This window comes from Puma concolor, chromosome E4 (assembly GCF_028749965.1).
Source record: "Puma concolor isolate L17-30 chromosome E4, mPumCon1.1.hap2, whole genome shotgun sequence".
Lineage (NCBI taxonomy): Eukaryota > Metazoa > Chordata > Mammalia > Carnivora > Felidae > Puma > Puma concolor.
In genome coordinates, this window is record NC_141683.1 from 34,590,021 (window position 1) to 34,878,378 (window position 288,358).

A 288,358-nucleotide genomic window follows, 5' to 3' on the forward strand; every position below is an offset into this window, starting at 1 on the left:
CTTAGCCTCAGCAATCAGACAACACAAAGGAATAAAAGGCATCCAAATCAGCAAGGAGGAAGTCAAACTTCCACTCTTCACAGACAACATGATACTCTTTATGGAAAACCCAAAAGATTGCACCAAAAAAACTGCTAGAACTGATGCATGAATTCAGCAAAGTCTGAGGGTATAAAATCGATGCACAGAAATCAGTTGCATTTCTATACACCAATAATGAAGCAACAGAAAGAGAAATCAAGAATCAATCCCATTTACAATTGCACCAAAGCCCATAAAATACCATGAAGAAAACTAACCAAAGAGGTGAAAAATCTATGCACTGAAAATTATAGAAAGCTTATGAAAGAAATGGAAGAGGACACAAAAAAATGAAAAAAGTATTCCATGCTCATGGATTTTATGAACAAATGCTGTTAAAATGTCAATACTACCCAAGGAAATCTACGTATTCAATGCAATCCCTATCAAAATAACATCAGCATTCTTCAAGGAGCTAGAACAAAGAATCCTAAAATTGGTACAATACCAAAAAAGACCCCAAATAGCCAAAGCAATCCTGAAAAAGAAAATCAAAGCTGGAGGCATCACAATCCCGGACTTCAAGATGCAAATAGAAATACCATACAACCCAACAATCGCTCTACTAGGCATTTATCCAAAGGATACAGGTGTGCTGTTTCAAAGGGGCGCATGCACCCCAAAGCTTATAGCAGCAGTATAGACAATAGTCAAAGTATGGAAAGAGCCAAATGTCCATCGATGGATGAATGGATAAAGAAGATGTGGTATATATACACAACGGAGTATTACTCGGCAATCAAAAAGAATGAAATCTTGCCATTTGCAACTACATGGATGGAACTACAGGGTATTATGCTCAGTGAAATTAGTCAGAGAAAGACAAATATATGATTTCATTCATATGAGGACTTTAAGAAACAAAACAGATGAACATAAGGGAAGAGAAGCAAAAATAACATAAAAACAAGGAGGGGAACAAAATATAAGAGACTCTTAAATACGGAGAACAAACTGAGAGCTGCTGGAGGGGTTGTGGGTGGGGGATGGGCTAAATGAGTAAAGGGCACTAAGGAAGACACTTGTTGGGATGAGCACTGGGTGTTTTATATATATCGGATGAATCACTGGAATCTTCTCCTGAAACCATTATTGCACTATCAGCTAACTAACTTGGATGCAAATACATACATACATACAAACAATAAAAAGTGAAAGAGTATGATTCTAGAAAATATCTGACTTGAGAGGCAGTGCGATGGAGCTCTTAAGACTACACATTCTTCAAGGCAGGATGGTAAACAAGACTGACTTTTGAAGCTTCCCATCCCAAGCAAAGGCTTAGAAAAACTGGATACAGGGGTGCCTGGGTAGCTCAGTTGGTTAAGCGTCCAACTTTGGCTTAGGTCACGATCTCACGGTTTGGAAGTTCGAGCCCCCATCGGCTCACTGCCATCAGCACAGAGCCCACTTCAGATCCTCTGTCCCCCTCTCCTTCTCTGCCCCGCCCCTGCTCTCTCTCTGTCAAAAATAAATAAAACATAGGGGCATCTGGGTGGCTCAGTGGATTAAGCATCCAACTTTGGCCCAGGTCATGATCTCAGGGTTTGTGAATTCAAGCCCCGCGTCAGGCTGTGCGCTGACAGCACAGAGCCTGGAGCCCACTTTGAGTTCTGTGTCTCCCCCTCTCTCTCTGCCGCTCCCCTGCCCCTGCTCATATTCTGCCTCTCAAAAATAAGTAAACGTTAAAAAATTTAAAAGAAAAAGAAATAAAACATTGAGAAAACTGGATACGATAAACTCACATTTCATTTTTTAAACAGACAGCTGAGCTTGAAATTGAGACTAGGAAATCCCCAGATAGAAGAAACAAATAGAATATTCAAAATCAATGCGGTGAGCAAGAGCTAAACCCAGTGACCTGTGGAGGAGCCAGAATGGAGTAAATCCCTATGGGAACCATGGTTTTAACACATACGAAGCTGTAGACTTGAGTCTGGAGTCCCAGGCAACATTGCCACGTAGAAATGGGCCCTTTCGTAAATCTGAGAGCCAGTCCATGAAATGGAAACTAGAATAGCCTGCTAACTAAGCCAGTGAAGCAGTAAGAGGGTGGAGACAAAACAAGTCAGAAGCCTGCATCTGAACCTTGCTTGGTGTGGTATATGAATTTGCATTATCCTGTCTATGTGGAAAACCCCAATTTATAAATTCTTATAAAAACGAAAACCTTTGGGGCCTTGGCGGAGAGAGTCAAGTGTGCTTCTGCCCCACAGAGGATCCTTCGCAAATCAGGACACTTGATTCCTGTAGAAATAGCTCCCGCTGAAGAAGAGTTCCCAGTGAAAATGTGTGTCCCATGAGAGGAGACCAAGGACTGGGGAAGAGAGAGTACAGTGAATCAGGTAAATCACGTCCAGAGAAATACAGATAATAGAAAAATATAAACATGCCTTAAATAAAGGATCTTTACAATGTTCAAAGAGAAGTAAAGAGTGGAAACCACCATGGAAGAACAAAACATAATGAAAAGGAACAGAAAATTTTAAAAAAGGACAAAACAGAAATTCTAAAACTTAAAAAAATACAGTCATTCACACTTCCGTACCCAATACCAGACTTGCCCCGATACCGTAAACAAGTAAACTGGATAAAATACAGACTGCGATTTTCAGGCATTAAAGAATGGCCCGAGAGAAAGAGAAACAATTGCTCTGGCTTCTACATGGGCACATATTTTAGGTCACAACAGGAAAAGGGAAAACCCAAGCGGTACACAGTGGTCTCAGAGACTTGAAGAGACGGAGATCGGTGTTCAGGGAGTCTGGAGTGGCAGGAGTCGCCAGGCAGAGTGCCAGACAGAAGACAGCCACATGCAGAAGGAGCTCCAGGAATCTGCCAAGGGGTCACCTGCGTGAGACCCTGTACCAGACAGAGCACTGGCCTGTGATCCTTGTAAGGAGGGACACAGAAAAGGTGAGCTGCACCGCAGGAACAGCTGGGTACCTGGAGACGGTCACCAAGCCGTAGCACCAGGAGCCAACAGTCTCACCGAGCTGACAGGCAGATGCTGGAGTTTGGTGGGTGCAAGGTGACTCGAATTGCAGGGCTGAGTATCACAGAGAAGACAAGCCGCACAGAAAGCAACAGAGGGATACGCTTAAGTATTTGGTGAAGTACTAGCTACACACATATGAGAATTCTCCTGAAGCCAGAGAAACAAGCACCAGGTGGACAAAGGCAGAAAATTCTTGAAGCCCAGCAAGCCTAGGAACAATTTGTTTCCCACTGGCAAAGGTAGAAAGACCATGGGGCGCCTGGGTGGCGCAGTCGGTTAAGCGTCCGACTTCAGCCAGGTCACGATCTCGCGGTCCGTGAGTTCGAGCCCCACGTCAGGCTCTGGGCGGATGGCTCAGAGCCTGGAGCCTGTTTCCGATTCTGTGTCTCCCTCTCTCTCTGCCCCTCCCCCGTTCATGCTCTGTCTCTCTCTGTCCCAAAAATAAATAAACGTTGAAAAAAAAAAAAAATTAAAAAAAAAAAAAAAAAGGTAGAAAGACCTCAACAGATGAGGCATCAGGTAGAAACCTAAAAGGCTATTCATTGCTTCACCGCAGAAGCTAAGTTAACTCTAAAGGCTCTTCTGAACCCACTTAATAAAACTTAAGAACAGAAAACCACAAATTAAATGCTTTTTTTTAAGTATTCTTTGTATTGTGGTAAAATACGCATAGCATAAAATTTACCATTTTAGTCACATCTAAGTATACAACCCAGCAGCATTAAGTATCTTCGCCATTTGGGGCAACCTTCACCACTACCCGTCTCCAGAACTTTTTCATCATCCCAAACTGAAATGCTGTCCTCATTAAACAATAACTTCCTATCCACCCCCCCCCCCTCCAGCCTTTGGTGACCTCTGTTCTACTTTGTCTCTATAAAGTTGCCTATTTTAGGTACCTCATATAAGTGGGATCACACAGCATTTGTCCTTTTGTGTCTGGCTTATTACACTTAGCATAATGTCTTCTAGGGTCATCCACGTTGTGGCATGAATCAGAATTCCATTCCATTTTTTTTTTTAATTTTTTTTTTCAACATTTATTTATTTTTTGGGACAGAGAGAGACAGAGCATGAACGGGTGAGGGGCAGAGAGAGAGGGAGACACAGAATCGGAAACAGGCTCCAGGCTCTGAGCCATCAGCCCAGAGCCCGACGCGGGGCTCGAACTCACGGACCGCGAGATCGTGACCTGGCTGAAGTCGGACGCCTAACCGACTGCGCCACCCAGGCGCCCCCAGAATTCCATTCCATTTTAAGGCTGAATTCTAGGCTATTGTATGTATATATCACTTCCTAAAAATTCGTTTTCTGTTGATGGACCTTTCGGTTGTTTCCTCATTTGGGCTTTTGTGAATAATGCTGAAACGAACATGGGTGTACAAGTATCTGTTGGAGTCCTGGCTTTCAATTCCTTTGGGTACATACCAAAAAACGGAATTGCTGGATCATATGCTAATTCCATGTCTAACTTTTTGAGGAACTGTCAAACTGTTTTCCATGGCGGCTGCACCATTTTACATTTTATCAGTAATGCATTAGGGTTCCATTTTCTCCACGTTCTTTTTTTAAACCTCTTAAGACAATTTCATAATTAATTTCATTAATTTCATGACATTCTTTTTTCCCAGCTGGCGGAAAATTCCTCTTCACTCCTTCCTGTGCCTTCCGTACCCACCCCACCACTGTATCAAACTCCAGGGGACAGGGTATTAGGGGCTGAGCCCTTTGGCCCACACAGGTGATCATGAAATGATCTTTCCCATCGTCTAACAGATTCAGGGATGGCAGCTTTCTGTTGTTTTCACACTATCTTTGAGACATGAGACGTTCTTATTATGCAGAGAACCCCAGGGTCAGTAATGCAGTCATTTCCCTGACAAATCATGCAAGACCCTAGCACTACCAGAAAGCTCATTCTGATCCCTCATCCTCTCAAATTCACGGACCCCTCTCTCAATCCCCAGAAGTCACTCTGCTTTCTGAGGGGCAAGTTTCAGCTCAGTCCTCCTTCTGTTTCTTCCCAACCCCTAATTTCTCTTAAAAATTTTGCAAACCTTTACACACTCAAACAGAACACCGGAAATCTTGTAGATAACTTCTGCCTTCCTGCTGACCACATAGTTTCCCAGAAGCAAAGTAGCTTGGTTAGTCAGTTACCTGATCAATTGAATGGGAAGGAAATGGGGAAATTTGGGAGGGGTGGGTGTCATTAACACTACAAAGTATTACCCGGATAAATAACCAATTGGATTTAAAACAAAAGCAAAAATAAAAACTTTTCCATGCTCATAGAGAAAATCTGAGAAGGGCATTTTAAGCATAAAGAAAAAAAATGGATAGTATTTATAACCACACCATCTAAAGGTAACGCTGTGAAATATATCCTTCCAATCTTTTCTCAGAGCACAGAAATCTACTTTGCAACTTTAAGTTCATACAATGTATGTGTTGCCTTTCAACATTTTATGGCCACTCTTTCCTAAATAACTGAATAAAATATTTTAAGCTTCTATTTCATCAGAAGTCTCGTGCCCTCTCCACTAGTTCTGAGACTTCTGAAAGACAGAGAACCTGCCTACTTTCTTCTGATTATTTTTTACCCACTGTTTCTAGTTTACCCAGCCTGCAGCCTGCTCTTCACTGTCCAGTATGGTAGCTGTTAACCACATGTGCCAATGCTTTTTGATTTTTTTTTCTTTTTTTAAGAAAACACTTACAATTGTACTGGTTGAAATTGAACTGTGATTTTATGGAAAAGCACCTATGGAATTGTGGTGTTGGTTGTACATTTTTTAAAAATATAATTTATTGTCAACTTAGCTAACATACATTGTATATGGCGTGCTCTTGTTTCGGGGGGGGGGGTAGATTCCCGTGGTTCATCGTTTACATACAACACCCAGTGCTCATCCCAACAAGGGCTCTCTCCTCGATGCCCATGACCCATTTTCCCCTCTCCCCCATCCCCCCCATCAACCCTCAGTTTGTTCTCTGTATTTAAGAATCTCTTATGGGTTTGCTTCCCTCTCTGTTTGAAACTATTTTTTCCCTTTTCCCTATGGTCTTCTGTTAAGTTTCTCAAATTCCACGCATGAGTGAAAACATATCTTTCTCTGACTGACTTATTTCACTCAGCCTAATACCCTCCAGTTCCATCCATGTTGCTGCAAATGGCAGGATTTCATTCTTTCTCATTGCCAAGTAGTATTCCATTGTATATATAAGCCACATCTTCTTTATCCATTCATCTGTTGATGGACATTTGGGCTCTTTCCACGATTTGGCTATTGTTAAAAACACTGCTATAAACATTGGGGTACGAATGCCCCTAGGAATCAGCACTCCTGTATCCTTTGGATAAATTCCTTGTAGTGGTATTGCTGGGTCGTACAGTAGTTCTATTTTTAATTTTTTGAGGCTCCACACTGTTTCCCAGAGCAGCTGCACCAGTTTGAATTCCCACCAACAGTGCAAGAAGATTCCCATTTATCCTTGCCAACACCTGTTATTTCCTGAGTTGTTCATTTTAGCCACTCTGAACAGTGTGAGGTGGTATCTCAATGTGGTTTTGGTTTGTATTTCCCTGATGATGAATGATGTTGAACATCTTTTGATGTGTCAGTTGGCCATCTGGATGTTTTCTTTGGAAAAATGTCTATTCCTGTCTTCTGCCCACTTCTTCACTGGATTATTTGTTTTTTGGGTGTTGAGTTTGGTATGTTCTAAATAGATTTTGAATACTAACCCTTTATCTGATAGGTCATTTGCAAATATCTTCTCCCATTCTGAAGATTGCCTTTTAGTTTCGTTGATTGTTTCCTTTGAAGTGCAGAAGCTTTTTATCTTCATAAGGTCTCAATAGTTCATTTATGCTTTTATTTCCCTTGCCTTCAGACACATGTTGAGTAAGAAGTTGCTGCGGTCAAGGTCAAAGAGGTTGTTACCTGTTTTCTCCTCTAGGGTTTTGATGGTTTCCTGTCTCACATTCAGGTCCTTCATCCATTTTGAGTTTATTTTTGTGAATGGTGTAAGAAAGTGGTCTAGTTTCATTCTTCTGCATGTTGTTGTCCAGTTCTCCCAGCACCGTTTGTTAAAGAGACTGTCTTTTTTCCATTGGATGTTCTTTCCTGCTTTGTCAAAGGTTAGTTGGCCATATATTTGTGGGTCCAACTCTGGGTTCTCTATTCTATTCCATTGGCCTATGTGTCTGTTTTTGTGCCAATACCATACTGTCTTGACGATTACAGCTTTGTAGTAGAGGCTAAAGTCCTGGATTGTGATGCCTCCTGCTTTGGTTTTCTTCTTCAATATGACATTGGCTCTTTGGGGTCTTTTGTGGTTCCATACAAATTTTAGGATTGTTTTTTCTAGAATTTTATAACCGGTGAAAATAACTTTGAAAAATAAAGGCAAAACAATTTTTTTCTGACATATTGAAAGAATTCATCACAAGCAGACTTACCCTATACGAAATGTTAAAGGAAAAATGGAAATACTGACCTAAACAAAGGAATGTAGAGCACCAGAAATGGTAACTACATGAGTAAATGTAAGTTTTTTCTTATTATTCAAACACTAAGGGATATTGGAATTCTGAAATGGATTATATAAGCTATTAAGCTGCCACATATGAGTATATGCTGTGGGTATCTAGAGGATACTACGTCCCCAAGAATTTGAGACATACATTGGTAAGAGGAGTTCCAGTGTTAAGTCCTTTGTACTAGATTCTCTTTGCAGGCCAGAAATGATAGTGGAAAATTCTGCTATTGAAAGGGCTTCTTTGAATCCAGTGGGGATGATTCGATCCTGAACTGATGAAGGCCAAGTGGTAACACTTATTTAATGGAGACTTAGATGGTCATTATAATTAATATCAATACCAAAGCAGTAACATGAATGGTTAGCCCACAGATGTCTTTGGCATTGGCTAATTAATTAAAGTTGACCTTTGATATAAACTAATGGTGAGTGGAATTTTGACTCAGGTCCATATCAAAGTGAGCCCATGTGGTTCCTGGACAAATTCATAAATGTAACAGTGAAGAATTCATTTTAGCTGAGAAGAAGAAAACGAGAACTGCATTTTAAAGAGATCACCCATGGGGCGCCTGGGTGGCGCAGTTGGTTAAGCGTCCGACTTCAGCCAGGTCACGATCTCGCGGTCCGTGAGTTCGAGCCCCGCGTCGGGCTCTGGGCTGATGGCTCGGAGCCTGGAGCCTGTTTCCGATTCTGTGTCTCCCTCTCTCTGCCCCTCCCCCGTTCATGCTCTGTCTCGCTCTGTCCCAAAAATAAATAAAAAAAGTTGAAAAAAAAATTAAAGAGATCACCCAGGGGCGCCTGGGTGGCTCAGTAGGTTAAGCGTCTGACTTTGGCTCAGGTCACGATCTTGCGGTCCGTGAGTTTGAGCCCCACGTCGGGCTCTGTGCTGACCACTCAGAGCTTGGAGCCTGTTTCAGGTTCTATGTCTCCCTCTGTCTCTGACCCTCCCCCGTTCATGCTCTGTCTCTCTCTGTCTCAAAAATAAATAAACGTTAAAAAAAAATTTAAAGAGATCACCCAGCATGGTGTCAAAAATGGATGAGAATGGGTGACGCACAAGAACTGAAAGGAAATTAATTAAAAGACTAGTTCACTAGAATGGATAGAAGAGATATTTAGAATAAAGAATAAATGATTTCACTCAAATGGGTAATTTGAGAAACATAACAAAGAAAAACAAACAAAAAACAGACTCTTTTTAAAAATTTTTTTAATGTTTATTTTTGAGAGATAGAAAGAAAGAGAGAGAGAGAGAGACACAGCATGAGCCAGGGAGGGCCAGAGAGAGAAGGAAACACAGAATCCAAGGCAGGCTCCAGGCTCCAAGCTGTTGGCACAGACCCCGACATGGGGCTTGAACCCACAAAATGCGAGATCATGACCTGAGCCAAAGTCTGACGCTCAACCAACTGAGCCACCCAGGTCCCCCTGGACTCTTAAATATAGAGAACAAACTGGTGGTTGCCCAAGGTGGGTGGAGAATGGAGAAACAGATAAGAGGAATTAAGAGTACACTTATCTTGATGAGCACTGAGGAATGTACAGACTATTGCATCATGATAGTGCATGCCTGAAACTAACACTGCATGTTAATTATACCTCAATAAAAAAAGAAAAAGAAATCTCTATCTAGATTTTAAAAAATAGATGGATCTCAAAGATGGACTAAATGTTGGGGTTTGAAGAGAATGCAGTTATCATGGATTTTTAACTTATGCAACCGGATGCATGGTGTCCCTATTCAGTGAGATTAGAAACATTGGAGGGAACAAACAAACTTTGCAGGGAGTTTGGCATTTGACATATGGAGGCTAAAGCACCTGCATGGAGATGTAAAATAAGACACATAGGGACGTAGGCTCAGAAGACAGATGTGAACTAGGTTTAGATTTTTTTAAGCCATGTAAATACACTTGGTAACAGCTGCATTTACCTGTGGAAGTATAATAGACTGTGAAGAGATCAGGCTTGAATCTTGAAAAACCCCAACATTTGGGGCGCCTGGGTGGCTCAGTTGGTTAAGCGTCTGACTTCAGCTCAGGTCACGATCTTGCGGTTTGTGGGTGGGAACCCTGCACTGGGCTCTGTGCTGACAGCTCAGAACCTGGAGCTTGCTTCGGATTCTGCGTCTCCCTCTCCCTCTGCCCCTTCCCAACTCACACTCTGTCTCTCTCTCTCTGTCTCGAAAATGAATAAACATCAAAAAATTTCAATAATAAGAAAATAAAAGAAAAACATCAAATTCTACCAAGAACTGAAAAATGTCCATTTGCTCAGATTGCTCACCTGAGTGAGACAGGCAGAGGCCAAATTAAAATAGATTGAACATTAGTAAAAGATGTCAAAAAGAATAGGGAATCTCTAACTCTTTTAATAGGTTAAAACATTTGGCTTTGAAAGTGAGGGGAAAGGTAAGAAGTGAGAGTGAAAACGGGTCTGAGTATAAGAAGTTGAAAAAAGGCCTTTAAAACATTTTTTTGTGTCTCATATATAGGTCTTCAATCCATTTTGAGTTTATTTTTGTACATGGTATAGGAGAGTGGTCTGGTTTCATTCTTTTGCATGTTGCTGTCCAGTTTTCCCAACACCATTCCTAGAGCAGAACACAAGCAGTAATCTCTTTCACATCATCCATACCAACTTTTTACTAGACATGTCTCCTGAGGCAAGGGAAACAAAAGCAAAATAAACTATTGGAACTTCATCAAATAAAAAGCTTCTGCATAGCAGGAAGGAAACAATCACCTAAACTAAAAGGCAATCTTCAGAATGGGAGAAGATATTTGCAAATGACATATCTGATAAAGAGTTGGTATCCAAAATGTGTAAAGAACTTACAAAACCCAACACTCAAAAAACGAATAATCCAATTAAAAAAATGGGCAGAAGACACGAATAGACATTTTCCCAAAGAAAACGTACATACATATGGCCACATGAAAAGATGTTCAACATCACTCATTATCAGAAAAATGCAAATCAAAATTCCAAAAAGATATCACCTCATACCTGTCAGAATGGCTAAAATCAACAATACAAGAAACAGCAGGTGTTGGTGAGGATGTGGAGAAAGGGGAACCCTCCTGCACTGTTGGTGGGAATGCAAACTGGTGCAGCCACTCTGGAAAACAGTATGGAGATTCCTCAAAAAGTTAAAAAATTGAACTACCCTACAATCTACTAATTGCACTACTGGGTACTTACCCAAAGAATATAAAAATACCAGTTCAAAGGGATACATGTACCCCAGTGTTTATAGGAGCATTGTCTAAAATAGCCAAACTATGAAAACAGACCAAATGTCTATTGACTGATGAGTAGATAAAGAAGATGTGGTACATACATACAATGGAATATTGCTCAGCAATCAAAAAGAACGGAATTTTGCCATTTGCAACAATGTTGATGGAACTAGAGTGTATTATACCAAGTAACATAAACCAGTCAGAGAAAAACAAATGCTATATGATTTCACTCATATGTGGAATTTAAGAAACAAAACAAAACAAAACAAACAAGCGAAAGGAAAAAGAGAGAGAGAGAGAGAGAGAGAGAGACAAGCCAAGAAACAGACTCTCGACTATAGAGAACAAAATTATGGTTGCAGGAAGGGAAGGGGTTGGGAGATGGGTGAAATAGGTGATGGGGATTAAGGAGTGCCTTTGTCATGATGAGCACTGGGTGTGGTATGGAATTGCTGAATCACTATATTGTACACATGAAACTAATATTACACTGTATGTTACCTAACGGGAATTTAAATACAAACTTTTAAAAACCTATTTTTTTAGCATGTTTAAATGTCACTGGGAATGATCCAATGTTAGGAAACTGTTGAATATGCAAGAAAGAGAGAGAAATTGCTTGGTAATGTAACGTTTACGAAAAATCAGGCAAACGTAGAATCCAAGACGCAGGTGAGAGATTGACTTTAAGCAGGAGTAGAGACAAGAGAGAAGGAAAAGATAAATGCAGACAGAGGTTCATAGAATGGGTAGCAAGAAAATGGGACAATAGATCTCCGATGGCTTCTCAGTGAAGAAAGGGAGAACTTCATCTGCTAAAAGTGGGGAAGAAAACAATTTTAAGCTTGCCACGCAAGGTGGGAATCCCATTTGAAATTGGTTACCCTGAATTTATCCATGAGGGCTACCTGCAGCCGATGAAGAAGAAGGTGCAGAGAAAGTGGAAAATAGGCCTTTCTAAACACGTGTAGTAAGAAAACAGAAAAGCAATGTGTTTTTGTTATTGGCAATACTGCTGAATTTGTGGTTATAGTCTCTACACTGATTGAGGAACTGAAGAAAGAGTGGGCAGGTAGACTTGGAAGTCGGGGAGGACAGAGTCCCCAACGTGGTCAAACAGCGGTCAAGGGTGAGTCGTTAAGTAAGTTGAACGTAGAGGTTATAGACAGAGAGCAGGATGTTTGAATTCGTGATTTTGGAAGTGGTGCAATATTATGACATAAGGTCAGGGTGTGACCAAGGAAGTAGATTGTTGAAATTCTCTACTTGAAACCATGCTAAATTTTAACCTCACGCTTCAAGTCAGTATAATGACAATTATTATTTTTAACCCTAACATTGGGGGTTATACCATTTTTTAAAAAAACAAATCCATTAGGGATAGGTTTGCATGTTCAGTCTTTGAATCAATTCTCATAGAGTTCATTTACATGTCATCGACTGGTAGCAGCTGTGAAGTTTTATATTTAGGGTGCATACTTCCTCTCAATGGCATTCAGATTTCTCTTACCCATTTACCAATTTCCTAGTTCTGTGATTTCACAACCTTGGCTGATCATCAGAATCATTTGGAGAGCTTTTTTAAATTCGCAAGTTCCCAGTCTGCCCATGGTTAACTAGATTCAGCAGTTCTCATCGGGGGCGTGGGAATCTGCGTATTAACAAATAGCTTCCCAAGTAATTTTTACCAGTTCGCCATAGATGACTACCCTTTCCCCGAGAGACAGGGAAGGATTCTGGCTCTGACCTCTCAAGTCCTCGATACAAACGTCTGGAGCTAGATATCTCAAAGGACCCAGTTGGAATGATGGAAGAAGGAGACACAAACTAGAAACAAATGGAGCCCAAATTTACATTTCATTGAGATCATTTATGGATTTTGAAGAAATTAAAGATATAAAATGGTGTCGTTATTTATGATACTGATTTCAAGGTTTTCTTATCATTTGACATTCTCCTCTATATCTGGTTTGGGGAGACTGGAAAAAGATAAGTTGGGAAGCTATTGTAGAAGACTGTGTTAACGAGAATGGTGGTGGGAAGCATAAAAATTGCAAAATAAATCCAAAGAAGAGCAAAAACTGAAAATGATTTTAAGATAGGATGGAGACAACCTGGGGCTTTAGATTTCGACAGGAACTCTGAATCAAGCTTTGTAAGAGCTGTACCTAAAGTGCCACAAAGTAGAAAGCTTTTTTATTTGGCTGTAAGGACTGTATATATAATCTTATTTCAAATAATAGGATTACTCCTAACATTAGCTTATTCTTTAACAAAAACACAGAGGCTTAAAACCAACTTTCAAAGTGAATGTTGTCACACTCTTTAACTCCAGGACCAGAAAAAGAAGAATCGAAACACAGGTGCAATGTACCTTGGTTCCTATTTCCTACGGGAACTCTTTATGAGAGCTTAAGTTAAAACCCATAGGGGAAGGGAGGAAGTGAACTTAATTATGTAAGTCGGATCAACCAGAGAATACCTAGAGTAAAATAGTTTTAAGACTCACCAATTCCAGGTAGAGGAGACTAACCCCTTTTTAAAGTCCACATGCTCAGAAACCTAGTCAATGTCCATAAAACATTACTGAATGTGCATGATCATGAAGCACATCCATGATCTGAGTTTGTGCATAAATTAAACTCATTCTCCCTTGACTTTAATACTTACAAAATAATGATTCTTTGCAAATGATATCGCACCCTAAAAAAAAAAATCTGACTTTGGCCCTTTCAGTGACTTGAAAGAATTATTGAAGGCTTGTGTGTAAAATTTGTGATTGATATGATGTAGGAATGAATAGCCAGAGATAGTTGGAAGAATAAGGATGCAAAATAACATTGATCTAGGAAAACTTTAGGTCAAATCCAATATGAAGAAATGTTACAAACGTCTCAATAAACACTGGTACTTAATTTAAAAAAGTCTTCAGATGTTCAAATATGTAAGTTTAGCATGGGAACTGACATGGCTTAAGAGCAGAACATGTAAAAATAACTTCTGGCTTTAATTAACTCAGTATTAGCCAATAATGTGATAGAATGATGTAAGTTGCTTCTGTTACTGGAACACACCCATGCAAGTATAGCATTCAGGAAAAGGGAATTAATCTCAGTTTTGCTGATTACGCTGCATGGTGCTGAGGTCCACCATACTTTAGGAGCACAAGCAAACTGGGTTGGACCCGATAGCGGGTGAAGACAATGGTACAAGAACTTGAATCCGTAACATAATGAATTAAAGAAGTAAAATACTTGGCCTACAGAAGAAAAGACACAGCTGGTGTTAAAAATGTGAAATAACATTAGATTCATTCTGTGTAGTTCCAGATGACAGGACTCAGCAAGGCCAATGAGTAAAAAGAACAGGTTAGACAAATTTTGTCTATATACCATAACAAAGAAGGAGATAATGCCTCAACAAACTTCACCCACAAGAGGAAACTAGTAAAATTCTTCAGGGATAATGCTAACACAAAGAGTCTTGCATAAGGCAGAGGAATGAAATGTGCAGCAGCCTTCAAAAGTTATTCAAATATTGGTGCCAAGCTGCAAACTAATCTCCTGGGAGATCATTTTTTAAAGTTTAAAAAATCATCTAAAGAGTCCTTCACCTGGGGCTTCTAAGTTATTTGAACTACTTTGGGTTGTAGCACAGGAATCTACATTTTTTACATGCTTCTGAGTGATTGTGATGACCGGCCCTGTTCAAAAGCCACTGAATCATATTAAGTCTTTTTTTTTTTTTTTAAGTTTATTTATTTATTTTGAGAGCGGAGAGAGGCAGAGAGAGAGGGAGAGAGAATGCCGACACATGGGGCTCCAACTCACAAACTGTGAAATCGTGACCTGAATCAACTGACTGAGTCACCCAGGCATCCCGAATCATATTATCTCTAAAAAATATTCAAATGGATAAAGAAGATGTGGTATACATACAATGGGATTTTACTCAGTTCTCAAAAAGAATGAATCTTGCCATTTGCAACAATGTGGATGGAACTAGAGTGTATCATGCTAAGCGAAATAAGGCCGTCAGATGAACATAGTGGAAGGGAAGGAAAAGATAAAAACAGAGAGGGAGGCACACTGTAATAGACTCAAAATACAGAGAACAAACTGAGGGTTGCTGGAGGGGAGCTGGGTTGGGGGGGGGGATGGGCTGAGCAGGTGATGGGCATTAAGGAGGGCACTTGTTGGGGTGAGCACTGGGTGTTGTACGTAACGTGCGAATCACTAAATTCTACTCCTGAAACCATTACTGTGCTTTACTATGCTATATGTTGACTAACTTGCATTTAAATAAACAAATAAATATGAGTGCCTAAGTGGCTCAGTCGGTTGAGCATCTGACTTCAGCTCAGGTCAATATCTCATGGTTCGTGAGTTCAAGCCTTGTGTTGGGCTCTGTACTGACAGCTCAGAGCCTGGAGACTGCTTAGGATCTCTCTGTGCCCCTACCCTGCTCACGCTCTGTCTCTAAAAAACAAATATTAAAAAAATAATAAACAAATATAAAAATATATTCCTACTGTAAATGCTATAATTACAAATACTTTTGAAAGATGATGCTATTGGCTAAATTGTCTAATGGAATATTCAATAGGGCTAAGATTTAATTTATGTTTATTAATTTGTCACTAGCTAACTTACATGAATATTCTAGAAATGTGATCTGAAAGAGAATTTGGAAGAAATAAGAAACAAAAACAAACCCTAGCTTGTTTATTGTCTAGTTATTCCACTAGATTCACTAGAAACATTGGTGTTTGCTAGATGTTATGGAAGTCCTCAGGTCAAAGACAATACTCCTTTGCCATCCTGCAGAAAGCACCGGTCTTTCTTAGTCTGATACAGGGATTTTCCAAAAGGGAGCAAAGGATCTTTTGTCCCAATAGCCAACTGTATTGCCTGATTGCCATTGCCACTCATTAAAAAAAAAAGATATTATAAAAAATCTGCTATGTTAAAAGTTTCACAAAGCACAGATGTCCTTAGTCAGCATGACGACAAGCCAGGAAAACTCAGGAACTGTTTCTGCAATATCTGATATCTCCCTCTGGATTCTGGCTGCACTGGGCATACGTGCTCACGTGGTACATGGCAACAGGACCTCAGACAACACTTTGTTTCTGTGGAGCAAGGAGAACTGAACTGAAAAGGCTGGGACAAAGTCAGAGTTTCCACAGATTAGGTCATTGCTGTCCTACCCATTTGTCATTAGTGGTTGAGAACTGCTTTTATTTTTATTTATTTTTTTTTTAATTTTTTTTCAACGTTTATTTATTTTTGGGACAGAGAGAGACAGAGCATGAACGGGCGAGGGGCAGAGAGAGAGGGAGACACAGAATCGGAAACAGGCTCCAGGCTCTGAGCCATCAGCCTAGAGCCCGACGCGGGGCTGGAACTCACGGACCGCGAGATCGTGACCTGGCTGAAGTCGGACGCTTAGCCAACTGCGCCACCCAGGCGCCCCGAGAACTGCTTTTAAGAACATGACTTGCCCTCTATGGGCCCAGCATTCTTTCGTAGAGGGGAAAAAAGCAGAAGATCCCAGGGTTTTCAGTAAACAGCCTTGTTGTGTAGAGATGAACTGACAAGGGGCATCCATAGCTGTAGCACCTGTTCTAGACCTTTTCACATGGATGAAAGATATTCCTCAAGACCAATCTCTGTGCTTTAGTTATTCCTTGTGTGCAACTCAAATGCTTTGTTACTTACCCCTCCCACCTTCTCTGTACTGCAGATTTTTAGTCTATACTTCAAGTCCTGCTTTTCCCCCAAACCCTGGTGCCATATTCCTGGCTGTCAATAGCCTAAGCCCATTTGGAGATCTCATTGTCATCTTCAAAATTCCAAGTCTTTTCTCGTTGTTACAGAAAAGCTTTGTGCTTTTTACAAATATTTGTTGATCCCTAACTACGGTGCCAGGCATTGCCGAGGTAGTAGGGATATGTCAATAAATAAACTAGATTTGCCTTTACAGAGTTCAAAGTCTGAGGTGAATATAGGAATATAGGAAGACAAACGGGTGATCCTAGAGTGTGAAAAAACCCTGGGTTATGGGGCAGTCCAGAGTCTAGGAGGTGACAAAGGGACATAAACCTGGATGAAGAGTCAAGAATGTTCCTTGGAAGAAATAAGGCCTAAATTGAGACCCCAGGAATAAGTAGGTGTTAATGATCCTTGTCAAGACTGTTCGTTTTCCCAAGACCCAGCACAGGGCCTAGAACACCAGAAATTCCCAATCAGTTCTTGCCAAATGCATGAATGAGAAAACACATTTCAGACTGAGATAAAAATATATGGGAAACTCTTTCCTATATATTTAAGAGAAACCACTTTGCATTTGGGCAAACGGTAATAACATTGTATGGATAGGAAAGGAGTAAAAATATCCATCTGGGATCGATGATACTGACGCTGAAAGAGGACTATGTATGCCAATAGACAGAAATGTGACCGTAAACCTTTAAAAGTATCAGGAGAAGGATCATCGGGGGATACGATCTCTAAGTTTGAAACCTGAGAGATGAGTGGGAGTCGTCCAAAAGAGAGGTGGTGGTGGCAGTCATGGCAACAGAGCTGGAAAAAGGTCAAGGGAAGACTTTGTTCAAGGTTGACATCTCAGAGACTTGACAAGTTCAGGTGGCAATGCAGGCAATTCAGTAGTGTGGAGGGGAAGACCAGACCAAGAAGCCAGAGGATCGTCAATCTCACAGATCATGTTAAGATAGTTGGGCTTTGCCTGAGGATAATGATCAATCGAGGGATTATAGATGATCAGGTAGAAGGGAAGAGTGAGATCGTGATAAAATCAGCCTGGCTGACCACCTAGACAAGGTTTCTCAAGGTTAATATTTGTGTCCCCACATTCCAAGGCCTAATGTTTGATTTCACAGTTTCAGAAGTGTGGCTCAGTAGGTTAAGCGTCCGACTTCAGCTCAGGTCACGATCTCATGGTTCATGAGCCCCGCGTCGGACTCTGTGCTGACAGCTCAGAGACTAGAGCCTGCTTCCGATTCCGTGTCTCCCTCTCTCTCCGCCTCTCCCCTGTTCACGCTCTGTCTCTGTCAAAATATGAATAAATGAAAAATTAGGTCACGATCTTGCGGTTTGTGAGTTAGAACCCTGCTTCGGGATGTCTAGCAGGGCCTGCTTTGGATTCTCTGTCTCCCTCACTCTCTGCCCCTGCCCCACTCACGCACGCACTCTCTCTTTCAAAAAATAAAATAAAATAAAACATTTAAAAAATATTTCAAACACACAGAAAAAAATAGAATAATAAGCAACTATGAATCCAATACCAAACTTTGCCAAATCTTACCATTTTGTAAATCTTCAGATTTTCTGTAAAATTAAAGATATGAATTTAAGTGCTCTATACGCCATGGTCACATCCAATTTCTGTCCTCTGCTTGGAGGTGACTACTATCCCCAAAGTGGTAGTGATTATTTCTCTGCACGTTTTATCCTTTTAGCAAAAGTGCATGCATTTTTAAGTGAATATAAAAACAGTAGTTTTATATATTTATGCTTTTTACATAAATGGCTTCATCCTCCATGTAGTAGGCTGTTTTTCATCTTTGCTGAAGAGTATGCTTTTGAGAATTATTCATGAAGATACTTGTAGTTTTAGTTCAACAATTTTCACTGATGTATAAATTACATACATTTGTATAAATGTAGCTCTCATGCTACAGTTTCTTTGGGGTATATACCTAGAAGTGGAATTGTTGGGTCCACATGTATATGCACCCTTAACTTTACTAAATGTGACAAGTGTTCTCCATAGAAGCTCTAACTTAATTTCCAGCAGCAGGGCATGAAATTTCCCTTGTGTCACATCTTTATCAACACTTGGCATTGTTGCCAATATCAACTTTCAAATTTTTGCCGATTTAATAGGTATGAAATAATATTGGCATTAATTTGTAATTTTTCAATTACTGGTGAGCGTCTTGTCGTGAATTTATTGGCCATGCAGTTTTCAAGGAAATAAGTAAGAGTCATGACATATTTGAGCCAGCAGCAGAGAAAAGTTTATTATGTGCTTCAGGAAAATATCTCAACTATGATTATCAGTGGAAATGCAAAACTGAATACTCATTTGATAATGAATTATTACAAATTACATGGAAGTATAGGAGAGATACATGAAAAGTATACTGACATGTAAAAGCCAAAAGTGGAGAAATGTATGCAATTAAATGGTTTAGGCAAGCAAAGGACTAGGCTGGAACAATGGAAATTATTTTAAAAAAGGAATTCCTCAAGGTACCTGGGTGGCTCCGTCCGTTCAGTGTCCAACCCTTGATTTTGGCTCAGGTCATAATCCCAGGGTCATGGAGCCTGCTTGGGATTCTCTCTCTCTTCCTCTGCTCCTTTCCCTTGCTCATGTGCACTTGAGCACACACACACACTCTCTCTCTCTCTCTCACACACACACACACACACACAAACAAATAAATAAATAAAATAAAGAAAAGAATTCTTCTATATCATTGGCAAAAGAGATTGACTTTTCATAGTTTTTACAAACTTCCACATTTTACCTACCAGATACATTCTGTCTCATTAGACTTAAGTGAAGAGACTGGGAGAATCATGACAAGATTCACTGACAGGTGGAATTGTAACAGTTGAAGAAACCAATGTTAAAGGTACAAGGAAAGAGTGATACAATGTGGGAGGGATTCAGAATTAATACAGTGAGAGGGAGACATCAACAAATAACAACCACACCCTTTACTGAGGCCTAAAGCAGAGCCTCTGAGTGAGTATGTAGTTTGCTCCATCCAACGCTAAAGGAAAGACTGATGTCCAAGCTAGGTTCCCGGCATCGGATTCTTTCTGCCTGGAGGGTAACTTGTTCTAGGGGCTATCACAAGGTGGTACAAAGAGTTATCTAGGCTTGCAAAATCACCAGCCAAAAAAGCAGCAGAGGCTAGTAAAACTAAGGATTCCTAGAGGAAAAACTGCAGGTCTAATCACCTTGAGCAAGTTCAGATTTTATTACTCAGCCTACTTCTTATGTAAAGTGTTTTGGAGAAGCCAAGTTTTAGATGTATGATTTACAACATACTGCAGAGTTAGTATCTGTAACTTGGGATGGCTGAAAACATCCAAGATGTTAAAGGATAAATGGTTTCTACTAGGACTGGAGAATATGTTTAGACGTAGTGGCTCATTAACATTTTCGTGCATTATTTAACCTCGATGAATACGCTGTTTTCTTTCCTTCCGAAGTAAGAAAGATTTTCTTTTCTTTCATTTGCCATATATCCCAGAACTAAAATGGTCACTAATTACCACTTAAAATTATATGTTAGCTGGCAAGAATTTGTAGACTTTCTGGGAGATTTACAGTTTGGGGGATGATAGTCTAAACTGCTTATCTGCTGTCACTATGGGTTCTATGTATCTTTGCTCCATATTAAGTGGAATCAAAAGTGAAATTGTATATATGTATGTGGTTCAGTTTATTGACTGTCAATTGTCTTGTGAATTCCAAGTTGTAAACCCTTTATGAGCTTTGACCTTTTCATCTACTTACTGTATTTGCAAATATTAGCTATCATTGATCGAACTTTTACCAAGTAGGTACAAAAATAGCATAATCCTAAATTATTTTCATGATTTAGGAGGTTTAAAAAGGGGTCTTTGGGGGTGCCTGGGTGGCGCAGTCGGTTAAGCGTCCGACTTCAGCCAGGTCACGATCTCGCGGTCCGTGAGTTTGAGCCCCGCGTCGGGCTCTGGGCTGATGGCTCAGAGCCTGGAGCCTGTTTCCGATTCTGTGTCTCCCTCTCTCTCTGCCCCTCCCCCGTTCATGCTCTGTCTCTCTCTGTCCCAAAAATAAATAAAAAACGTTGAAAAAAAAAATGAAAAAAAAAATAAAATAAAAAGGGGTCTTTGGAAATGTTTATAAAATGAAGGTTTTGTTACGTCGATTGTTGCTGTTGTTTGTTATCGCTTTGAGTTTAATTGCTTTCATTTTAATTTTCAAACCCTATGGACTCAAGTGAGCATACTGATTTGGAGCTTTTACAAATGTGTTAAAATTGCTTTAGGAAGTTTACCAACATTTTGTGTATTTCGTTATTTTTGTCACGAACAAATTAATTTTTTCACTGAGCCAATTATTTGTTATATTAATTACTAATTGTATAGCTTATCGATTGTGACAAAATTCAAAACCACTTTACTTGCTTACTCTTTGTCTTATTTTTGGTGTTGAGAATAATTCTTTCTAATTTTTCTTAATACGCAAACTGAACTCCAACTTAGGAAAATTTGCTTCCTCTTCAAATGCCAAATGCCCAGGTTTTTAAACAAAGCCCATGTTGTTCTTTTGTAAGCCTGTATATATATTTTAATCAACTGCTAATCATCTGTATCACTTGGCATTGTCTTCACTTCATCTTCAAACCCTCAGTAAAAATTGTTAAAAAATATCCTTGATTGCTGAGAAAATTAGGGACCGTGATTTCTTTTTAATGACATTATGTCTTAAGTGTTTGGAACTTAATTTAGTGCCATCAGTAAGTTAGTTTGTGCAAGTTCTTTTCAAAGTGAACTCTAGGCAAGAACGATCAATGACAGGACTTCTTCCCATGTCGGGGACAAATAGAAATAAAGACAATGAGCCATGACTCATTCTGTGTCTTCTCGAAACCAAAGATCTTTGTTGACGTGAAAATTTGGATCAACCCCAAGTAAGAGACACAGAGGAATTATGAAGAAAAAGTGGAGAAGGTCTGAAAGGAGTGTGACTGGACACCCTCTTCCACTACTTAGTAGTCCCTCATTGTCCTTCTTAATCGGGCCACCCTAGGAGGCAAAGATAGGCCATAGATGACTGCAATCGGTCTCCATTCCCAGAGGCGTGGGCGGGGTGCACCTTTTGAGTATTCTGCACTTCAGAGGGCTGTGTCAGGTCTTTGCTTCAGTACCCACAAACACAAGATCCGCAATAGGTGAAATGCAGTAAATTCTGAGATGCAAATCCGTGATTTTTGCAGGAAGGTAGGGCCAAACGGTAGCAAAAGCCCTTCTGGCTCGTCTTTGAGAATGAGAGCAGAAATGGTGATGAAATGTCTGTCGGGATTTAGGTAGCCTGGAAAGCCCCTGTAATGTCTCTGTCCTCCAGCCTCCTGACCCACACCACATCATGAATTATCATCACTACTACCACCACTGAGCTGGTCTTAAGGTTCTAAAATGCAAGTTGACTTCTGACTCGTTTCCTGAAAAGGTCATTCGTTGACTGGTATTGTGTAACAGAACTTTCTTGAGGTAACTCACTGTTGAGTGCATTGGTTTTAAACTGACAGAAATGATCAAGTGGTTTGGGGGGGAGAAGAAATTGTCCTGGCCAGGATCTAGACACTGATTCTATGGAAACTGATATTACATTAATCCTGCTTTCCAAAAGGAAAAGAATATTTCTCTTTATGTGACTCCTGAATGAACTTCTTTCATCATTGAGGGTTCAGCATTACATGCTCTGAAGCCAGTGTGGAAACCCCCCAAAAGGGAGGTTCCTCTTCTGCTTTTTAAATGAACTGACCAAAGTTTTTTTTCCAGGAAATCTCAAGGAATTGGTCTTTCTTTTCTTTCTTTCTTTCTTTCTTTCTTTCTTTCTTTCTTTCTTTCTTTCTTTCTTTCTTTCCTGTGTGTGTGTGTGTGTGTGTGCGTGTGCATGTGTGTGTGTGTGTGTTTAACATATGACTTTTTATTGTATTCAAGAGACCCACATTCCAAGTTGTGGAGTTATTTCCAGAGGGCATACTGTAAGCCCCTGGGAAAGTGGACGGGGTAGTTGCTGAAACATCCGTGATGTTCTGGTCTCAAGGCTGTCTGAGCCCATAGCACTATGAGAACAGAGCCCCATGATCTCCCAGGAGCCAGTTAGGAGACAAACCCACCGTAATTGCCCAGGAGTCCTCGAAACTGCACATCTTCCCTCCATGCTTTCACATAAACACCAGATGTCTGTTCGGTCTATGTCTAGAGGCCTCTGTGTTTTCCTCCCATGCTTTAACATTCTTTGATGTTTATACCTGGAGGACGTGAAATAAAGACATGTGCAATTTGCTGCTGCTGCTGTTCTGCCAGCAGAGGCAGCCCTGAGAACTTTTTCCTCAGTGCGCGGCTACACCCAGTAATGTTACTTTAATAGTTGGTAGAAACATTGCAGCTGTTTTTAAATTCCATATTAATGCCATGACAGGATTAGTGTCATGACAGCTTTTTAAAAAAATACTACTTGACTTGGGAAAAATTAAGTCTCATGGAGAATCACTTTCTTCTCTTGTGCCCTTCTTTGGGTGCCCCCCGACTATGCCCATAGACCCACTGTTCTTATGTGTTCCTGGCAATACCCCAAGACGTTCAGGTCCCAGGCACCGTCACCACTGAAAACCACAATGTGTAGACGTGTTAGACCCATTTGTATGATGGCAGTTGCTCAGTGCTGGTGTAAGGAGCTCATCTACAACCTAAAGTCCAAGGTTAACCTTAGCACGAATATATATATATTTTATATATTTTATATATTTATATATATTTATATATTTATATATATATATATATTTTTTTTTTTTTTTGTAGGAAAGGGGGATTAGACAGAAATCGTTTAGGATGATTTGATACCAATCTCCTTCCTAATTCACCAGAAGCTAGGAAGTTCCAAAACTGATCGTGGTCATAGACAGTATCTTTTGGTAAGTCACAGGCTGGGAAGCGTTTTGCTAGGGACTTCTGGGTTGGTTCATTCAACAAACTTAGCTGTCTTCTTGATCTATCTGCAGTAATGACCCCAACATTTCCACTATTCACCATTATTTTTATTTTTATCCTTTATTTTTGATCACTGTCATTATTTGTCCAGTTAATTGGACTTTTTCAAGAACACGACTTGTCTCTTACTTGTTTTCTATTTGATTGATTGTAATTCTTACTTTTAGAATCACCTTCATTCTCCTTTCTTTGGATTTCTTTTCCTAACTTCTTGAAACAGATGTTTTTCAGACTTCCTTTTTTTCCCCCGGAGAACTGTTTGTCAATTTTTATTTTTATTTTTTTGATATAATTTGTTTCCAAATTGTCTTACATACCACACTCAATGCTTATCCCAACAAATGCCCTCCTCAATGCCTATCACTCATTTTTCCCTCTCCCCCACCCCACCATCTACCCTCAGTTTGTTCTCTGTATATAAGAGTCTCTTGTGGTTTCCCTCCCTCCCTCTCTGTCTGTAACTACTTTTTTTCCTCTCCTTCCCTTCCCCCATGGCCTTCTGTTAAGTTTCTTAAGATCCACATATGAGTGAAAACATATGATACCTGTCCTTTTCTGACTGACTTATTTCACTCAGCATTTTTTCAGTGTCTGTGTAAAACTTTGAACTTCCTTCTAGAACCTGCATTAGCTGAATCCCACAAATTTTAATGTGATATACCCCTATGGTTCACTTTGAAATACATATAAATATATGTTAATTTCTACTGTGATTTTTCTCTACTGCATGTATTATTTAAACATGTCTACCTTAATTTTCAAACATACGGATTTTTAAAATTACTTGTCTTTTAGTTATTGATTTTAGGCTTAAGATATGGAGGTCAGAAAACATACACTTTGTGATTTCAATCTTTGAAGTTGTTTTCCTAAATTTTTAAAATTGTTATTTTTTTTATTTTTTTTTTTTAATTTTTTTTTTCAACGTTTATTTATTTTTAGGACAGAGAGAGACAGAACATGAACGGGGGAGGGGCAGAGAGAGAGGGAGACACAGAATCAGAAACAGGCTCCAGGCTCTGAGCCATCAGCCCAGAGCCTGACGCGGGGCTCAAACTCACGGACCGCGAGATCGTGACCTGGCTGAAGTCGGACGCTTAACCGACTGCGCCACCCAGGCGCCCCTAAAATTGTTATTTTTAATAAAGAATAGTTGACATACAATAGTATATTAGTTTCAGATGTACAACATAGACCACAATAGCCCCCTCTGTGTTACCCAGCATAATTAAAAATTTTTAGGTCAAGTTGCCTACTCAGTGCACTTCCCTACAAAGCTTAGTCTCCTGACTGTAGTAAAACTTGATGCTTGCCCTCAATACAACCTGCCATATATGTATGCCTATAACTCACTGCCCCAGTTTCAATTTTTTTGAGATTTTATATTGGTCGCGTTGGCAAAAATTTCCACGTATTCTGGGTTTTATTTATTATAAACAACCAGAAAATGTTTCCATTGCATACTAATGTCTTAAGTGCAGTACAGGGGGATTACCATATGTAGAATCCCCAGCCCCCCATGGGATTCATGTATTTATTTATTCAACAGCTTTCTATTGAGTGTCCATTAACCATGTGCCAGGTAATGTTCTTGGAACTAGGGGTTTTGTCATAAAAAAATAAATACACATAGACGAAATTCTGCCTTCGTGGGTCTTAGGTTATAGACACAGATAAACAAAATCAATGTAAAATATATAAAGTGTTCAATAGAGTTAAGTACTAAGGAGAAAAAAAATAGATCAAAGGGAATATAAATAGAAAGGTAGGTAAAAATGTGAGATAGACCATCCAGGGAAGACCAAACTAAGAAAGTATCTTTGAATAAAGGTTAAAAAGAAAAGGGCAGCTGGCCATCGGCATATTGTGAGATAATAGAAAATATAAGCATTGGTCTCTGTCCCCAGTTCCTGGCACAGAGCCCCTAAACTCTTGTAATTTCCTAAGTGATAAGAACCTTAGGAACATATTTCATTCTAATGAGGCTACTGTGAATGGCTCCTGGGCAGGAGCTGGTCACCACAAAGACCAACCTATGCTTAGAAGCTTGGGATTTTCAGCTCTCTGCCCTTCTCTAGAGATGGGAGTGGGACTGGAAATGAAGTTAATAATTGATCATGCCTGTGTGAAGAAGCCTCCATAGAATCTTAACAAGTTCAGGGTGTGGAGAGTTTCCAGGTGGGAGAACACATCCACACTGGAGGGAGGGTGGTGCACCCCAACTCCACAGGGACAGAAGCTTGTGTGCTCAGGACCCTCCCAGACTTTATCCTATGCATTTTTTCATCTGGCTGTTCATGTGTATCCTGTATCTTTCCCTATAATAAACTGGTAAACATAAGTGTTTCCTGGAGTTCTCTGAGCCACTCTAGCAAATTACTGGAACCTGAGGAAGGGTTCATTGGAACCTCTGATCTATAGCTGGTCAGTCAGAAGCACAGATGATAAAGTGAGCTTGCGTGCAACTGGCATCTGAAGTGGGGGTGGGGGATGGTAGTCTTATGGAACTCAGCCCTTAACCTGTGAGTTCTGATGCTATGTGTAGATAGACAGTGTCAGAATTGAGTTAAGTTACAGGATACCTTGCTGGTTAAAGGTAGGATATCTTGCTGGTGTTGGGACTTGCTTGTTGTTATAGGGAAAACCCTACAAACATTCAGTGACCAAAAGTAAAGTGTCCCACGTAAAAATAAAGGAGACACACAGGGAAGAAACATACGTGGGGAAGGGCTGGGATTTTCCCTACATAGGGAGTTTCTTCTTTATAGGTATTTGGGAGAAGAACCTCTGGGTAGAGGAAACAAGACACTGAGGTCTAAGGACCTCAGTCAGAACATGATGCCTACATTTTAGAATAGCAGAAGCCTTTGCCATCAGAGCAGAGGAAAGAAAGGGAAAGCAGCAGATGACTCAGAGAGGTTAAAGACAGCCATATCACATGGGACCCTGTAGGTCAAAGTTACAACATTAGTTTTTACTTTGAACGAGATAGAAAATTAGTGGACAGTTTGTGGCAAAAAGAAGTGATTTTTTTTCTGACAAAGATTTACATAGGATCACTGCAAGATACGAGACACTGAGCACATTTAACCTGCTGAGAACTTGGGTTTTGGTCTTGGTGAAAGGTGTTTATCTCCAAAAGAATATAGTTTGAAGAGTCAAGAACAAGTACAAGAATATACCAAATGTTTTGTGGATTTACCTGTAAAATAAGGAAAATGATACAAGTGCAAGAAAATATGGATGAATTATTTTATTTGTTTATTTTTTGGATGAAATACCTTATAACCTGGGTAAAGGCTTTCTCACTATGGATCATAATCCAGATACAATTTAAAAACAATAGATCAATTTGACTACATTAGATAATGTTTACAAGGCAGAAAAGCCACAAACACATGATATTTGCACACCTGTGCGAAGGGAAAAAACAGAAAGCTGGATAATGTCTAGGGTTGGCAAGAATACAGAGGCAAAATGTCCCTGATTCACTGTTGCTAGTATAGAATGATGCAGAGGATACGATCTGGTATTATTCTATTGAATAACACACATACTCTATAACCCAGTAATTCTGCTCCTAGGTAAATTTCTCAAAGAAATTATTTTATAATTCCATATAGTAAATATACAAGGACATTCATGATAGCATTGTAATGGCGAAGAGTTTAAAACAATCTAGGTTATGTCTCTTGAGGCAAGGGAAACAAAAGCAAAAATAAATGATTGTAACTTCATCAAAATGAAAAGCTTCTGCACAGCAAAGGAACCAATCAACAAAACTAAAAGGGAACTGACAGAATAGGAGAAGATATTTGCAAATGATATATCTGATAAAGGATTAGTATCCAACATGTATAAAGAACTTATAAAACTCAGCACCCCAAAAAATGAATAATCTAGTTAAAAAATGGACAGAAGACACGAATAGACAATTTTCCAAAGAAGACATACAGATGGCCAACAGATACATGATAAGATGCTCAACATCACTCATCATCAGGGAAATCCAAATCAAGACTACAATGAGATATCACCTCACACCACTCAGAATGGCTAAAATTAACAACACAGGACACAATAGGTGCTGGCAAGAATGCAGAGAAAGGGAAACACTCTTACACTGTTGGTGGGAATGCAAACTGGTGTAGTCACTCTGGATGGAAGACAGTATGGAGGTTCCTCAAAAAGTTAAAAATAGAACTACCTTACAACCTAGCAATTGCATTACTAGGTATTTACCCAAACGATACAAAAACACTGATCCGAAGGGATACATGCACCCCAGTGTTTATAGCAACACTATCAACAATAGCCAAATTAGGGAAAGAGCCCAAGTGTCCATTGATTGAAGAATGGATAAAGAAGATGTGGTATATATAGAGAATGGAGTACTACCCAACCATAAAAAGAATGAAATCTTGTCATTTGCAATGACATGGATGGAGCTACAGAGCATTATGCTAAGTGAAATAGTTTATTTTTGCTTTTGTTTCCCTTGCCTCAAGAGACATAACCTAGATTGTTTTAAACTCTTTGCTATTACAATGCTATCATTCATGTCCTTGTATATTTACTATATGGAATTATAAAATAATTACATATATAATATATAATATTATAATATATATAATTATATATAACATATGATATAATTATATATACAATTTTTATGTAATATAAATTATTATTATAAATTATTATTTATAATTTAGGCTCAGGTTATGATCTCACAGTTCGTGGGATTGAGCCCTGATAATTTTAATTTTTAAAAATTTTAAAAAATAAAATTATTCAAACATTAAAAAAAAAGAGGAAAAGCTAAAATGAAATCCAAAGGGAACAAATAAATTTACCTGTATAACATAACCACACTGAAGTCAGCGGAGATGATGTGTGATAATTAATCTAAGTAACTTTTGAACAGAGCAATGTTATTTTTATGCTCCCAGGCTAAAGAAAAAAAACAAAAGTCTTAAAAACTAGTAGGTTTGCTTTCCACCATGGTATTGGATTACAATTCCAAAAGTTTCTGTGTATTCTAGGATTGAGCAAATAAGTTAATACATGGTGCATATGAGTACTAGGTACCTTGCTGTTGAAGAAAGGAAGTACAAATATGGAAAAAGTAAACATTAAAATGACATCTATGGTATTGGGTTTGAATTTGAAGAACTGATATGAATTCATGACTTAGATATAAAAATAGATTGGAAAAGATTTAAATAGATATAGGAATATATATACATACATATATTTCCTACACTGCCTTCTGAAAGGGTATAGATGCAATGATATTCCAATAGTAGTGAACATACTTAGCAACCAGATCTTGGTTTTCAAATACTGTACTCTGCTCAAAAGAACCAACATTCTTACAAGAAATGGTAGATTTCAATGTTGTGTCTGGAAAAATACAAGTTGAGACTGGAACAACTTGTTTGGACAACCTAGAAGAAATGCATAAATTCTGAGAAACATATAACCCACCAGGACTGAATCTGAACAGACCAATTACTAGTGAAAAAATGGAATCAGTAATCACATACCTCCCACAAACAAAAGTCCAGACTAGATGGCTTCACTGGTGAATACTGCTAAACATTTACACTTGATCTTAGCCAAAAGGCCGAGAAGCGATTATACTGCTAAACATTTTTTTTAAATTTTTTTTTCAACGTTTATTTATTTTTGGGACAGAGAGAGACAGAGCATGAACGGGGGAGGGCCAGAGAGAGAGGGAGACACAGAATCGGAAACAGGCTCCAGGCTCTGAGCCATCAGCCCAGAGCCCGACGCGGGGCTCGAACTCACGGACCGCGAGATCGTGACCTGGCTGAAGTCGGATGCTTAACCGACTGCGCCACCCAGGCGCCCCTATACTGCTAAACATTTAAAGAAGAATTAATATCAATCATTTTCAAAGTCTTTCAAAGAAATAAAAGAGAAGGGAATACTTTCAAACTCATTTTATAAGGCCAGCATTACCCTCAGACCAAAACTAGACAAAGACACTACAAGAAAAGAACACTGCAGAACATTACATCATCAACATAGATGTAAAAATCCTCAACAAAGTATTGGTAAATTGAATTCAACAATACATTGAAAGGATCATACACCACGATTAAGAGGGATTTGTCCTAAGGATGCCAGGATGGTTCAACATCCATAAATTGATCAATGTGATACACCATATGAACAAAATAGAGGGTAAAAATCATACGATTTTTATAGATGCAGAAAAAAATGCATAGATGCAGAAAAAACATTGTCAAAATCCAACATTTGACAGAAATTCATGATAAAAACTCAACACACGGGGTACAGAGAAATGTACCTCAACATAACAAAGGCCATATATGACAAGCCCACAGCTAACATCATACTCGGTGGTGAAAAGCTGAAAGCTTTACCTTTAAGATCAAGAATAAAACAAGAAGGCCCACTCTTGTCATTTTATTCAAGATGGTACTGGAAGGCCTAGCCAGAGTAATTAGTAAAGAAAAACAGGTAAAAACCATCCAAATCAGAAAGGAGGAAGTAAAATTATCTCCATTTGCAGATGACATGATATTATATATAGAAAACCCTAAAGGGGCATGTGAGTGGCTCCGTCAGTTAAGCATCTGACTTTGGTTCAGGTCATGATGTCGCAGTTCATGAGTTTGAGCCTTGTGTTGGGCTCTGTGCTGACAGCTCAGAGCCTGGAGCCTATTTCAGATTCTGTGTCTCTTTCAGTCTCTCTGTCCCTCCCCCACTCACACTCTGTCTCTCTCTGTCTCTCTCAAAAATAAACATTAAAAAAATTTTTAAATAAAAGAAAACCCTAAAGACTCCATAAAAAAAATTGTTTGAACTAATTCAAACAATTTGAATTCAGTAAGTTGCAGGATTCAAAATCAATATACAAAAATCTGTTGCATTTCTATACACTAACAACAAACTATCAGAAAGAGAAATTAAGAAAACAATCCCATTTACAACTGCATCAAAAAGAATAAAATGCCTAGGAATACAGTTAATCAGGGAGGTGAAAGATCTCCACACTGAAAACTATAAGACATTGATGAAAGAAATTGAAGATGACACTAATAAATGAAAAGATATTCCATACTCATGAATTGGAAGAATTAATATTATTATAAAGGCCATGCTACTCAAAGAGATTTTTGGGTCCAATGCAGTTCCTATCAAAATTCCAATGGCACTTTTCACATAAACAGGGAAAACATTCCTAGAATTTGTAAGGAACCCCAAAGACCCCGAATAACCAAAGCAGTCTTGAGGAAAAAAATGAAGTTGGAGGCATCACACTTCCTGATCTCAAACTATATTACAAAGCCATAAAAATCAAAACTGTATGGCATTTGCATGAAATCAGGCACATAGTTCAATGGAATAGTTTAGAGTACTTAGAAATATGCTCAAACATACGTGGTTAATTGATTTATGACAAGAGAGCCAAAAATATACAATTGAAAAAGCATAATGTCTTCAGTAAATAGTGTTGATAAAACTGGACAGCCACACACAAAAGAATGAAACTGGACCACTCTCTCACACCATACACAAAAATCCACTCAAAATGGATTAAAGACTTGAACATAAGATCTGAAACCATAAAACTCCTAAAAGAAAACATAGGGGGTAAACTCCTTGACATTGGTCTTAGCAATGACTTTTTAATTTGACACCCAAAGCAAGGGCAACATAAGAAAAAATAAATGTGACTACATCAGACTAAAAAGCTTCTGCGCAGCCACCATGAGAAGATACTCAACATCAATAAATGCAAATCAAAACCACAATGAGCTATCACCTCATACCTGTTAGAATCGCCATCATCAAAAACAGAAGAGGTAAGTGTTAGTGAGGGTGTGGAGAAAAGGGAACCCTCAGGCACTTTTAGTGGGAATATGAATTGTTGCAGCAACTATGGAAACCAGTACAGTAGTTCCTCAAAAAATTACAAATAGAACTATCATATGATCCAGCCATTCCATTTGTGAGTATATATCCAAAGGGGAAAAGAAATCACTGTCTTAATGAGATAGATGAACAGATAAAGAAAATGTGAGATACACACACACACACACACACACACACACACACACACACGTAGTGGAATATTATGTAGCCATAAAAAAGAATAAAATCTTGGATAGACTTTGAGGGCATTATGCTAAGTGAAATAAGTTATACAGAGAAAGACAAATACTATATGACCTAACCTATATGTGAAATCTAAAAAAAATTGACCTTGTAGAAATAGAGAACAGATTGGTGATTGCCAGATGTGACACAGGTGGGGAGTGGGGAAAGTGCGTGAAGGTGGTCAAAAGCACAAACTTCCTGTTAGGTGATAAATAAATTCTGGGGATGTAATGTACAGCATAGTGACTATAGTTAACAATACTGTATTGTGCATTGATTTTAAATGAATAGATCTTAAAAGTTCTTAACATAAGAAGAAAAATTGTAACTACGGTAGTTAACTAAGCTTACTGTGGTAATCATTATCAAATCGTTACGTTGTATACCTTAACTAGTATGTCAATTATATCTTAATAAAACTGGAGAACAAAATGGAAAGAATAAAAATATCAGTTACCACTGTAAAAAAAAAAAATGTTAATCTCATCCCAAAACACCCTTACCGAAAGACTCAGAATAATGTTTGACTATATATCTGAACATCCTACAGCCCAGACAAGTTGACACATAAAATTAACCATCGCACTATCCAATAGGATACTGTGGAAATAACATAGTATGACTTCTGAGGACAGATTATAAAAGACATTGTGGCATCTGCCCTTCTCTCTTTTTCTGGGAGAAGCCAACTGCCATGTCACAAGGAGACTCAAATAGTCCTATGGTGAGGTCCACATGTTGGGACTATGAGGCCTGCAGCCAACAGCCATGAGTGAGCCCTCTTAGACCTGGATCCTCCAGGGCAAGCCCAGCCTTCAGGTAACCAGTTCTGGCTGATGTTTGGACTATAGCCTCAAGACAAGCCTGAGCCAGAACTGCCTCGCTAAGCTGTTCTTGGATTCCTGACACACAGAAACTGTGTGAGATACTAAATTCTTACCCTTGCTTTAAACCAGTGAGCATAGGGTAATCTGTTACTGTGCAATAGCTAACCAACATAAAAATCATTCTACAAAAATACTTGCTGTGTACTCTTCAAAAACATCGAGGTCATGAGAGACATAAAAAGGGCCGAGGATCTTTTGCAGATAAATGAGGGGAAATAAAAGACATAACCCGCTAATGTAATGTGTGAACCTTGAATGATTCTGGACCGGAAAAACGAAAGGGTGAGAGAGAGAGATTGCAATAATAAAGATTACTGAGATGAGTGGAGAAATTTGAGTATAGCCTGTTGCTTAGATATTTCAATGTTTATTTCCTGTTTTTGTGCATTTACTTAGTTATGCAAGAGAATGTCCTTGTTTTTAGGAAAAACGCACACCAAGTATTTATAGCAGGGGGTATCATACCTTCACCTTACTTCAGTTCCAAAGTAACAATTCTATAATTATAGAAGCATATGTATGTATGTGTGCACACATCTAGATAGATCTCTATATAATTACACCTATATGTCATCTAACTGTCTATAGAAGGAATAATAAAGAAAATAATAGTGCCATGTTAACAGCGGATAATCTGGGTGACGGGTATATGGGAATTCGTTGTACTGTTCTCAAAACTTTCTGTAGAAATTGCTTCAAAATAAAAAGGGCCAAAGAGCAGAGGGGACTGCTGCTTGTAAATTTCCTTTCTAAGTAAACTATTTCTTTAAACAGAGGATTTGAAACATTAATAGCTTTTGAAAATATTTTAGTGGAGTCAAACCAGAATTTTGGGATAGGATGGGATGGGATAGGATGGGATGGGATGGGATGGGATGGGATGGGATGGGATGGGATGGGATGGGATGGAGCATTGTAGATTAGCAAGGGTGAGTCCTAGTTTGTGAAACGTGTTTCATTTCTCCAGAAAAGACGAAGTGGACGCATCGTTGCACGGTAGAAAAGGTTGGAAAGCCACAACGCTGAGGGCTAGAGCCTGAGCCAAAGACCGGGTCACAGTTGCTCCGCCCCTCTGCCCCCCTGACCCCGTCGCCCCCTCAGGCGGACGCCTCGCAGCGCCCGCCAACCTAACAGGCGCCTGCGTCCCGCCCCAGGCAGCCTGCAGGTGTGCGCGCAAAGCTAGCACGTGGTGCCAGGCTCTATTTAAGGGCCCCCCCTCCCTCCCTTGTCGCCGTCTGTTGCTTCAGCCGCGTTTTCTCGGAGCTGCCGGAGGCTCGAGCGTCTCGGAACGCATCCCGCCGCTGGGGCTGCCGCCGGGGCATGGGCGCTGCGGGCCTGTTCTGCGTCGTCTTGGCACTCTTCGCGCCGGGGGTCCTCGGTGAGCTGGGAGGGGGAGCACGGAGGTAGGGACACGTCTGGGGCACGGACGCCTCTGTGCGGCGATGCAAAACGGAGTAAGTGAGAAGGAGGGGTCAGGGCCGGACGCTTGACTGCCTCCGCTCGCTCTGGGGGACCCCTAGGATCTCCTGGTCCTGAATGTGCTCACTGGCTCCTCCCGGGGCTGGGATCACTCGCTCTGCGCTGTCGGGGCTCCCGGGCCCCGGGGACTCAGCTGATGCTCCTCGCACTCGCCCGAGGTCTGCAAGCGCTCCTAACGCTGGCCACGTAACCAAACCCTACGGGGCTCGGGTGTGCGAAGACCTCCCGCTGCGGGCTTGGTTCTCCCATCGTCTGCACTTTGATGCGATGCTGGTAAAGAGATCCTAAATGACAAACACCTAGAGCTATTGGAGGAAACTTGGTATGTGAATTAAAACTACAGCCTTCGTGTTATTTACCTTCTGCAATGGCAAGGGCCCCAGAAGGTCTCCTTCCACGTTGATGCTAACTCCCCCCACCCGCGATTGGCTTCATTTTAGAGAAGCACAGCAGTTTGTTAAGACTAGAATCTCTTGGCTACAACGTGGGTCTAACTTTGTAATTGTCTCCAGGGTAGAGTGAAATCTTAGTTAAAAGTTTACTATCTGCACATTCCAATAACTGGGTGACTTTTGGCAAGTCTTTTAGCTCCCTGACCCTCAGTTTCCTCATCTGTGAAATGAAGCTAGTGCGGTAAGCTGCCCTACCACCTTACAGCGCTGCCCTGAGTGTGAGATGAAATTAGGCAAATGAAGGTCAGGCGTTACTTGTTATTACTAAATACCAGTCCTGAGATTACTGTATAGATCCGGTTCTATGGAGCCAGCATCTACGCATAATCCGCAACCCCCCCTCCCCCGCCTTGCTAAGGCATCCTGCATACAATCAATGGTTCTGTTACAGCTTACTTTGCTTCCTGACATTCTGCTTTCTCCGGGCCCTCGGTTGGACATTTCCCCCAGACCAACATCTTCATCTCTCTTTCCTACGCATGAACTCCCTTTGAACAAGTGCGCGTTCACAACTTTCTCTAACACCTCTGCATGGCACGGTTCCAGACCTGACTTCTCACTGACGCTCTGTTCCTATTACTAAATTTTGCAGAGGATATTATCCATTGAAAATCAGGTTCTACACCGGCCCTGCCAGTTCAGCGCCCCTTCCAAGTATGCCCGAGAGTCCCCCCCCCCACCAGCCCAGTACCAGCGTGCCACCGTCCTCTCTGGCCACTTAACTGCAGACTCATGAACGACCAGGCCTCCCTGTCTGCTTCCAGCTAATGTGCTTCCCTTGTTTGTCTTTGCACCCACCCACCAATATTCTAATCCTGAGCATATGATTGATTACCTGTGTAACAACCTCCTCTCTTACCAGTCACTCTGATACCCGCCTTTAACTTACCAGTGGTGACCACCAACATTTTAACATATCTTATCTAGATCTAGATCTAGATCTAGATCTAGATCTAGATATGTTTTTTTCATTACTCCACTCCGTTGCTCAAAAATGTAAGAGGGCTTCCCACTGCCTGTGGGATTAAAAAAAAAAAAAAAAAAAATCAGGGGCGCCTGGGTGGCTCAGTCAGTTAAGCGTCCGACTTCGGCTCAGGTCACGATCTCACGGTCCATGAGTTCGAGCCCCGTGTCGGGCTCTGGGCTGATGGCTCAGAGCCTGGAGCCTGCTTCTGATTCTGTGTCTCCCTCTCTCTCTGCCCCTCCCCCATTCATGCTCTGTCTCTCTCTGTCTCAAAAATAAATAAACGTTAAAAAAAAAATTAAAAAAAAAATCTAATGCCTCAGCCTTTCAAGCTTTTTGTCATTGGATCTCATCTAAACATGCCCCTCCTGACTCCCCATCGCTTCTGCTGTTCATCCTATTGCCTGACTGTCCCCTCCCCCCTGCCACCACCACCACGGTCCTTTGCTGGTGCTGTGCCCACACATCCCTTCTGACTTTCGCTTCTACTGTGTACGTCCCGCAGACCGTGCCTTAGCTCATGGCCAGTTCTTGACCTTGAGCATTCTTAAGAAACTCTTGAGATACCTTTTGCAAAATTTAGTGATTTTTCCAGTTTTGTTGAGAAATAATTGACATACATCACTGTATAAGTTTAAGGTATACCCCATGATGGCTTCCTTTACAGATACTGGGAAACGATTACCACCATAGGTTTAGTTAACATGCATCATCTCATTGAGATACAATAAAAGGGAAACAAAAAGTTCTCCTTGTGATGAGAATGCTTGGGATCTATTCTCTTAACTTTCCTATGCATCCTACAGCAGCATCCGCTAGAATCACCATGTTGAGCATTATCTCCTAGTACTTATTTACCTTATAACTAGAAGTTTGCACCTTTTGACCACCTTCTTACAATCTGCCCTCCCCCAATCCCACCTCTGGTAGCCGCGAATCTGATCTCTTTCTCTACGAATATGGTGTGGTTCTTTGGATTTTGTTTGTTGTTTGTTTTTAGAGTCCACATATAAGTGAGATCATACAGGATTTGTCTTTCTCTGTCTAACTTACTTCACTTACATAATGACTTCAAGGTCCATCCATGGTTTCACAAGTGGTAGGATTCTGGCATTTTTAATGGCTGAATAATATTGTATTGTGTATATATATATCACAACTTCTTAATCTGTTCATCTATTGATGGACACTTAGGTGGTTTCCATGTCTTGGCTATTGTAAATAATGCTACAATGAACATGGGGGTACAGATCTTTCTGAGTGTGTGTTTTCATTTCCTTTCGATATATTCCCAAAGGTGGAATTGCTGGATTATATGGTAGTTCCATTTTTAATTTTTTGAGGAATTGAAGTGCCTTTTAAAAATTCAGGTTCCTGGGTTCCGTCTCATTCTTCAGAGATTCATAGATTTGGGGTGTGGCCCAGGAAGCTGAGTTTAACAAGTACTCTGGAAGATTCTGAAGCAAGTGTCTATAGGGTGCACTGCTATGAGCAAAGTCATATGGGAAGTGAATTCCCTTCTTAGAGTGATTTCCCGCTTTTCTCCTTTTGTCTGTTTGCATAAACCGATTCTAATGTCCTGCTCTTAAATTTCACTCTTGCCTAGACTGACCACTTCATTTCATCCTACACTAAGAAAACAAAATCATTAAATAGGAATTCCCTTATTTGCCAATCATCTGTCTCCATCTGAGCTCAGATTCTTTCCTCTGCTTAAAACCTGCCAAGGGCTTCCAATCACATTAGAACAAATCCATGCTCTTTAACCTTGACCGTAGATCTGTCTGTCTCTGAAATCCTCTGTTCTCCTCCCTCACTCCCTCTGTTCCAGCCACACTGGCCCTCTTTTTGTTCCTTGAACACAGTCATGTTTGTTTAGCTTTGGCACTAGGGGCTCCCTCCGTTGAAATGCTCATCCTACGTATCATCCCTTGCCTGTCTCTTTGACATTCAGGTCTCTGCTCCACTGTCACCCTTCTCTGACTCTCATCGGAAGTAGTCTGTACCCCAGGTCACGCTCTATCACACAACCGTGTTCTATTTTCCACAGAGCACCTATCTCTCATCCTATGAAAACTTCTTATTTATTTTTTCACTGGCTTGTTTGTTCTCTCATTGAAATACAAGTTCCATGAAAACAAGGTCTTTATCTGTCTTACTGCCTGATGAATCCCTCACACTAGCACATAACAAGGAGTTCAGTAAGAACGTTCTTTTTCCTCCTGTAACAATGGAAAAAGTATCCTTTCTCTTGACTGGAGTCCACTCCTCCTTCAGAATTACGGTGTGCAAGGACTTGACTTCTGCGTGTACCCCATCTCGTATCACCTATTTGTATCTCCCTGTTGGATCATCCCCACCAGCAGTTAAACGTGCTGGGACATTCTTGACTGAGGTCATCAGGAGACTCCTCATGGCCTAGTGAAACTCCATTTTCCCAGCCCTCTTCTCATCCTTCTCAGCAAAACTTCTCATGGACTACTTGCTCACTTCTCTTTATCTCCTTCACCCACTCCAGACAGGCTCCTTCTCCCACATTCTCCTGAAGCTACTCTCTCTAAGGTTACCACTGACCTTCATGCTGACGCATCCAATGGCCATTTTTTCTATCCTTCTCTGTCTCAGTCTTTCAGCAAAAGCTGACTCTTTCTTCTCTCTTGGAACGGTTTTCATTCTCCTCTTCCAAAACAGGGCACTCTTATCAAGTTTTTTTTTTTTTTTCTGTACCTCTCTGGTTGCTCTGGGTCTGTTTTGCCCTATCTCTAAATATTATAGGGTTTGGGGGCTCAGCCCTGAGCCTCCTGTTTTTCTCCATTCCTTTTTCCTAAGAGACCTCATCCAGTCTCATGGCTTTAAATACTATTTATATGTTGATGGCTCATTTACTATCTGTAGTCTTGAACTCTCTCCTGAGTAGAAAGTTTGTATAGCCGACTTCCCTCCTGCGTCTCCATATGGGTTCCCAGTAAATGTGTTAAATATACCAAGACTAACATAAAACCAACTGCACACACTCCACAACACACACACACTGGTGCTTTCCCATCTTAGTTCATGGTCTTACCATCAACCAAGTAGCTCAAGTCACTACAAGTAGCCTAGAAGACATTACTGAATCCTGCCATTTCCTTACCCCCACATCTAATGCAACAAGAAGTTTTTGTTCTAAATTCTACTTATAAAATATATTCCAAACTTATCCTCACTTGCCAGGATATTCTTTTTAAAAAGTAAATTGGGTCATGTGACTCTCCTGCTTGCACTCTCTGGTAGCTTCCACTTAGGAGAGCATCCAGACTTCTTACTATGGCCTAAGAAGCCTAATATGAACCCCCCACCCCACCGCTGAACTTTCTAACTTGATCTCTTACCACTCTGTTGTGATCACTACACACTAAACCTTATGAAGGTTTAGGCCTTCCTAAACCATCATAAGCTGATGGTCGAATGCCTCTCCGTCCCCTCCTCCTTCTGGCACGTTACATTGTGACACATTGCCCCATTTATTTCCTTTACATACCATTTATTTACTGGTAGTACCTGTCTGTCTGTCTCCCTCTATTGGAGTATGAGTTCGGTGAGCGTGGGAACCTTGTTTCTAATGTTCACTAGAGTGTCTCCTGTGTTTGGGACAGTACCTTGGTTAATATGCATAACTGCCATTCAAAAATGATCAGGGGCGCCTGGGTGGCTCAGTCAGTTAAGTGTCCGACTCCTGGTTTTGACTCAGAACATGATCTCACACTTCGTGAGTTCGAGCCCCACATTAGGCCCCAGGCTGTCAGCATGGATTCTCTCTCTCTCTCTCTCTCTCTCTGTCCCTCCCCAGCATGTACACAGCTGTGCGCGTTCTCTCGCTCAAAATAAAAAAGAAAACATTTTAAAAAAGGAAAAACAAAACCAAAAATGATGAGTCAGGAAACCCATTGTTAAAGCGTTTGGTTATAATAATTCTCGTTCTCAATAATAATTTTTCCTATCTGCCTTCTGACCTAATTTTCCATTTTATTTTTATTATCTTATATATGTGTTCTTCATTCATTTCGAACGGATTTCTAAGCAATTCTAGGTAAGGCCCCTTGGACCCAAGCAAAGAGTTAAATGTATCCCTGCTCTCCAGGAACTGCTTGGCCTCTTTAGTTTTTAACACCTTTTGAAGAATGCATATGTTGGTGTCTTAACCACTATCCTCTGTTTTATTATTTATTTATTTATTTATTTATTTATTTTAACATTTTATTTATTTTTGAGACAGAGAGAGACAAAGCATGAACCGGGGAGGGTCAGAGAGAGAGGGAGACACAGAATCCGAAACAGGCTCTAGGCTCTGAGCAGCCAGCCCAGAGCCTGATGCGGGGCTCGAACTCACGGACAGTGAGATGGTGACCTGAGCCGAAGTTGGATGCTTAACCGAATGAGCCACCCAGGCGCCCCAACTCTGTTTTAGATCCAGTCGCGATCTACTCTGATTTTTTTTTCCTCCTGATAATAGAAAGATGTAAAGAAGGCACAGTGACCCTGAAGAAAAGTCTTCTTAATGGCTCATGGACTAACCTTTTTTTTCTGAGATGGCAGAGACCATGATTGAGGGAAATTCTTTCCATGACCTAGATTTTTGGCAATTAGTTACAAATAACTCTTGTCCCCCAAAAGAGACGGGGTCCTCGAGTCTCCTTAACGGGGATAAGGTTTTATCATTATTTCCCATCCAGAAAGTATGACCCTTCTCTCCTTTCGCCCCAGAAGATCATGTTATAAAGTATTCTGCTCTTCCTGCTTTTAGGTCTCAGTTCCATCTTAGGCCATGTCATTGCTACTGATTATTACAACTTTAAATTGGCTTTCCGGTTTGTAGAGCATTATTTGGTATTGCCCCTATTCACATTATGTATTTAGAGATTAAATCACTTGCTTAGGATGACTTGGTACAAGAAATACCAGGATCGTGAAGATGGTGTTCGTTGAGGTCAAACCTTTACTTTCCCTACAGAGTCTTGCTGTTTTGCACAGGTATGCAATTGGAGATATTTGTGGGGGTTAATGAAGAAAAACAAAGGAGTTGAGAGAACTAGAAGAAGACCTACAGTGATCTGGGTCCTAACAGTGATGGCTGTTCTTAGACCCTGTCTATGACTTCTCCAACAGAAGTGTCTGGCTACCGAAAGGCCGAGTCTGGCTACAACCTTGGGAGCTCTACGTTTGCCTTTGTGTCATTTCGTTCATGTTTGCTCTTGGACTTTCACCTGTACCTGTGTCAAACTTCTTTGAAAAAGAAAGATTTATAAATGCGATATTCAGATATTCTGCCATTCTGGCATCGAAACTTGAGCTCTCTTTCATACCTAGAAAAATGACTTTTCCAGGTACATCCTCAAGTATATGGGTGTTACAGTTTCTCACCCATCACCTATGATGATATTTGTTTCATTAAACATCATCATCATCATACTACTTTAAATCACAGGGAACTATTTCAAAATGACTAGTTCCTTTTATCTAGTACCCATCAGAATTATATACTGTGGTCTCTTAAGAGGCCTATTACACTATTAGGTTAATGGAATAAAGTAATGAAGAATTAATAAATGTATTTTCGTCTTGCTAAGACCTAAAGGTTTAATGATTAACAGAGTAATGTTAATTCATTAAAGTAATTTTAGAAGATCATACATGTGCTGAGCTTACAAGGTCTCTGATGCACTTTTGTTCCCTGTGCTATCCCAGAAAAGCTTTGATTTATAAGGCTTAGTTTTTTTAATGAGTCTTTAAGGAGATGAAACAACTCCAAGGTCCTTATGGAATTTTGTAAAAATTTATTTTCTCGAGCTCTTCCTCTTAGTCCATCCTAAAAAGTCTTTGAACTTCTGAGCTTATATCTCTGTATATTCACCCATATGTTCTTTGTCCCAGAAAATGTTGCCCTATTTTAGGATTACTTTCTAAAGATCAAAATTGTCAGGATGATCGGTGACAAAAAAGCAGCGGAGTAGCAGTGTCAGCCTTTCCTAGTTTTGATATTCCTGTGGTCTTTGTCTCTAGGTCAGTGTAAATTCCTGCCAAGGTATCATTTTGCTAAGCCTAAAATTCAGAGTGATCAGTCTGAGTTTGCTGTTGGGACATCTTGGGAATATGAATGCCTTCCTGGGTATATCAAGATGTCATTCCTTATCACCTGCCTAAAAACCTCCAAGTGGTCAGATCCTCAGCGATTGTGTCAACGTGAGTAATCTGTAATAGAAGCATCTTTGGGTCTATCTGTACCTCTGTGAGATAGCCTATTATTTTCAAGGTGAAAGACCAGAAAATTACTAAATGATTTCAAATGAAGGGTGCTCCTGGGTTCTCCATGTTTCTTTTACTCCCAAGAATAATATTGGGTATTGGGGTTAAATCATCACAGCTGGCCAGCCCTGTTTATCCTGTAATCTCCACAGCTTTGTTCTACAGTCTCTATACTGTGTTAAATGAGCTTAAGAGTTAGTATACAAGGAACACGTGTGTGTCACCTCATTCTTGTCCCATTCAATCCAAGAAATATTTTTTAGTAACCATTAGGTGTGAAGCATTAGGCTGGATGATGGGGCTGGGAATACACATAAAAATTAGCTAGTCTTTGCCTTTGAGGAGCTCCTATACTAGCTGTGAAGACTGACTTTTAAATAAATGCTGTACTATTATGTAATTTATTTATAGGTATAAAGCTCTGCAGGGAAGTAAATAATACTGTCTTGGAGAATTAGGCAAAAGTAGGCATTATAGGCAGAGGAAATAGCATATTCGAAAGCATAGAGCTATAAAAGAACAGGACATCTTTGGAAAATAGAAAAATTCAATGTGGCTGGAGTATAAGGTACATAGTGGGGAATAATAGTTAATTAAGTGTATTGAAGCTTAATTTTGATGGGCCATGCATTTTTTCCCCAATAAACAGTGGTAAGTCATTGTAAGTTTTTCAGTGTGGGGAGGGGCATGGCCATATTTGTGCTTCCGAAAGAGTGTGGGCTGTGCTATAGAAAATATATTAAACCAATGGAGACCAAAGATAGAAAGGTAAATTTTGGTACTCAATGATCCAATGAGAGATTACAGCAATGACTACATAGTTGGTTTGGAGAGAGATTTCTGGAATCCAGTCGCTAAAATTTGGTAACCAATTGAGTGAAGAGCAGTAGGTGGAGGATGAGTTACAGAAAGGAAATGATGTCTATGAGGTTTTTTAAGCCACAGACTTGGTAGATGATGCCATCAACTGACAGGATATAAAAAAGGGGAAATACAGATTATAAATTATGGTTGACCACAAATAATGTTTGCATCCATGCTCAGAAATAGAGAGTGCATGCTTCAAACAGATAGTGTTCTGAAGTTGACTGACCCTTTGGAGGATACAAGTTTTGTAGATATCAAAACTGTCTTTGAATTAATTTAAGTAGGCTAGTTGGCAAGTCCAGTCACGTTGGTATCTAATATGAAACACAGAACATCCCCCAAATCCCAGTCCCAAATTTTGTTTTGTTTTCCGTTATAGGTAAATCATGTGGGAGTCCTGGAGAACTCCTCCATGGCTCTGTCCTCATACCCACGGGTGTCCTGTTTGGGTCAACAATTACATATTCTTGTGATAAAGGGTGAGTTGGCAGGAGACATCTCCAGAATACATGGGTATTAGAACAGTGGTTTCAACCATAAACCATCAGTTTTCCAAAAGAGATCCAAGTAATTGCCATTTACCCTTAAACATAGATAAGCAAAAAGAGAACTACCACCCTGATCTGCTCCAGAGACAACACTTCAAGAATACCCACTAGAAGAGAAAGAAATTTGGGCTACTCTTCTTCTAATTTTACATCTCCAGCATTACTGACCGGGAGCCAAATGTCATTTGGCTTCGGATTGTTGAATTTTTTGTATGAGTCCTTAGTTTATCACCATTACTTGTCTTACATGATGATCTATTCTTTGCCATTATTTCAGTAGAGGAAGAACTAAGCTTTCCTAAAATGTACATCTAGCTGGGAGATGATCACTCATCTGTTTGTCTTTAGATATCGACTCATTGGTGATTCATCTGCTACATGTATTATCTCAGACAATATTGTAACCTGGGATAAGGACATGCCTTTTTGTGAATGTGAGTAAAATGATCCCGTTGTCATACCCTTTGCAATTCCTCTTGTCCCCTTCTAGAGGGAAATTGGGCATCTACACATCAAAACAAGTACCCAGGAGAGTTACATTTGGTTTGGGTAGCTCTGGGTACAGAGCTGTGGTTTATCTTCTTCCATGTCTCCCAGTCTCACCACACTTTCCTTTGATTACTGTTCTTAGAGGATAAGTTATTTCATAGTGAATAAGTGCTTGAATCTAAAATACACTATGAGATTACACACTATGGCAGTAGTGCCATATTGTGGCACTTTATTCTATGCAGAATGTCGGCCATCCTAGGTATTTCCCAGAATAGTTTATCTGTACTTTGCAGTAGAAGGAGCAACTGGTGACCAGATCACAGTTTTTTTTAAGTTTTCTTCAGGCAAGTTCCATGAATCTTCCTACCTTGCTACTTCCTATTTAGAACCATCTTTGAGATGAGGATGTAGAGTTTCAACAATCTGGGTTAATTGTTGGCTGAATTGAAGTGTGGTTTGCAAGAGTGAAGACAAGATTCCAAGAAGGTATAACATTTAAATGCCTTCTCTTTTTTCCCACCTACCCCCCAAAAGCTATTCCTTGTGCACCACCCCCAGCCATCTCCAATGGGGATTTTTACAGCAGCAGTAGAGAGAACTTTTACTATGGAATGGTGGTGACTTATAAGTGCCACGTTGGACAGAATGGAAAAAAGTTGTTTGACCTCGTGGGTGAGAAGTCCATATATTGTACCAGCAAAGACAATCGAGTTGGCATCTGGAGTGGCCCTCCCCCTCAGTGTATTACTTTAGTCAATTGCCCAATTCCAGAAGTCGAAAACGGAATTATAGAATCTGGATTTGGACGTTCATTTTATTTAAATGATACTGTGATGTTTAGGTGTAAGCCTGGCTTTACCATGAAAGGCAGCAACATAGTATGGTGCCAAGCAAACAGAAAATGGAATCCTCCACTGCCAAAGTGCTTTAAGGGTGAGTTGGGCTGAAACTCTGGGGATCTAGAAACAAAATGAAACTTTTAGAGAAATAGATACATGGTACCTGTGGAAAAAAGAAGGGGAAAGATAGTATATGTAGTTCGGTATCTTGGTTAAAGAATTTGAAAGTATACTTTCAAAGCAATATCTAAATGTTGAAGAAGTAGGAAATTTACTATATTCTTGGACAGTACTAGATGTCCATTAGTGTAGAGCAAATTAGAAGACACTTTGAAAAGCGAAGAAAAGCAGAGCCAATGATCAGAGATTCTTTTTCCAGCACATAGGCGATTAGATTTTATTTAAATGAGGATAAAATAAACTCTGAATCCTATTGGCCATGCCAATAGAGGAAATTGACTGATGTCAATTTAATCAAATCAAATCAGAATCTGATTTTAATCAAATCATAATTTGATTAAAAATACTGTAGACATTATACATGCTCCTGTTGAGAATGTGGCCTTTATGGAATAAGGCTAGAATTAAGATTGAGTCACTTCCCCATTCTGCCTTTCTCCCCTACTCTTATTAAGAAATGTCTGACTTACTAAAAACATGACAATATTGGGAGCCCCTCCTGCAAGGCTCAGGAACTTCATCAACCTGGTTTGGGGACGGCAGGAAGAAAGAGGTAGATTTTGGTAATAAAAATGTATTATAATAGTTAGGTTCCCTTGGCTACAATATTAGTGAGAGAATATCTGAGGCCTTTTTAGTGCAATAAAATGGAAAATGATGAGTGGGTGTAATGTTTTCCAGCATAGATCAAGATAGGGAAAGCAGATAGTTTCATGGTTCATCATATCTAAAGAAGTAATGCGTGTTAGTTCCACCCCACCCAAAGGAGTCTCTGCCTTCCGCTAGGAGAGTTGACATGGCCACCTTCATCCCACCCCTACACACCTCAAGTTGGCTTAGGTTGTAGAGGAGAAAGTTCTTATTTCAGGAATAAAAGACCTCTGGTCCTGTTCTTTTCTCAGGGTGTCTACCACCTCCACCTATCAACCATGGTAGTTATAACATCTTGGATAAGGAATTCTTTCCAATTGGACAGGAAGTGTCCTACAGCTGTGACCCCGGCTACACCCTCATTGGAACTAACCCTATTCAGTGTACATCCTTGGGAACCTGGAGCCATACAGCCCCTGAATGTGAAGGTGCCTAAATCTCTATTCCATCTTCAGGAAACTCAATTGTTTCCTACTCTTCATGTGCCAGCCTTGTCTCTTTTTTCCTAGCAAAATCATGTGATGCCATTCCAACCCAACTTCTCAATGGCCGTGTGGTGGTCCCCCCTAATCTCAAGCTTGGGGCAGAGGTTTCGTTTGCTTGTGATAAGGGGTGAGTGTGAGGTGAGAGGGCCTGAATTGAGATGTATAATATATAGCTAAGCATTGCAAAGATTAATCTGTAAAGATGGTTAAAAATTTTTTGCTCTTTCTGATTTTTTTCTTATTTTCTTTACCTTATATGACTCATAATTCCATTGTTAAGCAAATCCTGTTGATTTTCTCCAACTGTATATATTGTACATAGCCAGAGAGAGCTAGAAATTGTCCTTTAACCATTTGAAAAAGCAAAATTTAGGGTCAGAAATTAAGGCTCCTATTATGGAGAATAATGGGGGTTCACTAAGAGGGGTTCTTTGGAATGATCTTAGGGAACAAGGTCTTTGACGTTTTCTTCACGAAGAACTGAGGTTTTTTCCTTCTAAATGGTAAAGAGAATCTTGACATTTGGATGCCAAAGAGGAAATGGAGAATACAAAAACAGAATATGATTGTTAGGAATTTTTTTTCCCTCTGTGTTTTTACCTAGTCTGAAGTCATCACACAGCTGAGCTGATTCACAAACTTGGACTTTTTCCTTAAGTCAGAAATGATTTAAAAAATAGAGGCCATTAATACCACATACTTGAGGGAAGTGATTAATTCCATGCAGCCGAGAACTGATTTGTTCTGGTGATGATTTGCTACCCCTTATTGTTTAAGGTACCGATTAAATGGCCAATCTTCTAGTCAGTGTGTCTCAGAAGGAACAAGAGTACTCTGGAATAATAAGTTTCCTGTCTGTGAACGTGAGTAGAAAACAAAAATCATCAAGTATGGATCTTACCCCTTGATTTTTGGTGTATTCCCATGCATTTATCAATCATAACATCTTCTTCATATGTGTGCTTTGAATGTATGTATGCCAGTCTTCTCTATGTTCTAGGAGGCAGACCAAAGCCAAATTTATTTGACTACCTATTGTATTAGGTATTCTATATGTATAAAGACAAATGCTTTGAAAGATCCCCCTGTTGAAACTGAGTAGCACCGATGTGTTGAAATGGTTTGGCTATGTCTTCTTTTGCCAGTTCCTCTACTGATGAGCAACTCTTGGGAGCTAAATGGAAATCAGCCATAAGTTGTGGGAATTGGCCATTTTCCCTTCATTCTGAGTCTCATTCAGGAAAGGTGTGCATATATCAACACAGCTGTAAACCATTAATATCCTTCTTGTGCATTAGGACAAGTAAATAAAGGATGTGAGGTCATTATTCAAAACCTCTGATCACTTTCTGTGGCTTTTTTAAAGGCGTCCAGCATCAAAGGATGACAAATGATCTGTGGTGAGGCCGCAGTATCTTCACTAGCAAAACAGAATGTGTTCTCACCACTTGTGGCCCCAGTTGTATGTTTGAAACACACATTGAATTATTAGTATGTTCCAGGTATTGTGCTTGCCATTTTTAGGTACTCTTAGCTCACTGGATGCTTCTTGTAACCTTATGAAGTAGCTTGAATTCTACTATAGACTAAGAAATTGAGGGTTAGAGAGGTTAAGACTTGCCTAAGGTCACACAGCTATTGATGACAGTGGGGGTTTGAAACCAGGTCTGTTGAGCCCAAATTTCATTAGTGCATGGTGCCTCCCCACATGTGATTAACATGTGACTAAGATTATTTTCGTGTGCTGTTTGCCTTTTATTTCACTACTAAGATTGATGAGATCCACAACTAGTCAATAAATTCTGTTTCATTGTTACTGTTTGGTCGGGATGGTATTTATAGACCAGTTGATTTGTTTGCTGCAGACTGGGAGAAAGGTAAGAATTTACGAGGTGGGGGATAAGCACAGACTATGAGTAAGAAACAGATTACACAAATATCTGTTTCTGAAAAAAATGACATGACCTGTATTTGGACGTTTTATCTAAATTTAGATCTTTTCGTTGTCAGGATCAGTATGACCATATCTTTCCTTGTCTACTTTTCAGGAATTTCTTGTGACCCTCCTCCTCCTATCAAAAATGGTTGGAGTAGTTATTCTTCTGGTCCCATACCTCTTAACACTGTGATACGGTACACTTGTTCTGGTAACTTCCGCCTCATTGGAGAAAGAGTCATTTTTTGTATAAGTAAAGACCAAGTGAAGGCCATCTGGGATAAAGGTGCTCCTGTATGTGAATATTATAATAAAAATTCTTTTTGCTCCGAGCCCATAGTACCAGGGGGATACAGAGATAAAACATCTAGACCACCATACAGACATGGTGATTCCGTGACATTTACCTGTAATACCAACTTCACCATGAAAGGCAACAAATCTGTTTGGTGCCAGGCAAATAGAACCTGGGGGCCAACACCACTACCCATCTGTGAGAGTGGTAAGTAAAAACCCAACACAATGCTAAGTGGGGAGGCTGGAGCCTTGCATTTCTGTGCAGATCAAGTTTTTATTCTGAAGGAAGAACAGTATGGATATGTGAATGGTGAGGGCGGAAAGAAGGGAAGAGGGTGAAAATTGGGGTTTCTGGCTTGTCCTTAGTTCTGGAGGGATATAAATGTTCATTCAACAACCATCCACAGAGCAAAGAATAAGGGGGAGATGTAACTGTGAATGTACCTAATAACTGAATGGAATAGATCTTACAAGAACGGGGGCCAATGTTGGTTGGGATGTGGGAATTAGATGGTTTTAAACTGCGTATCTGGGTTACTGTTAAATTGAGAAGAAATGTGGGATCTAATAGCAAGATGTACGCAATGGATTTAAAACGCATCTTTGAATAGCTGTTGGGATAGTCTGGCAGAAATGATTCCCCTTTATCTATGGTCTTTGTGAATTTTTTCTGGAGTGATCCACTATTATCCAAGTCACCTACTAAGTCATCGCATTTCAAATCAAATCCCTTTGAAAACAGGGACCACTGTAAGTTCTTAATTTTCTTTTCATTTGGTTTGGTTTATGTCACTGCCAAAACCCAAAGCTGAATTTCAGTTCTACAATTAAACAGACTGGCAATACTTGGCAAAAACTATACCATCAAAATTAGCTATTTTCTTAATAAAGAACAGTATCGACCAACTCTAAATCAGTTGAGCTGAACACACTGTTGACTCATTAGAAAAATATGGGTCTATCTATGCATAGGTAAGTATGTAATCTTGGAGGTAGGGAAGATCTTAAGATAGTCACAAAATGGGGTGACCATGGAAAACAATGAGGTCTTTAGAAAGATTTAGATATATCTATACATATAGACAGATTATGAGGCAAAGAAAAGGCATAGAGTAATACGTATGAAGTACATACACATACCTGTGTGTAGATATGTGTCATATATAGGATCCCCAAAAGCTATGTTACTAATGTCTTTGAGGATCCCCCCGTAAATGATAACATGCTACTCTTGGAGCAGAGAACAGGCTAAGGGTAGGAGGATAGTATGGGTGTAAAGGAACTTCTTTGGGTAACTGAAACTTTTCACAAGGCAAATGTAACACATAAAGTGTAACTAAGAATGAAAACTACAGTACCATTTGTGGTATAAAATACATACACTTAAACCACACCTGCCTGATCTTGAAAAGACTGAGTTGAAAATTAGCGATGACTGTTTACCGTCGACCCCATGTCTTGTGTCTGGATCTCTGTTCTAAGTCAAAGTCTAGGTTGTGAAGGATGTATCACCTGACAGCCTTTTTCCTAATGTGTGCATGTAAAGATTTCCCGCAGGAGTGTCCATCGCTTCCCAAGATCCCCAATGGACATCACACAGGGGAGAGTGTTGGCTCCTTTGCCCCAGGATTGTCTGTGACTTACAGCTGTGAACCTGGTTACTTGCTTGTTGGAGAAAAGACCATTAGGTGTCTGTCTTCAGGAAAGTGGAGCGCTGCTTTTCCCGGGTGTAAAGGTACCTAAATTTGCAACCAATTTTAAGAATTTGGGCTATGCTGTGATTTGCCATGCTTCGCTCACCTTTGGTTTGTTTCCTTAGAGGCACAGTGTGAACCTCCAGGGCCGTTTCTCAATGGAGAGATAGAGGGCCCTCCAAGTCTTCGGGTTGGTGTAACTGTGAACTTTTACTGTAATGAAGGGTGAGTGTCGGCAGGGCCTGGGAGATTTAATTCATTTGGCTTATGCGTGCATGGTAGGACCCGTGACACCTGCACAAGGCTCCTCCATGAGGATGCAGGGACAGCCTGGTGTGAGTGAGGCTGTGAGAGAGAATGCTTATAAAAGGAGTTGGTACGTGTCAACTGAGTGCATTTGTCTTGGGTTTTAAGTGGGGGCGGTTGCCCTGTAACGCCAACTGCTTAATAGTCCTGAACGTCCGCCTTCCGTCTCCAGGTATTGGTTACAAGGCCAACCTTCTAGTCGGTGTGTAATTGCTGGACAGCGTGCTTCTTGGACCAGGATGCCAGTGTGCAAAGGTATGTTAGGAAACTGGTTTGCAGCTAGTTCTCTGGTCCTTGACCAGAACACCTCATTCTCAGCGTAACTAAAAGTTTTTGGTTCAGTCATTACTATACAGAATCTCATAGAGCAAAGATTTCACGTAGACCTCTCGAAGGGATAGGTTCTTCACTGAAGCATCCTTCAGCCACTTCTTTATTCCCTGCTTCCTCAAGTAAAACAGGGTTCCTAGGTTTTTCTTTCTTTGGAAACTGTGGAGACTTGCCAGCCAGGCCAAGCATATAAAGGAGATTGTATATTCAGTAGAAGAAATCAAAGGATCATGCTAATAGATATAGTCAAGAATAAAGTTCTGAATCATACTTTTAAAATTATACTGCTGTAGGTGACCTGATTGATACATTACAGGTTCAACTATCACTGTCCCTGAACCTTGGGTGGGACCACGGTTTCAAGCAACATCTGAGGCATTCTTTGTTTGCTGTACAGCTGCAATCTTGTCATTATTTCTGATTTCTCTAGAAATTCTTTGTGGGCCACCTCCTTCTATTCTCAATGGAAGGCATACAGGCAACCCTTCAGGGAACATCCCATATGGAAGCATGATCACTTATGCTTGTGACCGAGGCCCAGAGAAAGGAGTGAGCTTCATCCTTACTGGGAAGAAAACCATCCATTGTACCGCCAATAGTCAGAAGACTGGAGGAGTCTGGAGTGGCCCTGCCCCACGCTGTGAACTTTCTAGCTCTGCCATTCAGTGTCCACCTCCCCAGATCCCAAGAGGCCACATATCATCTGGATGGAAAGAGCAATATTCCTATAATGACACCGTGGTATTTTCTTGCACATTTGGCTTCACCATGAAGGGCAGCAAGGTGACCCGATGTAATGGCCAAGGTGCATGGGAGCCATCGGTACCGGTCTGTGAAAAGGGTGGGTGTTCCAATACTCAGCAAAGTGCTACTAATTCATCTTTTTGAAGGGTTAGAAAACAGGGTTATAGATTTAAGCAGGGCCTTTTCCAGCTTCTAGTCCCCTCGATTCTACTAAATATAGTGAATATAAATTATATAGGTTTTCTTAACGTCATCACCCCACCATTGTTTCATTTTGTGGAAGCATCCTTGGGAGAAAAAACACTGAGGATCACTAAGTTGCCCACTTCTCTAGGGGAAAAAAAAAATGCTTGTTTGTCTCAGTATTGATTTTTTTTTTAAGAGAAGTCTACAAATCTTGTACCCCATGGATATATCCCGTGAAACACATACGAGATCGTTCCTTGAGAAACAAAGAGACAGGAGGGGAGTTGGAGCACCAAATGGAAACTGAACTAAATGCAGAAAAGAAAAAAGATGGAGAACCACTGATTTAAAATTACCCCAAACTGGACTGCACAGATTACTTCTATCCCATATAACTGCCACCAGAGCGGATTGTAGATATTCATGATAATTTCTTTGGCTGTTTCTTTCAGTTGTTTATATAAGAAAATTTTTCTTCTTTTCCTTTAGAGTGCCAAGCCCCTCCTAAAATCCTCAATGGGCAAAAGGAAGATGGACACATGGTCCGCTTTGACCCAGGAACATCCATAAAGTACCGCTGTGACCCTGGCTATGTGCTAGTGGGAGAAAAATCCATACGTTGTACCTCTGAGGGGGTGTGGACACCCACCGCCCCCGAATGCAAAGGTGCCAGGCTTTGAATGCAGATGTTTTGTGGTTTTGAGATTGCCTTGAGTTGATTTCTCATCCCGCTCTCTTTTCTTAGTGGCAGAGTGTGAACCTATAGGAAAACAAGTCTTTAAGAGACCCTGGGATCAATTTATTAGACCAGATGTTAACTCTTCTTGCGATGAAGGGTGAGTGAGGGCTCTCAGCCTGAACCAAGTCTGGCTTATCAGTGCACACTACAAGCTCTGTTGCAAGCATTTATCTCAAAGACCCTTCCCTGTCACACGTTTGCAGAAGGGTTGATTGTGCCGTTGTTCCATGCCTAGAAGCTCTGTCCATGCAATGGGTGGATGGTGTTGATGCTGGCTACATTTTTGTTCCTATTTTTTCTTATCCTAAAAGTGGGGAGTCCGCTTTGAGCCAATAGCTCTTGCTTAGCTTAGTGGGCACCGGATGGCAAAATGACATGACTCTTTGTCTCCAGGTACCGGTTAGGTGGGAGTGTTTATCAGTTGTGTCAAGGTGCGATTCCTTGGTTTATGGAGCGTCGTCTTTGTGAAGGTGAGTAGCAAAAATTACGGAGGACCTCAAACAGGGTAAGATGTATGCGTTTCCCGGGAGATTTCCGCTTGAGGCGCTGTTACGGGAATAAGAATATTAGATTCTATTTGATTCACTTTGTCACCGCTTCTAGTTGTGCAGTCTTGCTGTCTTTCTGCTGTCCCCTCTTTCTACTTCAGAGCATGACCATCAATGTAAACCTATTTAGTTTCTGATTCTCTTTTGTGATTGAGGAGTATAAGAGTAATAAGGACAGTGAGTATATGAGCCACCATCCTTGATAGAGGGAACACTGGAGTTTAGTGGGGAGAAAGGGGAATCGTGTGGGATTTGAACTCAGATTCTGCTGCTATTGCTTGATTAGACCTTGGGCAATTTATGTAACTTCTTGGAAATCCTAGACTCTTACCTGTGAAGTTAACCTAAGACTGCAGACTTCCACATTATTAGAATTAAGTGGTACTATTCCTATTTAGTAGCTAAGAAAATTGCCTGTCAAAATAGGTGCTCAATCGACAGTCTTTCTTGCATCACCTATCATATCACATGAGCACAAAGATGATACTCAAAAAAGCTTAATTCTACTCCCCTGTGCCTTTTATTCACCTATTAGTGATTTTTAAAAAAACAATGATTTAAAAAATTTTTTTTAATGTTTATTTTTTGAGAGAGAGACCGAGTGTAAGCTGGGGAGGGGCAGAGAGAGAGGGAGACGCAGAATCCGAAGCAGGCTCCAGACTCCGGGCTGTCCGCACAGAGCCCAACACGGGGGGCTTATTTTCTACTGGACTTTACTGCCTCACAACATGATATTGATGTACATGCTCACTTTAAACAAAGATTTCCGTTACAAAGATCTTTGCTATGATATCTGTTTAAATCACATTTTACATACATAATGAGCTTTGATGTAACTTCTACCATCAAAACTCATCCATATCCTCCAGGAAACCTGATAACAAGAGGTCTGTAACCAGCTTCCCTTCTCTTCTTTTGTGTCTAATACTGGAATAGAATTCTACAGTAAATTCTTCTTTCTCCAGAAATCACCTGCCCGCCCCCTCCTGTGATCTACAATGGGAAACACACCAGGAGTTCCTCCGAAAATGTTCCATATGGCACCACGGTCACCTACACATGCAACCCTGGGCCAGAGAGTGGAGTGGAATTCATCCTCGTTGGAGAGAGCACCATCCGTTGTATAAGCAATGACCAAGAGAGGGGCATCTGGAGTGGCCCTGCCCCTGTCTGTAAACTTTCCCTCCCTGCTGTTCAGTGTCCACCTGCCCACGTGGCAAATGGATACAAGATATCTGGCAAGGAAGCCCCATATTTCTACAATGACAGTGTGACATTCAAGTGTAATAAGGGATTTACTTTGAAGGGCAGCAGTCAGATTCGCTGCAAAGCCAATAACACCTGGGATCCTGAAATACCAGTCTGTGAAAAAGGTAACGACCCAATGAGGTATTTATTTATTTATTCTTATTATCTCCAACCCAAAACTAGAGTCACGGAAAAAGGCAAGCATGCACACGTTACTATCCCATCTCTCCCATTCTGTGACGGAATGTTCTATGTGGTTTTATATATTCTTCATGTGCATGCCCCCATGGATCTGTGATGTATTCAGGATAGGTAATGAGATGACCTTTTTATGGTTTCCAAGTTTTTAGTTAAATTCCAGTTAGTTAATATACAGTGTAACATTAGTTTCAGATGTAGAATTTGGTGATACAACATCAGCTGCTCATCACAAGTGTCCTCCTTAATCCCTGTCACCTATTTAACCCACCCCCCAACCACCTTCCCTCTGGCAACCATCAGTTTGTTCTCTGTAGCTAAGCATCTGTTTCCCGACCTTTTTAAAGGTGCCTAGTTCCTGCAAAAGAGCAGAAAACATTCAGTAATGAATCAGCACTTCATGGTCTTTGGTTTAAGTTTCAGATTGTCTGCTGTCGAACGATGTATACTTAATGTTCTCACGTATAAATTCCTTTTTGTTGTTGTTGTTGGTATTTATGTGGGGAGTTTTCTCTTCAGGCTGCCCGCAACCTTTTGGGCTCCAGCATGGTCGGCATACAGGTGGAAATAGGGTCCTTTTTGTCTCTGGGATGACTGTAGACTACACCTGTGACCCTGGCTACTTGCTGGTGGGAAACAAATCCATTCACTGTATGCCTTCGGGAAATTGGAGTCCTTCTGCCCCTCGGTGTGAAGGTACTTTCAGTTCCAGAGTTGTCTTTCTCTGTGATATCAGGCATGTATAAGTAACTCAAACTTTGCTCGTCCAGAAGCACCATGTCAACCTGTGAGAGAAGATCTTCGAGAGCCTCCTGTTCACTCACACGTGGTACTGGTTAATACGTCCTGTCAAGAGGGGTGAGTAGAAGAGGGTCCACTCTTGGGAAGGGTCTCCGCTAGTTTTATGCATTAATCCTATCCTCAACCTGTCTTGGTGACTCCATTTAGAAGTCCCTCATTGTCGCACTCACAGGGAACGTGAGGTTCTAAAGGTCTAACATCTAGGGCTTTTCAGTCCTTTCTTGACATGGAAATAACTGTGTTGTGCAAAACTCTGTTTAAAGTAGCTTTTGTGCTTGGAGGGCCGAGAGTTTTAGCTCCTGTCCCCCCGAAGTTCTTACTTAGAAATGCCCCTTCATCTGTGATTTGAGGAAGAGAGGCGGCAGAGATGTGCTATCAGGAAGAGGAAATGCATTGCAGTCTCTCTCTAGGTACCGACTGACTGGACATGCTTATCAGAAGTGTCAAGATGCTGAGACTAGGGTTTGGTTCCAAAAGATTCCACTTTGTAAAGGTAAGTCAGAAAAAAAAGTTGTTGGAGGGGCAGTAGGGGGTTAGAGAGGGCAGGCCACTGAGGAGCTAGCCTATAACTACCTCAGTGGTCTGTGTGTTCAGTCTCCGTGTATATAAGATAAGGCAAATCTTTCCGTGTTTGATGGGCACGGACACTGGGAAATGAAGTTGTCAAGTAGGAAGTGAGTATTTGCCGTATATCTGCTCAAGATTTAAGAAAATATATATATGGCCTAGGTTTCTAGTTCATGGTAGCATAGCCACATTTATTCCTTTCTGAAGACTTCACTGTGTTTCCTGAATTTTTTTTGAATGAGTATGATGTATTAGTCGCATAGAGAATTTAATAAAGCTGGTTTTTTAATTTTTTAATATTTATTTATTTTTGAGAGAGAGAGAGAGAGAGAGCATGAGAGGCAGAAGGGCAGAGAGAGAAGGAGACACAGAATCCGAAGCAGGCTCCAGGCTCTGAGCTGTCAGCACAGAGCCTGATGTGGGGCTCGAACTCACAGAATGCAAGATCATGACCTGAGCCGAAGTCAGAGGCTCAACTGACTGAGCCACCCGGGTGCCCCAATAAAGCTGTTTTTAAATATTTAAAATTTTTTTTAACATTTATTCATTTTTGAGAGCGAGAGAGCGAGAGAGACAGAGCATGAGTGGGGGAGGGGCAGAGAGAATGGGAGACACAGAATCCAAAGCAGGCCCCCGTCCCTGAGCTGTCAGCACAGAGCCTGACGTGGGGCTCGAACTCACAGACTGGGAGCTCATGACCTGAGCCGAAGTCGGACGCCTTCCGACTGAGCCACCCAGGCACCCCTAATAAAGCTGTTTTCAAGAAAGTATAACCCAGGTCCTAAAATCTAAGTTATTTTATTGCTCTGTGTAATACCTACAGTTGCCTAGTTTCATTCGTGCCTGAATGAAGACTGTCCAACTGAAGTAGAATTTCCTAACTCTCTTCTACAGCTGTTCACTGCCCGCCTCCACCAGTGATTGACCACGGAAGGCCCAGGGGTGTGATGGCAGAACACTTCCTATATGGAAATGAAGTCTCTTATGAATGTGACCAGGGATTCTCCCTTCTGGGAGAGAAAAATATACGATGCATCAGTGATTCTAAAGGACATGGATCTTGGAGTGGACCTACCCCCCAGTGCTTCAAATCTCCTCCTGTGACCCACTGCCCTAACCCAGAAGTCAAACACGGATATAAGCTAAACAAAACTCGTTCTTCATATGCCCACAATGACACAGTATATGTCGCCTGCAATCCCGGCTTCATCATGAATGGCAGTAACTTGATTAGGTGTCATACCAGCAACCAGTGGGTGCCAGGTGTACCAACTTGTATCAAAATGGGTAAGATATTTTAAGGAATTAAGTATGGGATGGTGCAGAGAATAAAGGAAAGGGCTTTGAATCTCCACTGGCCATTTGAACTGCAGAAAAGCATGTAAAAGCAAAGACACTCACATTGTTTTACAAGATACCTGCCTTGTCTTGTCTTTTCATCTGATTCTTTTTTTCCCCTTTTCTTTTTTTTTTTTTTTTAATTTTTTAACGTTTATTTATTTTTGAGACAGAGAGAGACAGAGCACGAACAGGGGAGGGGCAGGGAGAGAGGGAGACACGGAATTGGAAGCAGGCTCCAGGCTCTGAGCCATCAGCCCAGAGCCCGACGCGGGGCTCGAACTCACGGGCCGCGAGATCGTGACCTGAGCTGAAGTCGGACGCTTAACCGACTGAGCCACCCAGGCGCCCCTTTTTCCCCTTTTCTAAGTGCGTTGAGCAAAAGTACACGAGAGGATAATGGTTACCTCCCAAACTGATGGAGTCTCTGAAATCTATTCTTTTTACTAATTTATAATTTAAAAAAATACACATGTCTTCGGGAGGGGAAATGTCTGGCGATAATACTGCTTGATGATTTGATATATAAAACTGTGATAGCAGCCAGAAAGAGAACTTTGTGTTTCTCAACAGGAATGCTGGCCTTCAAACCCATTGAATTGTCTTTCTTTTTTTAGTTATTGTGTGGCAGTTTTGCTCCTGTCAGAAACTACCTACCACCGAGCCTGCCAATTGGTGCCCTAAGAACCGAACCCAGCTCACCAGAACTGTTTTCTTTGGCTGAAATATGGTGCTTTGCTTTCCTGCAAGGCTCCAGTAGCTTGAATTGGGTAGCAATGGCCGCCATTTTTAGGACAGATGCTCTTGGATTCATGATATATAGCGGCTTCTCTTCCTGGTTCCAGTAGGCATTTGAGTGTGAGACCATTAAACTACAGCCTCTCTGCTATTTAAAGGGAAAAGAAAAGAACACTGTTAGCTGATAGATTACAACTGTGGGCTACAACCATTGATTTTTCATTATTTCACTTCTGACATCTTCAGGTCACGTATGAGAGATGTAGAAAATGCACGTTTCCGTCCGATGCTGCTTGGCTTGGGTGGGATGAGTGTTTCTGGGTACCAATTCATTGGCTTGTTTCCTGCCTTCTTTCAGTATCACTGTCACTCACGGAGAGCATTGGCTATATGTTCCTCTGTGCTAAATTAACGATCCTTTTTTTTCTTGGTGTCCAAGCTTTCTTAGGATGTCAGCCTCCACTCGATATACCCAATGGGAATCACACTGGTGGAGATATGGCTCGATTTTCTCCCGGGATGTCAATCCTGTACAGCTGTGACCAAGGCTACCTGCTGGTGGGAGAGGCATTCCTCCTTTGCACACATGAGGGAACCTGGAGCCAACCTGCCCCTTATTGTAAAGGTGCGCTGTCTATTATTTCCTTATTTGTCAATTAAATTTCTCCCACGTAGATGGATTCAGTTCGGTGCTTTCAACTTAAAATAGACAAATGCGTTAATTGGATCATTTAATACAATGCATTTGATTGGACTGATTTAATTGGATTAATCCACTAAGTAACCACAAAATAAGAAAAAATGACTTAAGGAATAACTTGTCTGATGAGTGATCGCTTATGTAGTCCTTTAAGTACAGAAAACTGAAGTACTTACACAACTTATATAACTAGATACAGGTTGAATTTATACTACGGTTGTAGTTATGGAAGTGTGCGTTCGACAAAATGCTGATACGACGCACAATGACCTTGTCAGTATATTTCCTATCAGTGGTGGTGGCATTATGGGTCTATTTTTTTAATAAAAGTTTCAGGGGCGCCTGGGTGGCGCAGTCGGTTAAGCGTCCGACTTCAGCCAGGTCACGATCTCGCGGTCCGTGAGTTCGAGTCCCGCGTCGGGCTCTGGGCTGATGGCTCAGAGCCTGGAGCCTGTTTCCGATTCTGTGTCTCCCTCTCTCTCTGACCCTCCCCCGTTCATGCTCTGTCTCTCTCTGTCCCAAAAATAAATAAACGTTGAAAAAAAAAATTAAAAAAAAAAGTTTCAGGATTTCACTTTCATTAGCATAAACAACACATGTGAAATACACAGTGAGTTCATATCCAATACTTGTCGAGCACTTTTTACTAAATACCAGAAACCATGCACAGCATTTTGCATGCATTATTTCATTAATCCTCCTGAGAACAATATGAAGTTGGTGCCACTATTATTTCTGTATGACAGGTGAGGTCTCGGTAGAATGAGAGATTTGTAACCTACCTGAAGTCGCACAGCTGGGAAGTCTAGGAGTCATGATTCAAATCCCAAATCTCCCACTATCACTCCCTACACTGCAAGTTGAAAGAAGAAATAAGGGAGCATGTTCCTGTACAGAGAATTCTAGGTAACAGTGAAGCAGATGAGACAGTCATTCAGAATTCTTAATATTACCCATTCAGCCCTCACCATTTCTCTGGGAAGCCATCAAAACGATCCAACACTATCCGTTTAGAAACTGAAGCACAAAGAAGGAAAATAATCTGGCTTCAATTGCCTAGAGGTAATCGAGATGAATTGTTGACACGAAAAGACTGCCTAAGATATCCTGTTGTGTTATCACAGTGAGGCTTTACTTAGAATGATCTACTTCCTTGAGAAAAGGCTAAACTATGACCCAGCTTCCATTAGCTTTCTTCCATTTCAGAGGTGAACTGTAGCTCCCCAGAGTATATTAACGGAATCCAGAAGGGGCTGGAGCCTGGGAAAATGTATCAGTATGGAGCTATTGTCACTTTGGAGTGTGAGGAGGGGTATACCCTGGAGGGCAGTCCCCAGAGCCAGTGCCAGGATGATCACCGGTGGAACCCGCCCCTGGCTGTTTGCAAATCACCAGGTAAGTACCAAGGGCTCTATTGCAGCTCGTGTACTTGCCTCACTGGAGAGAAGAGAGCAAGGGCTATGCCTCAGCATTAAGTTCTAGGTTTTAACTTGACATGGGTCTGTGACCAGCACTACACTGATGGAAGAGTTTGAAGTTAGTAGTCGATTCTACAAAAAGCAAAACTCTCTGAGGATGGAGGAAATAAAGAAAGGAAATCAAGGGAGAGGAATACTAACTTATAAGGTGCAAGACTAACAACCTTACGTTTTGAAAGGAGTCACTACTGAGCTTTCCCTTGCTGAATCTTGTTTTATAACCACTTACCGATTGGACAATGGTGAACATTGTTGTTATGCCAACTAAGGGCGTTCGTTCACCTGTTACAAACTATATGGTTCACCTCTGACAACTCTCTACGGTGAACAACCTGTTAGAATTAATGATAAATACCAACAGCTAATATGTGCATTGTAACCTGAGAAGTCTCTGATTATGAAATTGACTATGTTGGTTTTTTCGTTCAGGAACTACCCCGACTTAAAGTGAATTTTTTTTTTTAAAGTCCAGTGAGCTGTCACATAAAAAATGAAGCGTGATTATAATCCAGGGTCCCATCACATCTTTTTTAAGTGGATTTTGAGAGAGAGGAGCTGAATGTTAACTTTGGGGACATGACCATGGGACTTTGGGCTGCACTGAAGCATGCAACTAGACTAATATTTTCATGATTCTGTATTCTCTTTAGCCTCACTTGCTCCTCTTCTTTCTGGTAAGTTTTCTTAAATATTTGAATTAAATCTCTAATGATTTTTTTTAAGTTTATTTATTTATTTTGAGAGAGCCAGAGCATGTGGGAGGGGCAGAGAGGAAGTGGGAGAGAGAATTCCAAGCAGGCTCTGCACTGTCAGTACAGCGACCGATGTGGAGCTCAGACCCATGAACCATGAGATCATGACCTGAGCCGAAAGCAACAGTCGGACGCTTACCTGACTGAGCCACTCAGGCACCTCTCTAATGTTTTATAAAAAATATGTAAGTCGTGCCTGGGTGGCGTCCCACTTCGGCTCAGGTTATGATCTCGCGGTTCGTGAGTTCGAGCCCTGTGCTGGGCTCTGTGCTGACAGCTTGGAGGCTGGAGCTTGCTTCAGATTCTCCCTCTCTCTCTGCCCCTCCCCTGTTTGTGCTCACTTTCTCTCTCTCTCTCAAAAATGAATAAACATTTTTTTAAAATATGGCCCTATATCCTGCCTGTTATTTTTTTTTTTTTCACTTTAAGTCCTAGGAAATTATCCTTTTTGCTGTTTTAAGGCTCTATTAATGTGTCCTCCATATTACACACTGACACTTTTGCATCGAGTTGAATAAATGGTTTAAACAGCCAGCTATTCCAAGTTTTTAACCTGAAAGTGTAGTTTATGTTAACTTCTGGTCATTTGCATGATTCGGTACTATCAAATAGGTTGGCTTATTCTGCAGCGGCCAAATATATTTCACAGCTGAGTTATGCTGTTTGGCCAAGTCGTGGGACCCCGGTGTCCTGAGCTCCTCATATCATCCCAGTAACGAGAATATTGCTAATAAAACTGAAAGGAGACACAATCGTGACTGGAGCCCTGTGGTCACATGCTCAGTGCTTTAGATTAAATGTGGGCTGGACTGAATCAAAAAAAACCCACTTAATCCCAAGTATGATTATTTAGGAATTCGGTATTTATATGGCTGAAAAAGGATAGGTATAAAATCACATACCATTCCCCCCACACACTAGGAATAGCCCTGCAATGACTTCAGAACAATACAGGTCACACTTTTCTGGCATTTGATACTTGCTGTTTTGTTTTCTAGGTCTTTCTGCAGGCTCAGTACTTCTTATATTCTTGATTGGTGTCACCTTATGCACGATATTAAAACACAGAGAACGGTAAGTTCATTGCACGCTTGACCAAAAGGCACAAAAGGTTTTGGCTTCTTGCCTGAAACTAAATTCAGAAGCACAAGTTATATGCCATGAATATTATAGTGTGATCACTGGAGTAAGGGATCTTGTGTGGATCCCTTGTCCTCTCAAGGGCTCTTGAGAGGAAGCCCCCTCTGTAAGAACTTAAAAAAATTATCAAACACTTACTTTATTTGAATGATGTTTATTCAGGTGATATATTATTTAAAAAATCTAGAAAATGAAAATTTGAAAAATCGCAGGGGTAACAACTGCAGATATTTTGGTATATTCCTATCTGATCTTTCTCTTACTTTCTTTCTCTTTTTCTCTCTTTAACTGAAATTTTAGCATGATAGTCTCCCACCTAAATTTTTAAAATTTGGCCTTTATCTTTTGTATCGTATGTTTTCTTTTTAGTTACTTAACAGCAAATTGTTCTATGTATTTCTGTATTGTAGAAATTTTAGGTTGCTTCCACATTTACTTTGATAATAAATAAAGATACAAGAAACCCCTTTGAATAAAACCTTTTTGAATAAAACCTTTCCCCCATCTACTTATTTCTGTATCACAGCTGTCTATAATTACTAAGAGTATGAACATCTAAGGTGCTTAATAAATACTGCCCAATGACTTTCCAAAAAGTTTGCTCTAACTTGACCAAACATTGAATAATTAATGTATTTTGGATGTGTTGTGTTTCTGGACTTTTTATTCCTGCTGTAGTGACTTACCTGTTCTTCTATCACAAATCACTTTGTGTTTAATTAGTATAGTTTTATACTGTTCTAATATACGGCGGGGCAAGAATTCCCTTGCTATAATTTTTACTATTTTCTTTTCTATTGTCTTCTGTTTATTCTTACCAGACGACTTTTAGATCATTTGCCATTTCCAAAAAAAACATATGTTGTGATTACACTTAAGTCTATAGATTAGTGGGTGAGAAATTGGCATCTTTTTTTGTAATGTGTTCCTCTTCGGAAGCATTGTAGGCCTTTCTATTCGTTCAAGTGATCTTTTCTTCCGCTTGGTTGTTGTTTTCATGACTACTTTTAAATATATTACTAGGTTTTCTGTGTTTTGTTATATTATGTTTTATTATCCAGAGATTAGATCTAGTTTTATTTTTAACTTATTAAAGTTTTAAAATATTTTAATCTGTAATGTAATATTGACTGCCATAGTAGGTTATGTGCTATTTGGTGGATGCACAAAGCAAATGGTCAAGTCACAGAGAATTTGTAGCAGAAAAAAAAATTCCATGGTGAACAAAATGTTTCAAAAGCGCCTCAAGAAACTGTAGACCAGGAGAGAAAGGCTTTCCTGGAAAGAGTAAGCGAGCAGTTTGAGTGAAAACCCAGAGGCTTGTCATCCCATCATGTGTTATGAGAACTACACAAGCAATCTGACACAACTGGGACATGGTGACTGAAGGAAAAGGCAGCATAGATTTAGGTGGAGAGATGGCGTAAAAGACCCCTCTAACCCATAAATCTTGTATCAAAATATTCTGATAAGTGCAAAGGATACCTTTTTAGCAAATGAGACCATCAGATATCAGCCTAGGGATGGTCTGTGTGCATAGGTTCTTGAATCTCTGTATGTGCCAGTGTTAGAGAAGATAATCAGGTGAAGCCTTACCACGTCTCAGGTAACCTCTAGTGTGTGTGTGTGGGGGGGGGGGTGGTGACCACGTCATGTCACCCCAAACATGTCACCCATAAACTCCAGCAACATTACTTTCACATGCTAAGTCACTTGGATCTATCAGGGCTGATGCACTGTTCACCGTTGTAAAATGCCTGATGGAGGCATTAGACGTGACGGGGTTACGCTGAACCTCTGTAACGATGTCACCTATGAACCTGAGTGCTTTGTTCTGAGCCCGGCGGGACCTGAGCACCGCAGGTCCTACAAAGATCTACAACTGTGATATACTTTAGCCTGTAGTGTTTACCAGACTATGGACCATATAGCCCTCATTTTGTCAATGACTTCAGGAAATAAAAAGGGTGTTCTGTGGCCAAATAACATGCGTTATTTTTCTCATGAAGATTCACAATGACCATGAGAAATATTTAAAGCCCTACAACGAAGAAGGCTGTTTCATTTTATTTTCAAACCGGAGTTCCCCAAATTAATTGGACTGGAGAACTCTTTCTCAACTAATGCTTGAACATCCCATGGAACTAATGTTCCATTGAACAGTCACTGGGAAATCTAGAGAGGTGGGCAGTAGCTAGATCACCAAAAGCCTTGCATACCATGACAGAGGAGTTGGTGGGTATCCCGTCAGATCTTGAGCAAGGTAATAATATGTTCAGATACGCGTTTTCAAAAGAAGGGCAGGATTGGGCTTCCAACCAAAGCAGCCGTGGTGGGGATCGGGAGGATGGAATAGATAGAAGAGGTATCGTCACTATTTAGAAGAGAGGATTTCTGGGACTTAGTGACTTGCCAAATGCGGGCAGAAGGGAGAGAAAAAGAATGACTCATGTGGAGTGGATCCAGTGGTTCACCAAAAGAGGAGAGGGGCAGTTTTGTGGAGAAAGAGGAGTTCACTTTGGGGGCACTCATGATGCAGGACGCAAGAGAGGGACCTGGACTCCGGCAGGTGACATTTAGATCACATTTGAAGCCTGGAGACCAAAAAGAACATAAAAGGTAAGAATAGGGATGAAAACGGACCTCAGAAGGACAGTAATGCTTAAAAGGGAGGAGAAGAAGGGACAGTCAGAAGACGAAAGGAGTAGTCTCACAGAATCAAGGGAGAAAAGGGTCTCAAAAAAGAAAAATAGGGATGTCAGTCACATGGCTTTCCTCACAGGAAGTTAGAAGATAATTTTAGCCAAGAGTAATTAGAAATTCAAGTAAATAGAAAATGTGGTCTCTATCACTTTCCTTCATACTACTAATTTTGTTATCAGGGAGTCACATGTGTAGGAAAATTGGCAAACTTTAGGAATGCCTATAAGCTCAAATAATTTACAATGTTCCGGGCAGATTATTTAGTTTATGAATGGGACTATATCATGTACTATACTGAAGAACCTCCATTGATATAAACCAAACCTATATGTTAAACTCCATTCCTAACCATCACTCATTTTATTTCCAATTTGTAACTGACTTCAATTTATTTTCTGATAGTTGGTCTAGACGTTTGAGCTGCCTTAAATACTTTCTGTAAACGAGATAAATAATCGGTCACTTAGAAATTTTGCCTAAGTAACAAAACTAAATATTTTCTAAAGTGTTTATTTTGAGAGAAAGAGTTTGCGCAAGGGTGAGGGGCGGAGAAAGAGAAAATCCCAAGCAGGCCCCACGTTGTCAGCTGTCAGCGCAGAGCCCAAGGCGGGGCTCGATCAAACTGTGAGATCATGACCTGAGCCGAAATCAAGAGTCAGATGCTCAACTGACTGAGCCCCCCAGGCGCCGCGAAATTAAATATTTTTTAAAGCCACCCAAACATTTGAGAGAGACCACTCTTCTTCTCTAGACATCTAAGATCTTTTAATGAAACCTAAATCTCACGTAGACCTAAAAATCACCATTGTATAATATTCTTGACGCCTCTGTAAGCTGACTTCTTAAATATGGTAGTAAGTGACATGCTCTGAGTAACCTTAGCAGAAATCATTCTTTGGTAATTCTGTAATACTTTATTTCAGAGTGCTACCTGATAATGTGATCACATTTTCATGTCTCTTGCTAATTTTGGCCAAGGGGTTTTAGGAGCACAGTGAAGTGTGTGGGCTTTCAAAGTGTAGAAGTAAAAATGTCCTCTTAAAAATTATCTCAAGCTTTTAGTGCTGTAAGACTACAGAAGGATTCGGAATTTAACATCAAATATGAAAACTTTCCTTTAAGTTAGCCTGGAAGACTGTGTCCCACAAAGGTAAATTTATGGTCATATCCTAAAATTAAAGCTTCTTTTTTTAATTTATTTTTTCAAACTGAGGATCATAGTTCTAAGTTATTGAGGGTCCTGGATCCGAGGGAAGGCAACCTTGTACCCACTTTTGATTTGGACACTTAGCATCCTAGCAAGTTATTTATTTTTAGGGGCCTTTCCAAATAATAGGGGTTATAGTGATCATCTCATATGATACTTAGGACATCAAAATGAACCCATTCATGAAAAGTACTTATCACGTGATGGGAATTACAGAAAACAAACAACTATGACATGTTTATAGTAATCCTGGCCAATGAGTAAAGAGTTTACTTTTTTCTTCCTTTTTCCATTTAGGAATTATTATACAAGCAAAAGCCCTATAGAAGGAGATCTTCATTTAGAACCACAAGAAGTCTATTCTATTGATCCATACAACCCAGCAAGCTAATTGGAAGACAAACTGGTATCTAATAAATTTGAAATATTTTTATTCACCCATCCATCAAAACGCCTTCAGTTTATATTTGTCAATAAGTATAGTACTAGATGAGTATGGTTGTATTGCACAAGTCTTCAGCAATCATGCCCAGAAATTGTTAACTTACCTACTTCGTATTGCCAAACTAATGCCATGGGTTCTTTTCAGTTCATTCATCCATTCAACAAATACTAAATACATAGTATAATAATTAAGGATAAAATGGAGAAGATGATATGTATTTTGAAGAGAAAGAAAGCATACTCATATAGAGTATGCTGGGTCATTGTAATGAGCTTGGTGTGTATTCTGAGATGGAAACCAATGGAGGGTTTTAAGCAGAGGGGAGAATGGTCACTTTAACTGCTGTGTGGAGAACGGAATATAGGAAGACAAAGGTGGAAGATGGAGGCATCCATGAAGACTTTATCACAACAGTCTAGGCAGGAGGTTGTGAGTGGCTGCCACCAGGATGGTGAGAAGAGGGCAGCTTCTGCATTACTTTGAAGTTTATTTATTTGTTTTTGAGAGCGAGAAGGAGTGGGGAGGGAGAGGAAGAAGAAGAGCAAGAATCCCAAGCAGACTCTGCGCTGTGAGCGTAGAGCCCAACATGGGACGCCATCTCACAGCTTATGACCTGAGCCGAAATCCAAGAGTTGGACACTTACTGACTGAGCCACCCAGGGGTCCCTGCATTATTTTTAAGAGAGCAACAGTAGGGTTTGCTCATGGTTTGTAAGGGAGGAGGCAGTGACGATGGCAAGGTTTTTTGGCCTGACAACTGGAAGGACAGAATTGCCACTAATTAGGATGACTGGCAATGTGAAAAGGCGGGATTAGGGAGAAAAAAACAAGAGTTTCACTTTGGACAGGTTAGAAATGAGATATCTAACGGGCATCCAAGTAGAAGTATCAAGAAGGCAGTGGATGTACAAGTGTGTATTTCAGAGAATAAGTCCAGGCTCAAGACATAAATACGGGCCCTGTCAGCATATAGATGTATGTAATAATGAAATCAAATAAGATTAGCAAGGGGGTGAAAGGGGCTAGGGAAGAGAAAAGGTCCACGTGCCGGACCTTGAGTCCTTCCACATCCAGAGTCATGGAGTATGAGAGGGAACCTCGGTATTATTTTGAGATAATACTCACTTTTCATGCCTTGTCTCAGTCCCCGCTACAACAGTGAAAAGTATTATCTCCAAATAATACCCAGGTGAGCATACACTATCCAAGGTGAGAGAAGCAAAGCTGAACTATCGGCTAGGGTCTCAGGATCAGTAATGGGCAGAGGCTGAATTCAAACTCAAATCTACATTCAAATTGTTTTCTCTTACATAATCTATAAAATACAAAAATAAACCCGTTTGCCCGCTTGGAACTTATTTACAACAAAAAATAGACAAAACAATAGAACAAAAAATAGAAAACAATAGAACAATATAGAATAGAAAACAGAAATAGAAATATAGAAATAGAAATAGAAAACAATAGAACAAAATAAAAACCAATAGAACAAAAAATAGACATCGACTTATCATAGTGTGAGAGTAAGTACCTTAAACAAGATACAGAAAAACTGGTATGGTAGCTAAGAAAGCCAAGATTACCTACTGCTGGTGAACCATGGAAAGAGGAAAGAGAACAGCGGAGACCAGGCCAGAGTGATACCTAAATCCAAACCGCTAGGGGTCCCAAGTAAAACTAGTTTATAAATAATTTGTTGAATGAATGCATGAATGAGAAAGAATGATACCATTGCTTGGATTTCTATCTCATTACTTATGACTTATCAACATAAAATTTAATTATTATTTGCTTCAGATCCTGTTTCTGAAGAAGGGATCTCTTGATAGAAAGTGTCTTCTAAGTGGCTTGATGCTCTATCGGTTATAGCACAGTTGGGGGAGAGAGAGAATGTTAACGTTCTCATTATGTAAATTTTGAGTCACATCACTGCTCTTCCTGCTGCCCCCTGAACAGAAATTCTCTATTGCAGTGTGCCTTGTTTGGATCCTACTGAACATCAGTTGGGACGAAACGATTTTAATATCAGCCAGTCTATGAGTATGGTCTCAACATCAGTGAAATGACTTCATAAGCTATGATTTCCCATATGCACTTTCTCTCAAGCAGAACAAAGAAAGTTTGCTTGATAATAAAGATGGGATCCCAGTCTCACCGCCACACTCTCTTCAAGGACTTTTTTGACGCCTCCCCTGTGATGTGCCTGGAGCCTGGCTATGGCTACAAACAACAGAACTCCATAAGTGTCGCCATTTTAATTAAGGAAGGCGCTAAAAAGCGCTGCCCTCCTATCTCGACCCTTCTTTTGTAATCAGCATACTTACTGTCACCATATATTTTTGGTTCTAGAGTGGTTTTAACTATTTAAGCAAAGGAGAGAGGATTTCATGCAGTTATGATGGGCATTCTTCTGTTGGGAAGTCTAATTTTATTTTAATAGTAGCATCTTGCTCTCATATGGTTAAACATTTCACCTGTATTTCCGCTTGTTTTGAGGGTTGTTGTTCTTTTTCCACAGTGTATACTTTGTCTTTCCATAATCACTCAGTAATTCCAATTTGCACATTTTTTTTTTCATTATAGGAGTCAAGTTTTCACTGTAAGATTTTGGTGTACAATTCAGGCTTTGGATATTTCCTTGGCAGTTTTGTCAAAGCTCTGTGTCCTTTAATAATGTGTACAGTGGTTACTCAAATAAATTTTATCTTTTAACAAAAACATTTGCCTTACAGGATTTTTTTTTCTTAGAGCCAATGAACTCTTAGAGTTTTTGTTTTTCGTTTTTTGTTTTTAATTTTAATTGCAGTTAGTTAAGGTTTCTGGAGTTCCTGATCTAACATTTATACATTCTGGATCTTCCCACTTTGTTGTTTTAGCCGACTTGCAACCCACAAACTCCATTCCCTCATCCTCAAGATATTCTCTATTCGTCCAGACAACGCCTTTCCCTAGCCCCCTGCCACCACACTCGAAATCCAGCTGACAATTTTCCTTGTTCTAGCATTTATACTATTGAGAAAATAAAACCTTGCTCCGTGGCTACCACAAATTTCTCTTGCCATCCTCTCCTAGACTATGTATTCTGTTTGGCATCTTTTTTGTTTTTGTTTTAAAATATACATAACATAAAATTTAGAATCTTAACCATTTTCCAATGTACAGTTCATAAATGTTTGCATATTCATTATTGTGCAACAGATTTCTAGACCTTTCTCATCTTAGAACATTGAAATGCTCTATCCATTAAACAATAACTCTACATTCCCCTCTTCCTCCAGCCCTCAGAAACCACTACTCTACCTTCTGTTCCTATGAATTTGACTACTTTAGATACCTCCTATATGTGGAATCCTACCGTGTTTGTGTGATTTATTTCACTCAGCATAGCATCAACTTTTCTCCTTGGTGTAGCATGTGTCAGAATCTCCTTCCTTTTTCAGACTGAATGATATTTCGTTGCTTGTATATATCACATTTAGTTCATTCATCTGTCAGTGGACATTTGGGCTGTTTTCATGACTACCGTACATAATGCTGCTATGAACATGCGTGTGCAAATAGCTCTTCAATTCAATTCATTGCTTTCAATTCAATTCATTGCTTTCAATTCAATTCAATTCATTGCTTTCAATTCGTTAGACACATACCCAAAAGTGGGATGCTGTTCAGCATCTTTTATTCAGTCATAATCAGTACTATTTTCATTCCTCCAAATTATCCGTCCATGCACCTCAAGCCATCTATTCTACCTTTGTCTCTATTCTCCTTCTCTTAGGAGCTGATGAAAGCATCACAGGGTAACCGGGTCAACCTCCTCTCCCTCCACCTCTGTCACTTCACCCAAATACTTGTGTCCGGCTTGTTCAGCTTCCTTAGCTTCTGTGAGTATGGGGATGGTAACAGGAGTAATGGCAGAGAAGGCTGCTCTGAGCTAAGAACTAGACCTTCAAGAAAGGGGGTGAGAAAGCAGATGTCAGGAAATCAATGCAAAAGGAAGTGGTAATGGGTGGTCTAATATCTGCTACTATATCTTCCCACCCCCATCCCCCTCCCTTCTCTACGGCATTTGACGGTTGCAATTATTCCACTCTCCACACAATTCATTCCAACTCTTGCTTTACATACAACTGACTCTTATTTTTTTTTTTCAACGTTTATTTATTTTTGGGACAGAGAGAGACGGAGCATGAACGGGGGAGGGGCAGAGAGAGAGGGAGACACAGAATCGGAAACAGGCTCCAGGCTCTGAGCCATCAGCCCAGAGCCTGACGCGGGGCTCGAACTCACGGGCCGCGAGATCATGACCTGGCTGAAGTCGGATGCTTAACTGACTGCGCCACCCAGGCGCCCCCAACTGACTCTTATTTTAACTAAATTTTAAATCTGGGGTCCTTAAGGACCACAGACCTCCAAAGGTTTATGGCTAGAACTAAATTTCAATATAGCCGCTTTCCTTTGTAATCCTAGGTATTCTATTTTGTGCGTTAAAAAGATTAATTCTAGGGGCACCTGGGTGGCTCAGTGGGTTAAGCGTCCGACTTCAGCTCAGGTCACGATCTCATGGTTTGTGAGTTCAAGTCTCACATCGGGCTCTGTGCTGACAGCTCGGAGCCTGGAGCCTGCTTCGGATTCTGTGTCTCCTTCTCTCTCTGCCCCTCCCCTGCTCACTCTCTCTCTCTCAATATAAATAAACATTGAAAAAATTAAAAATTAATTCTGGAGGCACCTGGGTGGCTCAGTTGGCTAAGCGTCCAACTCTCAATTTTGGCTTAGGTCATGATCTCACAGTTCTTGAGATCAAGCCCTGCAACAGGCTCCACATTGACAGCTCAGAGCATGCTTGGGATTCTCTCTCTCTCCCTCTCCCCCCCTCACACACTCTCTCAAAATAAATAAATGAACATTAAGAAAAAATAATTCTGAGGAGGGGTCCAAAGGCTCAGCCAAAGAGACAAATGGGTCCACCATACACAAAAATATTAAAAACCATGAAACACATGTGAACCACATCTAAGTGTTTCCATCCTGATCTTCCTATCATTTATTCTACATACATGTTCTCCCTTAAGAGTGCCATCAATTCCTGAGGTTTTGACCCTCTGCCACCCATTTCCTTTTCAAAAGGCCTCTTGCTGGACATCTCTGGAAGTCCGGTTTCATAATCAAACTATATTCCCAATATTTTCCTAGAACACTCTCACACTTCCTGGCTCTCACTAAAACTCCATCTGTCTCAGGCCCCCAAGTCTTTCTCAGGTTTAAAAAAAAAAAAAATCCTTTGACACTCTCTCTTTAAAAAAAAAAAAAGTTCATTTTTGAGAGAGAGCACGTGAGCTGGGGAGGGGCAGAGGATCCAAAGTGATGCGGGGCTTGAACTCACAAACTGTGAGGTCACGACCTGAGCCAAAGGCTGACACTTTACCAGCTGAGCCACCTGGGTGTCCCAACACACTCTCCCTTGATCAAGTTACCCTCTCTCTCCCATATGTTTCCTACTGGTGCTGCAACAAGTTACTCTGTAGCTGGAAATGACTCAGATGTATTCTTTTACCAGTCTGGAGGTCAGGAGGCCAAATGAATCCTACAGAGCTAAGACCAAGGTGCTGTCTTTTCCAGCATCTAGAGGTGGCTGTCATTCTGTTCCACTCATGGCAGCACCTCTCCAGTCTCTGCTCCGGTCATTGCCTTCTCTCACTCTGATCTAGTGCCTCCCTTTCATAAGGACTCGTGTGATAACACTGCCCACCTGGATAATCCAGGGTAATCTCCCACCTCAAAGCCCTTAAATCAATCACATTTGCAAACCCCCTCTTGCCGCCTAAGATAACATAGTCACTGGTCTGGGGATTAGGATGTGGGCATCTTTGGGGTCATTATTCAACCCATCACACACACCCATTTCTCTCACCCTTGAATTCTTAACCCCCTGCTCCAAATGCATCCTTCCCCCACGTTTTTGTTCATTTCAACAAATAGCACCATCACTCATTTTGAATCCTGAGGCTAATTCAGGATTCAAGGCTAATTCTCTTTCTCAGCACTAACTTTAAGAAAGGAAGTAACCAAAATCCAATGCATGAATAAATTCTGTTCATTCTGCCCCCAGTTTCTTAATTACCTCCAGTCAAGGCCACCATCAAATCTCACCTGGATGATGGCAAAACCTCCTTGCTGGTCAGCGCCATCACTATCGCCTTATTCCAAGCCAGTCTCCCTGCCGTATAGACAATTATATGTTAAAAATGTAAATCTGATTAGGTCAGCTAAAAAATTTTTTTCTGGTGGCTTGGTATCTCTCAATTCAACTTAAAGGAATCAGTTCCTCGTATTTCCTACATACTGTACGTGTTGCCCCAAACGGTGGCTTTCACACAAGGAGCAGGCATTTCGTTTGCTGACCTATTCACGCGGATTCTTGACCAGGGGAAAAGTCATGCGGAGGCGTTGGAAAGCTGAGCAGCAAGATTCCACCGCCTTTATCCGGAGCCGCCCAGCCTCCACGCGGACGACATCAAGGAAACGAATCATCACCAGCTTTTGCTCCTGCGGAGGGCTCCCGATGGTGGTCGTGGGAGCGAAACTCGTTAGAAACGATGCAAATTAGTAGTAAACAAGCCCTCGCCCCCTAAGGGGAAGCTGCGGTCAAAGTCTTCTTTCCGCCCCTCCCAGCTGCGCTCTCCACACTCCGCAGCGCTGGGAGCGAACGCGTTGCCTCTCATCTCCTCGCTGCGCTCTCTGCTGCGCTTTCCTTCGAGGTCGCACCTCTTCCTGGAGAGGATGGGAGCCTCTTCTCGGAGGAGCCCGCAGCCTCTCGGGCCGCCGGCGCCCCCTCTCTCCCGCTCCGGAGGAGCCCTCCTCGCGGTTCTGCTGCTGCTCACGCTGCCGGCGGCCTGGGGTGAGACTCGGGGCTGGGCGCTGGGTGGGGCGAGGAGGCAGGGGGACTCTGAGATCCCCGCCCATGCCGGGACCCTGGTGGCTCTGGGTGATCCCCTCTGCCGGGGCTTGTGTTGTGCCAGCGCCCGGGAGCGCGCAGGTGCCGAGCAGGTGCAGAGCAGGTGCAGCAGGAAATTTCTCTGCCTCTGTCTGTTAACAAAGGCCGGCGAGAGGAGCGTAGTGCTGATTGCAGCCAAGAAACGGGGGGCTGGAAATACGACCAACTTGGGTTCTAATCCTAGCAAGTTCTTAAGTGTGAGGAAGGTTCCTGCACCTGCCCGAGTCCGTTTCCTTTTCTGTGTGGTGTGAACCCGGATTTCTACCTCGTGGTGTTGTTACCTAAATGGCATGAAATGTGTCCAGGGGTCTAACACAGAGCCTGTCACTTAAGTTCTTTCCTCCAGCCAATCTTTCTGAACTTTGTGCGTGAGGGTGTTTGGACAAGGAGTCCTGCCGGTGGAGTTTTCACCGTAAACTGCCTTGCATCTGGTTGGATGCGCCCCACTCACACCCCAGACCACCACGTGCACCTATTGAGCGCCAACGTGTGAAGAAGTCCCACGGGGTTAGAAGATCCAGCGAAGTTCCAGAACCCTCAGTGTCACTAGTCGCAGATAGAAGGGAAGTGTAGAGATGTTTTCACAGTGTGGCAGTGTGGTCATGTGTTTTAGTAGAAAATAAAGCCTGTTATAACTGATGGGAAATTTTGAGGTGGCATCTTCCCTTCCTTCCTTCCTTTTAAATAGGTAAACATTTTCAGTTTGAACCCTTCTCTTCTTATTTTTGGCTTTCTGAGAAGTCTTAGTTGCTTGGACTCCTTGGTAAAACCTCTCCGTTGAAATGAGAGTCCTAATTATTTTTGTCCAGCCTCTTCTTGACCAAGTGACTTTGTTCTCTGTTGTCGCTAGACATTGTGTGTTCATTGTTTGTGCCGTCTAAGAGAGTAAGGAAAAAGGAAAACCAAGTTTCCACTGAAGTCATTACTAATAGACGTCCTAAAGTAACCAACCAGGTGAAGAAACGTGATAAAGCCAAAAGTTTTATTACTAGAAGAGAAGCAAGCCAAGTGTATTAAGCAATCTATGGTCAATGCGTAGAAATTTTTGTGAACCTTTTGAGTATATTTGTGTCTCTTCTTACTGGAATGTTAATTGCAAAAAAAAAATATTTACTAAGGTTATCATAATAACCTGAAAATGTGAAACAGCTTAGTAATTTACTTGCCAAAGGAATTTAGGTAAAGAAAATGTTTATGGAATGCTGACAGTATGCACAGCACTTCGGACTTTATGAGAGAGCTATTTCTCCAAGGTGCATTCATGTAGAAGCTGTGTGGTGGAGTTTTATGAACTTTTCTTAATTAGGAGGCCTGGGTTCTGTTTTTTTCAGCCGCTACTTACTATCTGTCGGTCTGGAGCCCAGCAAGCCAGTCACATCCCTGACTTTCAGTGTCCATACATACAAAATGAACATAGTCGACATCCTGCCATATGAGAGGACTATTGTGAAAATCAAATGAGGTAGTGTATGTGACAGTGTTTTTTGTAACCTGAAAAGCCCCTGTAGATCTGAGAAACCATGAGTAGGACCTTCCCTGACAAGAGCCTAAAGACCACAGCATGACTCAAAAGGGGGACATCTCAGCTTTGATGATCAGAGAAGGCAGAGGGCAAGGAGCATGGCGCTCGCAGCATTTAAGGAGTGAATCCAAATTGCACATGCGGATTCACCCGGATAGTTATTTCACATACACAGGAGCACACTCAGGGTACTAGGGCAGTGTGGAGCACAGGACGGACTCTGGCGCCCTCACCTGGTCCTTGGGGCAGATCTCACTCTGTTGCCGCGCTGTGTAAAGACGCAAGGTAGAAAAGATGGCAAGTCCAGTGGCTTTCTGTGAATTGTCACCTATTTCAGTTTACATGTATTCAGATGAGCAGGTTTATGGTTTATATTACCTCGTTTTATCTAATATAACCTCTGTGATCGCACAAGTAACTTTGAAGTGTTTCCACATAGAAACAGAATGAAGATAATTCTAGTAAGGCCAACTTAAGCAAACAAGACAATCCCTTCCACGCATGGACACACGCAGACATGCGCACACAGACACACGCAGGCACACACATATCCAAGCTCTTTGTCAGAGACACTAAGAGGAAGAAACATTGTCAGTCTAATCACAAGTGACCAGAAGTTCACAAAATAAAAAAACGAGAAAATGTCAAGACTACTTGAAATGAACATCCACCTTGTGAACAGAGAAACTCATTGTGACTATTTTGTCCCTTTAGACATTAATTAATGATCATATTAAGTCATCATGATTAGCAAAGCATTTAAAATGTTTATTTCATCTCTATCGCGTATTTTAAAATTTCTATTTATGTATAACATGTGATATTATATAGTTTTATAAATATAAAATTATCACATATATTTAAATATATTTACTATTTTAATATATAATACATGTAATATAGTTCTTTTATATAACAATTTTATATAAATTATGTTATATTTATATATATAACATGACATTACAATTTGTTATACAATTAACATATATAATTACATCATATGCATGTGAAATTTATTAAGTGGTATAATATGAATATAATTTAATGTGTAGTATTAAGTTGTTATAGTTTGTATATATAGTTTATAAGTAATTTATAATATACATTGATCTGTATAATATAGTATATATTATATATTATAATATAATAAATTAATATGTTATATATAACATAATATTCCAAACTATATAATACATAATATTATATATTACATTAGATTATATAATATACCAAATATAATATGTAGTATATACTAATATTATAAAATATATAAATATTTTAAAATATTAAATATAAATACATTAAATTTTTTTAATGCATGCTTTTTTTCCTTAACTGATGAAGGTGTTTTAATAAAACATTTGCAGACATTTGCGGATCTTTTCATAAAAGAGTAGAATCTGCAGACTGGAGACCAGAGTGTGCCCCAGGTTGACAGTTCATGTTTGAACAGAGGCATGGAAGTAATAAGTAAATTGTTTTTCTAGCACAGAATAAATCAATCTGCCTTGAATGGAAAGTTTGGATTGGGAGTATTTCAATGTGGACTGGGTCACCCAAGACAAAACCACAGCGAGATGATTGTATACACCCACTAGAATAGCTAAAATGTTAAAAATTGAGCATACAGTGTTGGCAATAAGATGAACTAACTGGAATGACTTCCAACTCCTTTGGAAAACAGTTTGGCAGTTTCTTAAAAAGTTAGACACAAATGTGTCATACGACTGAGCATTTTACCCCTACGTATTTACTCAAGAGATGTGAAAGCATGCGACCACACAAAGACTTCTATAGAATTTTCACAGTGGCTTCACTTGTAATAGCCCACAACTGGAAACAATCCAAATAACCTCCAGCAGCTAAAGAGATGAACTAAATTAAGTATATTTGTACAACTGAATATTACCGAGCAAAAAGAAATAATTTTTTTTTAAATGCAACAACCCAGATAAATCTCAAAATAAGCTTTCTGCGTAAAAGCTAGGCCAAAAGAAAAGAAAAAAAAAAAGTACCAACTGAGTGATGTGGTTTATATGAAATTCTAGAAGGTCAAATCAGTCTGTTGTAAGAGGAAGCAGGTCAGAGATCACCTAGAGGAGGAGGTGGAGAGATGGATGCATTACAAAGGGACGTGAGGAAACTAGAGGGAGCCTGATGGAAGTGTTTGTTATTTCCATTGTGGTAATAGTTTCATGGGGCATACATGTGTCAAAAGTCATCAAATTGAATACTCCAAATACTTTTCAGTTATTGTATTTAATATACTGTAAAGCTATGCGGAAGAGGTTTTTTTTAATAAATTAGAGTAGATCTTGAGTTTATGGAGTTCACGTTAATATATTTATTATAGGACAAATAGGATAAATAATTTATTTATTATAGGATAAATAGGATAAATAACTTGAGGGATTGGAAATGAAGGAGGAAAAGGAAGCTAGGTCAAGCTTTCTCTAGTGAGGATTCATACATTCTTTTTTATTTGGGCTATTATCCATATTTGCATTTTTACTTTTGCCTCACAGCTAGTAAGTAGAAGTTCAAGTCCAGATCGATATGAATCCAGTTCCTAACACTATACACCATTATATTTTGTATTAGTTTCTTATTACTGCTGTTACAAATTACCACAAGCTTAATGAACCAACTTCAGTTCAGGTCATGATCTCACAGTTTGCAAGTTCGAGCCCCACATCGGGTTCACTGCTGTCAGTGCAGATTCCCTTTGGATTGTTTGTTGCCCTCTCTCTGCCCCTGCCCCACAGGAGCTCTCCCTCTCCCAAAAATAAGTAAAAATTTAAAAAATTTTTAAATAATAAAAATTAAAAATTTGAAAAAACAAAACCGACAGATTTCCAAACCTAGAATAAAATGATATTTTTCCAACAGATATTTCTTCTTGATTACATACTGTTTGACTGTAAATATTATTTTTATTACCTTAACTTAAACCTATTAGGCCTGAAGGGGAGATAGCTGAGTCTAGTATTTAAATATATATATACACACACATATATATATACATATACACACATATATATACATACACACACACACACACATATATATATTTAACTCTTAATTGCCTTCAAAATAGCAACGACTTTCTAAGTGAGTAGATGCTGATTTAAAAAGTTCATATCTAAGATCGCTACTAAGGGAAGCAATCATTTTACCATTATTACAGTATTCTTCTTCTTTGGTCACATCCATGAAGCATATTGGAGAAAAACAGACAGCAGAGTAGAAGTTTCTCCATTAACTCTGATGCCACTGTGGTCTTGGTCTCCAGGTAATTGCAAAGCCCCGGCACAGCTCCCGTTTGCCAGGCCTACAAAACCGATTGAGAAGTTGGAGTTTCCCATTGGGGCATCTTTGAACTACATATGCCGCCCTGGTTACTACAAGAAACAGTTCCGTATCACCTGCCAAGAGAACTTGACCTGGTCAAGTGCTGAAAACAAATGTGAACGTAAGTACCTTTAGACTGAGAATTCCACTGTGTCAGTTAAACGTCCATAAGAGCTGGTTCAATTGTTCAGGTTTTGGAACCAAGATGCATATGACTTAAGAAGTTTGCCTAAAAGGGATTGCAGATGTGAGAGCTATTCTTTGCGTCCTATCTTCCTATTGCTTTGACTTCCTGACACCTTCATTACAAGTTCGATTCATGAGAAATGACTATCACAAGGCATGACTGAGGGAAAACCTCCATTCAGTAGGGGTTCCCCGTTGTCACCACTGAAACTGAGTAACGAGTGACTTGGGAAAGGAAAGAGAAATGTAGGCGGGGAGAAAATCCCACACTTTGAGACCCTGATTTACACTGGTTGAATTACAAAGTGAACACTTTGGGAATAAGGGAAGTTTACATTTTTCTGGGAGGCACAGTATGAGGATGAGGTAGATCTGGAGGAAGGCTCTTTTTGAAAGTGGTGCTTAGTGGGTGGCTGGTCCTAAGGCAGTCTTGTAAGTGTCTTCAAGGGGGCAAAAGCCTTGGAACTACAAATGCTTTTCAGTAAAGGTTGGGACAGCCCGTTGGGATCTTATGTACTTACTAAGAGAAGTTTGGAGTGTTCGATGTCCGGTCCCCAAATTCTACTTCTTTCCCATAGGTAAATCATGTGGAACTCCTCCAGAACTCATAAATGGCAGAATGACCATAAACGGAGACACAAAGTTTGGATCAACTGTTAATTATGCTTGTAATGAAGGGTGAGTCTAGTGCCAAGCATCACTGTTTGGGAGGACAGTTCCAGAATTGTAGCACCAATCTCTAAGCAATAGTCTTAGAAAGTCTACCTGCCTATTAAAAACATAGCAATAAGAGAGGTGCCCGGGTGGCTCAGTTGGTTAAGCTTCTGACTCTTGGTTTTGGCTCAGGTCATGATCCCGATGTCATGAGTCCGAGCCCTGCCTTGGGCTCTGCTCTGATGCTGAAAAGCCTGTTTGAGATTCTCTCTCTCACCCTCTCTCTCTCTGCCCCTCCCCTGCTCTCTCTCTCTCTCTCTCTCTCTCAAAATAAATTTTTTAAAAAAGAGGTTAAAAAACCAGCAATAAGATTTCTAAATAGAAGTGGTGGCTTGAATCCAGGCATTCAACTCTGCCTGAAATGACTAAACAAATATTGGAAAAATAGGAAAAAACCTATATCCGTGCTAGAAACCTGGGGGTGGAGAGGAAAGATGCCTACTGCACAACCAATTAATGTACCTAAAACCAAGCGAAACATTCATTAAATGGACCAGCTCTCTAAAGAAGCAAATGGAACAAACATTAGTTGATCCATGCATATATTCTTGCCCCAAAGCGCCAAGAACTAGAGATGTTGGACTGAGAAGTGGGAAAGAATGATTTGTTTGGGATGATGGAGCTGAATGGTAGACAGGCAAATTTCAATTGTTAGAGCACCTCTCCAGAAACGCACACAGTGCAGAAATCTTGCTGTGGGCATATTCTTGGCTTATCCTGAAGGGAGACAACCAATTCAGGAAAGAAGTAGAGAGACTGCTTTACCATAGATCTTAACTTTTGCTTTGTTTTTATTATTTGTTGCTCACTTAAAATACATTTACTATAGCATAAGCAATAACAATAAAATGAACTTCGGCATATACACCACCTACCTTAAGAAACATTGCTAGTACCTTGGAAGCCTCCTATGTGCCTTTTCCAATTCCCCTTCTACCTCCAACATCTGTGTGGAAGTAGCGACCATCCCGAATTTTGTGTGGTTCGTTCCCTTCCATTTGTTCCCCTTTTCTCCCATACATACTCCAAGTCAGTTTCTATTTAGCTTTCCCTAGTTTAAGCTTTATGTCACTGGCATGATACGCTACGTACTTCTCTTCAACTGGCTTTTCTATTTAACAGTTTGTTTTTGCCAATTATCTATGTGGTTGTGGTTAATTCATTTTCACTTGGGAGAGTATTTCCTTATGTGGGTATGCCACAATTTATTTTTTCTTGCTTGTTATATTTGGATTGTTGCCAGTTTGTTTTACTTTGTTTTGTTTTGGCTACTCTAAGCATTCCTGATATGAATACACATGCCTCCTAGCTCACATGTACAAAAGTTTCCTTAGGACAGTGGTTTTCAAACTTCTCTTACCATGATCCACAGCTAAGAAATGTAGTTTTATAACACACACACACACACACACACACACACACACACACACATCACACACAATTTTAATATAGATTAAAAGTTATTGAAAACTTCTTACCACTTCTAATCAACATTGTACTGGAGGTTCAAGCCAGGACAATTAATCAAGAAAAAGAAGCAAAAGGCATCCAAATTGGAAGGAAGGATTAAAACAGTTTCTGTTTGGGGGCACCTGGGTGGCTCAGACAGTTAAGAATCCGACTTCAGCTCAGGTCATGATCTCACAGTTCATGGGTTTGAGCCCCGCATTGGACTCTGTGCTGACAGCTCAGAGCCTGGAGCCTGCTTCAGATTCTGTGTCTCCCCCTCTCTCTGTCCTTCCCCTGCTCACGCTCTCTCACTCTCTCTCTCTCAAAAATAAACAAACATTAAAAAATTTAAATAAATAACTGTTTGAAAATGATGTGTTTTGTATAGAAAATCCTAAGGAATGTACACACACACACACACACACACACACACACACAAAACCTATTACAGCTAATAAATAGTTCAACAAGATTCAGGATATCAGACCAATACACAAAATTAAATTGCATTTCTATACTCTAGCAATAAACAATCTGAGAATGAAATTAAGAAACCAGTTCCACTTACAATAACATCAAAAAAAATAAAATCACTTAGAAATAAACTGCACCAAAGAAGTATAAAATTATACACTGAAGATTATGAAATATTTTTGAAAACAAAATGAAAGAGGATCTACATAAATGGAAATATATTCTATATTCATAGATTGGATGACTTAATATTGCTAGTGTTATAATAATATTGAATATTATAGAATTATAGAATATTGACTTCACCAAATTGACCCGCAGATTTAATACAATCCCTATAAATTCCAGCATCCTTTTGCAGAAATCGACAAGTTGATCCTGAAATTCTTATGGAAGTGCAAGGCACCCATACAGTCAAAAAAAATCTTGAAAAAGCAGAACTTCTCAATTTCAAAACTTAACTATAAACCTACAGCAATCAAGAATGTGTGATACTGACATAAGGGCAGATGTACAGATCAATAGAACAGAATTGGGAATCCAGAAGTAAAACCATACATTTATCATCAACTATTTTGCAACAAGGCACCAAGACTGTTCAAAGGTAAAAGAAGAATCTTTTCAACAACTGGGCCTGGGGCAACTGAATAACCAAATACAAAAGAGTGAAGTAGGAGGAATGCATGTCATGAATTGCGCCAACAGATTAAACCTGAAATGTTGGAGGAACCCAACTCAGTCTGGAAGTATAATAAATATTTTCTATATACTGCTAGATCTGTTTTATAATATTTTATTTCAGATTTTTTTCCTTTTTATTCTCATAAGTATGATAGGCCTCATAATTTCCCATTCTCATGCTGTCCTTGTCTGGCTTTATAACCAATTTATCCTCATAAAATGAGCAGAGTGTGTTTCTTTTCTGAAGCAGGCTTGATCTATCAATTTTTTTTTCCAATTTTCTCTTGTATTTCTGGGTTTTCTTTTATATATTTGAGGCTATGTAATTAGGTGCATACACATTTAATACTTCCTTATCTTCCAAGAGCATTAAAACTTATGTCGATTGCAAGAACTTCCAGTTCCAGGACACGATGGGCAGACTCACTTTTCTCTGCGTCTCTCTATGTAGCTAAATACCCTGGAAACTGTTCAACACGTAACCATGAAAGGACCACAAAAGGTGGAAAGGAGATGGGCTGGAGGACTATAAAACGTAAAGAGTGACCCCGTAGTGAGGTCCCTGGATTTCCTTTTTATCTCCAAGACTGGGTGCTTGGAAGGAACGCAACCCTGAATATTCAGCAGGCAGGAAGAGAGGGAGAGAGAAGCCTGTTCTCTGGTCAAAGGGCTGGGAAAAGCAAAGCTTAGTGGGGAGGTGGTGGGGAGACATGTTGATGGCAATAGTGGTCCAATCTGCCCAGCTTAGCAGCATAAGCGGAAATCAGGGATGGGGTCAGGGGAGCGTCTCTCCTTCTCGGAGAAGCCCTGAGAAGCAGCAGGTCCCCAGGTCACCAGCAGCTGTATCAATGGTAGAACCTGGGCTTCAGTCCCAATGACAATTTTATCTAATGCCGCACACCAGCCAGCAGCAGTGAGCTCTCTTCTGCCGGTGGTGACGGCGTCAACGGAGCCCAGTTGGCGAGACCTAGACTTCAACCCAGCAGCAGAAAGGGAACCAGGTTCGGGGTTTCCTCCTCCTCCATGCAGTAGGAGAGAGCCTCCCAGACCCATGACTCCTGGTTCTCCACCCAGCAGCAAAATGCAGCCTAGATAGGGGCTTCCCTCCCCTGGTGGCCACAACACAAAACGAAGGGGGAGCTCCCCCCTCCCCAGATAGCCAGAGAACAGGCCAGGGAGGTTCCTCTCCATGCAAGGGTTGAACATCTCTCACGCCTCACCTAGTGGTACCAGGCAGGTCAGAGAAGCGCCTCCGCCGTCCCAGGCAGTGTCAGCAGGGATGCGGAGCCAGGAGAATGAAGCCGACCAGAATAGCCCTGCAAGACTGGAAAATCCAATTGTCGTTGGAACTAAAGCCCACAAAAATAGGCCAGAATCTACACACTACCCTAAAGAGAGCGGTTACGTGCTAAACTTGATTTCACTAAGAGCAAGAGTCGCTTAACACAATATCCCAAGTGTTAGGATCCAAGAGAAAAATCACGTGTCACATCAAGAACCAGGGAAATCGCAGCTTGACTGAGAAGGGATAATCAATACCAGTAAGTATGCCAATGCCAAGATGAGTCAGATGTTGGAACTATCTAACGAAGATTTTAAAGCAGCCTTCATAAAATCGCTTCAATAAGTAATTACAAATTCCCTTGAGAAAAATCTTAAAGGCAAGCAAAGAGAAAGGACACACTACCTATAGGGGAACACAATTTGAATGGCAGTGGGTTTACTATCTGAAAATATGGAGGCAAGAAGGAAGTAGCACACCTTTTCCAAATACGAAAGAAAAGAACTTATTAACTGTGAACTCCATGTCTTTAAAAATATTAATCGCATACCTGGAATAAATCCCAGTTGGCTATTGTATATGATTCTTTTTATGTACTGTTGGGTTTGATTTGTTAATACTTTATTGAAGTTTTTTTTACTGTCTATAAAATGTTAGCAAATCAAACCCAGTAAGGCATTAAAAAAATTGCCTACAGTGACCACAGTGGAAACTACTCCGGGTATGCAAGACAGATTCAACATTCAAAAGTCAATCAACATAATCAACTATATTAACAGGCTAAAGAGGAGAAAATTTTTAATATTTTAGAAGTGTCTTATGTATGTATTTTAAGAGAGAGAGAGAGCGGAAGAGGGGCAGAGGGAGAAGGAGAGAGAGAATCCCGAGCGGGCTCCACACTGTTAGCATAGAGCCCGATGTGGGTTCTAGCTGGTGAACTGTGAGATCATGACCTGAGCTGAAATTGAGTCAGACACTTAATTGACTGATCCACCCAAGCTCATATTAATTTGTATGCTCAAAGTAGAAAATATATATGCTCATATCAACGGTCCCAGAAATTGCAGTTGACAAAGTCCAATAACAAATCATGGTAAAAACTCACAGCAAGTTAGGGATGGATTTGAACAAGTCTGAAATCAAGGTGTAAGCAGGTTGGTTCCTACTGGAGACTCTAAGGAAGAATTTATTCCATGCTTTTCCCCTAGCTTCTGGTGGTTACCAGCAGTCCTTGGTATCACTTGGCTATAAACACATCTCTCCATCTCTGCCTCTGTCTGGCTTTGCCTCACATGACTTTGCCTCTGTATGTGTTACCTTTGTCTTCCCTCTGTGTGTCTCTTTGTCCAAACTTCCTTCTTCCTTTGAGGACACCAGTCATTGGAGTAGGGCCCCCGCTAATCCAGTGTGACCTCATCCTAACTCTGTTACATCCGCCACAAACTTATTTCCAAATAAAGTCAGATTCTGAGGTTTCAGGACGTAAATTTAGAGGCATACTATTGAATCCAGAATGGACATGAATGGACATGTCATTGAAGAGAATATGCGATGTAAGTACATGAACATATATTCAGCTTCATTAGCCATTAGGAGAATGCAAACTAAAACAACACGGGGGTGGGGGGGCGCGCCTGGGTGGCTCAATTGGGTGAGCGTCCGACTCTTTGGATACATGTCATTTTACATTTGTCCAAGCCCATAGAATGTCCAACACCAAGAGTGAACCCTGATGTAAACTATGGACTTGAGATGATAATGATGTGTCCACGTAGCTTCATCAATTGCAACAAATTGTACCATTCTGGTGGGGGATGTTGGTAATGTGGGAGGTTGTGCATGTGTGTGGAAAGGGAGTATATGGTAAATCCCTGTACCTTCTGGTCAATATTTCTGTAAACTTGAAACTCCTCTTAAAAATAGTCTGTATAAAAAAAATTGCATAGATGTAAATACACATGCACCCCTCACACAAATTAGCACAAATAAAACTGAGGAAATTTGAACCAAATTGGCAGATCATACCTATGCCAATGTCCTGGTTGTAATATTCTACTATAGTTTTGCAAGAGATTATCAATGGGGGAGATATTCCACATTTATGGAACACTTGGAATAGTTTGTGGCATACTAAGTGAGAATTTCTGCCTTGACCATTTTAAATATGAAATCAGTGTTGGACTTTTGTTGTTCTGTTTGGATTTCCTTTGGTTTGAGGTTGATGAATCTTAAATACTGTAGGTTTCTACAAAAGCGTGGCTTAAAGTAGAGAGAGCCCATTTAGTTGAGAAGGCATGAAGAAAAAAATTTAAAGTCCAAATGAAGACATAAACTTTGGGAAAGTGATAGTACTATGACAAATGGAAATTGTCCTTCTGAATTCTCCAAGATTGCGATCTCTAGTAAGTAGCAATATAAGTAGGAAAATGAACAGGGAATATAACATTCATTCTTCTTTATCTTTAGATACCGACTCATTGGTCAGCCCTCTAGCACGTGCCTCATCTCGGGCAATACTGTCGTCTGGGATAACAACCCACCTACTTGTGAAAGTGAGTTGAGATATTCTTTCCTGTTACCTTCACCAATGGATTCTAAGTTTCCTCCTGGAGTTGTAAAAATCTTAATTGAATTCCTTTTGTGCATTCTGTCCCTCAATCCCTAGGGGGTTTCTGGCAACTGTTTCCTTAAATGTTTCCTTATCCCAGGATGTGCTTTTTCTGAATCTGGGGACTTAAATGCAGAAAAGCCTTCAAACTTTATTTTTACTTCAAATAATTTGGAATTATGTTGACTGTACCACCCCCAGTATAACAATCATTCTGCTTGGCAAATTAGTGAAGATTTTTTTTTAAGTGTTACTCTCGAAGGTTGGTGAAGCTGTGTATGAATCAACACTTTCATGTACCTAGAGTTACACAAAACCTCTTGAAGGGTACCATGTACTGTGACCCTCAAAAGTGGGCATCTATTTTGACCCAGTTCTTAGAACTTATGCTTGGGAAATAAACACAGACTTTTACTAGGAGTTCACTGTAAACGTTTCATTGTTGCATTCTTTATAATGGCAAAAATGTTAAAGTAACCTAAATGTTTCAAATCATGGTCTGGAAAGTACTGGAAGGAGTCATGTTAATAATGACTATGGAGAATTCCCTAAGAAACATAAAATCAGAGTTAGAAGAAATACCAGCCATGCACCAGAATATTATTCAGCCATTAAAAAAAAGGGGGTGGGTCACCTGGGTGGTTCAGCTGGTTAAGCTTGGGACTTCAGCTCAGGTCATGATGTTACAGTTTGTGGGTTGGAGCCTCTCCATCGGGCTCTGTGCTGACAGCTCAGAGCCTGGAGCCTGCTTCAGATTCTGGGTCTCCTCTCTCTCTGCCCCTTCCCAACTCTTTCTCTCTCTCTCTATCTCAAAAATAAATAAGCATTAAAAAAAAAGATGTCATGGAAAAGCACTTCATGACATGTAAAGATGCTAATTATATATTTTATGTGAAAAAATTAGGTGACAGGACAGTACTCTGGCTAGATCTCTTAATTTAAAGGTAACACACCTATATCTATTCCTGTATTTTCATCTCTGTTTCTAAATCTGTAACCTTTTCTCTATCTAAACCTTGGTGAATGGCTTTCCGCCTCCTTGGTGAAAGTGGGAGGAAACTTCTTGTATACATTTTGACCGTGCAGCCGCATGCTTTCTCAAGAAGATCCAGTCTCCTATTTATTCAAACTGCCCTAGGTCCATAAACTGGCTCTCAAGTCTGGGCATTGGTTGGTGAATAACCATAACTTTTTTTTTTTTTTTTCAGTGATTCAAGTCAAACCTAGATCTTTTCTGCTTCTACCCATCTAATAACACTTTAGTCTGTTATTCTTCTATTTCGGTTTTAGAGATTCCACAATCAATCAGCCAGGAGCAACGATTTCTACAGGCAATTTCTGTTTCCATTGTCTCTGGCCCTCTGGCCCTCGAGTGTTGCCACTTGACGCCTACCATCCTGAGGTCGTTCCGTCACCATGAAATGCAGGGAAGACAGTTCCATAACTAAATCCCAATGTCATTCCCAGCCTACAGAGAATAAGCACCATAGATGTTTTTCAAGGTTACTGAATATTCTGCATGAATGTATTACTCAAAGCCTTGGGTGAAAAGATAAATGTTCTCTCTCTCTTTTTTTTTTTTTTAATTTTTTTAACACTTATTTATTATTGAGAGACAGAGCATGGGCTTGGGAGGGGCACAGAGAGCGGGAGACACAGAATCGGAAGCAGACTCCAGGCTCTGAGCTGTCAGTACAGAGCCCAACGCGGGGCTTGAACCCACAAACCGCGAGATCCGGACCTGAGCCCAAGTTGGATGCTCAACTGACTGATCCCCCCAAGCTCCCCTAAAAGTTCTCTCTTTCAACACCCCACCCCTGTGCACATTGGTGGGGAGTTGACAAACAGATACTACATAAATCCACTCTGGCATTCGTAAACCCCAAATCATAGAATTGCTTCCTCAATAGTATCCTGAAAAAGCTCTGGTATTTCAGCTTCGTTCAGCAGAGGCCAGACTCTGACCCGCTGAATTCACAGTCTCATTTCTGGTGTTCTGCACCTTCTTGTAGGTCATAACTTGTACTCCCCACCCCCTCCTGTACTTCCAGGTCTGCCAGGACTTAAATCAGGTTTAAGGACCAGAAACAATGCGAAGTAGTAGGGGTAGGTCCGGAGGAAGATCAGCGGTCCCTGAAATTTGGGCTGCCCGATTTAGTAAATAAAAATACACGATGTTCAGTTAAACTCAAATTTCAAATAAGCAACAAATACTTTTGTATTCTAACTATGTGCCTTGCGATATTGGGGATATACTTACCCTTAGAGTTTTTTCAATGTTTTTCTGAAATTCAAATTTAACTGGACATTCTATATTTTCTCTGGCAATCCTATCAGGGCATCTGCCTCACGAGAGATCATTACAGTTTCTTTAGAGAAGGGAGGACCCCCTCAGACAGGGGAGGAGGGCCTGTTTCCCCTAGCAAAGGAGACTCAGCAGAACTCCCAGGTTCAAGGTATTCAGCTTTGCTCAAATCTGTCCATATATCTCCATCCCAATTTTCAGAGTCCTCCTTCCAATCAGTTCTCAAACTTTAACATAAGAGACCCTGTCGTGAATTCAATTTGTCGTGGAATCCAGCTACGGGATTGATTAGATGTTAGATTTGTGCTTCAGAAATTTTGGCTCTGTGGCTACGGAATGCAAGTGTTTTTCTTTTCTTTTTTCTTTTTAAGTTTATTTATTTATTTTGGGAGAGAGAGAGAGGAGAGACAGTGAACGTGGGAGCTGGGGAGGAGCAGAGAGAGAGGGAGAGGGAGAGAGAATGCTGTCAGCGCAGAGCATGAAGCGGGCTCTATCACACCAACCTTGAGATCATGACCTTAGCCCAAATCAAGAGTCAGAGACTCAACTGACTGAGCCACCTAGGTGCCCTACAAATATTTCTTTTAGGGCAGGTAGAGAAGCTTTCAGAACCAGACCTTGAACAGGAATTTAGAGCATTTTCTTTCTCTTAAGTTCTCCAAAGCACTTGGAAGCAAGCAACCAACCAGCTCGCTTTTCCTCCCTTCCTTCCTTCCTTCCTTCCTTCCTTCCTTCCTTCCTTCCTTCCTTCTCTCCTACTTGCTTCCTCCCTTCCTCCCTCCCTTCTTGTCTTCCTTCTCTCTTTTTTTCTTATACTAGATAGGACCCCTAATAAAATCTTGATGAAGGTATCTTTGTCTTGTTCCCCATCTCAAAGGGAAAGATTGAAATATTTCACCATTAACCAATATTTACTGTAGGCTTTTGTAGATACCCATTTTTAGATTAAGAAAATTCCCTTACAATATTCTTCATTGCTAAGAATTTTTTTTATCATTAAACCGTAAAGTTTACCAAACACATTGGCTACATATAGTGAACAGTCATATCTGTTTCTCCATTACTCTCTCTCTCTCTTTTTTTAATGTTTATTTCTTTTTGAGAGAGACAGAGACAGAATGTGAGTGGATTGGGACAGAGAGAGAGGGAGACACAGAATCCAAAACAGGCTCCAGGCTCTGAGCTGTCAGCACAGAGCCCGACGCGGGGCTCGAACCCACAAGCTGCAAGATCATGACCTGAGCTGAAGTCGGATGCTCAACCGACTGAGCCACCCAGGCGCCCCTCTCCGTTACTCTCTTAATGTAATGAATAGTTTTAATTTCTTTTTGAAAGACAAACTGATTTTGAATTCCAATTTTATATTCTTGGAATACATCAACTTGACAAAATATTTTATAATTTTTGTATGTTGTTTAATGTGCTTTTGTAATGTATTTTAGATGTTTTTGAGATATAATTTACATATCATAAAGTTACTCTTTTAAAGGATACACTGTAATGATTTTTAGTATATTCATAAGGTTGTGCGACCAGCACCACTCATTCTAGAACACTTTTATCACCCCATTCCTAGTGTTTTTTAGAGGGATCAGACTGTAATATTTTTCCCATGACTTAAATATCCCGTGTAATATTTTTCCCATTTCATTTCTCCCGTGAGAAAAAAAATGAAATATTTTTCTCATGTCCTTATGAGGTTTTGGTATCAAACTTACAATAGACTCATAAAGCCATCTGATTGTGTTCCATAGATTTGTTTCCCTTTAAGGCATTATTTCTTCCTTAGATATTCGAAAAAAAACTCACCAATAAAGCCCTATTGCCTATAGTTTATGTTGCTGGAAGTTCTTTTTTTCTTCTCCTTTTTTAAATCTCCAAGTTTTTATTTAAATTCCAGCCAGCTAACATATAGTGTAATATTAGCTTCAGGAATAGAATTGAGTGATTCATCACTTATATACAACACCCAGTGCCCATCACAAAGAGTGCCCTCCTTGATAGCCATCACCTACTTAACCCATCCCCCTGCCCGCCTCCCCTGGAAGGTCTTTTTTGCAACAATTTTTTCACACCATCTAGACTTTTTATTGAAAGACATATATTTATATATTACTGCATATATATAAAGTGCTCAGTAGTAATTATTCACTTCAATGAATCTTTACAAAGTGAACACACCCACATTAATAGCATTCAAATAAGATACAGCACATCAGAAGCTTCCCCATGCTCTTCCTCAGGGCTCATCTTTCCCAAATAACCATTATTCTGGCTTCTATCACAAGGATTAGTTTGCCCCGTCTTGAATTTTCTATTAAAGGAAACAAAAAGCATGTACTCTTTTGTGTCCAACTTCTGTTGAGTGTTATATGTAGGAGACTTATCCATGTTGTTGCATATGGATTAATTGGATCTTTTTTTTAATTGTTGTATGTATTTCATTGTAAGAACTTAACAATGAATTCGTAAACTCAGCTGTTTATATATCAGTACTTTATGCATGTGCATATGCAATAAATATCCATATATATGCAAATATAAATTTTCAAATCTTTATATATATATATATGCACATCTATATAGTGTTTATATTTACATAAGTGGAATTGTTGAGTTTGAACATAGCCAGTCTTCATAGATACTGCCAAAAGATGTCATACTGTGGTTGTACACATTACACTTCTACCGAAATCAGATGGAAAGTCCAGCTGCTCAATATCTTTGTCAACTTGATAGTTATCAATTGTTTAAATTTCAGCGATTCTAGGGGCTCACTGTGGCTTTAATTTGCATTTTCCTAATGACTGATGATGCAGAGCACCTTTTCATATCTTTGTGCAGTGCCTGTTCAAAAATTTCACCCAATGTTTGCTAGTTTGTGTATCTTTTTTATTGTCTTGGAGAAATTCTTTATACACAATGAACATAACACAATAAACAAAACACATTTTCTTCCAGGCTAAAATTGGTCGTTTTGCTTTCTTAATGATGTCTTTTGATGATAGAACGTATACATTTTTATAGTGTTTTTTAATAAGACTCAATAAATCTTTTCCTTTCTAGTCACTACTTTCTCTGTTCTTTTTTTTAATGTTTTTATTTTTTATTTTTGAGAGAGAGAGAGCAAGTATGAGTGGGGAAGGGGCAGAGAGAGAAGGAGAGAGAGAATCTTAAGCAGGCTCCACACTCAACATGGAACCTGACATGAGGCTTGACCCCACAATCCTGGGATCGTGACCCGAGCCTAAATCAAGAGTTGGATGCTCAACCAACTAGCTGGGCCACCCAGGCGCCCCACCACTTTCTCTGTTCTATGGAAGGAAGCTTTGCCTATCATTTTATCTCTTAAGTTTATGATTCACCTCAAATTTATTTTTTGTGTGGTGTGAAGTATGGTCAAGGAATGTATTTCCTTTTTTGTATGTGTTTTTGTTTGTTTTTTTCCTAATGGGTAGGCAATTCATCTAATATTACTGATTTTAAAAACCATTAAAAAAACATTTTTGTATATCACCATACAATAGTTTAATATCTGTGTCAGGTGTCATTATATGTGGGTCTCATTTCAGAGAGGTTCTGTGCTATTTTCATTACTATAGTTTTCATTACTATAGTATTTCATTACTATAGTATTCATTACTATAGTATTCATTACTGCAGTATTCTAATAAGAGTTGATATCTGGTGGCATATCCTCTGCCATGTACTTCTTCCAAGATTTATTTGGTGATTCTTGGCCCTTTGCATTTCCATATAAAATTTAGAACCAGCTTGTCAGTTTCCACAAAAAGAATACTACTTGAATTGGCATTGGGTTTCTATTGACTCAGCAGATGCAATTGTGGGCCACTTACATTTTTTAATTTTAAATTCATGAACATGAATTTTTGAAATTTTTGAAATCTTAATAATATTTGCCTATTTACATTATAGAAAATAATGTAAACATAGATATGTAACATTGAAAAATGTAACATTTTCTAATTGTTTCTTAAACACGCAATCATTTGACTTTGGAACCAACAATCTTGCTAAATTTACTTAGAAATGCAGTAGTTTATCTGTATATTCTTTTGGATATGCTGTATAAATAATCATGTCATTGGTAAATAATTATCCTATTTTTTTAATCTTTTCCTTTCTTGTAGCTTTTTATTTCTCTTGCTTTACTGCGTTGGCTAGAACCTCCAGTACAATGTTGAATGGAAGAGAAGATACCGGGTTTTTAAAAAAATTTTTTTGTAATGTTTATTTATTTTTGAGAAAGAGAGGCAAAGTGTGAGTGGGGGAGGTGCAGAGAGAGAGAGAGAGAGAGAGAGAGAGAGAATCCAAAGCAGGCTCCAAGCTCCAAGCTATCATCACAGAACTTGATGTGGGGCTTGAACCCACAGACTGTGAGATCATGACCTCAGCCTATGTCAGATGCTTAACGGACTGAACCACCCAGGTTTTTTAATAGTCATTATATTGGTTTTTTAATATTGGTTTTTTTAATAGTCATTATAAAGCATGATGTTTACAGAAGGTTTTAGGGAGATATTCTTTATCAGATTAAGGAAGTTGCTTTTTATACCTAACTTGCTAAAAGATTTATCACGAATGTGTATTCTAATTTATCACTGTTCATCTAATGAGACAATCAGATCCTATTTCTCCTTCATTGTGTCAGTTTTTGTGCTTTTACATTGATCTCACAAGACATTATTGTTGTTTTTATAAAAAGAGTATTTATACTCCTCCATCTATTAACTATTTCTGCTACACTTCCTCCAAATTGCAGTTCAGTCAGTTCTTTATGACACTATTTTCCTTCAATCTAAAAAATTATCTTTTAGCATTTTTGTATTGTAGATCTTCTGGCAATAGATTCTTTAAATATTTTTCTAGGCATGGTTTCTTAAAAGTTATCACCCCTGTTTTCTGGCTTCTTTTAAAATTGATTGCTCTTGATTTTTTTTTTTTACAATATTACTATGATGTGTCTAGGTAAAGTTTTTCCTTTTTTTTTTTTTAGTATTTGTATTGTTTGAGTTTTATGGCTTCTTGAATCTGTAGGTTTAATGATGTCTTTTATTGGTTTTGGAAAATTCTCAGCCATTACTTCTTCAAATGTTCATGCCCTGTGTTATCGCTCTCCTCTCATTATCGGAATTCACTTAAACATGCATTAGGCCTTCCTTATCCCTCTATCCTATAAGTCTATTACTCTTTTTTATGTATTTCTGATCCTTCTGTGTCTCTGTGTTTTATTCTGGATATTTTCTTCAGTCCTGGCTTCCAATTCATTGATCTTTATTCAACTGTGTCCCACCTGCTGTTAATTCCATCAGATTCTTAATTTCAGTAACTGTATTTTACAATGACAACAACTTTTATTTGATTCCTTTCAAAATTTTCCCTGTTGTTTTTAATTGTTTCTTGTTCTTACCAAAAGTTTGGGTTTCGTCTATTTTACCTTTGAATAGATAAACATAATTATCTTAAATCTGTGAGTGAAAATTCCAATAGCTGGGGTCCTAACGGTTCAGTTTCTATTGTCAGTGATTATGCTGCTTCTTATTCATGTTATTTTATCTCATTAAGTACTCATTAAGTATTTTATCTCATTAAGTATCTCATTGATTGTATGTCAGGAATTATACTTGAGAACCTTTCTCTGTACAAATAAATTCAAGGTCTTAGAAAACGAACCTTCTTCAGGAAGGATTTTTGTTGTTGTTATTTCTTCCAGAAACCTGGGGACCTAGCAGTCTGGGACCACTTTCATTCAATTTCAGAAACTGTTATTTTTCTAGGCCACCCACAGTACTTGAGGAACAACTCCAGTAATCTTGATTCCCAAGGCCTATTTCTTTGAGGTCCCTATAAGTATACAGCAGAAGATATTACCAAGGCTTCCACCTTGCAAGATCTGGATTCCACTTTAGTTCCTTGACTCCTTGAGACTATCAAAGTCTGCTCACCACTCAGATCCCCCCTCCTGATTCAGCTATCCTTCCCGCAGAACAGCAGCCTAAATGCCTCTTACCCAGCTTTTTATTTTCTATCAGATTATGGTCTGGTAATGCTTCACTAGTTCATTGCTTTCTGATACATCCACAGACATAGTTTATATTTTATCCAGCATTTATAGTCTTTCTTGGGGGGGGGGAATGGAGGGGTAGAATGATGTTTGATTTAAATTGTTAAGGTTACCCTTATCAGAAGGAGTATCCTTCTTAAGAATTTTTATTTTTAATTTCAAGTGTTTTGGAGTTTTGGCTGAAGTTACTTCGTTCTAGTTATATAGTATTATAGTCGTACAATGTACTATGTCCTACTTCTAGATTTTCAACTGTATTGTGAGTTGTTTTTTTTTTTTTTTATGAACTAATATATGATCCCTTTTACATGGGTATCATGTTGTGATACCAAACTCAGGCTTGATGAAATGAGTTGGTAAGTTTTCTATTTTCTACATCTTGTGAAAAATTTGAAATTACATTTGAAAGTACATATTACCTGAAAGTAACTTGATAGCATTTTTATGTAAAATATTTTCTTCTATTCTTACAAGTTTCTTTGCCCATTCTAGCTTTCTATATTTTCTTGAATGCATATTGGTAATTTACATTTCCATTTATATCATTTAGATTTTCAAAATGTTTAATTAACATATATTAGCCTACAGCTTTATAAATTTCTCATATACATGCAAATATATTCAATACTATTTCCCACTGTTGTATATCTGTGTTGTTTCTCTTCCCTTACATTTTTTTCTTTTAGCAAGGGTTTTTTTTTTTAATTTTTTTAAAGCTTTACTGAGCTAATAACAAAAATGAAAATTAAGAAGGAAAATGGAAAAGAGTAGGGGAAAGCTGTGTAAAGTATGGTAAAATAAAATGATCAAAGAGCTGTTTAAAATGAAAGGAATGTGAATTATATTAAAAATGCGTATGCTTATAGGAAATAATGTAAGAAAGGCAGTACGCGTGCTATTTATTATGCCCACCTAAATGACGACTTTGTACATTGAGGAGGGCACCTGTTGGGATGAAACCTGGGTGTTGTATGGAAACCAATTTGACAATAAATTTCATATTAAAAAATAAATTAAAAATAAATTATGACTTTGTAAAAACATACCCACATGTGAGGAAAGATCAAAAGCAAATAGCAAATGTAAAAAGAGTTATACTCATTGGATCTCTGACTAGTTATTTTAATTCACTATTATTTAAGTCACTGTCTCTTTTCCCAGGAATTCCTTGTGGGCCGCCCCCAAACATTGCCAATGGAAGTTTCACTAGCATCAACAGAGAATATTTTCCATACGGGACGGTGGTGACCTATCACTGCAATTCTGCACAGAGAGGGAAAAAGCCGTTTGAGCTTGTGGGCCAGCCGTCAATATATTGCACCAGCAAAGACAACCGCGTCGGCACATGGAGCGGCCCTCCCCCTCAGTGCATTATACCTAATAAATGCACACCTCCGGAAATTGAAAATGCAATAATAGTATCTGAGCGCAAAACCTTATATTCCTTAAATGAAATCGTGGTGTTTATGTGTGAGTCCGGCTTTGACATGAAAGGACCCTCCAGTGTGAAATGCCAACCTCGAAACAGATGGGAGCCACAGCTGCCAAGCTGCTCTAGGCGTGAGTCTGACTGAGGCTTTGAAGGGGCCTACAAATGGCATGAGTTGTAAAAGGATCGGGAGATTAGTGTTTGTTCCGGGGGAGGATGCATGGGAAGCAGTGTGGGTCAATTTGGGGAGATGGAGCATGAAATTAAGAAAGTGGGCGTGTGCATGTATGTGTGTGTGCACTTATGTATATGCGCCTTCGTTTTGAAAGCAGGAGCTTAGTTAATCAAGGAAGGAGACATTTGAGACTCTCTTATTGAGCACGTCTCCGGGCGAAATACCAGCTCCAATATCTCTCAAATATATTGAAAACTGAGGTGGACTTTCTAGTCAGCTGTGTCATAAGCACTCCAATTTTTTTAGTCTTTATTTATTTTTGAGAGAGCAGGCAGGGAAGGGGCAGAGAGAGAGGGAGACAGAGCATCCGAGGCAGGCTCTGCACTGTCAGTGCAAAGCCTGATGCGGGGCTCGAACCCACTAACTGTGAGATCATGGACCTGAGCCGAAGTCAGACGCTCAACCGGCCAGGCGCCCCTGCGATCAGCACCTTAAATGCATGATCTCATCTACCCTTCACAACACTTCTTTACAATAGGGCTATTCTTATATCCATATGGCAGTGAAGTTTGTTTGGTATTTCAGAAGTTGAGTAAACCGTCCAGATCACGTGCTATTAAGTGGAGTACCCAGGAATGGAAGCAAATGGGTCAGACTCCAGGGCCTGAGTTCTCTGGTCCTAGTTATACTTCTGTCAGCATCTCTCCCAGAAAATAAGAAACTGGCTTATGAAGACAGATATCATAGCCTCAGAACAGTGGCCAAGACCTTAGAGTTTGTCTGTTCTGGTCCATCTCCTACATTTTATCATTAGGAATCTCAAGTTGAGAGTGAAAGTTGCTTAAAGCCAAACAGATTTTCCCTCATTGTTAATTGGATATAGATTAGGTTGAAGTGCAAATGAGTTCAGATGCCTTGAGCACGAAGAGGGCTATGAATGGAGGTAGCCAGACCTTGAGTCAAATACTCTTTAAGCAATATGCCCTCTCGTTACAAGGATGGGTTTATTGAGTGGATGTTGTTCTCAGTGGCTTATCTCAATGGCCTTGTATGCCACAATAGTTGCCTTAGGAGTGGATGGGTAAATGCTGTGGCTGATACGTAGGGACAAAGACGGACTTTACCATTCTTGTGCCAACTAACACCAGCCTTGTACAACCACTGAGAGCTGGAAGGACAAACAGACAAAGTGATATAAATATGAATGATTACTACATTCGATCATAGGAGTACAGTAAAAGACATGGGAAACCTATTAAATAGATTTAGGCTCAGGCAGCCCTCTCCTCTGAAAGATGAGCCTGTAAATTGGATCGCCTTTCTAGCAAATATGTGGGCGGAGAACCCCACCAATACCAATAACTCCATCTTGAATAGCCAGCACTAGAAGAAGGGACTTGTAAATGTATTTCAGCTTGTGCTGGGGAGAACTTGGCTCTAATTATCTGCTTCTGACTAGCTGTGAGGTCTTCGGCTACATCTCCATATTTTTAACTTCCATATCAGTAAAAGGAGGGGGCTAGAGTATCGTTTGATTTCCCTTCTTATAACACCAAACCCCTTTAACTGTGTCTCTGACTCCTCAGAAGGGTTAGAATTTAGCAAAAGATATTTCTCCATAAATGACTGGTACTTTGCACCTGTTCTTTCCACAGTATGTGCACCGCCTCCGGAAATTCTGCATGGTAAGCCCACCCCAAGCGACAAGGACAGTTTTTCCCCTGGGCAGGAAGTATTCTACAGTTGTGAGCCGGGCTATGATCTCAGAGGGACTGCTTCTGTGCGCTGTACGCCCCAGGGAAACTGGAGCCCAGCAGCCCCTACATGTGCAGGTACCTGCGGTTTCCTCTGGTTTGCAGATCAGTCTTCTTATTCTTCACAGAGGCAGTCTTACCTCTTTGTTGTTGTTGTTGTTGTTGTTGTTTTCCTAGTGAAATCATGTGATGACTTCCTGGACCAACTCCCTAATGGTCGTGTGCTCTTTCCACTTAATTTCCAGCTTGGGGCAAAAGTGTCCTTCATTTGCAATGAGGGGTGAGTATGATGACCTGGCATGGAGACCAGGGACTCAGTTCTGGATGCTAGTATGCTGGCGCCCTGGGCAGTGGGGGTTTATCCAAAAAGCAAGCTGTCTAATGGAACAGAAGTACCAAAAAAGACTAGTATTTGAGGCAACGATTGGGAAGTAATGTAGCAACCACATAGAACCATGAACGGATGCTTAAAAAGGAAGAACAGTAAAATATACTGAACAGCAGAAGTATAACAACAGATCTTGACTATTGAAGTGAAACTATTTATTACTACTGATGCCTATTTATTACACGTATGAATAAAAAGTAATTTGTAGGCGCCAAGGGAGAAATATTGCAGAGGGGTTGTTTTAAAAAAGTTTGATATAGAAAAGAAAGTTACTTATAAGATAAGTGACATGCAGGGACTGTTTCAAGAAAATTTGAAACCAGTCAGTAGTGAAATGTGGAATAGGAATGAAAGAGTAAATGGGAGTATTTTTAAATCTAATTATATGTCATCTGATTAGGATTAGGCTGTGTTGAAGGAGCATGAAGACTGATGTTCATGTTCCAAGCAATGTCATTAACTCTTTCTGTGACTGTAAGTGATCTTGGTATTATGTTCCCACACCGCTGACAGGTAAAAAGCATGTTGTTGTCAGTACATTCCAAGGGCCCTTCATCAGGCATCAAATATCTGTCACCCAATAAACACCTGGAGGCAACTCAGGCAGCTATTGGTCCAACAATAAGCCAGATGTTTGGGGATGATTGTCCTCCAAAGAATCCTCTCTTCTCACCTTTTCTTATTTTTCCTAGATAATTTGGTTTTCTCATCAATAATCTGGATATGCCACAGGTGTCATTCGGGAACATTCCGAATGTGTTGGCAAAAAAGGGCAGTCTCTGATGCCTTTCTCTTTGCTAACTTGAATTGGAAGTTGTTTCCCTCCTGGTCCAGTAACGCTACGGGTTGCGTTAGAGGACAAAGTTCCTTACAGAGACAAATAGGGAGCTGTCCGAGGGCAGTCAGGGGCAGATGACCTCCTGAAGTCCGAAGACCAGAGACAGTTGTTACTGCTCTGTCCTCACTGGAAACTGCAATCTCTCCAGACGTCTTGGTGTCAGTCCCTCTATCAGCTGAGAAAACAAATGAGCGGAACTTTTTCACCTGGGGTTTAACTTAGGAACGAAACTGTATTTCAGCAGAAGGACAGAAGCTGAGATCTGTCAGTGAAGGGGAGAGAGACATGTGCGCTCGCCCGGTCACTACTGCTTTTGTTCCTCAGGTTCCGTTTAAAGGGAAGTTCTGCTAGTTACTGTACCTTGGTTGAAATGAAAAGCCTTTGGAACAACAGTGTTCCTGTGTGTGAGCGTGAGTACAAGGGATATCTGTTCAGGTCTGCACCTTCCTCCTTGTTTGTTTGTTCAATGTGCTTTGCCTGTAAAATTATCTAACGTTTGCCCCTCTGTTTATCTTCACTTTTGATTGAAATATTTCTTTGTTGCAAGGATTGTTTCTGGGGGAAATAAATCTGCGCATCGTGTGTTTTGGATACCATCCTATAAACATTTACGAGCATCCTTTGTGCTACAGGTGGAAAGACATGCTTCACAGATGGAGAGAAATTTAAGGCCTGGGCTCTTTTTCCTGTCAAAAATGATACTCCTGCTTCCGCTTTTCTGTCCTTCCTTCAATCATCTATTCATTCCTGTCCTCATTCTTTCCACAAAAATTTTTGAGCACCTGCTATGTGCCAACAACCAGTCTTCTAGACACTAGGAATATACCTGTCAACAAGAAAGACTAGGACCCTGCTTTCGTGTTGTTTATATTCTTGTGCAGAAGGAAAGACAAAGAAAATAACAAGCAAATGCATAAATAGATGATTTCAAATAACGCCAAGTGTTATTAAGAAAAAAAAAACAACAGAGTGATGCAATAAAACGGTTATATGAAGGGGGATAAGGAATGCCAGGAAAAGAATAAAGTCTCCATTTAAAATAAGGTGATTATAGAGGGGCACCTCGGTGCCTCAGTCAGTTGAGCATCTGACTCTTGGTTTCAGCTCAGGTCGTGATCTCATGGCTTTTGAGACTGAGCCCACGTCAGGTTCTGCACTAGACAGCATGGAGCCTGCTTGGGATTCTCTCTCTCTCTCTCTCTCTTTCTCTCTGGCACTTCATCACTTGTTCATTCTCTCTCTCTCTCTCAAAATAAATAAATAAACATTTAAAAATAATAAATAAGTAAAATAAGGTGATGATGAGAATCCTCACTGAGAAAGTGACATTTGAGTATTGATGGAAAGTGGTTACTACCAATGGACATAGACAGAGGAATAACTTCCCATACAGATGGTGTAAAGGCCCAAGGCAGACACGTTCCCGGCATTTTCTTTGGCAAACCTGTTTTTGACATGTTCTCAGAAGCCGATATGGCTGATACGGAGCGAGCAAATAGAGGAGTAGTCAGAGGTGATAAAAGAGCGGTAAATGTACATCCCGTAACAACGTGGGTTTTCATTCTGAGCAAGATAGAAAGCCACTGGAGCATTGTAAGTAGAAAAGTAACATGATGGAATTTATTTTTAATGATACCACTTTGGCTACTCTAGAGAGGACTCAGTTGGAAGGAATGTACCTTAGATCGAGAGTCCCCGGAAAACAGTGTTGGAGGCAAAGCATAAATTGTCATGCTCTATTAGAGGGTGCCGTTCTGGAGCAACAAGAGTGAAGGAGGAAAAAAGGGTGCAGGAAGGAAAGAAAAACTGATAAATAAAATATGTTGTGTTGCTGAGGTAGCCGTAAGCTTTACCAAAACAAGCAAACAAAAAAACCAACTGGCTGTTGGCTCATATAACACATCCCTGAAGAGGTTCTGTGAAACCAGAACTGTCTAGTAGAAAGAGAAAGAATGAGCAGTTTATTTGCTGGATCTTCCCTGTCTCTTGTCTCCTGTTTATCCCAAGGGTATTAAGGCCCTTGTTTCTACGCTGTATTATCTCATCCCTCTGGACAAACTCTGAAGACACCGGAGCCCATGACCTGCTCCATTTAAGACCAGAAGTGGTGGAAGGAGCCAGAGTGGCCATGGATCCCAGTCATGTTGGCTTGGATGTGGGAGTTACTGTGACCTCTATGTAATGTGCGAGAGCCCCTATCTCCCCCTCACTTCCAGGGGGCTGAGACAGCCAGTACTGTTAGAAAAGGAGGTGACAGGGGTGTCAATCAGCATTCCCAAGTGAGAAAGCAGCTGAGGGCCCAAAAGGGAGATGCAGCCAAGGAAATGTAGGGGGATGGCTGAGGGTATAAGTTGGAAGGCTGTTACACAGATCTAACCACAGATGTTGGATAGCAGTGGGAGAAGAGGTAAGAAGTGGTCACAGGCTGGGTATATTCTGAAAGGTGAAATGACACAATTTGCCGATGGTTTAGAAACAGAGTTTTTTTTTTAATGTTTTTATTTATTTTTGAGACAGAGCATGAGCAGGGGAGGGGCAGAGAGAGAGAGAGAGACACAGAATCCGAAGCAGGCTCCAGGCTCTGAACTGTCAGCACAGAGCCCGACGCGGGGCTCAAACTCATGGACCGTGAGATCATGACCTGAGCCGAAGTTGGACACTTAACCAACTGAGCCACCCAGGCGCCCCAAGAAACCGAGTTTAAAATAGAAATTCAGTGAGATCACCGAGGGGGGGAATGGGGCCAGAAAAGGGATGCGTGGGCTGAGCCTTGTAAATCCAACACTAATAAGTTGGAAAGGTGAGAATGAATCAACAAAAGAGATGAAGAAGAAGCAGCCAGTATATTAAGAGAAAAACCAGGAAAGGAGGAGGTACAGGCTTCCGGTTATAGAACGAGTACGTCACGGGAACAAAAGATGCAATGTAAGGAACACAGTCAATGATACTGTAATGGCGATGGGTGCGGACATACAGGAGCTTCACTTGTGGAGAGCAGAGTGTAAGATATGGGAAGGGATAGGGTTGTCCAGTCACTATGTGGGTCAACTGTACCCAGGGAGAGAGAGAGGGAGACAGAGAAACAGGAGGGTGATATATCTTAGAAGCCAAGAGAAAATTCTCTGAAGGAGGTGAGATTCTCCAGAGAGGTCAAATAAGATGGTGGAAAATTATTATTGGGTATAATGACTTGAAGGTACCAGTTGGCCTCAACAAGGAGTTTCAGTGGAATTGTGGGACAAATGTTCTGATTGGAATGAGTTCAAGGGGGAATGAAGGGAAAGAAGGGCAGACCATAGACCACATCTCAGAGGAGTCCTGGTGTCACAGGAGTAGAGAAATGGGATTATTGCTGCACAGGGAAGTGGGATGAAGGGAGCTAGTTTTTTGGTTTTGGTGTGTGTGTGTGTGTGTTTGTGTGTGTGTGTTTTAATGTTTATTTTTGAGAGAGAGAGCTCAAGCAGGAGAGGGGCAGAGAGAGAGGGAGACAGAGGATCTGAGGCAGGCTCTGTGCTGACAGCAGAGAGCCCGAAATGGGGCTCAAACTCACAAACCATGAGATCATGAGCTGAGCCGAAGTCAAACCCTCAACCGACTGAGCCACCCAGGCGCCCTAGTTTTTGTTTTTAAGAGGACAGAAATATAATGTGTTAAATACAGAAATACTATGAATATATTCAGTCTGCCCATTTACTTCTTCACTAAGACAAACAGGATGTTGCTTCACCTTCTGATCATAACTATTGAAAAATATGTTTACAATAGAATTTTTTTTTTCAAATGAATGTTTTGCTCTAAAATTGTTTGGAACTTTTGTATTTATATAACGAAACTTGATCATTATATCCTTCATATTTGGAAGCCAGCTATTTGAAAATGTTAACTTTCCTGGAATATAGTTAATTAAGAAGCATGAAAGAAAGAAAACAATGCTCCCAAGAAGCCAGATACAGCTAAAATCACTTGCTAGAGGACAAACGTTGGTTAGGTTAGTCCACCTTTGATTAGTTTATCCATAATCCTTTCAAGAGTATCATCTTCCCAAATATAGATCAAAGCAGAAGGGGAAAGGAGCTTCTCCAGATCGTTATTTAAAAACAAACACACAGGGGCGCCTGGGTGGCTCAGTCGGTTGAGCGTCCAGACTCCATCTTGGGTCATGATCTCACGGTTTGTGAGTTTGAGCCCCGCGTCAGGCTCTGTGCTGACAGCTCAGAGCCTGGAGCCTGCTTTGGATTCAGTGTCTCCCTCTCTCTCTCTGCTTCTCCCCCGCTCTCTCTCCTTCAAAAAAATAAAAACATTAAAAAAATTGAAAACAAAAACGAATAAAAACAAACAAACAAACAAACAAAAACCCCTGTAGAAACCAATAAGTATCTCAAAGTCGTAAAACATTTCTGAGTCTTCTGGAGCATGCACAGGGGCATTGGGATGTTTCATTTCATTATGATGGCGTTACTGCAACCATTCATTTTGCTTTGGAGCCTAACAGCCTCAAGTCATCAAGAAAAGATTAAATCAGTGATAGATAGTAAATGTATAATATATTTTGAAAGATTTCTCTGGGATGAAGAGCCTCGATGTTAAAAGATTTGGCCTATCTTGAACTTAAAATAGTAGGGGATGTACAGTAGGTCCTCAAAAAAATTCCTGTTGAATTAATGGATAACTTTCTTATTAAATGAATGCCTGTCTTGTCAATGTGCTTAAGGTTTTTGTCTATTTTAAAAGAATGAGCTCTCAATTATCCAGAAGTTTTACGTCTTCAAAGCGTTCAGGATGATTAAGTCCCTCCTGGACGTTGTAATAATAAACATTGGTTTCAGTGTCATTTCATTTGGAAGCATCTCAACAGCGGCCTAATATATTTATTTTATGGTTTATACTCTCCCTGAGAGTTTAATCATTTAATTGGCTACACAGTCACAGCATCCCATAATTGTAGAATCAACTCGGGTTAAAATGTAAACATTTTGATGTAACTTATAGCTCTTGTGTTCCTTCTAGAAATCTTTTGTCCAAGCCCTCCATCTATCCTTAATGGGAACCACACCGGAACTCCTCAGGGAGACGTTCCCTATGGAGAGGAAATTACTTATATGTGTGACCCCCGCTCGGCCAGAGGGATGACCTTCAACCTCGTCGGGGAGAGCACCATCCGCTGCACAAGCGACGGTGAAGGGAACGGGATTTGGAGCGGCCCTGCCCCTTCCTGTGAACTTGCTGGTCCTGCTGGTCAGTACCCACGTACCCCAAGTGGCTTCAGAATATCAGGCCCAGATCCTTCATATGTCTCTAAGATTATGGTGTGTGCTTGTGAGTTCAACTTTGTCATAAGTGGAAGCGTCAAAGTTCTAAAACTCTTCTTGCTGGTGCAGTGGTGAGCAGAGTGGGGTAAGAAGGGAGAGGGATGGGGAGGGGAAGATCAAGAAGAAAAACGTATTCACTGGAGAGGACATGAAAACAACTGGCTATGAACAGTAACCAGTGGCAGATGATTGCCAAACACTCCCCGCAAGTTCATCGTCTGCAAAACTGGCAATATGGATATTATTTAGCTAAGGCTTTAGCCGGTCCTATGCCAAATAGGCTAAGTGACCAAAGAGACTCTACTTTTGTAGCTTAAGACCTTGACTCAAAGTATGCCCCTCTCTCCGCTGGCTTGTGGGGCCCACCTTAATCTTTGCCCTTGAACTTACCGTTCTGAGAGTTAGAAGCAAGGAAAGATCAGCTCAAGGGAAAGAGTATGGAAAGGAAGAGGCTGTTTCTTCCGAAGGACTGAAAATTACCTGGTTCTTGAGGACTGACTGTAGGCCTTCCCAAGACAGAAGCAGGGTACACAGGGAGGTGGCACCAGACTTGGGATACCACATGACAGAGAAAAGCAATCCGATGAGAAAAGGCAACACATGATAAAACGCGTTTAACTTTTCTTTGCTGCCCCTCCCCTTCCCATTAGAATCTAGTGAGATTTCTTTAAAAGCAGTTGCCTAGGCCACCAGGCACGCTTATTGAATGGGCAAACAGAAGCAGTCTCCTCCAAAAAGGAGATCATTGAGGTCAGACTCTATTTGAAATATGCAGCACACAATATACCCTCTCATAAAAAAAGACATAGCTTCTTTTTTTTTTTTTTTCCAGCGCAAAAATGTGTTTTTATTAAAGGACGGAGACAGGGCCCATGGGCAGAAAGAGCTGCCTCGGGACCTTGAGGAGAGACTGGTTATATGGGTGGGGGTGGGGGGGACATGGGGGGGAGGTAAAGGCAAGGGGAAGGGGAAGGGGAAGGGGAAGTTTCCAAAGGGATTTTCATATGCTAAAGAAGCTACCTGATGGCTTCGTCTGTTTTGTCCTTTTCCTTAAATCTCTGGTTTAGCATCAGAAGAAGAGCGGTCTGTTCGTTCCCTAGGACTGCGTACAAATTACCACAAACTAGGTGGCTTAACACAATAGAAATTTATTCTCTTCACTGATCTGGAGGCTAGAATTCTGAAATCAGGGTTTTGGTGGGGCCGTGCTCCCTCCTGTGACTCTAGAGGAGAATCCTTCTTTACCTCTCTTAGATACTGGTGGCTCTTGGCATTCCAGGGCTAGTGGACACATCGTTCTGATCTTTGCCTCTGTCTTCACATGGCCTTCTCCCCTGTGTCTCTGTGTCTCAAATGTCCCTCTCGTTTCTCTTGTAGACACCACCAGTCATTGGATTGAAGGCCCACCCTGGTAATCCAGGATGATCTCATCTTGAGATTGTTACCTTAATTATAGCTGAAAAGATCCTTGTTCCAAGTACGTTTCCATTGTGAGGTCCTGGATGCATGTATCTTTTCGGGGGACATCATTCAACCCACTACAAGTAGTGACTGCTATTTAGTGCCAGAGAAGCTACTTATGGTGGACACCCTGAGAATGAGGTTGGGAGGAACAAATGGAGAGAGAGGGTAAAATATGTCTTGATGGATATGAGTACATTAACGCTAATAAATGAGGGTATGAATGGTTAACTCTACACAGAGGCAGTCTGATAGGCCTGACACATGACATCCTTAGCTAAAATTCTTGCTTTGGGTGCCCAGGTGGCTCAGTCGGTTACGCGTCCGACTCTTGGTTTTGGCTCAGTTCATGATCCCATGGTTTGTGAGTTTGAGCACCGCATTGGGCTCTGTGCTGGTGGTGTAGAGCCGGCTTGGGATTGTCTCTCTCCCTCTCTCTCTGCCCCTGTCTTGCTTGTGCTCTCTCTGGCTTTCAAAATAAATGAATAAACTTTAAAAATCAATGAAATTCTTTCTTTGGTGAAACAAGAGCAAAAAGGCCAAAGAGGTGAATCGTCTTCCAAGTAGTAAAAACTTCCTGATGAGTAAATGCTGCTGGAAAGCCCCATCCTAAGGTAACTTGAAGGGGAAAAAGACCTTTTGCCATTTTTAGAAGTCTGTCTCCATGAACCCATCTATCAGCTTAACTGGACAGAAAGAGGAGGACGGGCGCAAATCTCTCGGCTCACTTTTGTATTCCTGTGGTTTTGCTCTCCAGGTTACTGTAAAGCCCCAAAACAGTTTCCATTTGCCAAGCCTACAACTCAGACTGATGAATCTGAGTTTCCAGTTGGGACATCTTTGACTTTTAAATGTTCCCCTGGGTATTTTGAGTCTACGTTTTCTATCACCTGCTTAGAAAACTTGGTCTGGTCCAGTGCCGAAGATACGTGTAGACGTGAGTAACCCCATCCTGGGAGCTAATTCATGTATGTCAAAGCGTCTGTGGGATCTCATTTAATTTGTTCAAATTTTGTAGACATCTAAGTTTGCCCACGGTATTTAAATGGAGGGTGAACTTGTAGGTCAGCCTTTCTTATTGCCTGGAGTTTTTGCAATCTTGACTCAATATTTATTTCGCAAGAATGTCTCTCACAAAAGGAATCAGAGGGGAAGTTTCCATTCCCTGGAGGTCACTTTTGATGGCTAAAACCATGACATGAGTGAAATAGGGACACAAAAGAAAATCACATAGATCATCACAGTGACCTGTGCTTCAGTACCCAAGATGGAGGGGAAATCTCAAATTTTGAGGCCTTTGATTTAGGCTCGTGGGATGAGAAAACAATTCTTTATCCATATATTTCTTCTGTTGGGAGATTCAGGCATCATCTTTTAAAAAGCAGTGCCCCAGAGCTGCTTGAGTCTGAAGTTGGTGCACTTCCTCAATGTGGTCAATCCTTTGGAACAATCAGAAGTATACAGACTGTTCAGTCTGCTACACTCCAGACTGAATCGTAAAAGCAAAGGTAATTTGAACTCTACACCTAGTCCCAAATTTTCCTTCTCTCCCATAGGAAAATCATGTGGAGCTCCTCCAGAACCCTTCAATGGCATGGTACATATAAACACAGACACCCAGTTTGGATCAACAGTGAATTATTCTTGTAATGAAGGGTGAGTTGAAAGCACTATCCCTGGAATATGAGTTTCAGAACAACAATGCTATCTCTGACCTACTCCCAACCAGACACACTAGACTATCATCTACACTTCAAAAAGTTGTCAATAGGAACTCCCGGATAGAGATGATAGCTTGAACATGGGCATATGACCAAAGGAATATAAAAAAGTAGCAACAACTGGAATGCCCAGGTGGCTCAGTTGGTTGAGTGTCTTGACTCTTGATTTCTGCTCAGGTCAGTATCTCATGGTCTGTGGGTTCAAGGGTCGTGTTGGGCTCTGTGTTGGGCACAGTGCAGAGCCTGCTTGGGATTCTCTCTCTCTCTCTGCCCTTCCCCCCACCTCTCTCAAAATAAATAAATGAACTTTTAGAAAAAATAATTTAAAAAATAAAATACATTCTAAAAATAAAAAAGGAGTAGCAAGCAATTTGTATTTTAACTAGAGGACAGCACCAGGTTCCTGCGGAAGGTAGTATGTGTGAAACCTGGTAAGATATTCACTGGATGAAAAGGACCAGTCTATTAAATGAGTAAAAGGAAAAATGCTAGTTGTACCATGCATGGAACATTCTTTTAAAAAAATTTTTTTTAATTAATTTTGAGAGAAAAACAGAGTACAAGCAGGGGAGGGGTGGAGAGAGAGAGGGAGACACAGAATCGAAGCAGGCTCCAGGCTCTGAGCTGTCAGCACAGAGCCTGACACAGGGCTCGAACTCAAGCTCTGCGAGATCATGACCCGAGCCGAAGTTGGAGGCTTAACCAACTGAGCCACCCAGGTGCCCCCGTGCATGCAATGTTCTTAACTAAGATCAGCGAGCACTATAGCTGAATTGGAGGACCTTGAATTAGGGGTTGCAGGGTAAATCTTAACGTGATAGCAGCTCTGGGAAATGTAAGTATGAACATGCACAGAGCGGGAACATTAATGAGTTCTTGCTCTGAACTTTTCTTTGGCACAGGGAACCATGCCAGAAACATCGCCTCAACTTAGAGGGAGCAATTAAAGAATGTGTATTAATTTTCAGTTGCCACAACAAATTCAGAGAAAAAAATAGAATTTTATTGGATTGTAAAATCCAATGAATTTTATTGGAGTGAACATATTTATTGGATTGAACATATATTCATTAGACATACTTGGAAGCCACGAGTAACCCAAAGATCAAAAAAATCACCACCCACAGTTCTACTCATTGTAGTTAATATTTTGCTATGAAGTCTTCTAGCCTTTTTTACCTGAAGATATGCATGTGACCCACATGTCAGTTGAGCTCAGTTACCCTTAGAAGAGAGAGGTGGTTAAATTGGACACAAGTATCAATTGCATTATCTGGAAAGTATAGATTTTGCCCTGCTCACCCCTTGCCCCCAACAAGGAGTTCTGACTTCTTAGTCCTTCAAATGACGGGAGCCCCAGGCAACACCAGGGACATATCAAGGCAGTGACAGGACAGCCCACAGAATGGGAGAGAATATTTGCAAATCATTTCTCTAATAAGGGTTTGATATACAGACTATATAAAGAAGTCCTGCAACTAAACAACAAAAAAACTAACAACCCAACTTAAAAATGGGCAAGGGATTTGAGTAGACATTTCTCCAAAGAGGACAGACAAATGTCCAGGAAACACATGACCAGATACTAAATATTATTAGTCATTAGAGAAATGCATATCAAACCCACTCCATACCTTATAGGCTGGCTATAATGGAAAACAAAAGTGTGGTGAGGACGTGGACAAAATGGAACCCTTGTGATTACTACTGGGAATGTAAAATGGTGCAGCCTCTGAGAAAAACCGTTCGGTGATTCAAAAGTTAACACAGAATTACCATATGATCCAGCAATTCCAATCCTAGGTACATATCCAAAAAGATTAAAAACATACACTCAAACAGATACAGGTTTATCAGCTGTTCTACCTATTTTTAAATACATCCTGATACATTTTATTTTTCCTTTAGATTGATACATCTCATGGATGTTTTCAATTTCATTAAGATAGAGAGGATATAATATTTTGATAAAGTATTGAGTTTTTTAAATATCTGTGATGATAACTACTTTCTCATTCATGTATATATATTTGTAGATGTGTCATTTTGTGAGGTTACAATTGGCCAAGTTCTGTTTATTTCAATCGACCACTTTAAAGAAATGGCTCTTAGATTTATTCATCATTTATATTCCATTTTTCTTACTTATTAATTTATTTTAGTAATTCCTCAGACCAGCTTCTTTCATATGTTCATGTTTATAGTCTTTAAAACATCTAATAGAAAATGTTGTGTTCATTTATTTGAAAATTTTCTTGTCAAATAACAAAAGTACTAAATATTTCTCTAAGGACGGTTTTGGCATCAGTGTCCTAGAAATTTTCAAAGAGTAATATTTGCATCAGCATTTGTAATGAAGTAGCTGAATAATGTAAGGTTTATTACTACAGGCTGTTAAGGCCAATTAACATTATTCAAACTCGAACCTCAATATCTGTCATGTGAATTTGAACAAATTTGTTAAACTCTCTGTTTCCTCTTTTGTAAAATGGGAGCTATGCATAACATTCACTTCAAAGCATCATTTTAAAGATTAAATTAATTGGGGGCGCCTGGGTGGCTCAGTCGGTTAAGCGTCCGACTTCAGCTCAGGTCACGATCTCGCAGTCCGTGAGTTCGAGCCCCACGTCGGGCTCTGGGCTGATGGCTCAGAGCCTGGAGCCTGCTTCCGATTCTGTGTCTCCCTCTCTCTCTGCCCCTCCCCCGTTCATGCTCTGTCTCTCTCTGTCTCAAAAATAAATAAACGTTAAAAAAAAATAAAGATTAAATTAATTGATGCAAAGCACTTTGAAGAGTTTTGGGCACATGACTCAATGATCATGCGTCATTGTTATCCTATAGGTAATCTGCAATGGCTGTTTTACTTTCATCTTTGACCAAGTTCCAAAACTTTCAATTTTGTGTTTATTCTGCGATTATTAATTCCTAGTGTTGTTATATTATAATGAGGGTGTAGAGCTGTTTTGATTTCTTCTCTGTGCACATTCTTGGGGTACACGCTGCCGAGTGATACGATACAACTTTTATAAATGGCTCCTGGAGAGAAAGTTTATATTCTCTGTGAGATGCAGAGTTTAATACGCAATTGTGTTATGATTTATTGTTATGATTTATCATATTGTTATATGATTTGTGCTGCAGAATCCTATCTGTGAGCAACTTTTAATCATTTGCAGCCTATTGAATATCTCCATAGATTCCCTCTACTCCCAAATACTTAGAAGTCCGTGAACAAATAGGAAGGATGGAAGGAGAACCACCCTCCAGCCCTTAATTAGCCCATCCCTGACCTCATGCAATGGACTCTCCGATGCCTGTCTCAGCATGCTTCTCACAGTGTGTATATTTGCTTATAGGGAAGGGAATCTCATGGCTCTTCTTGAACAGTCATTTCGCTTTATGGCCACCCAAATTTCTAACGCTGATGGAAGCTAAGGAGTAAGGCTTGAGTAAAATTATGAGTTTCAGAGAGATGGGTAATCGAGTCAGGAAGAATGACAACATAATGGCGATCGTAGCATATTAGTGTCTTATAATACTTTAAAAAATATTCACTGTTTTTTACAGCCACACATAGGCTGGAACCTGCTTCACATTTTTTTTTACTCCAGTTCTCTAACTTAGTCATAGTGAACACATTAAGAGCAACCTCTATAGTCAGAAGTCGAGCAACATCCGTGATGTTGTGCTCGTAAGACAACTTTTAAATGTAGGACAGAAAGCAGGCGGAAGGAAACATACTAGTGGCTCTCAAGCTGTTTCTTTGAAGAAATTCTGAAGATTAAATATTTGTTGGCACATTTGAAAGGATTTTACACTATAATCAATGAAAAGTAACAGTAAGTAAAATTCACTCAATTTGTCTACAATGTGTCAACAAAAGTGACTCAATATGCCTCCAAAAGTATTCACTGTCATTGCTATGCCCACATAGCTCCCCATCATCTTTGTATCACTATTTTTGCAAGAGCTGGCATATAGTAGGGTTAGATTAAGCTATAAAAGAACAAATAAAATAATAGGAGCTTAAACAAGATAGTAGTTTACTTCTCTCTGAGGTTAAGAACAGGGGCAGTCCTTCAAAGAAGACTGTAAAGTTTCCAAGTCCAGGCTGATACCTGGCTCCATGATCCACATAAGCCTGGGATCCTTCTATTTGAGACTCTGTGTCATCACATGGCCCAAACTCCAGCCAGCAGAGAGAAATAATGGAAGAAGAGAACACCCATTCCTTTAAAGACACTTTCCAGAAGTTTCACAAGACCCTCCAGGGGCATCCCTTTAGCCAGAACTTAGCCATATGGCTGTACGCAACTGAAGGGAAGCTGAGAAATGAAGCCTTTAATGAGGTGGCCAATGGCCCAGTTAAAAACACACAGTTTCATTACTAATGAAGAAGAGGAAAGGAGATACTGGAGATATCAGTAGACTCTGCTACAAATGGTTACTGTCCTGATCACGTGTCTTGGGTAATCAAGAAGCCAAGTTCTTAGCTGTTCCAGTAACTGCTCACTATTATATGACATTGCATTATATCCCTTACCTTTTACTTAATCAAGTTTAACCCTACTGTACAGGGAACACGTGAATGGTTTAGCTGGATATCCTTTGTGACATGTCTTACAGTAACTGTATAGTTACCTAATCAATAAAAAATAAGTGATGACAAAATGTTCCAAATTTTGTGGCCTACTTTGAGTGATTTGATGGCAAAATAGTTAAGTACCCCTGCCTTTTACATTTAAGGTGTGAAGATGGTTAGCTGTTTCCCCTGCTTCTCACTTTTGAATCTTCTTAGTGAGGCCATCTTTCTGTCCTTTGAGTACCACATGCTTGATCTCTAGGCAAGGTGCTAGAGGATGTGAATATTTCAATAAGGCATCTTCCCTGTTAATCAAGGAGCTTATCATTTCCTTGATGGAAGTGTGCATGACTAAAATAACTCCTGAGGTTCCCTAAAGACAAGTACAAAATGTCCCACGATGAAGGGAATTTTTTTTTCTTTTTTAAATTTTTTTTTCCAACGTTTATTTATTTTTGGGACAGAGAGAGACAGAGCATGAACGGCGGAGGGGCAGAGAGAGAGGGAGACACAGAATCGGAAACAGGCTCCAGGCTCTGGGCCATCAGCCCAGAGCCTGACGCGGGGCTCGAACTCACGGACCGCGAGATCGTGACCTGGCTGAAGTCGGACGCTTAACCGACTGCGCCACCCAGGCGCCCCAAGGGAATTTTTGTGTTCAGTGGGGAGGGACTAGCAGTAAACATGGATAAAAGCAGTAAGAATATAAGCTTGTCCTTAGAAATAAAGGACTAATTCGCAGATAGAGATGAGGTTTCTTCCTTGACTTCTCCTGTTTGAATCTGCCTGTAATTTGTAGCATATACCTGCAATTATTTTCTCATGGCGACTTAAGCAAGAAGTGTAGAGTATAATCATTTTTCATTCTTTGCTTCTAGGTATCGACTTGTTGGCTCCCCTTCTGCAGCTTGTCACCTCTCAGGCAATACTGTCACTTGGGATAAGGAAACACCTATTTGTAAGAGTGAGTTGAAGTATTTTTTCCCATAATTCCCTCTGCTCCATCCATATCTGCCTCGTGTTACGAAGAGGAAATCCAATCCATCTTGCAGAGAGTAGTCTCCCTGATATTTGAAATCCAGAGTCCTATGCTACATAGTTGTCCAGATTTTTCTTTATTTTAGGAGGTTATTTGTCTAAAACTGTGAACCTGAACTCAGGTAAAATTGCTCTCCCTTCCTACTTTGATAGTAAATGCTTCCCAGTGTAAGGCTTTTCCTCATGACTAAATTAAAAGACATTGAAGAAAATAAAATTTGTCTCTGCCACCTCTTAGTAGCATGTGATAAGCCCAAGAAGTAGGTAACTCCCTTTCTTATTATTTTTACTCTGAAAAAGGAAATAAGATCTCGTAAATCTTAGCAATTGCCCCAAGCCTCTGATCGTTCTGCGCTTTATCCTTTATTTAAATTCTTCCAGGTTGTATTTGTTCTTGATTAGTTGACTCTGCATCTTTTCAGTGGGATATTGCAAAGTGAACCTCCAAAACTTTGAGGAACATGGAAGAATGACCGATTGCAAATTGGTAAAATATTAAGGCTCTGAGGAAGTCAGGATCAAACACACAGGACTGATGGCAGTAAAAGTGGGCACAAACTTCTGGACGGCTTATGAGCAATATATACAAAAGCCTAATGTAAATACCCTTTGACCTAGTAATTCCATTTCCCAGAGTTTATCCCAAGAAAATCATCATGGAATTTTCCCATGATTTTGGTTCACAGACACTCAATGCAACAATACTTATGACAGTGGAAAATGTTAAAAATCTAAATGTTCAGCATGGTTGGAAAATAGCTAATGGAAGAAATAAAACTTATTAAAAATAAGTCTGATAAATTTTTAAGAAATGTAAAAAGTATACCATGAGGAATTAAAGATTACCCTTTTTAAATCAGACTGTTTGGTTTTTGCTAGTGAGTTGTTTTATGAGTCCTTTATATTTTTTGGATATTAACCCCTTTATCCGCTATATGATTTGTAAAAGTTTTCTCCCATTCTGTAGATTGCCTTTGCATTTTGCGAATTGTTTCTTTTGCTGTGCAAAAGTTTTCAGGTTTGTTGTAGTCCCATTTGTTGATTTTGCTTTTGAGGTTTGTGCTTTTGGTGTCATGTCCAAAAAAATCAATGCCTAGACCAATGTCAAGGGCATTCTCTTCATTTTCTGCCAGGAGTCTTATAGTATCAGGTCTTTGATCCATTTCGAGTTAATTTTTGTGAGTGGTGCTCTTGGCTGTCTTGCCAACTATTAACTGTATAACCAGGAATTTCATTCTGGGCTTTCTATTCTATTTTATTGGTCTGTGTATCTGTTTTTGTGCCAGTACTCTACTGTTTTTATTACTGTAGCCTTGTAGTATAGTTTGAAATCAGAATGTATGGTACCTCCAGCTTTGTTCTTTTTCATCAAAATCGCTTTGGCTAATCTGGGTCTTAGTGTTTTGATTTGTTTTTACATTGTGGTTCCAAACAAATTTTAGAAATGTTTTTTTTTCTATTTTCTGTGAAGAATACCATTGATATTTTGATGTGGATTGTACTGAATCTATAGATGGGTTTGGGTAGTGTAGGCATTTTAACAGTATTTATTTTTCCAATCCATGAACATAGGTTGTCTTTCCATTTGTTTGTGTCTGGTTTGATTTCTCTCAGCAAAGTCTTGTGATTTTCATTGTACAGATCTTTCATTTTCTTGGTTAAACTAATTCCTAAGTATTTTATTCTTCTTGATATTATTGTTAATGGGAAATTTTTCTTGATTTCTTTTTCAGATGTTTCATCCTTAGCGTATAGAAATGTACCTTGATTTCATATCCCGCAGCTTTACTGAAATCTTTGGTTAGTTCCAGCTGTTGTTTGATTCATTTGAATTTCCTATATATAGAATCATATCATCTGCAAATAGTGACAGTTTTACTTCTTCCTTCCTGGTTTGAATGCCTTTTATTTCTCTGTCTTACCTAATTGTTCTAGCCAGGATGTCTAATACTACATTGAATAAGACTGGTGAGAGTGGGCACCCTTGTCTTGTTCCTGATCTTAGAGGAAAAGCTTTCAACTTTTCTCCATTGAGTATAATGTTGGCTGTGGGTTTGGCATATATGGTATTTATGACATTAAGGTATGTAAATACTCCTTCTATACCTAATCTGCCAAGGTTTTTTATTATGAAAGGATGCTGTATTTTGTCAAATGTTTTTTCTTCATCTGTTGAGATGATCATGTGATTTAAAAATTTTCATTTTATTAGTGTGATATATTATATTTATTGATTTGTGTATGCTAAAGCATCCTTGCATATCAGGGATTAATCCCACTTGGTCATAGTGTATAATCCTTTTTTTGTGTTCTTGAATTTGGTTTGCTAATATTTTGTTGAGAATTTTTGCATCTATATCATCAGGAATATTGATCTATAGTTTACTTTTTTGTTGTGTCCTTATCTGGCATTGGTGTCAAGGTCTCATAGAATGAGTTTAGATGTAGTTTAGATGTAGTCCCACCTCTGCAGTTTTTTGGAAAGGTTTGAGTGGAATTGGTATTAATTTTTCTTGGAACGTTTGGTAGAATTCACCAGTGAAGTGATCAGCTCTAGAGTTTTCTGTGTTGGAAGGCTTTTGATTCCTGAGTCAATCTCTTTGCTTGTCATTGGTCTTTTCAGATTTTGTATTTCTTCCTGAGTTGGTCTTGATAGGTGTTATGTTTCTAGAAACTTATCCATTTCTTCTAGATTATCTAATTTGTTGGCATATAATTGTTCATAATAGTGTCTTATGGTCTTATGTATTTCTGTAGTATCCGTTGTCTCCTTTTTCATTTCTAATTTTATTTATTGAGTCTTCTCTCTCTTTTTTTGGTGAGTCTGGCTAAAGGTTTGTCAGTTTTTGTTTACCTTTTCACAAAACCAACTTTTAGTTTTGTTGCTTTTCTGTTCTCTATTTCATTTATTTCCACTCTGATCTTTATTTCCCTTCTTCTCATAACTTTGGACTTAATCTGTTCTTCTTTTTCTAGTTACCTGAAGTGTAAAGTTAGGTTATTTGAGGTCATTCAATTTCTCAATATATGCGTTTATCGCCACAAACTTTCCTTTCCGAACTGCTTACGCTCCATCCCATAAGATTTGATATGTTGTATTTCCATTTTTATTTCTTTCAAGATAACTTTTTAATTTCCTTTTTGATTTCTTCTTTGATCCATTGGTTGTTCAGAAGTGTGTTGTTTAGTGCACATATTTGTGATTTTCCAGTTTTCCCCTTGTTGTGGATTTCTGGTGTCCTATTATTGTAGTCAGAAAAAAATAGTTGGTATGATTTCAGTCTTCTTCAATTTGCTGAGATTTGTTTTGTGCCATATCATGTGATCTACCATGGAAAATGTTTTGTGTGCACTCAAGAAGAATGTGTATTCTGCTGCTGTTAGGCAGAATGTTCTATATATGTATGTCAAGTCCATTTGTTCTAGAGCATGGTTCAATTCCAATGTTTCCTTGTTGGTTTTCTGTCTGATCTATCCTTTGCTCACAGTAGGGGTACTGAAGTCCCTATTGGAGAGTTTTCTGTTTCTCTCTTTATATCTCTCAGTATTTACCCAATAGATTTAGTGCTCCAGTGTTGGGTGTGTATATTCGTACAATTGTTATATCTTCTAGATATATTGACCCGACCCTTTTATCATTATATAATGACGTTCTTTGTCTCTTATCATTTTTGGCACGAAGTCTATTTTGTCTTATATAAAGTATGGCTATGCCCACTTTCTTTTGATTTCCACTTACACAGAATATCCCCTCCTATCTGTCCACTTTGAGCCTATGTGTCTTCAGAACTGAAATGAATTTTCTGTGGGCAGCATATGTTGGGTGTTATATTTTATCCACTCAGCTACTCTGTGCCTGGTGATTGGTGAATTCATCCATTTATATTTAGAGTAACCGTTGCTACATAAGGACTTACTACTGCCATCGTATCATTTGCCTTCTGGTTATTGTCTTGTTTCTCCTTCCCCCCCCCCCCCCCCGTTTTTGTCTTTGCAAAATGGTGATTTTCTAGGGTGGTTTGCTCATTCTCTTCATGTTTTATGTTTCATGAGTCTATTCTCGACTTTTGCTTTGTGGTTGCCATGTGGCTTACATGAAGCATCTCATAGATAAACAGTCCTTTTTTATGTTGATAACACCCTATCTTCATTCACCTATAAAGCTTCCACCCTTCTACTCGTCCCCTTTTATATTTTTCATGTTACAGGTTATCTCTTTTTATGCTGTGAATTCATTGAGAAATTATAGTAGGTATAGTTATTTGTCATGTTCTTTTCCGTAAGCTTTTTTTTAAAAAGACCAGGATATATTTTTTAAAGTTTATTTGTTTTGGGAGAGAGAGGGAGAGGGTCGGGGAGGGGCAGAGAGAGAGAGAGAGAGAGAATCCCAAGCACAAAGCCCAGCATGGAGCTGGAACCCATGAACCGTGAGATCATGACTGGGCCAAGATCAAGAGTTGGACACTTAACTGACTGAGCCACCCAGGTGCCCCTCTGTAAGCTTTTATATTATAATTAAGTGCTTAATATGCCATTCCAACATAGAGTTACAGTTTTCTTTATTTTTCACCTTGGCCAGAGTGCTGTGTACTTTCATCTGCTATCATGTCACTCGTTAACGTCTCTTCGTTTCAGCTGAAGGGCTTCCTTCAACATTTCTTGTAAGCAGGTCTAGCGGTGATGAGCCTCCCTCAGTTGTTGTATTTTCTGGGAAAGCCTTTATTTCCCATTCATATTTGAAGGCCAGTTTTGCTAGATAAAGTGTTGGTGACTGGCAACTTTTATCTTTCACCACTGTGAATATATCATTCCTCTCTCCTGGCCTGTAGAGTTTCTGCTGAGAAATACACTGATAGCCTAATGGGGGTTCCTTTGTAGATTGTTTTATTCCCCACCCCCCTCCACTAGCTGCTTTTAAGATCCTTTCTTGCTCATTGATTTTTGACAGTTTCATTATAATATATTTTAGGAGGGTCTTTTTGCAATGGGATAATAGGGTGTTCTGTTAGCTTCTTAGATGTGTATGTTCAATTTCTTCCCCACGTTAGAAAAATTCTCAGCTACTGTTTTCCAAAAGACACTTCTTGCTCCCTTCCCCCTCTCTTCTTCTTCTGGCAAACCAGTTATATGTGTTTTTCTCATATCGAATAGCTCTAATCGGGTCTCATCGCTTTAAAAAAATCTTAGCTCTCTCTCCTCTTCAGAGTCCTTTCTAAATTCCCATCCTCCAAGTCACTAATTTGTTCTTCAATCTGATCCATCCTATTTCCTAAGCTCTCCATTCTGCTTTTCATCTGATTCATTGAATTTATCATCTCCGGAATTTCTAGGGTTTTTTTTTTTCTTTTAGAGAAATAGAAAACTTTTTTGTACATGAATAAAAGGGTAGTTTAGTGGGTGTCTGGTTCTTTTTTTTTTTTTAATTTCAGTCTCTTTGGTAAAGAACTCTTGTCCATTAATTTTATTCCTAAACTCATCGACTCGTCATGCTGAATTTTCTTGTAGCTCATTGAATCTCTTCGTAAAAGCTATTTTGAATTCTTTATCAGTTAGATTGCAATACTCCATGCCTTTGTAATCGATCGCTGGAGAATTATCATTTCCTCTTTGCGATTCAATATTCCTGTGAGTTTTCATTGTGTTTGACAAAATGTATCTCTGCCATTGCATTTTTTAATATGAAATTTATTGTCGAATTGGTTTCCATGCAACACCCAGTGCTCATCCCAACAGGTGCCCCCCTCAATGCCCATCACCCACCCTCCCCTCCCTCCCAACCCCCATCAACCCTCAGTTTATTCTCAGTTTTTAAGAGTCTCTTATGGTTTGGCTCTCTCCCTCTCTAACTTTTTTTTTTCCTTCCCCTCCCCCATGGTCTTCTGTTAAGTTTCTCAGGATCCACATAAGAGTGAAAACATATGGTATCTGTCTTTCTCTGTACGTTCCTCTGAAAATTAAAAATAGATCTGCCCCATGGCCCAGCAATAGAGCTGCTAGGAATTTGCCCAAGGGATACAGGAGTGCTGATGCATAGGGGTACTTGTACCTCAATGTTTATAGCAGCACTTTCAACAATAGCCGAAATATGGAAAGAGCCTAAATGTCCATCAACTGATGAAGGGATAAGGAAATTGTGCTTTATATACACAATAGAATACTACTTGGCAATGCGAAAGAATGAAATATGGCCTTTTGTAGCAACATGGATGGAACTGGAGAGTGTTCTGCCATTGCACTTGAAGTAGCACACACCTTTATTTGTTTACTCCAGTTCAACTAACTTGCAATTAGAAACCATTCTTTTGTTTTCCAGAAGGTGGCGCCTTAGCTCAAGTTTTTGGTTTCTCTTCACCTGCAGTGGCTCTGGGCTGCACAGGGAAGCATGCTGGTTTTAAAAAGCTGGTGTAGAAACAGCTGACGGTGGAGTTGGAGGAAGTGTGGGTTTAACACCTGTTGCTCTGTGGGTGCCCACTGCCCACAGATCAGGGGTACTCCCAGAGGTCTGAGAGCAAACCTCCCGCTAACATACCAAAGCTGATAGCCAGGGAACAGGTCCCTTCAAGGCCCTTTGTTATTCTTGACTGCCTCTCCTTCCCTTTCCTCTCTCTCCCAGGTGCACAGGTGCCCCCCTCAGAAATCTGTGCAGCTGGATAGAAATGGGTCACAGTCACTCACCACTTTTACTTTTCACCTCTTCTGTGAGGGAAGTCACTGGCCCTAAAGAGGTAGCTGGCTCCTCAAGATCCTTCTCCTCTGCCTCTGTCCTGCCTAGATGGGTGCCCGCTTCTCCCATCAAGTTGGCTGGACCTCTGCAAAACCTCTGTTTCTGGTGCATGTCCACCCTATTTTTCTCTCTCCAGCAAATGTGGGTGGGGCAATTCCCCCCAATTCCCTTGGATCCCAGCTCCCTTGGATCCATAGCAGCCTCTGAGATAACTATCCTCATTGTTTTTCGAAGTGCAGGTGTGCAGAAATGTAATGTACAGAGGCACCTTTGTTCAGTTGTGAATGGCTATTTTCATCTGGATTTTGTTGAAATATCTTTGCTAGAAATCTATTTGGACACCTGATGGGATTGTGATGGAACTTTACAAGAATGATCAGTATAAATAAAACTCAGATATCCAACAAAAACAAACTCTACTTTCCTGAGACATGTAAATCTGAAAGTAAATACATAAATAAACTTTAGATAAACATAAACACATGGGTAAAATCCAGATATGAGAAGTCAATCACTGTTTGACATCCTAGGACCTTCACTTTGTTTATTCACACAATTCTGACAGGCTTGGGTATCTATTCTTAAGTTCATGTCAGATTCAAAGCATCAGATTAGTTTAGGGAGGGAACTGCTAGAAACAGATACACTAACAGCAGAAAGAAAGGACAGCTGGTCACCTGGAAGAAAGAAAAAAAAAGCAAAAGGGAAAAAAAAGCCTCCCAGAGCCACTTAATCTGGCTCTGAAAAGCCCTGTAATCATCCTGAAGATATTATTGCGTATTTGTTAGTGACACGGATAATGGTCTTGAATTATCAAGAAACATTTATATCTGCTGAAGGTGGTCATCTGTGTTTACTAAAGATTTACGAAGATTTCTTGGCAACTTCGGATCTTTGAGGGCCAATCTTGTCTGTCTTGTGTCTCAGTGTCAACCCAGGACTGTCTTTATGCCAAACAGAAAGTAGACAAACGATAGTTGCTGAAAAAGCAAATTAGTTACCTTTCAAATTGATTAAAACCTTAGCTACCTGGAGGGTCTTGGACCTTTTGCAATAATTAAAGTCTCACTTCAGTTCGTTCCTTCTCAGAAGAAGCCTTACATACTTAAGTCTACCCACTGTAGTTGTGTTCTCACGGAAAAAATACAGTCCCAGGGCACCCCTGCTGTATGATCATTTTGATTAAAACTCTAATGGGATCTAAAGCTCTTGCTCTCTTTCTAGAAATCTTTTGTCCAAGTCCTCCATCTATCCCTAATGGGAACCACCCCAGAACTTCTCAGGGAGATGTTCCCTATGGAGAGGAAATTACTTACATGTGTGAACCCCGCTCGGCCAGAGGGATGACCTTCAACCTCGTCGGGGAGAGCACCATCCGCTGCACAAGCGACGGTGAAGGGAACGGGATTTGGAGCGGCCCTGCCCCTTCCTGTGAACTTGCTGGTCCTGCTGGTCAGTACCCACTTCCCTATGCCCCAGCCGGATCAGAATATCTAGGCTAGAATGTCCTCATTTCTGTGGTGACAGCTGTGTTTGCTTGTGAACGTGGCTTGGTTATAAAAGTCAGACACACAGAATTACCTGCTGAGCAACTTAATAGATGGGTTCTAGATGTGCCATGCTGTGTCCCAATCCGTGGTACTCTGATGATCCTTCCCACGGGGGCAAGGAGTGTGGGACAGTGAAAAGAGGAGGAGGTGGAGAATGGGGAGAATCAGCGAGGCCCAGATTTTCTAGAGAGTATTTTCAAAGCAGTAAAATACAAGTGCCAAAGAAAATACTCTGTCGTGCCATCTCCAGTACAAGTTGTCTTTATACTCGCTAAGTGGGTGTGCAGAGCAAAAAGCACATGTTGATGGCCTCATTTTACTTCAGACTGGAGTCTACAGAAATAAAGAAACTCCAGTGTAGGCACTTGTATTCCTTTTGTTACCCCTAAGTGTTCTGCTCAGCCTGTAACTGCATTTTGGTGACCCTTTGTCTCACTTGTAGCAATAGGAACTCAACACGCCCTAGAGAAGCGGAGTTCAAGGTTGTGCTCTTAGCAGCTCATTCCTTTTACACATTAGTCTGGCATGAAGTGACAGTGCCTGGCACTTGGAGGCTCATCTGTGGCTGTGATTGTCCACACAAGCTCTGGGAGCCAGCGAGGACAGACAGCATGCAACTGGTCATTTGAGATCCTGGTGGTATTCCCAGCCAGTGCAGTTTGCAGGGGACAACACAGATGGTCCTGCTAAAAGGCTGAGAGGTCTCCGTTTGAAGAATCATTCTTCCCAGGGATCAGTAAATATTTAGTGCCTTTGGAACCTGCCTGCCTTGGGTCTCCGTGCGGCTCTAATAGAGATGTTATTAGATACGTTGGCGTATTTGTACTTCTTTGTTTAACTGAATGTCTTTTCTTGTGTTTTTTTTTTTTGGGGGGGGGGTCTTGTTCTTAGCATGCCCACATCCACCCAAGATCCACAATGGGCATTACATTGGAGAACATCCATTTCCATATCTTCCTGGGATGACGGTCAGCTACACTTGTGACCCAGGCTACTTGTTGGTGGGAAGGAACTTCATCTTCTGCACATACCTAGGAACCTGGAGTCATTTTGAACATTATTGCAGAGGTATTTCTTATTCTTGCCGGGTTTTGTTAATGGAAAATTGATGAATGAGGCTGCTAAGGCTAAGCCACCTTTCTGAGAGGATTGTGAAATGAATATCAATAGAAGGGGGAGAAAAGCAGAGATAAAGATAGGAAGGAGGCTGCCCAAGGATTCTCAGCTCTACCAAACAAGTAAGAAGAACTGATGGAATTTCCAGTGATACAGTAGACATCAAACACCAATGTAAAATGCTTTGCAGGCTTTTAACTAATAAAATATCTCAGCTCTAAGAGACCTCAGAGGAGTTACAAGTGGTCCTCATAAATACCTTCGAGAGGAGGCTGGAAGCACACTTTCTTGTGAGGAAAACTGAAACATGGAGGAAAGTTGAGAGCAATTTATTACCGGAATTACTGGATATGGGTCCTCATTATAATTTCCAAGACCAAAGGTGAAATGTCTGTTTCATCTCTTCCTTAAAACAAGTGCCAAAACTTACTTCCTTTATTCCTGTCTATGTCTGTGAAACTGGCATCTGACTCAAAGCATCTTTTGTTGGCAATATTCTTTAAAAAAAAAAAAAAAAAAACCCGGGGCGCCTGGGTGGCGCAGTCGGTTAAGCGTCCGACTTCAGCCAGGTCACAATCTCGCGGTCCGGGAGTTCGAGCCCCGCGTCGGGCTCTGGGCTGATGGCTCAGAGCCTGGAGCCTGTTTCCGATTCTGTGTCTCCCTCTCTCTCTGCCCCTCCCCCGTTCATGCTCTGTCTCTCTCTGTCCCAAAAATAAATAAACGTTGAAAAAAAAATTAAAAAAAAAAACCCACAAAATATGGAATTAAAAATATTATTCAGTGACTAAGCATGGTACCGAGGTCTTTATAAAAGTCATTTGTGTTAGTCTCCAAAAGAATCTGATGAGATGGGATTATTCTTGCTATTTTACAGAAGAGGAAATAGAGAGCCCCAGTAACCAGTCGACAATAGGCACCTCCCAGACGGGGTTGCCAAGACTGGGTCACTGCCCAGCCCATGCTTTGGAACACTGCACTGTATTCTGTCTCCTATTAAATGTGGTTCTTTTGACTTGGCACAACTTTAAGTTAGCAGTTTGCTCTTTGTCTCCTTTGTAGTAAACTAGGCGAAGGGCAGGGATGAGGTAGGAGGGACTTCAGACAGGCCTGTGTTTCCAACGTTAAGGAGCAGTTAGTCCTATGGCTGTTGGGGTGGTCACAGGATCATGGGGCTCTCCCCAACCTAAAAGTCTCAGAAGTCCTTCTTGTCCAGCCGACCTCTGGTTTTAGAGATAGAGAAAATATCCTCTACAGAGACGGTAAGTGGCTCTTCTCTATTTATTCTCCACGAACTGTGGAGTCCCTGCGCCTCTGCAGGAACAGGAAGAAAGCTCACCCCTCTTTGCTTTAGTCACATGGAGAAGTATGAAGATTCAGAGAATACTTCAAAGACGGATTATTCAAATTAAGACTCTGGGACGTTTCTTCTCCTGAATATAAAAGGGTACTATTCTAGCCTCTTGGCAGCTGCTTCCAAGTGAAATTCATTTTGTCTTATTAATTGTCCTCATCAAACGTGCTTTATAGCGGTCATTCTGTATTTAGCATTAGCAAAATCAGCCAGGCACCTAGTTAAGAAGATTCCAGTCTCAAGCTCCATTCCTAAGAACTCTGATTCTGACATTTTGAGGTGCGGTCTCGAGGTCTATTTTTAACAGACCCATCAGCATATTCTGATGTAGGAAGACCACAGACCATATTTTGGGAAATACCACTTCGCCTTGTTGGTTTTTTGAAAATAATAATTTCGCCTAATTTTGAGATAATTACAAGTGGAAAGCGGGCTTTGCTGGCTGAAGGAGGTATCAATAGCTGGGCAGAGAAAGAAAGCAAAACAAAGGATAAGATAAATGAGATAACATAAATTAAAATTTAAAATTATGTTTTAAATTGAGAATCATGATTTACTAGCTTCTATGCATAGAAATGAGCCAGAAACATGCATTTAACCAAGAAGCAAAATACCAGTATTTGTTGCATACCTAGAGAGAGTTAATGTGATATTCCTCTTTCCTTACGGTGTGACCCAAGCGGATCCAGGATTAGAACATGGTTATCATAACTCCCAACCTGTCGACCACTTTACAGTTGCAGAGTTGTCAATAATTAAAAGCGGATTGCAGTACCTTCCGTATTCTCTTTCTTTACCTGAGAAATGAAAGAAAATTTAAAATTGTACGGTGTTGGGTAGGTGTCAATAGGTCTTGATTGAAAACATGACTCATCTTTGCTGAAGGCAGGGTAGTTTGGGGGTCATAGATCTTTGCATTATGGCAGTTTCAACTAAAAATTAATAAAATATCAATTTCCTTCTGATTTTTCTATTTTCAGAGGCAAAATGTAGACTCCCAGCGCATATGAATGGAATCCAGAAGGACGTGGAAATGAGAAAAGTCTATCACCATGGAGATAATGTAACTTTTGAGTGTGAAGAGGGGTATACTCTGAAAGGTAGTCCCCAGAGCCAGTGCCAGGCAGATAACACATGGGACCCTCCTCTGGCCATATGTGCATCTAGTAAGTGCACCTGCAAGAAATGTAGGTCCTTCCTTCATCATGGTCACTGTTCATTCACTCGTCCATCCTGTCATTGAATGTGGTGTGATGTTCATGGCACCTGCTAAGAACGAAGGAGTCCAGTGGGAGAAACCAATGGCTTTTTATATTAGAAAAACATTAGACTGTGTGCTGAAAAATATCAGATGAATTTTCACTGGCTGAGAGCTCCTGTTTGATCACCCTGTGTGCCAGACTGATGTCGTCCTGGCTTTTGTCTTCCCTTTAGGCACACACGATGCTCTCATAGCTGGTAAGTTCTGTGAAGGGTTTGCTGAGGAGCTCTAGCACGTTCCACAGTAAGTACTCACTTACAATGGGTGAGATGTTTAAGGAGAGATCAAAATCTGTAACGTTACAATTTCAGTCAGAAGGAAAAGAGTCTACATTCAGGCCATGGTGTGGCAAGACTGGTATCCTCACAGGCACACAGTGAGTGAGTGTCCTCTATTGAAGGATCTACACCGTCTTTGAATCATTACAAATGAATAATCATCATCCTTCCTATTTTAACGGGGCTGGAGAACACAACGTCCCCTTTGGTTTACAACCTGGGAAGATTCTTCAGGATGGTAGTCATGCCCGCTTGCGCAGATTAGAAGCCACAAAGATCAATTTTCTTAGCCATTTCTGTGACCTGCCTGTGCAAGAGGAGTGGTTTGGTGAGACTTTGCCTGCAGGGATCAGTGGAGTCGGTAGCCTGTGCCTGACGTAAGACATGAGTGCGGGGCCACGGGCGCCACAGCCAGGAGCTCCTGGGCGGTTCTCAGCTCCTTGATGAAAGGCTGCTTTGGACTAAAGGTTAAGCACTGCTCTGCTCACCCCTCGTCTGTGACCCTGGGGTAGGAAGACTAATGCGCCAGATCAAACTAGGAGCAGAGGGAAAATCTTCAAGCTAAGCCTGTGTGAGGGGTTTCTTAAAGGCAGAATTTATAGTTTATAAAAAACTCACTGGCAGCCTCTAGCGGGACTAGATGTTCATTGTTTAAGACCCATCGGTTATATTTGCCATGCACTCAATGACTCTGTTTTACTGCCTAGGCATTTTCTTTGGCACCATCTTCTTTCTTTTACCCATCATCGTGGCCGGTTGTATAACTGTGAAGCACAAACAAGGGTAAGTACAACCAAACTCGCCTAGAAAAAGGTTGTAAGTGTCCTTGCCTCCTCTTGGAAGCCAAGAGGAATAAAAAAGAAAACCTCAAAAAAAAAAAATTAAAAAAAAAAACAACCCACCACTACTATATAAACAGATGTAATAATCATCAAGAAGGCCCTGAGGCACACTGTGGATAGATACGTATTCACACTAAAAGAAATATATATAATAATATGTTTTTAAAAAGCTTAGGATTTTAAGGACTCAAATTTTGCGAAAGGGAAAACGGACAGAAGGAATTTTTCCAAAGATGAGTGAGACAGTTGGTATCCCAGTTTTGCCGAAACATTCCAGACTCAGACCTCTATACACAGCCCTCATCAAGGCACTAGAAGTTAGAGAGTATGATCCACTGGTTGCCATCACAGGCTGCCAGTATGGAAGAAGTGAGACTTGCTTTGGAGTATTCAAAAAAAAACCAAACTTTTATAAACACCATTTACTTTTTAACTTTGCAAAACCTTTGCAACAATTAAGATCTAAATAAACATTTTGACTGGGAAAAGAACGCATACAGCTTTTGTACTATTTATTTCTGGCAAAATCATTGGGTCAAAGTCAATGAGATCAGTGTTATAAGCTTGAGCAAATCCTAGATCTATGAGAAAGTTTATAACTTTAAGTGAACAGTTTTCTGCGGTAAACATTCTAAGCAAAGAGTCTCTTAAACAAGCTTTACAGAAACTGAAATGTTGATAATTTATAGAGGATGCCAATCCAATGTAAACTTTTTAAAAAGCAGAGGGTCATGTATTTCCTCTCTCTGCCCTGCATTGGGCCTTCCCATGCTCTATTAAATTAGCTCTTGTCTCCTCAGTCCCCTCCCTAGACGATGAACATTTTATGAGCAGGGACCGCCTGTGGCTACTCAAAATCATTTTTTAGGTGATTTCTTTTGTTTTTGTTTTGTATACGTATTTTTGAGAGACAGAGCATGTCTCTTTGGAGACGGAGCCTCCAAAGCAGGCTCCAGGCTCTGAGCTGTCAACACAGAGCCCGACATGGGGTTTGAACCCACGAATTGTTAAGATCACGCCCTGAGCTGAATTTGGAGGCTTAACGCACTGAGCCACACAGGCGCCCCTAAGTGATTTCTTTATAATTGAGGTATAATTGACATGTAACATTATATTGGTCTCAGGTGTGCAACATAATGAGTTGGTATTTGTATACGTTGCAAAATGATAACAACAGCAAGTCTAGTTTAAAAATAATTTTAATGATTTTTTTTTTTTACTTTTCCTTGCATTAGTAGTTAAGATTCATGAAGAATTGCAACAGCTAATATATTTGTTTACAAAATACTTTACCATTTATTGTCTTGTTTCTTCCTCAAAGCAACCCTGTGAGGTAGGGAAGCCCAAAAACGGTGTTATCCCAAAGCAGAAGGCTCTGAGTTTACAGAGACATTCAGTGGCTTGCTTAAAATCGTACCAGCAGGAAGTTGTTCAGGGGTAGGGCTTCAGCCTGATGATCTTAGAATCCTGAACCCATTTGGCTCTCAGGTAAAAATTTCAGCTGCTCATTTCTGAATCTGATTCTGTATCATCCAGTACAGCATACAGCACAAAACGGGAATAATTCCATTTTTCTTTCAATATTTCCCATCTGCTTTATTGGATTTTTTTTTTTTTTTTTTTTTTTTTTTTAGGGACTCTGGTACATTAAGAGTACATTATTCTCCTAGAGAATAGTATGCCATCTCTTCCTTTTTATTCTCAGTTATTATACTATAAGATAATCATAATATTTCTGTCAGGACCTCCGTCCTTATGAAACCCTTCATTAGCCTTTATTAGGTTTGCTGAAAACTTAGGGAAGTCCATTCATGCAGACTTAAAGTTCTGTGACTTTTTAAAATCGTTACTAAATAGGTACTTTTAGGCTCTGAAGATCACATAGACCAGAGTAAATTACAGTTTGGTTTGGGTCACTATTCATTGTCAAGTTCATTGGGATGATCATGTTTGATAAATGCGTGTTCACTGGAAATACTTTGTGTTCAGATGCTTAACTGGGCAATGAAAAGTAACCACGGGTTCAACTTTCTCCTGCTTAATCTCAGGCTAAATGTAAAGGTTGTTTGTAAGGTTTGAATAAAAGTCTGCTTACTCATTTTGAGTGACTGCATGTTTAAAAATTGAAATTGTTCATTTTGTGATTACAAAACCTCACTGGCTTGATATTTCACTAGTGAAAAATGCTGTTATCTGCACAGTTGGCATTTCACTGTGTATTTACTAAATACTTGCGACAAATGTTAACAAGGTAACTCATGCGCTTGATCACTGAGGAGTAATGCTGTTACACTTGTCCATTCAGAGCCCGTTTTTCCTTGCCTTTTGTTTCTGCTGCTGATCTATTTCCTTTTCTCTACAGCCTTCTTGTCCATAGTGAGACAGCACTTTAAGGTCTTTGTTGGCTTAATGCTTAGTGTGACAAAACTATTAAAGCCCCTCTGTGCAAAGGCTCCCTGTGTTTTCCTATGTTCACATTAACCACAATATTACAAAAATCTGTCTTTCCTCCTGTGGGTCCCCTTAACTGCTCGCACAGAACACTTCACTTTTGACTTCTGGTCACTAAATGTGCGTGGTCCCCCCTCCCCCAATACCAAACAATTCTGTGACACCAGCTGTGTGTCCTATAATTTAACTTAATTCAATTCTTAAACTGTCTACCTGGAGATAATGTCAGATCGCACAGCTTCAGGTCTCAGTTCTGCAAGACTATTCCCACCCCACTTCACATGTCAATCTCAAGTACAAGTTGTCATCTGTGCTTCTGACAGATGGGCTATAAATCTGAGTTCCCAGGAATCCCTCCTTGAGTTTGATGTATTTGCTAAAGTGGCTCATAGAACTCAGGGAAGCATTTACTTATATTTATCCGTTTATTAAGGGATATGAGAAAGAATACAATGAACAGCCAGCTGAGGAAAGACATAGGGTGTGGTCTAGAAGGGTCCCAAGCACAGGAGCTTCTGTCCCTACGGAGCTGGGGTGCATCACATTCCCCAAACATGGATACATTCACATGCTAGGAAGCTCTCTGAACCCCATACCTCTGAGATTTTATGGAAGTTTGTTGATGTAGGCATGATCAATTATTATTTCCATTTCCAGCCTCTCTCCCCTCTCTGGAGGGTAGGGGATGGGGCTGAAATTCCAACCTTCTGATCACAGTTTCATCATTCTAGTGACCAATGAGCTATCCGGGAGCCATCCAGAAGCACAGCCAGAGTCACCTCATTTGAAAAAAAGATTCTCCTAGTGCTCTTACCACTTAGGACTTCACAAGGATTTTAGGAGAACTGTGTCAGAGATGGGGTCAAAAAATAAATATTAAAACAAGAGATCATCCTAGTGCTCTTAAAATTATACATGGGTTTCAGATATCCGTGCCAAGGACTGAGGGAAGAAAACAATATATATTTTCTGTTATCTCATAACCACCATCAATCAACTGGATAGGTATTCATTCAACGTATATTAAGGTTGTATTTTCTCACACCCCACGTACCACTCACCCAAGACTACTTTTACGCCATTCCTCTGCTAACCACTTAGTCATTGCTCCGTGGACGCCCATAACACCTGTCAGTACAACCCTCTACTCTTCCTCAGGCGTGGATCTCAAGTTTGTCCTTCCTCATTCTGGGAACACTTTGGCTTCTGACTCAGTCTTTCTCTTTGTCTCAGGGATGCCCTCATTCTAATTTCCACCAAAGGGTAAAGACTAACTGAGCAATGAGGAAGTACTGGGAGGTGGTGGAGTGAGTTAACTCTTTGCGCTTCGATCCTTAAGTCCCTAATACCAACACATATTTGACCTCTAAGGGTACTGGTATTGTACCATTTACCACTTCGTTTATGTAAAATGAAGTGCTTAAACAACTGCCAAAGAGGCAGAGTAGCATCCCAGGTAAGATGAGGGCTTTGCAATCATTAGGAGTCCTGTCACACCCACTTACTAGCTATGAAACCCTCAGCAAGGCACTCATCTTCTCTAAACTTTATTTTCCTTGTCTGTAATGTGGGGACAATAATAGTTCCTACCTCACTTAACATGGTGCCTCAGTTAGGATGAATGTCAGAAAGTGTGAGCTATTGTTATTTACATGTGATTGTTATTGACATTTAAAAGTGCTTAAATGCTTGGATTTACCCTAGTCCTCACACGCCTCCGGACAACTGCTGCTGCTTTCCAAACTCTGGGTGTTAACTGTACACAAAACAGAACTTCCATCTTCGCTGTAGCGGAAGAAGGAAGCCTTGTGTAAGATTGTTGTGCAAAGCTGTTGCCCTTGTGAAGCCTAAATGTCACCACCTGGTGGTAAACAGTATTTACCAGTCAAAATGACTTTGGAAGCAAATGTCGTTTGAAGGCATGGACACTTGTGTATAAGCAATTCTAGTCTCCTGGCAACGTACAGGATGGTTTTAGTTTTATTTCCTACTCTGAGTTATTTAGTCTGGAGAGGTGGGATTTGGTTGTGTCCTTTTTACATATCTTGCAAAGATTTCAGAAACCCGAGGCAACTTATGCCCTCAATTTCAAAATGGAAGCCACTGACTACTTTCTTCCAAGACTGAAATGTATAAAATGATTTGTCTTATTTTTCTCCCTCTGCCAATTAGCAAAACTACAGACGAAAAATGTAAGGAGAGTATCCATTTACATCCTCAAGAAGACAGCGGTGTAAGTCCTCAAACTGTGCAAACAAATCAGGAGAACAGCAGGTACCTAATGTACATATTGAATTCATAACGTTGTCAATAACTCAGATAGCGAAAGTGAGAACAGGATGTGCCTAAGACGTCGCTCTGGCTGGATCACTGGGGCCACCAGAGATAGAAAGTTCTTCAGGAACTGGAAATGCCTTGGTTGTTCTTTTCTTAGATTCTTGTTCCCAGGGGGTTGGGTGATGGCTGTCAGCGCTGTGCTCCAGGCACTGTTTTCTCAAAGCATTCCTGTATTTTTGTGCGCTGGTGCTATAAACCTTTGAGAAGAAGCAAGCTTTCGTTTTCTTGTGGAACGCAAGCATTTGGCACTTGGGTGTCCCCCTGGCTCCCCCTTCCCTTAAATGTTCAGGATCACCTGGGGATCCTGTGGAGACTTTGCACTTACCTCCCCCTGCTTTCTGGCTCCCACTGAATTCTCTGCCTCACCAGGTCTCCTAGGACTGCTCTCTCCTTCCTGTTTCCTGTCCTCCCCAACAGGGGCTTGTCACCACACCTCATCCCTGCATGCCACCTAGTCAGAGTATCAGCCTACTACCATAGCTGTTGGGTGGTCAACAGCTGTTTGCTAAAGGACCGGGGTGAAAAGGGAAATTACCAAATTACGTGTACTGAAGTGGCACACACGTAGAAGTGAATATTAGAAATCAATGGACTAAAAAGTGACTGTTTTGTAAATATAGGTATTGGAACCCAGCCTCCCCCACTGTTAGCCTATTTATGGCTGCTTTCATGCTCTAACAGCAGAATTGAGGAGAAGCTACAGAGACCAAGACTTACTATCTGGTCCTTCAGAAGAAAAATGCCAAACCCTGAACTCTATCATATGATCAGGATTTTCTCACTGTTTAGTTCCCCTGTAAGCCTTGGCTTTCCAGTCTTTTCCTAGGCCACTCTCCCATTAGACACTCGTCAGTTTTGTTAAAATCTTTAATGTGTTCTCAGGGTACCTCATTTTGACTCTTGGTCTTCTTGTAAATTCAAAATTCCATTTTTCTTTACCATACAGAGCAATTCACCCAGTCCTTGCTTCCTCTGGCTGGGCCTAAGTATCCTAAAATTTTTATTCAGATTCTTGGGTGTCTGAAACACCAGCACGATAATGCCATAAAGGGGATTGGCCACTCCTGTAGAAAGCAGAAGCCAAAAGTATCATGTGTTTTTGTCAATTTCCTTTCTGTCCTCTTTCCCATATATCAATGTGCACTTATCTAAACTTGGCATTTTATATCTGCACACATGTCCCAAATCTTAAATTCAACATCGGACAGTAGAAGTGGCCACAGGAAAAGGCAAGGGGTCAGAGAGGCATTTTATAATCAAGACATAGGCAATTCAAATCATTTGAACAAATATATCGGGTATGGTCAACTTTCTCCTAAATAGAAATTTGCGAATCCCTAGGTTTATTTTCTGGCTTGTACTCACCTTGCTTTTGCTGAACAGTTTGTTTTTCATGACTGTTTATGGAAGCAAATGAAATGTGCACTGCTTTTTAAAAACTCAGTATTAGTAATTAACTTTTTGAAGCTATAATAACCATCAGTCTGATTCTTCTCAAAAGAGCATATACCTAGAGAAGCTTGACTAGTATATCAGTAGGATATAGAAGTCATGAGACAGGAATGGCATGATTTCCTAGGAGAGTGGTTTTTTTTTCCTACTGTGATCCCAGTAGTTTGAAATGAAAAGAGCATTATTTATATCTTAACACAAATACATAGGTATAGGAACAGAAGTCAAATAATGCAGATTTTAAGATAAAATAAGACAGATAATACTATGCTTTCAGGAATACTTTACATTATGCCTCCGAGGCTCTTGGGGTGATGTACTGCTTGTCCTTTACTAGGATGGAAAAGCTGGGCCAGACTGATTCATCCCTAGCCGGATTGTCACCCACTGTAAACACACAAAGTAACTGCCCACTGTGAGGGCAATGGTTGTCTTTACGAAAGTCCATTCAAAAATAATACAGAATTATACTTAAAATATCATTTGATATCTCCTCAATCCTGGCCGGTTACCCACCTAAACGCTTTACCATTTTCCTTCCAATCCTATCTGCATTACTCCGCTCAGAATTCACTCACCCAAGAAGCCCTCCCAATGTGCTGTGGTCCAAAGTAATGTCTTTCTTTGGCACTCATAGAACTTAGTGCCTATACCATTTTGAAAATAGTGTCTTTTAATAGTAATATGTGCTTATTGAAAAGGTAGAAAATACAGAAAATATAAAGTATATAAAAGTGACCTATAATAGCCTTCATCCAGTGGCTAGTACTCTTAAGCTTCTTCACATTTACAGGGTTATACACTGAGATTATATTGACTGTATAACATTATTCCTGGTGTGGTTTCTACCAAATAACCACCATCCCTTTATCATTAAAAACTGTATATACGCTTATATCCCACAGTATTCAATATTTCATTTATTGTTTTTGCCCAGTAACACCAATGCATTCGTTCGCTTGCTCATTAATTCTTCCAACATTTGTCACTTGTAATCTACCAATATTGTACTTATGTGTTTTCTTTCCCATTCTAAATTAACTTATGAGTAAGTTAATTTCCCCAAATTCTAAGTACAGACTTACTAAAATGAGAAGTGTATACTAAACAGTTTATAATAAATTTATCAAAATTTCATTTATCCTCAACTTTTTGGAAACATTTTTTGACATCAAGGTGCATCTCAAATTGTGTAGACTGACTGTTGACCACCGTTTTAATAATAATACAGGAAGTCCGAAATGAATTTGTCACAAGTATCTTTTTCAAGATTGGGTTTTTGGCTACAGTGTTCCACAGGAGCGAGGTTGCTCATTTGTGGCCACATATGGCAGACAAGGAGTGAGTTAGTGTCTGTACCAAGCTTAGGACCCGTCCACCCGAGCCAAGTGCAAGGGCAGAGGGTGATACAGGGAAAGAGGCAGACTCCAAAGACACAGCTGCATGCTGAAGGACGTCAGAATGTTCAAAGGTGACGCAGGTACCAAGCGTTGGGACGTGTCACGAGGTAGAAAGGGAACAATGATGGGGGATCAGGCGGCAGTAATAATGGGGTGTCCAGTGAGCCGATGGGCCTCAACGGGGATCTGTCCACTGGCGGAAGGACAGTCTTCCCGGCCTTGAGGAAGAGGAGAGGCTTCAGCATGGGCAGGGAAGCATCTGGACATCATGGATGATACAATGATTTCTTCCAGTCTTGACGGTGTTGGGGGTCGAGGACCTGTTCTCTGAGGCTGGCCCTCCTCCAAACTACCAGCTCCTGTTTGCTTTCCCCTGCCACAACATGGCTCAGAAGAGACTCAGAAACATTTGGTGTGTTATGAGGAACCTCTGTTTCTGGAATGAGGCTCTTTTTATTTAGTTGCCCAACGCTGAGAAACATTTTTCCTTTGATAAAAGCAGCAACGGGGAAAGGTCAGCTTATTCATTAATCTCTCTCTTATCTATTAAGTGTCTCAGCTTATGCAATACCTTCTTGTGCCCTGCACAGCAACCGCTAAAGAAGGCAATAAACACTTCTTCTGAACTCATAATTGGTGTAATACTGTCCTCATGATTATTACCAGTAAGTTCTGGGTAATTCATTTCAGCCAAGCTGTCATCTGAATAAAAATATCCTGTTATTTCAGTGTCCTTCCTTGACAAAGTATATAAAGCTGGAGAACACCTCGAATTAAAATGTTGGTCGGGAAGGAAGCTATTCATTTCAACAGAATAAGATGTGAAACGCATAAAATCCCAACTGGAAGTGACCTCACAGAGATGCAAGCATGTGCACTTGAAGATGCCGAAGTGCCCCCGGAATCTAGGAAAAGCTCCCTCCTCTTAGTTTGGATTACTGTCACTCCTTCACCCTCTGTCCTTGTGCTCAAAGCACACACCATCCATTTAGGGGAAAAGACTGCCCTTGGGCTATATAAATAGCCTCACTTACTTAAAGGACAAAGGTGTTGCCTAGGATCTTGGTTTACCAGTTTGTTATTTTCCTTTCTTATTTTCAAATGTCCTACTACGTTCGGAATGGGCTTATTAACGAGAATTTGAAAATCCAAAGGGAAGATGTGAAAAACAAATAAGTCACAGAGAATTATACTACTCTGTGAAACCGCTGGTAATATTTTGATTTTTCTGCTAACCTTTGATTTTTTGCTAACCTTTCTTCATCTATGTTTCTTGGTACACAAGTCTTACTTAAATAGTTAGGCTTTCTGTTATAGAGCAAAATCTCCTCCTATTAGATCTGAGTAAAATATAGCTATATCAGTTTTTACTTTCCTTACAAAAAAGGATATTTTCTGTTTATTAAAAAAACATTAAATGATTCTGGAGAAGAGGTTTTCAAGAGAAATATCTGAAACAATGAGCTTTGGATATTCCTAAGTTGATTTTCAAAAGCACTTTTACTCTATTCTTTACAAAAATATAACTATTTTAAATAAAAGAATAATTTTATTATAAAAGCAACTGGCTTACTTTTGTATGGATTCAGAATACACTAAATAAACTAAGAAACTATGACTTTATGAAGTTAAAAAATTGGGGCTCCTGGGTGGCTCAGTCGGGTGAGCGTCCGACTTCAGCTCAGGTCATGATCTCACAGTTTGTGAGTTCGAGCCCCGCATTGGGCTCTGTGCTGACAGCTCAGAGCCTGGAGCCTGCTTCAGATTCTGTGTCTCTCCCTCTCTCTGCCCTTCCCTGCTCATGCTCTGTCTCTCTCTGTCTCTCAAAAATGAATACACGGTAAAACAAAATTTTTTTTAAAAAAAGAAGTTAAAAAATCAATATATAAATAAGTGGTCTTGGAGTCCTTAACTAGTCCACATACTTACGGATCAAAAATTATCTGGTGTGATATTATGGGTCATGCTAATAATCTAGAAAATATCAGAATCTTCCCGGATATTTAACAATAGATTCGCATAGGACTACTGCTATCTACCGTGTAATCCTGGGTTTTAAGCTGCTTTTAGAGTGTATTCTGCCAAATCGACCTTGATAAATATAAAGAGTGAGCCGAACATCAACTGGAAGTTTTCTTTAAAATCATGGAAGGTAGGGAAAAACAGAATAAGCAAAGTCAACTGACAAACCAGAAGAAAAAATTACAACTTAGATCATGGACAGGGGAAACAGGCATATTCAGAGAGTTAAAAATTCAAAAACCATCCCTCTCCATTCCCCCTCCCTGCAAAAGGGCAAAAGATATACAGCCAGGTCACCAAAAGAAGAAAGGGAAGTGACCTATGAATATATAAAAAGATCCTAAATGGCTTTGCTTAGCTGGAACATAGGGAAATCTATTACGTCTTAAGCTTCTGAAGAAGTACATTTTTTTTTAAATTTTTTTAACGTTTTATTTATTTTTGAGACAGGGAGAGACAGAGCATGAACAGGGGATGGTCAGAGAGAGGGAGACACAGAATCTGAAACAGGCTCCAGGCTCTGAGCTGTCAGCACAGAGCCGGACCCGGAGCTTGAACTCACCTACCGAGAGACCATGACCTGAGCTGAAGTCGGCCGCTTAACTGACTAAGCCACCCAGGAACCCCTGAAGAAGTACATTTTAAAGGAGGGCTAGAAAATAGTTGTTGGGGACTGGGCTGTTTTAGAATCAAAATTCCCTGTCACATGAAAAAAATGTAAATTCCTTTTTTTCCACACAGAATGAAGTAGGTCTGTGAGTATTGTGGTTAACAACTATCTGATGCCTGGGACATTTAATTTCAAGAAATTCATGAGACTTTTTTTTTTACCTGTACAACATTTATATAAGGGAAATACTCTATATACTAACTATGGGTAAAATCCTGAATTACAAATTTAAAAATTTTTAAATACAAACTTTATGTGTATTCTTGAGCAATTGTGTTAACCTCTGGCCTTACATTTTCCTTCTGAAAAGTAGGGGCTGGTCCAGCTGGTCTCCAAAGTTATTCCTAGTGCTAATATTCTCTTTTTTCTCATTTGCCTTCTGTGTACATGCAAGTGTAAGGTATACGTTAGTTTAAATCTATGACATTTAAATAAAATGTTCTGTCTCCATCATTATAATAAGAAAGGGATAAAAGATTTTCCTTTCTAAATCTACTTGTGGACTATGGTTTGTAATATATTTACATTTTAAACCTTCACAAGCCAAGAGGAAACAAAATGAATATGTGTTCCTTCTAAGAAACGCCTTCCTTTCTGCACTTGATTGTTTTAGAATCCCCGGGCAGGTAATGGCTTACCACAGGAATGCTCTTGCTGGTTAAGAGCTAAATAAGAAGGTCAACTGAATGGCAGGTGTTTACCAGATACAAAGGGCGGTGGCACAGCCCCCAGGGCCAACATCAGCAAGATGGTTGAACCATCCTGTTTAGCCATCCTCTTTCAGGTTTTCACAAATGCCTCGTGTGTAATTCACCATGGCAGTGGAAACCCTCTCCTGAGAGCACTCACAGGCCCATTCCTGCTGCTTACCCCCACCTCTGATCAGCACGATAGGAACAGACTAATTCAGGAGGCCAGGAATCATCCAACATTACGATTTATTTTCCAGAAGTTGGCCTGTGTTTAAAGACATCCTCACACACTTACCTCCTCCCCACTGGCCTTCACACAGTCTGAAAGGAGATGTAGCACGTAGCTCCAAACCTGGTCTACGCACAGGCATGTTCTCCATGCTCTCCTCTCCTGCACTTTAGCAGTGTGACAGAATCTCCGGGGGAGCTGCAGAAACCATGAGTGTTTACTCCCCTGCTTCACTCAAAGCCTGGACTCTTGAGTGCCATTCCCGTCAGGGCTTCAAGAAGTTCACTGTCGACACTCTCCCTTTGAACCAAGTCACTAAAACGATCTCAAGGCTAAGGGACAGACAGCAGCTCTGCTTCGTAACACAGCTTGCAGTGCCCGATCCAGGAACGGTTTGTGTGCACACAGTTGTAGCTCATTCCTTTTAGAGGCAAACCCCACTTTGCTCCCAGTATCTTAAAATTCTTACAACAAAATCTCTCAGAGCTTCCCCAGCATTTGGTAAATCCATGGTGGCGGAGAATCGGCAGAGACATGTTAGATGCACGAGACAGCAACCCCCATTTATTTCATTCAGTATATATAGGTTTTTATTATACACCTCACAGACACAGAACTGTCTCAGCACTGGAGCTACAGCAAGAGAACTCTATCCCTGTCTCATGGAGCTTGTCCAGAAAAATAAGGAACAGGGCTTGGGACCTTTCAGATAAATTATGTGATGCATTGCGTCAAATAAAAATAATCAATGTGAAAGTACTCAATTATATTAAGAGTGGTTTGATGAACGCCAGGTATAGAAACTTGACTGATTGAAAGTTCCAGTAAAACCCCAAGTCTTGAATCTAATCTAGTATATGAAACTAAGAAACCAAACACTAGCCATATACCGTTCCACATCTTTTAAATTTTTTCACGAGAAAATGTGACTTCCAAGCCTAGAAATAAATGTGGAAGTTTTTTCAGCTTTACTGAGATACAACTGACATATATTGTTGTGTACAGATGGTTGCAAAGAATAAGAAATAGATTATCTGTTTGCAGAAATAATGTCAACATTGAGCTGAGAAACATTTCTGTCCTATCACTCTTAACAATTCTAAGAATTTCCAGAAATGATAATTCTCCCTCATTTGAGTTTCCAGTGTCTCCTTAATTATATATACCTCCTTCAATTAAGTGTCATCATGGAATGTCTCGTTTTTATACTCCAAGATAGTAGGTAAGGTGTTGATTTTATACAACAATCCACAATTTTGTGGCCTACAGGCTGCCCCCAGAATTGAAAATAATGTTTTGGTCTGGGAAGAGGAAATTCCACGGTTTGTCGAACCCAGAATGTCTTCAGTGCATTTTGGGTACAGAATTTTAAAAATAGAGATTTCTGTAATTCCAGAATATGAATCTGAAGTGTATGCAGAGAGCTTACATGTCCTTCCTATCGTCTCATACCTTGACTCTTTGTGGTGCAGGTTTCATCAGTACCATTCGTGAAAACAATAGCAGTTGGGTTTTTTTTCTTTACTGATTCCAAATGTAATGTAAGACCGTAACAGAAAACTGAAAAGCACAAAGAAAATGAAACATCCATAATCCTCTCAAGTATTAGTTAATTTTGGTATATGTCCAACTAATCTCTATTTACATGTATGAATATACTACTTTCGTTTTAATAAAGGAATACCAAAAGGCACATACTGATCTGGAATCTGCTTTTTCCACTTACATAGGTTATCATATTTTTAACATGGATTTTTTTTTACACTGCTCGCTACATAGACATTCATACCGTAAAGCCACCTATCAAAACTGCCTTCCACTTTTGTTAGACACTTAGGATTTATTTCCCCCCCCCCTAAATTATACATCTTTGGTCACAGCTCTGACGATTTCTTTGGCATGAACCCTAAATGGAACAACTAGTGGTTTAAAAGTCATGTCCATTTGAAAACATATGGACAAGTTAACTTGAGAGCCAAAAGTTTCAGGGTGTTGGCCCCCCGATACATTTACTCATGTTGGTTGACATTTATCCTTCTTTGCCAGGTAATAGGAAGAAAATGTCACCTCCTTTGTGTGCTCTTTTAATAAAGGTCATGTTACTTTTCCTCATACTAGTCATACAGGTTTAATCACAACGCTACAAATAGATCTGGCTCATTCTTCATTTTCCGCTTGACTTTCCACCGAGAGATTGTTTCCCCAGAAAAGCTCTCTTATCAATTCCTCGCATCCCAACAATAACGGCTTTGAGTATCTCTAGGAGATTGGCAATTAATACTCCCTTGTCCTTACCTTTTTCGTGCATGTTTTTTCCTCTTCAATAAAACATTCAGTTGCTCAAGGGCAAGGGCCCCAGAGAGGTGAGGCCCAATATGCTAATGGCCCGGTGTCCTTTAATAATTCATCTCCCAGCCTTTCCTTAGGGGTTGGGAGTGCGGTGGCCAAACCTTTGAGATTCTGAAATCTAGCAGGCCTTGAGAAGATCCAAGAGCAGGTGCTGAGCCCCGGAAATCACAAGTATTGTCCCTAAATATTTAGGGACACTGCCTAAATGTCCCTAAACATTTAGGGATCATTTAGGGGAGTTGGATCACTGCCAACTCTTGAAACAAGGACCCAGGGGGTCCGGACAGTCCTGAGTGCCTCAGGACACGACCGGAGCCCCGAGGGGTGCTGGCCCCACGACGACCCGCTGCCTGGGCTCTGGGTTTGTATTTTCAGGGCGAGGCGCTTTTCCGCTACGGAAAAGCCACAAGGATGACCCCCCAGCTCTCGTTTCTTTTCGACCCTTCCAGATGCGGCGGGGAGCCGGCCGAGTCCCGCAAGCCGCCGGGGGCCTCGCGCAGGTGCCCAGACGGGGTCGCCGCAAGGCGCCCGCGATAGTGGACGCAGGCGGCTGCCCACCGGGTGGGGAGACCCCATTCTAACGGCCCCGCTCGCAGGCCCCGCCTCCAGCCGCCTGCCGGCCCCGCCCACACTGACTGGAAGTCCCGGCACTTCCGCCCAAGCACCGCCCAGGCCACGCCCCCGCGCCTGGGCGAATGACACCTGGGTACTGGGGGAATTGTTGCGTCTGGTACCGGACTCGGGAGGGTCTCTGCTCTGCGGACTCTCGGGTTCCCACAGATATCCAGGAGGATGATGGCGTCCTGCGCGCGGCGCCCTTACCGTCCCCGCCTCCCCGAGAGGCGCCTTTCTTGGCGCGTGGTCGGAATTCTTTTGGTAGCCCCAGTGCTCCTGCTCTCTCTAAACTCTGGTAAGAGCCTGGAGAGGGTGTGTCCCCTGGCTGCAAGGGGGAGCGGGTCCAAAGGCCCAAGGCCCCGGACCTTTACTTTCCTAACTTTCGGATCCCTGTCTCACTATTGATCTGGTTGCAGTCACATCGATAAGCAGAGACTGCATTACTCACTGTGAGGCCCCCAGTGCCATGCACACAGTGGCCGTCAAGAAATTGTTGCTAAAATCTATTGGGAGTGGCAGACACCAAGCATACTACTAATAAATATGTTGTAGCGCAGAAGTGCTCTGGAGGAAAGGAGCTTGAGTCCCTGACAGCATTTAACTGGAGGCAGTTTTCTCTTTAAACAGGCCATGCTCTGCCACTGTGGGGCTTCTGCACTTGCTATTCCCTTAGACTTGGAGCATCCACCCCCGGCCCCTTGTGCCTAAGGCTCCTTTTTGTCCTTCACACTCAGCTGAGATGTTGCCCCCTCGGAAGGCCCCTCTCTGACCACCCCGTCTCAGGTGGACCCACACACTCCACCTCAAATCCCCCGACTGGGAGTCACCCTTGCAAACCTGTGTCTTCTGCTCTCCCCACTAGAATGCAGAGAGCTCCTCTGTCTTGTCACACTTGTGGTTCCAGATGTTTCTGCGTCAGCATCAACACTCTTGTATACACATTAAGTACCAGAAAATGAAATAAAGGATTCAGGTGAGGCTTACAGTACCGGAGGAAGGTTCTTTAAAGAATCGTGCTTAGGATGGCCTATCCGTGGTGCCTAAGCTAGGGCAGGGGCGCCTGTCAGAGGGGCTCTGTCTTCCACTGTTTATGTAGAGTCTGCAGTGCTCACAATAGTCTTGATTGATACTGATCATCAAACAGTTCATTTCTGTGTGGGGGGAGTGGAGTGGAGAGGGGCCAGTGGTGGTAAAAAGAAAACAAAAAGAAGTTTTTAAAAAGGATCAAGGTTAGATTAGCCTTATAGCTAAAAGGGGAAGGAGACTCTGAATGTTATTTAGAATAGAGGAAAGAGACAAATGAACAGAGTGCATGAGGGGAATAAGACTTAAAAACGAAGAAAAGGGAAATCAAGGCCAAGTGTAAGGTTCAAAGGTAAAATCATGGGGTGCCTGGGTGGCCCAATCGGTAGAGTCCAACTTTAGCTCAGGTCATGATCTTACAATTCGTGAGTTTGAGTCCTGTGTCGGGCTCTGTGCTGATGGCTCGGAGCCTGGAGCCTGCTTCCGATTCTGTGTCTCCCTGACTCTCTGCCCCTCCCCTATTTGCATTCTGTCTCTCAAAAATAAAGATTAAAAAAAAAATTTTTTTAAAGGTAAAATCAGGGCAGGTATGAAATTAGGGAAAGTACAAATGAGCCTTCATTATGTTGGGCAGGGAAAGAATGGGAAGGGAGTATACAGATCAGTTTTGGTGCATCTCATCCTCTCAGGAGAAGGTGTGTAGGCAGACAGTGTTGTGCCCGGAAGCCCACCACCTCAGAGGTAGTTAGTTGCCAGCTGCACGAGATGGCAGAAGGGAACATTTGTCCAGTTTCGGGACCAGTCTCATTCTTCTCCAAAGGGTCTGCTGGTTTGTATAAAACCCACTATCTCCTGTTGTGGGTCATATCGTTAGGTCTTTTCTTTCTCTCTAATTAAAGAAGCCAAGATCTATAAGTGCTTACATGCTAGTTTCTTAGTTTCTTTACGTATTGTAATACCCAGAGGACAGTCCTTCTGGTCAGTTGCTAGGTTACAGAATACTGGGAGATAGGCAACAGAAGAAATGACATGGCCAGATCTTTCTCCAGCGCTTCAAGCTTAAAGATGGTTAGTTTCAATGTCAGATGCCTGACAGCGTATTCTTCCCCATGGTGTTCTGTTTGACACCAGCGGTCCTTTGAGTGCCATGTTGTTTTGCCTCGCTACTCTGAGGGACATGCTGTGCTTGGTGATGTGGCTGCATGGATGAATGGAGCCAGCCATGGGAACTGTTAAACACAAAAACATGTGATAGTGACTTGAGAGGTCCATGCAAAGGACGGTGCAAGGGAAGGGGAAGGGGCCCTGCCTCCCCGGGGAAGTGGAAAACGCTTGCTGGAGGAACAGTTGAGTGGATCCAGTGTAAGGAGACGAGAGTTGAACAGGGCTTGCGGGTGAGCAGGTAGGAAGGGTGTTCAGAGCAGAGGGAACGGTGTGATCAGAGGCTTAGCGATGTGACATGTCTTAGGGCATCCATGGACTGTGGAGCTACCCGATGTGGCAGCAGGAGGACACAGAGGCAAGAGAAAGACAGAGGACTGGATCAAAGAGCAGATCACTGTGAAAGCAACAGGATAGTCAAGAATGAACAATCACCATCATTAAAATTCAGCATGACGTTAGCATCTGTCCTTTTAGGGCACCTTGAGCCCTTTTGTTTGACTTGGCACATGGCAAATCTAAACCAGAGTTACTTTAATTTCTCTAGACTCAGTAGAAGATCATTTCTTGAGGACCACATTGTAGATTGTTGGTGTAAGTGTGGGAGGGTTTCAGACGAATGTGGTGGGAAGAAGTGTTGGCAGTGGAACCATGGTGCCTCGCTGCTGGAATATTTTTGGGGGTAATTTACTTAATCCCCTTGCCTCAGTTTGCTCATGTTATGGGGTGGGGTGGGGAGAGGGTGGATAGAACCCAACTCATTGGATGCGTATGAAGATTGTTAGTTAAAATGCTCTTAAAATAATGGTTGCACAAGTAGTGTTGAATGTTTGCAATTTCTAAAATTATTAGTGTCACCACTGTTGTTTGAGAAAACAGGATACAGAATCCTTCATTACTGTACTTTGGGAGAAAACAAAATCCCCAGTGTTTGGAGTTCACCTTCTTTTTTTTTTTTTTTTTTAATTTTTTTTTTCAACGTTTATTTATTTTTGGGACAGAGAGAGACAGAGCATGAACGGGGGAGGGGCAGAGTGAGAGGGAGACACAGAATCGGAAACAGGCTCCAGGCTCCGAGCCATCAGCCCAGAGCCTGACGCGGGGCTCGAACTCACAGACCGTGAGACCGTGACCTGGCTGAAGTCGGACGCTTAACCGACTGCGCCACCCAGGCGCCCCTGGAGTTCACCTTCTGTAATGTCAAAATACTGTTTCTAATAATAGCTGTAAGGGAGAAAGCGTTCATAATAAAACAAGAAAGCATAGATAGATTGACATGAAAGAAATCAAATACTCTGACAAGGGGAAATAGTTGTCATTAAACCGAAGGAAAAAGTTTGAAGACAGGCATAAAACAGCAGAGAAAAAAAAAAACTATAATTTGCCGCTATCTCCGGAAGAAGTTAGCTGAGCGGAAAAGAATTTGAGTTTTGATCTGAGAGCGTATGGAACTGATGACAGTGCTCATTCAGCTCTGGCACTTGGCATTGGAAGTGCAGTGATGAATCACACATGATCCTCAGAAGGTGACTGTCTCATAGGGAGTATGAACAATAAAGACTAACACTTTGAAGTGTTCTCTGGAAGAGGTAAATGGGACATCATGAGGATACCTAACCCAGTTTTTCGATGAGAGATGTCAAGAGCCATAAGAAGTGGCATCTCAGCGGAAGCTGAGGGATGAGTGGGCGGGAGGGACTTGGAGTCTCTCTGGTCGAAAAGTTAAATGATGCATGGGAGGTCTGGAGTGCTGGTGGCATTCAGAAATGCTAGTGGCAATGTAGATAAGACAGGGTGGTGATTTGAGCTCAAAGGAAAGGCAGAATTAGAGAGATGGAACAGGAATTTCAGTTGTGAAAACCTCTATCTTGTTTGCTGGGCATACATGAGGCTGAAGAGTCAAGAGGCCACACTCTGCCTTCATAATGTTATTTGAGATAGCTTGACACTTTCCAAGTGGAGCGTGTGGGGATTGAACCAAAGACAAGTTCATCTGCCTGATATGCAGCAAAGCCCAGCACAAAGCTATCGGATATGCAGCGAAGAAAGTTTATTTGAGAGGCAACCCAAGGAGGGGATGGGAGAACAAGCCCCAAAGCCCCCTCTCTGAGGGAGGCAAGAACAAGTTTTTTTTCTTTAATAATCATAGGGTTGGGATTATATACATATTGATAAAACAGTGGGGAAACCTACAACTAATCATGAGGAGAGGTAGAGCATGTGCATTCAGTGACCGCAAGCATATATCCCACGTTCCCTTTGGGGTGGATACTTAGCATCAGAAGGAGGCAAAATTTAGCACCCTGGCCTCATGCAGTTATCTTAGGACAAGGAGAAGGGGCTACGGGTCTGCTCTGAGAACCAGTATAACCTGGATTGGGTCTTGGACTCCTTATCTCGGGTAAGGAATGTATGGCCTTGCTTGTTCATCCATTGACCTTGAAACCAGGCTGCTGCAGAAAAATCTTCTGAGTTTTTTTAGTAGGGTCTGAAAAGAAACAGTAGCTGATCAGGGAGAAACAGTTCTCTGGAAGAAAAAAAAAAAGGTTTAAGCTTTGTGCTAGTTTCAACCTCATTAAGCCGATGGGGTACAGTTTCAGGGAGGCAACTGAATATATGCAGTAGGCTCCCTGGCTAGAGATAGAGGATCTCCCTGGCAGACCATCATATGGGAGGCAGGTCTTCTCAGTGCTAATGAAGTCATGAGAGTATGCACACTCACCCCCAGAAGGATCTACAGAATGAAGTAACAAGAGTTCCTACAGTAACCCGTCGGGAACATCACATCACTTCTCTGCCTAATTAGATATAATTAGGCAGAGAAGGAAAGGTAGCCAGAGGACAAGCTGAAAACCAGGGTGGTTTGCTATCCTGGAAACCAAGGAGAGAGCTTTTTGGGCAGGAGACAGCTAAGAGTCATCAATGGCTACACATGTTATACACAGGGTAACTGACATCACTGAGGAAGAAACTGTTAAGATGAATTTACCAAGAAGAGAGCCACCTAATGACTTTGAATAATTTAAGTGATTTTTATAGACTCAGAAGGGAGTGGAAAGTGAGATTACAATGGACAGGGGTAGATGCCAGAGTCTGTGTTTTAAGGAAGCAAAGAAAACTAGGTTGTGTAGACGCACAAGATGTAGCGGGTAGGTCAGGTTTCACTGAGATTACAGTTTTGGTCAGAGACCATGATTTTCTGAAGGTAGCGTTTTGGGTGGAGCTGTGGGTGGGTGCCGCTGTCTGGGAGTTATTTTAATTGTTGCAAGGTTAGGGAGTGCTTCCACGATTTTTGCAAGTGTAGAGGTGAACAGTTGTCTTGATCCATAGTAGAGCACTATTTCACTTTCCTGAAACTCCTTTGGAACATTAGGGAATTTTCTGTATACTGCCTATGGTATTATATAATGGCATCTATTGTTAAAGTATAGCATTGCCGGGTAATAGTAATTACATGTAAACTATCTAGAACAAACTAAGCCAAGATGCTCTTTTTCTGGAGCTGGAAATACTTAGTTTCAAAATCCCCATAAGAAAAAAATTCTGAGCAAGAAGTCTGATTATAAGAGGCATAAAGCTTGTAATCAATCAACTGGTTGTCAAACTAAATTATAAACTCTGCATGTTGTTGAAAGCATGTCTTTTATAGTGCATGTTAGGAGGAAGAAATACTTCAACTTAGTTGAATAAGTTAAACAATCCAGTTGATTATTTCTTTTTCCATACAGATCACTGTCTATGAAAGTCATATTTGGAATTCTATCTTCTTTATCTGCTTTCAAGATAGTTACTGAAATTGAATGCATAAAACAGGAATACTTGTATAATTTAATCAGGGGTATGCTGTTACTTAATCTTTTTCTTGGTGGTTCCAGGATTTCTAATGATGTTATATATTTGTATCTACAATGGAATTATGTAGCATTTTTAGCTTTTTTTTTTTTTTCCTATTGTAAAATGACTCAGGGTATTCAGTGCATGTAATGTCATTAATACAACTCTATATTAGTCCTCTTTTTAGACAATGCTTTTAATTACTATGATTTTTTGTTTGCTTTTTGCTTTTGTTCTGATTTGGACAGTTGATTGAGGAACATTCACTTATCTTGGTCAGCAGAGTGGAAATGTTAAAAACAAAACAAAACATATTGCCAGTAGGTGGATTTGAGGACGTGATGTAAAGGAAATGTTGGATGGTGTTTATAGATACAATTTTAGAATTTAGGAATATGGTGTAAAAGGAGAGTAATATTTCACTTGAGTAGAGTTCTCTTGACCAGTCTCTTAATCTGAAGTAAGACGGGGATCCAGGGTGTAAGAAAGAAAAGTTTCCTCAGGGATCAAAGTAGATCTATCTCCTTTGTCCTTAGGTCCTCACCCTTACAGGAGAGGCCTCCATGTTCTTTTAGCCCTTTAGGACTTTACTGGATGTGTCTCCATCATGTTTTTTTACATAATTGTTCTGACAGATCTGTTTGGTTTTCAAGCTCATGGTTAATTAAAAAGGAAGAGGAGTTGCTGAAGTAGAAATGACACGTTCTAGGGGGAAAAATCTCCCCTCCACTCCCCTCAAAATTCTAAAAGCATAGCAACATCATAGCTTTTCTGTAAGTGGATATTGGATAAACAGCCCAGACAGCTACCTCAGGGAGTTTCTGAAGGAATGTGTGATCCACTGATCAGTAAAGGAAGATGAACTTTATTTGACATAATGCCCTAAAACGCAACATTTTTTTTTTCCATGTAGGGCTTTTCAGAGTAGTAAATTTTGATATTTAAGTGACATCTTTTCACTTATGAAAAGCTCAGTTCACTAACATGAAATGAAGCCTTACATTTTGAAAGACTTTAATGCATATTTATTTTGAGCTATGAAATACGTAATGCTTATTTAATAATCACTTGTTACTATAGCATTTCTTAAGCATCCACTGGGTACAGAGTATACTAGAAAAAGAAGACGTAAGTTGCCTGACCTCTAGGAACTCTCCTTCTGAGAGAGACTGAACCTGAAGTGACAGGTTATCATTAGTTTGTTTCAGATCATGGGAGAGTAATCAGAGCAGAGTGCTATATGCTGTAGAAGGCTTCTTAGAGGAGGAGTGAGGTTTTTTTTTAATTTTTTTTTAACGTTTATTTATTTTTGAGACAGAGAGAGACAGAGCATGAACGGGGGAGGGTCAGAGAGAGAGAGAGGAAGGCACAGAATCTGAAACAGGCTCCAGGCTCTGAGCGGTCAGCACAGAGCCCGATGCAGGGCTTGAACTCACAAACCGTGAGATCATGACCTGAGCCAAGTCGGCCGCTTAACCGACTGAGCCACCCAGGCGCCCCAAGGAAGAGCGAGTTTTGAAATGAATTTAGATAAAAGTGGGGAAGGTTGCCTATCTGTATATATTTTAGGAACATGAACATTAATTTTGTCTTTTCAGTTTTATTGTTGAATGTAAATTCAGCTTGTTCCCCATCAAATCAAAAGCTAATAGGCGGTTATTTAACGCAAACAAGGCACACATCTTACATACTCCCACTAAGTGGGTAAAAGCATGGAAGAATCATTAAAATCTTGCAAAGATCTTTCCCTTCTTTATTCTATTACCTACCTGCTGCCAGACCAGAGCCTTGGCTGGTGAAAGAGATAAATACTTCATTTTCATATTCTCGTTGTCTTATCACTAGATGCCTGTGGTGAACCACCAAAATTCGAAACTATGAAGCTCAAGGGTAAACCTAAAAAATATTATGAGGTTGGGGAGAAAATATATTATGAGTGTCTCCCAGGACGCATTACTGTGTTTCCCGTCATGGCTTATTGTGAGCAGAATCACTCGTGGTTCCCTCTCCAAGAAGCTTGTATGAGTAAGTAAACAAAACAACGTATATGTATATATATTGTTTTCTCTAGAGATTTTTACAAATATTAGGGTCCATTTTCCACTACCGCAATTTTTCTCATGTGAAAAATTAGTTTCAGATAGCAATATTTTTTCCAGAATTTGATAAATCTCCAGGGGATCTTTTTCTTGGCAATAATTGTTTACCTGGTTGAATGTGAATTTTTAAGTTTGCATAACAGCTAGGTATAGAAAATAATATTGCGTTAGTTGCAGAGAGTCGTGCAGAATTTTGACCTTGATTTAAATCTGTTCTGAAATTGGCATTAAAGTTTTTTTTCAATCTTATTTCAGAAAAAGAATGCGATAGGCTAGCACTTCAACATGGTGAAGTTGTTGCCCCAAATAAAACCTTTTCGTTTGATCACGAAGCTCACTTTTATTGTGATGAGGGGTAAGTTGCTCCTTAGAGAAAATCAGGTGAATGTCACTAATTCCATTTTTGTTTTGTTTCACAAGTGTTCCCATAAAGTTTATTTCATTAATTTGTATGTGACAACTCACAGTTATAGCCAAACAACTCTTGGGCTTTTTATGGAGACTGAAAAGATGCATAATTAATTCAAAGAAATTTATATTGAAGTGAAGCAAAATTGTCTAATACTATACCTAATAATAAGTTTATTGTAAGCACCAAAAATGTAGTAATCATGGTGACTTTATTCTTGACAAAGTATATCCTATTTAAAATGCCAACTCTCAGGTTTGAAGGAGGACGTACAGAGATGTTGTGTTCTTAAAGTCCTCTATTTCTTTCTTTACTTACATTGTCTGCTTGTTCTATCCATTATTGTGGATTGGGTAGTGAGGCTTCCAACTACTGTTGTAGAAATGCCTATTATGTAGAAATGTGTATTTTTTTGTCCAATTCTGTCAGTTTTTGCTTCAGATGTTTTGACGGTCTGCATCAGGTGGCATAAATGTTTACAATTGTGACATCTTCCTGTTGCATGAACCGTTATTAATTAGTAACATATAATATCTTTTGTCTCTGGTAACCTTTTTTTAATTTAAAGTCTACTTGGTGTGATATTAGTATAGCCAACCATACTCTCTTTTGGTTACTATTTGCTGAAATATCTTATTTAGTCCATTTACTTTCAGCCTGTTTTCATCTTTGGATCTCAAGTGAGTCTCTTATACATAGCATATGGTGGGATCATGTGTTTTTATCTATTCTACCAATCTCTGTCTTTTGATTGGAGAGTTTTAATCCACTTAAATTTGAAGTAATTATGGATAAGGAGAGGAATTACTTCTGTCATTGTGCTATTTGTTTTCAGTATGCCTTATAGCTTGTTTTGGCCCTCATCTCCTACATTACTGTCTTCTTTGTTTATTTGACTTTTTCTGGTAAACTGTTCTTATTCTTTTCTCATTTCCTTTTGTCTATATCCTATGGCTGTTTTTTTGTGGTTACCATGGAGATTACATTTAACATCCTAAAGTTAAAACATTCTAATTTGAATTTATACCAGTTTAACTTCATAACATACAAAAACTTTTATCCTTTATAACTCCATCCCCACCCCATTTGGTTGTTTATTACACAAAAGTACATCTTTATACATCATGTTTGCTATAACATAAACTAATAGTTCTTATAAATTAGTCCTTTCAGTTATGTAGAAAACAAGATTTGGTGTTAAAAACAAAGTTACAGTAATACTATGTTTTACACTGATTGTTTCTTTTTTTTCTTTTAAATACACTAGTCTCTTAAGTTATAAAGAAAATAAAAATTGCAATTATAAGCCATCGCTACAATAATACAAGCTGTAATAATTTCCCATGTATTTACCTTTAGTGTGATATTTATCTCTCCTGATGGCGCAAAGATACTTTCTAGTATCCCTTCATTTCATCTTGCAGGACTCCCTTGAGAATTTATTTCTTGCAGGGAATGTCTAGTGGTCACCAATTCCTTCAGCTTTTGCGTATCTATCAAGTCTTAGTTTCTCCTTCACTTTTTTTTTTTTCAGAAATACACATTTAACCTTTATTTTTTTTTTTAATATGAAATTTATTGTGAAATTGGTTTCTATACAATACCCAGTACTCTTCCCAACATCCCTTCACTTTTGAAAGACAGCTTTGCTGGATAGAGGATTCTTGGTTGACAGTTTTTTTTCTTCTAGCACTTTTTGAGTATATTGTCCCACTGTCTTCTGGCCACCAAAGCTTCTGATAAGAAATCTGCTGATAATCTTATTAAGGATCCCTTGTATGATGACTCACTTCTGTTGTCCTTCTTTTGAAGATTCTCTCTTTGTCTTGTCTTTTGAAAGTTTGAGTGTTATGTGTCTTAGTTACTCTTTGAGTTCACTTTACCTGGAGGTTTTTGAGCTTCTTGGATGTTTATATTTATGTCTCTTTTTCTTTAATTTTATTTATTTATTTTGCAAGACAGAGAGAGAGAGAGAGAGAGAGAGAGAGAGAGAGAGAATATGTGTGCTAAAACAGGGGAGGGGCAATAAGAAAGAGAATCCCAAGGGCTTCATGCTGTCAGCCCAGAGCCCAACATAGGGCTCAATCCCATGAACCATGAGATCATGACCTGAGCCAAAATCAAGAGTCGGAGGTTTAACTGACTGAGCCACCCAGGCGCCCCCAATATATTCATGTCTTTCATTAAATTTGGGAAGTTGTCAGCCATCACTTATTCAAATGTTCTCTCTGCCTCTGTCTGTCTCTCTTCTCCTTCTGAGACTCCCACAATATGTATGTTGGTCCACTTGATGGTGTCCCACGGATCCCATATGTTCTGCTCACTTTTCTTCACTCTTTTTTCTTTCTTTTCCTCAGACTCAATAATCCCCATTGTTCTGTCTCCATGTCCACTAGTTTCTCCTGCTGCTCAAATCTGCATTCAATTCCTCTAGTGAATTTTTCATATCCCAGTTATTTTAATGTTCCAGAGTTTATTTTTATTTCTTTTTAGGGTTTCTGTCACCCCATTGACATTTCCATTTTGATCATGCATGATTTTCTTGACTTTCTCCAGTTCTTCCTTAGTTTTTTGAGCATGTAAAAATAGTTATTTTGAAGTCTTTGTCTAGTAAATCTTCCATCAGGTCTTTTGGGGGAACAGTTTTCGTTTATTTATTTTTTTCTTTTCAGTGTTCCAAACTCTCCTGTTTCTTTGTATATCTTGTGATTTTTTGTGGAATACTGGACATTTGAACCTAATAATGTGGGCATTCTGTAAACCAGATTCTTCCCTTTCCCCAGGGCCAGTTGTTTTTTTTTTTTTTTTTTTTTTAATTTTTTTTTTCAACGTTTATTTATTTTTGGGACAGAGAGAGACAGAGCATGAACGGGGGAGGGGCAGAGAGAGAGGGAGACACAGAATCGGAAACAGGCTCCAGGCTCTGAGCCATCAGCCCAGAGCCCGACGTGGGGCTCGAACTCACGGACCGTGAGATCGTGACCTGGCTGAAGTCGGACGCTTAACCGACTGTGCCACCCAGGCGCCCCATCAGTTGTTTTATGTTATTGTTCATGTGTTTTTTTGTTTTGTTTTGTTTTGTTTTTGAATGTTGTACAATATCTCTGTTGAAGACCAGCCTGAAATTTAAACTGAAGGCCTTCTCAGTCTTTTCTCAGCCTTTCCCTGGCCATGCACATTCACTTTTTAACTTTATTCACATATTAAGATGTTTCTGAATAATCTTTAATGTCTGGCTCCTGAGAGGGGAAAAATGAAAAATGATATGGGGATCAAAGAGCACTGGCTGTTTAAACCCCCTGGAAGTCACTTCAGCCAATTAGGAAGGGGCTTAAAAGAGTTAGGAGTAGATGTGACAGCTATGGCTACCCACCTCATTGACTACATCTCTGTGACCAGAACCAGAATTCAGTGATAAGAGCACAGATCCCTGCTATTCAGAGGACGGGGCCCTTTTTGTCCACCCTTGATCCCCCAAACTGCTTCCAAGCTGCTCCAGGAATATGTGCACAGCTGCCTGCTGGGGGTGAGGGATGGGTACCTGACACTGTGCTAAGATGAAATCGACTGAAATCAATGGAGTTTACCTGTCCAAGTCTTTCCTGGGAAGTTGCAAGCCATCAACAGACTCCAGAGCTCCACAGTAGTCACCCTTGACAGATTCTGCCATTGCAGTTGTTGCCCAGTTGGGTAGACAGGTTCCTGGCACTTCCCACTCTGCCATTTTCCTGGAATTCTCCCCCAAAGACTCTAATATAGAGAAAAGGCAACCGCATCCATGTATAGACATTTTCACTGACTACTTTTTTCACTTGATCAAGAAAACATACTGGAATATCCAGTCAGAAGTTTTAGAGAGAGAGCCTGCTAGGCAGTTTGAGGGATGCCGCAAGTTTAAGACCTATTCTTTCCTCCAAGAAGTTATAGCCTTGTTGAGAAACACAATGTATACAGAGAGGTGTCAAAGCAAAATAATTAATGAGAAGTAGCAAATAAATAAAATTATTCATGATTGTTACAAAAAAGCCGAGCAGAAGAGAGTACTGTGAATTTAAATCATGAGAGAAAATTTCATTATGTAGTATTCCTGAGCTATTCCCAGAAAAATATTCTTACCTAAAAGTATTAAAGGGGCTGAAAACTACCCAGCACTCACTATGTACCAGATGCTAACTCATCTAATCCTTAAAACAATCCCATGGAATATTTACTATTATCCCCTTTTCATAGATGAGGAATCTGAGCAAGAGAAACATTAAAGGACTTGCCTGGGCTCAAACAGAAAGTGAGTCATGGAACTGGGACTCAGATCCAGGCAGGCAAGCTCTAGGGCCTAATGTCTCTACTCAGTTGCTTTTACTGAGAAGAATGGAGTGAGCACAGACATAGAAATGGATGTGTAATGTGGTTGCTGGAGACGACAGAGAGACCAGACTGACAGGTACGACAGAGTTATTTCAAAATCTTCTGGCTTTTGGTCAGTGAGCATTCACCTGTGGAAACTCTATTTCATTAAGTGCAGACATGGTTAGCGCTTTCACGGTATAATGTTGTTTAAGAAACTTCTCCCTCAAACTACTGTAGTGCAGAAACGCAACAGTATTGAAATTTTCATTATTATGCACATCTTGTTAACTAATAGAGAAAACAGTAAGTTTTTCTTTTCTCATTTAGTTATTACTTAGTTGGGCAACAAGTTATAGTTTGTAACCTTCGTGGAAATGACGTGTATTGGAGTGATAACCCCCCACAATGTAAAAGTAAGTAAATTTTCAGTTTAGAATTTAGACTAGCAAGCCTCAGTCTTTTTTGACCTCATATCCCCTTTAAGCTTTTAAATTGTCAAAGATCCCAAAGAGATTTTTTTTTATGTGGGCTGTGTTTATTGATATGCATTATATTGGAAGAAAAACTGAGAAGTTAGGAAAATAATTATATATTCATTCCTGTTTAAGAACAGTAAGCTCAATACATGTTAATGTATGTAGCATATTTTTATGAAAAATAATTTTCTGAAACAAAGGCTGAAAATAATGCCTTTTTTTTTTTTACATTTTTGCAAATCTCTTTAATATCTGGCTTACAGAAGGACATCTGGATTCAGTCTGTTGTGAAAGCTCACAATTTGTAGCTTGGAAAATTTCACTGTACATTCATAAGGATGTAAAGAAAGACAATATCTTGGTATTATTGTGAATCACCCATTTAGCAAATGGGTATATTTAAATATTATAAAGAATTTCTCAAATAGCAGTGAATTTTATTTTTAATCACCAGCATTTTTTCTCATTACATTTTCAGTAATGAGACTAGAACGAAAGTTAGCATGGCCTTCTAAAGTAATAATAGGTTTTTCATAGAGGTATTTGCCAAAAAGAGTTTTGTTCTGAAAGTTCATTTGTTTATGGCTTGAATTGGGGATAATAATACATTTTCTCATAGAAGCCTAAATAAATAGCTTGTAGAAATCATGTTAATGAATTTACTGAAGGCAGTTCATAGGACTTTACAATGCTATCTTGACACTTTTCCTTTGGCCCTGTCTTGCCTCTTTGTATTTCCTTTTTAAGAGATTTACTGTCAACCGCCTGCAAAAATAAATAACGGAAAATACAGCAATAGCCACAGAGCTATATTTGAATATAATGAATTAATAACTTACAGTTGTAATCCTTCACAAGGATCAGACGAATTTTCACTTGTTGGAGACAGCAAACTTATTTGTGTTGGGAATAACAAGTGGAGTAGTGACCCTCCTCAGTGTAAAGGTAATGATGTTTCCATTTATTTCCTTCTTCATTTGTTAATTGTAAGTTTGGAAACAGTTTGTAAATGGTTTTATCTGTAAGTAAAGAAAACAGTCATATGTGCTTCCTCCTCCTGTTAAATTGACTCCCAACATAGATTAATATAGAGAAAGTCAAATCAGTTTTACAGAGCTACCCACCCCCCATTTCACACGTTCTCAGAATTCTAGTTCACACATTGTGAACCACTGCGTATATGGCATGAGTTAGGAATTTTTGGCTTGAAAGAACTCAAAAATTCAACATATACTATCTTAAAAATAAGAAATCTTTTCTTATATTACAAGATGTCTGAGAGTTCTGGCTGGACAGTAAGTTATAAAAGACTAACCCTGTCACAGCCAAGATTGATAAGCTCTGTACAAAACATATTTAAAAAACGGGATCGCCTGGGTGGCTCAGTCGGTTGAGCGCCGACTTCAGCTCAGGTCATGATGTCACGTCCGTGGGTTCGAGCCCCGCATCAGGCTCTGTGCTGACAGCTCAGAGCCTGGAGACTGCTTTGGATTCTGTGTCTCCCTCTCTCTCTGCCCCTTCCCCCACTCATACTCTGTCTCCCTCTGTCTCAAAAATAAACATTAAAAAAAAATTAAAATAAATAAAATAAAAAACAATGATTAAGACACTGGAGAATGATCAAAAGCAGGGGGTCACTGGAGAGGATTTGACTCTTGGAAGAAAGGGACCACTGAATAATAGCAAAATATTTACTGTTTTCGAGCGCACATGGAGCATTCTCTAAAATGAGCAAGATAATTTTTAACAAATTTCAAAAAATTGATATGATTCCAAGTACATTACCTGATTACAGTGGAATGAATGTAGGAATCAAAACAGGTTAATAACTTAGAAATCTTCAAATATTTGAAAATTATGCAAGATACTGCTAACCAACCCATGAATCAAAGAAGAATTCCTAAGGCAATTTAGAAAGTGTTTTGAATTGAATAAATTGGATAAAAAGGAAAATACAGCATATTAAAATATCAAAAACATTGCTTAGAGGAAAATTTATGACATGAAATAGTTAATGTTAGAAAAAAAGAAAAGTCTCAATAACCTGTGCTTCTAAAAAAGAACAAATTAAGCTCTAAACAAGGAGACAGAAAGAGAATATCTTTAGAAATAAATCAATGAAATTGAAAAGAGAAAATTACTGAAACCAGCGCCTGGTTTGGGGGGAAAACCAATAAAGTAGATAAAGTTATAGCCAGACTGAAAGAAAAAAAAGAAGATACTTATTATTAACATCAAAAATGAAAAAGAAAACCCAAATATCCTACAGATGTTTAAGGGATAATAGGGGAATATTATGCAAACAAATTTGTGTTTATAAATTTGACAACATATGTGTGAAATTGACAAATTCCTTCAAAGACACAAAATACCAACCCAAACTTATTCAAAGATGTACATAAGCTGAATAATTGTCTCCTTCTTCTCCTCCCCCTCTTCCTCCCCCTCCTTTTGCTTTTTTAAGTAAGTTCTATGCCTAATATGGGGTTTGAACTCACAACCCTGAGATCAAGAGTCACATGCTATACCCACTAAGCCAGCTAGGCACCTCCGAATAGTCTTATATCTATTAAAGAAATAGAACTTACAGTTAGAAACCTTTCTAAAGGGGCACCTGGGTGGCTCAGTCAGTTGAGCATGGGACTTCGTCTCAGGTCATGATCTTGTGGTTTGTGAATTCGAGCCCCAGGTCGGGCTCTGTACTGATAGCTCACAGCCTAGAGCCTGCTTCTAATTCTGTGTCTTCCTCTCTCTCTCCCTTCCCCACTTTTGCTCTCCCCCCCACCTCAAAAATAAGTAAACATTAAAAAAAACCAAAAAACTTCCCACAGTGAGAACTGCAGGCCCACCTGGCCTCCCTGGGGAATTCTAGCAAACATTTCAGGAATAAATAATAGTACCTTCATGCAAGCTTTGCAAGACATGTAAGAGGAGAGGGACACCTGGGTGGCTCAGTCAGTTGCATCCAACTCTTGGTTTCAGCTCGGGTCATGATCTCATGGTTCCTGAGTTTGAGCCCGATGTCAGGCTCTGTGCTGACAGTGAGGAGCCTGCCTTGGATTCTCTCTCTCTCCCTCTGTCTCCTTCTCTGTCCCTCTCTGTCCTTCTCTCCCTGCTCCTTCTACATGCTTTCTCTCTCAAAAATAAAAACAATAATGAAAAAAATTTAAAGACATGTAAGAGAAAGGAATATTTCTCAACTCATTTCATGAGGACAGCATTACCCTGATGCCAAAACTGGACAAAAACATTGCAAGAAAATTACAAACAATATCTTTAATGACCATAGAACCAAAACTTCTCAACAAAATGTAACAAAGCAAATCCTGCCATGTATAACAATAATAATACATCACAACAAAGTAAGATTTATCCCATAAATGCAAGATTCGTTCAGATTCAAAGATTAATCAGTATACTAGATGAGGAGACTATAGATAAAAAAAAAGTGAAACTTTTAATAGATATTTAAAAAAAAGCACTTCACAGAATTCATCATCTTTTTCAGGATAAAATTTCTCAACAAAGTGGGAATAGAAAGGCAGTAACTACTTCATTCTGATAAAAGCCATCAACAAAAATCTCAGAGCTAACATTATACTTAATATTAAGACTAACTTCCCCCCAAGCAGGAACAAGAGAAGGAAATCCACTCCCACTACTCTCCAGCGTTGTACAAGAGGTCTTAGCTACTATAACAAGGCAAGAGAAAGAATTAGACATACACATTGCAAAGTAAGAAATATAGTCTCTATTCACTTATGACTTGGTTGTATACAATATTACAATGACTGAAGTTTTAACAAGGTTTCAAAATATAAGATCAGCATATGGAAGACAGTTATATGTCTATATACTAGGAATAAGCCATTAGAAATCGAAATTTTAATCAACAAAACTAAAAGGCAAACAACAGAATGGGAAGAGATATTTGCAAATGACATATTGGGTAAAGGGCTAGTACCCAAAATCTGTAAAGAACTCACCAAACTCCACACCCGAAAAACAAATAATCCAGTGAAGAATTGGGCGAAAGACATGAATAGACACTTTTCCAAAGAAGACATCCAGATGGCCAAGAGATACATGAAAAGATGCTCAACATCACTTGTCATCGGAGAAATACAAATTAAAACCACATTGAGATACCACATCACACCAGTCAGAGTGGCTAAAATGAACAAATCAGGAGACTACAGATGCTGGCAAGGATGTGGAGAAACGGGAATCCTCATGTACTGTTGGTGGGAATGCAAACTGGTGCAGCCACTCTGGAAAACAGTGTGGAAGTTCCTCAAAAAATTAAAAAAAGATCTACCCAATGATCCAGCAATAGCACTACTAGGAATTTACCCAAGGGATACAGGAGTGCTGATGCCTAGGGGCACATGTACCTCAATGTTTATAGCAATGCTCTTAACAATGGCCAAATTATGGAAAGAGCCTATTGTCCCATCAACAGAAGAATAGACTAAAAAGATGTGGTTTCCTATATACAATGGAATGCTACTTGGCAATGAGAAAGAATGAAATCATGCCATTTGAGCAACGTGGATGGAACTGGAAGATATTATGCTAAGTGAAATACGTCAGTCAGAGAAGGACAGATATCATATGTTTTCACTCATATTTGGATCTTGAGAAACTTAGCAGAAGGCCACGGGGGAAGGGAAGGGAGAAAAAAAATAGTTACAGAGAGGGAGGGAGGCAAACCACAAGAGACTCTTAAATACAGAGAACAAACTGAGGTGGATGGGGGTAGGGTGGGGGAAAGGGGAAATGGGTGATGGGTATTGAGGAGAGGGCTCTTGCTGGGATGAGCGCTGGGTGTGGTATGTAAGCCAATTTGACAATAAGTTATATTCATAAAAAAAAAAAGAAATTGAAATTTTAAGAAGTATTTATAGTAGTTCCAAAATATGAAATTCTTGAGTATAAATCTAACAATATATGTGAAAGATATTAATGCTAAAACCTACTAAACACTAATAATGGAAACTAAAGAAATCCTTAATCAATGAAGGGATATACACTAGGTACGGTTTGGAGGATTCAATGTAATAGTCAAGCCTCTCTAATTTATCTAAACTCAGCACAATCCCAACAAAAATCCTAGCAGAACCTTTTTTTAATGGTTATTTGTTCTTGAGAGACAGAAAGACAGAGCATGAGTGAGGGAGGGGCGGAGAGAGAGAGAGACAGAATCCAAAACAGACTCCAGGCTCTGAGCTCTCAGCACAGAGTCTTTCACGGGGCTCAAACCCACAAGCCATGAGACCATGACCTGAGTCGAAGCTGGACACCCAACTGACTGAGCTCCCCAGGTGATCCCAGCAGAACCTTTTGTATAAATTAAACTGATTCGGAAATTTATGTGGAAAGACAGAATATCTAGAATAGTGAAAATAATTTTGAAAAAAATTAGAAGATTCGCTCTACCGGACGTTAAGACTTAATATAAAGCACACTTAAGGCATATAATCAAAACAATGTGGTATAGGTAAAAGGATAGCCATATAGAGCAATGGAATAGAGTACTACATCCAGAATTAGATACCTGCCAATATGTCCAGTGGATTTTCTTCAGGTGTACGGGTATACAAACAGTTCAGTGGAAAATGATGATATTTTCAACAAACGGTACAACACAATCGGATATCCATATGCCAAAAAAAGGGAACCTTCATCGATGTTAGAACCATAGACAAACATTTATTCAAAATGAATCATAGAGATCCAATAATTCCACTACTGCATATTTATCCAAGATGAAAACACTAATTTGAAAAGATATATGCACTCCTGTGTTTATTGCAGCATTATTTAGAATAGTCAAGTTATAGAAGCAACCTGAGTATCCATCAAGAGATGAATGGCTAAAGAAGATGTAATGTATGCGCGCACACACACACACACACACACACACACACACACACACACAGGAATATTACACAGCTATAAAAAGGATGAGATGAGAACTTGCCACTTGCAACATGAATGGACCTAGAAACTTTATGCTAAGTGAAATAAGTTAGACTGAGAAGGACAAATGCCATATGATTGCATTCACGTGTGGAATTTAAGAAACAAAACAGATGAGCATAGGGAAAGGGAAGGAAAAATAAGATTAAAACAGAGAGGGAGGCAAACCATAAGAGCCTCTTAAATACGGAGAACAAACTGAGGGTTGCTGGAGGGGAGGGTGGTGGGGGATGCACTAAATGGGTGATGGGCATTAAGGAGGGCACTTTTGGGGATGAGCACTGGGTGTTATGTGTGATGACTCACTACATTCTGCCTCTGACCACAATACTGCACTGTATGTTAACTAACTTGAATTTAAATAAATAAATTTAAAAATATATAAAAAAGGAAAAAACTAAAAATGACTTCTATTTCCTTGGATAATGAATTCTACATGCTGAGCTGTGATGTGTAATTCTCATGCTAAAAAAATAAAAGAGCGATTAAAATTAAAAAACTAAAAATAAATAAACTTTGGGAAAAAATGGATCATAGAATTACACGTAAAACCTAAAACCTTAAGATTTTTGCAAGAAAACATACAAAATACTTGTGACCTAGCCAAAAATTTCTTAAATACCACCCATAAAGTGTGTGATCCTTTAAAGAAAAAAACTTGGATGTTCCAAATTTGAGACTTCTGGTCTGCAAAAAAATTGTTAAAGGAATGGGGAAAAAATTAGCAATAGACTGGGAAAAAATATTAGCAAAGCATATATCAAATAATAACTTTTATCTATGATACATAAAGAATTCTCCAAGCTCAATCATAGAAAACAAGCCAATTTTTTAAAAAAATGGATAAAATATTTGAGTAGACCTATTTCAACAAACATGATATATGGAAGACAAAAAAGCACATGAACATTTCTCAAAATAATTAGTGATTACAGAAATGTAATTTAAAACCACAAAGAGATACCACTCAACACCCCTAATAAAAGAACTGAAATTGAATACAAAAAACTAACAATACCATGTACCAGCAATGATGTAGAACAATTGGAATTTTCACACATTGCTAGTAAGAATACAAAGTGGTATACGACCACTTGGAATATATTTTTACATTTTTCATAAAGTTAAACATATACTTACCATACAACTCATCAATCCAAGTAAATGAAAACATGTTCACATAGAAACCTGTGTGAGAATATTCAGCTGCCTTAGTCGTAATTGTCCCGCACTGGAGACAACCCACTAGCCCTTTAGCTGGTGAATGGCAAACCACCATGGTACGTCCATACAATGCAATTATACTCAGCAATCGAAAGGAGTGAGTTCTAACCCATGCAGCAATAGGAATGACTCTCAAATGCATGATGCTGAGTGAAATAACTCATACTCAGAGGCTGTGATCCCCTTATGACATTCTGGAAAAGCGACTCTTTAGGAATGGACAACAGACCAGTGTTTGGCTGGTTGGTGAAGGTGGTTGTGGGGGTGGGAAGGGTTGATTACAAAGCGGCATGAGGAAATGTTGGGGGGCAACGGAGCTTTTCTGTGTCTTTATTGTGGTAATTACATGATTATTTGCCTCTGTCAAACCTCATACAGCTGTCCACTTAAGAGGACGAGCTTTGCTGTACGTAAATTGTGTCTAGCCAACATAACATAAAGAAAATCACTAGTGCAGTTAACAGTAGTTTCGCACAACGGCGAAAAGATTAATAGATTAATTAATAGATTCTGAAATGAATCTATCAGGTCATGAGCAGTAGTTTACTTCCCAAGAGGTGGAGTAGAATGGGAAACAGGAGGGGCGCCTGGGTGGCGCAGTCGGTTAAGCGTCCGACTTCAGCCAGGTCACGATCTCGCGGTCCGTGAGTTCGAGCCCCGCGTCAGGCTCTGGGCTGATGGCTCAGAGCCTGGAGCCTGTTTCCGATTCTGTGTCTCCCTCTCTCTCTGCCCCTCCCCCGTTCATGCTCTGTCTCTCTCTGTCCCAAAAATAAATAAAAACGTTGAAAAAAAAAAAAAAAAAAAAAGAATGGGAAACAGGAGAGCACGCTGGTATGAGGCTGACCTGTATTTCAGGCCTGTGTGCTAATATACTGGTTTACGATGTAAAATGTGCCTTTCGATCTCTGGCTTGCAGGCCAAGATGTTTGGAAAACACTGCCCTAACTCCACTGGCCTTTCTGTTTCTTGAACATCCCATTTGTGTATGTTGTTGCTACCTGAGCACTTTCTTTTTGCATATCTTTGCATGGCTACTTGCTTTTCAACTTTTAAATCTGAACTCAAGTATTACCTTCTCAGAAAAGTCTTTCTTACCTTTCTAGAAAAGCAGGGTACTGCAGCCAGTGTCAGCATGACCTTTTAAAAAAATCCCTAGAATTGATGAAGATCAAAACTTGCCTCGAATTTGTATGTGGTGGTCAGACCTTTCTCAAAAATTGTCAGTAATGGAGGGGCACCTGGGTGGCTTAGTCGGTTGAGCGTCCGACTTCAGCTCAGGTCATGATCTCACAGTTCATGAGGTCGAGCCCCACATCGGGCTCTGTGCTGATGGCTCACAGCCTGGAGCCTGCTTCCGATTCTGTGTCTCCTTCTCTCTCTGCCCCTCCCCAACTTGTGCTCTGTCTCTCTATGTCTCTCAAAAAATAAATAAATGTAAAAAAAAATTGTCAGTAATGGAAAAAAATGTAGGAAAGTCAATAAAGTCTAATGACAGTCTCTCTAGATGGAAAAAAAGTTATTAGATTTCTCTAAATCCATTTCATTGGAATTAAAATGTGCATATGTATAAAGGTTTCTTGGGTATTTTTTTTTTCTTTTAACACCTTGCCTTTCATTTCTTGTATGTTTCTTCCCGCTGGAAATTACTACTTGGCGCTATTTTTTCTAATCCTATGTTAAAGCAGCTTTCCATTAATTTCAGAGTTTCTGTACTTTTCAGTGGTCAGATGTGAACATCCAGTACTTGTGAATGGAAGACTGGTATCAGGAGTCAGAGAAACCTATTCCTACCAAGCAGTGGTTCTATTTGAATGCCTCCCAGGTTTCTATCTTAATGGCAGCAACCCAGTGTTCTGTGGTGGGAGAAATACTTGGGAACCTGAGATGCCGACATGTATTAAAGGTACAAATGTGTTTTTTTTTTTCCATCTTTTTAGTTTTAATTTTTTTGACATGAAATATCAGTGAAAACAAATAATTTTAAAAAATTTAGTATTTTGTTCCATCTTATATTTATTTACATGATGGAGATATGACATCATTCCTATGTTGTGATTTTGTACGTTTTCATAGGGTCTTTCCACGTTATCTACATCACATACAAATTTCTCATTTAGTATTTTTATGTGTAAAAATGTATAGCAACCACTTTTATTTTTATTTATTTATTTTTAATTTTTTAATGTTTATTTTTGAGAGAGAGAGAGAGAGAGAGAGAGACAGAATGTGAGCAGGGTAGGAGCAGAGAGAGAGGGAATCCGAAACAGGCTCCAGGCTCTGAGCTGTCAGCACAGAGACCGACGTGGGGCTCCAACTCACAAACCGTGAGATCATGACCTGAGCCGAAGCCGGACGCTCAACTGACTGAGCCACCCAGGCGTCCCTAGCAACCACTTTTAGAGTAGACTGAAGCATGAGAATTTTTTACATTTGTAAGTCAAGACTAAAAGAATTTTACGTACATTTATTTACACTTATAAGTCAAGAATAAAAGAATAATATTCATTTATATAAATGAAATGAAGCCAATAATTCTGAAGTCGTTGATTCTACATTATTTCGTTTTTCGGTACAGATTTCTCCCAAAATAAAACCTCTAATTTTGAGTCATTCCGATTTGTACTTTCCTGCTTATATTTTACAACAATCCTTTACATTTATGTGATTTATAGTCATTCACATTTTGAGTAGTGAAAGGGTGAAGGATGTATTTACAGCCATTTTAGTTCTATTTAGTTTTTCTAAAATTATTTGGCAGAGTCCACAGATATAAACAGGTATGTAAACTTGGGAAGGTTACATACCGTTTAAGTGGGATGCATTTAACACTTAGCATAGTGCCTGGCATATGGGGAGCTTGTAAAGGTAGCTCATATGACTTATAGCAGCACTCGAATTAGTATCAGTGAAGAGGAAGGCTTATGGCTTCTGTTTTTTAACGTGTGTTTTCTGGGTCGACTTTGCTGTTTCTTTTTTCTTTCTTTTTTTTTTTAAAGTGATCAGTTTGCTCCCAGGGTATCTTCCTGGTCTAGGACTATGTTTCACTTGCTGGACTACAACCAGTTTAGTTTGTTGTTTTTTACGTAGCACAATTTAAACTGGGAAATATCTGCTATCTCCAAATAAGACCTGTATGTCCTCCCCCCACCCCCACCCCTTCCAACTTCATACAATTTTTCTTTTTCCGTTTACTGGGCATTTTTATTTGGCAACTGCACCTAAACTTCATAGCAACTGAAAGGCAGGAAAAATCCTTATTCATTGAAATGAAATGAAATGAAATGAAGGATTTCCATTAGGTCAGCTACTTTGTTCAAGACTTGAAAGATCATTTTTACTACGTTGGAAGGAAATATCTTCCTGATTTCAGTGCTCCTATCTTTGGACTCTCTTTCCATCAGAAGCAAGAGACAACAGGAATAGTGGGAAGAACATTATCCTGGGAGACCTCACTAAGGTCCTAGTTTGGCTCAGCTTACTCAAGTAACCTCATTTCTGTGGACTTTAGCTTCTTGTTTTTTGAAAGTGTTGAACTCAAACAGATCATGATTAATAGCTTTTAATTTGTTTGTATATTTCCTATGGCCATAGTATTTTAAAGGATTTGTGGAATTATGCATGTTAATACGGTAATTAGAATATATTTTTTAAATAATTCCTGTAAACCTAGTACCTGATACCCTCCTTGTGTGCTTTACTTGAGGGCTATGAGGTTTGGGGGGAAAGAAAATGGTTTTTTTTGGTGGACTGATTTATTAAGATTGCATATGAAATTTATACTCCATGAACCATCCGTATTTACTTACATGATCCTAGTGAGTATATGCACTGTGGTGTATCCTATGTTTGTTGATATGCTCTTTTGAAAGAGTTGAACCATAAGCATTTCATAAAGGACTTATAAAACACTGATACAGTTTAGTTTTTAGAAGAAAAATGGTAAGAAAAAGCTTATAAAGAGGACAAACTACAGGGATCCTTTTTAAAAAATCAAAATCAAAACTCTCCATGGGATTGTCAATCATTTTTTTTTTCATCGGTCAGAGAAAGACTATATCAAAAGGACCAGCAACAGATAATGGTGTTAAAGCAGATCTAAATGTGCAAATATTTTTTAAGTCCAAGAAATACAAGGCAGAAGAGAAAAAGGTACACCTTCTTATGTAGTATGATACGACTTGGATGGTATTTTTTTTTACAAATATGTGTGTTTACCCTGAACACATTATTTTTATGATTTATTATTAGTCAATTTTAGGATTTCCATATAAAATACAAAGTTGTAGGGAACATTCTTAGTCATACACGCTTATGAACTTGTGCAAATATACATTAGACTACATTCCCAGCAGTAGAATTGCAAACTTTGGAAAGTATTTGTATTTTTCATTTTGAGAAATAATGAGTCTTTTCTGAAAATAATTCAAAATTAAATCCATAATTTTGTGTTGATAAGGCTAGTGAATTGTATCCAATTTACTTTTCCAGGTTTCAAGCCTACTCATCCAACCAAACCTCCAGTTTCAAAGTATCCAGGTTCAGTAATACTTCCTCCTGCTTATATAGTTAACAACTTGATAAGGTGATGAATGCCACGTTGTGTCTTGTTCTAATTTGCATTTCTTTAATTATCATCAAAGAATTTGAACTTTTTTGCCCCACTTTGATTTATCCAGGCCCTTTGCTCATTTTTTAAAAATTAGATTTCTAAAATATTTTTCTTCTTGATTTGTGAGAGTTCATTGTAAGTTAAAACACTTTTAATACGAAGTGAACATTTTTTCAGGGGCTTTGGGGCCTTATTTTCACTGGTCAGTTTTCTTTTAAGATTTTTATGGTGTACTACTGGTTATAGATGCCTTTTTGTAACATTTTGTTACATGAGTGGTAAATGGATGATATATTTTTATAAATTTTCAAACATTGTGAAAGTATACAGAGTAAAGAATTACCCTTCTTTTTCTCTAGTCTTTTAGTTGAGTTAATAACTGTTAATAGTTTAGGGTTTCTCTTTATTTCTGTACGTCAACATCCTTAGATGTGTAGTTATACATATAGTTGGGCATTTTTTCTTTTATCTTAAACAAAATTGACATCATCTTGTATGTAATTTTTTGAAACTTGCCCTTTTCCCATTGAATGTCTTATATTGGGGTTGTATTTAGATTTATTGCCATTCCTTCTGATGATGACTTTGAAATGTATACAGTATTTATTTATTTAACTATTCTGTTAGTGGTCTTTTACATGTATAGAAATTTTACATCAATAAGTAGATGGACTGATGGACGTATCGATCTTCTCCCTAATGGCTGTGTGTGTTTTGTCTGTCTTATAAAAGCTTTAGGCTTTTCCCATGCTAAAACTTTATAAACATTTCAACCCTGTGTTCTGATTGTATTCTTTGCATTTAAATCATTGGTGCATCTGAAATTCATTCTGACAAATGGAGTGAGATAGGTCTCCTCTCCACTCTACCCACCCCCTTGTAATGGTGAAATAGCAACATCTGTTGACTAAGTTGTCCTCTCTCCAACTGTTTTCCAGTCATCTTTATGTTTCCTTGAACTCTGGCCATTCTTGTAACAACACTGAGTCATTTTTTCCCCCACTATAATACTATGATATGTTTTGGGTTTTTTAAAATTTTTATTTAAGTCTATTTATTTTGAGAGGGAGAGAGTGAGAGCAGAGCAGAGGAGGGGCAGAGAGAGAGGGAGAGAGAGAGAATCCCAAGTATGCTCCTCACTGACCGCACGGAGCCCGACGTGGGGCTTGAACCTGCGAACCATGATGTCGTGACCTGAGCTGAGCCATCCAGGTGCCCCACTATAATTTGTTTTAATATCTGGCAGAACACTTCCTTTTCAGCAACACTTAGACTATTCTGTATATTAGTTTTTCTAGATAAACTTGTATTATATTTTACTGTTTTAACCATTTTCAGTGTGCATTTCAGTGGCATAAAGTGCATCCACATTGTTTGTAACCAGCACTATCCCCCAAACTTTTTCATCATCTCAAATTGAAACCTTATACACATTAAACAATAACTCTCAATCCGCCCCCGCCCCCCCCCCCACCACCCCATCCCTGGTAACCATTCTGTTTTCTGTCTTTATAAATTTGACTAGTCGAGCTACTTCATAGAAGTGGAATCATTTCTGCCTTATTTCACGTAGCATAATGTTTTCAAGGTTCATCCACCTTGCAGCATGTATCAGAACTTCATTCCTTTCTATGGCTGAATAATATTCCATTGTTTTGTACATTTTGTTTGTTCATTCATCTGTTGAAAAGACACTTGTTGGGTTTTTTCCACATTTTGGCTACTCTGAATAATATATCTCTGAATATTGGCTTTCAAGTGTTTGAGTCCTACTTTCAATTGTGAACTTAACAATTGAAAAGTTTTAATTTTGGGCCCCTGTTTGCAATTTTGGGGTGCTATATATCTAGGAGAATTGCTGGTTATATGACAATTCGGTGTTCACTTTTTCGAGGAACAACCATACTGTCTTCCATAGTGGCTATACCATTTTACATTCCCATCAGCAACAAAAGTTCCGATTTCGTGGGGTGCCTAGGTGACTCGCTCGGTTAAGCGTCCAACTCTTGGTTTTGGTTCACGTTATGATCTCAGTACCATGAGATCAGCCCTGTGTCAGGCTCCACACTGGGTATAGAGCCTGCTTGGGATTCTCTACCTCTATTGCCTGTGCTCTCTCTCTCTCTCAAAAAAAAATTTAAATTTCTTTTTTTTGTTTGTTTTAATTTGAAAAAGTTTCAATTTCTTGACCTCTATCAACATGTATTATTTTCTGCTTTTTGGTAATAACCATCATAATATATGTTAGGTAATATACATGAGGTATATTGTGGTTTTTACTTGCATTTCCTTAACAATTAATAATGTGTTGAGCATCCTCTTGTGTGCTTAATGGCCATTTGTATATCTTCTTTGGAGAAATGTCTATTCAAGTCCTTTGTCCATTTTTGATGGGTTGTTTTTCTGTCTTGTTTTTGAGTTTTAGGAGCTCATTTTATATTTTGGATCTCAATCCCTTATTAGATATATGATTTTCAAATGTTTTTTTTTCCCGTTCTGTGGGTTGTTTTTTCACTCTATTGTTAGTGTCCTTTGATGCACAAAAGTTTTTAGTTTTAATGTAGTCTAATTTGTTTGGTTTTTCCTTTTGTTGCCTATGCTTTTGGTGTCACATTCAATAAAACATTACCAGATCCAACATCATGAAGCCTGAACTCTTATTTTCTTCTAAGAGTTTTATGGTTTTAGATATTTAGGGTCTTTGATCGATTTTGAATTAACTTTTGTGTTTGGTGTATGGCAAGTGTTAAAATTCATCCTTTTGTGTATGTGGATATCCAGTTTTCAAAACCATTTGTGAGAAGTTGGCTCTTTCCCTATTGAATTTTGATAGCACCCTCGTAGAGAATTATTTGACTATATATGCAAAGGTTTATTTTGTGGCCTCTCTTCTATTCCATTGGTCTGTCTGTCTGTCTTTTGTTTTTTTAATGTTTATTTACTTTTGAAAGAGAGAGAGCAGGGGAAGGGCAGAGACAAAGGGAGAGAGAAAATCCCAAGCAGGCTTCATGACATCAGCTCAGAGTCTGACATGGAGCTTGAACTCACAAACCATGAGATCATGACATGAGCTAAAATCAAGGGTCAGACGTTTACCTGACTGAGCCACCCAGGTGCCCTGCTTTATGCCAGTGCCATTCTGTTCTGATTATTGTACTTGTAGTAAGTTTTGAAATCAGGAAGTACAAGTCCTTCCAACTTTGCCTTCTCTTTTCATGATTGCTTTAACTATTCCTCGTCCCTTGAGATTCCATATGAATTTTCAAATGGATTTTTCTATTTCTGCAAAGAGCATCATTAGGCTTTTGGTGGGTTGCACTTCATCTGTAGGTTGCTTCATATCACATTGGCATCTTAACTTTATTAGGTCCTCCAATCCATGAACACAGGATTTCTTTCCATTTACTTATGTCTTTTTAAATTTCTTACTGCGGTGTTTTATAGTTTTCAGTGTACAAATCTTTTACCTCCTTTGTGAAGTTTATTCCAAAGTCTTTTATTATTTTTTTAGAATTTTATTTAAATCCAAGTTAGCTAACTATAGCGTAATTATGGTTTCAGGAATAGAATTTCGTGATTCATCATTTACATATAACACCTAGTGCTCATCCCATCAAGTGCCTTCCTTAGTGCCCATCACCCATTTAGCCCATCCTCCCACCAACCACCCCTCCAGCAATCCTCAGTTTGTTCTCTGTATTTAAGAGTCTCCTTATAGCAGCACTATCAACAATAGCCAAATTGTTGAGTGTCCATCAACTGACGAATGGATAAAGAAGATGTGGTTTATAGATACAGTGGATTACTACTTGGCAATGAGAAAGAATGAAATCTGGCCATTTGCAACTACATGGATGGAACTGGAAGGTATTATGCTAAGTGAAATAAGTCAGTCAGAGAAATACAGATAGCATATGTTTTCACTCATACGTGGAACTTGAGAAACTTTGCAGAAGACCATGGGGGAATGGAAGGGGAAAAAATAGTTACAAAGAGAGAGGGAGGCAAACCTAAGAGACTGTTACATACAGAGAACAAACTGAGGGTTGAAGGGGGAGGCAGGAGGGAGGGGAAATGGGTAATGGGCATTAAAGAGGGCACTTGTTAAGATGAGCACTGGGTGTTGTATGTAAGCAAGAAATCATGAGAATCTACTCCCCAAACCAAGAGCACACTGTATGCGCTGTAGGTTAGCTAACTTGACAATAAATTATTTTTAGAAAAATAAATAAACAAACATTTTTTAAAAAGGGTCTCTTATGGTTTGCCTCCCTCTCTGTTTTTCTTACTTTTCCTTCTCTTCCCCTATGTTCATCTGCTTTGCTTCTTAAATTCCACATATGAGTGAAATAATATATTTGTCTTTCTCCAACTGACTTATTTCGCTTCGCACATATTGAATGTATGCGTTCTAGTTCCATCCACATTGTTGCAAAGGGCAGGATGTCATTGTTTTTAATCACTGAGTAATATTCCATTTTAAATATATTCCTTATCTTCTTTATCTATTCATCAGTCAATGGGCATCTTTCCATAATTTCGTTATTGTCAATAGTGCTTCTATAAACATCGGGGTGCATGTGCCCCTTTGAATCAGCATTTTATATCCTCTGGATAAATATCTAGTAGTGCAATTGCCAGGTCATAGGGTAGCTCCTTTTCATTCAATTGTAAATGGAATTGTTTTCTTAATTTCCTTTTTACATTGCTTACTGTTAGTGTGTACAAACACAATTGATGCTTTTTAATTTATTTTATTTATTATTATTTTTTTTAATATGAAATTTATTGTCAAGTTGGTTTCCATAAAACACCCAGTGCTCATCCCAACAGGTGCCCTCCTCTATACCCATCACCCGCCCACCCCTCCCTCCCACTCCCCATCAACTTTTATTTTTTTTAATGTTTTTATTTATTTTTGAGACAGAGAGAGACAGAGCATGAGCAGGGGAGGGGCAGACAGAGGGGGAGACACAGAATCCGAAGCAGCTCCAGGCTCTGAGCTGTCAGCACAGAGCCCGACGCAGGGCTCGAACCCACAGAGTGTGAGATCATGACCTGAGCTGAAGTTGGATGCTCAACCGACTGAGCCACCCAGGCGCCCCAAAACACAATTGATTTTTGCATGTTGATTTGGTATCCTGCAACTTTACTGAATTCATTTATTGGTTGTACTAGGTGTGTGTGTGTGTGTGTGTGTGTGTGTGTGTGTGTGATCTTTAGAGTTTTCTATGTAAAATATCATGTCATGTGTGAACAGAGATCATCTTATTTCTTCCCAATTTGGATGCTTTTTATTTTTTTTTACCTAATTGCTCTAATATGAACTTGCAGTATTTATGTTGAATAGAAGTGACAAACATAAGCACCCTGTCCTGTTCCTGATCTTAAAGGAAAACTTGCAGTCTTAAATATGATGTTGGCTATGGGTTTTTCATAAATGGCTTTTATTATGTTGAAGAGTCTTTCTATTCCTGACCAACTTCTAAATTGTTTTAAAGTCCTCCTCTATCTTTTAATTTTAAGTAGACTCATGTTGAATTCAGGCTAATTTTGAGGATGCGGTGGTGATAAATTTGCTTGCCATACTGCAGAATCTTGTCACAGGAAATACCAATGTACAGGAAGAAGATTGTTGGTGACATCAAATATAAATTTATAACTTATGATATTTTCATTAAGAAACATTAATATATAAGGAAAATGAAATTATTAGCAGTTTCGTACAAAAGCAAAAAATAAAAACCAGTGAATTTATGGATCTTTAAGGTTTAGTCTTTCTTCTTTTTTTCCATTTTGCCCCCCAGGCTATCCTGAGCCCAATGAATCAGCATTATTTGAAGAACTGGAGGAATTAGGTATTATTTTGGCTATTAATTACTCTTCCTTATGAAACGTTGGAGTACTATATAGAAATAGCTATCATGTTCCAATTATTTGTAGTTAAGGAAGGAACCAAGTTTCACAAAATTTGACATTGATAGTGATTTTAGTAGTCCAGATAACATGATAAACATAAGTGGTACTTATGTGTAGACACACGTAGGTAATTTCCTTCCATCTAGGGAATTCTAAGTGCCCAATAAGCTTTACTAAATAACCTGGTGTAGTAGCCACAACACAAAACAATGAAAAGCGATTCCAATTAAGAGTTTCACAAGATGGCCCCTGGATGTGGGATCAGAGTCCAAGGGCTCTGTGATCGGAATGATCTGGACACACTAGCAGTCATGCTAAAACTACACTGAGGAACTCTTTCTTTGCTGTCGTGTATAGATACAGTGTATGATCTGAGCAAGATTAAATGCGACTACTCTCTGGGACCCTTGTGCGCTCAATTATCTTCAAACTGTTTTCATGTTTTCCCAGATGCAGGTATCATTGCTGTGATTATTCTTACTATCCGTAAGTAGCCCAAACTTCAATGCCACTTAAATCAAAATAGTATTGCGAGGAAGTGCATTATTTTTTTTAAGTGACTTTTCAGTTTCTGTGGTTTTTATAGCTTGAAATGAAGTACAGCAGTCTAGAACAGTCTGACCTTGTATATGATACTACACGTTTTGCTGGTGAATGTATATTCTTTTATATTCCACTTGTCCACTTAGTAACAAACCTAAATACTCCATGTGTTTTCAGGATGATTAGTCATGACTCTGCGTCCCAAATATGCTTTGGGTACTTTTCTAAACTAAGCAAGGATTCTTCCCTGACTTACTGTGGACTGTTCACGAACTTCTGATAGTGAAGAGTCTAGATGGAATATGAATATATATGGGCTTAAATGAAGTAACATTTTCTGACCACTGAAATGTAACCAACACTTACTTATTTCTGCTGCTACATTTTGAATCTTGGCAATTAGCTCTCAGTTACATGTCGTTTGTTTCTTGGTTTCTTGTAGTTGTCGGCCTTGCAGTACTTTGCACCTGCCTGTACAGATGTCTTCAAAGAAAGAAAGGGTAAATTAAAGGACATTTCTTCTAACTTCCGGTCCTTCTCACTCCTCACCTACGTGCGTGCAGCATTTGCACCTGTGCCTATGCCATCTTTCCCTAAGCTGAGCCTGCATCAGTGTGCCCTGCCAGTCGCATCTGTTTACTAACACTATTTTAGGCTGCTTTTCCTGTCCCGGCGGCCAGAGCTACCTGCGCAGACTTGCTTCGTCTGTTAGGACTTCACGAAAAATTTCTGTGGGGTGGGACTTGAGGTTTAAGTTCTATAGCAAATCACGGAGCGTTAAGGGGCCTTCCCCACCCAGCTTTCCCCTGTTTCCTAAATTGGACCAGGGGCCAAGATGAAACTTAGACCAGTTCACTGTGGAGACTCGGACAGTTGTATTCAGTGGAGTTTTTATGTGAAAGTTTCCATTTGTCCGGAGAAGTTAGGGAATTGTAAGAAGCTGTGCACATGTCTCTTTCGAATACCCAGTTTGATTTCTTTTCCTTTAGAGCTGTTACTTACACTTGTTAAACCGGGGAGTGAAAAGCAGCAGTGTTTGATTTCCCTCTTTTGTTCTCTCAGTTTACTAGGTTGCAGTAAAACTGTTGGGGATAAGCTTAACATTACTGAGGGGTAAGATTTACAAGGCACCTCATTACCCTTATTTTTGTTTTCATCTATAAAAATGAAAAATGTGGGGGAGGGACTTATAATAGAAAAAAAAGTGTACAAGTACGTATCTTCTAGGGAGAATAGGGTTTTTAAACATCAAACTTAAATTTTAATGAAATACTTCTCAATTTAGTGAAAGACTTAGAATAAATCCTGGAGCATAGACTAAGATTAGGTACTTTGAAATTTGATTTTTATTGATTTTCAATAATTTTCTTTCCTTGTAGTTTTGGAAATGACTTTCACAGCAAACCTAATAATTTTAAGACTTTTGGTATTCATGGGTTTATGATATATTTTGCCTTTATACTAGTCATCTGGTTTAGGGCATGTAATAAAAATACACTCTCTACACATAACGAGCTCAAACTCTTTTATGCTATTGGTTATCTTTTTTAAATCACAATGCCTCCACTTGAATCTTCAATCTTATATTTGTAGGACACTTGATATGCATATTTGATTTGTCAATCAGTAGCATACATTTTTTAAATTACACATACACATAGCGTGAGTTGGAAATATTGTCAGTAGAATATTCTTACAAGTCTCAAAAAGTTTTGTGGCGAAAGCAAGACAAGATAGCTTTTTGCTCCTCACTTTCCTTTTTTGTTTAAATTCTCTGCATCAAAATGCTGGTTCCTTCAAAGTATTAATCGAAATCTCTTTAGCTACCAAGTAATGGGTCTTGTAAGCTGAGCCTCTGGTTCAAGATGGCAACGTGAGAGGATCCCCGGAACTCACCTCCTGTCCGACACACGACGTCTATAGCCACATTCAGAACAGTTTCTCTCTGAAGGAGATCTGAAAACTAAATCTACGTTGGGTGGATACAAAACCACATCAAGGGGTGCCTGGCTGGCTCAGTCAGCGGAACATGTGACTCTTGGTCTCAGGGTCATGAGTTCAAGCCCCACATTGGGTGTGGAGCCTACTTGAAAAAGAAAAAGAAGACAAACAAACAAACCCACATCAAAAATGAGTAGGACATAGTGTCTCACCATAAACTCCTCCCCCAGTGTGGCAACCCACAGTTAGATGGAAGCTCACAACTCTGAGCTTCTTCCTGGGAAGCCAAATGTTTGAACCCCACGTCTGGCACCCCAGCTTTTAAGACCTGCACCCCAGAGATGGGTCCACAAAACATCTGGCTCTGAAAGCCAGTGGGGCCTAGGTCCACAAGCCTACAGCCAACCGAGAAACAGTTCTTAAAGTGCTCATGTGGTTTTCTTTGGCCAACCCTCCAGGGTACAGCACAGACACAGCAGTCTGAAATGCACCCCCAGTCTTTCTGGGAGAGAGGCCTATTAGCTTATCTGTGTAGCTGAGGCCTGAGGTGACAGACCCAAGTCTGGCCGCAGTCCTCTCCACAGACCTTGGAGGGCCGGAGCGACCTTTCACGCTCCCTCTGCCGTGCTCCACATCGCCAGTACCTCCCGAAAAGGAGCTCGTGCATCTGTCTGGTGGCCCTCAGGGCTTATGTTGGCAGGTCACGTAGGACTGAAATAAATGGAGGAACAGTTGTTAACTGGCCACCCTACCCAGGACACAGCACAGAGGTGGCCAACTGAAATCATCCCGGTCTTTCTGTGACTCGCCTTTTAGCTTATCTGCATAGCTATGGCCTGAGGAACGGGCTTCTCATTAAACACATGTCGGTGAGCCCAAGGCAATCCCCCCGGCCCGAAACTGGGGAGACTGGTGGGCAGGCACCATCCTTGAACTCGCCTATCCTGCCCCAGATTGTCAGTGTCTCTGAGAAAGGACCTCATATACACGTCTGGCACCACAGCTTTTGTGGCTGCAACTCACACGTCCCTTGATAACCAGGCCCTGCTGGTCAGCAGTACAGTAACAAGTAAAGAGACAGTTCTTTTTTTTATGTTTATCTTTGAGAGAGATGGAGAGACAAAGCATGAGCAGAGAAGGGGCAGAGAGGGAGACACAGAATCTGAAGCAGGCTCCAGGCTCCGAGCTGTCAGCACAGAGCTTAACGTGGGGTTCAAATTCACGAATCTTGAGATCATAACCTGAACCGAAGTCTGACGCTTAACCTACTGAGCCACCCAGGCACCCCGACATGTGAAATTATTTTGAAAAGAATCATTTATTTCCTAGATCAGGGTCTCTTGCTACTACAAATCTATGTTCTTAGTTGTCCATTTTCCTACTAGGCCTCTGGATTTAATTCCTGTACTAAATGATGCTATCTGCATACCTTGCCTTTTAGTGAAACAGAGGTTAGGGGTGAATATACCACTTACTGGAATAGATCAACCACTGAGGCAGAGCAGATGTACCAAGTGGTTTCTACGAATGAGGACATCACTTTATCTTTCGATACAATTAAAATCTTAAGATCTACAGAAGCTGTTCTCTAGTGCTTGTACTCTCACGATGCAACCATTAAGCCATAAGGCTGACATTTCAATGTGGTTTGAGTGTAATCACCACCCTTTGATGCTGCTTTGAATGGTGTATGCATTTGGGTATGAACATCTGGCCTGTTTTCCCTTAAATAACACTTGTATTTATAAGGCAACTCTGTACAATACCCCTGGGAGTATTTAGATGGGGAAACAATTTTTAAACTAAATCTCCATATCTAGGGAACTATCGTCCAAAATAAATTACATTGCATTTGTAAAGAAAGTTATTTTAGGGGCGCCTGGGTGGCTCAGTCGGTTAAGCGGCCGACATCGGCTCAGGTCACGATCTCGCGGTCCGTGAGTTCGAGCCCCGCGTCGGGCTCTGTGCTGACAGCTCAGAGCCTGGAGCCTGTTTCAGATTCTGTGTCTCCCTCTGTCTGACCCTCCCCTGTTCGTGCTCTGTCTCTCCCTGTCTCAAAAATAAATAAATGTTAAAAAAAATAAAAGTTATTTTAAAGTCTCTTTTGTTCACAGAGTAATGCCAAGTCTTAAGATTCATTCTTTCAACAACTCTAAAATGTGTTTTATATATGGTTGGGTGTTAAATGCATTTACAAATATATATATTCTACCTCAGCCCTTAAACATTAGAAACAAGAACACTGAAAACTGGGAATGTGAACAAGTTTGACTTCCTGAACTAAGAATATTATTGAGAAATACTCAAAGTAAATAGGGTAGAATTCTATATACTTTCTAGCTATTTATAATATCTTGGTGACCGAAGGAAGCTATAAAGTTTATGGCCTTTGTTCTTCACTTTTTCAAACAACAATAACAGTGAGAAATCAGTTAGGAATTCAGAATCAGTCAGAAACTTCTGTACGTTAGAGAGCTCTCACACTCGTAGCAGTGCTGGGCGGGGGCACAGAGTGAACCTGTGGCCTGTAGTCTTCTCGAAGAGGATTTCGCTCTTTTAGAAAGTTAGATTCCACTCTAAATTCCAGCAATGGGTGATTTTCTCCCCGTACTTGAATAAGGACATGTCTTCCTTTAAACAATGTCATATAAGAGTAGTGAGTTTGGCAGGAACATCTCCATCCAATAACCTCAGGTTGTATCAGAATCTTAGTTGTTTTTGTTTTTGTTTTTGTTTTTTTACTGTTACTTACTTTTGAGAGAGAGAGAGAGAGAATGAACTGGGAAGGGGCAGAGAGAGGGGGACAAAGAATCCAAAATAGGCTCCTTGCTGAAAGCAGAGAGGCTGACACAGGGCTTGAACCCACAAACCGCAAGATCGTGACCTGAGCTTAACGGACACGCAGGTGCCCCGGAATCTTAGTTTTTATGTGCATCTTACCATATCTGCTAAACGCACAGTAAAAATTAAGCCATGCATTTCAGGAAAGGAAACAGTATCTGCTGTCGGTGGAACAAAGGAACCAAAAAAAGCAGACAGCTGTGCTAGCACCGGATGCTGGGGTGGAACAGACCGTGACCTCGCTGAGTCCTCACATCAGGCAGGGTCTCTTTCAAACAAACCAGTGGGCAGAGAGAAGGGACGGCTACTCACATTCAGAGTACGGTTTTGCAAATTTTGTTTTGCACTTTTATAGTTAGTAGCATAAGTTAGGCCAAAGAAACGCTGCCTTGAGAAGGACGTGATTGGGAATCGTGCTTTACAGGTATTGTTTTACGGACAAAGCATGTTTATGATGCACTGTAAGTGTCCCCTCCCTGAGGGATCGGTGAGGTACCTCGGGAAGATACGCTCGAGCAGAAAGAAACAGGAATTTTGAATTAAGTACGAAGGTGAAGTTTTACTATACCCAATTTTCACATACTTTTCAGGGATGTAGCACTTGCTCAGAAACGAGAGATGGCTGTACTGTTGATTTTTAACAAGCCCAGTTGACTCTTTTGCAACCAAAGATTGTTATGCTGTTTTCCAAAAAAATTGTTATGTTATTGTTACGTTGTTTTTCCAAAACAGACTTTTATACTAGTTTCTGCTTCAAATTTGTTTTATTTTGTATATTTATACAAAATTGCTCTCGATATGTAAATATAAATTTTGTTTTTCAAATAATGGCAATTATATATGCCATTATATACATTTATATATATGGGATAAAATGAAAAGTTTCTCTAATGACGTGGAAAGCAGCATATGTGAAAGGTTGCTAAAACCGGAAGAATGTATTTGCAGTGAAATGAGAAGTCCCGTGGGGGGGGGGGGGGTCTTTATTGTTCATATTTTGAAAATGGGATCTTCAAGTGTGAAAAATAAAATCCAAGATTGGGAGAATTTTCATTTGTGACGATGCGTTCATTTCCCGTGTGTTTTAGCTCAGAGCAGAGCATGCTTGTACTTGGCCCGACTTCTCTACGCGTTCCACGGCAGCCCCTCACATTGCAGAGCCTTGAATGTGTCCAGGCTCCTCGCCCAGCCCGTCCTGGGCCTCTCCTGCTCAGGGGTGTTCAGTCCCAGGCGCACAGCGTCAAGTGCAAGGTTTCTCGCAGGCACCCTGAAGCTTTCTACAATTAAATCCCAACTTGTCTTCCGAAGACTTCTCCATTTCTTCAAAGAACCTATTGTCCGTCGAGCGGACCGTCTGCCCCACGTGCTGGGCTGTGTTCCTGGTTCACTGTCGCCTGTAGCACTTCTTGTCCTGGACATCTTCCCCAAGGCTCAGCTCCTACTGCCCATTCCGTGAAGCTTCTCCCGACTTGCCCAGCTCTTAGAGCCTTTGTGATGTGACCGAACCTTGAGTTAACTGGGTGTCTATATGCCTGTATCTGGTGGCAGATATACCTTCCAAATCACGTCAGTGCGTGGGTATGATTAAGTGCTTACAAACCCAAGCCCCAGTGATGAAAGTAGAAAGTTTGATTTGTGTAATAACAGGGTTTGCTTTTGTTTACACAAAAAGTTTTCTTGGTCTTTTTTGCAGATTCGAATTAAATCAGATTGCTACATGTCTGAGATCAGACCTCAGTATTTTTAGTATCATGGCTGCACGTTGGAATTGCCTGGGGAGTTTTGCTGATGCCTGGGTCCCACCCCCCATGAAAGTTTCTCATGTCATTGATCTGGGATGATGCTTTGGCATTGCTATTTTTTCTAAGTTTCTCAAGCGATTCTAATAATGCAGCTATGGTTTAGAACCTCTGCATTAGTGATTCTCAAGCTCCATAGCCCATTCCTACACATAAACTAATAAAAACAGGACGTAAAGGCTTATATTTACAAAATGCTGTTTGTTTTAATTGAGCATATTACATCACAATACAGTTTGAAACTTAAAATGTTATTGCCTGGTTAACAAAACAAGACTTTTTGTGGTTTGAAAAAAACAGAGGCAATCTTTCTGATAACAGCTCTGGATGAATGTTAGGTTGTTTATAAATATAGAAAATAACTTACTAAATTGTATATGGCTTTAGATTGAGAGTGTAGCATATTTTTTAAATTGGTATAAAATATGCAAGGAAGTTTTTTTTGTTGTTTTTTGGTTTTTGGTTTTTTTTTTGTTTTTTTTTTTTTTTGGTAACCAGGGGAGCTTTTAAGGTGAAAAGGTGACTACCAAAAGTCTTCTCAAACAATGCTGAAGAGAGAGAGGATGGGCACAAATCGGAATTTGCATTGTTACAGAATACTCTAGCTTTAAAGAAACAACCGCTCTGGTATTTGAAATCTTAATAATGTCTGACAGTTAAACTTAATTTTAACCAAGAATGCACTTTCTTAGATCTTTTACAAATTTGCATATTTTTACTTAAGAGCAGGATTTTAACATAGTCTACTGACTTCCAGAAAGATGTAAAAATTGAGTGTCCATGCATTTCCTCCCCCCTTACGCATGGTTGCTTTCATCATTTCCAGATTCATTTCAGAAAAGGTTACACTATGGGGCGCCTGGGTGGCTCAGTCTGTTAGGCGTCCCACTTTGGCTCAGGTCATGATCTCATGTTCCGTGAGTTTGAGCCCCATGTCAGGCTCTGTGCTGACAGCTTGGAGCTTGGAGCCTGCTTTGGATTGTGTCTCCTTCTCTCTGCCCATCTCCTGCTCACGCTCTTTCTCATTCTTAAAAGTAAATAAACATAAAAAAAAAAAAAAAAAAAAAAAAGGTTGCACTAAACTGAAGCCGTCAGCCTTTCCATGATGGGGCACTGCTGCCCTCCTGTGGCCTTCCCGGGCATTGACAGTCCCAAAGTCCTTCCAACTTTGTCATTGTTCACAGGCTCCGACCACTGCGGTGATTCCCAGAAGCCGTTTTTAATTTCATGTTGTATCCAATATTAACTCGGTCTTTTCTGCTTTCCTTCTGTGAAATTACCATTCTAAAAGGGCTTAACTCTGCCCCTCGTTGCTTAAATATGGGAGAAATCCAATACTGGGGTCTGTGGTCAATAACATCTTCCTTCCCTCTCAGTTCCGTACCTGAAGGTAAACAAATCACCACAAGTATAGATCGCGTGGAGAAAGTTCCCCACTCTGACTCCTGACTTGCTACCCCAAGAACATTTGCAGCTGGGTAGTAAAACTAATGTTCGCATAAGGTACTTACGTTAACATCATTTATCTCCCTTACGCAGCTTTTAAAAACTTGAACCATTTTCTGTGGCCGTGGCAAGCCTTGTGCCGATCTATGGAAATCAAGCAAGAGCTCCGCCATCCTGGTGCTTAGGGCTGGTGGCTTCAGTGAGAATCTGGAAACCACCATTGTTTAGATGACAGTTATGGTGTTTGGGAAAATGGTCAACTGGTCACCCAGCGCCACCTGAAAAGGCTCCCAGGAAAACACCCCTTCCATTTGTAATCGATGTTCATTATTGGAGAATTCCTGGTGTAGGACCCCATGGGACTGCGCTTCAATTTCGTGTGTAGTAAGTCTTTTTGAAATGCAGATTCTGATTCCCTAGGTCCCAGGTGGGGCCAGGGTTCAGCATTTCCATGAGTTCTACCTACTGCCATTTGAGGTAAGCTAATGGCCGCTGGCCCAGTGCCTGGGAAGCACAGAAGAGTGTGGAGGGAAACAAACTGGCCCACTCATGCTAGTGGGAGGACAGCCTGAACAGAGTGGTTTGGGACACCTGGTGGGGAGGGTGGAGAGACTGGGGTGTTGCTATTTTTTGCCTGATGACCAACATGGTGGGGCTTCAGGGAATCCACAGTGGGCCCACAGTGGAGGCGGGACCCACCTACACCAAACCACACCCCTCCGTGGGACCAAACCAGACGGCCCCTCCTCCAGACCAGTGCAGCCACTGGTTCCAAGACACCATCAGATATCGGTCCAGTGGTTTTCAATTTTCTGATTTGATTCTTGGTCAATTCTTATATATATATGAAGGGGAAGGAGGCAGACTTCCAAATCCAGGAAGCATAGAGAACTCCCTTCAGATTTAACAAGAATAGTTCTTCTCCACGGCATATTAGAGTGAAACTGGCAAAATACAAAGATAAAGAGAGAATTCTAGGGGCGCCTGGGTGGCACAGTCGGTTAAGCGTCTGACTTCAGCCAGGTCACGATCTCGCGGTCCGTGAGTTCGAGCCCCACGTCAGGCTCTGGGCTGATGGCTCAGAGCCTGGAGCCTGTTTCCGATTCTGTGTCTCCCTCTCTCTGTGCCCCTCCCCCATTCATGCTCTGTCTCTCTCTGTCCCAAAAATAAATAAACGTTGAAAAAAAAAAAAAAAAGAGAGAATTCTGAAAGCAGCTAGGGACAAACGGGCCTTAGCCTACAAGGTAGACACATAAGGGTAGTTAGCCAGAAGGGAGTGGCAGGAAATATTCAATGTGATGAATGGGAAAAATATGCAGCCAAGAGTCCTTTATCCAGCAAGGCTGTCATTCAGAATAGAAGGAGAGATAAAGGCTTTCCCAGAAAGACAAAAACTGAAGGAGTTCATGACCACTAAACCAGCCCTGCAGGAGATCCTAAGGGGGACTCTGTGAATGGAAAGCAGCAAAGACCACAAAGGACCAGAGACATCACCACAAGCATGAAACCTACAGATATCACAATGGCACTAAATCCGTATCTTTCTATAATAACTCTGAATATAAATAGGCTAAATGCTCCGATCAAAAAACATAGGGTATCAGAATGGATAAAAAACAAGATCCATCTATATGCTGTCTACCAGAGACTCATTTGAGACCTGAGGACACCTTCAGATTGAAAGCGAGGTGACGGAGAACCATCTATCATGCTAGTGGAAGTCAAAAGAAAGCTGGAGTAGCCATACTTATATCAGACAAAACAAATTTTAAACTAAAGACTGTAACAAGAGATGAAGAAGGGCATTATATCATAATTACGGGGCCTATCCATCAAGAAGAGATAATAATTGTAAATGTTTATGCTCCCAACTTGAAGGCACCCAAATATACAAACCAATCACACACATAAGCAAGCGATCTTATTGAGAAGAATACAGTATTTGCAGGAGACTTTAATACTCCACTTACAACAATGGACAGATCATCTAGGCAGAAAATCAATAAAGAAACAATGGCCTTGAATTATACACTGGACCAGATGGACTTGACAGATATATTCAGAACTTTTCATTCAAAAGCAGCAGAATACACATTCTTCTCGAGAGCACATGGAACATTCTCCAAGATAGATCACATACTGGGTAACAAAACAGCTGTCAATAAATATAAAAGAGTTGAGATCATCCCATGCATATTTTGAGATCACAATGCTATAAAACTTGAAATCAACCACAAAAATTTTTTTTGGAAAGCTTCCAAATGCATGGAGGTTAAAGAACATCCTACTAAAGAATGATTGGGTCAACCAGGCAATTAAAGAAGCAATTTAAAAATATATGGAAGCAAATGAAATTGAAAACACAACAGTCCAAACCCTTTGGGATGCAGCAAAGGCAGTACTAAGGGGAAAACACATTGCAATTCAGGCCTACCTCAAGAAGCAAGAAAAATCCCAAATACAAAACCTAACCACAAACCTAAAGGAACCAGAAGCAGAAAAGCAAAGAGATCCCAAAGCCAGCAGAAGAAGAAAAATAATAGAGATTAGAGCAGAAATAAACAAAGTAGAATCAAAAAAAAAAAAAAAAACAAAAAAACAAAAAAGACAAAACACAAACAGTAGAACAGATCAATGAATTTAAGAGCTGGCTTTTTGAAAAAATAAACAAAATTGAAAAACCCCTAGCCAGACTTCTCAAAAAGAAAAGAGAGAACCCTGATAATATCATGAATGAAAGAGGAGATCACAACCTACACCAGAGAAATACAAACAATTAGAGAACACTATGAGAAATTATATGCCAACAAACTGGACAACCTGGAAGAAATGGACAAATTCCTAGACACCCACACACTACCAAAACTCAAATGGGAAGAAATAGAAAATGTCAACAGACCCATAACCAGTGAAGAAATTGAATAAGTTATCAAAAATCTCCCAACAAATAAGAGTCCTGGGCCAAATGGCTTTCCAGGGGAATTCTACCAGACACTTAAAGCAGAGTTAATACCTATCCTTCTTAAGCTGTTCCAAAAAATAGAAATGGAAGGAAAGCTTCTGGACTTATTCTCTGAAGCCAGCATTACATTGATTCCCAAACCGGAAAGAGATCCCACTAAAAAGGAGACTACAGGCCAGTATCCCTGATGAATATGGATGCAAAAATTCTCAACAAGATACTAGTAAATCAAATTCAACAGTATGTTAAAAGAATTATTCACCATGATCAAGTGGGATTCATTCCTGGGTTGCAGGGCTGGTTCAATATTCACAAATCAATCAATGTGATACATCACATTAATAGAAGAAAGAATAAGGACCATATGATTCTTTCAATCGATGCAGAAAAAGCATTTGACAAAATTCAGCATCCTTTCCCAATAAAAACCCTCAAGAAAGTTGGGATAGAAGGAACATACTTTAACATCATAAAAGCCATATATGAAAAGCCCACAGCTAATATCATCCTCAATGGGGAAAAACTGAGAGTTTTCCCCTGAGATCAGGAACACAATGGGGATGTCCACTCTCACCAGTGTTGTTTAACATAGTGTTGGAAGTCCTAGCATCAGCAATCTGACAACAAAGTGAAATAAAAGGCATCCCACTTGGCAATGAAGAAGTCAAACTTTCACTTTTCGAAAATGACATGATACTTTACATGGAAAACCTGAAAGACTCCACCAAAGAGCTGCTAGAACTGATACATGAATTCAGCAAAGTTGCAGGATACAAAATCAATGTACAGAAATTGGTTGCATTTCTATACACCAATAATGAAGCAACAGAAAGAAAAATGAAGAAATTGATCATATTTACAATTGCATCGAGAACTATAAAATACCTAGGAATAAACCTGAGCAAAGATGTAAAAGATCTTTATGCTGAAAACTATAGAAAGCTTAGAAAGGAAACTGAAGAAGAACACAAAGAAATGGAAACATAGAGTAAAATATTCAGGTCAGGATGCATGAATAGACTCTTCTTTAAAAAAAAAAAATTATGTATTTATTTTGAGAGAGAGAGCATACACAAGCAAGGGACAGAGAGAGGATCATGACCTGAGCCGAAATCAAGAATCAGACGTCCGACCGACTGAAAACCCACATGAATAGACTCTTAACAGAAAGAGAATTCGACAGCAGCCATTTACAGAATATACAGCACTGCCACATTTTAGCAAACTGCACCCCAGGACATCAGATAGGTTACAGCGATTTATTTTTAAAACTGCATTCAACTCTCTCTTACCTCCGCAATAAGGTATCATTAATGCAGTGAAAGAAGTTAGTGACAAAAGCGCGATCGTCCTTCCCCACGCTCTGCCCATCCGTCTTCCGGGAGACCACGTCTTCCAGAACAGAGGCTGTTGCTCACCAGACTTGGCGTGAGGTTTCGAGGTTGCTGCTTTTCCCCCTACATCATAACCGATTTCAAATGGTGCTAGACAAAAACAGACTCTGAACACCAGGAGAAATCGGTCAGCCTGTGTAAGAGATGGGTCCAGTGGTGCTCCCGGGGGTCCGGCACTTGACCGTGCAGGTGGCAAGTCTGATTCCAGCCGCACTGCAAGTGCAGCTGGGTGTTCCGGGGCCTCTAGGAGGGGGTGCAACGCCGATGGGGATGGAACCGTCCTCCAGGCACACAGCCAGTCACACAGTCCAGGTACAACGGAGAAAATCTCAGGGACGCTTGGGTGGCTCAGTCAGTTAGTTGAGTGCCTGTCTCTTGATATCAGCTGAGGTCATGATCCCAGGATTATGGGATCGAGCTCTGCATTAGGCTCCACGCTGAGCATAGAGCCTGCTTAAGATTCTCCCTCTCTCTCTCTCTCTCCCTCTTTCTCTCTTCCTCTACCCCTCCCCTCCTGGCTCTCCTGCACATGTGCTCTCTCTCTCCCTCTCAAAAAAAGGAAAAAAAAGGAGAGAAAGATAAAAATCTCTTTTTATTATTATCATTTTTTATTTTGGACAGAGAAAGAGTATGAGCAGGGGAGAAGGGCAGAGAGAGAGAGAGAGAGAGAATCCAAAGCAGGCTCCATACTGAGCCCAACACAGGGCTCCATCTCACAACAGTGAGATCATGACCTGAGCCAAAACCAAGAGTCAGACGCTTAACCAACTGAGCCACCCAGATGCCCCTCAAAATCTCTTACAATTTTAGTCAGAAGGAAAAGAGTCTACATTCAGGCCGTGGTGTGGCAAGACTGGTATCCTCACAGGCACACAGTGAGTGAGTGTCCTCTATCGAAGGTTCCACACCGTCTTTGAATCATTGCAAATGAATAATCATCATCTTTCCTATTTTAACGGGGCTGGAGAACACAACGTCCCCTTTGGTTTACAACCCGGGAAGATTCTTCAGGATGGTAGTCATGCCCGCTTGCGCAGATTAGAAGCCACAAAGATCAATTTTCTTAGCCATTTCTGTGACCTGCCTGTGCAAGAGGAGTGGTTTGGTGAGACTTTGCCTGCAGGGATCAGTGGAGTCGGTAGCCTGTGCCTGACGTAAGACACGAGTGCGGGGCCACGGGCGCCACAGCCAGGAGCTCCCGGGCGGTTCTCAGCTCCTTGATGAAAGGCTGCTTTGGACTAAAGGTTAAGCACTGCTCTGCTCACCCCTCGTCTGTGACCCTGGGGCAGGAAGACTAATGCGCCAGATCAAACCAGGAGCAGAGGGAAAATCTTCAAGCTAAGCCTGTGTGAGGGGTTTCTTAAAGGCAGAATTTATAGTTTATAAAAAACTCACTGGCAGCCTCTAGAGGGACTAGATGTTCATTGTTTAAGACCCATCGGTTATATTTGCCATGCACTCAATGACTCTGTTTTACTGCCTAGGCATTTTCTTTGGCACCATCTTCTTTCTTTTACCCATCATTGTGGCCGGTTGGATAATTGTGAAGCACAAACAAGGGTAAGTACAACCAAACTCGCCTAGAAAAAGGTGGTAAGTGTCCTTGCCTCCTCTTGGAAGCCAAAGAGAAGTAAAAGAAAACCTCAGAACAAGCACTACTAGATAATCTCTGATATGATTCATAATTATAAAGAAGGCCCTTGACACATGATGGATAGAGAAATATTCACACAAAGAAATACATGATAATAAGAATACTTTTTTTTTTAAAAAAAAAAAAAGCTTGGGATTTTAAGAAGTACTCAAGTTTTACCCAAAGGAAAATAGAAGGAATTTTCCGAAAGTGTTGATGAGGCCATTGCTATCCCAGTTTTGCTGAAACATTCCAAACAGACCGCTAGACACAGGCCTCATCAAGGCACTAGGAGTTACAGTGTGCCCACTGGAACATACATCACAGGCTGCCAGTGTCGAAGAATTGAGGCTTTGTGTAGGGTGTTAAAAAATATTTTATAAATCCACCTAATTTTTTTAAAGTTTATTTATTTTGAGAGAGAGAGAGAGAGAGAGAGAGAGAGAGCGCGAGCGCGTGCGTGTGGGTGCGAGAGGGGGAAGGGCAGAGAGAGAGAAGGAGAGAGAGAATCCCAAGCAGGCTCTGAACTGTCAACATGGAGCCCAGCCCAGGGCTTAATCTCACAAACTGAGATCATGACCTGAGCCGAAATCCAGAGTCAGGTGCTTAACCAACGGAGCCATCCAGGCGCCCTAAACCCACCCAAGTTTTAAACTTGCTAAAACCTTGCAAGGATTAGATAAGGAAACAGTTTTGACTAGGAAGAGAACATATACAGTGTTTGTGTTAATTGACTTATTTAGAACAAAATCTGGGAGCTCAAAGTCAATCAGAGCAATGTTATCACCTTGATAAGCAAATTCGACACCCATGAGAAACAGTTTATAACTTTTTCTAAGCAAATGCAGTCTCCTAAAAGAAGCCTAACAGAAACGAAAGTTGCTATTTCACGGAGGAGGCCAGTGTAAACTTTTTAAAGGCAGAGCATCACAGCAGAACATCTTAATGATCTAGTCAGGAACTTAATTTCATGGTAAAGCAATTAGTAGGGATTTACATTTAAGATACGGTTTTATCCTTCATAACAAATGTTCTCTAGATGTTGCGGTTTGACAAGTAAATATGTTTCCCTCATCTGCACTATAAATAGAAAGTGAAAGTAGCCTTAATGCTTGATGTTAGCAAAAGCCTTTGTGTCAATAACCTTTTCCCCTCAAAGTTCCTCTTTTACTACTACTATGAGTCAAAAAAATTTTTAATTAGGCTTTTTAAAAAATTAAGGCTGAATTAAAGTAGTTGGGGCTTCTAATTTTCTATTTCTGGACCAATGTCCGGTTAAAACCAGCCAGAGTACACGATTCTTCTCTTAGAGATATTCACAACAGTCTCTCTCCTCCTCCCTTCCAACTACTTCATTCCGACTCCTGTGGCCTGGTCCAAGTTCATCAACTGCCGATCGAATTCCCTAGCCCAGCTATTGATTCGTTTCACCCATGTAACTTAAGATGGTTCCCTCCTATTATCACCCTTGGGCATGAAAATGATTCAACAGCCATTTCATAAAAATGATTTCCTTAGAAATGGTGATCTCATCCCCTCTAAGTACCCTCAGATCATATGCCATTTCTTCATGTACTCCATGGCTTTGAACCTGCCTCCTGTAGTCCCTATGTTCTTTAGAAGTATAAAGCCATGGCATAAGCATTTGCTGACCAGTAGCAACCAGGGATGTGGCAGGGAAAAAGATCATGGAGTAAAACCTCCCACACGTCTAAATAATCCACCATAGAACATATCATACATATGTAATCCATAAAAATTTCAAAACCTAGCTAAACATGTATGTATGTATGTATGTATTTGGCCTGTTTTCACTTCTTGGAGTGAGTGAATTACTTTAAGAAAATGCCATTGGGGCGCCTGGGTGGTGCAGTCGGTTAAGCGTCCGACTTCAGCCAGCTCACGATCTCACGGTCCGTGAGTTCGAGCCCCGCGTCAGGCTCTGGGCTGATGGCTCAGAGCCTGGAGCCTGTTTCCGATTCTGTGTCTCCCTCTCTCTCTGACCCTTCCCCGTTCATGCTCTGTCTCTCTCTGTCCCAAAAATAAATAAACGTTGAAAAAAAAAAAAGAAAAGAAAAGAAAATGCCATTTATTTTCGTGTTAGAAATAACACGAAAGTGAGATTAACAGGAGGGGGTGTTGTGCTTAAATAATCGGAATGCCCAAGACCTTGTTCTTGGAAGCAGCTGGGTGAGTAATCATTGTTCTGTGTCCTTGTGTGGGTGCAGATTGATTATTCTTATCTGGATCTCAAGCTTTCCTCACAGGAAGGGAAGAAAGTTCCTTACAGTAACGAGAAGGAAGCCATGTGACAGGCACAGACTATGACCTCGACAGAAGAGCAGTTTATGTCAGAGCCCCAAAAGACTGACAGAAGTGTAGAAGGAATGGCCTGCTCCATGGGAGACGCAGGATCACACCAGGCCTGGAGGGTTGCAGGCGCAAGTCTACCTCTCGGACACAGGAGACAACATGCTACATTTTGTGGGAACACTCTTAGGTGATGTTTTAGCACGGCTCATTTCATTTTGTAAATATTTTATTGAGTACTTCCCTGTCCCAAGGACAGTTCTGAGGTTTGTTATGTATCCATCAGCAAAGATGGACTCCTTTATGGAGTTTTCATTCCAGTGGTGGCACAGAGACTACAAATTAGACACACAATTAATTAATTAATTAGAATAAAGGCGATGAAGGGACGCCTGGGTGGCTCAGTTGGTTGAAGTGTCCAACTTCGGCTCAGGTCATGATCTCTCAGGTTCGTGAGTTCGAGCCCCACGTTGGGGTCTGTGTTGACAGCCCAGAGCCTGGAGTCTGCTTCAGATTCTGTGTCTCCCTCTCTCTCTCTGCCCCTCCCCTGCTCACACTCTGTCGCTGTCTCTCAAAAATGAATAAATGTTAGGGGCGCCTGGGTGGCGCAGTCGGTTAAGCGTCCGACTTCAGCCAGGTCACGATCTCGCGGTCCAGGAGTTTGAGCCCCGCGTCAGGCTCTGGGCTGATGGCTCATGGCCTGGAGCCTGTTTCCGATTCTGTGTCTCCCTCTCTCTCTGCCCCTCCCCCGTTCATGCTCTGTCTCTCTGTCCCAAAAATAAACGTTGAAAAAAAAATTATAAAAAAAATGAATAAATGTTAAAAAAATTAAAAAATAAAGAGGATAAAAAGACTAGGAGAAAACTGAGAATAACAGTTTCGAAACGTGGATGTGGGAAAGACACAATTTTTTTTTTTTTTTTAATTTTTTTTTTTTTAACGTTTATTTATTTTTTTGGGACAGAGAGAGACAGAGCACGAACGGGGGAGGGGCAGAGAGAGGGAGACACAGAATCAGAAACAGGCTCCAGGCTCCGAGCCATCAGCCCAGAGCCCGACGCGGGGCTCGAACTCACGGACCGCGAGATCGTGACCTGGCTGAAGTCGGCCGCTTAACCGACTGCGCCACCCAGGCGCCCCAAGACACAATTTTTAATACCATGATCAGCATGGTCCCCATTGAGGAGTGCTTTAAAGTGAGATCATCCCTGTGTGTCTGTGTGCATCCTATTTTTGTCTCATTTTTTAACGATGTCTATTTTGAGAGAGCAAGCGAGTGAGTGCGAGCGGGGAAGAGATAGAGACAGATGAAGAGAGAGAATCTCAAGCGGGCCCCGTGATCTCAGTGCAGAGCCTGACGCGGGACTTGATCTAATGAAACGTGAGATCATGACTTGAGCTGAAATCAAGAGTCAGTTGCTCAGCTGACTGAGCCCCCCAGGCACTCTGAGATTGCCTCATGTTAATTAGTTAGTAAATCTTTAAGCTGCTTATGCTGTCTTAAGAAAAGAAGATTGTTTTCTTCTGCCCTGTTTAAAGAGCAAGGCAGGAGAAGTGGCCAGAAGTGGGATTAGCATGGAAAATACCAGCTACAAAATAGGAGTCAACGGGCTGAGGTGTTAGTGTCCAGCGCAGAGTTGTGATCAAATAGTGGCATCTTCCCGTGGTTGTGTTATGACCCAGGACTGAAGGACTTGACGACTGTAGCCAGCCCTCTCCTCCGCCAGGGAGTTCGGTGGCAACTGTCTACCAGGTAGTACGTTTTTAATTGTCCTAAACTTACCACAGGTTTCAAGGATGCTCCTTGTTTTAATATTCTGCCACTGGACTTGGTAAGCAAGCCTGCTTTGGACTTATGTCACGTCACTGATGATTTCCTATGCCTCCTCGGTCCTTAGCTTTCCCAGATTCAGCATGTCTAATTACTCGGTACGTTTGCTCCCTCTGCCCCACGCTGCGTTCCCCACACTCTGTTAAATTATTTCTCGTCTCCTTAACCCCCCTACCTTCCTCATTAATCACCCCCCAACCCAAATCACACACACAAACCAAGCAGAAAATGAGCTTCTCGTAAGCAGAGACCACCTCTAGGCGCAAAAAATCATTTTCAGTTAATGATTTTTGACTTCCAATTGTACAGCAGTCAGGATTAATAGTAATAATAGCAACAGCTAATGTATTTGTTTACAAAATATTTTACCATTTATTGTCTTCATTGACCCTCAGGGCAACTCTGTGAGGTAGGTAGGTCCAATTGCATTGTTATCCCAAAGCAGAGAAGGGTCTGAGGTGCAGAGAAATTCAGTGGCTTAAAATCGTACCAGCAGGAGGTCCTCCAGGAGTCCCGATGATCTTAGGACCCTGAACCCATTCAGCTACCCGGTAATAATCTCAGCTGCCATTTCTGAATTTGATTCTGTACCACCCAGAACTGCATATAGCACAAAAGTGGAAGGTTTCCTTTTTTTCTTATAGTACTTTACCCTGTCCATTTTATTGGTATGTGTGATGTTGTTTGTTTGGTTTTTTTTTTTAGCTAGTCTGGTACATGGGGCAGGTATCCTAGAGAATAGTATGCAATCTCTCCCTTTTACTCTATCCTGAGTTATCAGCCTCTAAGGAAATTACAGTAATTCGGGAAGGGCTTCTGTCCTTACTAGGCTTAGTGAAAATTGTCCTGTCCATTCACATAGACTAGCAAGTTTTATGACTTAACTTTACTGGCTTTTCACTAGTAAAAAACATGTCATCTCTGCATACATTCCATTTCAAAGTATATTTACACAAGAATTTGTGGCAAATGTTGTTTTTTGTTTTTTAGAGAGAGAAGGGGGGTGCAGAGAGAGAGAGAGAGAATCTTGAGCAGGCTCCATACTCGTTCAGTATGGACCCTGACACAGGGCTCGATCCCACAACCCCGGGATCACGACCTGATCAAAACCCAAGAGTCAGATGCTCAATGGACTGAGCCATCCAAGCACCCTGATTTGTGGCAAATGTTAAGCAGGATAAGTCATGCACTGATCACTGAGGAATAATACTGTTAAATTCCTGCATTCATAGCCCATTTAGCCTTGCTCCTTGTTTCTGCCTCTGATCCATTCCCATTCCCATACAAAACAGCCTTCTTGTATATACTCAGATAAAGCTATAAAGTCTTCACTGGTATGATGCTTGGAGTGACAAAACTACTAAGACCGCCCTCTATGAGGTAGGTATCCCTGCATTACCCCATGCCCACATTGACTACCACCAATCAAGTGGATAGCCATCCACTCAGCACATACCCAGGTTGTATTCTCTCAGGCCCATGTACTGGTCATCATCCAAAACCGCTTTCAGCCATTCCTTGGCTAACCACTTAATAGTCACTGCTCCGTGGACGCCCATAACACCCGTCAGTACAACCCTCTACTCTTCCTCAGGCGTGGATCTCAAGTTTGTCCTTCCTCATTCTGGGAACACTTTGCTTCTGACTCAGTCTTCCTCTTTGTCTCAGGGATGCCCTCATTCTAATTTCCACCAAAGGGTAAAGACTAACTGAGCAATGAGGAAGTACTGGGAGGCGGTGGAGTGAGTTAACTCTTTGTGCTTCGATCCTTAAGTCCCTAATACCAACACATATTTGACCTCTAAGGGTACTGGTATTGTACCATTTACCATTTCGTTTATGTAAAATGAAGTGCTTAAACAACTGCCAAAGAGGCAGAGTAGCATCCCAGGTAAGATGAGGGCTTTGCAATCATTAGGAGTCCTGTCACACCCACTTACTAGCTATGAAACCCTCAGCAAGGCACTCATCTTCTCTAAACTTTATTTTCCTTGTCTGTAATGTGGGGACAATAATAGTTCCTACCTCACATAACATGGTGCCTCAGTTAGGATGAATGTCAGAAAGTGTGAGCTATTGTTATTTACATGTGATTGTTATTGACATTTAAAAGTGCTTAGGGGTTCCTGGCAGGCTCAGTTGGTTGAGCAGCGAACTTCGGCTCAGGTCATGATCATGGCTTCAAGCCCGGAGTCAGGCTCTGCGCTGACAGCTCAGAACCTGGAGCCTGCTTTGGATTCTGTGTGTCCCTCTCTGTCTGCCCCTCCCCCACTAACATTTCAAAAAATTAAAAAAAAATAAATAAAAGTGCTTAAATGCTTGGATTTACCCTAGTCCTCACACGCCTCCGGACAACTGCTGCTGCTTTCCAAACTCTGGGTGTTAGCTGTACACAAAACAGAACTTCCATCTTCGCTGTAGCGGAAGAAGGAAGCCTTGTGTAAGATTGTTGTGCAAAGCTGTTGCCCTTGTGAAGCCTAAGTGTCACCACGTGGTGGTAAACAGTATTTACCAGTCAAAATGACTTTGGAAGCAAATGTCGTTTGAAGGCATGGACACTTGTGTATAAGCAATTCTAGTCTCCTGGCAACGTACAGGATGGTTTTAGTTTTATTTCCTACTCTGAGTTATTTAGTCTGGAGAGGTGGGATTTGGTTGTGTCCTTTTTACATATCTTGCAAAGATTTCAGAAACCGGAGGCAACTTATGCCCTCAATTTCAAAATGGAAGCCACTGACTACTTCCTTCCAAGACTGAAATGTATAAAATGATTTGTCTTATTTTTCTCCCTCTGCCAATTAGCGAAACTACAGATGAAAAATGTAAGGAGAGTATCCATTTACATCCTCAAGAAGACAGCGGTGTAAGTCCTCAAACTGTGCAAACAAATCAGGAGAACAGCAGGTACCTAATGTACATATTGAATTCATAACGTTGTCAGTAACTCAGAGCGAAAGTTAGAACAGGATGTGCCTAAGACGTCGCTCTGGCTGGATCACTGGGGCCACCGGAGATAGAAAGTTCTTCAGGAACTGGAAATGCTTTGGTTGTTCTTTTCTTAGATTCTTGTTCCCAGGGGGTTGGGTGATGGCTGTCAGCGCTGTGCTCCGGGCACTGTTTTCTCAAAGCATTCCTGTATTTTTGTGCACTGGTGCTATAAACCTTCGAGAAGAAGCAAGCTTTTGTTTTCTTGTGGAACGCAGGCATTTGGCACTTGGGTGTCCCCCTGGCTCCCCCTTCCCTTAAATGTGCAGGATCACCTGGGGATCCTGTGGAGACTTCGCATTTACCTCCCCCTGCTTTCTGGCTCCCACTGAATTCTCTGCCTCACCAGGTCTCCTAGGACTGCTCTCTCCTTCCTGATTCCTGTCCTCCCCAACAGGGGCTTGTCACCACACCTCATCCCTGCATGCCACCTAGTCAAAGTACCAGCCTACTACCATAGCTGTTGGGTGGTCAACAGCTGTTTGCTAAAGGACCGGGGTGAAAAGGGAAATTACCAAATTATGTGTACCGAAGTAGCACACAGGTAGAAGTGAATATTAGAAATCACGGGACCAGGGGCGCCTGAGTGGCTCAGTCGGTTAAGTGTCCAACTTTGGCTCACGTCACCATCTTAACCCTTGAGGGTTTGAGCCTTGCATTGGGCTGTGTGCTGACAGCTCAGAGCCTGGAGCCTGCTTTAGATTCTGTGTCTCCCTCTCTCTCTGCCCCTTCCCTGCTTGTGCTCTCTCTCTCTCTCTCTCAAAAATAAACATAAAAAAAAAAAATCACTGGACTACAAAATGACTGTTTTTGTAAATAAAGTTACTGGAACACAGCCTCCCCCACCGTTAGCCTATTTATGGCTGCTTTTCATGCTGCAACAGCAGAGTTGAGTAGAAGCCACAGAGACCTAGACTGCGTGGTTGTCTTTACAAAAGTTACTTTGGTTTTTTTATTTTTTTTTTAATTTTTTTTCAACGTTTATTTATTTTTGAGACAGAGAGAGACAGAGCATGAACGGGGGAGGGGGGGCAGAGAGAGAGGGAGACACAGAATCGGAAACAGGCTCCAGGCTCCGAGCCATCAGCCCAGAGCCCGACGCGGGGCTCGAACTCACAGACCGCGAGATCGTGACCTGGCTGAAGTCGGACACTTAACCGACTGCGCCACCCAGGCGCCCCCAAAAGTTACTTTAAAAACTAGTTCACAAGAGGGCTTAAAATATCATTTGATTTCTACTCCTTCCTGCCTGGTTATGTACGTAAACACTTTGCCACCTTTTTTCCAATCTAAGTGGCATTAATCAGGCTCAGAATTCACTCATCTAAGGAGCTCTCCCAAAGTGTGCCAGTCCAAAGTGATGTCTTTCTTTAAAACTCACAGCACTTCCTATCTATAACATGTTTTAAATAAACTGTTACCTTTCAAGACTAATAAGTGCTCATTGCCAAAAATACATCGAAAATAAAAATATAAAGAATATAAAAATTATCTGTAGTAGCTTCCACCCAGTGGTTAGTATTTTAAGTTTCTTTTATTTACATATTGTTTAATATTTGTGAGATTATGCACTGAGAGTATATTCACTGTGTAATACCGAATCCCGATTTTGTTTTCACCAAATGAAGACCATTTTCTTTATCATTAAAAACTTCTATCACACAGCAGTCAATGACATTTGTTGTTTTTTGCCTGTTACCACTATTGTATTCACTAGCACATTCCTCTGTTCTTCAAACATAGTCACTTGTAACATGTACTATGCATCGTGCTTATGTTTTCTTTCTCATGATAACTTATAACGACTCCTTTTTAAATTTCCCAAAATTTCTGTGTATGGACTTAATCAAATGAGAAGTATAGATATTTGAGAGGGAACTGTTTGAAATTTCATTTTAACTAACTTTTTGGAAATGTTTTTTGACATCAAGGTGCATCTCAAATTGTGTAGACTGACTGTTGACCACCGTTTTAATAATAATACAGGAAGTCCGAAATGAATTTGTCACAAGTCTCTTTTTCAAGATTGGGATTTTGGCCACAGTGTTCCACAGGAGCGAGGTTGCTCATTTGTGGCCACATATGGCAGACAAGGAGTGAGTTAGTGTCTGTACCAAGCTTAGGACCCGTGCACCCGAGCCAAGTGCAAGGGCAGAAGGTGATACAGGGAAAGAGGGAGACTCCAAAGACACAGCTGCATGCTGAAGGACGTGAGAATGTTCAAAGATGACGCAGGTACCAAGCGTTGGGACGTGTCACGAGGTAGAAAGGGAACAATGATGGGGGATCAGGCGGCAGTAATAATGGGGTGTCCGGTGAGCCGATGGGCCTCAACGGGGATCTGTCCACTGGCGGAAGGACAGTCTTCCCGGCCTTGAGGAAAAGGAGAGGCTTCAGCATGGGCAGGGAAGCATCTGGACATCATGGATGATACAATGATTTCTTCCAGTCTTGACGGTGTTGGGGGTCGAGGACCTGTTCTCTGAGGCTGGCCCTCCTCCAAACTACCAGCTCCTGTTTGCTTTCCCCTGCCACAACATGGCTCAGAAGAGACTCAGAAACATTTGGTGTGTTATGAGGAACCTCTGTTTCTGGAATGAGGCTCTTTTTATTTAGTTGCCCAACGCTGAGAAACATTTTTCCTTTGATAAAAGCAGCAACGGGGAAAGGTCAGCTTATTCATTAATCTCTCTCTTATCTATTAAGTGTCTCAGCTTATGCAATACCTTCTTGTGCCCTGCACAGCAACCGCTAAAGAAGGCAATAAACACTTCTTCTGAACTCATAATTGGTGTAATACTGTCCTCATGATTATTACCAGTAAGTTCTGGGTAATTCATTTCAGCCATGCTGTCATCTGAATAAAAATATCCTGTTATTTCAGTGTCCTTCCTTGACAAAGTATATAAAGCTGGAGAACACCTCGAATTAAAATGTTGGTCGGGAAGGAAGCTATTCATTTCAACAGAATAAGATGTGAAACGCATAAAATCCCAACTGGAAGTGACCTCACAGAGATGCAAGCATGTGCACTTGAAGATGCCGAAGTGCCCCCGGAATCTAGGAAAAGCTCCCTCCTCTTAGTTTGGGTTACTGTCACTCCTTCACCCTCTGTCCTTGTGCTCAAAGCACACACCATCCATTTAGGGGAAAAGACTGCCCTTGGGCTATATAAATAGCCTCACTTACTTAAAGGACAAAGGTGTTGCCTAAGATCTTGGTTTACCAGTTTGTTATTTTCCTTTCTTATTTTCAAATGTCCTACTACGTTCGGAATGGGCTTATTAACGAGAATGTGAAAATCCAGAGGGACGATGTGAAAAACAAATAAGTCACATAGAATTATACTACTCTGTGATAACCACTGGTAATATTTCGATTCATTTTCTGCTAACCTTTCTTCATGTATGTTTCTTTATACACAAGTCTTACTTAAATAGTTAGTTTTTCTTTTATAGAGCAAAACCTCCTCCTATTAGATCCGAGTAAAATATAGCTGTATCAGTTTTTACTTCCTTAGAAAATAATATTTTCTGTTTATTAAAAAAAAACATTAAATGATTCTGGAGAAGAGGTTTTCAAGAGAAATATCTGAAACAATGAGCTTTGGATATTACCTAAGTTCTATTTCAAAAGCACTTTTACTCTATTCTTTACAAAAACATAACTATTTTAAATAAAAGAATAATTTTATTATAAAAGCAACTGGCTTACTTTTGTATGGATTCAGAATACACTAAATAAACTAAGAAACTATGACTTTTAAGAAGTTAAAAAATTGGGGCTCCTGGGTGGCTCAGTCGGTTGAGTGTCTGACTTTGGCTCAGGTCATGATCTCACAGTTCGGGAGTTCGAGCCCTGCATTGGGCTCTGTGCTGACAGCTCAGAGCCTGGAGCCTGCTTCAGATTCTGTGTCTCCCCCTCTCTCTGCCCCTTCCCTGCTCATGCTCTGTCTCTCTCTGTCTCTCAAAAATGAATAAACGGTAAAACAAAATTTTTTTTAAAAAAAGAAGTTAAAAAATCAATATATAAATAAGTGGTCTTGGAGTCCTTAACTAGTCCACATACTTACGGATCAAAAATTATCTGGTGTGATATTATGGGTCATGCTAATAATCTAGAAAATATCAGAATCTTCCCGGATATTTAACAATAGATTCGCATAGGACTACTGCTATCTACCGTGTAATCCTGGGTTTTAAGCTGCTTTTAGAGTGTATTCTGCCAAATCGACCTTGATAAATATAAAGAGTGAGCCGAACATCAACTGGAAGTTTTCTTTAAAATCATGGAAGGTAGGGAAAAACAGAATAAGCAAAGTCAACTGACAAACCAGAAGAAAAAATTACAACTTAGATCATGGACAGGGGAAACAGGCATATTCAGAGAGTTAAAAATTCAAAAACCATCCCTCTCCATTCCCCCTCCCTGCAAAAGGGCAAAACATATACAGCCAGGTCACCAAAAGAAGAAAGGGAAGTGACCTATGAATATATAAAAAGATCCTAAATGGCTTTGCTTAGCTGGAACATAGGGAAATCTATTACGTCTTAAGCTTCTGAAGAAGTACATTTTTTTTTTAATTTTTTTAACGTTTTATTTATTTTTGAGACAGGGAGAGACAGAGCATGAACAGGGGATGGTCAGAGAGAGGGAGACACAGAATCTGAAACAGGCTCCAGGCTCTGAGCTGTCAGCACAGAGCCGGACCCGGAGCTTGAACTCACCTACCGAGAGACCATGACCTGAGCTGAAGTCGGCCGCTTAACCGACTAAGCCACCCAGGAGCCCCTGAAGAAGTACATTTTAAAGGAGGGCTAGAAAATAGTTGTTGGGGACTGGGCTGTTTTAGAATCAAAATTCCCTGTCACATGAAAAAAATGTAAATTCCTTTTTTTCCACACAGAATGAAGTAGGTCTGTGAGTATTGTGGTTAACAACTATCTGATGCCTGGGACATTTAATTTCAAGAAATTCATGAGACTTTTTTTTTTACCTGTACAACATTTATATAAGGGAAATACTCTATATACTAACTATGGGTAAAATCCTGAATTACAAATTTAAAAATTTTTAAATACAAACTTTATGTGTATTCTTGAGCAATTGTGTTAACCTCTGGCCTTACATTTTCCTTCTGAAAAGTAGTGGCTGGTCCAGCTGGTCTCCAAAGTTATTCCTAGTGCTAATATTCTCTTTTTTCTCATTTGCCTTTTGTGTATATGCAAGTGTAAGGTATACGTTAGTTTAAATCTATGACATTTAAATAAAATGTTCTGTCTCCACCATTATAATGAGAAAGGGATAAAAGATTTTCCTTTCTAAATCTACTTGTGGACTATGGTTTGTAATATATTTACATTTTAAACCTTCACAAGCCAAGAGGAAACAAAATGAATATGTGTTCCTTCTAAGAAACGCCTTCCTTTCTGCACTTGATTGTTTTAGAATCCCCGGGCAGGTAATGGCTTACCACAGGAATGCTCTTGCTGGTAAGAGCTAAATAAGAAGGTCAACTGAATGGCAGGTGTTTACCAGATACAAAGGGCAGTGGCACAGCCCCCAGGGCCAACATCAGCAAGATGGTTGAACCATCCTGTTTAGCCATCCTCTTTCAGGTTTTCACAAATGCCTCGTGTGTAATTCACCATGGCAGCGGAAACCCTCTCCTGAGAGCACTCACAGGCCCATTCCTGCTGCTTACCCCCACCTCTGATCAGCACGATAGGAACAGACTAATTTAGGAGGCCAGGAATCATCCAACATTATGATTTATTTTCCAGAAGTTGGCCTGTGTTTAATGACAGCCTCACACACCTACCTCCTCCCCACTGGCCTTCACACAGTCTGAAAGGAGATGTAGCACGTAGCTCCAAACCTGGTCTACGCACAGGCATGTTCTCCATGCTCTCCTCTCCTGCACTTTAGCAGTGTGACAGAATCTCCAGGGGGAGCTGCAGAAACCATGAGTGTTTACTCCCCTGCTTCACTCAAAGCCTGGACTCTTGAGTGCCATTCCCGTCAGGGCTTCAAGAAGTTCACTGTCGACACTCTCCCTTTGAACCAAGTCACTAAAACGATCTCAAGGCTAAGGGACAGACAGCAGCTCTGCTTCGTAACACAGCTTGCAGTGCCCGATCCAGGAACGGTTTGTGTGCACACAGTTGTAGCTCATTCCTTTTAGAGGCAAACCCCACTTTGCTCCCAGTATCTTAAAATTCTTACAACAAAATCTCTCAGAGCTTCCCCAGCATTTGGCAATTCCATGGTGGCGGAGAATCGGCAGAGACATGTTAGATGCACGAGACAGCAACCCCCATTTATTTCATTCAGTATATATAGGTTTTTATTATACACCTCACAGACACAGAACTGTCTCAGCACTGGAGCTACAGCAAGAGAACTCTATCCCTGTCTCATGGAGCTTGTCCAGAACAAGAGGGAATGGGGCGCAGAACCTTTCAAAGGGAGCCTTAATTGGGTCATTTGAAAATTAATTAATCAATGTGAAAGTACTCAATTATATTAAGAATGGTTTGCTGAACCCCAAGGACAGACTTTACTGACAGAAGGAAAGTTCCAGTGCAACCGTGCGACCCCAATTCCTGAATCTATCCAGCACTTGTAACTAACAAACCAAACCCCAGCCATGTTCTGAACCTTTAATTTACTCATAAGCAAAAAACCCACTTACTTCTAAGACCACAAATAGATGGGAAAATGCTTTCATCCTATTGAGATGTCAATGATATATACCATTTTATACAGATGGTTACAGAGAACAATAAATACATTCTCTGTTTTTACGCGTTAAGTATCAACATTGGTCCATAGGACACTTCTGTTCTGTCAGTCTTTTGCAACTGTTAAGAATTAACAGAAATAATTCCCCCTCACTGTCTCCTTAACTATACTTCCTTCAAGTCAATGTCATCACGGAGTGTCTGGATTTTACAATCTAAGATGCTAAGGTGTTTGTTTTATGTATCACTTTACATAACGTTTTATAAGCAGTGCCAAGAATCTAGACATTGTTTTGTTCTGGGAGAAAGAGGAAATTCCACGGTTTGTTGAACCCAGAAAGTTTTTAGTACATCTCTGCTTTAGAATTCTTTAAATGCATACAGCATTTTATAATTCCAGAAGATGCATTTGAAGTTAATACAAAAAGCTTACATTTCCTCACCATTCACATTATAACTTAACTCTGAGAGATTCTATGAACGAAATGCAATGGATGTAGAAGTTGGACCTTGACAATTTTTTTCTTCATCTGATTCCCAGTGTAGCACAGGGGCATTAAAGAAAACTAAAAACCACAATGAAAATGAAATCTCCATGATCCTATTGAAGTTTTGGGGTGATGGGGGGTTCGTGGGGTCTGGCACCAACGGCCAAGGAAACACTCTTGGAGCCAGCTTTGGTGCAAAAAGGTGATTTTGTGAAAGCATGGGGACAGGACTCATGGGCAGGAAGACCTGCACTGTAAGTGTGGGGGTGACCATTTTATGGAGGCTGGGGACAAAAAGTCAAGAGGGAGTTTGCTAAAGACTTACTGGAGGCCTAGCTATTGCCCAGCTAAGGTTGTTTTTCCCTCTAGCAAGGCATTAACATTGAGACAGTAGGGAGAGCCTGAATTTTAGGCTGTTGATGGGACTGACTTTTTCTGGTAAACTGGTGGAGACTCTCATCAGTTTCACCATTTGGTTTTTTGTCCTTTCTGGTTTTGGGGTAGGTGGAAGTGTCCAAGGAATATCACACATGTCCCACTGTGGGAGAGAGGGGTGCTAGTTTGTGTTTTGCCCTCAGCCTGCCTCATACTCCCTCATCACTATCACCATTAGTTAATTCTGGAATATTTTACACTAATTCCTCTATGAGAATGCCAAAAGCCAAATACTTTATGGAGGTTTTTTTTTTTTTTTTTTTTTAACTCACAAAGATATTGCGCAGTTTCTCGCGTGGATTTTTAACTGCTTCTGCCTAGACATTCATACCGTAAAGCCACCTATCAAAACTGCCTTGTACTTTTGCTAGACACTTAGGATTTATTTTTCCCCCCTAAATTATACATCTTTGGTCACAGCTCTGACGATTTCTTTGGCATGAACCCTAAATGGAACAACTAGTGGTTTAAAAGTCATGTCCATTTGAAAACTTAACATATGGACAACTTGAAAGCCAAAAGTTTGAGGGTGTTGGCCCCCCGATACATTTACTCACGCTGGTTGACTTTTATCCTTCTTTGCCAGCTAATAGGAAGAAAACGTCACCTCCTTTTGTGTGCTCTTTTAATAAAGGTCATGTTACTTCTCCTCTTACTAGTCATACAGGTTTAATCACAACGCTACAAATAGATCTGGCTCATTCTTCATTTTCCGCTTGACTTTCCACCGAGAGATTGTTTCCCCAGAGCTCTCTCTTATCAATTCCTCGCATCCCAACAATAACGGCTTTGAGTATCTCCAGGAGATTGGCAATTAATACTCCCTTGTCCTTACCTTTTTCGTGCATGTCTTTTCCTCTTCAATAAAACATTCAGTTGCTCAAGGGCAAGGGCCCCAGAGAGGTGAGGCCCGATATGCTAATGGCCCGGTGTCCTTTAATAATTCATCTCCCATCCTTTCCTTAGGGGTTGGGAGTGCGGTGGCCAAACCTTTGAGATTCTGAAATCTAGCAGGCCTTGAGAAGATCCAAGAGCAGGTGCTGAGCCCCGGAAATCACAAGTATTGTCCCTAAATATGCCAGATCACTGCCAACTCTTGAAAAAAGGGCCCAGGGGGTCCGGACAGTCCCGAATGCCTCAGGACACGACCGGAGCCCCGAGGGGTGCTGGCCCCACGACGACCCCGCTGCCTGGGCTCTGGGTTTGTATTTTCAGGGCGAGGCGCTTTTCCCTCAAAGCGGCGTTCCGTTCCGGAAAAGGGACAAAGATGACTCCCTAGCCCTCCTTTCCTTTCCACCCTTCCGGATCCCTTTCTCATCCGGAGCCAGCCGAGTCCCGCACGCCGCCAGGCAGGTCCCGCTTCCAGCTGCTGGCTAGCCCCGCCCAGTCCGGAAGTCCTCTCACTCCCGCCCAACTCCGTCACTTCCACTCCCTTCCTCAGGCCACGCCCCTGCGCCTGGGAGCCTGACACCTGCATACGAGGGGGATTGTTGCGTCTGGTACCCGGACTCGGGAAGGTCTTTGCCCGTCGAGCTCCCCGGTTCCCGGTGGTCTCCCGGAAGATGATGGCGTCTTGCGCGCTGTTCCACGCAGATCCCGGCCTCCCCGAGAGGCGCTCTTCACTGTCCTGCTTTGTAATCCTTTTGGTGGCCCCAGGGCTACTGCTACCCATGCCCTCCGGTAAGAGCCTGGATCGGGTGTGCGCTCAAGTGGCGAGCCGGAGCGGGTCTGCGAGCGGGCCGACCGGACCCCAGGGCCCCGGAGCTTTCTTTGGTGGGTCGGGAGCAGGCGCGGGCCGGGGGTGCCCCTGGACGTGCTGTGCGAGCACCTATCGGTTGGGGATTCTGGGGTGCCGGAGGTGAAGACTTGTGAGGCGTTGGAGTAAGTCTTGCGGGCGATGGGTGCGGCGGGTGTTTTCCCAGGGCGGATCCCTGACCCCAGCGATAGCTTGCGGTGTGCTTCCGGGCCTGAGCACTTGCGGACCTGGAGTTCAGGGTGAAGGTTTGGTCTTCGTGTTCAGTGCGTGCAGCTGTTGCTAGGATCCGCGCTGTGCCTGTGGGGATATTTGCCCTGTGTTTCTTGGAGGGTGCTGCCTTGGGAAAAGGGTATAATTTGTGCCGGGCTAGGGGACCCCAGGCTGGGTGTTACCGGGTGTGTGCTTTACGGAAGTGACCAGGCCTATGGTGTGGAGTGTTGGGTAAGGAAGCTCTCTGCTTGGTTTACACGGGGGCTGAGAAGCCCCCGTGTGTGTGCAAGCTTGACTGAGAGCCTCTGAGTGGAAAAATGCTGTGGGTCCCTGGGGCTTAGAGTTTGGGAAGGCCACACCTTGCTTTTTGTACCTAAAGACAACAGTCTCCTTGTTGTCCAAGATCATATTGGTGTTGGTCAAATGCTGTTCTTTTTTTTTTTTTTTTTTTTGGACATAGAATCATCTTCCTGTTCCCATCCAATAGACATTACCCAGTTCCATTACCTAATGGCTTTTTGGCCATTTCCTTCTTTTCATTAGGGTGGGTCATATTTGAGGGAATTTTTTTTTATTTAATTTTATTTATTTTGAGAGAGAGAGTGAGAGAGCCTGCGCTCTCAAGCAGAAGAAGAGCAGAGTCAGGGAGAGAGAATCCCAAGCAGGCGCCCCGCTGTGTGGGGTCAGATGCAGGGCTCCAACTCACCAACCATGAGATCATGACCTGAGCCAAAGTCAGGAGTTGGAGGCTGAACTGACTGAACCATCCAGGTGCCCACTGAATGAATCAAAAAGATTGGTAGCTTACTGATAAATGAGTATCCTAAGAAATAACATGATAAATAATGTCAGTGTGGTTTTCTCTTGCACGCATTAACAGAAGCTGAAGGCCCATCCGTTAAATTTGTGTAATGTTTCACTGAATAGGAATGAGTGCTTATAATATATGTGTGTGTGTGTGTGTGTGCACATGTGTTAAAAAAGAGTGCTCGTTGTTTAACGCTTAACATTCAAGCAACAACCATTTTCAGCACTTTAGTATATTTCATTCTGTCTATATCTGCACCTGTGTTTCTCTGCCCAAGTTATTTCTAGGAGCCTATTAGGTATACGTTAAGTATGCTGCATTCTTTCCTTAGTAGCATTCATTCAACAAATATTTGTCTTCTGTGTGCCAGGTTCTGTGCTGGTCCTCAGGATACACTGGTGAACACTCACAAAACTGCCCCATTTTCATGATCCTGATTTCACTATTGATCTGGTTGCAGTCACATCGATATAAGCAGGGACTCCATTACTCACTGTGAGACCCCCAGTGCCATGCACACAGTGGCCGTCAAGAAATTGTTGCTAAAATCTATTGGGAGTGGCACACACCAAGCATACTACTAATAAATATGTTGTAGCGCAGAAGTGCTCTGGAGGAAAGGAGCTTGAGTCCCTGACAGCATTTAACTGGAGGCAGGAACAGTTTTCTCTTTAAACAGGCCATGCTCTGCCACTGTGGGGCTTCTGTACTTGCTATTCCCTTAGACTTGGAGCATCCACCCCCGGCCCCTTGTGCCTAAGGCTCCTTTTTGTCCTTCACACTCAGCTGAGATGTTGCCCCCTGGGAAGGCCCCTCTCTGACCACCCCGTCTCAGGTGGACCCACACACTCCACCTCAAATCCCCCGACTGGGAGTCACCCTTGCAAACCTGTGTCTTCTGCTCTCCCCACTAGAATGCAGAGAGCTCCTCTGTCTTGTCACACTTGTGGTTCCAGATGTTTCTGCGTCAGCATCAACACTCTTGTATACACATTAAGTACCAGAAAATGAAATAAAGGATTCAGGTGAGGCTTACAGTACCGGAGGAAGGTTCTTTAAAATTTTTTTTTTTTTTTTTTTTTTCAACGTTTTTTTAATTTTATTTTTGGGACAGAGAGAGACAGAGCATGAACGGGGGAGGGGCAGAGAGAGGGAGACACAGAATCAGAAACAGGCTCCAGGCTCCGAGCCATCAGCCCAGAGCCTGACGCGGGGCTCGAACTCACGGACCGCGAGATCGTGACCTGGCTGAAGTCGGACGCTTAACCGACTGCGCCACCCAGGCGCCCCAGGAAGGTTCTTTAAAGAATCGTGCTTAGGATGGCCTATTCGTGGTGCCTAAGCTAAGGCAGGGGCACCTGTCAGAGGGGCTCTGTCTTCCATTGTTTATGTAGAGTCTTGCTTGATACTGATCATCAAACAGTTCATTTCTGCGTGGGGGGAGTGGAGTGGAGAGGGGCCAGTGGTGGTAAAAAGAAAACAAAAAGAAGTTTTTAAAAAGGATCAAGGTTAGATTAGCCTTATAGCTAAACGGGGAAGGAGACTCTGAATGTCATTTGGAATAGAGGAAAGAGACAACTGAAATGAACAGAGTGCAACATGGAAGGGAATAAGACTTAAAAACGAAGAAAAGGGAAATCAAGGCCAAGTGTAAGGTTCAAAGGTAAAATCATGGGGTGCCTGGGTGGCCCAGTCGGTTGAGTGTCCGACTTCAGCTCAGGTCACGATCTTACGATTCGTGAGTTTGAGTCCTGTGTCGGGCTCTGTGCTGATGGCTCGGAGCCTGGAGCCTGCTTCAGATTCTGTGTCTCCCTGACTCTCTGCCCCTCCCCTATTTGCACGCTGTCTCTCAAAAATAAAGATTAAAAAAAATATTTTTTAAAGGTAAAATCAGGGCAGGTATGAAATTAGGGAAAGTACAAATGAGCCTTCATTATGTTGGGCAGGGAAAGAATGGGAAGGGAGTACACAGATCAGTTTTGATGCATCTCATCCTCTCAGGAGAAGGTGTGTAGGCAGACAGTGTTGTGCCCGGAAGCCCACCACCTCAGAGGTAGTTAGTTGCCAGCTGCACGAGATGGCAGAAGGGAACATTTGTCCAGTTTCGGGACCAGTCTCATTCTTCTCCAAAGGGTCTGCTGGTTTGTATAAAACCCACTATCTCCTGTTGTGGGTCATATCGTTAGGTCTTTTCTTTCTCTCTAATTAAAGAAGCCAAGATCTGTAAGTGCTTACATGCTAGTTTCTTAGTTTCTTTACTCTACGTATTGTAATACCCAGAGGACAGTCCTTCTGGTCAGTTGCTAGGTTACAGAATACTGGGAGATAGGCAACAGAAGAAATGACATGGCCAGATCTTTCTCCAGTGCTTCAAGCTTAAAGATGGTTAGTTTCAGTGTCAGATGCCTGACAGCGTATTCTTCCCCATGGTGTTCTGTTTAAACACCAGTGGTCCTTTGAGTGCCATGTTGTTTTGCCTCGCTACTCTGAGGGACATGCTGTGCTTGGTGATGTGGCTGCATGGATGAATGGAGCCAGCCATGGGAACTGTTAAACACAAAAACATGTGATAGTGACTTGAGAGGTCCATGCAAAGGACGGTGCAAGGGAAGGGGAAGGGGCCCTGCCTCCCCGGGGAAGTGGAAAACGCTTGCTGGAGGAACAGTTGAGTGGATCCAGTGTAAGGAGACGAGAGTTGAACAGGGCTTGCGGGTGAGCAGGTAGGAAGGGTGTTCAGAGCAGAGGGAACGGTGTGATCAGAGGCTTAGCGATGTGACATGGCTTAGGGCATCCATGGACTGTGGAGCTACCCGATGTGGCAGCAGGAGGACACAGAGGCGAGAGAAAGGCAAAGGACTGGATCACAGAGCAGATCACTGTGAAAGCAACAGGATAGTCAAGAATGAACAATCACCATCATTAAAATTCAGCATGATGTTAGCATCTGTCCTTTTAGGGCACCTTGAGCCCTTTTGTTTGACTTGGCACATGGCAAATCTAAACCAGAGTTACCTTAATTTCTCTAGACTCAGTAGAAGATCATTTCTTGAGGACCACATTGTAGATTGTTGGTGTAAGCGCGGGAGGGTTTCAGACGAATGTGGTGGGAAGAAGTGTTGGTAGTGGAACCAGGCTGCCTGGCTGAAAGGTGGGTGGTAGGTAAGGAGGCCTATTCATAAATGCTAGTAGCAATGTAGATAGAAATGATGGTGATCTGAACTCAAAGGAAAGGCAGAATAAAAGAGAAAGAACAGGAATTTCTGTTTTGAAGACCATCTATATTTAACTCAAGAACAAAAAACCCCAAATAATCTAATGAAAAATAGAAGGCATGAACAGACATTTCTATAAGACAGACAAATGGCAAAGAGACACATGAAAAGGTGCTCAACATCACCAGTCATCAGAGAAAGCAAAACAAAACCACAATGAGATCCCACCTCACACTTGTCAGAATGGCCAAAATCCAAAATACAAGGTTGTGGGTAAAAAGTCCTCCTCGTCCACTGTTGGTGGGAATTCAGACTGGTGCAGCCACTGTGGAAAACATAGAAGATTAAGAATACAATTACTGTATGATTCATAATTCCACTACTAGGTATTTACCCAAAGAATGTGAAAACACTAATTTGGTAAGAGACGTGCTTCCCTATGTTTATTGCAGCATTAACTTACAATAGCCCAGAAAAGGAAGCAACCCAAGGGTGAGTTGATAGATGAATGGATAAAGAAGCTATATACAATGGACTGTTACTTAGTTATGAAAAAGAATGGAATTTTGCTATTTGCAGCAAGAGGGTATAATGCTAAATGAAATAAGTCAGTGAGAGAAAGACAAATACTCTACGATTTCACTCATATATTGAATTTAAGAAACCAAACAAATGAACAACAAAAAAGATAAACTAAAAAACAGACTCATAAATATAGAGAAGAAACTGGTGGTTATTAGAGGGTAGGTGGGTGGGGAGATGAATGAAATAGGTGAAAGGGATAAAGAGTATGTTTATCGTGATGATCACTGTGTAATGTATAGAGTTGTTGAATCACTGTATTGTACACCTGAAAACTAATAACACTGTATATTAATTATACAGGAATTGAAATTTTAAAACCCATCTATTTTGTTTGCTGGGCATGTGTAAGTATGAAAAGAATCAAGAGACCACACTTTGGCTTCAAAATGTTATCGGAGATAGCGTGACATTTCCAAGTGGAGCATGTGGGTGGGCAATTGGATATATACATTTGGCACCCTGGCTAGAGATGGAGGATGGGGACCAGGATGCGGGAGGCAACGCCTCTCAGTGATAATAAGGTCATGGGAGTATACATATTCACCCTGAGGGATCTGCAGAATGAAGTAACACGAATCCTAGAGCAAGCCATCAGGAATATCACATTATCCAATCAAGCAGAGAACAAAGGGTAGCCAGAGGGTTAAAAAAAAAAAAAAAAAATCAGTGTCCCGAGCAAGAGAAGAAACTATTGTAAAACAGTATAATATTGGACTCAGTTATTATAGTGTATAAAGCTTGCAAACCAAGTTGTCAACTTTGCATGTTTTTGAAAGCATGTCTTATAATTATACGTGTTAGGAGGAAGAAATACTTCAAATTAGTTGAATGGATAAACCATCCAATTGACATTTCTTTTTCCATACAGGTCACTATATATGACAGTCATATTTGGAATTCTAAAATGCTTATCTGGTTTCAATAATAGTTACTGAAGTTGAATGCATAAAACAAGGAATACTTGCATAATTTAATCAGAGGAATGCTGTTACTTGATTTATTTCTTGGTGGTTCCAGGATTTCTAATGACATGGTGCATTTGTATCTAGAATGGAATTATATTAGCATTTCTAGCTTTTTCCCCTCCTATTATAAAATGACTCAGGGTATTCATTTTAATGTAAATGTAATGTTATTAATAAAATTCATCTCTTTATTAATCCTCTTTTTAATGCTTTTAATTGCTATGACTTTTTGTTTGCTTTTTGCTTTTGTTCTGATTTGGACAGTTGATTGAGGAACATTCACATATCTTGGTCAGCATAGTGGTAATGTGGAAAACATATTGCCAGTAGGTGGTTTTGAGGACATGATGTAAAGGAAATGTTGGACGGTGTTTATAGATACAATTTTAGAATTTAGGAATATGGTGTAAAAGGAGAGTAATATTTCACTTGAGTAGAGTTCTCTTGACCAGTCTCTTAATCTGAAGTGAGACGGAGATCCAGGGAGTAAGAAAGAAAAGTTTCCTCAGGGATCAAAGTAGATCTGTCTCCTTTATCCTTAGGTCCTCACCCTTACAGGAGAGGCCTCCATGTTCTTTTAGCCTTTTAGGACTTTACTGGATGTGTCTCCATCATGTTGTTTTACATAATTGTTCTGACAGATCTGTTTGGTTTTCAAGCTCATGGTTAATTGAAAGGGAAGAGAAATTGCTGAAGTAGAAATGACACTATTCTAGGGAGGGGAAAAAAAAAACCCTCCCTTCACCCCCTCAAAATTCTAGAAGCATAGCAGTATCGTAGCACTCCTGGAGGTGTATATTGGATAAACAGCCCAGACAGCTGCATTCAGGGAGCTTCTGAAAGAATGTGTGATCCATTGATCAGTGGAGGAAGATGAAATCATACTTAAAATAATGTCCCCCAAAGCAACATATTTTTCATGTTATGCTATTGAGAGTAGTCAATTTTGAGTGGTGCCTGGCTGGCTCAGTCAGAAAAGCCTGCAACTCTTGATCTTGGGGTCATGAGTTTGAGCCCCACATTAAGTGTAGAGATTACATAAATAAATAAACTTAAAAAAAGGATTTCAGAATAGTAAATTTTGATATTTAAATGGTATTTATTCACTTATAAAATGCCCAGTTCACTAACATGAAACAAGAAATGAAGTCTTGTATTTTGAAAGACTTTAGTGAATATTTATTTTGATCTATGAAATACGTTACGCTTATTTAATAATCAATTGTTACTATAGCATTTCGTAAGCACCCACTGGGTACAGTAATAGAAAAAGAAGACATATGATCCCTTACCTCTAGGAATTTGCCTTCTGAGAGGAAACTAAGCCTGAAGTGACAAGTTATTTTAGTTTGTTTCAGGCTATGGGAGAGTATTCAGAGCAGAGTGCTACATATACTATAGAAGGCTTCTTAGAGGAAGGGCAATTATTCATAGTTTTTTTTTTTTTTTATTTCATTTTTGAAAGAGACAGTGTGAGTTGAGGAGGGGCAGAAAGAGAGGGAGAGAGAGACTCCCATGCGGGCTCAGGGCCCGATCTCACAAAACCATGAGATCATGACCTGAGCTGAAACCAAGAGTTGCACCCTTAACTGACTGAGCTACCCAGGCACCCTGAGGAGAGGCGAGTTTTGAAATGAATTTAGAAAAAGATGGGGAAGGATGCTTTTTTACATATATCGTTAAGACAAAAACCAGTGATTTTGTTTCTTCACTTATTGTTGAAAGAAAATTCATCCTATTCCCCAAACCTAGTAGGATATTATTTTTATTTAAAATGAGCAAGGCACATCCTCGACTGCTATCACAACTTTGGTAAAGGAATGGAAGAATCATTTAAAATCTTGGATTTTTCCTTCTATTCCGTATTACGTTCCTGCTGGGAGACCACAGTCCCTGGTTGGTGACAGAGAGAAAATACTTCATTTTCATGTTCTCATTCTCTTATCCCTAGATGCCTGTGACCCTCCGCAGTACAACTCTATGAGGCCAACTGTTGTTAAATCCAGTTATAATCCTGGGGAAAATGTACAATTTCAGTGTCGCCCAGGATACAAGCGTATTATACCTCTTCTTCCCATATCTTCTGTTTGTTACCCTAATAACACATGGACACCTCTCCAGGAGGCTTGTACAAGTAAGTGTACAGATTTTTTTTTTATTGCTCTAGAGATTTCACACATTTGAGATTGCATGTTCCACTAGTGCAGTGATTGTTTTCTCATGTGAATGTAGGTTTTAAATAGTAGTTTTTCAGTCCTCGAAAAATCCCCAAGGAATCTTTTTCTTGGCAATTGGTTATCTGGTTAAATGTGAATCTTAAGTTTGGCTTTATAATAGTCAAAAATAGAAAATACTCTCATGAATTCAGATAAGCAATGCCGAATTTTTATTTTAATTCAAGTATTTTGAAATTGACATGAAACAACAAATTTGAAAATTTTCTTTTAGAAAGATCATGTCAACATCCAGGAGATCCCGTAAATGGCCATATGGTTAGCATAAATGGAAATTTTCTCTTTGGATCACAGGTTCACTATGAATGTAATGAGGGGTAAGTAAATTGTTCCTTAGAGGAAATAAGGTAAATATTCCTAATTCCATTTTTGTTTTGCTTCTCTTCATAAGCGTTCCCATAAAGTTGATTGCATTTTCCTCCTATTGACAAGTCGTACTTACCGCCTAACAAGGCTCAGGCTTTTTATGGAAACTGAAAAGATGTGTAATTAGTAGGAAGAAATTTAAATTGAAGAAAAACAAAATTCTATAATATTTACCATATCTACTATAAATCTATTGTGAACATTAACAATGGTGACTTCATTTTTTACAATAAAGTGCACCCTATTTAAAATGGCCAACTCTCAGTTGAAGTTGGGCTTATAGAAATGAAAGACCAAATTGCCAACTGAAGATATTCTTATATTGAGAGCAGACCAAAATTCACCTGGTTAACCTGAACCGTTATGTTGATCAAGATCTGTTAGTTAGAATTTTGTGATTGTTACAAAGGTTAAGTATCTCAAAAAGAGGTATTGAGCACTTAAGAATAACAGCCTTTGAGGCATCTGAGTGGCTTGGTTGGTTAAGCATCTGACTTCAGCTCAGGTCATGATCTCAAGGCTCATGAGTTCAAGCCCCACATCGGACTCTGTGACTACAGCTCAGGGCCTGGAGCCAGCTTTGGATTCTGTGTCTCCCTCTCTCTCGGCCCCTCCCTCACTCACACTGTGTCTTTCTCTCTCTTTTTCAAAAATAAACATAAAAAAATTTTTTTAAAAAGATTAACAGCCTTTGTTCTATAGGGTTCTTTCAGTAGTCTATATTGGGGATACTGGACATGTATGAAAAATGTTCATTTAGAAGGTAAACGGAATACAGTATGAAAATGCGTCTGATTTTTTTTTTTTTATATTGTCTTTTATCCAGCTACTTTGCTGAATTCATTTATTAGTGCTACTAACACTTGTTTTGTTCTGGTGGAATCTTTATGATTTTCTATAGATAAGATCACATTGTCTACAAACTGATAATTTTACTTCTTCATTTCCAGTTTGGATGTCTTTTATTTCTTTTTCTTGCCTAATTGCTATGGCTAGAACTTCCAGTACTATGTTGAATAGAAATGGTAAAAACAGGCATCCTTGACGTGTTCTTGATCTTAGAGGAACAGCTTTCAGCTTTTCACCATTGAGTATAATATTTGCTGTGGGTTTTTCATGAATGGCCTTTATTATCTTAAGATAGTTTTCTTCCTAGTTCATTGAATATATTTACCATGAAAGAGTGTTGAATTTTGTCAAATGCTTTTTCTGCATCAATTGAGATAATTGTGTGGTTTTTGTCCATTCTGCTGATGTGGCATATGACATTGATCATTTTTCATATGTTGAACCATCCTTGCATCCCAGGAATAAATTTTGCTTGTTCATGGTATGTAATATGCTACTGAATTTTGTTGGTTAGTATTTTTTGATGATTTTTTGCATCATGGCTCATAAGAAGTATTGGTCTGTAGCTTTATTTGCTTGTAGTGTCTTTTGGTATCATGTTGATGCTGGTTTCATTGAATGAATTGGGAAGATTTCCCTCCTCTTAAATTTTTTGGAAAAGTTTGAGAAGGATAGGTATTAGTTCTTTAAATGTTTAGTGGAATTCACCCATGAAACCATCAGGTCTGGGGTTTTTCTTTATTGAGAGAATTTCGATTACTGATTCAATCTCCTTACTAGTTATAGGTGAGTAAGTAGTTGTAATTTCTGTTTCTTCATGGTTTAGTTTTGGTAGCCTTTGTGTTTCTAGGAATTTGTCCATTTTATCTAGGTTATCCAACTTGTTGGTGCAAAACTGTTAATAGAACTCTTTTATTATATTTTATATTTCTGTAGAATTGATAGTAATGTTCCCACTTGCATTTCTGATTTCAATAAATTGAGTCTTCTCTCTCTCTTGTCCATCTAACTAAGGTTTGTGAATTCAGTTGATCTTTACAAAGAACCAACTTTTGGTTTTTCTCCTCTATTTTATTTATCTCCTCTCTAATCTTTAATACTCCCTTCTGCTAGGTTTGGGTTTAGTTTATTTTGACAGAAAGAAAGAATTGAGTTGGGGAGGGTCAGAGAAGGAGAGAGAATCCTAAGCAGGCTATGTGTTGTCAGCACACAGCCCAACACAGTTTGATCCTATAAACTGTGAGATCATGACCTGACACAAAATCAAGAGTCAGATGCTCAACTGACTGAGCCACCCAGGTCCCCCTGGATCATGCATGTGTTTTCATCCATTCTGCTGATCGCTGTCTTTTGATTGGAGAATTTAATCCATTTACATTTAAAGTAATTACTGGCAAGAGGCACTTCTGAAATTGTGCTATTTTTTTCTATATGCTTTATACCTTTTTATGTCCCTCATTTCCTGTATTACTGTTTAATTTTTTGTTTAGTTTATTTTTACAGTGAAATGTTTAAATTCCTCTCTCATTTCCTTTTGTGTATATTCTACAGCTATTTTGTTTATAGTTACCATGGGAACTACAGTTAACATCCTCCACTCTTAGCACTCCAGTTTGAATTTACACCAGGTTAGCTTCAATAAATTACAAAAACTGCTCATTTACAGCTTCATCCCCACCCTTTTGGTTGCTGATGCTGCGCTGATCTCTACACTAATAATTGTAATACTAGCTTCTGCACTAATAACTTATTTTCTTCTAAAAGATTGGTGTCTTAAATCATATAGAAAACAAAAATTTTACTTACAAACCATTGTTACAATAATACTAGCTTTTAATGTTGCCCAGGTATTTACTTTATTGAGATCTTTATCCATACAGCTTAAAGTTACTTTTTAGTGTCCATTCATTTCACCTCGTAGACTCCCTTGGACATTTCCTATAAGCAAAATTGTAGTCACAAACCGTTGGTCACAAACTCCCTCAGATTTTTTTTTCTGGGGAAGTCTTGATTTCTCCCTCACTTTTGAAGGACAGTTTTACTGGATAGAGGAATTTTGGTTGCCAGTTCTTTTTCTTTTAGCCCTTTGAGCTTTCAGTCCATCCACTATCTTCTGACCTCTAAGTCCTGATGTGAAATCTGTTGATAATCTTATTTAGGATCCCTCCTAGGCGATGATTCACTTCTTTCTCCCAGCTTTCAAGATTCTCTGTCTTTGTCTTTGTCTTTTGAAAGTTTCTTATGCTTTCTAGTGTGGGTCTCTATGCATTCTTCTTACTTGGAGTTTGTTGAGCATCTTAGATGTTTATATTCACAACTTTCATCAAAATCGGGAAGTTTCCAACCATTATTTCTTCAGATATTCTCTGTGCCCTTTCTATCTTCTTCTGATTGTCTTACAGCATGTATGTTGGCTAGCATATTGGTGTCACCTAAGTACCTGTGGTTGTCTACTTTTCTTCAATCTTTTCTCTTTCTGCTCCTCAGACTCCATAATTTCCATTGCCCTCTCTTCACCAATTCTTTCTTCTGCATGTTCAAATCTGTATTCAATTCCCTAGTGAATTTTTCATTGTAGTTATTATGCTTTTCAACTCCAGAATTTCATTTTGGTTTTGTTGTAGGTTTTCTATCTCCAGTAGATGTTTCCATTTTCTTCACACATTGTTTTCTTGACTTTCTACATTTCTTCCTTTAATTCTTTGAGCATCTTTAAGACTTTTATTTTAAAGTCTTTGTCTAGTTCTGTTAATTTCTGTTAATGTATATTTTCCTTTGAATGGACCAGACTTTCCTCTTTCTTTGCATACCTTGTAACTTTTGTTGAACTGTACATTTGAATCTACTAATGTGCTAACTCTGGAAATCAGATTCTCCTCTTTCCCTAGGGTTTGCCATTTTATGTTATTCTTGTAGGCTGTCTCCATGCGAAGGATCAGCCTGACATGTAAACTGAAGGTCTTTTCAGTTTTTTCTAGCCTTTCTCTGGGCATGCACATTCACTTTTACTTTTTCCCACACATGCAGTTGTCTTTCAGTGTTCTAGTCTTTAATGTCTGGCTCCTGAGAGGAGAAAAATGAAACATGAAATGAGGAGCAGAGGGCACTGGATATTTAGTCCCCTAGAAGTCACTTCAGGCTGGTAGAAGGGGGCTTACAAGAGTTAGGGGCAGGTGTGACAGCAGTAACTGCCTGCCTCACTGCTTCTCTGTGATCAGAAGCAGAGTTCAGTGATAAGAGCACAGATCCCCGCTATTTGGAGGACAGTGTCTTTTTTTGCCCACCCTGGATCTCCCAACTGCTTCTAAGCTGCTCCAAGAACGCATGCACAGCTGCCTGCTGAGGGGTGGAGGATGGGTACCTGACACTCTGCTGAGATGAAATTGACTGAAATCAATGCAGTTTACCTGTCCAAGTCTTTCCTGCGAAGTTGTAAACCATCAGCAGACTCCCTAGTTCTAAAATATTTACATCACATAGATGCTAAGAGTGCAGTTGTCTTCTAGATCGAGAGACAGATTCCTGGTGCTTACCACCTTGCCATTGTTCCAGAATAATCTCCTAATACATTTTAATAGAGAATCAGTGATTGACTGATTCTGGGGGAAAATTCAGCTAGAAGTATTTGCAGGCAGTTTCACTGTCTGTTTTTTAACTTGGTCCAGTAAAAATATTGGAGCATGCTGTCACCATAGGCATACCTCAGAGGTGGAGGGTTTGGTTCCATAACCCCTCAATAAAGCAAGTATTTCAAAAAAGTGAGTGAAATTAATTATTGGGTTTTCTAGTGCATATAAAAGTTAGGTTTATACCATAATGGAGTCTAGTAAATGTGCAATAGCATTATATATTAAAAAAAAAACAATGTACATACCTTAATTTAAAGATAAGTTTATACAGAGACGCGAAGTGAGCCAATGCTGTTTGAAAAATGCACTGATTGACTTGCATGTTGTAGTATTGCCACAGACCTTCAATTTATTAAAAAAAATACAGTATCTGCCAAGTGCACAGAAAAAAAAAAACGCAATAAAACGAGGTATGCCTATAGTTATTTAGAGATAGCTTGTTAGGCACTTTAAGGAACAGTAAAAATTTAAGACCTATTCTCTTCTCAGAGAAGTTGTAGCCTTATTGAGAAACAAAATACATACAAAAAGATGTCAAAACAAAGTAGCAAATGAATAGTCCCAAATAAATATAATGATTCATGATCATTACAATGAGAGTTCAGGAGAAGAGAGTACTGTGAATTTAAATCATCAGAGAAGATAATGAGTAGGCATATCCCTGAGCTATTCCTTGTTAGAAAGATACTATGGGGACACCTCGGTGGCTCAGTCAGTTGAGGAGCCAGCTCTTGGTTTCGGCTCACATCATGATCCCACGGTTCGTGGGATATAGCCCCACATCAGGCTCTGCACTGTCAGCTTCTCTCTCCCTCTCTTTCGGTCCCCCCCCCTCCCAAAAATGAATAAGCATTTATAAAAACAGATACTGTGATGTAAACATGAATAAGAACTAAAACTCACCTAACACTTGCTATGTGCCAGATGGCAACTCATCTAATCCTCAAAAGAGCTCCATGATGAGGGTGCCTGGGTGGCTCAGTCGGTTAAGCGTCTGACTTCGGCTCAGGTCATGATCTTGCGGTCCGTGGGTTCGAGCCCCGCATCGGGCTCTGTGCTGACAGCTCAGAGCCTGGAGCCTGTTTCAGATCCTGCGTCTCCCTCTTTCTCTGACCCTCCCCTGTTCATGCTCTCTGTCTCTCTGTCTCAAAAATAAATACATGTTAAAAAAAGAGCTCCATGATGTATATGCTGTTATCCTCTTTGGCGGGATGAGGAAGCTGAGCAAGAGGAACATTAAGGGACTTGCCTGAGGTCAGATAGAAAGCGAGTCATGGAGCTGGGACTCAGCTCCATCCAGGCAAGCCCTAGGGCCTAATCTCTCTGCTTGGCTGTTCTGACTGAGAAGAATGGCCAGAGCATAGAAGTGAATGTGTAATGTGATGGCTGGAGATAGCAGAGAGGCCAGACTGACAGATGTGACAGATTTATTTAGAAATCTTTGCTCTAGGCCAGTGTATATTTCAGTGCAGAAATTCTTTATTTGGTTACGTTGCAGCTATGGTTACCATTCTCATTATATGTCCCTTAAGGAACTTCTTCCTCAAACTACTGTAGTAGAGAAAAACAGCCATGTGAAATGTTTTTTTATTGCTCTACACATCTTGTTAACTGCTGAAGAATCCAGTAACTTTTTTTCTTTTCTAGTTATCGATTGTTTGGGTCAAAAGTTATTCATTGTGAACTTTCTAGTATCGACGATAATACAATGACTTGGAGTGATAATCCCCCTCTATGTAGTAGTAAGTATATGCTTTCTTTTGAATTTAGAGGATTAGTCTTTAAAATAGCAGCACTTTCAACAGTAGCCAAATGATGGAAAGAGCCTAAATGTCCATCAACTGATGAATGGATAAAGAAATTGTGGTTTATATACACAATGGAATACTACTTGGCAATGAGGAAGAATGAAATATGGCCTTTTGTAGCAACGTGGAGAGTGTTATGCTAAGTGAAATAAGTCATACAGAGAAAGACAGATACCATATGTTTTCACTCTTTTGTGGATCCTGAGACTTAACAGAAGGCCATGGGGGAGGGGAAGGGGAAAAAAAAGTTATAAAGAGGGAAGGAGGCAAACCATAAGAGACTCTTAAAAAACTGAGAATAAACTAAAGGTTGATGGGGGGTGGGAGGGAGGGGAGGGGAGGTGATGGGTATTGAGGAGGGCACCTGTTGGGATGAGCACTGGGTGTTGTATGGAAACCAATTTGACAATAAATTTCATATTAAAAAAATAAAGTCTTATAGCAACAACAACAAAAATAAAATTTTGCTGTTGAGATCCCTTTATGCTTTTAAATTAATAAAAACCACAAAGAGCTTTTCCTATGCAGGTTATGTCTATTGATATTCATAATTATTTATTAATTCACTTTTAAGAACTGTAAGCTCAATGCATGTTAACCTATGCAACAATTTTTTTAAATGTTTATTTGTGGGAGACAGAAAGAGTGTGAGCAGGGAAGGGCAGAGAGAGGAGACACAGAATCTGAAGCAGGCTCCAGGCTCTGAGCTGTCAGCACAGAGCCCGATGTGGGGTTCGAACCCACAAACAGTGAGATCATGACCTGAGCTGAAGTCAGACACTTAACTGACTGGGCCACCCAGGCCGCCCCAACAAATTTTTTAAAAAAGCAGAATTTTCGGGGTGCCTGAGTGGCTTAGTACGTTAAGCGTCCAACTTCGGCTCAGGTCCTATCTTACGGCTCATGAGTTCGACGGAGCCCTGCATTCGGCTCTGTGCTGACAGCTCAGAGCCTGGAGCCTGCTTCGGATTCTGTGTCTCCCTCTCTCGCTACCCCTCCCCCACTTGCACTCCATCTCTCTGTCAAAAATAAACAAACATCAAAAAATAAATAAATTTTAAAAAAGCAGAATTTTCCACAAGGAATAGAATAGGGTATTGTTTTACATTTTTGCAAATCTCTTCAAAATCTGGCTCAAAGGAAGATGTCTGGATTCAGTCGGTGGTGTTATCACACAATTTATAGTATCTGGATGATTTCACCATAGACTTATATGGATAAAAGTGAAAACAGATAATAATATTTTGATACTGGGAACTATCAATTTAGTGAATGGTTATACAATTGACTCTTGAAAAGCACAGGTTTTAACTGTTGTGGGTCCACTTGTGGTTTTTTAACAGTACAGTATGGTAAATGTGTTTCTTCTTCCTCGTGGTTTTCTTAATAACATTTTCTTCTATCTAGCTTGTTTAATTGTAAGAATACAGCATATACTACATATACCAAAAATATGTGTTAATCAACTTTTTATGTTCTTGGTAAGGCTCTGGTCAGTAATAGCCTATTAGTAGTTAAGTTTGGGGGGAATCAAAAGATGTGAGGAGTTTTAACTGCAGGGGATCAGTTCTAACCCCAATGTTGTTCAAGTGTCAAGAGTATTTATAAATTATAAAGCATTTCTCAACTAGCACTGAGTTTTATTTTTAATCACAAGCATATTTGGTCATTAAAGCATCAGCGTCTCTTATGATGAGAACTTAGAATGGTCTTGCAGATAAACATAGGTATTTCATATAGGTATCTTTTGTAAGTATTTAAGAAAATGAGTTTTATGCTAAAAGTTCATGTCTATATTAATGGTTTGAATTTGGAAGAATACATTTTCTCACAGAAACTTTCTTGTAAATGGATATTGGATTTATAGCCAGCTTGTAGAAATCATGTGTTAATGAATTTATTGAAGGCAGTTCATAGGACTTCACTAATGTTACCTTCATCTTTTCCTTTCCTTTTGCCTTTCATGTCCTTTTTTTTTTTTTCCTTTTTTAAGGGATATTGTGTCTACCACCCCCAAAAATAACAAATGGGAAATATACCAATAGTGGCAAGGAAGAATATGAATATAATGAAGTGGTAACTTATAGTTGTGATCAATCAAGTAGACCAGATGCATATTCACTTATTGGAGAGAGCAGACTTGTTTGTACTGGAAATGGTGAATGGAGTGGTAACCCTCCGCAGTGTAAAGGTAATACTTCCATTTTCTTCCTTCTTCATTTGTAAATATTTTGGAAACACTTGGTAGATACCTACTTACAAGTAAACAAAACAGCCCCATGTGCTTGTTCCTCCTGTTAAATTGGTTTCTAATTCAATTTAATACAGGTAAAATTGACTCAAAAATAGTTCTATTTATAGAGTTCCCCAGCCCTTACCCTACACATTCTTAGCATTCTAATGTATTTATTGTGAACTCCTCTGTGTATGCATGAGTTAGGATTTTTTTTTTGGGGGGGAGAAACATCAAAAAAACACAGCACACACTGGCTTAAAAATAACAATTCTCTGTTACAAGATGTTTGAGAGTTCGGGCTATAGGAAATGGTAGAATAAATTGTAAAAGACTACCCATCTCACAAACAAGAATAACAAACCCTAGACAAAACATATTTAAAAATTAATGTATAAGGGTCTAGAGAGTGACGTAATGCGGGGAGACACAGGAGGGGATTTGATTGTTAGAAGAAAGGGACCACTGAAGAGCAGTAAAATATTTACTCTGTTCAGGTACACATGGAACATTTTCTAATACCATATTCTATGCAATATGATAGTTAAAAAATTTTTTTAATTGAAATGATTCAGAGTGTAATATCAGATCACAATGGAATGAATGTAGAAATCAAAGGTATCTATTAAAGTCCCAAATATTTGAAAACGATGCAAGACACTTCTAACCAACTCATGAGTCAAAGGAGACGTCACAAGGAAAGTTGCAAAATGTTTTGACCTGAATAAAAATGAAAAGACAACATATCAAAATCTCACTATTTGTGGGATACAGCAAAAGCATTACTTAGAAGGATATTTATAGCCTGAAATACTTATATTAGAAAAAAGTCTCAAACCCATGATCTAAGCTTCCACCATAAGAAACTAAAAAAGAAGAAATTAAGCTCATTATGACATTCTGGAAAAACAACCCCATAGGAATAGACAACAAATCAGTGTTTGGCTGGTTGGTGAAGGTGGTTGTGGGGGTGGGAAGGGTTGATTACAAAGCGGCATGAGGAAATGTTGGGGGGCAACGGAGCTTTTCTGTGTCTTTATTGTGGTAATTACATGATTATTTGCCTCTGTCAAACCTCATACAGCTGTCCGCTTAAGAGGACTAGCTTTGCTGTACGTAAATTGTGTCTAGCCAACATAACATAAAGAAAATCACTAGTGCAGTTAACAGTAGTTTCGCACAACAGTGAAAAGATTAATTAATAGATTAATTAATAGATTCTGAAATGAATCTATCAGGTCATGAGCAGTAGTTTACTTCCCAAGAGGTGGAGTAGAATGGGAAACAGGAGAGCACGCTGGTATGAGGCTGACCTGTATTTCAGGCCTGTGTGCTTATATACTGGTTTACGATGTAAAATGTGCCTTTCGATCTCTGGCTTGCAGGCCAAGATGTTTGGAAAACACTGCCCTAACTCCACTGGCCTTTCTGTTTCTTGAACATCCCATTTGTGTATGTTGTTGCTACCTGAGCACTTTCTTTTTGCATATCTTTGCATGGCTACTTGCTTTTCAACTTTTAAATCTGAACTCGAGTATTACCTTCTCAGAAAAGTCTTTCCTACCTTTCTAGAAAAGCAGGGTACTGCAGCCAGTGTCAGCATGACCTTTAAAAAAAAAAAAATACCTACAGCTGGCGCACCTGGGTGGCTCATTGGGTCAAGCATCTGACGCTTGATTTCAGCTCAGGTCATGTTCCCAGGATTGTGGGATTGAGCCCCAAGTTGCTCAGCACTCAACCTGCTTAAGATTCTCTTCCTTTCTCTTCTGCTCATGCTCTCTTTCTCTCTAAAATAATAATAATAATAATAATAATAATAATAATAATAATTAATTAATTAAAATCCCCGGAGCTAATGAGGATCAAAAGTTGCTCTTGAACTTGCCCTGGATTTGTATGTGGTGGTCAGACCTTTCTCAAAACCTGTCAGTAATGGAAAAAAAGCAGGAAAGTCAACAAACTCTAATGACAGTCTTTCTAGGTGGAAAAAAGTTACAGATTTCTCTAAATCCTTTTTCCTGGAATTAAAGTGTACATACACATAAAGATTTCTTGGGTATTTTTTTTTTTTATTTTAATTAACACCTTGCCTTTCATTAGTTGTATGTTTCTTCCTGCTGGAAATGACTACTGTGCACTATTTTTCTTTTTTTTTTTTTGGTCCTTTGTTGAAACAGCTTTCCATTGATTCTGGAGTTTCTCTGCTTTTCAGTGGTCAGATGTCCACATCCTGAACCCGCCAATGGAAAGCTGACGTCAGGATTTGGAAAACAATATTCCTACAAAGCAACAGTTGTGTTTACGTGCTCAGAGGGTTATTACTATAATGGAACCAACATAGCAGTCTGTGGCAGTAACGGTACTTGGGAGCCTGCAGCTCCAATGTGTTACAAAGGTACAATGGGTATCTGTTTCCTCCTCTCTCTCTCTTTTTTTGTAATTTTGTTTCTTTGACGTTAAATAACAATGACGCCAAAAATAGGCGCACGGTCGCAATTTTAGTATTGGACTCTGCCTTATATTCAGTTCCATGACAGATGTATTACAGAATTCACGGAAGCATTCTGCTGCTGTGATCTTATCCGTTTTCCTAGGGTCTTTGCATTTTATGCTGTGATCTTATCCGTTTTCCTAGGGTCTTTGCATGTTACGTATGTCACACAGGTATATAAGTTTCTCTTGTACGGCTTTTTTGTGTGTAAAAATGAAGGGGAGGTGGGTGGGAGATGGGGTGAATGGATGACCGGCATTAAGGAGGGCATGCTTTGGGACAAGCACTGAGTGTCCTGTGTAAGAGGTGAATCACTGGGTTCTACTCTTGAAGCCAAGACTACACTCACTGTATGTTAACTAACTTGAATTTAAATTTAAAAATAATGAAAGGTATAATTCACTTAAATGAAAAGAAAGCAGTAATTCGGGGGGAGGGGTGTACTAATCCAGTCTACATTATTTATTTATGTATTTTTTTGTCAGTACTGATTCCTCTCAGTGCTAGTCCTCCGATTTTGCATCATTCAGATTTAGTTAACTTTCTGCTTATATTTTCCAAAAGTCTTTTAAATTCCTGGTGCAAACGCCAGCAATAACCCCAAGATTTGATGCATCTACATTATTTTGTTTTCCAGCGTCAACTCCTCCCAGTACAAAACCTCCAATTCCGAGTGTCTCAGGTTTAGTACCTTCCTGCTTATATTTTTCAAAACCTTCTAAATCTCTAATGTTTTACACACATTTATCACGTTCAGTAATGAAAGGAGGAAGAACGTATCGATAGCCATTTTAAGTTGTTAGCGATTCTAAAATTATTTGCCATAGTATGCAGATATAAACAGGTACGTAAACTTGGGCAAGTTATGCAAACTTTAAATGTATTTACGTATTTGTAAAATGATTTTTTTTTTTTTTTTTTTTTTGAGAGAGAGAGATAGAGCACTAGCGCTCGATCAGGGAAGGGACAGAGAGAAGGGGAGGGAGAAAGAGAGTCCTAAGCAGGCTTTACTCTGTCAGCACAGAGCCCAATGCGGGGCTCAATCTCACCACCGTGAGATCATGACCTGAGCCTAAATCAAGTCAGACACTTGACCAACTGAGACACCCAGGCGCCCCTGCAAAATGATTTAATGCCTTCCTCAATGAGTGATGGTAAATGTTTAATGGAATTCATTTACTTTTTTTTTAATGTTTATTTTTGAGAGAGAGAGAAAGAGAGGGTTGGGGGGAGGGGCAGAGAGAGGGGGGGACACAGAATCGGAAGCAGGCTCCAGGCTCTGAGCTGTCAGCACAGAGCCCAGTTGCGGGGCTCGAACTCATGAACCGTGAGATCATGACCTGAGCCGAAGTCCGATGCTCAACCCACCGAGCCACCCAGGCGCCCCTTAATGGGATTCATTTAAAACAGCACAGTGCCTGGCACACGGGAAGCTCCTAAAGGCAGCTTATATGACATCACTCAAATTAATATTAGTGAAAAGGAAGGCCCTTGGCGTCTGGTTTTTAACATGTACATATTCTGTGCTTTTGACTTTGATGTTTTACTCCTTTCAGAACTGATCTGTTGGCTCCTTTAGGGTATCTTCCTGGTCCAGAACAATGTTTCAGTTGCTGGACTGCAACCAGTTTAGCTTAGGGTTTTGTTTCTTTTTGTTTATGTACGTGTGTGTGTGTGTGTGTGTGTGTGTGTGTGTGTATAATATATATATATTGCATATATATTATAAATAATATATATAATATATATAAATAATATATATACATATATGTGTGTGTATGTGTGTGTGTATATATATAAATAATACATATATATAATACATATATATAAGTAATATATATATAAATTATATATATATATACACACACACACATAATTATTTTGTAGCTCAGTTTAAACTGGGAAATTTCTGCTATCTCTAGAATTAAAGGCCTGTATTTCCATCCCCCACCTCCACCAACCCTCCTCACCTCGTACACTCATTCTTTTTCTCTTTACTGGCATTTTTATTTGGCGATAGAAACTAAATTTCATAGCCACCGAAAGGCGGGAATAGTCTTTATTCACTGAATCTTGCATGTTCTGCTAATGAGCTACTCTGCTTAAGAACCGAAAAGATTATTTTGCTAGGGTTGGAAGGAAATATCTTCCAGGGTTCAGAGTTGCTACCTCTGAACACATTATTTTTGTGATTTATTGCCAGTTAACTTCTGGGATTTCCATTTTAAAACACAGAGCTACAGCAAACATGGTTATTATGCATACATTCTGATGGACTTGTGCAAATAGATACTTCGTTTAAATTCCCAGAAGTAGAATTACAGAGTTCAAGAAGTATGTATTTTTTTACATACTCTTTTTTACATAATCTTTTTAAAGTCAAAATCAAAATTAAATCCGTAGTTTTGTATTAATAAATTTGGTGAATTGAAACATTAATTTTTTCAGAATCCAAGCCTCCTCTTATGACTACGACTCCGGGTTCAAGCCATCCAGATTCAGATCATCCAGGTCCAGCACTCTTTATCCTACTTACATTGTTAAGAGCTTTTATAAGGCGATGCATTAAAAATGATGTCCTACATTAATTTGCATTTCCTTTGCTCATTTTTCTACTAGGTTTCTACAATATTTTTCTCAATTGTAAATGAAAGCCCTGTTAATATGAAGTGAACAATTTTTTCCTGGGTTTTTTTCTTTGCTTTAATTTTACTAGTCAGTTCTTTTAAGATTTTTATACTCTTAGATGTAGATTGTTTTTCATAATTTTTTTTTTTTTTAATTTTTTTTTCAACGTTTATTTATTTTTGGGACAGAGAGAGACAGAGCATGAACGGGGGAGGAGCAGAGAGAGAGGGAGACACAGAATCGGAAACAGGCTCCAGGCTCTGAGCCATCAGCCCAGAGCCTGATGCGGGGCTCGAACTCACGGACCGCGAGATCGTGACCTGGCTGAAGTCAGACGCTTAACCGACTGCGCCACCCAGGCGCCCCCATAATTTTTTTTTAAAAAAATTTTATTTTTATTTCAGAGAGAGAGAGAGCTCACGAGTAGGGGAGAGAGGGAGAGAGAGAGAGAGAGACGAGAATCTTTTTTATATGTACATTTTTTTAGCGTTTATTTATATTTGAGAGAGAGACAGTGTGAGAGCGGGAGAGGGGCAGAGAGACAGAGACAAAATCTGAAGCAGGTTCCAGGCTCTGAGCTGTCAGCACAGAGCCCGACGTGGGGCTCGAACTCACAAGCCATGAGATCGTGACCTGAGATGAAGTCAGATGCTTAACCAACTGAGCCACCCAGGCGCCCCAAGAAAGAGCAAGAATCTTAAGCAGGCTCTGTACTCAGTGCTGAGCCTGACAGGGGGCTCGAACCCACGACCCTGGGATCATGACATGAGCTGAAATCAAGAGTCGGACACTCCACCAACTGAGCCACCCAGGCACCTTACGTCTTATAATTGTAATATATAAGTAGTATACAAATATAAGTTTATAAAATTTCAAACATTACAGAAGTATTTAGAGTAAAAGATTAGTTCTCATTCTCTTTCTCTAGTCTGTTACTTGAGTTAATCACTTAATATTTTAGGGTATTTTTTCATCTATTTCTGTACATAAGCATCCTTTTAGGTGTAGTCATACATACTTTGGTGGGTTTTTTTTCTTTATTCTTAAATAAAAGTGGCATCATGCTGTTTTTTCTGAAACTTGCACTTTTCCACTTCATGGCTTGTGGTTGTAATTAGATGACTATATCCCATCCTTTCAATGGTGACTTTAAGATATGCCAGAGTTGATATAACTATTCTCCTATCAGGGGTCTTTTATATATGAAGACGTTTTATATTAACAAGTAGTTGGATATATTGATCTCTTCTCTAATGGCTGTGTGTATTTTGTCTTCTTCATAAAAGCTTTAGGCCTTCCCCTCGCTGAAATCTATTAACCATGCATTCTGATTACTTTCTCTGCATTTAGATCATTGGTGCATCTGAAATCCACTGTGGTATATGGTGTGATGTAGGGCTCCTCTCTACTCCACCCACCCCTACCTGGTGGCAAAGTAGCAACATTCGTTGAATAAGTTGTTTTCTCTCCAACTCTTTTCAAGTGCCAGTTTTTATTATATATTAAATTCATGGGTATCCTACACATCCTTCTGTGCCCTTGAACTTTATACCCTCCTATGCCAGCACCAAATCATTTTTTTTACTATGGGACTATGATATGTTTTAGTATCTGGCCGAACACTTCATTTTCAGGAATGTTTAGACCATTCTGTATGTTAGTTTTTCTAGATAAACTTTTATTACCATTTTAGCCATTTTAAATGTACATTTCAGTGGCATTACGTGTATCCGCATTATTTGCAACCATCACTGCTATCTGTGTCTCCAAAACGTTTTCATCATCATCTCAAACTGAATCTTTATACCCATTAAACAATAACTCTCCATCCCTTCTCCCCCCCACCCCCCTTTAGCCCTGGTAACCACTATTCTAGTTTCTGTCTTTACGGATTTCACTATTGCAAATACCTCATAGAACTGGAGTCATTTCTAGCTTATTTCAGTTAGCCAGTGTATTCTGGCTTATTTCACTTAGCATAATGTTTTATTTATTTATTTTTTTAATATAATCTATTGTCAAGTTGGTGAACATACAGTGTATACAGTGTGCTCTTGGTTTGGGGGGTAGCATGGATCAGAACTTACTTCTTTTTCTGGCCGAATCCTATTCCGTTGTATTATGTACCACATTTGTTTATCCATTCATCTGTTGATCGGTGCTTGGGTTGTTTCTGCCTTTTGGCTATTCTGGATAATGTTTCTCTGAATATTAGCACCTAACTGTCTGAGGCCCTTCTTTGCACTTCTGGTGGCTCATATACCTAGGAGTACAATTGCTGGGTCACGTGCTAGTTCTGTGTCTACTGTTTTGAGGAGCGGTCCTGCCGTCGTCCACAGTGGCTGCACCATGATACATTCCCATCAGTGATGCACAGATATTCCAGTTTCTCCACCTCTTTGGCACCACTTGTTCTCTCCCGGGTTTTGAGAACAGCCATCCTAGCACATGCGAAGTGGCAGCTCCTTGTGGCTTGTATTGAATTCCCTTAATGATTCATGATTCATCATCTTTTTATGTTTCTTGGTCTTTTGCAGATCTTTGGAGGAATGTCTTTTCAAAGTCTTGGCCCATTTTTTCTTATTAAATCTAATTTATTGTCAAATTGGTTTCCATACAACACCCAGTGCTCATCCCAACAGGTGTCCTCCTCAATGCCCATCACCCTTTGCCCATTCCTTAATTGGCTTGTTTTTTGTTACTGAGTTTTAGGAGTTCATTATGTATTTTGTGTATGGAGGTCTTATCAGGTGTATGATTTGCAGATGTTTTCTCTCATTCTGTGGATTGCCTTTTCACTCTTGACAGTGTCCACAGATGGACAGAAGTCTTACATTTTCATGAAACCTAACTTACCTCTTTTTTTCTTTTGTTGCCTGTGCTTTTGGTATCACATCCAAGCAATCATTGCCAGATCCAGCATCACAAAAGCTTGTTCTATATGTTTTCTTTGAAAAGTGTTACACTTGTAGCCCTATTTTAGTTTTGTGTGAGTTTTGAATTAATTTTTGTGTGTAGTATAAAGTGAGGGTCCAACTTCATTCTTTTGTGTTTGGATATCCAGTTTTCTAAGAACCATTTGTTGAAAATTTTGCCCTTTCTCCATTAAATATTCCTAGCACCTTTGTGGGCAATCATTTGACCACAGACATAAGGGTTTATTCCTGGGCTTTCTATTCTATTCCATTAGTCTTGTGTCTGTCTTTATGTCAGTACCACTCTGCTTGATTATGGTAGCTTTGTAGTAAATTTTAAAATCAGGAAGCGTGAGTCCTCTCAACTTTGCTCTTTTCTTTTCAAGATTATCTTGGGGGCACCTGGGTGAAGTCGGTTAAACCTCTGACTTCAGCTCAGGTCACGATCTCAAGGTTCGTGAGTTTGAGCCCCACATCGGGCTCTGTGCTGACAGCGTGGAGCCCACTTTGAATCCTCTATCCCCTTCTCTCTCTGTCCATCCCCTGCTTGTGCTCTCTCTGTCTCAAAAATAAACATTAAAAAAAAAAAAAAAGATTATCTTGGCTATTCTTAGTCCCTTGAGATGCCATATGAATTATAGGTTAGTTTTTTCTGTTTCTGCAAAATGCATATTCAAGATGGTGATAGGGGTTGCATTTAATCTGTAGATTGCTTTGTGTAGTATGAACATTTTAATAATAGTCTTCTAATTCATGAACACGGGATGTCTTTCCATTTATTTATATCTTCAGTTTGTTTCAGCAACGTTTTGTAGTTTTCAGTGTATGAGTTTTTCGTCTTCTTGTTTTATTCCTGAGCATTTTGTTCTTTTTTGATGCTATTGTAAATGGGATTTTCTTAATTTCCTTTTTGGATTGTTCATTGTTAGTGTATAGAAATATAACTGATTTTTGTGTGTTGGTTTTGTGCCCTGCAACTTTGCTGAATTCATTTACTCTAATAGGTGTGTGTGTGTGTGTGTGTGTGTGTGTGTGTGTGTGTGTGTGTGAGAGAGAGAGAGAGAGAGAGAGAGAGAGAGAGAGAGATCCTTAAGACTTTTCTGTGTAAAGGTCACATCATGTGGAATAGAGATCATTTTAGTTCTTCCTTCCCAATTTGGATGCTTTTTATTTCTTTTTCTTGCCTAATTGCTCTGACTAGAACTTCTAATATTATGTTAAATAGTAAGTGGAAAACACAAGCATCTTGTCTTGTTCCTGATCTTAAGGGGAAAACTTCTCAGTTTTTGAATATGCTAATGATGGTGTTTTCATAAATGGCCTTTATCACAATGGTGTCTCCTTCTATTGGAGATCAACATCTAAATAGTTTATTAAGCCCCCCAAATTTTTACTTTTAAGTAGACTCACATTGAATCCATAGGCTAAGTATGATGCAGTTGCTTGTTATACCATAGAATATTATCACAGGAAATGTTACTGAATAGGAAGAATACTAATAATATACAAATTTATGATATATTATGATACTACTTTTAATGGGAAACATTCAACATAGTTTATATAAGGAAAATGAAATTACAAGGGTTTTTATACAAAAGCGAGAAATCAAAACCTCTAAATTTGGAGGCCTTTAAGCTTTATTATTTTCTTTTTTTTTTCTTTTTAACTTATTTCCATTTTCCCCCCCCAGGAGCTCCCACTACCACTGCACCACCTGAAGACGTTAATACTTTAGGTACTATTTTGGTTGTTGATTGCTTTGTATTATGAGACCCTAGAGTTCTACGTGTAAATATCATATTTCAGTTATGTGTAATTAAGAAAGAGCCTGTCACAAATTGGTAATATGTCACATTTGGAGTTATTTTGATAGTGCAGATACGATGACAGATGTAAGCAGTGTATGTAGATACATGTATACAGTATAGTTTTTAAGAGCGGTCCCCAAATAGGATTCCTAGTAGGGTGAGGTCACTTTCTTAAATACTATGATTATATATAGGTTAAAATACATACAACATAACTTGCTGTTCATGGGGTAGTGTTATTTTTTTGTGGCAATTTGGAGATAAAGTTTCTTTCTACTTGTACCTTGTATACATAAGCCTTAAAATACTACAGGTTGGGTTAGTTTTTTTCTGTTACAGGCTGGTATGGCAAACTTTACATAGGCTCGCATGGTTCGCACAATGTATGTTAAAGAAAATGAAGAAAAAGCTATAGTTGTGACAGTTAAATGGAAATATAAAGGTTTCTTGATAAGTAAATGAGAAATGCCTATTACTTTTATTAGACTAGTAAGTAAGGCTAACCTTTTTATAACTCTTTAGGCTTGTTATATTTTCCCTCTGAACACTGTAGTCAGACCGTCATTGTACCAGTAAAACCAGTGCCATCCTAAGATGGCTTCCTAATATTTTATGAAACGCTTCCTAATATTTTATGAAATGAAAAGAACAGACGTAAACATGACATTTTATGCTCTGACTTCCAGAACTTTAATATAAGTAATGGCAGTTTAGAAGCCAAGGTACTCCTGACATCATTTCTAAGAATTAAGATTTTGTAGTATGATTTATTGCTCTCTGGGTAGTCAAAAATGCATGTTTAAGTCTCTATACATTATTTTCATCTATGTGCCCTGGTGTTTCATTTACATATATAGAATCTCCTTGGTAATTAGGATTATGTCTTATTTTTTTAGGGGGTAGAGGATCAGGAGGGGTTGATGATAAAATATTATTTTGAAGATTCTGAAACTAACATCCTTGTTTGTGATAGATGAGTAGAGATTTATTTATGACCCAGTCCACAGAGTCCATTTTGGTGGAAAAAATACAAATTCCTCACAAAATCATAAATGATAGGATGAATACTGATTCAAGTAAACCAACTATAATGGGGTAATACGTTTTAAAGCAATTTCCCTCTGATCTACTGAATTCTTAGTTGTCCTAGTAAGCTTTACTAAACAACCTGATATGGCAGCGACAGCACAAAACAATGAAAAGTGAGGTTCCTCTGAAGAGTCTTACAAGGTGGACCCTGGATGTGGGATCAGAGTCCAAGGCTCTGTGATCGGAATGATCTGGACACAGTAGCAGTCGTGCTAAAACTAGACTGAGGAACTCTTTCTTTGCTGTAGTGTATAATCTGAGCAAGATTAAATGCGACTACTCTCTGGGACCCTTGTGTGCTCAATTATCTTGAAACTGTTCTCGTTTTTTTCTCAGGCAAAGGAATCATTACTCTGATTGTCATTGTTGTTCGTAAGTAGCCCAAACTTGACGTTACTTAAATAAAAATAACACTGTGAGCAAGTGCATTTTTTAATGTATGCAGTTATTTTTAATTTAACTTTCCAATTTCTATAGTTTTTATAGCTTGAAGTGAAGTACACCAGTCTAGAACGGTCTGACTTTGTATATAATACACTATGCTTTGCTGGTGAATGTATATTCTTTTATATTCCACTTGTCCACTTAGTAACAAACCTAAATACTCCATGTGTTTTCAGGATGATTAGTCATGACTCTGCGTCCCAAATATGCTTTGGGTACTTTTCTAAACTAAGCAAGGATTCTTCCCTGACTTACTGTGGACTGTTCACGAACTTGTGATAGTGAAGAGTCTAGACGGAATATGAATATATATGGGCTTAAATGAAGTAGCATTTTCTGACCACTGAAATGTAACCAACACTTACTTATTTCTGCTGCTACATTTTGAATCTTGGCAATTAGTTCTCAGAGTTACATGTCATTTGTTTCTGGTTTCTTGTAGTTGCTGGCATTGTATTCCTTTGCTGCATCCTGGTCATATTTTATCGACACAAGAGGAAAGGGTAAATTAAAGGACATTTCTTCTAACTTCCGGTCCTTCTCACTCCTCACCTACGTGCGTGCAGCATTTGCACCTGTGCCTATGCCATCTTTCCCTAAGCTGAGCCCGCATCAGTGTGCCCTGCCAGTCGCATCTGTTTACTAACAATATTTTAGGCTGCTTTTCCTGTCCCGGCGGCCAGAGCGACCTGCGCAGACTTGCTTTGTCTGTTAGGACTTCACGAAAAATTTCTGTGGGGTGGGATTTGAGGTTTAAGTTCTATAGCAAATCACGGAGCGTTAAGGGGCCTTCCCCACCCAGCTTTCCCCTATTTCCTAAATTGGACCAGGGGCCAAGATGAAACTTAGAACAGTTCACTGTGGAGACTCGGACAGTTGTATTCAGTGGAGTTTTTATGTGAAAGTTTCCATTTGTCCGGGTAAGTTAGGGAATTGTAAGAAGCTGTGCAGGTGTCTCTTTCGAATACCCAGTTTGATTTCTTTTCCTTTAGAGCTGTTACTTACACTTGTTAAACCGGGGAGTGAAAAGCAGCAGTGTTTGATTTCCCTCTTATGTTCTCTCAATTTACTAGGTTGCAGTAAAACTGTTGGGGATAAACTTAACATTACTAAGGGGTAAGATTTACAAAGCACCTTCTTATTTAACTTTATCTGTGTTTTAATCTGTAAAAATGAAAAGCAGGGGATCTTAAAATAGAAAAAAAAAATACAAGTATATATCTTCTGAGCAGAATAGGATGTTTAAACATCAAACAAATCTTAATGAAATAATTTACAATTTATGAAAGACTTGGAATAAATCCTGGAGCATAGACCAAATTAGGTGCTTTGAAATTTTTAAACTTTAGTGATTTATTTTTTTCCCTGTTGCTTTGAAAATACCTTTGAAATCAAACTAATAATTTTAAGACTTTTGGTATTCATAGTTTTTTGATATAGTTTCCCTTTATATTAATCATCTGGTTTGGAATATGTAATAAAAGAACATTCTTTACGCATAAAGAGCTCAACTTTTAAAACAAAGTACCGCAGTGCCTTCACTTGAATCTTCAGTCTAATATTTGTAGAACATATGATATGCATATTTGATTTCTCAATCAGCAGTATATTTTTAAAATTGTACATACACAGCACTCTGAGTAGGAAATACTGTCGTGGAATATTTTTGCCAGTCCAAAATGTTTGTATAGAAATAGCTTCTCACAATAACAAATCAAAATAGCCCTCTGGGGGCATGTGGGTGGCTCAGTATTAAGCCTCCCACTCTTGATTTCGGCTCAGGTCATGATCTCACAAGCTCCAGGTCAGGCTCCAAGCTAAGCACGGAGCCTGTTTGGGATTCTCTCTCTCCCTCCCTTCCTCTCTCTACCCCTCCCCGGCTCCCTCATGCTCTCAAAATAAATATTTAAAAACAACAACAACAACAAAAAACCCTAAAATAGCTCTCTGCTCCTTATTTTACTTACTTTACTATTTACAGTGACACTGAATCAAAATACGTATAGATTCCTTAACAAGTGTTAATGATACTCTCTCTAGCCACCATTAATGGATTTTTTAAAGTTGAACAATTGTCTGAGCATTGTACCCCAGATGAAAGATTCAGTGACATTAGTGATCTGAGATTCCATGTCTAATGAGCCCCCGGCGATGTTGCTGCCAGCCAGGGCGACACTCTGAGTTACCAAGTGTAGGTTATTAGTGATGCGCCCATAGTCTTGAAATTGGAAGAAATGCCATCAAACATAAAGGTGAAATTTCCTCCTGTTTAAGATAATTGAATTTTCAAAAGGTACCACATCTATGTGTATGTTTTTAAAAAGTGCGTGGGCTAAAGTTTGGCTTTATGTTGCTTTTCTTTCTTTCTTTCTTTTTTTTTTTTTTTTAATTTTTTTTTTTTGACGTTTATTTATTTTTGGGACAGAGAGAGACAGAGCATGAACGGGGGAGGGGCAGAGAGAGAGAGGGAGACACAGAATCGGAAGCAGGCTCCAGGCTCTGAGCCATCAGCCCAGAGCCCGACGCGGGGCTCGAACTCACGGACCGCGAGATCGTGACCTGGCTGAAGTCGGAGGCTTAACCGACTGCGCCACCCAGGCGCCCCTGTTGCTTTTCTTTAAAAAAAAAAAAAAGAAAGAAAGAAAGAAAGTAAAGATTTCTATTATGTCCTTTGCACTGTTTGATGTCCTTCATCTGTTCCCCTGAAACGGAGCGTTGTCGCCTTAGAAACTTCCTTACAAGACTATGAAACGTAGGCAGTTCCTTCTCTATTTCTACGCGGGTAAGAACTCTGGAAGCAGGGCACTAGGCACAGATAGTCCCAAATGGCTGCTAAAACTTGGCACAGAACGGATTTTGATGTAAACTTGTATTTAGGATGACCTGGGAACACCGTTACCCTCCTGCAGCCTCCATCCCAAAGTACACAAACAGTGTAAGTAGTCATTTTTCAGATCGATGGACAGATCCCTAAATTATGTGATGAAAAGTGGCCCCCGGTCGGAGTGTTCTGCTAGGGTTGCGTGGTCTCAGCTGGGACTAGGATGGGATCCCAGAGCCTCGGAAATGCACCTTCTCCTGCCAGTCTCCTTTAACTAATTTGCTCCCGTCTCTAGTCTTGGAATCCGCAGCCCTTGCCCCGTGTCTTGCTATTGCTCGAGTTCTGCTTTGCTTGTCATGACTGTGTGGTTCTAGAAAACATGCCATTTGTTGACATCAGTGTTTTCATGCACGTGGTTCATAAATGCATGGTCTTCTTTTGTCCGGCTAAATCGTCCCTGGATAAGTGAGAGTTGGCTTAAGTCCATTCGACTCACATACATACTTCATGTATTTTATCACCTGTGGCTAAATCGTTTCTCCTTTATTTCCGTTAAGGATATTTAGTATTTGGTATAACTTAAACCTGTTTTTAATGTCATATTAATAATGACTGACCCACTAACTTTGTAACTTTTTTTTACATTTTTTAAAAATTTGCAATTCTTAAGCTGTCTGTGCTTAAGTGAATGTGACACAATGTTTTGGGATGTACTACATAGAGTGGCCAGATCAGGTGGTGGGGAGTATAGTGACATGGGGGGAAAAACCCAAAAGATCAAATTAACTTGAACATTGTTCTACTTGGCTCTCGAATTCCGGAGCTGTAACCTTCAAAAAATTGTATAAATAACAAAGGATGGTGTAGTAAGTTGAGAGCAAACTTTAGATCCATCCCAGGACAATGGGATGTTATGTAGTAAGTTTTACAGAGGTCTTTCTGCGGGGTGAAAACACATGTGCCGCAGGAAGAAACTGTACTCGATGCGAAAGTCAGGATGCATCTGAAAATGCCTGGCTTGTCCTAAAATTGATTGCTAAGATGATATTTAATATATGCTCTGTGTATTCCCTCTAAATCTAAGATGTGAGAGACAAGGGCCGTTTGTCCTCACACAGTCTTACGCTAGGAGAGAGAGAGTTTACATTACTCGTATCAGGCTAATTGGTTTTAGAGGTAAACAGATTGCACAGAAATTCCGAATCAGTTCATCTGCCAGACGGTCTGTAAGATGTCAACATTAGAGTAGCTCCCTGCACCTAATTCCTGTTTCAAATTCCTAAAGGAGAATCAGAAAAGTCGTAATTTGTGACTCTAATTGTCAGCCCTGCTTCCATTCTCTTTGTCATTCATTTTATCCCACCTATTGTGCCATTCTGCTTCCTTTTGGTTTGTTGTGACTATTTTATTCAGCATTTTCCCTTCCTCTGTTCAGCACATACCAAACTGGTGAGAGCCACAGAGAAGTAAAATTAAATTCTCTCTGAGAAGAAGAGATGAGAGAAAGGTTTGCTTTTATCGTTAAAAGGTACCTGCTTCTGTATGTTTCTTTTCAGAGATACCCTTTCTAGAATAGAAAATATCCAATGACTATTTAGATATCAGTACCTTGAACTAAGATATGTTGGCTTTAGTAAACATCAGGGGGAACACTTAGATTCCTGTTCCCTTTGCTAAATTATTGGTTTTTATGCCACTCCTGTTTTAAAAGTAAAAACAAAAAAATACATACTGGCAGACTTTTACTTTGACGTAGGCTCCAACTGAGTTATGTCCCCATTGTCCTTTTATTAGACTATCTAGCTTCCTTGACCTCAGAGTAGCTGTGAATCCAAAATGCAGAAATTTTTTTAGCCCAGTGGGAAATTATCCTAGAATCTTATTATTTTTAAGTGTAGGGAGGAAAAATACTTCTTTCAGAAACTTAAATACATTTTACTTAAGCTTGTAAATGCATTCAATTTTTTTAAATGTTTTTTAATTTATTTTTTTTTTATTTTTATTTTTTTAAATTTTTTTTTTTCCAACGTTTATTTATTTTTGGGACAGAGAGAGACAGAGCATGAACGGGGGAGGGGCAGAGAGAGAGGGAGACACAGAATCAGAAACAGGCTCCAGGCTCTGAGCCATCAGCCCAGAGCCCGACGCGGGGCTCGAACTCACGGACGGCGAGATCGTGACCTGGCTGAAGTCGGACGCTTAACCGACTGCGCCACCCAGGCGCCCCTTTTAATTTATTTTTGAGAGAGAGAGAGCTAGAACGTGAGCGGGGGAGGGGCAGAGAGACAGAGAGACCCAATCTGAAGCAGGCTCCAGGCTCTGAGCTGTTAGCGCAGAGCCTGATGTGGGGCTCAAACTCACGAGCAGTGAAATCATAACCTGAGCCAAATTTGGACGTTTAACCAACTGAGCCACCCAGGCACCCCACAGTTTCAACTTGTAAGTATTAATTCTGTAAAGACATTTATGTTTTCCTTTACCAGAATATTTTTAGCATAGGAGAGAGAAACCAACAACAAAAAATCCTAGATTTTGGAAAATTATGAATTGCGTTGCCTTAGACCCTTCGAGCCCCACTGCCCTGTGTCTGAGTGAAATGAAGTGTTCCTCTATTTGTGCCACAATGTGTGTCTGCATAGCCAGGAAGAGAGCAGATACGTATCCCACCCACTCACAATGTGAGGTGCTCCTCTCCTCTCCCTTACGGTCTTGAGTTTGGGAGCAGACTCTGTCAAAGCCAACAGGAAGGGCAGTTTCTTGGTAAAAGCAGAGTGGTGTCTTGGGTCGCAGCAGCAAAGGGCAAGACAAAACATAGCCACTAGAACTGGCAGTCGAGGCCTACCCGGCCCAGTGTATCTTCCTGGTCCCAGAATTCCTCTGAGGCTAAAGCCAACCAGGAAGGGAGATTTCAGTCTGTCGTGAGCTTTACGGTGTCTGTGAACACCTGAAGGTAAGCTAATGGATGCTGAAGATAACGTGAACTTTCTGTGATTAGTAATCCAGTTTTAGATTTTCACCGTCTTGAAATAGCTTCGTTGTTATGCCAAATCAATGTGTCTTACAACGTAGGAGAGTCTTTTTGATCTTTCTCCCGCATCGGATTCGGTTTAAAATTCCATCCGAAGAGGATATGCCACTCCCACACAAACACAAGGAGTTTTGACTCCAAAAAACTAGAACACGAGAGCAGTCGTGGAGAATTCAGTGACAGTCCTGACCCACAATCGAAAGACGCTCCCCGTCGCCCTCAGGAAGTGGCTCTATGACGAGTGTAGTTCGGGGACGGTGGTGGCTCCCAGGACGGCCTCCCTCACAAGGAGAAACAGGAGGGGATCCAGAGCCGCCATGGTTAGCTGTTGTGTTGGGTAGCATCGAGCATCCCTGAAGTGTTGGCTTCACCGCACGCACCGGTGAACAGCTGACTGGCCACCGTTAGTTTCCGTCTGCCCGTTCTAGTCCGTTTACTGAGGCAGGGACTACACCTGCGTTTTCCAGTTCCATCGTCCGTAGTCCCGTGTGGCTACTGTGGACTTGAACATGGCTGGTCCTGCGTAAGTTGTGCTTATAAAACACACGCCGGACTCTAAAGACTCAGTACACATTAAATGTAAAATAACATGCATGTTCGGTTAAGCAAAATACATTAAAATTAATTTTGCTTGCTTCTTTTACTTTTTTAATGCGGCTTCTAGAAAATGTAAAATTACCTGTGTGTCTCATAGTGTATTTCTTTGGATGGCACTGGACTAGAATAATCGATTTTAGATGTCTACTGCCACCATAAAATTGTGATGTAAATTTCAGTTATTTAGGAGAATCTCTTACCAAAATGCATGGCTTCCTTGACGGTGAGGGCTAAATGGGGCATGATTGAACTTGAGCACTGGTGGAATCGTTCTCCCTTTAAACATTTCATTTCAGAGCCAGATTTAAAATGCTGGTATTAGGAAAATAAGGGTTTCTCTCCACTAGCCCTCATTGTAACTTAAATGGGAAAATATTTACAAAGTACTTCGTATCACACTGTTCTGTTGTTTCGAAGAGAATCAAAAATGTAATACAGGGATAGAAGGGTTTCTAGACTGGCAGTAGCTGCACATTCGAAATCGTTTCTAAAAAACCATTTATTTCCCAGTCCTGGCACCCCCGCAGTTTTTTGTTTGAACTGTGGATTTTCTACATAGGCTTTGGAATTGATTTATGTTGCTCTCTGATACTGTCTTTTTTTTACCTCGCCTTCTAGGAAAACAGAAGTTAGCGCCTCATACAGCACTTACCAGGATAAATCCGCTTCGCCAGCAGAGTCCACGCAGTAAATGGTTTCCACACAGTGCATCTTCTGATTCTTTTAGAATGTTGACATCGATGGTAAATTCATACAGCCTCTATGGAAAACATACACGCCTTCCTCAAAAAACTAAAAACCAAACCAACGAATGATTTAGCAGTTCCACTTGCTGGCATATATCCGAAGGAAACAAACAAACAAACAAAAACACTGCAGCTCTCTGTTCTCTGCAGTGTTATTTACAACGGCCACCACACGGATGCCAACCTAAGTGCCCCTGGACAGATGAATCGTTAAAAGAAAACATGGTATCCAAATACGGTGGCATACAGTCCAGCCATAAAAAGGAAGGAAATCTTGCTGTTGGCCACAAAATGAATGGACCTTGAGGCATTTTGCTAAGTGAAATAAGGTCGAACAAAGACAAAATACTGTATGATCTCATTTGTAGAATCTAAAAGGAAAAAAAAAAAAACCCCACAAAACAAAAACAAAAAAACCCTAGAAACAAATCAGATTGGTGGTTGCTGGGGGGTGGGGGCAGATTTGGCTGAAGGTGGTCAAAAGGGACACACTTCCAGTTCTAAGACTAACGAGTGCTGGGATGTAATTATCGTCCAGTCTGCTGTCAGTAGTACATTGTATTTTTGGAGAGTTGCTGAGCAGAAGACAAACACTTTTATAATTGAAGTAATGGATGTGAACTAAGTTCATTGTGGTAATCATTTCATAGTATATACATTCTCAAATTATGCTCTACACCTTATACACAATGTTACGTGTCAGTTAATAAAACCAGAAAGGGGGAAAGAAAGGATGTATAAAAACTATTCCCTAGGGTTTTTTCCCCCACTTCCACGAATGCAACTGTTAATTAAGCCATCGTGCTAGCGTTTTAATGTGCTTTGAACGTACTCACCATCTTTCGATGCTTCTTTGAACCGTATATGCATTTGGGTATGAACATCTGGCCTGTTTCTCCTTAAAATAACACGTGCATTTATAGGGCAACTCAATACAATATCCCCGGTATTTAGGTGCGGAAATTATTTTTTAAAATGAAATTTCCAACTTTAGACAACTGTAGTGCAAAATAAATTACATTTCATTTGTAAAGAAAGTGACACATCTTTTTTGTAAAAAGATTAATGAGAAGTCTTAAGATTCATTCTCTCAACAACTCTAAAACATGTTTTACATATTGTTCAGTGTAAAAAGTCTTTCAAATATGTGTATGCTACTTTCACCCTTAACATTAAAAAGAGGAACTCTGAAAATTGGGATTTTGAACAAGTTTGACTTCCTTAACTGAGAATATTATCAGAAAACAAAGTAAATAGGGTTGAATTCTATATGTTTTTTAACTATTTGTAATTTCTTGGTGACTTCCAGAAGCTAGAAAGTTTATGGCCTTTGTTCTTCACTTTTTCAAATGTCAGTAAACAGAGAAGTCAGGAATTCAGAATCCGTTGGAAACTCCTGTACAACTTTAGAGAGTTCTCACACTCATAAAAGGAATGGCAGCTGGGGGTACAGAGTGAACCTGTGGCCTATAATTTTCTCTAAGAAGATTCTGCTCTTTAATAAAATTAGATTCCACTCTAAATTCCAGCAACGGGTGATTTTCTCCCTGTACTTGAATAAGACGATGCCTTTAAACAACGTCATGTAAAAGTAGTGACTTTGGCAGGAATATCTCCATCTGATAACCACAGGTTGTATCAGAATCTTAGTTCTTATGTGCATCTCACCTTAACTGCTAAAAACAGTAAAAATCCAGCCACATTATTTCAAGAAAGGAGACTGTGTCCGCTATTGGCCGAACAAAGGGACAGAGAAAGCAAACAAGCTGCAGTGGCACCTGGGGCTCAGGTGGCACTGACCGTGACCTGAGTCCTTACACCAGGCAGAGTCTCTGAGATAAGCCACTGGGCAGAGGGGAGGGACGGCCGCTCACATTCAGAGTACGGTTTTGCAAATTTTGTTTTGCACTTTTATAGTTAGTAGCGTAAGTTAGGCCAAAGAAACGCTGCCTTGAGGACATGATTGGGAATCATGTTTTACAAGTATTGTTTTACGGATAAAGCATGTTTATGATGCACTGTAAGTGTCCCCTCCCTGAGGGGATCGGTGAGGTACTTCGGGAAGATACGCTCGAGCAGAAAGAAACAGGAATTTTGAATTAAGTACAGAGTTGAAGTTTTACTATACCCAATTTTCACATACTTTTCAGGGATGTAGCACTTGCTCAGAAACGAGAGATGGCTGTACTGTTGATTTTTAACAAGCCCAGTTGACTCTTTTGCAACCAAAGATTGTTATGCTATTTTCCAAAAAAAAATTGTTATGTTATTGTTATGTTGTTTTTCCAAAACAGACTTTTATACTAGTTTCTGCTTCAAATTTATTTTATTTTGTATATTTATACAAAATTGCTCTCGACATGTAAATATAAATTTTGTTTTTCAAATAATGGCAATTATATATGCCATTATATACATTTATATATATGGGATAAAATGAAAAGTTTCTCTAATGACGTGGAAAGCAGCATATGTGAAAGGTTGCTAAAACCGGAAGAATGTATTTGCAGTGAAATGAGAAGTCCCGTGGGGGGGGGGGGGGTCTTTATTGTTCATATTTTGAAAATGGGATCTTCGAGTGTTGTGAAAAATAAAATCCAAGATGGGAGAATTTTCATTTGTGACGATGCGTTCATTTCCAGTGTGTTTTAGCTCAGAGCAGAGCATGCTTGTACTTGGCCCGACTTCTCTACGCGTTCCACGGCAGCCCCTCACATTGCAGAGCCTTGAATGTGTCCAGGCTCCTCGCCCAGCCCGTCCTGGGCCTCTCCTGCTCAGGGGTGTTCAGTCCCAGGCGCACAGCGTCAAGTGCAAGGTTTCTCGCAGGCACCCTGAAGCTTTCTACAATTAAATCCCAACTTGTCTTCCGAAGACTTCTCCATTTCTTCAAAGAACCTATTGTCCGTCGAGCGGACCGTCTGCCCCACGTGCTGGGCTGTGTTCCTGGTTCACTGTCGCCTGTAGCACTTCTTGTCCTGGACATCTTCCCCAAGGCTCAGCTCCTACTGCCCATTCCGTGAAGCTTCTCCCGACTTGCCCAGCTCTTAGAGCCTTTGTGATGTCACCGAACCTTGAGTTAACCGGGTGTCTATATGCCTGTATCTGGTGGCAGATATACCTTCCACATCACGTCAGTGCGTGGGTATGATTAAGTGCTTACAAACCCAAGCCCCAGTGATGAAAGTAGAAAGTTTGATTTGTGTAATAACAGGGTTTGCTTTTGTTTACACAAAAAGTTTTCTTGGTCTTTTTTGCAGATTCGAATTAAATCAGATTGCTACATGTCTGAGATCAGGCCTCAGTGTTCTGAACCATGTTGCACATGGAATCATAGGGCATTTTACCCATGCCTGGGTCCCACCCCTCTTGCATTTCTTATGTAACTGATCTGGGATGTGGCCTGCCTGGGCATAGGGATTTTCCCAGCTTCCCAAGTGATTCTAATATGCAGCTAAGGCTGCATATTAAGGACAACAGGCAACTTCAGTATTCTAAAATTCAGTGATGCCTGCCAACTAGCTGCAACCAAGAATGAACTTTCCTTGCGTATTTTAAATATTTGCATATTTCCACTAAAGAGCAGGATTTAACATAGTCTACTGACTTCCAGAAATGATGCAAAAATCAAGTGCCTGTGCACCATCTATTTTTTAATTTTATTTTATTTATTTATTTTTTTGTCCTAAGTAATGTTGCTTTCATCATTTCCAGGTTATTTTAGAAAAGGTTGCACTAAACTGAAGCGGTCAGCCTTTGCATGACGGGGCACTGCTGCCCTCCTGTGGCCTTCCCGGGCATTGACAGTCCCAAAGTCCTTCCAACTTTGTCATCGTTCAGAGGCTCCGACCATTGCGGTGATTCCCAGAAGCTGTTTTTAATTTCATGTTGTATCCAGTATTAACTAGGTCTTTTCTGCTTTCCTTCTGTGAAATTACCATTCTAAAAGGGCTTAACTCTGCCCCTTGTTGCTTAAATATGGGAGAAATCCAATACTGGGGTCTGTGGTCAATAACATCTTCCTTCCCTCTCAGTTCCGTACCTGAAGGTAAACAAATCACCACAAGTATGGATCGCGTGGAGAAAGTTCCCCAGTCTGATTCCTGACTTGCTACCCCAAGAACATTTGCAGCTGGGTAGTAAAACTGATGTTCACATAAGCTACTTACGTTAACATCATTTATCTCCCTTACGCAGCTTTTAAAAACTTGAACCATTTTCTGTGGCCGTGGCAAGCCTTGTGCCGATCTATGGAAATCAAGAGCTCCGCCATCCTGGTGCTTAGGGCTGGTGGCTTCAGTGAGAATCTGGAAACCACCATTGTTTAGATGACAGTTATGGTGTTTGGGAAAATGGTCAACTGGTCACCCAGCGCCACCTGAAAAGGCTCCCAGGAAAACACCCCTTCCATTTGTAATCGATGTTCATTATTGGAGAATTCCCGGTGTAGGACCCCATGGGACTGCGCTTCAATTTCGTGTGTAGTAAGTCTTTTTGAAATGCAGATTCTGATTCCCTAGGTCCCAGGTGGGGCCAGGGTTCAGCATTTCCATGAGTTCTACCTACTGCCATTTGTGGTAAGCTAATGGCCTCCAGAGATTTCACAGTCCTAACACCTGACACCTGTGAGTGTCACCTCTCTGGCAGAGGGTCTTTGCAGATGGGATCTTGGGTGGGGCCCTGAATGTAATCACAAGGTTCCCTAGAAGGGAAGGCAGGGGGGACCTGACTGCAGCACAAGGAGGCGTGAGCCGGAAGCAGAATGTTCTGCTGTTGGCCGTCAGGATGGAGGCAGGGGCCGCAAGCCAAAGGACGCAGCTCTAGAAGTGGGGAAAGGCAAGTAAACGGTTTTTTCTAGGACCTCTGGAGGGAGACCGGCCCTGCCAATGCTTTCATTTCAGCCTAGTGAAATGATATCACACTTTTGAGAACTAAAATAAATGATGTGTTTTTTATTTTAGTTCCAGAACTAAAATAAATGATGTGTTTTTTTGTTTTTGTTGTAGAGAATGTACGTAAACAGGGTAGAGGAACAGCGGGGAGAGAGAGAATCTTAAGCAGCCTCCATCTATAATGAGCGTGGACTCTGGGGCTTGATTCCGGGACCCCGGGGTCACAAGCCAAAATCAAGAGTCAAATGCTTAACCAACTGAGCCACCCAGCTCCTGTGTGGTAAGACAATCACTGTGTGAATGTGTCCCACGAAAATCCTGTTGAAGTCCTGACCCCCAATGTGATAGTATTAGGAGGTGGGGCCTTTGGGAAGGGATTAGGTCATGAATGGGTTTAGTGCCCTATTAAGAAGAGGTCCAAGAGAGTTCCCTCAGGCCCTCTGCCCTGGGAACGCACAGCCAGAAGGCACTGTCTTTGAACCAGAAAGCTGACTCTCCCCTGACACTGAATCTGCCAGCGCCTTGATCTTGGACTTCCCAGCATCCAAAACAGAAATATCTGTTGTTTATAAACTGCCCAGTCTAGTATTTTCTGACAGCAGCCCGAGGGGACTAAGACCAACACCAAGTTGTGGGACTTGTTACAGAACATGAATACACCCTTGCTAGGGGTCCTCCCACCGCAATTGGAGAAAGCCTTTTAGAACAAGACCACAGGGGAGCGGTTCTCACCCGTTGCTGCCAATCAGAATCATCTGGAAAAACCTTAGAACAAAAATGTAAGCCCCTAAAACAGTATAACCAGAACCCGTACAGGTGGGCCTGAAGTATCACTAATTCAAAGGCTACTTGGGTGAATCTAACTGTAGAACACTACTGGGTTAGTATAAACCCAAAGTATGACTTGTGTTCAAGGAATGTTCTTAACCTTACCCCAAATATGGACACCCTAGTCTGCTAGGTAGCCCCTAAAACATCCACCAGCTTCTCGTTGCAGGCCAGGCCAACATCTTCCATGAATTACCAGTTTCAAGACTTAAAACATTGTTTTACCTCAATTGGTCAGGTTGGATTTGTGTCATATTAATTCACCTGCACTCATTTTCACAGACGGGAATTAGTCGCCAGTTTCCAACTTCCATGAGGCTTAGATCCAATCTTCCCTCTACACTTAGACACCTACAGCTAAAGATGTGGTAAAACTGAGGTGATGGGGACCCATGCCTGACATGGCATTTCCTATCTAGGTCGATAGCGTGGCCTTAAAAACAGATTCAAGATGTCTCCAGGAGAGGGACGCCTGGGTGCTTCAGTCGGTCGAGCATCTGACTGGCTCAGGTCATGATCTCACGGTTCGTGGTTCGAGCACAGTGGGCTCTGTGCTGTCAGCATGGAGCCCGCTCCGGACTGTCTGTCCGCCCCCCGCCCCCCCCCTGCACCTTCCCTGCTCACTCTCAAAAATAAACAAAACAAAAAGTCTCCAGAAGAAACATTCTGCTAATTTGTTATGAAAACCCAACCTGGAATGGCAATTTTAAGTAAAGGGCTGTCAGCATCTAGACGAATAAAGTAAAATAATCCTGTGTGAGAGGCACCACAGCTATGCGTGCACTTTGCTTCTCGTGACCTAGCACTCGGTGGCAGCACGAGGGACCCCCTTTTCGGAAAAGGCGTCTCAAGTCACTGTTTCTGTGCTTTGATACTAAACCCGGTCTTCCGGCACTTCCAGCATTTGGGTGGCCGGAATCAGCATAACCCGAGGGCAGAATCCTTGGTGCAACTCTGAGGCTGGAGCTTGGGACTCGGTAGGGGAATCAAAAGTTGGCTGAACACGCTACAACTGGGCCAAAGCTGTTAGACCCACAGGTCCTACTGCACCTAGCGCGGCCAGGGAGGGAATAAAACCATCGCCACCATCACATCCTGGGGATGAGAACACGGATTCTTCAATCAACAGCCCGAAATAGCATTGCAGCTGCAGGGAGGGGGTGCGTCACCCTCCCTGGGCAGTCTTCCCAGCAGATGCTTCACCACCCCCCCCCCACCCCCACCCGCCAGGCAGGGCAGCCATCTGGGGGACGTGAACTTAGAAAAGCTTCCCAGGTGCTAGAGCTGCGACCACTTACCGAGAGCCGCTGGCATGAAGTACCATAGGTAGCTAGTAGCTGGCCGCATGTGTCTTGTGCAAAATGCTCACTCAAGGGGCCACAGCCCTGAAGATTCCCCAGGCTTAATCCCCCATGAAGTAAAATCTGGCTAATTGCTGAATACCTTCATGGAACTGGCTCACCCTGTCTTCAACGGTGATAGAAACGAAGAACCAAAAAGTAGATCTCCTGCATTTTTTTAAGTTTATTTTGAGAGAGAGGGAGAGGGAGAGGGAGAGGGAGAGGGAGAGGGGCGGGGGAGAAGCTCAAGCAGGCTCTGCACTGTCAGCACACAGTCTGACTCGGGGCTCGAACTCCCAAATCGTGAGATCATGACCTGACCTGAAATCAACAATCGGATGGTTAACCAACGGAGCCACCCAGGTACCCCCTCCTGTGTCTTTTATAAAGCAGCTGAAATCATCAGGCTGCTCCCCTTTACCAGCCATGTGGCAGTATGTTCGGTTGTGCAAAAGCTTCTGGAAGGAACACCGACCGCAGAGGGGCCAGCGCTGCCTGCAGCCCATTCGGAACCAGCCTCAGTTTCCCCTTCAAAAAGGAGCATCCCTCGGCCCAGGCTCGAACATTTCTCTTTTCCGTGATCTTTTCTCTCATTTTATTTCTTGGCTCACAGGACCTCATTCTTATCTTAACGGGCTTCGTTTTTTTTTAATTTTTTTTTCAACGTTTTTTATTTATCTTTGGGACAGAGAGAGACAGAGCATGAACGGGGGAGGGGCAGAGAGAGAGGGAGACACAGAATCGGAAACAGGCTCCAGGCTCCGAGCCATCAGCCCAGAGCCTGACGCGGGGCTCGAACTCACGGACCGCGAGATCGTGACCTGGCTGAAGTCGGACGCTTAACCGACTGCGCCACCCAGGCGCCCCAAACGGGCTTCGTTTTTAACGTGTGTCTGCCGTAACCTCCTCCAGTCCTTTAGGAAGTAGGTAAGTCTGCACAGCAAGTTAACATTTGCAGGACCCCACTTCTCATGGCATTACGAACAGAGAATGATCAGATGAAAAACAAAGACACGATTGATTGAAGAGAGTAAAATATTTATTCAGGTCAAGATGCATGAAGAGACTCTTAACAGAAAGAGAATTCGACAGCAGCCATTTACAGAATACACAGCATTGCCACATTTTAGCAAACTGCACCCCAGGACATCAGATAGGTTACAGCGATTTGTTTTTAAAACTGCATTCAACTCTCTCTTACCTCCGCAATAAGGTATCATTAATGCAGTGAAAGAAGTTAGTGAAAAAAGCATGATCGTCCTTCCCCAGGCTCTGCCCATCCGTCTTCCGGGAGACCACGTCTTCCAGGAGAACAGAGGCTGTTGCTCACCAGACTTGGCGTGAGGTTTCGAGGCTGCTGCTTTTCCCCCTACATCATAACCGATTTCAAATGGTGCTAGACAAAAACAGACTCTGAACACCAGGAGAAATCGGTCAGCCTGTGTAAGAGATGGGTCCAGTGGTGCTCCCGGGGGTCCGGCACTTGACCGTGCAGGTGGCAAGTCTGATTCCAGCCGCACTGCAAGTGCAGCTGGGTGTTCCGGGGCCTCTAGGAGGGGGTGCAAGGCCGATGGGGATGGAACCGTCCTCCAGGCACACAGCCTCGCCCCTCCCCCGCTACCATTGAGTACCGGAGGAGCCGGCATCGCCTGGTCCCCGCGGTCAGAGGCCCTACGGACAGGTGAGCGCCCGGTGGTGCTCCCAGGTGCTACAACCAGGCACCACCTCGGCCCCTGCTCCAGCTCGGAGTTTCTTTGAAACACAAACACCCTCCCCGCACGGCCGCCCCTCCACAACCCGCAACGGACATACGCTGCGGCGCACTTTTCCTTTTCAAGTTCTTCCTCTCTTGGACCGGCTCAGGCGGCAGAAGGAGGGGCTCTGTCCCACCAGCGAGAGTCCTCTGCAGGTGGCCCTTTGCTGCGCCGCAATTCTTACTCCTAAAACACTGATTTCAAATGGTGCTAGATACAAAGATGGAAAAATCTAAGCCACCATGTGAAACCAGCTTCCAGAAGAAGAGGATCTCATTGAAGAAAGAAGGAAGACACAACCGGAAGACCCAGGTGCTGCCCTGTCTTCTTGCCGTTCCACTTGGGGCGGGACATCGCGGTCCGTGAGAGAGGCACAGAGCGGACCTAGCCAGGGATGCCCAAGGAATGTGAAAGTCGCGGCTGACACGTCGCACAGACGGTGGCAATACAAAACTCATGGAGTCTAGCTGACCCTGGACAACCAGTCCTAACAGTTTATTACACATGTGATGGAGGGAAGTATCCCAGAGCTATTAGGAGAATGCGTTACCGTTTTCATTAGCATCGCCCCCTGCTCTTGAAAACATTTCACAGCACGCAGTGTCTTCCGACACTATGTCACGTCATCAGGAAACAAGCGTCCTATCTGCCTAGGAGGTTCGAGCCAGGTGAGTTTCACCTGCTCGGGGGCAACTCCTGATGCGCCCTATTCAGGAAGAGCCTGGGGTCCACCTTCCCAGCCTCAAGTAAGGGTCAGAACATTAGCAGTCTTTGTTTAACCTCTGCTGTGACACGCACACACAAATGTCGTGTCCTGAAGCGGTGTTAAGTAGATAATCCTCTAACACAAGGACCGAGTTTTGTGCTGTTTTCAAAAATGTGTCTGAAAATAAGATTTGCATCCTGTGTTCAAATAAGATTTCCCATCTCCTAAATGTGTCGGGTTTTTTTGTTTGTTTGTTTGCTTTTGTTTTGGTCATCGGAAGCTGAGAAAACAGGTCTGTATCTCCTGGGGATGCCACAACTAAGGAAAGAGGAGACAGAGTAGAATCTGGATCTTTCGGGCTGTCTACCAGCTCTGAAGGCTTCCATATCCAGGCCTGTATTTATTGTGGCTCCCGGAAATAACAGCATGTGCCGCTGCAGGCAGGAGAAGGAAATAAAATTTGAACACTGAGGCGTGCTCTGTGATTGGGTCGGTCTTGTGAAGCAAGTAGTGTTCCCGCGCCTTCATGTAGTTCGGTGACTCGCCACGGTCACGTGACTACTACCTGGTAGAGAGCCCCCAAGTCTAACTCCAGAGTCTGTGTTCCTGCCCCTCTGTCCACTGCACCTGCTCCACGGCTGGTCTATCATCTCATTCTGTTCTTGAACTCAATTGTGAGCAAGGGTGGGGTGGGGGGAGTCCGAGGCAAGGTTTCTGCGTGGCCGTGGATGTGACTGACTGCACAACACGTTTAACCTGGTGGAGATGGGAGCCCAGCTGGTCCCGTGAGGGGCCCGGCGCCCCCAGCTGGCTCGCCCACTCCTCCTGCCCCTCTGGAGCCTCTGTGCTCTCCTAGGGCGTAGCTGCGGTTGGGGGAGGCGTTGGAGATGAACCACCAGCAATGGCTGTGCTGGACTCTGGATTCTGACCCCAGCACTGGGCTCCGAGCCCAGGGGCTCTGCGAGGCCCCAGCCACTGAGGGAGGAGCTGGGCAGCGGCTCTGACACGGGGCACCTGCAGTCAACAGCTGGGCCCCGCGACACAGGTTAACTTCCAGGGTTTTAAGGTCAGGAAGTAAGTGGTAAATGAGAGTCATTTCTGTGGGGTCCTATAAAACGAGGGGGTTGGAGATCTACCTTTGCTACTTCTCAGCTTTTCTGCTTTTTACTCCAGCCGAACTCTTCCTCCTTAGTAACCCCCGACTGCCAGTATCCACAAAACCTTTCCCAAGGTGTTGTCACACAGGTGTCTTTCAGTGATCCAGACAGCCCCCTTCCTCCCCTAGCAGGCCTCTGCGTACACCGTTCCCTCTTTCTGGAACATTCTCTGTCGTCCACTCTCCCAGGGCTACCACCCCATCAACCCTCTCCCAGGTGACGCAGGTCGCCTGAAGCTTTCCCCAGGTGAGCCAGGTGTTGGGTTACGCCCTCTCACAGCACCTAGTTCTTGTCCTTCAGGACGCACGTACGTCACGTGGTCATCAGGGGGATTCATTACAGTCTCTCCCGCTACCCAGGAAGCATCGGCCCTGAGTTCAGAGGGGGAGTGGCAACCGTCACTGAGGGAACTGAGGGCCACGAACCAGGGTCTGGGCCCCCAGACCGAGGTCTACAACACTCAGTTCTCTGGAGGAAGAGAGAAATCATTCACAACACATGAACAGAAACACCGTAAGACAAGAAAAGGCGGGGCGTGCGGGGATGGGGGTGGGGGTAAGTAATCCTAGTACCAACACCTTCTGCCCTCCCAACCCCACTGAACAGGAGTCTGCTCGGGTCGCAGCCCTCCCAGGGGAACCAGGCTTTTCTGGCAAAAGTCCATCGAGCAAGGATGCACTTACCTGAAGCTAGCTGGTGTTTCTGTTCCCTTGTTGGACGGGGCCAGGTGGTCTAACGGGGGCTGGAGGCCCCAGCCTGCTAGGGCTCTGCTGTCAAAGGCAGACGGTGTGATCGTCCCAGCCTGGCCCAACAGTCCCACGCACACGGGCCAGTGGGAAGAGTCTGGTGCGCTGTCGGGGAAGGGAAACCGCCCAGCCAGAGAGCTGGGTACGCCACCACGCAGGGAGAAGGTCTGGGAAGCACGGTGCAGCCTCCGTCCATTTCTGTGCAGACGTTCTATTTGGAGGGTTTTCCACCCCCTCATGCCTAGACACTCCTCTGCCCGGGCAGCGACCGAGGGTGGAGGAAAGGTCACCACACAGTGAATCAGAACACAGGGGCTTTAATTCCTGCGCGGCCCAGACTTGAGAACGGGGGACCCGCACCTCCCTGGAATGGGCCCCAGTTTTTCCAAAACGAGGGAGGGCTCATGCAGACCAGTCTCCGTGCATTCAAATGCTTGAGGGCTGGGGTGGGAAAGAGGACAGAGAGGCAGAGACCTCGTGCAGCAGAAGTCCAGTGACCTGGAGAGGCTGTGTTTTGTCTAAAAGCATGTCTGAATCGGACACGTTAAACAAACAAACAAACAAAAACAACGAAAACTCTGTAAGTCAAACAAAAACATCTGAGGGTTAAAGATGATTCATGGGCCATCGGTTTAAAGGGCAGTCTGGAGACTGCAAAGAGAGCTTCTGCTGCGTTCTAGAAACGATGCCGTCGGTGCCTTTTAAAGTCCTAAAAATCCTACGCCGGGCATGGTGTCCAAAAAATAACACGGGATGAAAACGGGAAGGAGAGGAAGCCCGGTTTATGAGACCTATAGGCAAACCCGCGGAACGGACAGACACGCACCCCCAGGAACCGAAGGCCGCCAGCTCGTTCAGTGTGTTCAGCTACCACCATGTGTTCCAATCCAGAATGCTGGGAAGGTTCCTGGGAGGCGTCTTCTGCCTCCCTCCCGACCAGGCTGGGTGCTGAGTCACGGCTACTTACATGACTGACGCAAGCTCCAGCCGGCGCGGGGGAGGGGTGCCGGAAGCAGAGCCCAGATCAGGTCTTCCTGCTACCCGGGATGCTGGTTTCCGGGCTCCTGGCAGCGAAGAAGAGTCATCTCGGTGAGAGAGAGGGGCCTGGGGAAGACCCTTTTGAAAATGAGGAAGGTTCTGCACTCCACACGGTCCTTGCCCATTGTATGCGTGAGCCGAGAGGCCCGGCCCAGCTTCCTGTCACTCAGCTCCAGGCCAGACCCCGTGTCCTGGACATTTTGTCTTGAGCTGTCAGGGTGGGGGCCTGGTGCCAACTAGCTGTGGTTAATGAATCAGAGGAAAGGGTGATAAAATGTGTATGGGTATGTGCACGGGGGGCAAGGGAGGAGGGAATGGAGGGTGAGGGAGGCAGGAAACACGGAGCTGGCTCTTTTCCTGGCAGCTTGGCCCCCAAAAGGAGGGCGGGGCATCCAGGGATCCCTACGCGTCCCAGACCCGGCATCCCGAAGTGAGAATAACACGCTCTAGACCCACTGAGCCCCTCAAATGCCTGTGGAGGTAACAGGGCAGGAGGTCACAGCCTTCTCATACCACATGGGCCCCACATCAGCAATGCTGGTTTTCCCTGGGGCCGGGGTACCGCGGCCTGACTTCCCAGGCAGCTGCTTTCCACCTGGTTCGGTTCTCTGTCCCTGCCTCAACACCAGAGAAGACCCGCATCTGGGAATCCTCCAGATTCAGTACAGGCCCAGGCTCGGGATGGCTGGTCGGCTGGCTGGGAGGATGGGATGCCTTGGGGTGGCATGGGGCGTGGGGGGGGGGCAGCAGGGGACAGTGGGGAGCGCAGAGAAGGAGGAGCGATGGAATGAAGAGGGGGGGGCCCCCCCACGCTTCCCCAGAGAGAGGCTTCGCTCAGGCAGAGCAGGAGGACGGGCACTGCCCTGAACTGCTTCCCACGAGAGGAAAGCGAGCACGCCTACAGTCCATTACACAAACACAATGCCCACCACACGGTTCACGGGTCCAAACGACCTCGGGCCAAAGGCAGACCACCGCTGCTTCTCACTCTCCCGTCCCAAATCATGTGCCCCACGCAGTGCAGGTGGGCGTGGCAGCGACACTTCGGTCTCAGGTGAAATCCACTCAGAAGGCTGGGGGGCGATGCCCCGGCGCCCAGCTTGCCTGCTCCCCAGGCAGAGCTGGGTCACCCTGAGCAGCAGACACGGTACCCCACCAGGCACCCCGCTGCCAGGACCCTGTGCCTGCTTGCTGCGGGGAGCAAGTCTCTGTCCCCTGAGCCCCTCTGGAGGCTCCAGGGCTCCACAGCTCAGCCCGGCTCCCTCTGGAGGGAGAGCAGGCCACCTGTATGAGTCTGACGGCCTCCTGGGAGCATGGCCTCCAGCAGACACCGGGTAGTGGGACAGACCCACTAACCTCCGAGCGGAGGTTCTCCCGGTAGCTGGGCACACCCCTGGCGGGGCACGTGGACTGGGGCACACCTCGCACCGTGGCTCCACATCTCTAGCTGGGAGCAGGAAGGGGACGCAGAGGGTACGTCCAGAGTCCAAAGCCAACTTGGAACACCTTCCTTGCCTGCTTCCCCTGCAGCCGGCCGGCCGGCCGGTGGCTGTACCTAGGCCAGCCCTGTTCTGTTATCGGGCCTCGGGCCTGGAACAGAGAGTGGTGGGAGGAGGCAGGAGGAGGCAGGACGAGGAGGGAGGGAGGCTGGCGGGGGAGGGGTGGGGGAGGAAGTTTCACAGTCTGGCGCACTCGCATCAGATCAGAGAGAGGGGAACACGTACAACTTCCCCTTTCCAGGCGCTTCTCTGCCCCTGCTTTTGTTTCGGTTCCTTCCCCTCTGGACTGGGGATGGCTGGGCTGGTGGGCTGGGTGGGGGCAGGCGCCCAGGTACCCGGCCAACTGGGCCCTCGCCCGGCTCCGTCCCGGGCCTGGCAGGCTCCCTCGGCCGTTACCCGGCATGCCCTTCTCCTTGTCAGGGAGGCCTCACCCTCTTGTTTTCAAAGTTTTATAACAGTATTGTTTGTTGTCCAGCAGATTAAATTCTTTTGGAGGCTGGAGGGTGGAGGCGGGGGTGTTGAGGGAGAGAGAGAGGAGGGAGAAGAGAGAGGGAGAGAAAATACAAACAACTTCCATTGGGGCCAAAAGATTAAATGAGTTCCTTTTGGAACACAGAGTTCACCTGTCTTGGAGAGAGGCCCGTGGCCAGGAGCGTGTGTCCCCTTCCCTTCTGTCCCCGTCCCTCTCTGTCGCCCTCACCTAAGCAGGGTGACAGGTGTTCTTGGACTTTCGAGGCCACTACTCAGGGTTCAAGCTGAAAAGAAGAAACTGCTAGTAATGTTAGGGGTGGGGGATTCATGCCTGAGCAACCCCTTCCCAAAGAGGGGGCATGGCACGGGGTCTGGCTGGTTCCCACAGACACCCTTGATTCCCGTCTCCTCAGGGCTCCACATGCCCTACTCCAGAACAAGGTGGAGAAGAGGATTCCGTGGGCAGTGCAAGGATGGCTCCCCTCTGCAGTGAGCCTCTGGCCTGTTCACATTTTAAATAAAAGCAATACATTCAATGATGTCGGAGACACTGAAAAGAACAGTACCCCAAGGAAGTCGTAACACGAATGCGTGGACAAATATTCATGTACGCCTAAGGAATGCATGAGAGTGGAAAACAGGAAAGGAAGGAGACAGAAAATCAATATAAAATGAGCATGATCTTACAGACAGGAGGGCCCAGCGAAAAGTCCCCAGCCTGTCAGGCCTTTTGATGCTAAAGCTGCAGACTTAAACACAAAATGATGTATGATTCTCCACACGAAATCAACCCTCATTTAGGCATTAACTGGTTCATGTCAGACTCTGGCGTTACCAGTAAATAGTACGTCCATCTGAATACACGTGTGCCCGTGGGCCTGCCCTGAGATACTCCCTTTTCCTTGTCCGACCTTCTTCCCAGCAAACCATGTCTGTCCCTGCCCTTGGCCTTCCCACCAAACTCATTCACATCTCTAGTGCCTATCAAAGGGTCCTAGGCTGGGGGGGGTCAGCAAGGGTGGGGAGTGGCAGTGGTACAAAGACAGGATTAGAGCCGCTCAGGGCTCTTTCCTGGCAGCGATGAGGGACAACATGGCTTTCTCCTTTTTTTATTTGCAAATAATATCAATGCTGTTCGGGTCAGTTCTGGGAATTCTCTCTGCACGAGGGAACAAGGTTAGAGCTCCAGGCCCGATGCTCGTGGGGCCCACCGAGGTTAGGCTTGCCTCCATGGCAGAAAGAAAAGATGTGCAACCTGCTCTGGGTCCCGGTACCCGAAGTTCACGCTGTTCCAGGGAGAGCCTCACAGTCCCACACGCTCAGGACCCGAGGGACCTCGACAGGGACATCCAGTCCCTCTTCTGAGATAAAGAAGCTCTGTGTCTCTTTGGGAGCCCTCAGCGAAGAGGCTGCCACAGCCCTCCCTGAAGGCTGGCCTAGATCGCCTCCCAGCTACAGGTCCTGCCATCCTCCTTCCCATCCTCCAGGAGAACAGAAAGATCTGGGTGTGGTGTGACGCATCTTCACACAAAAGTTATCAAAAGCCTTCGCTCCAGCAAAACAATTCTTCTATGGATTCCCCATGGCAGGGCTTCTCTACGAGCCAAGCCTGCATCCGGGGAACACAAACGGACAGACCTATGCGTGCTGCCACGCTGTCCGAACCCGATCCTTCAAGAAACGTGCCCGAGGTGAGCCCAAACCATCACGAGTGAAGGGTGCCATAAACAAAGACAAGCACTTCTCTCTCCCTTCATACGGGCTCTCTCTGGGTCTCTCTGAATAAAGGCCACTCAGAGGGCCACGCGGCCCAGAAGACACAGTCCAGGCTGTGCCTCGACCCTCCTCATAAAGAGTGGGCTTACACCCAGTATCCAGGGAACACTGATGCCCAGGCGTTCTCTGATCTACCTTCCCCTCTGTGGGTAAGGCCTACTTTTTCAACTCTATCAGAAAGCAACGTTCAGAGCTGAAGCCACTGGTTCCACCAGCTTACAGTATACACTGGCCAATCCTTCCAGCGGGTGCTGTACGTTAATTAGCCAGCAAACAGATAACGTATACACGATGCACACGCTGGGCAGAAAGCTCTGGGCATACCTTATAAGTCTGTTGGAAAAAAAATGCCCCACAATGGGGCTTCATTTCTAAGTGAGCCACTTGGCAGAAACAGGGCTACATGCACATGCCTGAAGTGCCCGACAGATGTGTCGGAACGGTCTAAAGCACCGTATATTCCAGAAGCTTCCAAACGTAGGGAGTCTCACCAGAGACACATGGTGAATGGCTGGCTTCCTGGTCAAGGAGGGCAAGCCAGGTTTCATAAGAACTCCTCGTAAGAGAAGTTGAAACAATCCAAGAACAGGAGAACCTGGGCGGAGGCTCCCTTCCCCATTCAATGCGTAGAAAAGAAACCTGCAACCTACAGAGATCAAGTCGGCTACCCAAGATGCACTCCCCATCCCTGCCCTGCCCCCCTGCTCAGCTAAAGAGCACAACTGAAACCCAAGGAAATGACATCTGGAGTTGGAGGGCCTGGGGGCGGGGGGGGGGGGGGGGGTGCGGTGACCCAAATTAAGCAGGTACAAGAAACCGGACCTCAGCAGGGCTGTCTGAGGCTGAGCTTGAACACCCACGGGGATCCCACCGCCGACCCTCACAGGGCTGTGTGAGGACCAAGCGAGCCAGCGAATCTGAAAAGAGCTGCAAAAACAACACACGGTGCACATAAGACGTCGGTCACGGATCAGTTCGGCTCCTGCCTGAATCCTGGCCCAAATCCCTGTTTGCCACCCCGCCCTGGTGGGGAAGGGGGCGGGCTCACAGCTACGAGTCCCAGCGTAAGTGTCCAGTAAAGCAGCACACGGATCGTGTCTTGAAGGCATATTGCTAATTTGAAAACCCTGCATTCCATTCGGCGGCCCGCGCAGCACGTGCCCGCAGCTCCAGGGGCTCCTACCTACGCAGCCTTGGAGAAGCGGCGGACGTTGGGGACAGAGGCCGCCATATCCCCGGGCTGGCCTTTCACAACAGCCCACGAGGGTCTGGGGCCTTGAGCTTCCCTGCATGTGTTTTACTTTCGCTACCTTCAAAACAGTGACTCAAGACTGAAAAGCTAAAATGGAACCAAACGGCTCAGAGATATTTTTGTTTTTGTTTTTTGTTTTTTTTTCTCTTGTCTTTTTTTTTTTTTTTTTTAAATAGAAGAGCTTAAACAACCACATGAGAAAAAAATGGCTAAATATAAAGGAAGACTTCCTGACAGCAAGGGGCACAGACCCTGAACAGACGTCTCAGGGAAGGCCCAGGACACGGGACCAGTAGTCCCGTGTTCCCTCAAGGATTCAGGGCCACAAAGGACAGAGCGTCTTCCCTAGAGCACGGTGGCATCTCAGTCAGCCCCTGTGGCACAGCAAAGACCCCCACACTGCCCGGCTCCAGACAGGCCCCTTGGTGGGAGCCAGAGGTCACAACCCCTGTCACTTGGGTGACCTTCCTGAGACACCTTCACGCAACCTCCGGCCCCTTCCCGCTCGCTCCTGAAGAGTTCCTGGAAAACTGTCTCCACCCACCTGCCCTAATTGATGGTGACAGCATCCCTGCAGAAAACAGGACTGTAGCTGTTCTCAGATCCTTCAAGGCCCCTCCCCTCTCCCGTAAGTCAGGCCTGCTCGTTCCCGACCTGAGTTTCTGCCTAAGAAACACCTCCGCGAACACCCAGGTAGCCCCCATGTCAGAGCCGGCAGGCACCTCCCAAAAGATTCTGGTTCAACCCCCTCATCTTAGAAATAATGAAAGTGAGTCCCAAAAGGGTAAAGTGAGTAAGATTTTACCACAGGATCCTGGGCCAGAACACGGGACTGTGGAGACTTCTACACAACGCCACAGAACGCCCCCTTTCCCGGAGTTCCCACAACCCACACCGCACCATCGTGCAACATCTGCCCCCTGGCAGCAGGTGGCAGTCTCCGAGATTCAAGTGGGGCAGGCTTCGACCACGGGGCCAGGGAGGGAAGAATCACGTGGCCTGACTCACCATAAGCTTCTACCCTGTAAACAACTCCTGAGCCCTGGAGCCGCACACGCTGGAGACATCCCCTCCCCCATCTCCAGCCACCAACTTGCCTCAACCTCTTTTGGACACAAAACTTGTCCAAGCATCTGGCACAAGGTGACTTCTCCTCCCTCTCCCGCCCCCTGACCCGTCCCTATCGCGATAATCTTGGAACCGCGGGTTCTGCCAGGAGAGCCTGAGCTGAGTTCTGTCTCCTGCAGGCACATATTTTACTGGTGACTTGGCGAAGACTTAACCCGAGCGCTCCCCTGTCGGTGTGGACGAGAGAGGGGCACCGTGACGAGGCAGAGAGGCGCCAGCTGCCACCTGGTGAGGGGGGGAGACGTTAGGCCAAGAGCAGCCATGGCTAACGGAAAAACCTCCGTTTGCTGGTGACCAACGGCTTGACGTCTACTGCCACCTTGATCCCTGACTCACTGCACGTTCTTGTAAGCTTTGGGGACCTTAGGTGGTTTTTCCAGCTCTTAGGAAAAGAGAGGCATTAGCAACTCTATCAACTTGAACTCTGGGGGCTCCATCAATATGGCTTCCCCAGGTGGTCGAGATCCTTCAGTCTCTCAAATTCCCTCCCCGACCAACATTGGGATCGCTGCTTCTTATGGGTGGGTGTCCCCCTTTTTGTATCTGCATACTTTATATAGTTCCTAATTCCTTTTGTATTATCGTGAACGACCTCTCCCTACACCAGAAAGTACATCCCAGGAGAGCAGAAACTTGGTTTTGTAGAGTTCTGCGTCCCCAGCTCCTAGCACACGCCCCGCCACGAAGCAGAGACTGGGCGCACACTTGTGGCGTGGGTGTATCTGCCATGCTCAGCCCTGCCTGTTCAGGGACACCAGAAACTAGCTGTCTCTGCCTTGCCCCCCTCCCCCCGAAAGGGATATGGCATGGCTATGGCCAGTGGCTGCCACGTCCCCCTAGGCACCTGGCCTTTCACACCGGTTTCCATCAGATCTCCCGGCTGCCCGATCTCTGATGGTCTTAGCTCCCAAAGATGTCTGACTTCCACCCAAGAGGGCGAAGAACAAGCACAGGCTTTGGAATCCAAAGTGCCGGGGTTTAAAGCTCAACAATCCCACTTGCCAAGTATGTGACCTTGGTTCAGCGAATTACTACGCACGGCTTCCTTATCTGTTGAAGGGAAGTAATACCTACTTCATGCGGTTGCTCTGAGGATGAAATCAGACCAGCAAAGACAGACGCTTAACGAAAGTCACTTTCCCTTTCCTGGGACCCCCTGCCGGGACCAAGAGTCCCGATGCCCATCTCATAGCCTCACGCCTCATTACAGACCCTGACCTGGGCTCCACGCACACACAGGCCCATTCCAGGCTGCAGCGGGCACCGCTGGTTGAACGCCGGACGCATCCTCCCACCCCACCCCCGCTGCCCTGATCCTGTGGTCAGACGATGCGCGACCACGTCCCCGCGTGCCTCGCTCCATCCTCGTGCCCCTGCCCGACACTATCGCATCAGGCTGTGCACGGGCCTTGGGGCCTGGAGGTTTTCTCTGGCTTCACCAGCTCACGAGCAGCCTCCTGTGAAAGGAGCCGGCAAGGAATCAAACCCAGCTTAGGCCTTCTTCACAGACACTCCAAGGCCCAGAAAAGCAACTCAAAAGGAGGGCCTCCCACAGACAGCCTGCTAGTGGAAAGGGCAGTATCTCTTTCATATCTCACAGGGAGGCAACGTGCCCAAAGCAGTGACCAGCACGAGGTACACATCCTCGCTAAAGCTGTGGCTGCAGCCTCGGAGGCCCTCGTGCCAGGGGACAGAGCCAAGATATGCATTAAACAATTCACGGCCCCGACCGGCTCAGGATTCAGTGGAACAGAGAAGGTGCTGACCAATCAGGTCCCCCGGCGGGGCCCCTCCCCAGCGCCTCCTGGCCAGGCCACACCACCGCAGCTCCGGCACCACCAGCCCTGTTAACCTCTGCTGGACCCCGGATGGAGAGGCCCCACTCTGCCTCCTGGCTCCCAGAGCACAGGGGTTCAAAGGTTGAGAACCGAGTGCCAGATATGCCCGGTCCCCCTCTCAGGGGACGCCAACCGTGGTGCTAGCTTGGCTGGGGACACGTAATGCCCGTGTCATGGCAGCAGAAGCCAGCCCGGTAAGCAGGGAGCAAGGAAGCAGATGACGAACAAAATGAGGAAAATCAACGGGGAAGCACCCACCCCAAGTCTGGAAACGCCAGAGGCCCCGCAGACAACTGCGTCACGAGGAGCAAAATCAACTTTCCCTCCGCTTCCCACTCTGATCTTCCCAGTCCAGCCAAGGGCAGGGCAGGGCTGTGAATGGGAGCAGCGGCCACCCCGAGCCAGGCCCGGGACCACACCACACCATATGGGGGCAGAGGCTCCTGAGCGTGGCCAGCGGCTCCATCTGGCTCCGGCCCGGCAGCCTGCACCGGCCAGACTCTAGCCGACACATCTTGAGGGACTTGGCCGGCTCCTCCTCGTCTCCCCAGCTGCACCAAAGCTGATCTCTCCTCTTTATTCGTGTTCCAGGTCCAACACCCCCAGCCATCCCTCCCCACGTTACTGCTGGAGGGGCTGAGACTTGTCAAATTCCTTCAGGGAAGAGAAGAGTCGGGTGTCTCTTCCCAACAGCCTCGGATTCCTCACTCGGGGAGGACCTCAGGCTGCTCACAGCCAGCTCAGCCTCCGGTCAGATAGGGAGGAGAGAAGATAAAACACTGACAGGCAGAATTCACCGGTCCTTCCTGGCCAGCGGTGGGAAGGGGGTGGGGAGAGCAGAGGTGGGATCCCACAGGTGCCTCCAGATATCAGCCAAGTGTGCGGTAAAATTACCGGGGACCATCCCTTTTATCTTGAGACCCCAGACAAATCCGCTGTCGGCTAATTCCAACCTGACCCTGCTCGCCCAGAACATTGCAGGAATGCATTCAATAGGAGATTTCCTGGTAGGCAGCGTGGCAAGCAACTACGGTCTGCTTTCTGAACTGTCTCTAGAATGCGACAGGCCTCCCCAGTTATGCAGTCCCAACATCATTTTTAATCACCGTTGCTATTACTGTGACCAGCATCAAGTGAGGCAGAGAAAAAACATTTGTACGTCAACAGCCTGGAGATGCTTTGCAATGGTTTACCAGGCCAGGAATTTTTTTTTTTTTTTTTTTTTAAGGTGAAGGCAATGAGGGCCTAGAGCAAGAGAGTGATTTACTCAAAACAAAAAACAAACAAAAAAAACCCCAAAACAAGCCCCATGACACACGCAAGTGGAGAAAGAGCCCTGAAGTCTACTGCCCAGCCCATAGTCTAAACTCCAGGCTACGGCTGCAGACGCAAGCCCCAAGGTGTCCAGAGTCAGAGTGAACATCCACTGGGATACACAAGCAAGGGCACACCCAAGTCCCAGGCAGACTCCCTGCCCCCAACCGGGCTCAAACCCAGAATCTCATGCTGGATGTTGGGGGCCAAGGAGAGTTCCCGGCCAGTCACTGTGGGAGGCCCAACTGCTCTGCTGACTGCCACACCCAGAAACGCGTCCCTGCCATCTCCCACATCCCGGCAGCCGGATCACTGTGGCTGGCCCTTCCCCCAAGTCCTTGCTGGTTACTAACCCCATTCACAGAAAAGCCAGGAGTAGGAGAATGGAAAGAAGAGAGCATTGTTTGGGAGATTGTGAATGGAGACGTTTGAGGATTCCCCACTGACTAAGGAAAACGGTCTCCATGAGAAGGGAAGGGGGCTGGGAGGTGGGGGGGTGGGGCCGGAAGCGTCAGCCCACACCTGACTTACCTGAGAGGCTGGGAAGGGGTTAAATCCCATTTTCTTGCTGCATCTGGGTTCCAATAAGCAGCTTGGCGATGATTCACTGACAAGACCGGAACCTGTCACATCAGTCAGCACTCGGGGTCGCGGAACCACAGAAAATCGGTGGCTCGACGGCACCTACGGGAGGGAGGAGGCAAATATCCAGCCTGCTCTGCCCTGTACCACCCAGCATGAAACGCTCAGTCACCACCCAATTCCTCCAGAGGACGGCTGACTAAAGCCAGATTTCCAGAAACCCCAAACTGGTGGGGGGGGGGGGGGAGGGGGCGGTGGTGAGGGCGGCGAGCAGACACAGCTCCCGGATGCCCGTAGCCCAGTCTGCCGTCACACACCCGAAAGAGAATCAAAGGAAGGAGGAGGAAGAGGTAGAGGAGGGCAGGGAAGATAGGAGATCCAAAAGAGGCTCAAGAGGTCAGAAGACCTCCTTGGGCAAAGAAGGCAAACAGGAAACCAAGAAGACATGCGGGAGGCTGGTGGGCGCCATAGGCCACATCGCACACCATCAAGAACCTACTGGCCCTCATCCCAATCAGACCTTCCAATCTCGCAGCATCTGAAACAGGGAAAAGGAAAGAAAGCTTGGCAGCCCTGAAGCAGACATAGCCACGCGCGCGCGCGCGCGCGCACACACACACACGCACACACACACACACACAGCCCTTCCTGGAACGAAAGACCCCTTGGAGAAGGCTCACACTCTCTAGGTTCCGGTTCCCTGGGAGAAGGGCTCCTCTCCCGCAGGGGAGGGCAGACATGTCCGATAAGAATTGCTTAGCACAATGCTATATATAGTCTAGGTTCCTAGCGGCCTAGAGATTTGGAGCTAGAACTTGGCAGAGAACCATGCTAGATGCTGGCAAGGACCGTCCTCCCCCAGCCAACCAGCCGAGAGCCTCACCTCCCCGCTGGGGGCAGTGAGGGCAAGCAGGGCCCTTCCCGTCGGCCCATTAATAACACCGCACTGAGGGACATGGGCTTTAGGCTCCGCTTTAGGGAAAATCGACTTCTCCTGAATGTGAGGGCGATGTGCGGGGGCTGGACACTGGGATCTAGCCTCTCTGCAGCTCTCCAGCCGCACCAGAAAATCCAATCTCTGCTGGAGGATCAGGGGCAGGGGTGCGCGGGGAAAGGAAAAGTCACGGCAGCTGGGTGGGTTCAATGAACATCTATCGCTTCCGATGTGTGACGGAAAACCAGAATGCAGACAGATACTTAGCTGCAGAAAGCCAGGCTGCCAGGCATCTCCTTTTTTTGTTCCAAAAAAATGCAAACGGGCCATTCTATTAGGTGGTATGATGGCTGTCTTCTGCACACCAGCTCTGTCCCCAGCTTAGCCTGAGTCTCCAAGAGGCTGTCACCGACTCATGGAGCTCAACTCCTCTGAGTTCTCTGTGGGGAAGAAGTGAAAGGAAGCCAGGTAGGCTCAGCTCTTGGGGCCAGCCAGCCAAGCAATGAATTCTGCAAGCCCCAATCAGGGTCCCATCTGGGGCTAATATATGGCCCCGGGACCATGGTATGGTCTTCAGCTGCTGCTCACTATCCAATGACAGCAACAAGACAAGGCTGTGCCCCTTGTCCTGGAGAAAAGTCCAGTCCCCGTGGGCACAGGGTCTCATCAAGGAGGAACTACCACCTCCTTCGGAAAACAAACCTGAGGGACAGCAGAGTTCTCTGAAGTACAGAATTTGAGCCCTCATCACATGCGCAGCTTCTGGACAAAGAGACACAAAGGATCTAACATCCACATATATACGATTTTTTTTAGGTCAAGTTGCTCTCTATTCAGGCTCAAAATGACATGACACAAAGGGGCTGGGGCTGCCTTTGCATTCTGGGCCAGGGACAGCCGGCTCTCGTCCTTTGCCCTGCGTACCTCTCCACTGTGACCTCCACCAGGTCTTCCTACTCCCTCTGGCTCCCAAGGCCCCAAAGCCACTCCTTGCAGAGATCCCAAATGAGTCACACTGGGAGGTCCTTGGGGAGCGGAGGAGGTGCTCGACGACAAATGTCAGTGCTAAGCATCATCTATGGGAAAGCAGGAGACTGAAAAATGGCCTAAGGGGTACATAGGCAGGGTGGTCCCGGGCCAGGCCGTCCTCAATTCCCCACCCACAAGTTGTTTGCTCCTCTGTCCCCAGACAGGGCCGAGGGAGACAGAGGAGAGAAGGGAAGCCAGATGCTGAGGATAGTGGTTTGCCTGAGATTCAGTGGCAATGGAGGCCCAGGCCTCTCTTGCTCCCAAGAAGGCATGGCTGGCCATGGTTGGGCGGGGCCGGGCGGGCGGGGCGGGGGGGAATGTCACGCGCCCTTAGCGCAATGCTGCAGATTCAAGAAAAGTCTAGAACCCTGAGCCGCCATGATGACGCACACACACACACACACACACAAAGGTCAAGGACTCAAGGCCCACTATTTCACCTAAGAAGGAATTGAGGACGATGAAAGGGGAGAAGGTAAGTTTGACTCGGGACAGTAAGGAAAGGGGAGGCTGAAGTAGGCTGCGCCAGAGCTGGCCTTCAGCTTGAGGCCGGTGACGTGGACCCACCATCTTCTGGTGGGTGACACCATCTGCTGGTGTGATGCCAGCAGAGGTCACCTGAGACGCCATGTCCCCACCATGGGCTCTTGCTTCCGGGGCCCCGGAATGCCAGTGATCACTAAGGACTCCCAGGCCCACCCTACCCGAGACAGGCTCACCCTCCATCTATGACAATGAGCCATGGTGAGAAATCCCGGAGGGTTTTCTGGCCCTGAGAAGATGTCTCTTGTTTGGGACGGGTGAGAGGAGCTTGTAAAATGACTGTTTGCCAAGCTTATCTAATAACACAAGCAGCTGCATTTTCTTTTTGGTTTCTGAAACTGAAGGGTCCACAGACCCCTGTTGGGTTACCTGGCCTTGTCTCCCCACCCCCGATGTCCAGAAGTGCTCTTCTCTGCCAAGCCCTTCCTGAAAATGAACCCAGCCTAAGGGTCGGCTCTGAGCCCCGATAAGCTGTTTTTGCTGCTTTCATGTTGACAGAACGTCCTGGCCATTCGGCTGAGTGCCCCATCTCCCAGCTCCCGACACACTGAGTCATCATCCAAAGAGGAAAAACACAACAAAGCAGCCGTCACCAGGGTCCCCATTGCCGTCGGCTGACGACTCATGGGCTGTCGTCACTCTCTGCTCTGCAGCCCCGGAATCGGTGACGAGGGGCTTCAGGGTGCCCAACTCCCCTCCCACGGGATGCAGCAGCGTCAGGAAGCAGGCAGCCACTGCTGCGATTCGATTCGGAAAGAGGGGAAGCTAACCTGGCGTCACGAGGCTCCCAGGAAGGATCACTGGTTAACCCTCACGCTGCCACCACCCACCCTGACCTCACGGCTCTGCTCCCACAGCGTTTTCCCGATGCAGAAGTTAAGGGGGTCTTTACTCCAGGTCAGGGAAAAGCACTTCCTCACAGGCTTCAGGTGTGCAATGCCCGGTCACCTCCTCCCCTGCCTCTGGTATCACTGAAGGCAGGCAAGCTCCCTTCCCCCCATTCCTTCTCCAGCCACCTGCTACGTACTCTTCTTAAGTCCCTGATAAAACAGCTGGGCAGGGGAAAGGGAGGTGCACCACTTTCTGTCGGGAGCCTGTTTGCTTGGCAATATATTAGGCATTTCACTGTAGATTACAGTGGCTCCATGTCACTGACTGAGGTCACTAAGCCTCAGAAAAACCACCTAACAAGATGAGGCAGGGTCAAGATCCAAGTGCAATGGTCCTGCTCCCTGCCTTGTCCGATCTCCACTGATCCTGGGTTCTGGAGCTCACTCTGCTCTGAAGGTACTACAACCATCCCACCTCCACCTTCTCTTCCAGGAGGAAGGTAAGTAGGATAACTGAGGTTTGTTAATCCAACAAAATTTCAGCTACAAAAAAAAAAAAAAAAAAAAAAAAAAAAAAAAAAAAAAAGCCATCATCTTGAGTGAACCTGACTGCAAAGGAAGAGGAGAAAGTTAACGAGGTAGCAGGGTCCAGGAGAGCGTGGAACAGCTACGAGACCCAGACCTCGGGTGCAGGAAGAGCGGCCACCCAAACTCCCATATGGCATTAGAGGTGTATGAAATTCCTTAAACAGGCACGTTCTGGGTATCTACCTTGTAAGAGCCACGTGGCAGACACTGAGAATTGAGAGGTAAAGAAGAAGGCAAAGGTTTGGGGAAACAGGGGTTCTAATCATGATCAGAACACTTACCAGTCACGGGACTCTCCTCGGAGGGTTGTGGAAAGCAGTAAATGAAAGAAGGTCCATGGAACAGCCTGCCGTGGCACCTGGCGAACAGAAGGCACCAAATAGGTTAAGTGTCTTCCTTCCTTGACTCTCAGCGTCTTGCAGCTCATCATCTCGTAGGTGACCCAAGACTTCTACACAAAGAGCCATAAGGCCACCAAAGTAGCACACAAGAGGGACAAAGTGTACGAGAGCTTGGCCGGAGGGAGCAAGGAGAGGTTACGAGGACTGCTGCTTGTGAAGGTGATCGGGAAAGGTCCAAGGAGGACGGTGGGGCTGCCGCAGGTGGGTGCGGTGGAGCCAAGGAGGCATGGAAAATACCAGTAGGGAAAACCGAGAGATAGGAAAAGCAAGAAAAAGTAAGTTGCCTGGCTTTGTTGGAATACGTGGTCCACCTGGGGAAACGCAGAAGAGTAAGACTGCAGAGGAGAGCTAAGGCTAGTTACAGACAGTCCTCAGCACTGTGCCAAAGGGAAGGAATTGTACTCTCGAAATGATGAGAAACCATTTTAAACCTCTAAGCAAGAAAAGACAAGATGGCCGCTGCACGCAGAAGGGCCTGGAAAGGAGAGGGACGGGCAGCAGGGAGCCTCACCGGAGGACTACAGCTGGAACCATGGCACTGGCAGGGGGCATGACGAGGAGCAGAAAAGAAAAACAATGAGAAGGGAGGGCCATCGAACAAATCCTCAAAGCTGCCTTGGACCCCACCCCCTTGTCCCCATAGAGAAACTGCCGGAGACAGAGCCTATTTGGGGAACACAAACCACAGGTCCGACACGTCTGAGATGAGCAGCCAGGTCTCTGCCTTCAGTCGCCCCCTCCACACACACACCCCCCCAAAAAAACTCAGCTTCTGCCCTGGACTGCTTTAAGCCTCAGGCCAACGAGGGCATGGGAGACCCAGGTCTTCTGTTAGCAATGCCCACCCTCTGGCCAAGCCGGGGCCCCAGGTGGTGGAACCCCCACCCAAGACTGTGTCCGAGGGTGGGACTGGGCGGTCCTGCCCCTGGGGCCACCTTCACTGCGGCAGCCACCACTGGGCCCGCCTCTGCTGCGCTTCTGCCCCCCCTCCCCTCCTCCGTCACAGCCCCCGCCCCCCGCCCACTCTGCGGAACTGGCACAGCAGGACCAGAAAAACCAACGCCACCATGTCAGAGACCAGCAGAAATGCCTCCAAAATGGCAGCCTTAGGATAAAAGGAGTCAAAAACACTATCAACCCACCCAAGGAAAGGGAAGCCAGTGACAAGGGGAGTGAACTGTCAACCACCTCCCAACTGGGCCCCCGACACACACCCTTCCTCACTCTTAGAATCGTCATGTCTTTCCCTTCAGAAACTTCCTCTCAAAACCCAGAAAGCATAAGAAGGAAAGAACGGACGTCACGCCCCATGCCCCCGAGAGGTCCTGGGGGCCATGGGTGACACAGGGCATTGAGAAGGACATTCTGCGTTCCACCTCCTAAGGGGGACAGCAGCCCACTTCTGTCTTCAAACCCAACTCCCATCACTGACTGGACGAGGGCTAACCCTCCGAGGGAGCCAAGTCTTCCCCGGCTCCCCAACCAGACCCTCCCCAGCTCCATGGGCCCTGGGGAGCCAGGAGGCAGGGTTGCAAAGAAAGGCCGAGAAGGCACAGCCGTGCCTCCGTTATGTAAGAAGAAGGGCGGTGCTGTCCTAGGCCAGCGACCCAGGGCGCATTGCGCTCCCGGATGCGCAGTCATGGGCGGGGGCCACTGCGCAAGGCGCAGGGCTCTGAAACCCCCTCCCCACAAACGTGAGACCTGCAACACGGACTCGATGGGGAGCCGGGACCCTGATTTTTCCAAGTCTCCCTCCCCCAACCACAGGCGAACAGCCTGCTGCCCTAGTTTTGCTCTCACTCTCCTCACTCCCCAGAATGACAAACCTTCCTAACCTGGGACCTCCAAACCTCTTGCGGCCCAGTGGCTCTCCCGGAAATCCCACCAAATACGCAGTTTCTGAGCAACATCCTGGGGTCAGTCCCCATCCTCACCTTTCCAAGACCAAGGAGCAGCAGCTTCCAGAAGGCAGGTCTTTCCCACACTGGGCTCAGCTCTGGACAGCCCCGTCAATGCAAATCTCTCGTCCCCAGGGAGCAGCCCAGAGGCAGCAGGAAGCCCATGGTGGTGGCAGTGTCAGCAGCAGCAGATCTGTCCTACCTTGCCCCGTGCGTTTCCAGGGGAGCCAAGAATTATTGTGCCGCAACACCGAGGTGTGGCTGATTGGAAAATTCCCTTTTCCGACACCAAACTAAAGGACAAATACTTCCTTCCAGTTTGGTCAACCCTCTGTCTGCGCACCCATCTCTCCAACCCTTCCTACTCCAAAAAAAAAAAAAAAAAAAAAAGTTTGGGGAACCCGGAGCTCCTCTTCCTCTGAGTGCTTGAAATAAAAAAGGCATAGAAGAGGCTTCACCTGGTCAGTCAAAAGCAGGCACAGACACAGGAGCATACGCACACCCCTAAACAGATTTTAGAAAGCTGCTGGGCTTCTCCCCCCCTCCCCTTTAAGCAAGTGAAATGCAAATTCAGATTTGATACCCTGCCCTCAGCCAATCAAAAAAAGGTTTTCACCTGCCATTGGCCCACCCACCAATCAGAGGAAATGTCTGGAGTGAGAGCCCTCCCCTGGCCAATGGAAGGCCAGCTCAGTCACTTAGTTAATGATGCAGCAGTACAAGGAAGGCCATCACATGTGAACTGGAAGGGTGCCAACATGGAGACACAGAGAGCGCAAGGTAAACAACTTTCCAACGCCAAAAGGATGACATTTAATCTCTAAATGCTAGCTTCCCTTCTCAGCTCATCCCTAACCCCTCTCAGCTGGCCCTACAGATGCCGGGAGCCTCACTACCTGTCCCCCTTGGAGCTCCTAACAAGATGCAACAGTGACTGCGTCACCATTCCCCACTTTTCCCAACTACGCAGTGACAAACCTACCAGCTTTACCCCACTTCTCCCAACCCACGCCCCATCCTGCCCACCGGCTCCCCACCAGCCCAGCTGCCCCGAGGCTGAACATTTCAATAAGGCAACCCCTGGAAAGCTATGGCTTTCCACCTTCCTCCCAGCACCTTTCCTCCTCACTTCCTACCTGCCACCTAAGAACGACGTGGATGGACAGACAGACGCGGATACCCAAACAACCTGGAAAACCAGTCTGTCTGTCTGTTCAAAAGAAGGAAACGGGGGCAAAGGCTGGTAGGTCAGGTGGGACGCTGGGGACAGCTTGCTCCTCTAGCCTCTACCCCGGTCAGGCTTGAGCAGCTGACACTAAAAGAAAAGAAAATTAAAGTGGAAAAAAAAACACACACACACAAAAAACCTCTCTCAGAGAAAAAATAGCAAAAAAGCGAGAAAGAAGGTGAGAAAGACAGAGCACCCACATACGCAGAGACATCGCCCCCGATCCCAGCAGATACGTACGTGGGGGAAGAAGGGGGTTACGCCATCAAGTCCTGAAGCCCGTCGGACCACCCATCGTCGCCTGCGCAGACCCAAATCTCGGTCTTGGCCGTAGGGTGCCGCAGTCCCGAATGTTCCAGAAATTGGTCCCGTTAAACCTTCCACCATCGCCCCGCAACCTCTTGCTCCCACCCCTGCCCCCCCACCACCACCCACCTCCCCCCCGCGGGAACCGCCCGTGCCACCTTGTGTGTCATCTCCTTAGCCCGGGCTACCCAGAGGCCTCTAGCCCCCGACAGATTTCTGAACGCTTGGCAAGTGAGCTGGCAGAACCTGGTGCCCGGTGTTGCTATGACTTGTTTCTTGATTTCTCTCTCTCTCTCTGCTGCAGCACGGCTGTTGCTAGCAGACCTATCGACGGAGCGCTCTCTCTCTCTCCCTCTCTCTCGCTCTCTCTCTCTCTCTCTCTCCCCTCTCTCTCTCTCTGAGCTCTGTGACGCAGATCTAAATTCTCCAGTCTGCTCCTTGTGTTGCAAGAGCAGAACTGCAGCTCTTCCCCTGGAGAGCCGGAGGGCAATGCCAAGGCTGGTCAAACAAGGCAAAAAAAAAAAAAAAAAAAAAAAAAAAAAGTTGGGCCTACACTCTGCTCCCTGGCCACACTTTTGAGCCCTTTTTTTTTTTTTTTTTTTTTTTTTTTTTTTTTTTCTCCCCTCACACCTCACTGCTCTGGGGCATAGAGGGCCTGGTCCCTGCAGGCTCACGCCTTCCCTGCCGGCTTCCCAGCCACCAGACTAGCTTAACTCTTTGAGTGACAGCACCCGGAACCCAGACAGGGCCGTCCCATGCTAAACGTTGCCTCATCTCTTCTCGAACCCTGTGAACTTCTCCCACACAGGAGAATAAAATGGTCTTCACCCTGACACCACTGTCCTATTAACTCTTTGTGCCACAGACACGTCCAGAACAATGACCTGTAGCTGGCTTTTGTTGTTTTCTGCTTTTCTGGCCACAAACCAGGACCTTTTTCTCCCTGGAATTTCCTAAGGACAAAAAAGCGTAATTAAAACATTGCCCGCTTACCCCACGGATGCTATCCTTCTATCAGGGCAGGACTGGGGGAGAAACCTAACTGAACTGCAGCCCGAAGAGCCAGGGTAACACCAGGCTGGATCTCCATTCTTTCCAGGCTCAGAATTTTCAGGCCTCGGTGGAAATGTCCAATCACTTCTCAAAAGGCACTTAGGCCACTCAGTCCCAGAGATTCAGGTTGCTGAGTCATTTGTTCCCAAGAAGATCCTCTGACAACATGGAAAGCAGCAAAACAGAGCAGCGGCCAAGCCTGGACCTGGAGTGGCCAACGGCCGGGTTCTTCGCTCCGGGTGGGCAGCCCAGGGGCACGAGCACGTGCCGGCTCACCCCCGGCTGCCCCGTGATGGTGGTGGGAGGCCTGCCCACACCTGGAAACCCTCACGGGGCTGGGGCTTTCCCACCAACACTCTGAAGGCCGGCTGGGGTTGTTTTTGGATCCCGATAGGTCTCCACTGCAGCCAAGCACATAGCTCCCAACATTTTCCCGACCCCAGACCCAGAAATGTATCCAGCACAGCTTAGAAGCCAACTCCCTAGACCCTGTCTACCCAGACAGACCCAGGGAGGCTGGGTTCCCACACCGCCACGTGGAAAGCACGCAGACCCACAGAGGTTTCCCACGACCAGTTGTGCTCTATGGGCCTAGACCTGACCAGAAGTGAGAAATATACTCAGGTCCTCGGGTAGCTAGCTGACTCATAAGGTGTATCACATCAAGAACCTTGCGACTTCTGGGAAGAGGACTTGAGGACGGAAGACCAGGCGGCCACCTTGTCCTGCACCCTGCTTCCCAAGCAGCCTTCTTCGGGCAACTTGGGGCCAAGGTTTCACCCAGCAGAAAGAAGACCACTTGGAAGACAACCATGGCACTCCACGGGCTTAAAAGAAGCCCAGAGCATCTGTGCCAGGCTCCCAGCAGGGGGGAAAGTGCTTCAAATTCACACCTTCTGGGCTCCAGGGTAGTGCATGCCAATAAAGAAGTCACCTACTGGTCTGATGACCAAAGGAATGTGGCCTTGATGGCACTAAAGCAAGTCCCTCGGAATGGTCCTCTGCCTACTTAAATACCATTTGCTGTAGTTTCCTTTTCCATGGAAGAAAAACATGCCTAAGTTCATGTCAGGACATTCCTGATTTATCCAAGAGCCCAGGATCAAATAAACAAAGGGCTCTGAGCTCTGCCAGGGAGCCTCCTGCTTCAGGAGGGAGAACCAGAGGGAAGTAGGGCTCCGAAGAGTTGGCCCATCACCCCATGAACTTGGTGAATGACGTGGCTGCTCACTGCCATGGCGATGGAGATGTCACGGGTGGGCGGAAGTGAGAGAGAAGAGGCAAATAAGTCATGAGAGACAGAGCAAGGAGCAAGTCAGGGTCAGAGGAGGGCCATACACAGCCGCGGAATTTACTGAGGAGGGCCAACCGTACTCTCCAACCACAGCACACCTGAGCTTGAGTCCATGCAGAGAAAGGTCCCCATTTCAGGGACTCAGCAGGGCCCAACTCTTGACTCGAACAGCACTGGGACAGTACTAAGTTCGGGGAGGCTTTGTTTCACTTTGCTTTTCTTCTAAAAGTCTGCTTTTTCTTCCCACGACCGTGTTACTCTTCTCACAGTTTTACTGGGACTGAAACAGTCATTTTAGGTGCCTCTGCCCCATGCTAGATCTTCCTTCTATTAACCTGATTCTGCGTGGTGCCTACGACAGAAAAACCCGAATGGGATGACCAGGAAGCAGAAACGAATTCAGTTCTAAAAACATGGGAGGATGTTTACTTAGCAAGCACGCTCGAGTCCTACAAGGAAGCAGTTTTACAGGGTGCTGCGTGTGGTGTTTGATTTCAGGGGGTAAAGATAACTTCGGAGCAGAGGGAAGGTGCTGGTTCCTTCCGTCCACCCTGTGAGGCCCGGGAAGGCTGGGCCACGGCAAACTTGAAAAGGCAGGGCTTCAACTCGAGCTCAGCAGGCCCCCGGCTCCCTTCGGCTTCTCTGTGGCTACAGGCCTCGGAAGCTGTGCACGCTTTATAGACGTTGCAAGCTCTCCGTGGCCTCTGACTGATCTGGGTCAAAACTATGAAATGCCAAAGACGAAGTATTTTCTTTGCAGGGAATAAGCTGAACTTTTACCCAGGCCTCGTCCAGGCTTTGGAATGCAATCGCTCTGTAATTGCCACAAACTCCAGTTTGGTGGGCATCAGCCAGGAGAGCAGGCTTAGTGCAGGCTTCTCCGTCCCCTCATTTCCTCATTTTGGCCTACTCTACGGGGACTGGATCTTTTTTTTTTTTTTTTTTTTTTAGTTTGAGAGCGAGATAGCGAGAGAGGGAAAGAATCCTAAGCAGACTCCACACCGTCAGCACAGAGCCCGACGCAGGGCCCGAGCTCACGAACCATGAGATCATGACCTGAGTTGAAATCAAGAGTCGGACATTTAACCAACTGAGCCACCCAGGTGTCCCTATGAGGACACCTTTAAAAAGGTTCTTTAAAAAAATTGTTTTAAATATTTTATTTACTTTTGAGAGAGAGAGAGAGACAGAGCATGAGCAGGGGAGGGGCAGAGAAAGAGGGAAACACAGAATCTGAAGCAGGCTCCAGGCTCTGAGCTGTCAGCACAGAGCCTGATGCAGGGCTCGAACTGATGGACTGCGAGATCATGACCTGAGCCGAAGTCAGACGCTTAACCGACTGAGCCACCCAGGCGCCCCTGGATCTTTAATCGGGAAAGAAACCATTTTTCTCAAGACAGGGTACCTGTGCAGGAGACCAATCCCAAACTCCACACAAATATCTAGGGCTAGAGAAAGTGCTCTAGATAAAATGACAATGGTCTCAGTCCCAGGCAGAACCTACAGGTGGGCCACAGTGAGACAGTGTTTCTATTCACTACCTGGGAGGGGGCAGACAACAGGCACCCAGTGACCCCAAGAGGTAAATCATTTATTAAGTACGTTCTAGGTGCTAAGCCAACACACAGCATAGAAGACCTTAAGACCTATGCATGCTAGTTACAGAACCTGTATTAGCATTCCCAAACTGGTATTTTTGATATTTCGAAAATCTGCTCTTGAAAAGCTAGAATTAATTTTCCCACTGAAATCATATTAAGCTCACTAGTTGGGTTCCTAGGCTCACCCACTTTACCCACTTCAGAAAGCCACAAACTCAAATGCCTTTGGGGTCTAGGCAGGTAACAAAGGAGTGACGTGGGTTGGGAAGGAATGTACCAAGTGGAAGGAACACGCTACTCCTCACGGGCAGCCCTCCCCAGCCCCACCTGACTGGGACCATCTGGGAACACAGGCCACCAAGAGCCCACATCATCTAGTTTTCCAGGAGAAGATGGAAATCCAGATTTATTATATTAAACTTTCAACTTTTAAACACTGTCAAAAACCTTTAGAAGTCAAAACATACCTGCAGAGCCTCTAAGTTGTTTTCTTTGTGGTAATGTATCCAAAATACGATACGTTTGTTATGAAAAAAAAAAAAAAAAATGGGAGCAAGCAATCCCAGGGTGAGGACTTCAATAAACTAAAGAAACGAAAAACATAACCGAAGGGAACAGCGTTACCTCACAGCTACTGCTACCGGAAGAAAAGGACGGAAGAGAGGGCAGTGAGGGAAATCTCGGCCTTCAGGTCAATGGTGGTCAACCAGCCCTATGTGGAGGGCTGTGAATGGAGGGGTGCTTTGGAATTATTTTTAAATATACACGATACCACTCAAGGGCCAGTAATGGTGTCTCATCCTGACCCACCAGAAAGACAAAAGTCCTAGGGGAAGACACAGGACATATACACATATATATTCTAACGTACTGGCCCTCTCTCACAGTTAGAGGAGCTGCTACTCTGGACATGCTCAAAGAGTCTGTTCAGGGCTTTGTTGGTAAAATTGGAAGGGATGACCCAGCTGCCCACCCAAGGCACAGGGCGCTCCATGAACAACACTATGGCCAAGCCATTGTCTAGCCTCACCTTGGTTCAATAACTCCCATCCCACTTTGGAGGATTCTGACAACTGAATTTGGTTGAGAGGAAATCTCTCTCTAGGTAACTAACTACTCGCCTCCCATCTTCACTCTGCCTCTGGAGCCCATGGAACAAGCCTAGTCCCCCAAACACACTCAGACATTTCAGGAAAACTTTTACAACCGCAAGTTTTTAGGCTAAACAAGTAGGTACAAAAAGGGAAATGAAAAAAGAGGTGGTGGGGGGGAGGGGAGGAAGAAGCCGGAGAGAAACACTCTTAAAATAGCTGATCAAAAGTTAACAACCCAAAGGAAAAGAGGAAGAGACACATGTATTACACATTCATGAGAAAGGAGGCACTCGTGGCAGAATGAACAGCTGAGTGCATGAGAACATGTGAAGGGAAGGGCCCACAGTCCACACACAAAGGAAATGTCAGAAAGAGCCACGGCATTAAATCGTTCCCAAGGCCAGCCACCAGGCTGTGCCAATGATCTGGGACAAACTGGTTAAAACCTGGAACTGGGAGAGGAAAACCACACAGCTCACAATCTTATATGTATGGGACGTTCTTTTGCCCATTTGGGGGAAGGGATTCATTTCCTTGGATTTCTTAGAGTCTCTACATATTCTAGGTACAAATCCACCGGCCAGTTATAGGTACTCCATGTGTCTTCTCCACTCGGCTTGTCTTTTCTTAGTGAGGTCTTTGGATGATTGATCAGAAGTTTCTCATTTTAATGTCATCCAACTTATCAATCTTTCCCTTTAGAGCTAGTGCTTTGGGTGTCTCTTTAAAAAATGTATGGCTACCTCAAGGTTATGAAGATATTCTATGTTGTCTCGTAGATGAAGTTTTATTTTGTCTACTCGCACATTTAGATGGACTCTCGGGAATTTATTTTTGTGCATGCTGTGAGGCAGTGGTCAAGATTCATTTAATTCCTTGTGGATATCCAACTGTCCCAGTACTATTTATTAAAACGACTGTCCGTTCCCCACTGCTCAACATAAATCTCCCCACTCCTCTGTCATAAATCAGGTGTCCAGATACATATGGGCCTGTTTCTGGGTCTGTTTCCCTGTTCCATTCCTTCGGTCAGAAATAAGACAGACAAATAGGTCTATTATTGTATAATGGAGCACTAATCTTAAATCGGGTGATTTTAACATGAGAATCTGCCAACAAGTAAAGTTCAAGAAAATATAAACCAAAGGGCCAGTTTTGCAAAGTAAGTTCAATGTGGACTCGCATACTGTGAGAAGAGGACCCCAGCCTGGACCTCTCAGAAAGAAAAGGAGCAGTACCAGACAAAGAAAGCTAAGGGAGAAGAAAGAGTGGCAAAATTGAGTCTCGTTTTTGTAGACGGTAACACAGTGATCAAGAGAACAGACTCATACTGCGTGTAAGAGATAACGTGCATCCAAATCCTGACTACATACTGCTTAGCCGTGTGATCTTGAGCAAGGTAACTCTGTCTTCTTGAGTCTCAGTTTCTTAACCTGCAAAATGGGGAAATATCTTCCTCATTGAGCTGTGCATATTAAATAGGTTAACTGAGGTACATCATTTAGTACAGAGCCTAACACTGTAAGTATTCAAAAAAGAGGTTGGGCGCTGTCTTCATCATGGTTAGCGATCTAATGGAGACCCAGCTGCTGGAGCAAGCTTGCCATCCAACGAACACTTAGTGAGTACATAGTGCTAAACAAATATAGCACACAGAGTGATTAAAAACTCAGATTAAAAAATGAGACATATTTGAATCTAAATTCTAGTACAGCCTCTTTATGTGTTATATAAACTCGAACAACTTATTTCTCCTTTCTAAGTTTCTAGTTTCAGCTTCATCCATACTTCCTAGGGGCTTTTTTGGTAAGGCTATTAAGAGATACAGAAGCATTCTGCACAATGCCCAACAACTAAATACTCATATAGAAAACCTCGAAGACGCCACCAGAAAAACTTAGAACTGATAAACGAATTCAGCAAAGTTACAGAATACAAAATTAATGCACAGAAATCTGTTGTGTTTCTGTATACTAATAATGAAGTAGTAGAAAGAGACATCAAGAAAACAATCAAATTTACAATTGCACCAAAAAGAATAAACTACCTAGAAATAAATTTAACCAAGGAGGTGAAAGACCTATATATACTCTGAAAACTATAAGACATTGATGAGAGAAATTGAAGATGACATGAGCAAATAGATATACCATGCTCATGGATTAGAAGAACCAATACTGTTCAAATGTCCATAATACCCAAAGCAATCTACAAATTCAATGCAATCCTTAGCAAAATACCAATAACATTTTTCACAGAACTAGAACAAATAACCCTAAAATTTCCATGGAACCACAAAAGACCTGGAATAGTCAAAGCCATCTTGAGAAAGAAGAACAAAGCTGTAGACACCACAAGCCCAGATTTCAAGCTAGGCTACACAAAGCTATAGTAATCCAAACTACAGTATGGTACTAGTACAAAAACACACATGGATAAATGCAACAGGACAGAGAGCCCAGAAATAAAGCCATGCATATATGATCAATTAAACTATGATAAAGGAAACAAAAAGATACAATGGGGAAAAGACAATCTTTTAATCAATAAATGGTGCTTGGAAAACTGGAAGAATAACATTGGAAGAAGAATTGGAACATTGGAACATTGGAAGAAGAATAACATTGGACTACCATTTACCCCACACACAAAAATAAACTCAAAATGGATTAAAGACCTAAATGTTAGACCTGAAGTCATAAAACTCCTAAAAGAAAACATAGGAAGTAATCTCTCAGCCTCAGCAACGTATTTATGGATATGTCTCCTCAGGCAAGGAAAACAAAAGCAAAAATAAACTATTGGGATTACACTAAAATGAAAAGCTTTTGCACGGCAAAGGAAACACCATCAACAAAATAAAAATGCGACCTACTGAATGGGAGAAGAAATTTGCAAATGATATAACCAAAAAGGAGTTAATATCCAAACTTATATATATATAAAGAACTTACATAACTCAACACCAAAAAGCCCCCAGAACAATCCAATTAAAAAATGGGCAGAGGACCTGAATAGATGTTTTTCCAAAGACATCCAGATGCCCAACAGACACATGAAAAGATGCTCAATGTCACTAACCCTCAGGGAAATGCAACGCAAAACCACAATGAGATATTACCTCATACCAGTCAGAATGGCTGGTGTCAAAACGATAAGAAAGAACAAGTGTTGGTGACGATGTGGAAAAAGGGAACTCTTAAGCACTGCTGGTGGGAATGTAAATTGGTGCAACCACTGTGGAAAACCGTATGGAGATTCCTCAAAAAATTGAAAATAAAAACACCACATATTGCAGTAATTCCACTACTCAGTATTTACCCAAAGAAAATGAAAACACTAATTCAAAAAAAGATATGTGCACCCCTAGGTTTATTACAGCATTATTTACAATAGTCAAGATATAAAAGTGTCTATCAACAGATGAATAGATACAGGAGATGTGGTATACATATTTATGTGTGTGCACATATATTCGTGTATATACGTGTGCACATTTGCATGTATATACATACCGGCATATATACGTGTGTACATATATACACACACACATACACACACACAAGTATTAGTCATAAGAAAGAATGAGATCTTGCCACTTGTGACAACACGAGTAGACCTGGAGGGCATTAAGTGAAACAAATCAAGAAGGACAAACACCGTATGATTTCACTTACATGCGGAATCTACAAAACAAAATAAACAAGCAAAAAAACAGACCCACAAATACGGAGAAAAAACTGGGGGCTGCTACAGGGGCGGGGAGGTGAGTGGGAAGATAAGTGAAATAGATAAAGGGGATTAGGAGGTACAAATTTCCAGTTATGAAATAAGTAAGTCACGGAGATGAAAAGTAAAGCATAGGGAATACAGTCAGTAATACTGTAGTAACATATGATGACAGATGGTGACTATACTTATCGGGGTCAACACCGAGTCACGTATATAGAGTTGTCGAATCACTATGTTGTACGCCTGAAACTAAGATGGACATTGTGTGTCAACTATATGTCAATTGCGATTTTTAAAATTTTGGGAAAAAATGCAAAAGTAAGAGCTCAACCGATGCCAGCTATCGTGACGATGATAACAGTGACGACAGACAATGACAATCTGGGGTGTGGTGCCATATCGGGCACGGGAAGAAAGTTTGTACCCTGTAAAACCTATAGCCCCTGGCCTTCTTGGTCTTCCGTCCCAGCACTAAGCAGGCACAGCCAGCCTAGCTTCATATTATCAAGACAAAGTAGTAGACAAAATCAAGTGTGTGTTCAGGTGATAGGTCCAAGGCAGAGGAAGAAGAAAGGTCAGAGATGCCAAGTAAAAACGAAGTTGCTGTAACAGTTAAGTACCTAGTAAGATAACTGCTAATGTCAGGGTTCTGTAAGAAGAAACAAAAACACAGAATCTACAAATATGTATACAAATATATATACATATATATATATATACACATATACATAAATATATATGTATACATATATATATTTATATACGTACAATTAGCAAAAGTCTGAATACGTGCTGGGGGTCATGAGAAATGGTACTCATACATTAGAAGTCTGATGGGGAGAAGGTTCCTGAAGGAAGAGTGCTATCAACAGCTTCAATCCACGGTAACGACCATGATGTGGTCAGCCTTAAGACTGCATCTTGTCCATCTCCTGGAACAACTCCCCCCAGAGCCACCGAGGAGCTCTTCCTATCAAATTCCCAACCCAAGGGACCATGGCACTTCCATCCAGGTTGCTGAGCTGAAGTGAAACAAGGCCCAGCAGGGACGACAAACACCCCAAGGACACATGCAGTACCACGTGCCAAGTGAAAATCCAAGACGAGGGCTGGGGACAGCCTGTGCCGGAGGGTAGGTCCTGGCAGAGGTGAGATGCAGACGCAGACCCAGAACGCCACCACCGACGGGGAGCACGAGCCAGGCAGCAGACAGTAAGCGGCCTGGCAGAGCATGGGACTCCTAGGCCTGCAGGCGTGAAGGAAGGTGAGTGAAGGCCAAGGCAAGTCCTGAATTCACGTCACAAAAGGAAGTGAGCCCCAGCACCAAAAGAGACTCCCTCATGGAATGTCCCCTCAAGGGAAACAGAGTGACAAGGCGTGTCTGTCTGGGGGCCCGGGGATGGCCGGGCCTGGGACGGCAGACATCGTGACCAGAAGGCCCTGTTGGTAAGAAGATGCTTTCTCCTGGGAAGATTCAGTCAGTCTGCTTCTTGGGCCAAAAGTCCAGGCTCCGAAGTATCCTACCCAAGCCGGCTCCCATCACCTCCTGGGAAAGTGAGCAAGGCTAAAACGTCTATCTTGTCCAAGGCCACTAACCATTAACTCTGAGTCCTGCCACAGAGGACTCAGCTTCACACAAAACAGAGGCTGACAAAGGGGCCCGGCACCTACTATGTTGACGATGCCCTGAGGCTGAGTGAACACACTCACTCCACTAGCCGAAGCCCCTGGAAACCCCTGCCCCAGGGGCTTCCAGCGCTGCCTGACACACAGGGGGACAAAGTCTGTTTGCGACTCAGGGAGTAACCCAACGCGCCTCTTGGCTGGCTGCTCTCAAAATCCTGGCCCTGTCAACGGATGGAAATAATTTCCAGAGAAATGGAGTGTGGCTGGGCCACGTGAGTTGGGCTGAAGGGAGCCCTACCCCATCCCTGCACGGTTGGAACCTGCGGTCCGTGCCACGGGCCAGACATGGCTGGGTGGGGATGGTAGGAGGTCTTGCCCATGTGCCCTCCAGGCACAGGCTGGGACCCTTAGATGTTACTGTTGCTCTCGGGGTTCTTTGTCTTGATCCGGGAGGGAAGCTCCGGGCAAGAGGAGATGTCTCTAGGGGGCACAGAACCTGGACAACTGATGACTCATGGAGCTGTACTGACCTTTGCGTGAAGATACAAGCTTAGCACCGTGTCACTCAAAAATCAACTTTCTTTCCTGCTCCAGAACAAACTACCGCTTGCTTAGCCGAGTCAGATCTAGACAGCAGGAGTCACAAACACCAGTAGGACAGGGGGTTCCCCAAACAGCTCTGACTTGAGCTTTAATTTCCAGACTGCCTTCTCCCCCACACGGGGGCATGCCCATGCCCATACCCACAGCCTAAGAAGGAAAAGGAAAGACACGGGGCCGTGATGCACGCCAGCGAGCAAGTCTGGGCTTTCAGCAAAATGCCGGCCCTGCCAGGAGCTGGAGCAGGGGCAAGGCCTCTGGGGCTGAGCCGGGTGAGAGAGGGGCAGGGGCAGTCTACAACCTAACAGTCGATGTCGTATTTGGGGGCAAATATCTGGGACGCATTTTTATTAACACTGCTTTCAATTGCAGGATAGTGTTTTCCATAATATGAAATCCTACCAGAAGTTAAGGTTCTAAACATCTTTGATGGTGTGAGTGGATACATCCCCTGCGTACAGAAAAGCTCAGGAGTGGGGAGAGCTTGTTGACCAGAATCGTTGAGGGTGAGAGAGAGCCCCGTGATTGTCTTAACAATGGAGGAAGAGCGCTGGAGCCACACTCTTCTAGAGGGTTCTGTTTTCTGAAGGCCTCTGGGACAGGCCAGCAGCAGTTACTCTCAGGTTAGGATCTGGCACAGGCCTCTGAGGTCAATGTTCTTTCCCGAAAAGCAGAGAGGCAATTAAGCTCTGCCTTAAAAATAAAAAACAAAAAAAAAAAACAAAAGATTGGGGCACCTGGGGGACTCCGACTTCGGCTCAGGTCACGATCTCACCGTCTGTGGGTTCGAGCCCCGCATCAGGCTCTGCACTGACAGCACGGAGCCTGCTTGGGATTCTCTCTCTCTCTCCCTCTCTGTCTCTGCCCCTCCCCTTGCACTAAATAAATAAATAAATAAATAAATAAATAAATCAAAACAAAAGATTACATTTGGAAGTTTCCCCCAATGCCATGTAATCTGGGGTGATGGGAGCACCTCGCCTCACCAACGCTCTCCCTCTGAAAACTTCAAAACCTTCAGGGGCCAGATGAATGCTAAAAAAAAAAGAAGGCTCATCCAACAGTAAGAATGGACCATTTATTTACCCCAGAAGGTGTGCGTGAGGCCTACTGCATGTCAAGGCACTGTGCTGGGCACATTTTATGGAGCCCTACCTTGGCCAGCCGTGGCTTTCCAACTCTGTCTGGAAAAGCAGGGCACCAGGAGGACAGCTGGCTGCTTAGTCCCATCCTGGAATCCCCCGAAATGAGGAGGCTCAAGTCTTGCCACCCCTCCAGGCCACAGCACCTTATGCGTCACTCGGGCCTTCTGGACAGACAGAGCTGGCAGTGGGGCGGGGAGCCCGCAGGCCAGTGAGCTGAGGGCACCACCAGGAAGCTCCCGGGAAGGCTGACGAGAAAAAAACGCCACTGGTGCGTCTGAGAACCCAGAGTCACTAGAGGGCCGGAGGATCCTGGACAAGAGCCTCACTGCCAATGGAACACCCCTGCTGCCAGAGCCCCACCCACTGACCTCAAGGTCAGGCAAAAGCACCTCTAGTGAAGTCACGCCGAGAGCAGCAACCACCATTCCTGCCTCAAACCCAACAGAGTCACTCAGCCCCATCCAAATGGCCTGGGATGACCCTCCACATAAAGCCTTTAGAGTCCTGGGGAGGTAAGGTACCCTAGAGGTCATCTGGGTAAGATGATCAGCCTTGGGTTCGAGGCCAAGGTGGGGGACTTTGGGTGGGGGACTGTCTCCCTACCTAATTTTTCTCACCTGTAAAGCAGGGCTAAAAAGGGTGGCCGTGAGGAGTAAACGAGTCCCTACAAGGAAAGCACATGGTAATACGCCTGGCACACAAGCGTTCACTGAGCGGTAGCTGTTGTTTTTATTATTAGTGTCCCTGCGTGGCGGCCGCTCAGCTTACCTGTAAACACTGTCGGCCCGCTGAAAGGGCTCACTACCTCACAGGGTCACCCATCTGCCCCCCGTCACATCCTTTACAGCTCAAACGGTGGAAGCTGTAATTCAGTCCCACGCGTCGACATCTGCCTCTCTGTCACTGTTGCCCACTGGCCCCGGAGCTGCCCTCTGGAGCTCCACGGAGGAAGCCTGACACCCACATCGCGTGACAGTCCTTTAAATACACAAAGCTGTGCCCAGCAAACACCCTCCACCGACGTCTCTCCCTTTCTGGAATCGATACGGCCAATTTTTAACCGTCCTTCACAGGCCAGCAGCCTTCCTCTGGACTTGCTTCCTTCCCCAGGACTCTCCACTCCCCCTCTGGGTCCCAGTCCTCCAGCGTGCTGCCCTGTTTCTCCATTCCCTCCCCAGCCCCGTGCACCCATTTTCAAACCTCCCTTTGGTGTCTTCTTCGGGACTCTTCTTCACCACGGTCTTAGGGATCTATGCGTAAGCCTTTGCCGAGTTCTTTCTATCTGAAAAACACCAAGCCCGGTGCTTTTCACACATCTGCTCATCTGCTCCGCTTCCCTTCGCTGGGAATCAAACCCTGCTCTCTGATCCTAAGCCTACCTGGCCTCCTTCCCTGAGTGCACACTGGATGGATCCCTTCTCCCCGGCCAAGTTCCTACAAGGAGAAGGTGCCCAGACACTGCTGACTAGAACCTGAGGCCCGTGGTCTCCGCAAGATGCGGCAAGCTATCTGCCTTTATTCCCCGTTCCTTCCCAGGCAGGCCACACGTCTGCCACCGTGACTGTTCTCTCTTCTCCAGACGCCAACAACATGTGCAACCCATCTTGCAATTTAGACACTGATAATGCGCCGTCATGTGTCATCATGGGTGCTCCTCTAGGGCCTGCCCCTGCAGCGTGAATGTTTCAAAGATGGGGCCCAGGCAAGCTTTAGAATTCTCTTTCATTCTCCTCAAAGCTAAACTCCCAGGGGCATTCAATCAATACTTGCTGACTGGCTGATCGGGCCAGAGTAGCCCTCCCTGTCAACATGCCCACCCTGAGTCCCTGACAGCCACACCGGAAACAGGTTCACTTCGTCCACGGCCCTTCCCTGCGTGCCCTGGTCCTCTGAGGGTTCTGCTAGTCTCTCCTCCCTCCGATCCAGACTTGTCGAACATGAATTTAGCCATCCTACTCCAGTTTCTAGAAAGGGTTCCCAAGCAAATGCCAGAGGGACAGCCATCCGACTTGTGCTTTCGCAAGCACGAGAACCACCTCGCCCTCTGGCTGGAGGGTACTAAGGATAACAGTGCAACCACAACCCTGAACCCGGGGGGGTCTGCTCCATGGTTCTCCCTGTGACCCCATGTGAAGCTAAGAATGCGGGAGACAGAAATCAGCCGTGCTCATCCCACAGGTGGGAAGACCACTGTCAAAGCCATCCTCCTCCAGAGAATCAAAGCCCAGAGACTCACAGCTCCCTACGGCTACCAACCGGGCTTTGGTGAAGGGAGAGCAGAACACTGTCCTCGCCTGAGATGGTGGCAGAAGGAGCGAAAGGAGCAAAGGGGTGACATCCACAGCCTTCACGTGGAAAGCTGGAGCCTCGCCACCTTCAGGCGCCTCCTGGGGTGGGCCGAAATTCTTGCTGTTATCAGACACGTGCACCAAGCAAGAAGACGGAGCAGAGCCCTCTACTTTGCTGACCAGCCCCAGATGTTTCGCGGATACTGACAGGGGCCGGACAGAAACCCAGGGTCCTCTGAGACACGGAAGTGTCCGCCTGGGGAGGGCCAAACATCCTTGGGAGGCTACGCCGGGTCTCACCAACTCATCTCGTATTCTCCTAAATACTCGCAACACTTGAAGACAACACAACGCACACAGTGTTTGTTGACGCTGTTACTGAATCCAGGACAAGAGGAAAAAGAGAATCAAAATTAAATACAAGATATGGTTCGTAACCAAAGGAGTTCCTAAAATAGCCTCCAGAGCTAACATGATTTGGGAGCAGTTATAAAACAGCCTAACTGCAAGGAAGCTTCTCGTGGACTGGACTGTGTCTTGTGGCCCTTTATGCCATGATGATGGCACATCCGTTTCCAGTATAACTGTCCGCTGGCTGAATGGACAACCGACCACAGGTAAGGAAACACGGTACAACTTCCGCGGGGCCTACTTCTAAATATCCGAAGTACCAGTGTGTACCCCTCACTCTCGGATCATAAAATGCCCAGAGGCTACGAACTGACTGCTCCTTGCCATCAGGCTACACTCAAAGTTATTACACATCACCTTTGCGTAAGGAATAGATCACTGTGTCCCAACAAACCACTCCCAACATTTCCATCTCTTTCCACTCCCCTCCCCAACTTTTAGCTCCCCTGTCTCCTTTCCCTCACACACAGACCCAAGTAACAAGTTAAAAACAAACAAACAAACAAAAAACCTCTTTGTGAGTAAACTGTGCTCCTCGGCCAAGTCACCCCATGGAATGCATCCCTCCTCCTGCTGATTTGTAACCTGCTCTGACCAGAGCCGGTATCTGCCTAGCTGACCTCTAAGACCTGGCCTCCTCCTGGGGGCCTGCGGGACTGCAGGGAGAGGCTACCCTCTCTCCCACAGCCCTGACCCCTACTGGCCCCCAGATGAGGGATAGGAGCAGAGCTTCTACGCAGCTTAGAGCCCTTAACAGGAGCTTGGCTTCCTATCAAGGTTGCCTTGTGGCCTCGGCCCTCAGTCCCACAGATATGGATGGTTCCCTTCATCCCCCTTCTGAGAGTCATCAAATAAGGCCAAGTCCCCAGCCTCGGATGCCCCTCGCCTTTGATGTACCCAAGCGGCATTCTCCTCCTCACGAACGTGGGCCTCAGTATCCATCTAACACCTGCCTCAGGTCCGGCCTCACAGCCCACTCAGCCTTCAGGACGGCGTTGCGAAGTTACAACTCAGGAACTGAAGGGTGCGTTCAAGGACGTACAGCCAGGAACAAAGACTTAGAAGCCTGGCCTCTTCCTCGCCGTGCTAGACAGCGAGGGACATCCCATCCTCTTAGGAGACTTCCTCCAAATACCTGTGCTTCGTTAACGAACTCCTCCTTATTTTCACAACCGACAACCCCTGATCTAAAGGTGGGACTGGGGCGCCTGGGCGGCTCAGTCGGTTAAGCGTCCGACGGATCTCAAGGTCCGTGAGTTTAAGCCCCAAGTCAGGCACTGTGCTGACGGCTCAGAGCCTGGGGCCTGCTTTGGACTCCGTGTCTCGCTCTCTCTCTCTGCCCGCCCCCTGCTCACGCTAGGTCTGTCTCTCTCTCAGAACATTAAAATAGATAAATAGAGGTGGGACTAACCACATTTCTCTAAACAAACAAACCCAAAGATACATGTCTTTTGGGTAAAAAAGTATTTTTTAAGTAGGTTTTTACTACTGACTCATTTAAATGAGATGTTACATGGGTAAAACTCCTAGTTTACGAAGTTGTTTTACGACCAATCATCCTGTCGAACCCCCCCGCCCCCCAAAGCCTGGTGAAGTATACACATTGATTTCCTTTTTACAGATGAGCAGATGAGAAAAGCAAAGGGAGCTGGTTGGCCAAGACGGCCCAGCCAGTGAGCGCCGGAGAAATAAACCGACCCAAGACTTCCAAATGCACGGACAACACGTCCTAACGCATGAAAGGCAGCAGAGCATCAGGAACAACGGTGGGGGCCTGGGAGTCGGGAAGACTCACCTTCAGGGGCTGTGCGACCCAGGGCCGTTAGCTAACCTCAGTTTCTTCATCCATAGAAGACTGCTAATAACAGCAGCAACACGCCGTCACCGTGAGGATTAAATGAGATAATATATACAAAGCACTTAGCACACAGGTCAACACACAGTAGGCACTCATTAAATGGCAGTTATTTTTACTACTCCCCACTGCCCAGGCAGGGACTACAGAGTGTCCTGAACTCTCTATCTGCCCGTGTTGTGGACACCAGACACAAAACTCTGTATACAGGAGGTGCTTAACACAGGCTGGCAATGAGCGGCTTCCTTATTCATATCCAGCCACCACGCCGCACAAGCGGCCGTGGCCAAGACAGCCAGCCAGAGTGCGTCCGCTGCCACTGCTATGCGGGGACACCACGGCCGGGACCTGTGCTCTCCTGCCAGGGAGGCCGGGACCAGGCGCCCCGCCACGTGATGCCGAAGAACAACTCCCTGACCAACAGGGAGCCCACGAAGGCTGCGGCCACAGCCAAGATGGCGGACCAGCCTGAGCACACCCATGCCTTCCTCTCCACATTCTGCCTCACACCTCCCTCCCCCGGGGGCTCCGGGGCTCCGCTCCCAGGGCTTGGGAACATGCCTGTCCTTGGTGAGAAGAGCAAATAGAAGCTCGTGGCTTACATCCAGCAACCTCACTGTTTCTCACTTTAAGATTAAAATAATAAACACACAGACTTAGAGAGGCTGGAAAGTGCGGGGTGGGGGGGGGGCGGAGAATGAAGTGGCATCAGAGCTGCGGCACAAGGACTCACGCAGTGCAGGGCTGTGGTAACCTGGCAACCTGGGAAAGGTGTGTCAGAGTGAGTGGGACGTACGTAGTCAAGAACCAGGTCTGGGAATAGTCAGGGCTGGACGGGGGAAGGTCACAACCAGCTGGCCTGGTTCCTCGCGGTGCTGAGGAGGGAGGGAGGGAGAGCAGAGAGCACGCTGCCTGCCCACACAGCTCGTGACTCCCAGCTGTGTCCCCAACGCCTCCTAACTGGTGGCCCTGCTGGCACCAGGCTCTCTTCTGCCATCCGGACTCTAGATTCCTCTACCAGTATCCTCCTTGAAATTCTCAGCCATCGCGTCCTTCTGCTCTGACGCCTTCCTTCCATGGCTCCCCAGTGCCTCACCGAGGCATTCAATGGTTCACGGCCCCCTAGCATCTGGTTTCTTTTTTAAGAATTTTTTTTTTAATTTTTTTAATGTTTATTTTTTTGAGAGTGGGAGAGACACAGCATGAGCAGGAAGGGACAGAGAGAGAGAGAGAGAGAGAGAGAGAGAGATAGAGGGAGACACAGAATCCGATCCGAAGCAGGCTCCAGGCTTCGAGCTGTCAGCACAGAGCCCAAGGCGGGGCTGGAACTCACGAACCGTGACATCATGACCTGAGCCGAAGTCAAACGCCTAACCGACTGAGCCACCCAGGCGCCCCCCTAGCATCTGGTTTCAATCCACCCCTCCAACATCAGTTTCCACATTCTCTCATATGGTGCCCTCAGATCTGCCTACCTGCCTTTCGGCCCAAATCTGAGGTCCCTGCTCTCTCAACACACGTCTGCTGAGTGCCTACCGTGGACCAGGCAGTGGGCTAGGCACTGAGACTATAGGAATACCTACGACAGTCTGCTCAAGGTGAGCTCGTGGTCATAGGGCCAAATAAGCCCACCGACACAACACAAATGTGGCCAGTAATCTAGGATTAACAGACACAGAGCACTTACCATGAGCCAGACACTATTTTAAGCACTTTCCAGGCTCATTTAATCCTTTCACTAACCCGATGAGGTAAGTGCAACTATCACCAGTCCCATTTTATAGATGAGGGAACTGAAGCTTAGCAGGTAAAACTTACTCGAAACCACCCTGAGAGACAAACGTCCATGGACATGGGGCGTCCGTCCCCGGCAGGGAGGCTGGTGTGGGTGGTGAGGCCGGCAGGGCCATCAGTGGTGACCGCAGTACTGGACAGAGCCTAGTACGAGGAGGGCCACTGCCCAGCACCCGCCCTCCACTTCCCAAAGAGACACCCCGGAAGTGGGTGCTTCCCACCTGGAAGAGAGAGAGAGGCTCCACGAAGGAGGGAGAAGCTGAAAGGGAATCTGAAAAATCCAAAACTTCCCAATAAAAATGGAAGGAGCAAAGGCAACCCGAGGGGAAGGAATGACGTGAGAAAAGGCAAGGGAGCAAAACCGGGCAGGCTCGGGGGATAATCTGTAAAGAAGTCTGACTGGCCTAAGGTTTCTCTCCCCTTGTTTCTTTCTTGAAAATGTATACCTCTGCTTTTAACGGTTTCATATTCTGCCCCTATCAGTAACGTTTTATTTGAAGAAAATGTTCCACTGCAATAAAAAAAAAAAATTTTTTTTTTTGAAAACCACCGCTCACATTCACTCTTGTCATCCTACAGATGGGAAACTAGAACTGCCCGCGGGCCCAGAGCTAGCTCGTGGCAGAGCTGAGCATAGACCACAGGTGGCTGTGCTGCTGGTGAGCTGTCCACGACACTGTCACAGCCCCCACGGTATGATGGGGGGACAGCGGAGAGAAGGCGGGCTGCTACAGACACTGGCCGCCAAACGGGTCGGGCCTCAGGGCCCGAAGCTGCAAAACGAGGGGTCTCGGGGTCCCTCTCAGGAGCATATGCCGATGACCGGGACGTAACCAGAAACATTCGGGGCCTCTGCGGTGGAGGTCTCCCCTCCTGCTGGGGAAGCTGCAGGGCTCTTTCTGCTCAAAGTCATGAGTTGTTTGTTGGTTTTTTTCCTGCTTGGCTTGTTTTGACATGAGGAAGAGGCTAATCCTCCTGGCAAACTTGGGTAATACAACAAGGCAGCAGTCCCCTCCCTGAAGCAACAGGGGCAGCCAGCTCCAACAGGGAGAAACCGGATCCAGGAGTCTGGTCAACAAATGACCTCCCTGTTCTGGCCTCTGGTGGCTCCCACAGGTCCCACTGGGGCTGTCTTCTCTGAAGAGTCACCAGCTCTGGAGGCACATGTGTTTTGATTTCTGCCTCCACCTGGTATTAGCTAGCCGACTCGATCTCAGTAAAGATACTGTACGTTTCCGTGACTCGGTTTCCTCGTCCGTCAAACGACAATTATCCCACAGAGTCACCTTAAGGTTTAAACAAGTTAATGAATAGGAAACACTTAGGACAGGGCTTGGGACATGGTAAAGACTCGATAAATTTAGCTCTTACTATTTTTTGTGTGTCTGTAGGTAAGACTCCCTGAAACCTAGGCTCCGAGGTGCCGGGTGAGACTAGACGGGCCCTACGCTAAGAGAACCTGACGTGGGCTGGAGTAGACACGGTACCAGATGACACAGGCACGAGCCTAAAGGGATCCAAAGCCTCCTTTAGGGTCCTGGTTTCCTTTCCAGCATTTCAGAGAGAGCCGGAGGCAGGCAGTGTGATGCTTCTCGCTCGTCAGCTCGCTCAGGAAAACCCTGGGACTCAGAAGCAGGCAAGGACGTTAGCACGCCTGCCTCACATTCCCTGCCGTGGTTCCTGCACTGGGGGGCGGCATCTGACTGGTTCCCTGCACAGAGGATTCACGGTCCACAAGCTTCATTTATACCCTGTGGGAATGCTCCGGGCATTTTCCTTGAGATAAATAGCTTCCAGGCAGCACGGATTTGGGGGGCGGGGGGGGGGGGGGCGGTTATCTGGGTATTATCTTTAAAAGCCATTTCTGAATATTTCCTTAAGATCTAGGGCCAACCCTGTGGGTGTACAGAAGAATTCACCAAACTGCTTTTTCAGAAGGGTACGTATGAGAGTACAGACTTCTGCCTGGCCCTGGGGCAGTGCGTGGGCAGCCTGGCATTTTCTAGAGGCTTCCGAGAGTGAGATGGTGGCAGATGTACCATTCACTTTCTCGGCCTTCAGTCCAACATCTCTTCAGGTTCTGCGGGAAGGAAAGTCTTGAAGACTCAGGTAAATCTAGAACGGTCCGGGCTCAACTCCTCGTTTTTAGACCACAGACTTTCTGTCTTTCTAGCCCAGCATCGAGCACCAGGCATGCCTCTCAGCTGGGGCCCGGCGAATACGGGTTACTCAGAATGAGGGCTCTGATTCTCTACCACACAACTCAGAAATAGCCACACTCGTTTTGAGCCAGCTGTGTCTGTCAGATGCAACCGAATCTTTATAACCACCAGGGTCGGTGATAGGATATTCTACTATACTTACAGGGCAACGGGGTTGTCCTGGGGATTCTCTGGTGTCCA

The 288,358-nt window shown here is 42.2% G+C and overlaps 4 protein-coding genes and 4 long non-coding RNA genes across 28 annotated transcripts; 5 read left to right on the plus strand and 3 right to left on the minus strand.

The window, feature by feature from the left end:
• The first annotated feature begins 33,930 nt into the window (after positions 1–33,930).
• Positions 33,931–68,765, plus strand: CR2 (complement C3d receptor 2). Of its 5 annotated transcripts, XM_086693506.1 has the most exons (27): positions 33,937–34,091; positions 41,648–41,827; positions 43,137–43,236; positions 43,654–43,739; positions 44,332–44,730; positions 45,719–45,895; positions 45,977–46,079; positions 46,730–46,815; positions 48,001–48,390; positions 49,732–49,920; positions 50,005–50,104; positions 50,358–50,440; positions 50,946–51,356; positions 51,935–52,111; positions 52,191–52,281; positions 52,578–52,654; positions 53,698–54,105; positions 54,698–54,874; positions 54,949–55,036; positions 55,390–55,472; positions 56,441–56,833; positions 58,062–58,247; positions 59,529–59,717; positions 60,451–60,474; positions 61,551–61,626; positions 65,900–66,008; positions 68,020–68,765. In XM_086693506.1, exons 1-26 carry the CDS (start codon positions 34,034–34,036, stop codon positions 65,991–65,993), a joined length of 4,425 nt encoding a protein of 1,474 aa, XP_086549632.1. In that variant the 5' UTR covers positions 33,937–34,033; the 3' UTR covers positions 65,994–66,008; positions 68,020–68,765. The 5 variants fall into 5 exon arrangements, with proteins under 5 accessions (XP_086549630.1, XP_086549629.1, XP_086549631.1 ...); XM_086693503.1 differs by lacking the exon at positions 54,698–54,874 and having other exon boundaries at positions 33,932–34,091; XM_086693505.1 differs by lacking the exon at positions 44,332–44,730 and having other exon boundaries at positions 33,932–34,091.
• LOC147572571 (uncharacterized) lies at positions 68,594–72,450 on the minus strand. The gene is made up of 2 exons (XR_015245921.1): positions 72,195–72,450; positions 68,594–69,991 (listed from the first exon to the last, which is right to left on the minus strand). It is a non-coding gene; the product is annotated as an uncharacterized LOC147572571 (long non-coding RNA).
• A 360-nt stretch (positions 72,451–72,810) lies between these two features.
• On the plus strand, positions 72,811–134,716 carry LOC147572572 (complement receptor type 1-like). 2 transcript variants are annotated; one of them, XM_086693510.1, is made up of 19 exons: positions 72,811–72,942; positions 77,853–78,032; positions 78,676–78,775; positions 85,164–85,249; positions 94,857–95,255; positions 96,955–97,131; positions 97,231–97,333; positions 98,604–98,689; positions 103,287–103,514; positions 105,807–105,986; positions 106,606–106,705; positions 112,231–112,316; positions 120,339–120,566; positions 121,556–121,732; positions 124,112–124,297; positions 124,566–124,589; positions 125,378–125,453; positions 130,136–130,237; positions 133,882–134,716. In XM_086693510.1, the coding sequence occupies exons 1-19, from the start codon at positions 72,825–72,827 to the stop codon at positions 133,892–133,894; spliced, it is 2,649 nt and encodes an 882-aa protein (XP_086549636.1). In that variant the 5' UTR covers positions 72,811–72,824; the 3' UTR covers positions 133,895–134,716. The 2 variants fall into 2 exon arrangements, with proteins under 2 accessions (XP_086549636.1, XP_086549635.1); XM_086693509.1 differs by lacking the exon at positions 133,882–134,716 and having other exon boundaries at positions 130,136–133,785.
• A 2,586-nt stretch (positions 134,717–137,302) lies between these two features.
• On the minus strand, positions 137,303–180,529 carry LOC112857651 (uncharacterized). Of its 2 annotated transcripts, XR_015245919.1 has the most exons (5): positions 173,883–180,529; positions 173,252–173,438; positions 153,918–154,097; positions 147,517–147,643; positions 137,303–138,325 (listed from the first exon to the last, which is right to left on the minus strand). It is a non-coding gene; the product is annotated as an uncharacterized LOC112857651 (long non-coding RNA). The 2 variants fall into 2 exon arrangements; XR_015245918.1 differs by lacking the exons at positions 147,517–147,643; positions 153,918–154,097; positions 173,252–173,438; positions 173,883–180,529 and adding an exon at positions 139,061–140,334.
• On the plus strand, positions 139,779–171,881 carry CD46 (CD46 molecule). 5 transcript variants are annotated; one of them, XR_015245916.1, is made up of 11 exons: positions 144,728–144,859; positions 145,642–145,751; positions 147,593–147,772; positions 148,102–148,201; positions 152,930–153,015; positions 153,826–154,023; positions 162,005–162,187; positions 164,773–164,866; positions 170,701–170,751; positions 171,263–171,298; positions 171,798–171,881. XR_015245916.1 is itself a non-coding variant. In XM_025920969.2 (11 exons), the coding sequence occupies exons 1-11, from the start codon at positions 144,846–144,848 to the stop codon at positions 171,857–171,859; spliced, it is 1,068 nt and encodes a 355-aa protein (XP_025776754.1). In that variant the 5' UTR covers positions 144,728–144,845; the 3' UTR covers positions 171,860–171,881. The 5 variants fall into 5 exon arrangements, 4 of the variants coding, with proteins under 4 accessions (XP_086549654.1, XP_025776754.1, XP_086549657.1 ...); XM_025920969.2 differs by having other exon boundaries at positions 164,773–164,820; XM_086693528.1 differs by lacking the exons at positions 144,728–144,859; positions 145,642–145,751 and adding an exon at positions 139,779–140,024 and having other exon boundaries at positions 164,773–164,820.
• A 4,079-nt stretch (positions 180,530–184,608) lies between the features above and the next one.
• Positions 184,609–197,827, plus strand: LOC147572573 (uncharacterized). Its single transcript, XR_015245920.1, has 3 exons — positions 184,609–185,298; positions 192,315–192,416; positions 195,382–197,827. It is a non-coding gene; the product is annotated as an uncharacterized LOC147572573 (long non-coding RNA).
• Positions 197,828–201,592: 3,765 nt separating this feature from the next.
• Positions 201,593–238,009, plus strand: LOC112857685 (membrane cofactor protein-like). 6 transcript variants are annotated; one of them, XM_086693523.1, is made up of 13 exons: positions 201,593–201,843; positions 209,651–209,833; positions 210,148–210,250; positions 216,425–216,519; positions 218,579–218,776; positions 221,031–221,213; positions 221,947–221,991; positions 223,758–223,820; positions 228,546–228,590; positions 230,089–230,124; positions 230,639–230,699; positions 234,453–234,545; positions 237,261–238,009. In XM_086693523.1, exons 1-12 carry the CDS (start codon positions 201,726–201,728, stop codon positions 234,502–234,504), a joined length of 1,182 nt encoding a protein of 393 aa, XP_086549649.1. In that variant the 5' UTR covers positions 201,593–201,725; the 3' UTR covers positions 234,505–234,545; positions 237,261–238,009. The 6 variants fall into 6 exon arrangements, with proteins under 6 accessions (XP_086549649.1, XP_086549652.1, XP_086549648.1 ...); XM_086693526.1 differs by lacking the exon at positions 234,453–234,545 and adding an exon at positions 231,270–231,312 and having other exon boundaries at positions 201,594–201,843; XM_086693522.1 differs by lacking the exon at positions 234,453–234,545 and having other exon boundaries at positions 201,595–201,843.
• Positions 238,010–248,398: 10,389 nt separating this feature from the next.
• Positions 248,399–267,989, minus strand: LOC147572574 (uncharacterized). 6 transcript variants are annotated; one of them, XR_015246172.1, is made up of 5 exons: positions 267,622–267,989; positions 267,398–267,480; positions 263,912–267,244; positions 259,656–261,080; positions 249,110–249,872 (listed from the first exon to the last, which is right to left on the minus strand). It is a non-coding gene; the product is annotated as an uncharacterized LOC147572574 (long non-coding RNA). The 6 variants fall into 6 exon arrangements; XR_015246173.1 differs by lacking the exon at positions 267,622–267,989 and adding an exon at positions 248,399–249,061 and having other exon boundaries at positions 249,776–249,872; positions 263,912–267,584; XR_015246169.1 differs by having other exon boundaries at positions 263,912–267,480.
• Positions 267,990–288,358: the final 20,369 nt, after the last annotated feature.

Coding starts and splice junctions, on each gene's coding strand:
- CR2 (XM_086693506.1), top strand. CDS start 34,034: ATGGGCGCTGCGGGCCTGTTCTGCGTCGTCTTGGCACTCTTCGCGCCG. Junction 44,731..45,718: donor ACTGCCAAAGTGCTTTAAGG/GTGAGTTGGGCT, acceptor TTCTTTTCTCAG/GGTGTCTACCACCTCCACCT. Junction 46,816..48,000: donor TAAGTTTCCTGTCTGTGAAC/GTGAGTAGAAAA, acceptor TCTACTTTTCAG/GAATTTCTTGTGACCCTCCT.
- LOC112857685 (XM_086693522.1), top strand. CDS start 201,726: ATGATGGCGTCTTGCGCGCTGTTCCACGCAGATCCCGGCCTCCCCGAG. Junction 223,821..228,545: donor TCCAGATTCAGATCATCCAG/GTCCAGCACTCT, acceptor TTCCCCCCCCAG/GAGCTCCCACTACCACTGCA. Junction 230,125..230,638: donor TCTGATTGTCATTGTTGTTC/GTAAGTAGCCCA, acceptor GGTTTCTTGTAG/TTGCTGGCATTGTATTCCTT.
- LOC147572572 (XM_086693509.1), top strand. CDS start 72,825: ATGGGAGCCTCTTCTCGGAGGAGCCCGCAGCCTCTCGGGCCGCCGGCG. Junction 95,256..96,954: donor GCTGCCAAGCTGCTCTAGGC/GTGAGTCTGACT, acceptor TTCTTTCCACAG/TATGTGCACCGCCTCCGGAA. Junction 97,132..97,230: donor AGCAGCCCCTACATGTGCAG/GTACCTGCGGTT, acceptor TTGTTTTCCTAG/TGAAATCATGTGATGACTTC.
- CD46 (XM_025920969.2), top strand. Junction 154,024..162,004: donor TGACCCTCCTCAGTGTAAAG/GTAATGATGTTT, acceptor TGTACTTTTCAG/TGGTCAGATGTGAACATCCA. Junction 164,821..170,700: donor TCCAGTTTCAAAGTATCCAG/GTTCAGTAATAC, acceptor TTTGCCCCCCAG/GCTATCCTGAGCCCAATGAA.